Source organism: Podarcis pityusensis (genome assembly GCF_964106645.2).
Source record: "Podarcis pityusensis genome assembly, chromosome: 5".
Classification (NCBI taxonomy): domain Eukaryota; kingdom Metazoa; phylum Chordata; class Lepidosauria; order Squamata; family Lacertidae; genus Podarcis; species Podarcis pityusensis.
Window position 1 is genome coordinate 60,593,561 of NC_138032.1, and position 244,023 is coordinate 60,837,583.

The 244,023-nt window shown below is 42.5% G+C and overlaps 4 protein-coding genes and 1 long non-coding RNA gene across 24 annotated transcripts; 4 read left to right on the plus strand and 1 right to left on the minus strand.

Moving 5' to 3' along the window:
- The first annotated feature begins 3,292 nt into the window (after positions 1-3,292).
- PPP2R2D (protein phosphatase 2 regulatory subunit Bdelta) lies at positions 3,293-34,065 on the plus strand. 2 transcript variants are annotated; one of them, XM_081007205.1, is made up of 11 exons: positions 3,293-3,443; positions 3,651-3,740; positions 19,554-19,637; positions 21,328-21,425; positions 23,420-23,585; positions 26,207-26,319; positions 27,854-28,031; positions 29,164-29,328; positions 30,001-30,170; positions 30,264-30,355; positions 31,775-34,065. In XM_081007205.1, the coding sequence occupies exons 1-11, from the start codon at positions 3,437-3,439 to the stop codon at positions 32,052-32,054; spliced, it is 1,443 nt and encodes a 480-aa protein (XP_080863331.1). In that variant the 5' UTR covers positions 3,293-3,436; the 3' UTR covers positions 32,055-34,065. The 2 variants fall into 2 exon arrangements, with proteins under 2 accessions (XP_080863331.1, XP_080863332.1); XM_081007206.1 differs by lacking the exon at positions 19,554-19,637 and having other exon boundaries at positions 3,295-3,443.
- A 3,062-nt stretch (positions 34,066-37,127) lies between these two features.
- BNIP3 (BCL2 interacting protein 3) lies at positions 37,128-47,485 on the minus strand. Its single transcript, XM_081007229.1, has 6 exons — positions 47,299-47,485; positions 42,946-43,123; positions 41,966-42,050; positions 41,674-41,780; positions 41,425-41,574; positions 37,128-39,741 (listed from the first exon to the last, which is right to left on the minus strand). Exons 1-6 carry the CDS (start codon positions 47,342-47,344, stop codon positions 39,687-39,689), a joined length of 621 nt encoding a protein of 206 aa, XP_080863355.1. The 5' UTR covers positions 47,345-47,485; the 3' UTR covers positions 37,128-39,686.
- Positions 47,486-47,852: 367 nt separating this feature from the next.
- On the plus strand, positions 47,853-52,743 carry LOC308477993. The gene is made up of 2 exons (XR_013986792.1): positions 47,853-47,946; positions 48,357-52,743. It is a non-coding gene; the product is annotated as an uncharacterized lncRNA (long non-coding RNA).
- Positions 52,744-66,904: 14,161 nt separating this feature from the next.
- Positions 66,905-192,797, plus strand: JAKMIP3 (Janus kinase and microtubule interacting protein 3). Of its 18 annotated transcripts, none has more exons than XM_081007143.1 (25): positions 66,905-68,002; positions 110,407-110,698; positions 113,404-113,636; positions 118,504-119,001; positions 143,689-143,904; positions 145,568-145,687; positions 148,113-148,259; positions 148,827-148,958; positions 149,380-149,415; positions 150,126-150,185; positions 151,112-151,240; positions 151,818-151,946; positions 155,139-155,222; positions 156,270-156,332; positions 156,565-156,663; positions 159,439-159,537; positions 159,641-159,700; positions 161,053-161,118; positions 163,004-163,072; positions 163,166-163,243; positions 165,456-165,659; positions 166,197-166,262; positions 168,347-168,419; positions 170,034-171,229; positions 188,824-192,797. In XM_081007143.1, the coding sequence occupies exons 3-23, from the start codon at positions 113,502-113,504 to the stop codon at positions 168,395-168,397; spliced, it is 2,541 nt and encodes an 846-aa protein (XP_080863269.1). In that variant the 5' UTR covers positions 66,905-68,002; positions 110,407-110,698; positions 113,404-113,501; the 3' UTR covers positions 168,398-168,419; positions 170,034-171,229; positions 188,824-192,797. The 18 variants fall into 18 exon arrangements, with proteins under 18 accessions (XP_080863269.1, XP_080863255.1, XP_080863270.1 ...); XM_081007129.1 differs by having other exon boundaries at positions 168,378-168,419; XM_081007144.1 differs by having other exon boundaries at positions 159,641-159,694.
- Positions 192,798-195,817: 3,020 nt separating this feature from the next.
- On the plus strand, positions 195,818-229,589 carry DPYSL4 (dihydropyrimidinase like 4). Of its 2 annotated transcripts, none has more exons than XM_081007197.1 (14): positions 195,818-196,183; positions 203,894-203,982; positions 204,835-205,019; positions 206,265-206,429; positions 208,842-208,903; positions 209,002-209,082; positions 214,029-214,097; positions 215,077-215,197; positions 215,993-216,149; positions 217,684-217,825; positions 219,880-220,050; positions 220,667-220,846; positions 224,531-224,702; positions 227,585-229,589. In XM_081007197.1, the coding sequence occupies exons 1-14, from the start codon at positions 195,833-195,835 to the stop codon at positions 227,674-227,676; spliced, it is 2,037 nt and encodes a 678-aa protein (XP_080863323.1). In that variant the 5' UTR covers positions 195,818-195,832; the 3' UTR covers positions 227,677-229,589. The 2 variants fall into 2 exon arrangements, with proteins under 2 accessions (XP_080863323.1, XP_080863322.1); XM_081007196.1 differs by lacking the exon at positions 195,818-196,183 and adding an exon at positions 199,298-199,659.
- The last annotated feature ends 14,434 nt before the right edge of the window (positions 229,590-244,023 follow it).

Below are 244,023 nucleotides of genomic sequence, written 5' to 3' on the forward strand. Positions count from 1 at the left end.
TATAACAATAACATAAATTATTGGCAAGATGAAGGAATTACCTTGGAATCTATTCACATAAAGACATTTTGAATGTCTTATGCTTGAGTTTCCTTCCTGGATTCAATTCTAGTAGGACTCTTATGCAGACTTGATACAGATTAGTCTGCCACAGTTTTGTATGTTGGATTTATAGCACATCTAGAATCATAGAATTGTAGTTGGAATCTTGAGGGTCATCTATCCCAACCCCCTGCAATGCATTACTTTCCTTGATCAAACCATTAGACTTCTGTTGATGCAGCCTAGAAAAGCATTAGCTATTTTTGCTGCTGCATCACAATGTGGACTCCTGTTAAGCTTGTGGTCTGCTACTAGATCATTTTTACATTACAAGCCAGGTACACCCCATCTTATATTTGTGTAAGATGGGGAGCACATTGGAACAAATAATGCTCAAACCAGCTTCTGAGAGCTTCTGCATCTTTTAAAACACACTAAGTATACCTTACTGTGTCACTGCAAAACTATTATAGGAAGAGCCCTACTGATGATATCTTTCTGCATATAGCTATCTTATCAAAGCACAGCCAGGACAACCCTATGCTGAATTAAATGTATTTCTTTCTATTTTCATGGTTACACATGTGGGTTTCCCCTTTCCTTTTTCAGTTGCTTGCCCATAAGAAAGCTAAATTTTCATGGTAAAAGAGGGGGCGGCGGCTTTGCAACCTGCATAACAGGCCAACTTAAATTTGGCCCCCAACAAGTCAGATTGCATGAATAGAGCAGGACCATGTGTATAACCAACCAAGGAACAACATGTTCTTTCTGAAGGAGTGGGTGAGGATTCAAATATTCACACTGAGGAGAAAAAACAAATGCTTAACTTATATAATATTTAAAGCATTCCCTGCACATCTCAGGTGGCAGATATAACCAGCAACACTTTGCTTGCCCTTTAACCCCTGCCCCAAACCTGAGTTTCTCTCTCATGCTCTCTCACAAACACCTACGCTTTTATGTTTATTTAGCAGTGTAATTCTTAGGCCACTTGGCATTTGAAATATCAAACCGGGCTACAGAGATAGCAGTTTCCGTCTTGCCTCCATTAGGGGCACAACCTTACAGTGGCCACGTGCCAGTGCTGGGCAGGGCCGGGCCAAAGACAAAGTGGGTTGGGCAACCAATATAAATGTTACCTTTGTACAGTAGGCTAGTTTTACATACACTCATATATCGCTCTCTATCCTTCATCCAGGCAAGCAAAGGGCATTAATATCAGGCTTCAAGCACACATTCCAGCCAGGCAGAAACACTCAAGGCAGGTGCAAAACAGGGCAGGTGAGGGGTGCAGCCTAGGGAGAGGTGTGGCTTGACGTACAGCCTAGAGCAGGGGTCAGGAAACTTTTTCAGCAGGGGGCCGGTCCACTGTCCCTCAGACCTTGTGGGGGGCCGGACTATATTTGGGGGAGGCAGGGAAATGAATGAATTCCTATGCCCCACAAATAACCCAGAGATGCATTTTAAACAAAAGGACACATTCTACTCATGTAAAAACACGCTGATTCCTGGACCATCCGTGGGCCGGATTTAGAAGGTGATTGGGCCGGATACGGCCCCTGAGCCTTAGTTTGCCTACCCATGGCCTAGAGAGCCAGAGAAGTCTAGACAGCTGCACTTGGCCACCATTCCTGAGTTTCCACACCCGTGTTCTACTGACGTCAGCAGCATTAGCAACGGTGTATCTTGAGCTTTGGTATAACAAGCACTTGCTACTCAGCTGTCATACTATAAAAGAAATGCAGAGAAGGCTTTGGGTAAATTCGTACCAAGTATTCAGAATACCAATGTGGGAGCAAGCACAGGACGGCCAGGCTTGACATTGTGCTTGTGCATCTCTATTAAAGAATGGAAACAACTTTCCCTCCCCTGGGATGCTACTATCCATCAGCATGGGCAATACTAAGCTAAATGGAGCTGTTTCCTGGAACTTTGGCATCTTGGCAAATGCCACATCGGGTTTCAGGAGCTGCACTGCGTTCTGTTAAGAAAATATGTGTGGGTTATACAAAAGTATTATACAAATATTTTTCTTTGTTATTAAATTATGTAAGACTTGCAGCTGTGCCACAGATTGCAAGGTAAACACAGGCATAGACCATGGTAGGAAAAAAGGTAGCTGAAAAGGAAAAAATTTCATATTAAAATCAGCAGGCGGAAGCAGGGTCAAGCATTTCTGCTTGCAGCTTCTGCAAAGCGCCTCCTGTGAAAATCACTTTGTGAAGAATGGGCAGATGAACAAATGAGAGGAAGTATTATACCCATAGAGAAGACGCAGAACTCACATCTGCACAAGGACCAATCGATCTGAGCCTCTCTGTAATCCCAAATACCTCTAGGCAGGCCCCAGTAAATCACTGGTGAGGAAAATGCATTCTGTACATGCTCTGGAACCCTGTTTCTTGCTTCACAGGCAATAACCATGAATAAGATATTCCGTCCAATTATTTTCCAGATGCAAATGCTAACGTTGCCTCACAATGCGTATCATGTTGAGTTTTAAACCCTGTTGTTTTAAAGGCCTTTATTTCCAAGTAAAGGCAACATGTTTAGCCTAACCTGCCTCCCTTCCTGGATAAGCTCCTAACATAGTTGAGGAAACAGGGTGACCGCACCAAAATCCTCCACGGCCCCTTACTTCCAAGTTTCCCACGAAACAGGACTGAGTTTCAAATGAAATAAAAAGAAGCCTCAGCCTGAAGCACAATTCTGCTGAAGCCGAAAGCTCGCCTCACTATACCTGGTGTGACTGTTCACCTGGCCCTCGTTAAAAGGGTTTAATTGGTATAGTTTGAAGGACTCTTTTAACTGCTGGCGTGTTCATCACCGAAGGGCACGAATCCCTGCTGGATTTTCAACCCCTATTTTTTTTTGGGGGGGGGAGAAGCAGCCCCGTTCTCCCCTTCCCTTTCGAGCAAACCGTCTCCCTCCAACCCTGCGAGAACCTGAAGCCTCCTCCGGCCTGGCGGGAACCGGCCTCCTCCAACCCACGCGAGAGCAGAGAGCCGCTTCCACCACCCGAGGACTCCCCTCTTCCTCCTCCCGCCTAGTCCTGCCTGCCTCTCTCTGCCCACACACACACACCATTCATTCAGGCCCATCCGGCTTCTCCCTCCCTCCCTCCCTCCGCCCGGCGGAGGCTGGCAGGGGGATGACGTCACCGGATCAGGCTGACCGGCAATGGGCGCCATTTTGAAACCCCCAAACCTCCGGCGGCGTCGGCGCTGGCGGTGGCGGCCGCCACAGCAGCAGCAGCAGCGGCAGGGGCAGCGGCGGCAGCAGCTCGGGCACCGGCGTCGCTGGTAGCGGCTCCCTTTCCGGTCGCGGTCGGTTTACGTCTGCCACGCGGGCTTCGCTAGGCCCCGGTCTCCGCCCGCCACACACACGGCGCGACATGGCAGGTGAGGAGAGGGGCGCACCAGAGGCAGCGGCTATGGGGCTGGTTTGGGTGGCCCTGGTTTTGGCGGGCGGAGGCAGGCCTGAGGCCTCGGGGAGCCGGGCTGAGGGAGCTGGAAGGTTTTGGCCTATTTATCTTGGGTTGAGAGAGATACCGAGAGGCGAGGGTCGGGCTTCTCACGGCATTTCTTCCCTTTCCCGTCTCTTCGCAGGGGTGGCCGGCGGCGGCGGAGGCGGCAGCAACGATTTCCAGTGGTGCTTCTCCCAGGTGAAGGGGGCGATTGACGAAGACGTGGCGGAAGGTAAAGGGGGTGGTTGTTGTTGTTTTAATTATTATTTTGGGGAGGGTGGGTTTAGGGGACGGAATGACCCTGGGCTCCTAAGGAAGGGCCTCCGAAAGGCCTCACTTCCTCTCGACCCGGCTTTAAAAACCTCCCGCAATGGGGGTGGGGGGGAGGAATAATGGTAGAGGAGGCTCCTGCTAGTCCCGGAGCTCCCTCCCAAGGTTGCTGCAGGCCCTTCTCCTCTGCAACAACCTTCCCCCCCCCCCCACCCTCCACCCTTCCTGCAGGGTTGATGGGCCTTCACTTGCAAGGCATCCAGCAGGTCCCCAAGCGCAGGATGGGAAGAAGGAAGGGGCTGAGGATGAACCCTGGTTCCCACCGCAAGGGTGCCCCCGCCACCCACCCCGGGCCCTTGTTCGGTCTGGAAGCAGCATTAGTCTTGAGAAAGTGTTACCTTTTGCTCGCCTTTTTGTGGTTCTTCCCTTCTCTCCCCCCCCCCCACCAAACCACCACCATCTTCCTCCCCCTTTTTTTGAATATGTGTAGGGGGGATTGCAGAGTCTGACTAAGCTGCTGCTTGCTCTGCCTCTCCACACTGTACAGAAAACTGCTGTCTTTTTTCCCCTTTTCTTTTTTTAATGTTCCGGGAGAAATGACAGACAGTGGAACAAGAGGAGCGAAAAGAAAAAAAGAGGATTGGGAGTGGGGAGCAGTCTGTCAAGGTTGTCAAGCTACATTCTAGCCATACAAGGAAGGGGAGGAGGCAGCCTTCTCTGAAATTTAGTTTTTAGGAGCAGAAATGTGAAGTCTTCTTTCTGGCAATGCGTAGCTTTAGGAGTACTTTTAAAAATGATACATCAACCAAGGTTAGATTGAACAAGTTTGTAGCCAAAACCAGCCCAGCCTGTAAAAGTGCCTTAAAAGTTCATTCTTAAGTATGTTAATTCCAAAGTAAATCTTACAAAGTTCTGTTTGATTTATTATCTAGTAATTAAAATTGCAGCCTAACTGTTGCTGCTTCATTAAAGTAGCTGGCTGGTACCCATGGTATTCTAGAGTTTTATGAAGAGTCTGCATTGCTTTTTGAAAGTGTACAGGTTGTATTTGTAAACTTATTAAATACACTCTTATTAAAAGTTTGGTTATTTTGGATTTTTTAACACTTATACTACTGTCCTTAAAAGCATTTTAATTTGAGTTTGTGTTGTATTCTTCTTGTAGTTTAAAAATAATTCAAAAGACAAAAGTTGTGGGGTTTCTTTTTACAAGAGTGGAGAGGCCAACTTAGGGTGTGGTTTGGAGGAAGATACTGAAACCTCTGTCATTACTAATACTCAGACTGATAATAGGTGACCCTTTTAACATAATAGAGAATTAAAAATGGTTTGCAGATAAGCGGTTTCCACACTTTCTTGAACCGCTGTTTGTTTTCCTGAAAGTGGCGTGTTTTCCAAGAAGCAATACAGTTTCATTAATGCTTACTTGGGTTCAGTTGCCATTCTTTGTTTTATTAAGATGTTTATGCATAGTCAAGCCTTCTGAATCATCAGTGGGTTTATTGCTGTTTGCTTGTAGCATTATGAATAAGTGTAGTAGAAACAATAAATAATTATTGGTGAGATGTGAAAGAGTTCTGTGCTAGAATGGATAGTAGTAAAATAAATTCCAGTATGTGTACTAAATCTAGTATTGTTTTTCAACCTTGATAGTGATATTTGATAGTCTTCACACAGTTCTGTATCTGGGTGGCAGCCAGCTGCAAAACATTGGTAACAAGATGTCTACATGCTTTCATATTGAGCACAGTTAATATTTATGTAGAGAGTTGCATTTAGAGTTCTATTTATAGTGAAACAATTAGCCACACCCACAGTATGTGTGTCTGTCTCTAGCTACTTTGTGTAAGGGGAAGGGGTTACATGAATAAAATACCTGGTCTTGCACCAGGTGGGAATTTATAGTATTAATTAACGGCACTAAAATTTTCCGTAAATACCTTGATCATATGTTCAGTCTTGCAACTTTCTTGCTCATGGTAATAAATGACTGCAGTGCATATCAGTTTATCCTGTTTTGAAACAGTTGTTGCAGTATACTTATTTTTGTTGTGAGAAAATAAATTTCTAACTACTTGCTAATGAGAATTAGTTTTTATAAGGTTGGCAATTGGTTTTAAAAAGTGGGTAATTTGCCATCTACTGTCCACATTATTTTTTCAGAACAGTCTCAAGGAAGAAAGAATATTGTGCTTATGATCAAAATTACTCTTCCCTGGAGGGCTCCAGAGTCCAGGCCCTCTCAAACTTTATAGACACCCTTCCAGATCATGTGGAAGCCTCATTGTTTCCATAACAGTTTTCAGTATTTCCTACTCCTGGGCATTGTGACCCATCACATGGCTATAAAAGCTAGTGTGGCTTAATTTAGAGAAGAGAAGTTAGAACCACACTGGAGTGCAGAATAGGACAAACTTGCTATTAAATGTGGGTTGTGTGCATGTTATATTAGTATATCGGAATATACTATGCTACATGTACAAGGGCATGTTTTATTTTATGGAATATTTGAAAATATTTGACCATAGCCAGATAACAAATTCACTTAACCAGCATCTCAGCTCTAATTTTTATCCTTGTTTATTTGGACATACTTTCACATCTTGCTTCCATTTTCCTTACCGCTATTTTTGAAACAACTTGTTCAAGAAGCTTTGTAAAAGAAATTACATTTAGGTTGTTGGGCCCCAAAGAAGGGCACTATAATTGATGATAGTATGTTTTTGCTGTTTTGTCAGTAACATTTTATAATCTTTAGAGATAAGGCAATATAGAGAGTTATGCAACTAATCTTAAAAATAACAATTTTCTGCACTGGGCATAAGCAAAACTATCAACAAAAGTATATGCTAAAAAGAAAACTGACATTCAGGCAGCACATTTGAGAACTTAACCAGTTTTTCAGGATTAAAATTAAAATGTCATAGATCAGAGTACTCCAAACACATGCAAGTAGTTGCTTGCATTTCGCAGTATCACAGTTAATAGAATTAAGCCTGATATATTTGTCAGTAACATGTTTTCCTTTCTGTTCTTATACCCTATCCAAAAAAATTTTTTTTACTTAAATACCATGGATTTTAAAGGAACTTGCTTCCAGGTAAGTGTGGATAGGACTGTACCTATAATAGTTTTAGAAAATGAGGCCCGTAATTTTTTATTCATATATTTGTGTAATGCCATCTTAATAGTGATACCCCCATGGTGAAAATTACATTGCCAACTTCCTTCTAGCTTTTGCACTAATCACACAATGTATGGAGGTGTGTATTTTATGTATATGTGTGCAAAATAGGCTTCTAAGTTGTGCAACAATCTTCTCCCTCTGAACAACACATAAATTCATCCTATAAGACCTATATTAATTCAGATTTTAGGAACACATTTTTGCATCAGAACCTAATATATATAGTGTTTTCAGCACTGGCATTCATGTGTACTATACATTCCACCATAACTCCATATAGGTAGGCAATGCTGGGTGAGAAAATTTGACAAGAATGTGTCAACTCCCTGTTCATAACATTTTTATTTTCCTGTCAGTTTCTTGTAGCGTAATGCGAGCCTTGATTTCTCTCCTGACTGTTGACTTTCTGCTACTTGAAGAAATAATACAGAATTCTTTTCTCCAGGCCAAAGTCTTGTCTTTACTCTGTAAAGTACCCATCAAATTGAAGGTACTATATTTTTATAATACAGGCATCCCCCAACTTGTGTGCGATCAACTTCGGGCGTGACCACATATATGCATGGTGCCAACAAATAACTAACTTACCTAAAACGGTGAGAGAGAGCTGGAAAGTCCTTGTGGCTCACAAGGAAACCCTCCCCAGAGCCTGAAGAGGACATCAGTCATCCAAAAGTAAAAAGCAAAACAAAACAAAACAAAACTCTCCAGGGGCTCTGAAATGGTATGCAGGAGCTCTCACTGCTGCCGTGCTACCCCATTCAACAGCTGTTGGGCTGGAAGCTGTATGTACTGCAGTAGGCTCCCCACTTATGCATGTGGGGCCCTGGAACGTAACTCTTCATAAGTGGGGAGTCACCTGTACTGTACTATGGAACTGGGAATTATGGATTATAGTTCCCTGTTGTCTGCACATACTGTTGTAAACACATATTGGACAGTTTTGGACACTTGTACCTGCTTAATTAATCAAGATGTGTAATAGACTGGTGGGTGTGCATCAGCCTCTTTGTTCCTTTCCTTGCACAAGTGAGCAAATAAACTAGGAAATCTGAGATTAACTATCATTTCTGGCTTTGTTTGAACTGACAAAGTGTTGTTAATGGCTCTGAAACAAGCCACAGTATGAAGTTCACAAATCTTAATGACTTATTAAGCTGACATGTGCACTTCCAAACACAGCCATTATATATTGTGTGAAGCTGCCCTTAAGGCAGGGGTCGGAAACCTAAGATTCATGGGCCACTTAACTGGACCATGCACCCCTGCAGGTCAGTCGGCTCCCATGCGCTGTGCTAAACCGGCGCAGAACAGAGCAGGGACCGCCTTCCGTAACACTGGCCGGCTTCCCATTGGCTGCAGGAAGCTCCTGCTGCGCACGCCTCCTCCGCGCTGGAAGGAGCGCCAAAAATAGCGTTTGCGCATGCATACACGCACTCCGGTCCACCGCAGCGTCTGCGTGACCGTGAACCAGCCCAAGCCACAAAAACTTTGCCGACTCCTGCCTTGAGGTTATCAGCTACAAGTTGATAGACCACACCATATCTTGCTATGGCTTAATAATATCCTTTAAACTTGAATTTTAGATAAGCTATAAAGAACTTTATACTTTTATTTTATGATGCTGTTTTTGTGCTGAAACATCACAACTAGTAACGAATCAGTGTTTGGGAGTGTTTAAATGCATTCTTATGAGTTACCGTATTTTTCGCTCTATAAGACGCGCCCGACCATAATACGCACCTAGTTTTTAGAGGAGGAAAACAAAAAAAGCCAGCAAGAGCCACAGACATGCTCGCTTGGCGTGGCTCTTTAAAGATAAAGTGGCTCTTGCTGACTTTTCCAGGAGATGGAAGAAGGGACTGATGGACTGCCCTCTGTCTCTTCTCCCACCTCCCTGAAAAGCCAGAGCAAGCTGTGCAGCTATTGCTGAAGCCAGGAAACCAGCAACCCAGAAGCAGCTCTCGCTCTTGCTGTGCTGGCTTCGGCGATAGCTGTGCAACCTGCATTCGCTCCATAAGACGCACACACATTTCCCCTTACTTTTTAGGAGGAAAAAGGTGCATCTTATGGAGCGAAAAATACGGTATGTGTAGCTTTAAATAAGTGAAAATTTCAAGGCATTTATTGAAATGATCTCACATGCCACTTATTTTGTATTGATCTGGTACAGAAAGATGTGGAGCTATTAGAATAATAATGGGCTCGAAAGTGCTGATTTGAGTATAGCAAGATATTTTGGTAAATGAGGCTGCAATCATATATACACCTTAGAATAGCCCATTGAACTACGGGGCATAGTTCTCCGTAGACATGTTAAGGATTGTATGGTTAAATATCACTTTTGCTTATATTTTAACTAAAAAACATTTTTCCGGGGGGGGGGGGAGTTTGATCAATGTTACTTCCTTATCCCAATATTGTGCATAACAACTTTAAAAATGCTTTTTATCAACCAGAAGCTTTGTATCAACCAGATATGTAAACTGACTTGATCCTCAACATAGTAACTGAGCTTTGCAGAATCTTCCTTTCTTGCCCCATCACTTACCCACTCCCACTCTCCCTACGTACATTGTCAGCACTTTGTACATGCTGCACACCATTAATTTTGCCTTTGCTGTGTTCTTTGACACACAGTATGGTAGGACTGGTGCATTTGGACCTGTCCACTCTTTAAATGTTGCTAATGTAGATGGTAAAGCCCTGTTGTGCTTTCTCCCATCTTGAGGAATAGCACTGTAGCAATTCTATTTATTTATTTTAAAGCATTTCCAAACTGCTCCTTATCTTTAAAATCCCAAAGTGGTGTACACTGTGTACAGTATAAAAGCATTTGTTGAAACAAAACTATAGCCTAAAATCAATAAAATGGTTTAGAAACAGAAAAGTATGTAAAAAGAAATAAAACAGATTCAGGGGATTCAAAAACATAAATATTGTGGCTGTGCATGCAGGCTTCTATACACACTGGTGATGAAAAGTGGATGGAGGGGAGGAGCCATCTGCTGATGCATGTCTGTTCAGCCAGGGGAAACCACTACTTCAGGCAAGCAAGAAATTGAATCCCTAAGCTATATAAGAATGTACCATATCACATAAGATATGCTCCAAGAGGCATAATATTTTGAGAAACGTACTCATTTTAAACCATCTTTCTTATTGGCAGTACTAGATTCTCTGGTTTACATTGGAAGGATGTGACTAATTCCATATAGAAGCAACTTTGATTTTTCAACAAACTCATTTTCAGCTGGGCAGATGTCTTGGCACTCATGCCTGTAATCCTGCACTGCAGAGTTTCTTCCTAACTGCATGGTTCAAAGTGCTTTAAGAGCATTGCTATAAGCAAGTGGTCTAACTTGCTTAAAAAGCAAGCTATTATTTGTTGTCACCATCAGGCCCTCCCTCAAGTCCTCTGGCATATGCAGAGAGGTTGGGGTCTTCCTGTCTGTGCATGGGTGGTGTAATGTAGAGAAAAGAAGATTGAAGGGACTCCTGCTATACCTTACCTTCTGAAAAATTGTACTGCAATTGGAAGACTCAAGGAAATATGTGTACTGCTGGTCATTCTGCTTATTTTCTTTGGCAAAATTGCAGTTCTTATGCCAAACCATCCCATGGCATGATTTTTCAAAACTTGTGCATTTAAAGAGTTGTTTAGGACCAATTAATAAAAATCAAAGTGTTAGAAATAACCTCAAGTTCATCTAGTCCAACTGATCAAAAAAATCCAGTATGTTTTTAACTGGTTACCATTCAGAATTTACATAAAGCTGTGTGACATGAATTGATAGGGATACTTATCAGTAATTTACTGGGGTTCATGTGCTTCCCAGGATCATGCCCTATATGTTAGGTCCACAGTGCCTCCTTTCAAAAGATGATTTTAAAAAATCAGATAATTTATATGTAGTAAGAAAAGCTTCCTAATGATTATCATACTACATTAAGAAAAATAATAATAGTACACTCGGCTTGTACTCATGCCTTCATGTTTCTGTGCAGTAAAAGGCTGACCAAGCCATCAGTTCATTGTATTTTTTTCTGGATAGTTGAAGGCACAGAAACCCTATCTAGTATACCAGTGCACAGCTCCAGGATTATGAGCTTAGTTTGAAGCAAAATCAAATATGAAAGTTCATTTCATGCAGGCAACTTATTCCTACTACCAAACCTCCCTCATGTGTCTAAATACAGGCACAGGGCATTTAAGGTCAAAGCAATGTTGCTGACTGACTTTCTGCTTAGAGACAGAAGAACAGCAGTGCTGATCTGACGGATCCTCACCTTTCTTCTATCGTTGATTTGGCAAGCTATTGATTAATTCCTTCAATGCTGTAATGTGGCCTAGAAACAAAATATAGTACTACCATGCTGTCTTGTCATGACTGATTCTTATAACCTTTTGCTGCCTATTGAGAAGATATATGCCTAATCTTTGAAAATCTTAAAAGTATAAATGATTGTTATACTTCGTCATATTGTTAAAAATGGATTAGACCTGAGTGTTGCAAATATGTAACTGAAGAAACTAAAGGCCTAAATCTAAAAATGTTAGCAAAATCAGTATATTGCTTATAGAATTTAGCCGGTATAGGTATTTTAACTTTCTGAAACATCACAGGCATTCAAACCTACTTAGGCCACCAAGTGAACAGGAAATATGTTGAATAGCTGTTGTATGCTTTGTCACTTGGGAACTACTTTTACCTTAACTGATCTAAATAGCTAGTAAATTCAATGGACTTTAGCTTAGAATTGTCCTCATTTCTGAGAGACAAACAGATGTAACACTTAAACACCCCAATAAGATGTTTGCATTCTAATTTAAGGATTTGGGGCGCTAGCTATTAAACTTTTTGCCAAAGTTGGAATCAGGATGATAGTCTCAAAAAGACTGGTAAGGATCCATATGTAGCAAAAGCATCCTGTAGAAAAAGTGAAAATACAGTGCAAAATTATGAAGTGTATGCAAATAGTTTTTCATGCATTACTTGTGGATAACATTGCTTATACAGTCATCAGTTAATCTTCCGTATTGGGAACATTTCCAGAGCAAAACATGTGCCCCTCCATTGCCTCAGCATTAGTGTTCACCATACCTTGCAGATATTCCATGCTTCCCTTCAAATGTCTTGAAAGCAAATGTGTTAGTATTTACTATTTATTTTAATATAAAGAGGGTTGTTTCTTCATGGGAACACTAATGTGGGAACATTAGAAAAAATAGCATATACAACAGGCTTACAGGCCATGTTTTAATGTCCCATGGGAATTTTAATTTGCAGCAAAACAGGAACTGGCAGAAACAGTGTCCAACCAGTGATCATTAGGGATTTGGGGGATTAGATTGTGGAATTGCCTCCTAGATATTGGTTTGTGGAATTTCAAAGGGTTCAGTGCCAGTTTTGCTAACATCTTAATGAAACTTCTGAGAAAGAACATCAACCTTTTTGGAGTGAGGTGCCATCAGTATGCAGATGACACCCAACTCCTTGCTTTAATTACTAAACATTGAGGTGCTGCTATTTAGGGTTGCCATATTTTGAAGAGCAAAAAAGAGGATGCCATGATGCAATTTGCCTCAGATTTTACCTCTGAAAAAGAGGACATGTCATGGAAAAAGAGGACATAGGGCAACCCTATCTGTTCTAAATATGTGGAAAGATGTAGCCATGTGGAGAAGGGGTAACAGATTGACACTGAATCCAAACAAAAAGGTTTGATACTAGCATCCTGCAAAAAAGGTACATTTTCCTATAATTGATTGGCGTTTCAGTCTTCCTATCAAAACTGGAACCAAGGGTAGGACTGGGTTATCAACATATTGTCCCAAACTGGTCTGAAGTCTATATCATGATGTCAGTTTCATGATTTTTGACCTGGAAATATTTTGTGAGTGTGTGTGTGTGTGTGTGTGTGTGTGTGTAGCTTCATCCTTATTTCAGACATTGTGATATATCGGCATATTGTGATGTTTAGCTGATGATATATCACAACGTTGAAAACCTTGTAATATATTGATTGTATGTTGATCACCCAGCTCTATTCAAGAGTTGTGCTGAACCTTCTCTTTGATGAGCACTTATCTGCAGGACCAAAAATAGTTCTATGCCAGGTCCATCTGTTGTGGAGGTGCCACCTAATTATGACCTTGTGGTAGACTTCTGTTGAAAAATAATTAAAGCAAGTTACACTTTGATGACATAGAGGACATGGTTTGGAATAAGAAGAAAATGGGTAGTCATCATGCACAGATTAACATAAGTTTGTGGAAGCAATTTTCCAAAATAGCTTCTAGACTTAGTCCTGCAACAGAATTCCATGAACTATGGCACCTATGTTTGTAAAATGTATGCTAAATGATACATTTTGTGGTGTTTATAATAGTTAACGTAATGTTGATAATTCAAATAATTGTTAAAATATGTGGAAAAGAATGTCTTCCTGGTTGCATGTTATTGCCCACGACATATATTTGGGACATACAGGGATTTTAGTGTATCCTCCTAATAGTGTTGCCTCCAAAAGCAAAATACAATAGCAAAGGCTTTTTCTAACTCTGGTTTAAAGATATAAGTTAAGCCTTTTCTAGCATAGAAATGCAGTTATGGGAAAACTTCATCTGATGACATTGTCAGACGTCTTATTACTTGTTTGTGGCCCCTGACACATGTTTGTGCCCTCTGTCCTACCCACAAAATAGGGCATACATTTGCATATATGATACAAAACAAATGCAGACCTTTCGTGGGTGGGATCGGAGACCCAATATGCATACAGTGTACTGTGCCTAGACAATCCTGTTGGTACTTCTGAAGGAACATAATCTAGTTCATCAATAAAAATGTGCTTCAAAGGGTTTTCTGAACAAGGCAACTTTTAGTTCCATACATAAGAATGTCAGGTGGCCTGATTAATGTTATGTGTCGTATGACATTATCATGGTAGTATGAAACTGCTCCCAGATAATAGGACAAGATTGCTTACTGAGTTCTTCTGTGTTCTCTTAGAATCTCTGGCAAAATTATAAGTGTGTATTTTGTCTTGGTTGCTGAATTCATGCTGTTGGAAAAGAGGGGATTTTTTTATAGCAGAAAACAATTGCTTCAAGAGGTCCATCTGTGCAGCTTAACCTTTCCATTCAGCTGATAGTAAACCATTTATAGCTATATGCAGGCAAACACAAGGCTTTAAGCATACTGGGTATAAAAATATTTCCCAGATGCTTGAATGAAGCACCACAATAAGAGGTCTTGTCTGATTGTTATAATTCAATGACTGTGTTTTGAGTTTATTTTTTAAATTACAAGATCTGGATTACTTTGTTTTGAAGGGACTTTTTTGTCTTATGCTTAATCTTTAGTTTTTGTTTGTGCATAGATGCTGTTAATGTAGGAGCCTTAATTTGCTATTTGTAGTTGTATGCTAACATAGCTTCCCATATCACTCTAGTTAGAGGCTGTCTAAGAATAGAAGTGATTATAACTTGCTCACAAAAATTCACATATAAAATCTTTCTAAATGGTGCATTTTCATTCAAGCACCTAAGTTTTCCCTGTAGAGGGAAAGCATTTGTTGTCAAAATGCTTAGTGGTTAGAATCTCTTGGGTCATTATTTTCAGTATCTTATGGGAAGGTATAGCAGTTGCGGAAAATTAATGTTTTCTCTAAAATAAGTTGCACATGTCTAGTACCATCTGGAAAAGAAGATTGCAAAATAGTGTATCAGGTCTTGAACCTGAGTTGGTGGATGTGTGGCTAGCTCATGTGTTATGGGCTTGCGCCAAAGCTGAGTAGTTACAGTATTGGTACAACATTCTATATCACTATTGAATTTCCTTTCACCATAGTTCTAGTAGAACTATGCTGGAAGAGCAAGTGGTCTGTTCAATCTAATCTTCTTTGCTTGGTGCTCAGAGCCTTGAGGAACACTAGTTTATTGCACATTCGCCTCATCATTACTGTATTTTTTGCTCTATAAGACGCACCAGACCACAAGACGCACCTAGTTTTTGGAGGAGGAAAACAAGAAAAAAAAAATTCTGAATCCCAGAAGCCAGAACAGCAAGAGGAATCACTGCGCAGCGAAAGCAGCGATCCCTCTTGCTGTTCTGACTTCTGGGATAACTGCGCAGCCTGCATTCGCTCCATAAGAAGCACACACATTTTCCCTTACTTTTTAGGAGGGAAAAAGTGAGTCTTATAGAGCAAAAAATACGGTATATTTTCCCCACTCTCTATGGGTGAGGTTCAACTATTGTTGCACTTTGATGTAGAAGATGTGCATTGGGAATGCTGGGAATTTGCTCCAAGGTGGATCTGGGCTCATTGACAAAGCTTGCCAAATGCCTTCTTAGAATGCAGGTGTTCAAAAACCTCAAAACTGGTTGTCAAATCTTAGCTTGAGAAACCAGCTAGTGGCACTTGAGGCCAAATTGCATTTTTCGCTTCAGCCTGGAATTCTCTGATCTATTGCTCTTAAAAAAAAATCCTGATGAAGAGGCCATTTACAGCATGGATAAGAGACTTAACCCCATGTCTCTTAGTCCCACCCATGTTTTAAGTTTTCCGACCATGTTACTTACAAGAGCAGTTTTGGATCCCTAGCATGAAGGAGAAGAAAGTGAGTGGCAAAGGAAGCACTCTCTTCTCTGTGCCCTTCTCTGATGCAAAATATCCTTTACCAAACTGAAGCTGTGTTTGACTACTTAGTGGTTGCAAATCCTTGTTTCCTAGCCTCTACCAGCACAGGATCTCACAAATGTGGAACTGTCCAGTTATCATACATAGCTACAATGCTGGTTCCCCAGCAATATCTATGCCTGTTTTGGTGGATGGGGGGCAGCAAAGTCATATATTGGCTTGTCCCTTTGGTTTGAGGGACACTTAATGACATACATTAGATTCATGCAAGCCTCCCTGCCCCACAGCATATATATGATAACTACAGTGGTACCTCGCGTTACATACGCTTCAGGTTACAGACTCCACTAACCCAGAAATAGTGCTTCAGGTTAAGAACTTTGCTTCAGGATGAGAACAGAAATTGTGCTGCGGCGGCAGCAGGAGGCCCCATTAGCTAAAGTGGTCTTCAGGTTAAGAACAGTTTCAGGTTAAGTACGGACCTCCGGAACGAATTAAGTACTTAACCCGAGGTACCACTGTAGACAGAAATCTACAGAAGGGGAGATGGTAATTCTGGCTATCGTTAGCAAATTGTTGTTTCTGTGTCTTCTTCTAGTATGCCATTCTTAAGATAACCAACTATTACCTTTGGATCTGCTGGCATATTTTTTACTAGAATTTCTGATAAAATTCTAAAATGTCTGAATCTTCATACGTCCCTAATAAGGTGGAATATACCGTATTTTTCGCACCATAGGACGCAACGGACAATGGGACGCTCTTTGTTTTAGAGGGGGGAGAACAAGAAAAAAAATTCGCCCCCTCTCTGCCCAGCGCCCCTTCAGCAAAGCGGCAGGAGGCGCTGTGCAGAGAGGGGGAGAACTTTCCCCCTCTTGTTTTCCCGCTCTAAAACAAGGTGCCGTTTAAGGTGCGTTCAGGCGGCTACCTTGGAAGCCTGGAGAGCAAGAGGGGTCGGTGTGCACTGACCCCTCTCGCTCTCCAGGCTTCAGGTTCCTTTCAACCTGCTCTTTGGAGCTGGCGAGGGGAAGCCCACCACCAGCCCCAAAGAGCAGGTCAGGGAGCAGCGGAAAGGCGCAGCGGAGAGGCTCCTGCCATAGCCGCGCGTCACCTCTCCAGCCGGGAGAGGGTCGCGGGGCTATGGCTTCTTTAGCCCCGTGCGCGCTATCCCGGCTGGGGAGGTGATGCGCGGCTATAGAGGCTCCTGCCATAGCCGCGCGTCACCTCTCCAGCCGGGAGAGGGTCGCAGGGCTATGGCTTCTTTAGCCCTGCGCGTGCTCTCCCGGCTGGAGAGGTGACGCACGGCTGTAGAGGCTCCTGCCATAGCCGCGCGTCACCTCTCCAGCCGGGAGAGGGTCGCGGGGTGCTTCTTTAGCCCCGTGCGCGCTCTCCCGGCTGGAGAGGTGACGCGCGGCTGTAGAGGCTCCTGCCATAGCCGCGTGTCACCTCTCCAGCCGGGAGAGGGTCGCGGGGTGCTTCTTTAGCCCCGTGCGCGCTCTCCCGGCTGGAGAGGTGACGCGCGGCTGTAGAGGCTCCTGCCATAGCCGCGCGTCACCTCTCCAGCCGGGAGAGGGTCGCGGGGCTATGGCGTCTTCGCTCCATAGGACGCACACACATTTCCCCTTCATTTTTGAAGGGGAAAAAGTGCGTCCTATAGAGCGAAAAATACGGTATTTGTTCCAGGCATTTCACATTTCCATCAACAATCTGTAATTTCTGGGTATATTATTTAATCAGCATATGTTGTTCCCACTTAGGCTGATATTTGTGTTCTAGAGACTCTAAATTGGTTAAGAACTTGCATATTCTACTCCCTTTGTTATCAAACATAATTCATATTTTACACCTTCTTGGGTCACTTAATGAACCACAAATCCATAAAAGTTTTAAGTATATCTCTAGTTTCAGTGTATAGTGTAACAAGGGTAAAGGTGTAGGTACCCCTGACCATTAGGTCCAGTCGCGGACGACTGGGGTTGTGGCGCTCATCTCGCTCTATAGGCCGAGGGAGCTGGCGTTTAACCGCAGACAGCTTCCGGGTCATGTGGCCCCATAACTAGCGATTTCTGAAGTCTGCCTGTGACTAGGAATTCAATTTGAGCTAGCAGACTGAATCACTGCCAAAAAAATGTTATAAAGATTGGTAGCTCTTACTAGAGGTAATGAAGGCATCTTTCTAGAGAACTATGGGTGACGTTATTTTTTAGTATGGAAGTCATTCAAATAATATTCTAATCTAGTTCTCTAGGGTTTTCATTTGCGTAAAAAATCACTTGTGCGGTAGAAGATACAAACCATTTCAGACAGCACAAGCTTATGCTCATTGGCTTACACTTCCTGTTTCCCGTTATTGCATCTAAAATTGTTAATATGGAGCTTTGAATATCCATGCATAACTTTAAAACAAGAAATTATTTCCTCTCCAACACCATCCATTATTACATTTATATGGGCCAGATAAATTATCTCACTAACTGCCCAAAGGTTATGGAAATCTGTTCGCAGGTGGTTCGTTTTATTAATCTAAAATACTAATTTTACCATCCCAGACCTGTTTTTCTCCAAAGCATGTTGCTATGTCTTCAGTAGAGACTGCTTCAGATTGCAGCCTAAGAAACATAAAAGAGTGAGGCCAGGGTCCACAGAGCTACACAACTGTGTAGTACTGTCTCCTCAAGTTGTGAGGTTCAGTTGTGTGAAGCAGCCCAAACACAAGCACATCCTATGCCACATAATTAGTTAATTTTGAAACTGAAGCAGTTCATAGTATCATAGAATTGTAGAGTTGGAAGGGACTGCAAACGTCATCTAGCCAACCCCCTGCAATGCAGGAATCACAGCCAAATAATCCATGACACCCAACTTCTGTTTTAAAACCTCCAATGAAGGAAAGTTCACTTCCTTCCAAGGTAGGTTTTTTTCCACTGTTGAACAGCTCTTACCATCAGAAAGTTCTTCCTAATGTTGAGTACACATCTCACTGATTCAACATAGGTGTGTTTGAGTGTGCATCTGTGTAGCTACTTGGATTCTGGCCTATAGGTTTAGCATGATAGTGTGTACCTTAACTTTAGAAATCACTATTACCCTGCTTATACTGCTCACTAGAGGGAAGAGGAATTAAGTAAACTCTAGGAATACTGACATCAGAGTGTTACCTTGTGGTAAGGGAAATGGGTGTAGGGGCATAGAAAGCACTGCAGACTTCATTCTCATTTTATTGAGATTTGCTCAAGTCTGCCAATATCTTAGTATGTTTCCTTAAGAAAAAGGAATATCTCCATTCTCTCCTCAGCTCTGTTATTGTAGTGTTTCAAATTTATTCACTGAATAATTCAAAATTTAGAATCTTAATGCTAGTAAGTACATCCAGTGTAGCAGTAATCTTTCTCGCACAATAGAATATAATAACCAAGCAGGCTGGGGAACAGATTACGTCTAGTTATTAGATAATGTTCAAGGAGCTCTTTCATCCATTGAAGGGCAAGACTGGATCCAACCCAATATGTTTTATCCCTTCCAAGCTGATAAATTAATGCCATGGTCATAGTGTTTGTAGCTCTCTATAACCTTGAAGGCTTTTTAAAATGGAAAGCCACATTTTCAAATGTTGTTGTGTTAGAGGTATTATTACAATCAATCGTATATACATTTTGTCAAACAAATAAATAAAACACTGAGTGGCTTTCCATGTGTCCTTTAGGTAGAGTTTAGGCTTATGCACCCATGACCTTTAGACAACATTCATTACTAGAATTATTTATTTATTTGCATTTATATACCACTGCTCTGCCAAGGCATCCAAGGCAGTTTACCATTTTAAAATAGTAAAGCAAATAGATTATATCAAATGTACAGTAGTAAAGTCTTCTCGGGCCAACTGGGAGCTGATGGCACAAGCTTCTTGGCCTGGGCTCCCTCGCTTCTCCCTTCCCTCAGGTCACACAGAGCTCCAGGGAGTGTGGGAAAGGAGCTACCCCAACAGTTCTCTCAGACCGTTGATGTTTCTGTCAGGAGCCGATGGTATGTGTGCCCAATTTTATCCTAAATTGTCATTTGTCATATTGTTACAGTAGAGCTAGGTTGCATGCTTTTAAATGCAGGCAGTAGCTGTTGGTGCAGCAGAGCAGGGAGGGGAAATGACATTGTGGAGGCTCAGCGGCCTCTCAGGAACCAGCAGTGGCGCCTGGTGTTCAGAAGACCGGTGACCAACCCTGCCTACACTGCCCCACCAACCACTACTGCATATAGGCGGCCTCCTTTTTGTACTTTGAGCATCCATGACCGGCTAAGCTGCTTGTGAATTTCAAAAGGCATCTTGACATCCATAGCTGGTGCCCATTGTAACTGGTAGGGAGGAAGGCAAACAGGAGATAGCGTCGGAGACAATTACTCCCGGAGCCACAGCCAATGACAAGCAAAACTGACTCCTAGTTTTGTCCACATCCTTCTCCCTGCTGAGTTCTACAGTGGAAGCACAATAAACGACTTGGACGAAGGAATTGAAGGGGTGCTAATCAAATTTGCAGGTGACACCAAACTGGGAGGGGTAGCCAATGCTGCAGAAGACAGAATTGGGATTCTAGACTGTCTTAACAGATTGGAGAACTGGGACCAAACTGACAGAATTAATTTCAATAGGGACAAATGTAAGGTTCTACGTGGAGGCAGGAAGAACCAGCTGCACAAATATAAGATGGGGGACACCTGGCTTGCTGGTAGTATGTGTGAAAAGGATCTGGGGATCTTAGTGGACCACAAGCTTAACATGAGTAAACAGTGTTATGAAGCAGTGAAAAGTGAAAAAAGCTAATGCTATTCTAGGCTGCATCAACAGAAGTATAGTGTCCAGATCAAGGGAAGTCATAGTACTGTTCTGTTCTGTTCTGTGTGCATAGGAGGGTGGTCAAGGTGGAAACAAAGGCTTATGAGGAAAGGTTGAGGGAGCTGGGTATGTTTAGCCTGGAAAAAAAGTGACTGTGAGGAGGTATGATAGCCTTCTTCAAATATCTAAATGGCTGTCACATGGAAGATGGAGCAAGCTTTTTTTTCTGCTCAGAGGGTAGGACCCAAACCATTGGATTCAAGTTACAAGAAAGGAGATTCCAACTAAACATCGGGAAGAACTTTCTGATAGTAAGATCTGTTCGACAGTGGAATGGACTCTCTCAGGAGATTGTGGACTCCCCTTCCTTGGAGGCTTTTCAGCAGAGGCTGGATGACCACCTGTCCTGGATGTTTTACTTGAGATTCCTGCATTGTAGGGGGGTTGGACTAGAGGTCCCTTCCAACCCTACAGTTCTGTGATTCTTTTATTTTAGAGTCATAAGAAGGAGGAACCTGACAGTCAGTGCTACTCCCTGAAATGGTTGTAGGTAAGGCAGGCAGGTGGGGATTGGCTGACAGCAGATTGGATTTGGTGGGGCAATGCTCCATTCACTGAAATGAGCCAGCCTCCCCTGCATCTTGTTATCTTTAACATTTCCACACTCAGTGTTGAGTGCACAAATTTGAGATTGTTCTTCATGATGTTTGGACTACTTAAAAGGTGATGAAAGCTTGTAGAGAGAACCCATCACTTTTAATAGTACAGTTGAAAATCAGCTTGCAAATTCATGTGGACCTGTTGTCCGTTCAATTGTATACCCTGTTCTTAAGGTACTTGGCTCACTTTACACATTATAATACTTTTGTCTCTGTTTTCTGTTTACAGCTGACATTATCTCAACAGTTGAATTTAATTACTCTGGAGATCTTCTTGCAACAGGAGACAAGGGTGGCAGAGTGGTTATATTTCAAAGGGAACCAGAGGTCAGTGCCATTCAAAACAATAAAAAAGTGGTTCTTCTCCCTTGTAGTTTATGTTTAAAGTGAATGGTATCACAACATCACATCATCAGTTTTAATTTATGATCAAGCTATTTTCTTTAAAAATTGATCTTTATACTTCACCTGCCAACTATTTCAAGTACATTGATGTTTTCCCCCAGAATTCATTAAGTCACAGTCATTCTTCAGATTACTCATTTTCAGATGATACTACCTACATTAGTTGTATGTACATTCATAAGTAGGAATAGAATGGCTTGAGGAACATCTGTTCTTTATTGCTTGTTCAACTATTCTGAAAAAGAATGCAATAAGATGACTAAGAAAGGTTAAGCAATACATATATATCCTTAGCCACTGATGAGAAAGATTTTTGGGTTGGCTACTAGTTTTTATTTTACGTGTTTATTACATAGGTATTGTGTCAGTTGAAGGGGAAAGTGTGCACTAAGTCATATCATTGTGTTAAGGAATGCACATTTGTCTTTGGCAATCTTTAGAGAGAGGACTTAACAAAAAAATAGAGAAAACTTGCTGATACTTTTAGGAACTGCAAATAGAAAGGTACTAGAAAAAGCTGTCTGATTTATTCACACCATCTCAGGAACCTGTAAGTCTTCATTCCAACTAGGGCTGCAGTCCACTTTGTGCACTGAGAGGAGTTTAAGGTTTACAAAATAATGAGGTCTTGCAGCACTGCAAGGCAAGAATAGCCTTGCTTTATTTCAGATTTTGTAAAAGGGGAAAAGCCAGTTGCAATACTGCTTACCTTACTACAGATGAGGAAGAAATTCTGATTTAAAACTTTGTGGAAAACACACATGCAAAGCTAATCAAGAAGACCCTCGTTTTCAGAATAGTTAAAAATTAGTAGCTGCAAGAACAAGTGAATTGATTACATACATTTGCTTTTTCAAAGCAACAACAAAGGAATGATACTTTTTTTCTTTTTAAATGGTGCTTCCAGATATGTGTAATGGAGCTAGGTTTCTCTGACTAAAGTTAATTTGTGACATTGCTCCAAGTTTATGAACCGTGAAAAGTCATATACTGACTTAAACCATTGGGCCAGTATTATATTCTCTGATTTGGCAACAGCCAGTGATTTTTTTTGGGGGGGGGGGGGAGTTGAGTTAGAAAAATTTTCCATGCAACTTATGTCCTTTTTACTTGTATTTGGTAAATAAATCTAAAAACTGCCCAGCTTGTCTAATATTTGATTGCTGCTGGCACCCATTCGTTGTTACTTATGAAAAAGATTTTTTTCCATTAAAAAATAAAGTATTGGAAAACTTTATGCCCCATATCACTAGCAACAGCTCTTGAATGTCCCAGGCAGTCGTCTCTCCCAGCCCATATTGTATCTGGGGATTTGCTACATGGATAGCATGTGCTTTATTTCAAAGCTACTTCCCCTTCTTGATCATAAAATGAACACTGCTATTTATTACACTTCTTGAATTAAATGAACAGTGGTATATTCCAACCTGTCATTCAGTAGGTCAGCTCTTCTGAATTTTTTTCTCCTTTATGTAAATAATTCCTTTTGCAACTTGTATGACAGATAAAGTTGTAAAGGTCTACCTTTCAATGGACGTGGCTATGATTCAAGAAAGCTGTTTGCCAACATATAGGCAGGAGCTCTCAAGTTTTTGCTGCAAAACCGTTAGTCAAAGAGGCAGATTGAAAACAGTTTGCTTCTGTGACTGTTATATGTTGCAGCACAAACTTTGGTTCTCTCTTTGTTCACACACATGTGAACACAGCTTCTTTGCACCCTTTCCGTTGCCTCTTTATCATGCAAGAACCTCTTCCTGTTGTACTTTGCAAGTGTGAGGGCAGGTAGACGCTTTAATAAATTCAGTATATTTGTTTATTGAATAACTTCTGATATTGTTGGAATCTTTGTTAATTCTTCTGCTTAGTATGTGCATGCTACAAAAATTACTTTTTCACACATGTGTGTTCCCTTGCAGAACAAAAGCCGTCCTCATTCAAGGGGAGAATATAATGTTTACAGTACCTTTCAGAGTCATGAACCTGAGTTTGACTACTTGAAAAGTCTAGAAATTGAGGAAAAAATTAATAAAATTAGGTGGTTACCACAACAGAATGCTGCTCACTTCTTATTATCTACAAATGGTAAGTTTACACAACACATTTTTCTGCATATGTTCTAGTTGTATCTGATTACTTCTAGATCATTCATGTCTACTTACGTATAGTATCATTTCTAATGTAACTACAGTGGTACCTTGGATCTTGAATTTAATCCATTCTGGGAGTCCATTCGACTCCCAAAACAGCCAATTGGCTCCAAGAGCTTCCTGCACTCACGTTGGACATTCAGCTTCTGAAAAACATTTGCAAACCGGAACACTCACTTCCGGGTTTGTGGCATTCAGGAGCCAATTTGCTGAGGAGCCAAGCCGTTCGACTACAAAGGTACCACTGCATAATTGAATTCCTCATTTGCGACACCAAATAACTGCTTGGTGCTACAAAAGCAAGTCAATAATAATAGTTGTTGCTGTTGTCATAATCAACCCTGCCATCTGGTGTTTCAATTTCTGCAGTCCCAAATCCCCACACTGGCCCATAAGCTAATAGTAAAGTGTAAATTTGCCATGACATTTAAACTGGTGAACCATGGGTTCTCTTGCTTTGTAAACCATAGTTCACTAAGCTAGTTCAGTTGTTCTTTATGAAACCGTTATTGTGCTGTGGACTTCATAACCAATTTTGAACGATACATTGAAAAATCACCCAGGTCTAGACATAAGAGCATTGAGGCTATCAGCATCATGATGTAACCCTCCTTGTAAAGGAAACCAGTACGCTTTCTCACTATCAGTGTTCCCAACTGTTCTTTTCCAGACACTAAAGAGAAATTATTTGTGAAGTGTTTACTTGTCCTGTGTCAGATTTTCACAATTGCCCAAATTATTTTGATATCTTTCTGCAAACCCTTTACATCATAAGATTTCTGATACCTTAAGAGGTATCACTTGCTTGAGTGGGCAAACAAGAATATATCTTTAGATTAAGTGATTTAAGATGCCGAAAACCTTAATATTTAATAATTTAGTAAATGATAAATCCTTGAAGACTCCACTCTGCTTCTTAACTATTATACAAGCTAGTATTAATAATTCATGGCTTAATAATGTACTTCGCTGAACTGATACTTTTCACCCGAAGAGGATAGCATTATAGTGGCAGGGAACCTGCAAGTGTGCTGTGTTTCTGAACATAGTCTGGCCCCCACAGTATTGTTGAGGATCTCTGAATCATGTTTTTCTGTTCAGTTTAAAATATCTCCAGAAACCTATTTGACACAATGGACCAAGAGATTTACAGCCGTTGTGCTAGTTTATTTTATTTTATTTTTGCACTGGTTTTCTTAGGTAAATTAACTGGGGTATTTTTTAAAATACTGTTTTTAGAAAATCCAAACACTACTTTTGTAATAACACGACTACATGTTATAATAAATACCTTGCATAATGAAAATATCTGAAGAAATGTTTTCTTGGTATAAAAGTATCTATTTCTCTTCAAATAATCTACAGCATTTATCAGGCAAATATATCCATTTTATCAGAGTGTACTCTAGGCTGTTCATCATTATGATAGTGCTTTTTATATTTTAAAAAACCTGTTGTGTAAGACTTTCTACTTATAGTTGAAAGAAGTTTCTTAGTTGCTTACTGAAATTGTAAATTCTTCAGTTGTGCAGACTGTTGTGGCAGGCACAGCTGAAACAAATGCTTATTGTTCAGGCTCTTAGAGGCACTCCTGACGTAATTATATAAATGCTAGTGGCCTAATGCATTTGTGTGCTTGGTTATACAGAAACTATGCATAAGTTCTTCATAAAAGTTGCAGCTTTGTAATAGAGAACGGTGACACTTCACATTGTGTGTTGCTAACAAATTGCTATATACAATGGTTGCCTAAATTATATTAATTTTACCACCACTAGAAAAACCAATACAACACAGGGTTGTGTATGTGCCATCATTCTTCAGGAATGCATAAAAAGTGCAGCTTGTGTATCAAATAGAATTCAATTTCATGAGAAATAAAGCCCCACTCTAGCCCGTATGGTTACAAAGATATGCTTTGTAATGTCAGTACTTCTGAAATTTCAGGGAAGGGAAGGGACTGAATAAGAGTGGAAGCAATGCTTTGTAGCTCCTTACTCCTTCACAATATTACCCAAAATAAAATTGATTATGGTCTGGGCTTCAAAACTCACAGTTGTAAGTGCCTCCCAATTCTCTGTAAAGGGCAAGGGTAGGGAGAGTTCAGGTCCCTTTTTCTCAACAATGCCTTAGCAAACACAAGTATCACACTGGAAATGAAACAAGACCTAGCCCTTCCCACAAGCTTTGGAGAAGAGGCTGCTTTCACTGCATCTTCCCTTCTTTAAAACCCTGCTCACAGTGAAATCCAGCCCGCCTGCTCCCCCAAGTCCTCTACATGTGACAGAAACAGTGTACCTGAGTATCTCTGGAATGTGTGTGTGGCACATTATTTCTATACAACCATTGCATAATATGTTCCACTTGCAAAGATTATGCATTTAGAATTGATTTGTCTGGGCAGAGTTCAGTTTATAAACAAACCATTCATTCAGTCTTCTCCACGTCCAAATTCTTAGTCCAGCTTGTATACCATACTGGGTTATTTGTAAAATGACAAAGTAGCTTTCGGTGTTGTTTGATTTCAACCATTTGAATATTTTCTCCTTTTTTCAGATAAAACTATTAAATTATGGAAAATCAGTGAACGAGATAAAAGAGCTGAAGGTTATAACTTGAAAGATGAAGATGGAAGACTTCGGGATCCATTTAGAATCACAGCACTACGGGTATTTTGTTACCTTTATTTAGAATTAACAAAATCTAAGCAATGTTACTAACTGTTGCGTCACAGTTGTATCATGGAAAGTAGAAACTTGATTAGATACTTGATTTTTTTGAAAGCTGTCAGTGTTTGTAAAAAGCAAAAAAGGAGGAAAAGGTTCTGACCTCCCTTTGTCTCCTCAGCCTGGTCCTCGGACCCTTGTCGGCACAAAAGAGTCCACGAGAATATCCCTGCAGAGTTTAATTCTTAAAAGTCGTTGTGCAAAACACGACTACACACCAGCACTAACCAACCAACCAACCCAAACACCAGCCTCAGCAACAAACTAACATTTCTCACTTATATATACAACTTGGTGCAGACCACTGAGTCATGCTGACCCAGCTTTATTCTCATTAAAGAAACAGCGGCCATTTTAGCCGTGACAAAAGCTTCTAAACATCTACTTAGAAAACTATCAGGTTGGGAAAGCGCTATAACTCATTGCACCATTTTCTCTGTATAAAGAGAATCTTAACTATAAAATCTTATCTAAACACATAATTTTGTATGAAAAAGGTTGCAGCTGCAGTCCCTGTCATCTCCAGGTACACCTGGATAAGCTCTGTCTTTAAAGCCACTGCCAGTCAGTACTGTATAGAGAATACTGACCTAGATGTAGCCATAGTCTGACTTGGTAAAATGAAGCGTCCTCTGTTCCTTTAATTCAAGACGTTTAACTCCCTTGAAACGTCTACAGTTAACCTAGTCATTTCAAAGACAATTTTATCTGTGTATTTAATACTGTTCTTTACTGGATGTTCTGGAACATTGTTAAGCTATTTGAAAACAGGAAAAGGTGATTCTACTTATGGTTGCATATCGGTTAAATTTGCACTTTTGGAAACTTGCACAATGTTATACCACTCTTGATTGTTTTTGAACGCTGAAGACAGGCTGCTAGAGAGCCTTTTCAGCTTAATCTTTCACAGGCACAGAACAGTTTGACAGTCGCCATTTAAAATATCAAGCTACTTTTGAAACAGTGATGTACAAATTAGCATGCCAAAAGTTAGAAAGCAAGATGTCAGAGGAATGTAAAAGGACTTGATACACATGTGGTTCTATAGGTCTGAGTCATGCAGTTTTACTTGGCATGCTAGTACGTTTATGCCTTGTGTGTTGACACTTGAATTCTAATTTTTAGAATGGATTTGTGATCCCTGACTAGAGAAGGGTGTTGAGTTGATTGAGATCTGAAATAGTACACCATTAGAAATATCAAAGTCTTCAAAAGTAGGGGATCTATGGCTTGGCTTTTGAAAAACAGGGTCCACAGTACTTAGCTAATTGGGAATCATTAATTTAGGGTATATTCATAAGTAGTTCTGCTTGAGCAAAGGGCTACTTAGTACTATCTTGAATGCAATCCAATGCCAGATCATTCCAGCAACTTTTGTAACGTTAAAGATTTTGTAACTTTAAGATATTGTAGTGATTAGCCCTTTAAATAAATATTTTATGTAGTAGTGAACTTCTCTCCCTTTCTCTATTTTTAGGTGCCAATATTGAAACCCATGGACCTAATGGTAGAAGCAAGTCCCCGAAGGATATTTGCAAATGCACACACATATCACATAAACTCTATTTCAGTAAATAGTGATCATGAAACGTACCTTTCTGCAGATGATCTAAGAATCAACCTGTGGCATTTAGAAATCACAGACAGAAGTTTTAGTATCCTTTTTTATATTAGATACATAGAAATACTTAATGCTTAGTAGCGTCTTACAATAAGTATTACTGGCCTCAATCAGTTGTTCTGAATATGATAAATCATCTGTTTTATTTTGTTTAGTCTTTTAAGACAAGGGTAGGGAATCTCTGGTCCTCCCAGGTGCTGCTGGACTATAGTTGCCATCATCATTAGCCATGCTGGCTGAGGGTAATGGGCACTGAAGTTAAATAAAGTTTGGAGAGCCTATATGTTCTCCACATGTTCTTTAGAATTTCAGGAGTTTTGAGTTTGGAAGAGCGAAAAAATGCAGGGCATGTAAAAATGGTGGACTCTCCTTCCTTAGAAGTATTTAAACAGGTTGGATGGCCATCTGTCATGGATGCTTTAGCTGAGATTCCTGCATTGCAGGGGTTTGGACTAGATGACCCTTGGGACCCTTCCAATTCTATGATTCTATGAAATGTCGGGGAGGGCGAGCATTCTTCGCAGCTGTCTTGTGCTGTCAAAATAATGAGCGGTAACTGTGCCTTGTAACTTCTTTCTGCCTTGAACTCTTATGACTCCCAGTAAACAATTCTTCTCTGGGTTTTGCATTTTTTAAAATAATATTTAACTCTCATATGCTAGAGTTCTGTTTGGCAACTATATTAAAGGGAGCCCAGAGTAGTGATCAACATAGTGTCTGATAAGACCACAGCCAAATGATAGCTTTAAAATGTGCAGTGCATTATTGTGTTTCTATCCCCTCCCAAAGGCCTGGACAAATTAAATTCAGTCTGAACATGGTCGGGGAAGTGGGTGCTTGATTCCCCCCCCCCCTTCCACCTTGAGTCTCAAATATGAGGTGCTGCTAAGAGAAAGCTGTCTCTCATGTTCACATGCCCCGACTGTTGGTGGTGGTACTCTGAGAAGACCCTCTCCCCTCCACCCCTGTTGTAAACTGCAGGTTGTAGAGAATGGTGATGCTTCAATTGTATTTTAGATGATAAACTGAATGCTAGAAATGTCAGTTCCAAATAATATAGAATTTGGGTACAGTTTTTAGATTGTTTATCTCCCTGTATTGCATACTTTGAAAGTTATATTTTGAGGAAAACAAATCTATATGAACCTATACAAACAAACTTTCAGACATTGTAGATATAAAGCCTGCTAACATGGAGGAACTTACAGAGGTGATAACGGCAGCAGAATTCCATCCTCATCATTGTAATGTGTTTGTCTACAGCAGTAGCAAAGGAACTATACGGCTCTGTGATATGCGTTCATCAGCTCTTTGTGATAGACATTCAAAATGTAAGTATTTTCTCAGTTTTCTTTACCACTTTTCAGAAAAAAACAGGTATGTTTTCTGTAAAGGACGCGGGTGGCTCTGTGGTTTAGACCACAGGGCTTGCCAATCAGAAGATCAGCGGTTCGAATCCCTGTGATGGGGTGAGCTCCCATTGTTTGGTCCCACCTCCTGCCAACCTAGCAGTTCGAAAGCACATCAAAGTGCAAGTAGATAAATAGGTACTGCTCCGGCGGGAAGGTAAACGGCATTTCCGTGCGCTGCTCTGGTTCGCCAGAAGCGGCTTAGTCATGCTGGCCACATGACCCAGAAGCTGTCTGCGGACAAACACCAGTTTCTCAGCCTATAGAGCAAGATGAGCACCGCAACCCCAGAGTCGTCCGCGACTGGACCTAACGGTCGGGGTACCTTTACCTATACCTTTATGTTTTCTGTAAACTAATATTCTGTTTATTGGTAGAGAACATCCCAGTGTCTATCTGGGATCTCACCATTCCAATGGGCATAGAGTACATGGTGTCTTGATTTTTTAGGGCACATTTTTAGGGCACATTTCAGCAACTCTTGTGCGGCAGAGGTTGGAAACCACTGATATGGCTAAGCCTTGGTTAACTAAAAATGGTAAAGTATAAACCCTAATAGTAAGCAGCTTTTCTGTCCACTTTCACAACTTTCAGTCTTTGAAGAACCTGAAGATCCCAGCAGCAGATCATTCTTTTCAGAAATAATTTCCTCAATATCGGATGTAAAATTCAGTCATAGCGGTCGATACATGATGACTAGAGACTACCTTTCAGTTAAAGTATGGGATCTCAATATGGAAAACAGGCCTGTAGAGACCTATCAGGTACAGTGTTTGTGTGTTATATTTTATAATAATAAAGATTTCTTCCCAAAATTGAACACGTTCTCATGCTCTTCAACACTTATATATTTTAAGGTTCATGAATATCTGCGAAGCAAACTTTGTTCACTGTATGAGAATGACTGCATCTTTGACAAGTTTGAGTGCTGCTGGAATGGTTCTGATAGGTAAGGCTGACTTGTGTAAGGAGATTCGCTTAAATGCTTGCCTGAACTGAAAATTGGTGGTGGTTTTAATTTAAGCAGAAGGAAAAGTGAGATCTATGATCCACACTGGGGCTGGTGAGCAGGGCGGGTGACAGCCTAAACTTCTACTTTAGCTTCCACAGTAGTTCTCAGTGCATCTATATTAGTTATGTCATTGTGTACTTAATAACTTGCTGTAGGTCATCCTCAAAGTATGTGATGGGTAGCATGATAAAAACAAATGTGCTGCCTTAGGAGGAAATATAAATTCAGTGATGGTACATTTGCTTTGTGTGGAAAAGAGAGGGGGAATTCCTGGGATCAGTCCTCGGTATCTCAGACTTCAAGCATGTGGCCTGGTTGCTGCCAGAAGAAAATTTTGTGTGTGAATTGAATGGTATCATAGAGATGGTTGGCTGCTTGAAATATCCTTTAGTGTGGAAGTGGACAACCTTTGTTCTGTTAAGAAGCACATTCCTTTGGGGATAAACTGATGGGATCCGCATGCCAACTGTGGGCCAAACCCCAAAGTGAGTGGGGCCCTCCTTTTTTCTGTCTTCCCACCCAGTGGGCTGCTATTATAGAGACAGATTGCTCTTGCCAGTGGTCTGAACTGATCATTTGCTGCAAGAATGTGTTGAAATGAGGTGAAGGACCACACAAATTAAACCCCAAGGGCTTTAGGCGGCCCACTGCTCAGTGTGTGGCACGATATAGCATAGATGCCACAACACACAAAGATTCAGCAATGCCTTCCTCCTGGTTAAGTGCATCTCCGCTGGGAAAAACCCCACCCTAATAACGAGAGCTGTTGCCAATCAGTTGGTCTGGATCAGCTGCTGGTAAGAGAGAGCTTATTATTTACATGAAAAACATGATACACATAGGAAAATACTAATAAAATAGGAATGCCTCTCATGCCATTGTAACTATCCATTAAGGTCTGCAGGAGAGGCCCATCTTTTGTGCTTCCACCTCAATCTGAAGTTCAGGGAGCAGGGGCCTTCTCTGCAGCAGCACCTCATCTCTGGAATGACTACCTCTCAGAGGCAGGTCTGGTACTGACATTGGTTCCTTTTCATTGGTTAGAGAAGATGCACCCCTTCCCCCACTCTTAGGAGGAGTGAGAACTGTAAGGAGTCACAGCAGTTTGTTGCCTGCTGATGATCTTACATATTTTAAGGAAATTTAAGGAAATTTTACATGTGTGTGGTTATTTTATTGATGTTTTGTTGTTATCTTTCCTTGAGACCCATTGATGAAGAACAAACTAGTAATAACAAATAAATAAATAGTAAGGAAAAGGTAATTGCAATCCTCCTAAAATTGCAAGTAACTTGACATTACCTATCAGTAGTAAGCGATGAATAAAAAGTTGTTATCTTCTCTTTTCCAATGCAGTGCTATTATGACTGGCTCATACAACAACTTCTTTAGGATGTTTGATCGAAACACACGGCGAGATATTACATTAGAGGCTTCAAGAGAAAGTAGCAAACCTCGTGCTATCTTAAAGCCCCGGAAAGTGTGCACAGGTGGCAAGAGAAAGAAGGATGAAATAAGTGTTGACAGTCTGGACTTCAATAAGAAGATCCTTCATACAGCATGGCACCCTGCAGAGAACATCATTGCTGTAGCTGCCACCAATAACTTGTATATATTCCAGGACAAAATTAATTAAAGACGGCTTATCTGAGGACAAAGTTGTCGTCTTGCATAGTTAAGCTCAGTTGTTTATCTGTCAGAGAGATGGCCTTGTTGTCCTCCCAGTAAAGAACATTGATGCACTTATTTCCCTTTATAGGTAAAGGAGAGAAGCTGGCCTGGACTTGAGTTCATGGTGTATTTCTGCCTTCAGTGAGGGAGAACGTGGAATTGAATTTTTGTAAACGAAAAAAAGCCCACTAGAAGCAGAATTGATGGACAATACTCAATAAAGGCCAATATTCAAAACAAATGTATTTATTTAAGTCTGAGCCTTCCTTTCCAGTTGATAGACCAAAAATCTAACACCCAAGAAACAAATTGTCATAAAAATGTAATTTCTATCTCACGTGCTCTTTATCTGCTGTAATATTTGGGCCTTTCAAAACATATATTTGTGCTTTATGCCTGTAAACATTCTTTCTCTGGCCTTCATCTAAGCTTTAGGTGTTTCTACCTTTGAGCATATAGGTAAGTCTAGAGTTGGGTGTGTAGACAGGTTTTTCATGTATATTTACTCACCAACTGTATCTATAACCACACCTTCCGGTGTAAACCACTTAATAAAAATAACAAACTATAAAAAGTGTTTTTAAATCTGAAAGTATGTATTCAGTCTTTTTTATTGCATGTATTGAGATTGTGCAAAATAACTCTGACGGAAAGATTTGAAAATAGTTTGTCCCAAAAATATTAGGTTGTATCCAATGCTAGTCCTGCTCTGAACAGGCCCATTGAAATTAAGACACGAGACAAACAGGCTCATTAATCTCAATGGCTCTACTCTGAGTAGAACTTAATTGAATACTATCCATTTTTTGACAGTATAAGCAGTTTAAAGCAGTATTTACTGCTTCAAACACTAAACTGAATTTTTTTTCTCCAGTTGTCATCACCTTAGCTTGTATTAGTTTTTTGTGTAAGAAAGGGGGGGGGCATCATAAGGTGCGCAGAAAAGACAAAGTGTAAAGTACTTGTTTAAAGTTATATACAGCCTTAAAGGAGCAAGATGGTCTTTTACATCAAAACCTTCAACAAATCACTGCTCTGGTTTAACAGTAAACATGCCTCAACATTTGAGAAGCATACCTTAATGTGCATTACTACTACTTCTTTTTTTAACCTTTAGTCCTTTTTGTTCCATAGAGTACACTTTTGAAAAATATTACAACTGGGCATAAGCATAGGCATACAAAACTTTCCATTGCAATTCATATGTGTATGTTTTTAAACTTGATTATGCCAAACAAGAGCACAACTTAAACATGTTTTAACTCTTACTCCAGGTCTGTAACACCAGGAGATCAAGCTGTATTGAGGCTGAATACTGATGTGAAAATATATTTGTAGAATACTGAGTTTCCACTAGCAGTAGGGGGCTGCAGAAAAGTTATGGGGTCTCTCTCGCTCCTAGAAGATACGTGATTAACTCCCAGTATTTCACTGTAAGCTTCTGTGGGAGAAAACTTGTACACACAAAAAGAGTGGGCACACTTTTAATAGCATCAAGTATCTTAAATACTAGCGCAAGTACTATCACTTGCTCCAGACTTCCTACTAAATGTGCCTATGAAATCCTCCTTAAAATTCAGGCCCTTTAAGCTTCCAGGGTGAAATACTTGTGTGTGGTTTACACTCGAATTTTAAAGAAATGAAGGTTTAATATGATTGCTAGAGTCCGATATGAATATGCAAGAGCAGCATGTCTCTGTTCCTACCCTATCAATTAACGTCCATAGAGTGCCACTCTTGTTCGCGATACAATAATAAATACTAATTTGGGGTTTCTAAAGATAAAGATTAAAAATCGTATACTGTATATCAGTTGTGACACTATTTGCAAATCTTGAAATGTGGAACGGTTAGGTCATTTAACCATTAGATTGACTTTGTTCCTTAAAATACATGAGGTAAATACAATGGGATTGTACATAATTGTTCAATTATTTTGACCAAAAAGTTTAATAAATTTTAAATGTTTACCTGCACTTGCTCTGTGTACTTTGAAACTTTTTCAATGTACTCTTCCCCCAAAAAATTTCATCTGAATTGTCCAATGTCTTTCAGAATGTTCAATGTTATTTTCACTGTACAAAGTGGCTGCTACATGAGAGTAGCTTACACCCCGAGACAGATGGATGCCAGCCACACTTCTTTGCATAGATGTGACATGTCTACTGCTTTCTATAGCATTCTTTGGGCCCATTTAGGTGTATGCTGGAAGATGCTATGATTCCGTATTTCAGATTTTTAAAAATGTTTTCAATGCTTTTAATGCTAGACTGTTTGCATGTCCTCTTCTTACTCCCCTACTAAATCGTAGCAGTTAGTTGTTTTGCAAAGCTGTTAGTTGAAATAGCTGAGAAACATGAAATGCTTAAAGAAGCTTGCTGTGACTAAGTCAGAGGTCTCTTGGTGTAAGGGATAGCTTTGAATTGTGCATTTAATGTAAATGGGTTGGATTCTAAGTTTTTTCCTCAGTAAATGAAAGGGATTCTTTCATTCACAGAACAGAAACGTGAGAATCCAAGTCGCTGTGTTATCCAGCCTGAGCAAGGTATTTAATACTCAATATTGAACATTTTGCAGTTGGAGTTAGACTCCATTTTCCTGGTTCCAATCATACTATCAGTCTTGCATATATTTGGATTGCTTCGTATTATTAAAATGTGTGCTTATGTTTTTTACAGCACCTTGAAAAGTACTGTTGATTCACAATGAAGATAGTCATGTTCAGCTTTTTCATCTTTTCTGTAACATCCACCCATTTGAATGATAAAGCAGTTGTGATGAAATGTAGGAACATTTAGCTTTCCCAGTAGAATCAACTTAGTAATATTGCATTCAACTTTTTGAATCTTAATTTTTAGGTCTGTGAGAGCTTTAATGCATAGGCAGTGCTGTACTATTTGACTTTGAGTTATGGTATAATTTCAGAGAATATAAATTCAGGCATATTGTGAGGGCTTCCCCTCCTTTTGAAGCATCCGGATAATCACATTCAGATCTTACCATAAATATGCAGATGCTGTCTGGCTGGCTTATGAAGAGTCATTTAGGATGCAGGCAGCTGTGGATCCCAATTTGAACTGGGCCAGGAAGGAGCCTGAACTTTGGGCTCCCAATTTATGACTACAGCTGGCTGCATTCAGGGTGAGAGGCCTGCTGACAGTCTGGCACACATTCCTTTCAAATTGGCTCTGTTTCGGCATCTACCAGTCTGGGTTTTGGAACTGATGATGGGTCACTGGAAAACGGGGGCATTTGTATCCTTACGATGGGCTGCTCAAGGGCCCTGGCTAATACTGTTTTGCAGAAGTGTGCTTGTTCCCTTCCTTGCTTTTGTTTTGATAGGTGCTTGGAGGGTACTGGTGCTCATTTGTGGCCACAGTTTGGTGTTTCTGGGCCAATCACACGGTGTGGCAAGATGCTCATGGAATCCAGTTTGGGCTTGGCGAAAGTGCATGTATGCAGTGGATTGGGTAGGCATGGTATACAATGAAAGTGCATTTTGCCAGCATTGTTCAACCCTCTCATATTTCGGTCATTTACCTGGGTGGAAACTTTTGCAGTTGCTGAAGGTCAGTGTTCAAGCCCATTTGGAATTCCGGGTCCTATAACAGTGGTGACCCAGGGCCTTGATTGTGTGGGCTGAAGCTCCCCCAAGGTGGGTTTGTCAGGATTATGGTGACCCCCAGCTATCTTAATTGGGCATGTCAGAAGATAAAAAGGGAAGCCCAGCAAGCCCTGGTTGCAATCCTGCATGATACTATTCACCAGTATGTTAAGATGGAACTTTGCAGCTGAATGGGCTCACTTCTCCAATATGAGTAACAATAAAAAAAGAAAAATAAACAATATTTTTATTTTATTTTTTTAAAATGTCCAGTAGCACCTTAGAGACCAACTAAGTTTGTTCTGGGTATAAGCTTTTGTGTGCATGCACACTTCTTCAGATACACTGCAACAGACGTCACCAGACCCTTATATATAGTGGGAGGGTGGGGTGGGTTTTTTCTCAGGAGGGTAGCAGGAGATGGGTGATTGACTCAATGGGTATGGTAAATCTGTTGATGACTGTTAACAACTGCAATTAGTCCTACAGGAAAAAGCAAGGGATAGTATGCAGATGATTAGCATATGTAATGAGACAGGAATCCAATATCTCTATTGACCAGGTCTCTCCATAGTTTTCAGTTTAGTGATAAGTTGTAATTCAGCAACTTCCTAAGTGATCTGCAGTGTGCAACGTAATTTGCTGCAGGTGGGAGAAGAGGGACTAAGTAGAGGCTTGTCCTTTTCTGTGGCGGGTACGTGTAGGACTTCTACAGATTAGGGTTTGGCGAGTACCCTTGGTGAAAAGCAATTTGCCTTCTGTGGCCTGTAAACTCAGTATGGTTCCATTTGGGGTGGGTCTGGAAGACTTTTCTTAACACTTATGGGTGGAACTGACAGAAGGGTGGACTTAAAACCCACCCCCTTTCATGCGGCACGGTTGGCCTCGCCTGATCAGTTAGCAGTTTGGTTCCTCCACAGCTAACGCTGCAGAAAATTGGCATAAAATCATGGCCCCATATTTCACCCCAACTTCACACACATCAAACTTCTTTATTCACACAAAAGAATAGGGTTCTTGGTCTCCCTAGACTTCCGACATGTTGACACAAAGATGAATATAATTCAATATCCTGCTTGCTCATTTTTAAATGCTAGAGTTCTGAGAAGTTTTTTCTATATAAAGGCATTTGGTTCCCAAATTCTATTCTACAAAGATTATTCTGCCTTTAGATAGCTATGTTCCGTGCTAGTGACGACGGCACCGAAGTGCCTAACTTCCACAGCAGGGATGGGGAGTTTATCTCTAGGCCACATGCCAATGGTAAGGGATGAAGCCCATGGCAATATTGCACTCTTTCTCTGCTAGCAAGTCTGCCTTTGGATTTTATTTTTGGATTTTATTTTTGAAACGTTTGACAACTGAACATCCTTAGCAGCACCTCTTTCTCATTTCACACATCTTGATTACTGATAACACATAATTCAAAAGCAGTGAAATATTTACTCGCTTTATTGTTTTTGTATAGTAGCAATAAACTTGTAATATACATTCAGTGGAGTATTTCACAGCTTTTCGACTTTGTGAGTTGCCAGAAGATGAAGTTCTAGATGTTCTCCATTCATGTTGTGAAAGCCAAAACAGTACTATTCTAGCACGATAGTTGCACAAACTCCCACTAAATAAATGAGATTCGTATGCAGTACATACACAAAGGCAACAGGCAGCTTCAATCAAGAATCCTTTTTTTTTTTACTGCCTAACTCCTTTTGCTAAATCAAAACAAAGCTACCACTTCATTTTATGTACAATGTCCAGTTTAAAAAGATGGGTTTCTTCTTTAAATGTGCCTTATCTACTCAAATTTGCAAAACAGTAAAGTAATGGTCTTTAATGATTTTATTAAAGCCCAGAAATACACAACATTGTCCCCATACTTTGTATTCATTCCATCCCTGATTTTTTATTTGCAAATTTGGGGGGGGGGGATAAATAATTCAATAATTAAACCATTGCCAGCTGACATTAAGAATATTCCATTCATCCTGATTCAAAGGTATAAATTAATATAAGAAGTCCAAATGGGTAACTGAACAAAATTAATGGATTTACTGTAAGCCATGCGTTCAGACACAGCAAGGAAATTTATGGAGTTCCTAAGGAAGCAGTTCTGCATATTCACTCTAGCAGGAGAGAGCTTCGCATGTCTATATGCTTTTGTATTTGTGTGGCTGCTTTTTCCACTGCTGGGCGTAGGTAAGTCCTTGCAAGCAGAAAAGTTTCCATCAGTTAGAATACCCACCTATTAATAGTAAAATGGCTTAGAGTCATCTTTCCGTATGAAGCAATTTGGTGACTGGCGAAACAAAGGCACACCAGTGGCTCACCACATTCATTTAATCAAGTTATTTTTAGACTACTTACACAAGAGAATGACACCAAACTGGGAGAAGTTGTCAATGCTGCAGAAGACAGAATTGGGATTCAAGATGACCTTAACAGATTGGGCCCAAACAAACAAAATTAATTTCAATAAGGACAAATGTAAGAATCGCCAGCCGCACAAATAGAAGATGGGGAACATCTGGCTTGCCATTGGAGCATGTGAAAAGGATCTAGGGATATTAGTAAACCCTAAGCTTAACAGTGATGCAGCAAGAAATAGGCTAATGCTATTCTAGGCTATATCAATAGAGTATTGGAAAATATACTTGTCTTTGGAAGTGCTTGACTACCAAAATGCCTTGATTGATCGTTGTAAATATTGTAGTACCATACACAAGCATCTATTTAACTCATAAGAAGTTTCTGCAAAAACAACATTCCTTGCTGCTTTTCAGTAAGGCTGTGATGATATTCAAAACTTATTTAACTGGTAAAATCACAAACGAGTGGAGTTTTGTATTTAAAACCATTGTTGAACTTGCAAAGATTCAAGATGGGCAAAAGAAGTGTAAGTTGCAAATGTTTAGCACATGTTCATCCTTGTGTAAAACTTGATTTCAAATGGGCCAATTGCTAAAACCTGCACTGAAGCCTAGTGATAAGCTTGCACTAAGGCACATGTGCCTGTAAAAAGTTCATTAATGGGTAATTCTCAAGAAAATTGTTAAGACCAGATACCTCTGAGTATCAGACATGAGGGAAAACAAGGCTTTGGGCTCAGCGGGTCTGCCATTCTTAAACTGTGACTGGCTAGATAGTTTACCTCAGCAAGGGTAATCACTGGATATACAGTGGTACCTCAGGTTACATACGCTTCAGATTACAGACTCTGCTAACCCAGAAATAGTACCTCGGGTTAAGAACATTGCTTCAGGATGAGAACAGAAATCGTGCTCCGGCAGCGGGAGGCCCCATTAGCTAAAGTGGTGCTTCAGGTTAAGAAGTTTCAGGTTAAGAACGGACCCTTCAGAACAAATTAAGTACGTAACCAGAGGTACCACTGTATAAACTCTGTGTTGCAGGCTTATTTACCTCACTACTTTTACTTCTGTTGCATATACATTTTCCTTTTTAAAACATAATGGAAAGATCCCATACTAAAACACACAAACCTGTATTTAGGATTTAGAGAGGTATCTTAAAGAAAATCACTAAACTGCTTCACAGACTCCAGCCTTTAGAAATGTAAGGCCATAATACTCTTGACCAAATATTCTTGCTATTCAATCAAGTTGTACCAACAACAACCCAAACCAATTTCTTTTTTACAAAAGTGAAACAAGACGAACCGTTTAATCCCTTGCTACATAATTTTCAATATAGACATCTTGTTCACAAACACACAGTTCATTTAAAGACCTTCTGTCAAAAATTTGCTTTGATGACTTGAGCAACAAGAGGTTAGTTTACAAAGGAGTCGTTTGGTGTTGGTTTTCAATCTTTCCCTCTACAATTAGAAAAAGCCCCAAGAGCACACAACATTTAGGGACCAAAACATACATAGCTGTGTCACTTCTGCACGCACAGGAGTTCCTTTTCGTTCACCATTTTGCATGTCTGGATGAATGTAGTCATGGTTTTTGTAGGAGATGAAGATTTGTTCCCATCTTACAACGAACTGCTGCTGTAAGCTGTAGTTGTCAACCGTCTTCCGATATAAATCCTGAGATCAACAAAAAGACAGCCAGTAACTGCTCTGCTTAATTTTGAAAGGGAATCAGATGGTAGTGAACCCCCTTTTCCTCTTACTCACTATGCTATAAAATTAGTGGGAATCTGGTAGGTAAATATACCTGATACCACAAATGATCCAGCTTTCTAAGCAGCTGGTTACCTACACGGAGGAAGAATTAAGCCAGGGGTAGTCAACCTTTTTATAACTACCACCCACTAATGCATCTTTCTTGATGGTAAAATTTTCTTATCGCCCACCAGTGCTCAATGGAAGGAGGATTCCGCTTGTGCCATAGAACCCCCTACCGCCCACCCAGAATCCTGAAACACCCACTAGTGGGCAATAGGGACCAGGCTGACAACCCCTGGGTTAACCGAAGAAAGGAAAGCTTCCCATCCTAACACACCTGGAGGGTTAGAGGGGCCTGCTGAACCCTGTGGGATAAGGGGCTGGAAGCACATTTTCCTCACACACTTCCTGATGGTGGGAGCCTTATCATTTTCTAGGCAGTTTCAAGGAAGCCTCTTGTAAGCTTGGAAAACTTGGCTCCATCTGGGTCACGTCCATGCGAGCAAGTAATAGTTGTGAGCTTACTTGCACGGCTGAAATAGCCTCCATTGGATGTCTGTTTCCAATGGATTAGCATCCAGTGCTGCTGTGCCTACTGTGTATAGCAGATTTCTGCTTATAGAACAGAACTTTCTCCTCTTGTTGGCCTCCCTTCCACCTGGCACCCTCAAAATCTGCCCCAGGGGGGTTGGCGGAGTGCAGGGAGAAAATGGGGAAGTTTTGATGCATGAGTGGAACTCCAGATGCACAGCGCTGGACATCACTCAATACCTTGCACACATCTCTACGCCACTCGCATTAGATGACAAAATGTGAAATACCGAGGCACTGAAAAAACAAACTTGGGGGTGGGGGTAAAATCTGGTCCACTTCAAGGATCAAAGGCAAAGCTACTACAAAGTCAGATTTCGTGTTTTATAGCTGTGATAAAATGTCATGGCTGCCACCAATCTGGGATGAAGGAAATGCCATTCCATTGCTGCCATTCACTCAGCAGCAATTACATTTCTGCACATTCTAATATCTGAAGACTGATCATCACCCTATATCTATATAGCACAGATCTGTCTTCTTTTTGCTGTCATCACTTTAAAAAAAGGAAGAGGTTTTACCCCATTTTGTTTTATAATAGCAGTGTCTACCATAAACCTCAAATATCACCCCAAAGGCTTATTGAATGATTCTCTGAATGCAGATTCTGTCCATGTAACCATATTTGATCGTGATGGGTAAATTACATTTTAATGGAGTTTTCACTGCAAGTTATCTTGTAGATCAGGAATGGGGAGCCTGTCTTCCAGATGCTGGACTTCAAAAGACCCATCCAGCATGGTCAGTGATGGGATTTGTAGTCCAGCAAAATCAGGTTCCCCATCCCTGCCATGGATCAAAACATTTGGAAGTGTGGCAAAGCATAGTGAGCCTAGTTTTTCAACTATAAAGCCATCTCTTTGCCTTAAAAAAAATGAGCACTGTATTTCTGTGTTACTCTCTCTTCGTGTAAATTAGTCAACACATAAGTTGGTTATGTTTCTGGGAGAAGCACACTAGACTTCTGGTCCCCTACAATCCCCACATTTAATTGACTGAAGGACTCCTTACCCTAATCCAATGGCAAGCAGATGGGAAAGCAACAGAGATGGCAGAAAAACCTTCAAAAATTCCGCAGAGAAGATGCCCCCTTTCTTCATCACACTCGTGTTTCTCATGCTGAGGGTAGCAGTGCGCTTGGGGTGTTTAAACAGAAATTCCCTAGTTTGTGACGAGAAAAGAAAGAATCCAATCTGTAAATGTCTGTCACCATATTCTGTACATATCAGCGGGAATCAAGGCAGCTTCTGTCACACTTACTTGGGTGGAATGTTTTCAGGCCTGCTGGACCAGTCCCACATCCAGTCAGAATTTTTCTTCAAAAGCTGTTCAACTTCTTTCCTTCTTTCCTGAAAATCTTCCTCAGACTAAAAGAAGGAGAGATATAATCAATTGGTTTGGATGCTATTTCTAAAGTGGGGCGGGGGGGGGGGAACACCTATTCAACTTCTTTGGTCGTTTCTGCAGGTTCCCCATCCCCGTACCACACCATTCGATGGCTTGGAAAAGGCTCTCGGCCATCTGGCAATCTTCAGAAAAGGCTCAGCTTTACCTGAGAGCTATTCTTTTCTCCGCTGCCACGGCTTTCGACTTCAGAAGCTCTGTGAATGTCCTGAGGCGTCTGGGATCGAGGAGGACTTGGTAAAGAGAAGTTACAGGGCATTAACCCACATAGAACAAGGTTTCTAGATTTCGTTGCTTTCACTGCAGGACCAAGGCAGTTCAGATTCAGATGCCACAACTCCGCCACTAAGCTCACTGGGTGACTTGGAGGCAGCCACCATCTCTCAGCCTAACCAACTTCACAGGGTTGTTGTGAGGACAAAACATGCGGGTGGGTGTGCCTTTGTGAAGAACCATGCCTTCTGAGCTACTTGGAAGATTAAAATGGAGGAAATAAATACTCTCAGGATAAGCACAGAAGAAGAATGCTGAAGTTCTGGGAGTGCATACCCTCCAACATTCCTCATTTCTCACTCCCCGCCAACTGACCCTCCTTGAGCCTCCATTTTGTGCGTCCCCACCCCCGCAAAGCATTTCCTATCAGACAATGGGCAAGTGTCACCATCACTACATCAACAGTACCCAAATCACTTTTTTTTTTTCATTTTAGGGCTAACAAAACACAGGCCACATACATAAATAACCATTTTTGACACCTGGGAATTTCAGTCTGAATTATCCGCAACAGAAAGGACACTGGGGTTTTTAGGAAAGTACTTTTAAACATTTTTTCCCCCCAATTCATTATGGATCATTTTCCAATTGTCTTTTACTCTTATACAAGTCCGTAAATAGAGACATTCTAGGACCAAATCAGAAGCTGGGACAGCTTTCATAATTCCGAGACTATCCCTGGAAAATGGGGACACTTGGAAGGTATGGGAGTGGCCTCAGCTCTTATCCAGAGACCCTGATTGGATCAGGGCCACTTACATCATCTCACAGATCTGCCAGCCTCTTAAGACTACATGCAAATAAATAGGAGAGTGCATCCTTTGAAAAGAGCAAGTGCTCTCTCTTTTGTTGTACCTGTCACAATGGGAGCTCTCTCGTGAGCTGCTTCTTCCAGACTCATGCTGGGCATCTAAAAGGATTTTCTCCATGTCGCCATTGTGAATAGAAATTGAGGCTGGGCCTTGCTCCTGGCTTGTTGGCTGGGCACCGTTACCATTCCCGTTGCTGGAAAAGTGCAGCTCCACCCAGGAACCTGCTCGGCATATGTTCAGAAACAAAACAAAAGCCACACAATTGTATATTAGGAAGCCTTCAAGCAGTTTCGTTTGCTGGCATTCTGTTCCAAGCCTGGCTTAATGGCCTCCTTCTTGCATTCCAGGAAATGAGCAGCGTACTGCCTGTTAATAATAAATCTCTGCTCTAATAGGATCCTGCAATGGTGAAGCCTTTTCAGTCACCACCAGAGCACAGGAGTTAGGTCTTCACCCTATGCTGTCTCAACACCAGCACCACACTTGATGGTCCTTTCATAGATCACCTAGTTCCCACAGCAGAAGACCCTACCTGTGTATGAAATCTGCAAAAAAGCATGTGAAGATTAGGGACGTCAGATGAAGCAGTCAGAAATGGGCTATCAAATACGCTGACCTATCTTGATTTACTTTGTTTACCAGAGGGGTAGAAGAGGACCTCCAAGGGGGGAAATGATCCACCTCAGGCACAAAGTGTGAATAGGATGCTTAGTAGCAGAAAATGCATTCAGTATTCCAAACATGGTAGTGATACTTGGCTTGGAATCTGGATTAACAAACAAACTCTGTTTTTCTTTTTCCTTTTTAAGCATTGCAAGTCCTGGGCTGCTTTATACATTAATGGGTTGTCTTTCCATCAGCCACAGTGCCGGGAAAAGCACAATTTTAATTCAGCTAGATATTGACAGATATAAGGCTCCATGCACACAACATTATATTCTACATTCAATGCACACCAGGATATTGGGGGAGGGGGTTCCCTCTACCTAGCTGGCACACAATATGGACCTATTACATATTTCATGCCCCTGAAAAGCACTTTTCCACAAACTGACCTCATTCCAAAAATAAAAGCTGAATTGATTCTGCATTACCCACCAGAGAGTCCATTTGAAAATGGATGAAGGCAGCTGCCCAAGGACGTTGTGGGCCAGCATATACGAAGACCACAATCGCCACTTCCTTCTTCACCTGAGGCATATGCAGGGCAGAAAAGGCATAGCTAATCTAACCAAGGGGAGGGTTTTCAAGTCTATAGGACGTAACCACACTGAAATATACTCAGAGTCGCAAAGTGATTTCATGCTCTTTATTCAGCTCATAGTGGTGAGGAGGAATGAATAAAAGTCCCCTCAAAGTATCTGCTTTATATACATTATTTACACAATGGGCTGCACATGATTGGCTAATTCCGGAATTCTACTGTAAGCCAATCAGGTTGTGGATTCACTTCTATCTGGAGCATGATTGGGTGGCTCCTGCCAACCAATCATAGTGCTGCATTGTTCTAGGACCACTCAGACTGCTGCATTCTGAATCCTATTGTTCTAGGACCAATCGGACTGCTGCATTTTGGATCCTATTCAACTCAGTACATAACACACACCCACTCTTGTGGAGGGCAGGATGCAGAAACAATCTAGATGGAAAGCAGCCTGTTCAAGACAAGTATTTGTGGTTCTTTATTGAGCAAAACTACTTCTTTGCACCACAAATGAAATACGGGTGTCCATAGCTTAAGAACAGTATGTGAGAAATTGCCACTTTTTCCCTGTGGAAGAAACAGCATCCGAATACTGCATGTCTCCAATCCCTACCATAAATGCTGGTTTTTAAAATTAAATGTGGATATGGGGGCTGAGACTAATTATACAGCATTTTGAATCTTTCCGTTCAGATTCAGTAAGTCTTTTATTATGCAAAATCAAAAGAATCGATTTTAGGTGCAGCATCTTACAAATCAGTTCATTGTCCTTGTCTGTGGCCTGCTTCTGGGGACTAAAATCCCCAGGATGCTTAGTAGCAGGAGAAGGAAGGAAGTAAAAAAAAGGGGAGGGGGGGACCAGCACAAGCAACATGTCAAACAACTGCAGGCATCCCTGTTGCCAGATTGAAGCTATAAATAGCCTACAGATTATATATTATACCACCTACTACATAATATCTCCTGAGCAAACAAGTCCTTCTGGGTCACTTTGAAAAATAAACAGTCCCTGGGAATTGTGAAATACCCTCTTTCAAAACAAAAGTTATAAAAGGCACCAACAGTTTTCAGTCACATGGCATAAACAGACAGCTGCCAGCCTGTGCTTCTGCCTGCTAGGTCTTGAAGCTTTCCCAAGCAACAGAATCCCATTCTGTGAGGGGAGCTGCACCAGTTGAATTTCTGCTGCAGAAAGAGGGGAAGAGAAGCCAGCTAACAGAAGCACAAGGTGGCAGTCAGATTTGATATCGTTGTCATTAATGTATTAATTGCCTTCTACACAACAGCCCCAAGGTGATGTACAATAAAAACAATTTAAAGAAGTTAAACACACACACACACAAACAAACAAACAAACAGTAAACACATTTAAAACAAAACTGACACCATACAAAAGAGAGAAAGCAAAGACTCATTTCTTTAGCTTGGAAAGTGCAGATAGTTGGTGCCTGCCGTGGAGCAACAGGAATGCTATTTCACAGAAGAGGGCAGCCACACTAAAAGTCTCCTATGAGTAACTATGGAGCAGGCTTCTGAAAATCTGGAACTTGCAGGAGAAGTTCTTCCACAGATCGTGGGAAATAAGCTGAAGTAGAGTTTAGAAAAGACTACAAACTACAACTTATTTTCTCCTTGTTTTGTATTTCAGAAAAATACAACTACAACCCAGCAAGAATTCTGCCAGTGTACCCTACACATTCAAACTACCAGGCAAGCAAATAAAATTTAAAAAGAAATCTAAAAGTATGGCTGATGGTGCAATAGGATGTTTCACATACTGTGCAAGTGTTATATTTACAGCTGCTAGTTTGATTTCACTTCCCTTAAGCTTTTTTTTTTTTTTAAAAAAAAAAGAGCATGGGGCATATGCATCAGCTCTGGTCACTACAGTGTAGGTGGGGCAGACCTAAATGAATGTATTAAGATCACAACGGTACAGACTGGAAGATTTTTTGCTTCCTACATAATTATTTTTGCAGCGCTACATCTAGGGAGCTCATATACATTTTGTATAGCACAGTCCACAGCACATTTAACTCCGCATGTTAATTGCACATACATGAAATCACATGCTTCGCAAGAATCAGGTGATGTGTAGCGAAAATCATTTCAGGCTTGGTAGAAAGTTGACTATATAATAATGATAATGATAATAAAAAATTTATTATTTATACCCCACCCATCTGGCTGGGTTTCCCCAGTCACTCTGGGCGGCTTCCAACAAAAGATTAAAATACAATAATTCATCAAATATTAAAAGTTTCCCTAAACAGTGCAACAATAAGAATAATATAAATCAATACCAGCACATCCGCTTTGCAACAGACTTCATATTTAGCAATACACCCTGGTACTGTTATTATTACTTAATGATCCAATTACTGGTACGATCTACATCCCACTGAAGTCAACAGGGAAATTCCCTTTCATGTTACAATCTACCTTCAGGTTTCTCATTGTATGTTGGTAATAAAACCCAGGACTGCAGCTCCTTGAACAAGCACCGTATGTCAATAATTTCCGAAGGCCAATTATTTACAGCCACAAACGTTGCACAAAGTTCTGAGTAAAGGGCCTATGAGTCATGCAGGCAAAGGTGTCATGAGAACGGATGGGAGAGAGCAGGGATGACTCTCGCAACAATAAAAAAAAGTGCCCTGGATCTGCCCGTTCTGTACTTCGAAGGCCTTGAGCTACACAGCCCTGTGTCTGAACAATACTTGCCCTCCTGGTTGGCACTTCAGCTGGCCAGGAGCATTACACGGTCGGTGCGAGGCGAAGGAGGAGCAGCAGCAGCAGCAGCAGCACATTTCCAAATCTTAGAGAGAAGTCAAGTTATCGACAGCCCCACCAAACCGAGAGGGCCTTGGCCAGGAAACGGGGGCAAGCTTTCACCCTGGCATTTCGCCATCCCACCCGTCTGCTTCTCCTACCAGTGCCATTTCCCCACGAATTTCAGAATCGCAACCACCGTTAGGGGGAAGGGGAGAAAAGGAAAACAAAGAAAGAGTGACCTGGAGAAATCTCTGGGGTTCAGAAACCCCAGGCGATCAGGAATGCCCAATATCTCTGCCTCTGATCAGCCAAGAAGAAGAGCCTATCTCCCTGCCTCCCACCCCCAGTAGAGGCCCAATGGTAAAGGGGGACCTTAAGGATCATACTGATTTCATGACAAGAAGGCCGATCCCTTACCCTGCAAGTTCTCCTCTTGCACCCCCAGCCCCTCGCTCGACGACATGGCTCCTGGGAAAGAAGCGCGTCTATTTTGGAGTCTCTCTCTCGGCTGCTCTCTTCCCGCTGACGCCGCTGACAGTAGCAGCTGCTGCCTGTTTCGGGAGCCTGCCGCGCACGCCCAGCTGATCGACCCCAGGGAGAGATCCCGTCTGTTATTGTTATTGTTGCTGCTGCAGGTTCGAGGGAAGGTGACGTCGAGGGAGAACGAGCGGCCCGGATTGGCTGGCAGGCCAGATCTTCGCCACGCCTCCTCCTCCTCCTCCTCCTCCTCCGGCTGGCGATGTTTGCAGTCAGCTGGCTGCAAAAAGCGAGCAGGGGAAGAAGCGCAAAGAGAGCAAGCGGGGAATCGGGAGGTATGTAAATAGCAACCCTTGCAGTGATCGCAGTATTTTGCGAGGTTCCCCAGCAAGGCGGCTCAGCTGTTCACCCCACCCCCCCAACAGGCCTGCTATGCTCGCGCAATGGAATTATTATTATTATTATTATTATTATTATTATTATTATCCGGAGCACTTTAACGCAGGATTTAAACCCACGAAGAGACCCTGCCCACCGGACCATCAACTGCATTGCACGCTCCGGATTGGCTGCAGTGGGTGGCAGAAGGTAACCGATCCCGTATTGGTCGCTGAGCGTGGCTGGGCTTCTCTCTGATTGGGCGAGGAGCGGGGTGGGGTGGGGACCTCCAGGAGGATCCCGTCGCCACGCAGCCTCCTAGTTAATCTTTAGATGAACGATTGTGACCTCCTGTTGCAGCATCGTCTCGTGCAGCCCTTAAACTCGTGCGCTTGCTAGGCAACTTGTTGACCTGTCCAGCTTGGTCGTCTGGGAACATTAACCCCTTGCTACCTGCAAAGGCTCTTTCGCTTCCTGCGCAGTTATCTATCACTTTCCTGGTGCACAAAAAAATGTGCTGTTAAGCTTTCACAAGCAAATGTCTCCTGAAAGCTCCTTTACCCCACTAGCCAATTTGATAATCTCCCTATTGCCTAAACTATGCCACTTCTGTTTCCTAGGCCCAGGGTGGCTGTGTAGAGCAATAAAACTCCACAGTCTATTCTGAAATCTGCAAAGAACCTAGGAAGCTGTCTCATACCTTGTCAGAGCATAAATCCATCCAGTGCAGTATTATACACTTCTCTCCAGAGTTTGAGACTGGGGACATTAGGGATTGAATCTGGACTTTTGCACATAAGTGAGATGTTCTACCACAGAGCTTGGGCCCTTCCCCAGAGGTCAGTCAGCATATCAGTTGATACATAGCACATAGTGGCATTCCACCCACCTCTTGGAAATGCTTCTTCTCTGAAACCTTGTGTTGATTTTGCCTGCTTAAGAAAATGCTTTCTGAGAAATATGCCCAAGAGCCAGAATGTTCCCAAGCATGGCATCTTCAAGGTTACAGCTTCTGCTTCACCGGCCTCTCCCATCTGGGAGCAAGAGCATCGGGGGATGGGTATAGCCATGTGGAAGTTCCACCAGATGGACATAGTGCAGTTTACCATGTTGCAGGAATTTATGTATAGGTTGGGGGGGGGGGTTGCCCCTCCAGATATCATGCACATGCAGCACACTACCAAAATCAGCACAATCTCTTATGTGACTTTTGTGATTTGTCCCCACAAAACACTTCATCACAGTTTCTTTCTTCCTATCTATTCAAAGGGCCTTTGCTGCACAATACCAAATGTAAGAATTCACTGATAAATGTATCTATGTACTGGCTCACTGGGAAAACTTCAGAAATTCATATAGACATGTGAGCTAAGCTACTCAGCAGCCCCTCTGCCTGAGTGATAATTCCTGGCATCCTGATACCTGAGTGCCAGACAGGTAGCCATTCCAGAAATAACAAACCCAGATGAAGACAAAAAGGTGTGATTAACTTGGCTGGGAAACAGGGAAATGTAAATATATCTTTTGTTACGCTTGATGGGTGTTTGATGGACGGCAAGGAGAACCATGGGGCAGGGTCCAGGATGCTCAGATTACTGCCACCAGACCTCCCCTTTCATGATGTAACCATGATGTATTAGTGATGTAGTTTTGGGGGGGATGTAACATGGGGATTAGCAGCTAATAAAAGCTTGGGTGCTCTTTTGTTCGGGGCTTCCATCTTGTTTCACCTTGTGGCAGGTGGAAGTCCTGTCACGATAGTCTTCAATAAAGACCAAGTCTACTCGCTGCTGTTTTGCTCTGGTACTCCTGGCTGGTGTCCTTGTTTTTTTGTCCAAGGGAGCCCTCAGATTTCTCCATTAACAACCATTTCCAAAAATAGGCTGAGCCAGCATGCAGGTATATTTTCACCTCAACACAGATCAGAACATCCATAATTGGGTTCACATAACTCCATACCTCCAAGGTGTCTCTGATGAAAATAGAGACATCCTAAGGAAAAGTGGGACATTCCAAGATAAAATCAGAAACTTCTGTAAATCTGGGGCTGTCCCTGGAAAATAGGGACACTGATGCTTTGCCTCCACCCACTTTGACCTCACCCACCACTGCTGGTATGTGTTTCTCAACCACTTTCTCCTGAAGGAATGCAGTCCCCAACTGCCCAAAAGATTGTCCACCTCTGCTATGAGGTGAGACAGAGAGTCCAAGAACTTTGCGCAGGGATCAATGTGAGCATGGGTTTGTACCCGGCATTTCCACTTCCAGATCCAGGAGTCTGTTGGCTGGACTACTTTGGCACCCACCCGTGTATCTCAACTAGCAGTGTATAACTTGAGAACAAAAAAGACACTGAGATACCGTAACTCAGGTGGTGCCCTGTGGTAAACTCTGCTCTGTTGGTGTAATCCATTCATTTTTATGCTAGTCAGTAGATACTGATAACTTTGCCCCAAAGAGATTCATCTCTGGAAGTTCAGCAGTCTGATCAGGGAGCTCGATATAGAAATCCTGTCAAGCTGTGGTGTTGATGGTTTTCACTTGGTCCTTAGCACAGATGAGTGAGTCATAGACTGTACTCAGTAACCTTGAAGGTTTTCACAATAGGCTTCGCAGCCAACCACAGAAGCAATAGGGAGGCAAGTTGGCCCATCTCTTCAGGAACTGAAAATAACTGGAGAGTAAAATAATCCATGCTTGTTCTGGGGGAAACCTTCATGTGGTGTAATGTTCCTTTGAGTCCAACAGCCATTCTGACGGTTGCTCTGGAATGATTATTATTATTAATTTCATACTGCTTTATATTTTTAAGAGAAAAAAACCTCAGAACAGTTTAAAACATCAAACAAAACAATTCAGAATAAAACATGACTGAAGAAAGTCAAATATAAAGTATACATTCAAAGCAACACAATTAACAGGAAACTAAAATATTATGTTAAAGGTTTCAAAATAATGCATTACAAAGAGGTCAGTTACAGAATGCACATTAACATGGCAAAGTTAACAAAAAGAAATCTTAAAATATTTCAGAATAAAACACTTCTAAAGGAAGTCAAATATAAACTGCACATTTAAACAATATAATTAAAAATAATAAAATAATAAAACTGCATAATTAATAGCCAAGTCAGTGTCAAATGTGGGTAGAACAGCCCTGACGAAACATTCCATGGACCCATCTTATTTTGATGGTTGCAAGTTGTTTTAAATTGTTTCTATTTTTTTAATGCTGTAACCTGCCACTGGATCTTAGGTGAAGTGTGGGTTGTAAATAAATTATAATAGTTATTAATTATATTAATAATAATGCTTAGAACAGGAACGGGTGCCCTGTGGCTCTCCAGATGGTGTTAGACTTCAATTTTGATCACCCCATAAAACAATATATATATTTTAAAATTATTATTTTATTTTTATGAATGTATTTTTAACAGCAGCAACAACAATAGATAACTAGCGTAGCCCATCAACATTTAGAAAGCCCCACAGGCTTCCCATCACTGGCTTTGAATAATCCCTAGTAACCCAAACAACCACAACTGCCTGACTCAGCATAAGGCAAGCTTCCTTTGTTCCTACTTCTTGGGGAAAACAGCATCAGCATGAAATGAAATGCACTTCCCTAATGGGTGGTAATAAAGTGTCTTCTAGGCTGACTCCATTTAGCGTGCCTCATTTGTGTGTGTGCTCTCTGGTTCAGGCTAATGGGGAGCACATGATTTCCCCCAAAGCATCCTGGGAATTGTAGTTCCTACCTCACAGAGCCACAATTCTAAGCACCCTTAATATACCACAGTTCCCAAGATTCTTTGGGAGAAGTTATACATGCTTTGAATATGTGGCGTGGATCTGGGCCTTAGTTTACACGCTGCCCTGGTTCGCCAGAAGCGGCTTAGTCATGCTGGCCACATGACCCAGAAGCTGTACGCCGGCTCCCTCGGCCAATAAAGCGAGATGAGCGCCACAACCCCAGAGTCGTCCGCGACTGGACCTAATGGTCAGGGGTCCCTTTACCTTTACCTTTATCTGCACTTTAAAATCCTTCTAAGGGACCCAGCAAGTAGACCGCTTTCCAGACATACTAATCCTTATATCTGATTATCCACATTTCCCCCATCCAAAGCAGCTGGTCTCAGTGACTGGAAGACTTGGGTATTGCAATACGGCTGTCTGAAAAGGAGAAACTTGCATTCTGGAGAATTTTGTTGATTGCTGTTATGAGTGACTCAACCAACACAGTGAGATAGACACACACACACACAGAGAGAGAGAGAGAGAGAGAGAGAGAGAGAGAGAGATTTGCTTGGATCAATGATCTTGCCTATATCAACACCAAGAAGCAAACTGTAGCCTTGAGATCAATCCCCACAATCTCTGTGATGACCCACGAATCCCAGGCTCCAACAAATGCAAACCGTGTTATCTTCCTTAAATATTGACTGAGACTGTAATAATCTCTGGAAAATAAGCACATTCTAAAAATAGGTGATTGCTAATTTAACAACACTACTTGGTGCATAGGAACCAGAGAAAAGGCTGCTTTTGAGAACTGGGAAGCACATTTAATGATAAAAAGGTGGTTTTTGTGGCTGAAGATAGCTAGTCATTGGAGCTAAATAAACCCAAGATTTTATGGACTCATTATCTACCATAGTTAATGCAATCAAGTAGGAACGGACAGTTATCTGCCTCAACTCTCCTTTCAGTCCTATGAGATCCTTTTGCAAGTGAGACCATCTTGGCTGTGAGTCCTGCAAGACCTGCTCCCTGGCTTGCTAAGCCTTTTTTTCAACCTGGTGGGGAAGAGCAGGACCCTCACTGACTGCAGCTGCAAAAGCTGAGGCTGCAGAACAAACTCTTGGGCTGGGGTATTGTTTGGGGTTTTTTGTTGCTGATATTAATTTTCTTACACCTAGATCTGTTTGCGATTTATGTGGAAATTGTTCAGATATGGTTGTGTACTTGTTGATGGTTGTCGAACCGTAAATAAATGGTTTATGACTACTTTTGTTATGTTTGTAATTATATAAACTCTTTTGTGCTGTAAGGCGCCTTGAGCATGGTTTTAACTATGGAAAGACAGCATACAAGTCAAATGACGATGGTGATGATGCAAAAAAACAAAACAAAACAAAATCACAGGGAAGGCAAAATGAGGGGAACTCTGGAGGGAGGGGGTTTATGGGAGGAAAAGAAATTCTATGCATATGCACACCCAAACTCTATCTGTTTCCAATAGTACTTTGATATTTCCATGCTACTAGGCTTCAACAAACATGATACTGTATTTACGCGAATCTAATGCACCATCGAATCTAATGCACACCTGAGTTTTCAAAACCTTGAAACCAAAGAAGTATTTGCTAGTGAATGTAAATGTGTCATCAAGTCTAATGTGAAACCTACTTTTCGTGACGTAATTTGGCCAAAAATGGTGCACATTACATTCAAGTAAATACGGTAGGTTCTGGGATCCCTTTCTGGAAATGTGAACATGTACTAGCTGCTTATTGTATCAAGTCTTGTCCATGTCAGCCCAGGACTTAATAAACACCCTTCTGAATCTGTGCTCACACATACAAATGCAAAACTGCTCAAGTTGACCCATGTCTGATCATTCATTTTATAGCAGGTTACAGACTGGCATTCTTCCATAATAGCTCTCTGTTGCCCTCTGCCGTCCAGAAACACCACTGGCACCTGGTTGAGAAAATAAGGAAATCACTGTCCATTCTCTGTCTTCCTCCCCTCCTGCTGTGTTTACTATCTAGCTTCAATTCTAGACAACTCGAAAGCTTGCACAATGTGATATTTTGATTGGCCTAGTAAAAGTATTGCCCTACAAAGGATTTTGGAAGTTTCCAATGGGTCAAACCACTACATACTTTACCTTGTTGTGTGAACTCTGAAAGAGTAGCACTGCTGAGCTGGCTTTCCAGAGTCACTTTTCCATGGGAGGTGCAACATTTCTGTGCAACTTTCCAAGGAACAAGATGCTAGTGGTGAGCAGGGTCGGGGCAGGGGGGCGGAATGGGTGGAGCAACACATGTAATTATTTCTGTACAGTGTGCTGGTTGCTATGCACACCCCTACCCACCAGCCAGCGAAGGAAAAAGGCAGGTGAAAACACTCAAGGAGGATGCAAAGCAGGGCTGGTGAGGGGCAAGACTTAGGGAGAGGGGGTGTGGTTAGAGAGAATCGCAGTGACTGGAGAGAGTAGCTTAGAAGGCTGCATCTGGCTTCAAGTCTTCCGAGCAAAGAAACAAGAGGGCATGCTGCCCTTCATCCCATTCGTAATGTGTGGCACAAACATTCTGCACGTGCAGAAGGCTGGATCATGTGATCTTTTCCTTTTGAGGGAATAGGATTGTATGATTCGGCCTTCAGGCATGCAGGTATCGGGCTAGTGTACCTGTGTGACATTGGAAAACCTAATGGGAGCTGGAGGTCCGTCCCCAGTCCCCCATGTTAAGAATACCTTTTACGGAAGATGAACTATGACCAAGGTAAGCATCGTAGCTGGCTCAAAACAAAACATCATCTGGACAGATAGTGTGTTAGGTGCACATATAGGACACGGTCAAATCATTTACCAGAACATCAAACCCTTCTGAGAGCCAGGTATGTTTTGTGGTGGGGGGAGTTCTTATTGTATTTATTTTGACTGAGAAATGATGCCTGGTTTGTTTGTGGATTCCTATTCAGCATTCAACTGTCTGCTGCATAGGGACTGGGTGAGCAAAACAATTAATCAGGGATGACAAACTGGTGTGTTGCTGGTCTCAACACCATACCCTCCAGCACTTCTCTGATGACAATAAGGATGTCCTATTCAATAATAATAATAATAATAATAATAATAATAATAATAATACCCCACCTATCTGACTGAGTTGCCCCACTCTGGGCAGCTTCCGGCATATGTAAAAACATTAAACATTTTTTTAAAACCCTTCCCTATACAGGGCTGCCTTCAGATGTCTTCTAAAGGTTGTACAGTGGTACCTTGGGTTACATACGCTTCAGGTTACATACGCTTCAGGTCACAGACTCCCCTAACCCAGAAATAGTGCTTCAGGTTAAGAACTTTGCTTCCCGATGAGAACCGAAATCGTAATATGGCCGTGCGGCAGCAGCAGGAGGCCCCATTAGCTAAAGTGGTGCTTCAGGTTCAGAACAGTTTCAGGTTAAGAACGGACCTCCGGAATGAATTAGGTACCAGAGGTACCACTGTATAGTTACTTATCTCCTTGGCTCGAGGGTCACATAACTTCATACCCTCCAACATTTCTCCACTGAAAATAGGGATGTTCTAAGGAAAAGTAGGACATACAAGGATCAAATCACAAACTGGGACAGCTTCTGTAAATCTGGGACTGTCCCTGGAAAATAGGGACACTTGGAGGCTTTGCAACACCCATCAGCTGCAACCCAAGTATGGTCAGTGGTCAGGGGATGATGGGAGTTGTAGTCCAACAACATCTGGGCAGCCATGTTTCCCACCCCCACTATATATGAAGAAATTAGATGGATTGGCATATTTGGTATTAGGTTCTAAGGCTATCAGGTGATTCCTGAAGAAAGAATTTTTTTTCTTTATTTTACTGACGTGCCTTAGGAACGTTAAATTTGAAAAAAGCACTGGTTTAAATGTCCAGATAGCATCCATATTGCTCACTGGATTGTACTACTTGGCTTGAAGTGTTCTGTCAAATACATGTCAGAGGCTAATTGGGTTGTGAGCCTTCCTTCCACAGTGGCCTACATCAAAGCTATGCCCTGGATCTGGCAACTGTAGATTGAACAGATATAAATAATGTAAAGGTCTATCGATCTGGGAGCCTGCAAAGTTGCTTCCAAATGCATCTCTATGGGAACCAACTTGGTCTACATTTTCTTCATTCCGCATCCCGTGTGATACTGACCCACCTTTGTACAAGTGCAGAAGTAATAAGAAGAGAAAATCAGCAGCTGAAATCAACACAATGACTTCCTATGGTGTTAAGACAAAAGCAATTACTTAATGGTCATTTTGATTGATCATTGAATGGCCACAGTGCCGGCCCTGCCAGGAGGCACATTGAGCATCATGCCTCAGGCAGCAAATTGGGAGGGGTGACAGAAGTATGTTCACTGCAACTTGCCATTTGAAGCACATGACTTCCTCTAAAGAATCATCAGAACTGTAGCTTCCCCCTCACAGAGCTACAATTCTCATTACCTTTAACAAACTACAGTTCCCAGGATTCCTTAGGGGGTGTCATGTGCACTGTATGCTGGAGGTGCATTAAGCATATGGTGTGGATCTGCCCTACGTAGTAAGAGGAAAAACTCACCAAAGACAAGAAACAAAGAAAGACGGCAAACAAAAAACGTAGGACTCCAGCACATGCCAGCATCTATAAACAAGTGCACAAATTGCAGCTTTGCTTGTAGTCAACCACATTGATTAAGCACTGCTTAGACTTTCAGAAGCTTGGGCCCACGGGAGTATCTTTGTATTGGGCAGCTCAAGGCTTTTGCAGCTGCATACAAATAATCTCTGGATACATCTGATGTCTGTAGGATGTCATTCTTGCTGCTGCTGCTGCTGCTGCTGCTGCGGCTGCTGCTGCTGCTTTCCTCCTCTGTTCCTAACATAAGTCAGCCCTGCCGTTCTTCTCCTCCACTTTGAAGATGCATAAATCACACTGATATAATTAACGGCATCTAAGCCTGTTCTACCTGCAATAGCCACTTTTTCACTTATTAGAAGTCACAGTGTTCTATTGAGCTCCCTACTATCGTTAACTGGCCAGTCTCTTGTGTGTTATGCTGATCAGAGCCACATATTTTACTGCTTAGGCATCATCTGTCCTGTCGTCTGCCTCATTGAGATTTTGAAATTAAAAACAACAAGAAGTCACAGTTCTGCCTCAGTGTAGTCAGATATAATGCTAATGTCACAGAAGCCAGGAAACCTGTGGGGTAGTTTATTAAGATAACCATTCAACTTCCACCCTATTTACTTAGCCAAGCTGACAACAACTTCCTTTCCATTGTTTCGATGGCCCAGATAGTTGTAAACGGGATGTAAATTATCTCCACTGAGACTGGATTCAACCACGATTTATGTTACATTGATTAGTTTGTGTAATGCATATGAAGTGAGGTGCATGACCGCCTTCTCACATGAACCCAGGAACATGGAAGTCGCTTCCATGTGATGCAAAGCAGCCTTATGCTGCTGGATTGTGTGTGTGTGTGTGTGTGTGTACATGTATGTGAATGGAGCAAACGACGTAAGCAGGACGGAGCCAGGGTTTGTGGGTCTTTTCCACCCAGTCGGAGTCCTTTCATTCAATGGGGTGTCAGTTGGGTGGGAACGACCTGCACAAGCCACGTGGTTGTTTCATTCACACACACACACACACACACGTCTCACCAGTGGAAGACCTCATTAAAAGGAAGTGACTCCCACACATAGGCACATAATATTAAACATGAAGCAGAAAAAGAGACAGAGAGGTGGTTTCCCCTCCTCTCTCATAACACAAGAGTGATCCAAGGAAACGGAATGTTGGAAGATTCAGGACAAGCAAAAGAAAAGGTTTCTTCACACCGTACACCACTTGCATGGCTTTAAAAGGTGGTTAGATAAAATTTGTGGCAGAGAAAGCTATCAGTGGCTACTAGCCACAATGCGTCTATGTAAAGGGTAAAGGTAAAAGACCCCTGGATGGTTAAGTTCAGTAAAGGTGACTATGGGGTTGCTGCGCTCATCTCTCTTTCAGGCTGAGGGAGCCGGCGTTTGTCCACAGACAGCTTTCCGGGTCATGTGGCCAGCATGACTAAACTGCTTCTGGCACAATGGGACACAGTGACAGAAACCAGAGCGCACAGAAATGCTGTTTACCTTCCCACTGCAGTGGTGCCTATTTATCTAATTGCACTGGCATGCTTTTGAACTGCTATGTTGACAGGAGCTGGGACAGAGCAACAGGAGCTCTCCCCATCGCAGGGATTCGAACCACCAACCTTGATCAGCAAGCCCATGAGGCTCAGTGGTTTAGACCACAGCGCCACCCACGTCCCATGTGTTTATGTACCAGTTGTTGGGAATCGCAAGCAGGGAGGGTGCTGTTGCACTCATGCCCTGCTTGTGGGCTTCTCATAGGTATTGGTATTGCTACTGTGAGAAGAGGATGCTGAAAGAAAAGGGCATTCTCCAGCAGAGAGAGAGAAGGGGTGTGTGCCCTAATTCATATGACTTTCTCCATGCGGTCAGATGTTGACCAAATGAAAGTTTATGCTAACTGGTCTCAAAATACTCAGATTTAGCGCAGATGCTCAGATTCACCACATGGCTGAAAAATTCACAAAACATACCCTTATTGTTTAAGGCAGCATTTCACTCTGTGGCTCACGCTGTGTAATGCTTCTCTCCTTCTTTTCTTCTAGGCTGCAAGGGATGACGTGTTGTTCCTTGACGTGTTTCTAAAAGTAACCTATTCAAATGCTTCCTGCTTCAATTTTACACTGTTAAAAAATCCCCAAGGCCATTTATAATACACATGCAAATGATAAAACATCGTAAAACAAATATCACCCCCCCACCCAGAAAAAAGATAAAAGAGCAGTAGAAGTATATAAACCAGCAGAACTGCATGAAAAATTCTTAGGAGCACAAAATTTCAGAGAGAGAGAGAGAGAGAAGAAAGTAGTAATAATAACTTTTAAAAAATAGCACCCCCCCCAAAAAAAATCTCCCAATGTTCATGTGGGCAGACTGAGAAGCAGATTTGGGTGACAGCCGGTGTGCCCTCTGCATGGGCTTTAGAAAGATGCCCGCTTCAGACCAATCCCTCATCCTGCTTTCTGACGTGCTTGACACTCATTGGGCACCACAGCTGCCACTCGGGTAGGTCACCGAGATTTGCCCCTTCTTTCCAGCCTATCAGCAGGCAGTTTAGAGGACACTTGTCTTGTACTGGGTGCTGGCAACCCACACTATGCCACTGCTTCTAAGTGTCACACAGGTTAGAGGTTGCACTAAGTTCTACTGGTAATGAGAAACATATCATGATTGAGACTTCCGGGGGCGGCGCGAACGGCAATGGCGGTCCTCTTCCACTAGCGAGGAGGAGGCTCCGCAGAAAGGGGTCGTCCGCTACGGCGAAGCGGAGACCCACGTCGGAAACCCACAGGCAGCAAGAGCCTGTGGTCCTGAGGCTCGGTGGGCGCCAGAAGCGACCCTCTAAGCGGTAAAGGAACCCCGTAAGGGGCTCCGGAACGTGGAGGGGGGTTGCGGCGCTGTGAGCTGTTTCGCAATCTGCGGAGCGAAGCCGCGCTGCTGCTGCCGGTGAGCGCTGATCCCTTTTCCTGCAAATTTTGGATCCGGAAGAAAACAACAACTTATTCGTGAGTAAAGACTGAAATACTTCAAATTTGAGACTAAAAGCTGAAATTAAAAGATTGAACTTGGCTGAAAGCGGAGAGACGTGGAAACAGGAAGTCCGTCTTCCGCTGCCATTGAACTTTAAAAAGCAAAGAGCTGGAGGAGTGGAGGCTTAAAAAGAACTTTCAACCTTATTGATCTGAGCACCCACTGAATCTGTTATATAAAGTAAAGACTTTAAGTTTATGACTTGGAACTACTTATTTGCATTTGACTTATCTTTCTTCTATTGGAATTACAATTGGAATGTGAAACCCAGGGTCCGGAGCTGCCTGAGCTCTTTGAGAGACTGAGCTGTCAGTTTTGCAGATTTGGCTATTGTGTATCAGAACTTGCAACAATCTGAGGGTATTTGGATCTGCTAATTTGAAACATCTTTTGGAGACCAGTAAGCACTGTTTGAAACAAAGTGACTATTAACATCAACTCTGCTAAATATTTGTATTTGAAGGTTCTTCGACATTAAATCAGACTCTAACTATATTAGAATTCTTCCCTAAAGACATCTTAAGCTCCCTCTAGAGGATTGGAGATTTAAAACAGTGACTTTACATTTACTTTCTATTTCCCGGCCGTTTGTTCTCTCTGGGCCTCTCTTTTCCCATGGGAATAACTCAGCGTGACCTTGACTGTTAGATAACGTTGGAATGAGTGGCACAAGAAGAAGAGGAAGAGCTAGACAAACAACTTTGACAACCCTAACCTCAGCCTCGCAGATACGTAGATCATCTGTACCTACTCTGCCTTCAGAAGTAGAAGAAGCCGTTCTGCCACAGGCAAAGGAGGGAGAAATAGAGCAGTTACAATTGGAAGATATGGCCTCAGGATCATCTGCTTCTATTTTAGAGAAAATTTATGAAAAATTGGAAGCTTTGGATAAGAAAGCAGATGAGCAAACAGCTAAGATTGATCAAAATACAGAATGCCTAAATAAATTAACTGGACAAGTTGCACAGAACACACAGGCAATTGGACAGTTGACGGAGGCCACAGCAGAAAATCGGAAATTGGCTGAGGACACTAGACAAAAATTAGAAAACTTAGAACAAGAGGTAAGACCACTCAGCAAACAAGTTGGGGAACATCAGATTTATCTTTCTATGATAGAACTGCGAAATCGTGAGAATAATCTAAGGATTAGGTCGCTACAAGAAGCAGAAGAAGGCAACCTAGCTGAGTTTTTAACTAAAGAATTCTCCAAGTTTTGGAATTTAGAGGAAAAGGACTTTAAAATTGTGTCAGCTTTCAGGCTTGGAAGATTCATAAAAAAGGAGAGGCCCAGAGATTGCCTGATAACATTGAGATCAAAGGAGGAAAGGGACAAGATTTTGGGCCTACACTACGGAAAGTCACTGGACATTCTGGACAGAAGAATTGAAATTTACAAAGATATTCCTAGACAACTGTTGGACCTCAGAGCCGCCTATTCTGAACTTGTTAAATTATTAAGGAGCAACTCAATTGCTTTCAGGTGGGAATTCCCCCAAGGAATATCCTTTACCTTTAGAGGGAAGAAGGTCAAAATTAGAACACCGGAAGAGAGAGACAAATTTCTGTCTACATACGAAGAGGACCTCCAAAAAGGAATTGAACTACCTTCTGGGCCTGGAGTACCGGCAGTACCGGCAGTACCGGCACCTGTGGAACCTGAAGATCCTGTGAATAAGATACCACCCCTAGAAAAATAATCAGATTTATTCAGGATGTCTCTGCAACTTTTGAGCTGGAATATAAATGGCTGTAACATTCCGGAAAAAAGGAAGAAAATATTTCATATATTAAAAAAAGAACAATTGGACATTATTTGCTTACAGGAAACACACGTGACAAGGCTCCACAGAAAAGTGCTAATAAACAAAAGATTGGGCCAGGAATTTATATCTTCGGACAGAGTGAAGAAGAGAGGTGTGGTGATATATGCGAAAGAGAGCCTGTCACCCAAATTCTTATTTAAAGATGAACATGGAAGAATTTTGGCAATTGAGATACAACACCAAGGAGAGAAACTTTTGATATTAGGAATTTACGCACCTAACGAAGGGAAATCGGAATTCTACAAGAAGTTGCATGAGACTATGCTGGATTATCTGGACTATAACAACATCATAATGATGGGAGACATGAATGGGGTCGTATCAACCAACATGGACAAGTCACAAAGTCAAAATGTTACAAAAGACGGCAGACTACCTAAAACTTTTTTTGAAATGACAGACAATATGGATTTGATTGACATCTGGAGGACAAAGAACCCCCTAGGAAGAGAGGGAACATTCTTTTCTGAAGCCCAACTGACCTGGACAAGAATCGACCAAATATGGATATCTAGAGGCCTGGCACCTAAGGCTAGAAAAGTGGAAATCTGCCCAAAGACCTGCTCCGACCATAATGCAGTAAAGATGGACATGACACTATCACCAACCGGCTCTTTTAGATGGAAGATGAATGACAATTTGTTTAGAGATCAGGAAATTACCAAGAAGGCCCAAAAAGTTTTGAAGGACTATTTTGAGATAAATATGAACACCACGGTGGAAAAAAGAATCGTCTGGGAGGCAAGTAAAGCTGTAATGAGGGGATTCTTGATACAACAGAATGCTGTAAAGAAAAGGACACAAAATGAGAAAAAAGACAAGATTCTGGACAAAATAAAAGAATTAGAGAAGAAGCTAAGATTAAACCCGAAGTCACAGCCAACTCTGAGAGAAATTAAACTTTATCAAACACAATATTCCAAATTGATAAACCAGGAAATAGAGTGGAAGGTCAAATTAATGAAACAAAAAACGTTTGAGTCGGCGAACAAATGTGGAAAACTGCTAGCTTGGCAGTTGAAGAGAAGACAAAGATTAAATACGGTTACAAATTTAGAGATTGAAGGAAGAAACATCCAGAATCCTGTGGACATTAGAAAGTGTTTCCAGAGATATTTTAAAAAATTATACACCCAAGGGCCGCAAGACGAGGCTGAGATTAAACAATTTTTGGCAAAAAATGGATTATCAAAACTGTCACAAGAAAATAGGACAATCCTGAACTGTAAAATAACACGACAAGAGATTGAACAAGCCATTCAGAACATGCAATTGGGCAAATCTCCAGGGCCAGATGGTCTGACCTCCAAGTACTATAAGACATTAAAAGATTACTTGATACAACCTTTGATGGAGGTCAGCAATGAAATTATGGAGGGGAAGAGGGCACCGGAGTCGTGGAAGGAAGCGTTTATCACATTAATACCAAAGACGGAAGCTGAAAAGACACAACTTAAGAACTATCGTCCCATCTCTCTCTTAAATGTGGATTACAAAATATTTGCAGACATTTTGGCAAGTAGATTTAAAAAAGTTTTAAATGAGGTAATTCACAAGGACCAGGCAGGCTTTCTCCCAGGCAGACATTTGTTTGCTAACACAAGGAACATTATTGACATTTTGGAACTTTTGCAAACAGATATAAACACAAAAGCAGTTTTAATTTTTATAGACGCGGAGAAGGCCTTTGACAACATCTCCTGGAAATTTATGATGGGAAACCTAAAAGAAATGGGAGTGGGACGGGGTTTTGAGAATGGGATCGAGGCGATATATTCAGAGCAGAAAGCTAAACTGATAGTTAATAATGTGGTTACAGAGGAGTTTAAAATTGAAAAAGGAACACGACAAGGTTGCCCTATCTCCCCTTTGTTATTTATTTCGGTTCTGGAAGTGCTATTGAATATGATTAGAGGGGACCGGTTGGTGGAAGGAATTCAGGTCGGACAGAAACAATACAAACTAAAAGCTTTTGCAGATGACCTGGTTTTGACCCTGCAGGAGCCAGAGTCTAGTACGAAAAGAGTATTACAACTGATTAATGACTTTGGTCGGGTGGCTGGATTCAAATTAAATAAACAGAAAACTAAGGTTTTGGGGAAAAACCTAACAGATACAGAGTCAGAACGGTTTCAGAAAGAGACAGAACTTAATGTGGTTAAAAAAGTAAAATACCTAGGGGTAAACATAACAGCAAAAAATCTAAGTCTATTTAAGGATAACTACGAAAAGTGTTGGGCAGAAATCAAGAGAGACTTAGATAGTTGGACAAAATTGAAACTTTCTTTGTTAGGCCGAATTGCTGCTATCAAGATGAATGTATTGCCAAAGATGTTGTTTTTGTTTCAAACACTTCAGGTTGTGGACAGAACGGAGTGCTTTCAGAAGTGGCAGAGAGATATTTCTAAATTTGTCTGGCAGGGCAAAAAGCCCAGAATTAAGTTTAAGATATTAACCGATACGAAAGAAAGAGGGGGCTTTGCCCTGCCAGATTTAAAGTTGTACTATGAGGCCGCAGCGTTCTGCTGGCTAAAAGACTGGCTACTTCTTGAAGACACTGACGTGTTGGATTTGGAAGGGTTTAACAATACCTTTGGATGGCATGCATACTTATGGTACGACAAGGTTAAAGCAAATAAGGCCTTTAAGAACCATATTGTCAGAAAATCACTGTTTAATGTCTGGACAAAATATAAAGACTTGCTGGAAAATAAAACTCCAAGGTGGCCAAGGCCCGAAAAAGACCCAATATGGAGGCTAAATGGCCAAAATATTGGGAAATACTAGAAAAAGATGGAGACAACTGGAAATTGCAGAGTTTGGAGAAAATGAAGGATAAAGTGCGAGACTGGTTACATTACGCTCAGATTAAAGAAGTTTTTAAAAACGACAAGAAACTAGGGTTCCAGGTGGAGAAATCGAAACTAGAAACAGAACTGTTAGAACCAAAGACTAAGGTACTTTCAAGGATGTATAACTTGCTGTTAAAATGGAATACACAAGATGAAATGGTTAAATCGGCTATGATAAGGTGGGCACAGGACATTGGGTATAATATCATGTTTGAGGACTGGGAAAGGTTGTGGAGTACTGGGTTGAACTTTACTGCATGCAATGCTTTGAAAGAAAATGTAATGAAAATGATATATAGATGGTATATGACCCCAGTCAAACTTGCAAAAATATACCACCTGTCTGACAATAAGTGTTGGAAATGTAAAGAGAGTGAAGGAACATTCTTCCACCTCTGGTGGACCTGCCCTAAAGTGAAGGCGTTCTGGGAAATGATTTATAATGAACTGAAAAAGGTATTTAAGTATACCTTTACAAAGAAACCAGAGGCCTTTCTTTTGGGTATTGTCGGCCAAGGGGTGGTAAAGAAGGACCGGACATTTTTTATGTATGCAACAACAGCAGCAAGGATACTATTTGCAAAGCACTGGAAAGCTCAAGATCTACCCACACTGGAAGAATGGCAGATGCAACTGATAGACTACATGGAACTGGCCGAGATGACCAGCAGAATTCGTGACCTGGGAGAAGAGAAGATGGAGGAGGATTGGAAGAAATTTAAGAATTATTTACAAAAACATTGCAATTTGAGTGAATGCTAAGCAGGATGCTAGATCATAAATAATTGAGCACCACTAACTTAGATGACTTAAGATAATAATTGAGATTGAGAAAATATAACCCTTTTTGAGAATTATAAGATTATAAATATATAGATGGGATACAAGAATGTAAATAAGATAATAAATTGCTGGTAAAAAGTTATAACGATGAAAGTGGGAGCGGGAGATGTGAGGAAGTCCAAAAAAAAATAAAAATGTGAAAGTATGTTAAGATATTTGTTATATTGTTTGTTATATTTATTCTTATTGTAAACCCCAATAAATATTATAAAAAAAAAAAAGAGAAACATATCATGATTTATTCCCCACCTCTGGAAATATGGAAAATAGGAATTAGGTAGTTTTCATATTAGCAAAGTTGGAGATCAACTTTAGGTGGTAGATAGATTTTAAAAATGTCTACCCAGACATGCAATTTTATTATGTTTATTTGCTTTCAAAACTGTTTTTTTAAAAAAAAAGTCTGTTGATTTTATCAGTATTTTCTATGATTAGTTAATATTATTTTATTAAACTTACATTGGGGTTTTTTGTTTTCTTGTTTGTTAAAAAGGAAGCCTAACTAACATATAAATTTCATTAAATATAAATGCAATAGAAGCCAGATTGGGTAGCTTTATATTGCTGCTGTCCCCACACTCTCTTTAGTGATTAAAAAGTACAGTAGACCCCACAGCCTAATTGGCATACATGTCTGATTTGGCCCTTAGGAAGCCTTGCAACATATATATATATAACAATCCTGTATTTTTAATCCCATAAAAGAAATCATCATTGCAAGATAGTGTCATACCAAAGGCCACCCATCTAGCTGAGATTTTGGTATTTTGCAGTTCATACCTACTTCATTAGATTACATTAAATTACATCAACTCTCAAAAAGCACCTCCTCTGTTCTAAACCACATGGATGTAAAATCATTTTGCAGGAGATCTATGGCAAATTGCTAACATTTTTTTTATTTTTTATTTTTGCAGAAGTAGATGCTTCTATTAAGCCTGTGCATCATAAATTAATGGCATTGCATCAAATACCCCATCTCATTGTAAACAGAAAGGGATAGCTACCAACCACCTGTTACCCCATCTGTGGACCTTTAGAGTTTTGCCAGGCAACAGTGAATGAAACAAACACCATCAGAATAAGTGTCCAATGAGGCTTGCACAGCTGTGGTTATATATTAAAGATATTTATCAGATACACAGGGGCATATATGCATCTTTCCTCTTCAGAGCACTTCGAAATCAAACAGTTTGGACAATGCACAAAGGTGCCTTTTGTTAATAGATGCAATGAGCTATAAAACCCCAAACAATTCAGGGAGCAACTATAAATGTCAAAGCCTACTAAAAGTAGAATTACAGAATATTTGAGAACTCTTGTTTAAAGCAGTTAGCTGTGGTACCCCTGTATTTGACAGAAATACCACTGTATTTGTATCATTGTGATATTCCTTAGTAGGTTCAAAAATCCTAAGAATTCTTTCAACATGGCATGTGGCATTTAGGTTTCCTGTTGTATGCTGGCTGGTTAACTTAAGGGGGGACCCCCTAAAACAAAACAGTATGCTCAGTGGCCAAGTGAGGGACAGAAAGGGAGGGAGAAAATAGGGGTGGGGAAGGGAAGGGCAATGGAATGGGGAATCCTTGAAAAGGGCTTGGTTGGAATCTGGAACAAGAGCTCTCCATGATGCAACGCTTTGTTGCAAGTTCCCTTGCTTAGTACTGTATCTGTTTCTTAGTAGGACAGGTCACAGCCCACTGCAGACATTATTTAGCTTTGGGCTGTATTCTTCAACCTTGGTTCCCCAATGTGGGTGGACTACAATTCCAATCATCCACACCAGTCTAGCCAAGGATGATGGGAGTTGTAGTCTACCCACATCTGGAGACTCAAGGATGAAGAACATGGGGTTTGGGGGTGTCTGTGTGCTCTTTTTCCACAGTGAGCTGTGCCCAAAAAGCCTTACAAAAAACCACCTGTCTTATAGATATACAAACCTGCAGTTTACAAAAGGTACCAGAACGTTCAAATAGGCCAAAGTCCAACCATTCAGTGTTGCAAATAAATAATTTAGTCCTAACATGTAAGCACAGACCAAAAGGAAAGTTAACAAACAAGCAGTACATAAATACAACTCAAAGGAGCTGGGACCGTCTCTCTAGCTCTGGGTTTCCTACAAGGGGTTAATGATGAGTTCTGCTATCTGCCATGCCCAGATACTTTAAAGACATTTGCAAAGACCCCAGCGCAATTTTCCCTTCTGCATCCTTTCAGAGCAGAGAAACAAGAATTTCAAAATGAAGATGGGGAGGTGATCGATTAATACCTGGCCCCGGACGGGCCACGTCTGCGGAGGACCCCTGCAGGAGGAACTCGGACCGTCTCTCTGGCTGCTTGCAAATGCCAGAGAGAGGAGCCACGGGGATTTTAAATGTCAGTCTCGGCTGGGTCCTGCTACATCCCTTACTTGGCAGCGGAGAGGAAGGGGAGGTGGAGAGAGAGGCAAGCCTCTGTAACCTTGGCAACGCAGAGAGTGGAAGCAACAATCCCCACCCTGCTTAGGATGCTGGAGAGGAATTTGTTTTCCGCTTTGAGAAAAGCCAGCCGCGAATTAGGTGGCTGCAGCTGAGGGCTGGCCTTGCTGCTGGATCGAGCGCCTTTGCCTTTCCCTTCCTGAATGGGAGGGCCTCCGTTTCTCCAAGTGAGCTCCTCCGATGACGTGCCTGGAGTCGGCTGCTAGCTGCAGTGTCACTGCAATGGCTGAGGGGCGGCTGTTGGATGCTCGCAGTGAGCTCATTTTCCCCAGGAGGAAGGCGAGCATCCAGAGCATCGCCCGGCAACTGCAACCTGCTGGTGAAACCCCTCTCTAGCTCTTTGCCTCAGTTAGGCTGGCCTGAGTCTCCACTTTCAGGGTGTGTACCTGGTGAGCAGCTTTTTTAAAAAACAAGACCTGTATGGTCGATTCCACCCCTCCTCCTCCTCCTCCTTCTCCTCTTCCCTCCCTCCCTCCCTTGCTTTCACCCCCCCCCCCAAAAAAAATAATGCTGGACTAGACTTGACGAATCATGCTTGCATCACATCTGGTTCTAAGCCGTTTGGAGAACAGCATATATAACCTGCAGGGAGAGAACGGACTTTTGGATTGCTTGATTTTTGCAGTTAGAAAATGCTAAACCTCTTGCAAAATGCAAGGTGAATGGCAACCCCTCCCACTCCCCTCCCCGCGCAAAAAAACCCCCCATGCTGCTTTAAACCTGCCTGCTAGGAACAACCTACAGGTTTTAGGCTGAAGTGCACTGCAATACACGGAATGGTGCTTCCTTCAGGTAAAGCAGACCAGCAATGTGCCCATCATGATGGAACTTGCCTGTAAGGTCAGTCTCTCTGCATATTTTTGCCTCTTTCTCCACCCGAATGGTATTGGTGTCTTTGCACACACAGTTATATAACTGTCTGCTTGTGCATTCTGGAATTAATCCATTGCCAGGTTCTCGGGGTTTTTTTTTTGCATGCAATACTATGCTAAGCTATGCCATGATTTGTGTGATGTATCAGATGTCTGCAGCCTGGGTAATAAATATAGGTTGGTGGTGTTATTTCTTTTATGGGGGAAAAATATTTTTAATGGAAAAGAAAAGGCCTTGCCAGATCCACGGCATTATATTCTATTGCATAATGTAGGGAGCTGCACCCATTTTGATTTGGTTACTTCAGATACAAATTCTGAGTAGAGCTGTTAGTTACAAGGTCCCACCTGCACTTTCACATATTGAGCATCAGCATTATTATTTGGGGGGGGGGGTGAGGTGAGGAGAGAGAGTCTAGCAAATTGCACTGAGCTCCTGTGTGCTGTGGACACCTCTTTAATTCTCTTCTATAACAATAGAGCCCTCTGGGGTTTAATCTGCAGTTAAAAGGGAATTTCCCATTTTATCACCCCTGTTTCCCTTGTCGGTGATAAATGTCAGTTTGGCCCATTAAGTGGCTGGACCTTCCAGTTCATAAAAGCTCACAAGCTGCAGTCAGCATACAGCAACGCAGGTGGAGTTTGGAGTACAAAGATAGCAGGTACAAATCTTTTTTTCCCTTTTTTCTTTGGATTGTTACTTTCCCCCCTCTGAGCAATCCTGATAAGATGGGACTTGGTACAATGGGATTCACCTCCATCAATGGTTCCCTTGGGAGAATTGAACAGTTTCTTTCTGCCTTCCATTCTGATTTGCTGCTGTTGGCCTTTACCTTCCTGGAGTACTGTGTTGTCAGCAATGTCATCCTTTGCTTTAAATATAGGTTTGTAGGGAGTTCTCTCTGTGTATGTGAAGGACCGGGGTGGAGGGAGGCAAGGTTTGGAATAGGGAGCTGTCGCTTCAAAGTTTAGTTTCCACTACTTATATGAAATGAACTGTCAGGCATCTCATGAGAAACCAAGGACAACACATATGACAGTAGAAACTGCTCAAGACAAAATGTTAGAAGAGCACTTGAGAAACAGAGCCACTGCAATGTTTAGGGCTACAATCCGATAATAATTTTTAATAACAACCTAGGCTTGCATTTTTTCCAAGCATTTTATCCCTTCTGTGTATCTAATCACCGGTATACATTTCAGTATTTTATTTCAGTAGATTAACTATACTGTATAAGCAACCTCAGAAATATTTGCTACCATCCAGGGGAATTCTCAAGCTCTGTCTTGTTGGGTATACTAATACATAATATTTCAGCATTGGGTGGGGGGCAAATAGATGAGTCTCCAGAATGATCTTTAGATGACACCTGAAAAGACTCAACAGTCTTTTAGCAGTAACAGCATTAATTGAGCACAGCAAACTTCCCATGAGTTCTTAAACCACCCATATTCCAAAAACAGATTGAATTTTATATTGTGGGGTGGAGCCCACCAACTTTTCAATAGCTGATTAGCTTGTTATTTATAATCCACAAGGGTTGTTTTCTCTTGCAAGAAACCTTGCAACATATATGGTCCATTACAATAACAGGATATGTAGATTGGTGAGTGATTAACTGTTGCAGCTTAGATTGTGTTTTAACATAAAAGGACAGGAGCATATTCCAAAAGGAACTGGAGCACAAGACAGACTCCCATTGATTATATAAAATAGCACCATTTACTGAGTCTCAGTTGTCCAGTACCCCAGATTACCCAAATGAACAGTGTGTGCATATCTCAAAGAGGACAACCCTCCCATTTATTTGAATTTCTAAATATCCAAAATATTTTTCTTTTTTTTTCAACTTTCTGAGTACCGGTATGTTTGGTCAACACTCATTAAAAACTCACCAGCACATTAGACATTCTTTGCAAAAAAATAAAATCAAAAGTAAATCACCAATTCTGCCATTCTTACAAAAACCATTGCCAAAAGTTCAGATTCTGCATTTGCATCTATAGCTGAGAGTTAGGTTATCCATATATCTTATGTCTACATATGTATAAGATATATACATAAGATTAGATAAGTAGATAAATAGGTATCACTGCGGTGGGAAGGTAAACAGCATTTCTGTGCACTCTGGCTTCTGTCACAGTGTCCTGTTGCATCAGAAGTGGTTTAGTCATGCTGGCCACATGACCCAGAAAGCTGTCTGTGGACAAACGCTGGCTCCCTCGGCCTGAAGCAAGATGAGCACCGCACCCCATAGTCACCTCTGACTGGACTTAATCATCCATGGGCCCTTTACCTTTTTTTAACGTCTACATCCTTGAGGCTCCTTCTGATATTGCTGACAAAATACACATATTTTGTCAATGTTCATCTTTAAATTGTGAGAAACGACATTTTAAGAAGCTTTGTATACTGATCAGACTTTATGTGACTCATCGCATTGTGTATTTCTGTGTAAATTCCACTTGATGTTCCATATACCTCTTTTGTCTCCTTTGCTTCCTTTTAAATTTCACTAGGACTTGTTTAAGTTGTATTCAATGTTTTTTTTTTTTCAGGAAGAGCTAAATGAATGGTTCCAAATGAAATTTAAGTATCCTATGCATATTTACTAGGGAATAAGCTCCATTGAACTCAGTAGGATTTATGTTTGAGTAAATATGCTTAGGATCAGGCTATTACAGTGAAATTCTTTAGTATTTACTCAGGCCTAAACCACACTGAGTTAAGCTCAGTGGGGCTTACTTCCCAAGTAAGTGTGTGTATGATTACAGTAGAGCTGCCATACATCTGGAATTTCCCAGACATAGCTAGGCTTCGTCTGTCAAAAATGGCATCCGGGTGGAATTTTCAGGAAATGGCTATAATGTCTGGGGAAAACTAGCGTATGACAGCCCATATCACAAGTGTTGTTTTTTGGGGTGATTTCCCTTTTTAAAAAAGTTTAAAACTTCAATTTTCATGTCCAGATTTTCACTTTTTGAAATATGACAACCCTAAATTACAGAATTAGGGGTGTGTGTGTGTGTGTGTTTTCTTGCTGTAATGATGTGATGTGTAGATGAGGCCATACATGCCTTCTTCCTCCCATCTAAGCCTACTTTGGCCAATAACACAGCCAGCTCAAAAAAGCAGGGAACCGTGCTTTCAGGATATCAGCTGAGATGAACGGAAGTGCTCTGGCTAATACTTGGCCATAGCTCAGAGGCAGATTACCTGTTTTGCATAGGAAAGCTCCTAGGTTCCATTACTGGCCTCTTCATGTAGGGCTGGGGATGACCCCCATCTAAAAACTTGGGAAGCCATTGCAAGCCCTGTGGACAATACTGAAGTAGATGGACCATTGTTCTGACTGAAGGAGCTCAATGGTCTGACTTTGTATAAAGCAGCTTCCTAGGTTCCCTGGTGCTTAGCCCATTCTGTTGTAGCACAGGTCTGCTTGATCCAGGCTGAGTTGTGTTGATGGTATACTTGTGATGGCTTGTATACTTGGAAGTCAGACCAATAGATCCAAAAGGAATTATTTCCAATTAGTGGGTTTGGCATTTGGTTAGGTACTAAATCTGAGAGCCTTTGGTGCAGATAGGAAAGCTTAAGATACTAGACTTAATGGGCTTCCAGGCATACCTTCTTTAGATGGGAAGAGCTGTAGCTCAGTGGCAGAGCAATTTGCATGGTGTGCAGAAGGTCCCAGGCTCAATCCCTAGGTTGTGTCTGAAACCCTGGAGAGCTATAGCCAGCCAGTGTAGACAATACTGAACTACATGGACCAGCGGTCTGATTCAATATAAGACAGATTTCCATGTTCCTGTGTGATGTGTATTAGTTTACTGACTTAAAAAATATGCTAAGCCAGATCTGTTACATTTAGGGACCTTTTGCTGATTCTGCCCTGCGTCTTCTGCTCCAAGGTCCTACTCTGATGACACCACTGACTAGTGCTGTTGCAGCTGAGCTAAACTGGAACTATTTGTGCATGGAGCCTGCCCATTCTCCCCAAGAGAAATGTATTTTTCCTCCTCCCTTATTTTCATTTCAGATAGGGCCTGCAGAGCTTTGTTCAGGCTACAGTGGCTTCCAAGGACAAAGAATGCCATCAGAGCAAAGTGGTTCATATGTCTGGGCCATTATGGCAGTCCTCTTCTGTGTAACGCTGCTACAAAAATAAAAGATCAGTATTAGAATCATAGAATCATAGAGTTGGAAGAGACCACAAGGGCCATCGAGTCCAACCCCCTGCCAAGCAGGAAACACCATCAGAGCACTCCTGACATATGGTTGTCAAGCCTCTGCTTAAAGACCTCCAAAGAAGGAGACTCCACCACACTCCTTGGCAGCAAATTCCACTGTCGAACAGCTCTTACTGTCAGGAAGTTCTTCCTAATGTTTAGATGGAATCTTCTTTCTTGTAGTTTGGATCCATTGCTCCGTGTCCGCTTCTCTGGAGCAGCAGAAAACAACCTTTCTCCCTCCTCTATGTGACATCCTTTTATATATTTGAACATGGCTATCATATCACCCCTTAACCTCCTCTTCTCCAGGCTAAACATGCCCAGCTCCCTTAGCCGTTCCTCATAAGGCATCATTTCCAGGCCTTTGACCATTTTGGTTGCCCTCCTCTGGACACGTTCCAGTTTGTCAGTGTCCTTCTTGAACTGTGGTGCCCAGAACTGGACACAGTACTCCAGGTGAGGTCTGACCAGAGCACAATACAGTGGCACTATTACTTCCCTTGATCTAGATGCTATACTCCTATTGATGCAGCCCAGAATTGCATTGGCTTTTTTAGCTGCCGCATCACACTGTTGCCTCATGTCAAGTTTGTGGTCAACCAAGACTCCTAGATCCTTTTCACATGTACTGCTCTCAAGCCAGGTGTCACCTATCTTGTATTTGTGCCTCTCGTTTTTTTTGCCCAAGTGCAATACTTTACATTTCTCCCTGTTAAAATTCATCTTGTTTCTTTTGGCCCAGTTCTCTAATCTGTCAAGGTCGTTTTGAAGTGTGATCCTGTCCTCTGGGGTCTTAGCCACCCCTCCCAGTTTGGTGTCATCTGCAAATTTGATCAGGATGCCCTTGAGTCCATCATCCAAGTCGTTGATAAAGATGTTGAATAAGACCGGGCCCAAGACAGAACCCTGTGGCACCCCACTAGTCACTCTTCTCCAGGATGAAGAGGAACCATTGATGAGCACCCTTTGGGTTCGGTCAGTCAGCCAGTTACAAATCCACTGAGTGGTAGCATAGTCAAGACCGCATTTTACCAGCTTCTTTACAAGAATATCATGGGGCACCTTGTCAAATGTCTTGCTGAAATCAAGGTAGGCTACATACACTGCGTTCCCTTCATCTACCAGGCTTGTAATTCTGTCAAAAAACGAGATCAGGTTAGTCTGACATGACTTATTTTTCAGAAATCCATGCTAACTATTGGTGATCACAGCATTCCTTTCTAGGTGCTCAGACTGTTTGCTTAATGATCTGCTCCAGAATCTTCCCTGGTATTGATGTCAGACTGACTGGGCGGTAATTATTTGGGTCCTCTCTTTTCCCCTTTTTGAAAATAGGGACAACATTTGCCCTCCTCCAGTCTGCCAGGACTTCGCCTGTTCTCCAGGAATTCTCAAAGATGACTGCCAGTGGTTCTGAGATCACATCTGCCAGTTCTTTTAATACTCTTGGGTGCAGTTCATCTGGCCCTGGAGACTTGAATACATCTAGACTAGCCAAGTATTCTTGTACTATCTCCTTAGTTATTCTGGGCTGTGTTTCCTCTGCTGAATCATTTGCTCCAAATTCTTCAGGTCGGGCATTGTTTTCTTTATTGGAGAAGACTGAGGCAAAGAAGGCATTGAGGAGTTCAGCCCTTTCTGTGTCCCCTGTTTGCATTTCACCATCTTCTCCTCTGAGTGACCCCACTGTTTCTTTGTTCTTCCTTTTGCTACGAACATACCCATAAAAGCCTTTTTTGTTGCTTTTAACCTCTCTAGCAAGCCTGAGTTCATTCTGTGCTTTAGCTTTTCTGACTTTGTGTCTATACGTGCTGGCTATTTGTTTGAATTCCTCTTTGGTGATTTCCCCCCTTTCCCATTTTTTGTATACATCCTTTTTTAATCCTAACTCAGTTAAAAGTTCTTTAGATAGCCACCCTGGCTTCTTTAGGCACCTTCCATGTTTCCGTCTCATTGGTATTGCCTGAAGTTGTGCTTTTACTATCTCCCTCTTAACAAACTCCAAGCCATCATGAACTCCCTTTCCTTTTAGTACTACTGTCCATGGGATCTCACCCAGCACTTCCCTAAGTTTTATGAAGTCGGCTTTCTTAAAGTCAAGAAATTGAGTCCTAGTATGCTTGGCTGCTCCTTTCCGCTGTATAGTAAACTTCAGAAGAGCATGATCACTCGCGCCTAATGATCCTTCCACTTCTACCCCACTAACCAGGTCATCCACATTGGTTAGGACCAGATCTAAAATGGCTGTTCCTCTTGTTGCTTCTCCCACTTTCTGGACAATGAAGTTGTCTGCAAGGCCAGTGAGGCTAAATATGGTTATATGGTTATAAATATGGTTATATGCAAAACCCTATATAATTTGGTTCTTGTAAAACCAGACAGTTTACTGCTCTGTTCATTTATTTATTTTTATCACTTATAAAATAGTCTCAACCTTTTCTTTTAAAAAATGAACTCATTAAATAAGCAATTCACTAGCCTACAACTTTTATTAATATGCAAAGTATGTCATGCTTTTTCATTAGCACAGAACTTTATGAGACGCTGAGAGCACATTAAAAGAATCTCATTTCTTGTTTTATTACGATTATCTAGGGTTTATTGAACTTGTAGTTGTAGAGAGTTATAGCCAACAGTGGTGTGCAGCATCACTTTGAAGAACATTTATTTCCCAATATGCATAGGATTGTGTTGCTAGTTGTACATACATCCTATTGAAATTAATGGCCACGTATGTCATAGAAATTTGTCCCTTTGACAATGGCCAATTAACTTCACCCAACCCATGGTCCACACTCGTCCTTTCAGAAGTTGGTTGAAATGGGCAGCACTGAGGTCACAACTGTAGCCTGCTGAAAGTAAGGAAGAGGCAGATCACATTGCCACATTCAAAACTTCCTCAGCACCATTCTGTTTAGCTCTGGGTAAAAGCAACAGCAACAAGCTCAAGGCCTATTGACCGTCTTTCTAATTTGTTAAATGCAGGTTTCAGCTAACTTTGACACAATTTTTCAGATTATTAATTACTGGTTACAGTGGATTGAAATCAACGGGACTGCTTGGGTGGCAAGCCTATTCCCTCTTACCTGGGACTAAGCCCCACTTAATTCAATAGGACCTACTTCTGAATAGTTCCTACAGCCAGTCTTGACTTCACTTGAGTCGCACTGATTTCACTCGGTTCAGCTTATTTAGTCTGGATCCAGCTCAATGCCATAATTAACCAATTTTTGAATTACAAATAAAGCTCTGCTTCTGCAGTGCAGTCTATGAAAATGAAAGTGCAGTTCACCAATTTCTTTTCCGTGGTCTTAGTTCATGTCTACAGAATGCACACTGGTTTGAACCCAGTCTATTGGCTGGGGCTTACACAGCACTACTGCTGATGGATTGCACTCAGTAGACCATAACCCAGTACCGTTTTGCATGTTTAAACTTCATTGATTTCACATAGGGTTTAGGTGGATAGCACTGCACTCCCTGATGCTCTTTTAGTCTTTTGATGTGCATTCAGGATTTCTATGGCTGCCTAATTTAATTCTGAGCATTCCTTAAAAATAATAAAGATATTTTCAAATCCAACCCTCAAATTTCCAAAGACTCCATTTAAATGGAAACATAGTTTGGACCAATTTCTGAACATCTCATCACATTCAAACATCCACGTTTCTTCCACCCTGAAATGCAAAGCACTCTTCAGGGAGAACTAAAAGTGTTGGAAACAACTGAGAAATGGACATAAATCCCAAGTGAGTCCAGCCACTGAGTACTCTGAATGAGTTTTCTCCTGACAAGCTGAGTGCAAATGGCTCCCCCAGGGATCAAATGTAACATTGAGCACGGAGGCCTTTGTTTTTTATCCATTTGCAGCTGCCATCGCGAAATCACCTTACACTGCATGTACACAGCCTCCATGCAACACTGACTCAGAGCACTTCCGCTTTGATTACTGTTTCAATAAGGTTCAGTTCATATATTATCCTGGCACGAGGCTGCCTCCTGGAAACCAAATTGCATAGGCACCCAAGAAGAAATGTTGAGCAGGCTTGGTGAGCTTTCCACAGGTAACTGATTGGCCACTGTAGTAAAGAGGATTCTGGACTAGACAGTCCTCTAGTGTGATCCAGCAGGGCTGTTCTGAAACAGTTGGCATAATGGGGCAGCCCCTTGGATCAGACGTCCTGACATTGTGTCACTGCTGATTACATGGACAGGATGGGGCAGGGAACCAGCAAAGTCAGGGCTGTGTGGACTTACACACCAGTGAAGAAGAAGAAGAAGAAGAAGAAGAAGAAGAAGAAGAAGACCCCACCCATCTGGCTGGGTTGCCCCAGCCACTCTGGGCGGCTTGCAACACACATAAAAACATCATAAAACATCAAACATTAATAATAACCATCTGATCTGATACAAAAAAGTTACAATAACTTTAAAATAGACAACCTATATCAAACAAAGCAACACTGAACAATCCACAAAAATGCAATAGTAAACTAGGGTTGCCATATTTCAAAAAGTTGTTAAGTTGTTGAGCTTTTTGACTTGCCTAAGTTCCAGGACAGGGTGCCACCCCCCGGACGTCACTTCCGCCTTTGAAATCCGGTAATGTCTGGACGTATGTCAGCCCTATAGTAAACAACAAAATTAAACGTCAGCAAATAATAATCAAACAGTCCACACCCATTGTAATGGTTCTAGGGGTTGCTCGTGCGTAAATTGGCGCCCCACCTGGCTGGGTTGCCTGAGTGAACCTTTTCTGTCCGGACAGCCACTCGCCCGTGGCTGTCTCAATCGCTGGCAGAATCCGTCAGTGGGCGTTTCTTGAACTTCTTCCAGCACAAAAGTTCTTTGACGCCTAGTCTCCGCCTAGTCTCCCTGCACGGAAGCCTTCTGCGCAGGGAGGGTGTGGGCAGCGGAGGACCCGTGCTCTCCCCGCTGGTCCCCGGCGAAGAGTCATGGAGCCACCTCGCCGATTCCCCCATCTGCCCCCCTTCTCCACTGGTGCTACGCTGATTTCCTTCCCCAGAAGATGGGCTGCTTCTCTCCCTCCCAGGACGCTCTCCGGAATCCCTCTGGAGCCCTCCCTCTCCCCCTGGCTCCGATGGCAGTTCCCTGACACCCATTAATTACAATAAAGAATTACCAAACTATAATCAGTTAAAAAACCGGCATATTAAACTATAATCAGTAAATATAATGGCAAGTCACAATGCGTAAAATACCACCAAGAATGCAAAGCCATTGTAAAAGGATCAAATTGAGAACCCAGGGCATACAACCATATATATATATCACTGGACTCCTCTTCTTTCTTTTCAGCTGCTTCTGCCCACGCAGCACTGATCTTGCCAACACAGCATCGGGGTGTGGGGCAGTGACACTGCTATTGGGAGTGCAGAGCTGTGGCACCAGCCCCTTCTTCTTATGTACTTATGTCTGTGCAAAGGGCTGCCCAAGTGATTTGTGCTGATAGTAACCATGCCAGGGAAACCATGCCAGTAATGTGTAGTTTCCTGGCATAGTGATTAGAGACCTGAATAAAAATGGTAGCCTTCAGTGTTATATTAAGCTTTTCAGCCACAACTGCACAACCTTATAGAAAGTGGCCCTATGAACTGTGACCCATTTGATTATCTGCACTAGGCAAAGAAAACCCAAAACTTTCAGAGAGCGATTGATTTCTGGTGCACTGTATCTGATACTGCAAACCTTAAGAGTTTCAGCGGCATTATCGTTTCCATTCAGATATTCTGAGAGTGGTGATTCAAACTCCCTGGAGAGTGATCAGTGGAATTCTTAAATCAACACTATTTTGCCAGGGTACCAGTGAATTATACATAGTTCTATAAACCTGTCTCAGGATTCTTGTTTGATATACAGCTGAACCTGCTGTGCGAAAGGGGCTAGGATTAGTCTTTGAAACACCCCATCACCCCATATATGAAGACTTCCAGCAAAGAGCTCCAATTCCCAGAGTGGTTTAAACAACCAATCCCTCTTCCCAGGGAGCTCTGGGAATTGTAGCTCTAAGTCCTGGTACCCTTAACAAACTACAGCTTCCAGAATTCATTGGGGAAAACCATGGCTGTTTGATGTGGCATCCTAGTGCTTTAAATGTATGGTGTGAATGGGGTCATTATTTCTGTCTGGAGGAGCTGTGGCATAACAAAAGCAGGAGAAAAAGAAACCAGAAGATTTGTGGTACAAAACTTTTTTTGATTTCAGCAAAACGTTACAGGACTTGCATTGATTAGAAATGATGCAGTGTGACCACTTCAAAACGTTTGCAGGTGCAATGAACTGCTGAAAGCAAGATTGCATATGACTGCTCCAATAGCTTCATGTGCACAAATAATCATGCATGCTCAATTAAAAAAAAGGATGTCTGGAGGAGCCCAATGGTAATTAACCCACATAAATACAGTTTGTACTGCTTCGTAAATTAAGCTAATTTAGTGAAAGAGTTTTACAAAGGTATCAGCTAGTGAGTCTTTCAGGGTTTTCCCCCGCTGGTCAAGTGAAGAAGGGTTCTTAGGGATGGGGGAAGTATTTTTGACTCGTGGTGCGTCTAAGTGTCTTTCACATACATTGTTATCCATTGTTATACAGTGGTGCCTCGCAAGACGAAATTAATTCGTTCCACGAGTTTTGTCGCCTTGCGGTTTTTTCCGTCTTGCGAAGCACGGTGTCGGGAAAGTTTTGGAAAAGCTTCAAAAATCACCAAAGTCTTTAAAAACCTCAAAAAAGGCTACCACACCGCGTTCTATGAGTTGCTCCTCGAAGTCAAGCCGCAACTGTATTAACGGTGTTAAGAAAAAGGAAACAAACTTGCAAGATGTTTCCGTCTTGCGAAGCAAGCCCATAGGGAAAATCGTCTTGCGAAGCAGCTCAAAAAACGAAAAACCCTTTCGTCTAGCGAGTTTTTCGTCTTGCGAGGCATTCGTCTTGCGGGGCACCACTGTAGTTGTAGCTAGCCGCACTATACCTTAAACCAATGATTTCAAAGTTCCTACCTGCAGGCCCAATTGACGCAGCTGAAAACCACTGAGGCCCAGCACTCACAAAATGGTGGTGGATGGAGATCAAGTTTGACATAATCAGCTGAAAATTACATACATCATTTTCAACTGAAATCTAATCCATCTTTTGAAGTTATTCCATTTTTTGACCGCAGCATTTTCCTCATGGCAAGAAGTTCCACTGCTCAGGTTTCCCTGAGCTAAATAAAGAGGTGTTTTGACAGCCTCCCCATTTTCAGCAGAATTTGCTGATCCAGAAGCTTTAAGTGGAGAAGACTTTTTCTTCTCTAGTCTTCCTTCCTGCTGCCACGTACCCCTCAAAAGCATTTTTAGCCTTCCCCTGTACATTCATTTCCCATTCTCCTTTCACACTCAGTTTGAACCTTATCCATACCCTCACCTCATTTTCCCCTCCTGGTCCTTTTACATTCACTTTCCCCTCCTGTAACACCTTTCTTTTCTTAGCCCCTTCTTTTCTATTCCCACCTTGTTAGTTATAAACATTAACATTTTCTCTCACTTTTTCATCTCCTTCAACACCTCCTCTGGTCCTTTTCCCCCAGTGGAGGAAGACTTCCTCTCCCTTTCCCCTTGAACATCTGTCACCTGGCCACTTTCATTCAGCATGCAAAGAGTTGCTGGTGCTAGCATTGGTCTGACCAAAAGGTTATGGGCATATGCAGGCAGCAGGGCAGACAGGTGAAGAGGCACCACAGCCCACCTGAAAGTGCCCAGGTGAGTCCTGGCCCACTGCTTCAAAAACACTGCCTTACGCCCTTCCTCGTCTCCAGCAGGAGCAACCAACCAATTATATCTAGAAGAACAGGGCTCATCACTTTTTGGATAAGTTTGCTCTCAGGAAACTTTCCACAGGTCCATGGGCTCTTTCAGGCCCTCTTTGTTATAATGACCTTGGATGTTATCAGCTAATTGGAGCCATTCTGCGATAACTTACTGTTCCCAGACATAATCTCATTATTTTTTGGCAATTAACTACACCTGGGGGGGAAAGCTGCCCTATCTCTGGGAATGAATTTCAGTCACGAAATAACTCTTTTTAATCATCTACTAACAGTGGCTTGGGTTTCTACAAGACAGCTGACAATGGATGGCTATGGGGATGTCATGCATAGCAGCATCCATTCTGTGCTCCTAGTGTGGGATGCAAACATGTATGAGGTCCGGACACTGCCTGCATCCTTTATGGGACACCAGGGATGTTTGCTCATATACTACTATATGCTCAAGAACATGTGCTAGGGATGTTTGCTGGGTTTGGGCTCCCTACAAAACACATTTGAAAAGACTGAAACTGCCCTTTGTGCTTTTTTGTGTTCATGATGGCAGACACCACCCACCCACTGAAGTTATAATAAGAGGGAGTTAAAAAGGTAAAGGTAAAGGACCCCTGACAGTTAAGTCCAGTCGCAGATGACCCTGGGGTTGCGGCGCTCATCTCGCTTTACAGGCCGAGGGAGTTGGCGTTTGTCCACAGACAGTTTTTCCAGGTCATGTGGCCAGCATGACTAAGCCTCTTTTGGTGCAATGGAACCAGAGCAGCGCACAGAAACACCCTTTAACTTCCCGCCGGAATGGTACCTATTTATCTACTTGCACTGGTGTGCTTTTGAACTGCTAGGTTTGCAGGAGCTGGGAATGAGCAACGGGAGCTCACCCCATCACGGGGATTCGAACCGCCAACCTTCTGATCAGCAAGCCCAAGAGGCTCAGTGGTTTAGACCACAGCGCCACCCGCGTCCCTCTAAGAGGGGGTTACTGGGAGCTTAAAAGCGTCAGGGCTGTGTTGTACTGAGTGGTGTGGCTTGAGCTAGTGCCGGATTTATGTATAAGCTAAACAAGCTATAGCTTAGGGCCCCACTCTCTTGGGGGCCCCAAAAATTTTAAAGGAAAAAAATCTGGATGTACATTTCCAAAATATAAGATAAAAAACAAATAAAATAAAAACCTACATACAGCAACTGTGTTTTGTGTTGTGTAGGCTCATATATGTTATGTGCACATGGCTTTAGATACCTATTAGGTCCATAAATTACCATATAGCATATATTCAACACAAAAAACAGTGACAATTTGTTGTTGACGAAGGACAGCTGGACATATAGCTTAGGACCTCATCAAACCTAAATCCGGCCCTGGCTTGAGCTCAAGTTTGTTTTTTTCGGGCTGGAATGTATCTTTGAACTCTGATTGTGACTCTTTTGGTTGCCTGGATGGAGGATAGAAAGTGTGTGTGTATGCAGAAAGTACTGTACAAAGATAGCATTTGTATGTCTTGTTGTGCCCACTCTTGTCTCTGACCCTGCGCATCACTGGTATGTGGTCCCTGCAGTCTTGCCCAGGTGGAAATATGGACCTCGGTCGGAAAAAACATTCCCCACTTTACACTTTGGGCATCCCAGGGAATGAGCTGATATTCTCTGGGTAAAGGTATTGTTTGTGCTTGGACAAGCGGTTGGGGACTTGCCATATTCTTGCACAGGTGAGTAGTCTTAATTGCTACTTTTGCAGCCTTAATTGCTACTTTTTATATAAAATATGTCATGTTATTAGCAGCCAAAGTTCTAGGTATGGTGCAGACTAGTGTTTGAAAAAGAAAGAAAGTCACAATGTTTATTGCTGTTATTAGATAGTTATAGAACTGTACCCGAGGGACTCTTTTGCCAAGCACAGTGTTCCTTATCTCAGGTTTTCCTGGTGCAATCTTGTGTGTTGTGCAATTTAAACTCCTGCATGTACAGAGCCGAACAGTTCCCATTCAGCCCATTCTATAAAATATATGCAAAGGCATCCACATTGAAAAGCACAATGCCGCACGCAGGAGCAGGATACTTCCGCATACATGGTTATGTTTCCTAGCAACTGCAGCCATTCAGATGGGGAAGGCTTTAAATATTCAGTGATGTTATTTTTCCTGCCACTGCAAAGGCAAAATGGTCTCTGTTTGTTTTGCAAGCTTTTGTTCCCAGTCTCAGATTTAAAGAAAAGAATGCAATTCTTAAATGGTACAGTGGTGCCTCGCAAGACGAAATTAATTCGTTCCGCGAGTTTTTTCGTCTTGCGGTTTTTTTCGTCTTGCGAAGCACGGTGTCGGAAAAGTTTTGGAAAAGCTTCAAAAATCACCAAAGTCTTCAAAAACCTCAAGAAAGGCTACCACACCGCGTGCTATGAGTTGTTCCTCGAAGTCAAGTCGCAACTGTATTAACGGTTTTAAGAAAAAGGAAACAAACTTGCAAGACGTTTCCGTCTTGCGAAGCAAGCCCATAGGGAAAATCGTCTTGCGAAGCAACTCAAAAAACCAAAAACCCTTTCGTTTTGCGAGTTTTCCGTCTTGCGAGGCATTCGTCTTGCGAGGTACCACTGTACTAGGTGGGGTGGGGAAAGGTGGGAAGAATGAATAAATTGAATATAGCCATGAAATGGATTGAAAACAGAAGTTCCAGTATTGCAGGGCTGCCATATTCTGAAGAGCAAAAACCCCTTCCTTGCCTGCCTGCCTGCTTGCCCCCTCCTTACCTTTGCTGTCTTCTGTTCAGGAGTTGCTGCCCATCCCAGGTCTGGCGACCGCCCAAAATGGCAGGAGGCCTTGCTCGGCTCCATGAAGGCCGCAACCGGCCTGCCAGGAGCAGCGAAGGGCCTAGCGCAGCCCCGGGAAGGCTACCTGATGCAGTGTTTTGTGTTCTGGGGCACAGCGCCTTCTGAGCATGTGCATGCCCCACAAAGAAAAAGAAAATTTCAATACTCAGTCAATCTATGAAAAATGCAAAAAAATCCGCCCGGATGGGTGTGCTGCCCCCCCCCAAAAGAGTTCATGTCCGGGAAATCCCGGACTTTGGCAACCCTACAATTTTGTTATAGAATCATAGAATTGGAGAGTTGGATGGGGTACTGGTGGTCTTCTAGTCCACTTCTGCAATGCAGGAATATGCCCCTATGGGGATCAAGCTGCAACCTAGTTCAGATTGCTGTATCCCAAGAATATATGGAGGCTGAAGAGCAAAAAAGGTTAACCGCAATGATCATGGAGTAATTCCCCTATGAGGAAAGGTTATGATTTCGGGGGCTTTTCGAACTTAGAGAAAATGCAAGTAAGGGAAATCTAATAGATTTGTGTAAAATTAGGCGGGGTGTGAAGAAAGTTGATACGGCAACATTTTTCTCCCTGTCTCATAATTATTTGAACCTAGGGCCATCTAATGAAACTGAATGCTGGAAGATTAAGGGTGGGCAAAAGGAAGCCCTTCTTCACCCTGTGCGTAGCTAAAACTAGGCAGTTTGCTTGGATAGGCCTTTGGTTTGATCCAATAAGGCTCTTTTTAAGTGTTGCTCCTCTTTGAATCTAGTCACAAATATGAGCATAGCTGTCAACTTTTCCCTTTTCTTGCAAGGAATCCTATTCGGAATAAGGGAATTTCCCTTTAAAAGGGGGGGAAAGTTGACAGCTATGAATATGAGGTGTAGCCATCTAAACACTTTTGAAAGCATCTCATGTATGCAGCTATGACAAATGATATTGCTTTAACTATGCATATGTTCTCTTCCAACCGATTCATTCCATGACAGAGTGTTAAGAGTGCTTAAGCCCACTGATTACAGAAAACTTAAAGCTGAAATCATACCCACACTTACTCGAGAGCAAGTGCCACTGAACTCATATAATAAGCATGCATTGGATTGCAATGCACAGCAGTGCTGGATTGTGGCATTAACTGAAAGGTTTAACTGATGAGAGACCATATTGCTGCAGAAATATTGCATATGAGATCATCCCACCCCGAAAATATACACACAAGCTTGTTAGGAGCATATTAAAAGATAAATTAGGGCTGCGTATCAGAATTCAGAGAGAGAGAGAAAGAGAGAGAGATGCCTTGCTCTTTGAAGCTGTGCTACCTAAAATAAGGGAATCCTTTTGCAGTCTAGTGAGCTGAGACAATAGTAACACTTACACTTAGCTTTGTATGCAAACGCTGAAAGTGTTACACATACGTTATCCCCCAAATATACAACAATCCTGTAAGAGAACTGAGTCTTATTTTCCCTTAGCCCCGTTGCAAGCACTTCTAATTAGCAGGATGAAGGATGTTATTAAAAGACAAGAAGGATCAGGGAAGGACCATTGCTCATTTGTAGAGCACATACTTTGCATGAAAGGTCCCAGGTACAGTCTCTGGTGTCTCCAGGTAGGGCTGGAAAATGCTGTTGCCTGAAACCCTGGAGAGATTCCACCAGTAACTGTCCTTGGTACTGAGCTAAATGGACCAATTTGCCTAACTTGGTATAAGAAAGCTTCCTGTGCTCCTCTAAAAACAGTAGTCCTGCCTGTTCAGATAACAGTAATGCATCAGAATAATAATAATAATGATAATAAATTTATTATTTATACCTCACCCATCTGACTGGGTTTCCCCAGCCACTCTGGGTGGCTCCCAACAGAATAGTAGAAACACGCTAAAACATCAATCTTTAAATACTTCCCTAAACAGGGCTGCCTTCAGATGTCTTCTGAAAGTCAGATAGTTGTTTATTTCCTTGACATCTGATGGGAGGGCGTTCCACAGGGCAGGCACTAGTTCTGAGAAGGCCCTCTGCCTGGTTCCCTGTAACCTCACTTCTCACAGTGAGGGAACTGCCAGAAGGCCCTCAGCGCTGGACCTCAGTTCCAGGAAGAATAATGGGTGTAGAGACGCTCTTCAGGTATACTGAAGGAGAAAAGCACACACATTCTCATGCAACCAGAAGCAACAGAAAACTGCATCTGTCCTCCACAACAGGATTGTAGATGGCTGTGCTCCAGCGTCACTGAAGTCTATCATGTTCAGAAGCCTTTGGCTAGTAGCTGTTCTGTTTGTACTGTTCCATATATAGTCAAAGGACTTTCTTCCCTGCCCTGGGCCTGCCTTTCATGCCCTGCAGCATACACCTTTCATCTCTGCTCGTCCTCGCTGACATGGGTCATTGTAAAGACGAACTGCTGATTTTGAGAAATGCTAATGCAGTGGGAGAGACAGGCAGCCTCGGGGAAAGAGGAGATGTGAATAAATCCTTAAATCAGATTGCACATGCAAGAGAGCTGCAGGTGTCTTATTCCCCCTGCCTCTGAGTCTTATTGAAGTTTACATTTGTGGTGGTGTTCCTACCTCAATATTAAAGACATTCAAAATGGCAGTTACCCACAGAGGGATTGCCATGTGTATGTGTTGTACATCAAGAATGGCCAAGAATCTTGTGGCATATTAAGGCAACCACCAATTTAATCATGGCTTCAGCTGTAACAAACCTGCAAGATTTTCAAATGTCGCCAAAATTAGACTTCTACAGAGCCACATTTGACAACTTTTATGCGATCATAAAATGAGGGCTATGGCTTGATTAGCTGATGGTATAACAATGGCTTGCTTTTGTATTAGGAAGGGTCATAGTTCAGTGGTAGAAGACATGTTTTACCTGCAAAAGGTCTCAAGTTCAATTCCTAACATCTCTGGGTAGACCTGGGAATATGCCCTGTCTGAAATTTCAGAGTACCTCCACCCGTCAGTGTAGACAGTACAGTACTGAGCTACATGAAAAAGTCATCTGCCTCAGTATTAGAGCAACTTCCTGTTTGTAGAATTCAAAAAAAAAAAAAAAGAAAGAAAGAAAGAAAAAGGGATGCATCTGAATGTTCAATCAAGAAATAATTAACTTTGGTAGTGTGACGCTGGAATGTAGCATTTTATATGCAGTACTACACAGAATGCAAAAGGGTCACATGAAGAAGATTTTGGATTTGATATCCCGCTTTATCACTACCTGAAGGAGTCTCAAAACGGCTAACATTCTCCTTTCCCTTCCTCCCCCACAACAAACACTCTGTGAGGTGAGTGGGGCTGAGAGACTTCAGAGAAGTGTGACTGGCCCAAGGTCACCCAGCAGCTGCATGTGGAGGAGTGGGGACGCAAACCCGGTTCACCAGATTACGAGTCTACCGCTCTTAACCACTACACCACACTGGTTCCACTTGAGTTTCTCAAGTGAAAGGATGGCATCATAACAGGTGCCATAACAGGACTATAAGCAGTTATGGTTTTGGCCAAGTTCATATATTGCCATAGTAATGTGGGAGCTTCTCCCTGTGGTCTGTACTCATACTACTCCAATTATGTCTGGGTCACTGTTCTTCTGCTGGTGATCAAAGGTAGAGCACTACCACCATGCAAATATATGACAAGGGGTTAAGAAATGGGTTCCCAAATGCATGTTTCGATTAAAAGTTGGTCCTGGATCTGAAAACGTTGAAGATACCTGGTTTAGGTGGAAAGTATCCAATGGGGAAGTGGCAAGGGATGGATGATGTTGTTCATTTCAAGTGTTGTCCTGCTTGGGGACTGTGTGATGTTTGTGTGTTAAAGTGACAAAGGAGCACTTTAAATGTCTGGTGTGGGTGTGACCTCAGTTTCTTTTTTTGGGCCTGATGGGCTTGCTTTTAACACCATTTCTGTTGAATTGTGTTGAAACAGGTTGTGTTTTGGGCTGAATTTTTAGTTACATGTATGTAGTCCAGAGCAAACAAGAAGAGAAACCCTTTGCCTCCTTCCTGAGTTTTCATCCTTGTCAAGAAGTTACATAGTAACTGGAAATAGTTTCAGGGCAGCAAGGATTTGAAGGACATGCTAGACACAAGTCTGCTTTTCCACCTACAGGGGAAAATGTTCCTTCTGTCACTTCTCTTTCCATTTTAATAGTGCTGCAGAGGATGACAGCATCATGCTGCTCTTATCAAAAGTTTCCATCCTTCTGTTCTTTGACTTGCAAAGGGCCATGACCAGTGCTGCCATTTTGCTTGCGCAACAGAGCTTCCACTTGCACAGCAGAGCTTCCTCCTCCTCTCCTTTTCATTGCAGCCCCCTGGGCACCCTTGAAATCTGCTGCAGATGGGAGGACCTTCTGGAGCAGAATTTGAGGAGATGCTGGCAGAGGAGAGGAAGTCCCCTTGTGTGAAAAATTGCCTCCTACTTGATTTCACACTTCTCCAAAATTTGCTGCTCTCTGCTCAAAAACACATCCACATGTGTTAGATAATGTGTGTTTTAAAAATAAATAAAAAAATATCAAGATGAACACTGAGATGAAATGCATATTTAAATTCATATCTTGTGGCAATAAGTGGTAAAATAGCATATCATGATGACTTTTTGTTTTATTTTCTGAGCAGTTTATTTTTATGTACACTGCTTAGAAATGCTAATGATTCAGTGGTATGCAAATGTCTTAAATAAGTAAGAATTTTTGTGCAGAACCCCCCCAATTTCAGATTAATGTGGCAGCAGGACAGAACTGACTTACAAAGGAACAAATGTGAAATAGAGTGATTTGTCCATCCGTAGTTAAAATTAACTCCAGTTTTTGAGTTTCAGACAATGTAAGAACGTAAGCTGTGGTTAAGCTAAAACACAAGTGAAAGCTTCAAAACATCTCCTTGTGACTTCACCATAGGAGGAACAGGGATCATATAAGCCCTGTGGCACCTCATCCTTGCAATGCTAAATGATGATTTAGCATTACATGCAGACCTGATTTTAGGGTGGAATGGACCACCATCTCTCTCTGGTTGATTTTGGCCAGTTAGCAAATTAGCACAGATTCTTTAAATCCCCCCTTCCCCCTGAATTGTCTCTTTGTTTCCTTTATCTCCAAATCCACAGTAGGTTATGCTGATATATTATTCCCTCAATTGGTCTTTATTTTGAGCTGTTTTTACCCGATATTTGCTGAATAAATACCATCTTCCCCAGTTTTCATACAGTAACATAGATGGGGGAAGAGACTAGCAAGGCTGTTTCAGACAGACAGTTTAGCAATGGATAGTGGCAGCAAAGCTTCCCTGTACTGTGCTAATATGTTGGTAAATTCCATCTGAAATAATAAATGCAGACCTCTTTGCTGAGTCATAGACTCTTCAGAGCTGAACGGCTGTAGCTGGAGTTTAGGAAGCCAAGAAATGGTTGTTTTTCTTAAGTAGAAGCAAAGGCGAGGAAGGCACATTCTGAATTTATTGTGATGGATTTTGGATTTGATATCCTGCTTTATCACTACCCGAAGGAGTCTCAAAGTGGCTCACAATCTCCTTTCCCTTCCTCCCCCACAACAAACACTCTGTGAGGTGAGTGAGGCTGAGAGACTTCACAGAAGTGTGACTAACCCAAGTAATCCAGCAGCTGCATGTGGAGGAGCGGAGACACGAACCCGGTTCCCCAGATTACAAGTCCACTGCTCTTAACCTCTACACCACACTGGCTCTGAGTGTTTCCAAAATTAGACTGTCTTTAAAACTGGTGTCATATATTAATCCAGTCTGTCTAATCTCACATTACTGTTGGCACTTGATAGATATACGATATACGATATATACGATATCTATATTGAAATGCATGGTTTTAATTTTAAAGGAAAGCTTTATTTTCCTGGTGTCTTGAACCCTAATATTTCCCGCTTGGAAGAAGGCAGATAATAGCCCTGAAAGAGGAATATTTCAGGTGTTTTGCTGCTACTATGCTTGCAGTGCAGTCCTCTGCATGATTGCTTGAAAGCAAGTCCTACTGTGTTCAATGAAGCTTACTCTCATGTTACTGTGTATAAGATTGCAGCATTACTTAATGTGCACTAAATGCTCTTGTCATCTCAGAATGAACATGTCCATCTCTGGGTGTTTTAGGCTGTAATCCTCACCAAGTTTACCTGAGAGTAATCCCCACTGAATTCAGTAGATTTTACTTCTGAGCAGACATGCATAGGATTACACTGTGAGCCTATACACACTTATCTGGGAGTATTCATTGAGGCTTATTTGTGAATATATATTCATAGAATTCTACCATTGGTGCATTTACCATCCAAATGAATGGCTGTGCTCAGAACTGTTGGAGTGTCTATTAAGAGGAACATCTGCCTACAAAGCAAATGTATAGGATGTGTAATTTAGGAGAGAAGATGCATTGCTAATCTTGTTTAAATAATTCTCCTGAGATGTGGGGCAAGCTCCCAACCCCCAGCCTCCGTTCTAATCCACATGTCAGTTGAGGAGGTGTGGCTAAAGTTAGTTCATATGAGAATTCACAATGATCAAATTTCTCAAGCACTCCTGGGGCAGGACTTTCCTATGGCCACCCCACAGCTGGTTGGCTATTCATTGATTTCAAATATTTCTATACCACCTCCTTTTTATGAATTACAAAGGTGGTATACAAAGAATGAAATGTGTTAATGATGTAGTAAAATCGCAGCCAAAAAGCCAAGGCAGGAATAAAATCAATGGATATAATGAGCTAATATTAGTAATCAGCAAAGTCCTGAGATAATATATTCATTTTTAGCAAGTATCAAAAGAATAACATTGGTATCAGTGCTTTGCAGTGCCCCAATCTTACTATTATTTTATTCACCTTAATGCTGGCCTTCCAAAATAATCCTCCTGCACCCTAGGGCATTCATGGGCTGTCATAGCCAATGCCATCTGTGTACAGGATGCAATGCTTTGCTTTGCCTAGTTCCCCCCCACAACCCCACCAAAAGCTGATATTGCAATACATGACTGCAGTCTTGGACTTGGCTTGCTTGTTCAGTGTGCTTCTTCACGCATCTGCTCCCATTTACTTCCAAGTGTTTGGGGAAAACTAATGAGAGAATCAGTTATTTTCACTCCCTTATTGAACAACTTCTGGTTGTTCACCTTATTAGAAAGATTCATAATCTTGGCTACAAGCAGAGAGATGGAAACAAATTAGATCTCACGCTACAGTCCAAGCAGTTACAGTTGCAAGCTGGTTTTGGTAATAAAGTAACAAGATCAGGGCCGGATTTAGGTTTGATGAGGCCCTAAGCTACTGAATGTAATGGGGCCCTTTATATGTCCAGCTGTCCTTTGTCAACAACAAATTGTCACTGTTTTTTGTGTTGAATACATGCTATATGGTATTTATGAACCTAAAGGTAAAGGGACCTCTGACAGTTAAGTCCAGTCGCGAACGACTCTGGGGTTGTGGCGCTCATCTCGCTTTACTGGCTGAGGGAGCCAGTGTTTGTCCGCAGACAGTTTTTCCAGGTCATGTGGCCAGCATGACTAAGCCGCTTCTGGCGAACCAGAGCAGTGCACAGAAACGCCATTTATCTTTCTGCCAGAGCAGTACCTATTTATCTACTTGCACTTGACATGCTTTCGAACTGCTAGGTGGGCAGGAGCAGGGACCAAGCAATGGGAGCTCACCCAGTCGTGGGGATTCGAACCACCAACCTTCTGATCAGCAAGCCCTAGGCTCAGTGATTTAGACCACAGCGCCACCCATGTCCCTATTTATGAACCTAAAGCCATTTGCACATAACAAATAGGAGCCTACACAACACAAAACACTGTTGCTGTATGTAGGTTTTATTTTATTTCTTTTTTATCTTATATTTTGGAAATGTACATCCAGTTCTTTTTTCCTTTAAAATTTTTTCGGGGCCCCCAAGAGAGTGGGGCCCTAAGCTATAGCTTGCTTAGCTTATACGTAAATCTGGCACTGAACAAGATAAAGGAACTTTTTTGTGATTGGTAGACCTGATCACAACATGAAAATAACTTCTGCAAGAGGATATTTCTCAATTAGATTATGCAGGCAGCTGGATTTTGTCTCTTTAGAGGCGTTTAGACCACAGGGAAACAGAAACAGAAATGGGTTCTGAAGCACTGTAATTTTCTATTTCATAAGAGACTGAATTCTGGGAAGTAATGCATTTTTGTTTCTTTTAATTATTTAGGAACAATTTTGCTACAGTGCACTGGTTGTAGTGGACAAATGCTACAGTGGTGTGCATGTACAGTATATGCCTTTCAGTGCACTGGCTGGGATTAAGTCAGGGCAGGCAAATTAATTGGACAAATTCATGGAGGATAAAGCTATCAACAGCTCAGAGTCATGATGAGTGTGTCACCCACTGTCAGGCAGCATGCTTCTATATATATATATATATATATATATATATATATATATATGATTTTCAGTTATATACATTTCAATAGTTTTACAATCATTTTAACATTTCAAAACTCGACTTCCTCCCTCCTTTTCTGCGGTTCCTTAAATATATTTTTATCTTTTCCTGCATATTCTAAATTAACTTATTCTTTTATTCATCTACTTTAATTATATACTCTACAGGTTATTACAATAATCCTGCCAATGTCCTTATCTGTTTACAATTTGTTGATAAATATTCAATAAACCATTTCCATTCTTTTATAAAAAGTTTGTTATCTTGATTTCATTACGTTTCACCATTTCTGTCCATAAGTTTTTGTATCCATTCTTCTTTCATCAGGACTACTTCTTCTTCCTTTTTTTTTTTTTTGGCAAATAACATTTTTGCTGCTGTAGTCGCATACATGAATAAATTTCTATACTGTTTAGGTTGTTCTACCCCTATAATTCCCAGAAGAAAAGCTTCTTTTTTTAAAAAAAAAAGTTTAAACATCTTTTTCAATACATTATATATCATTTCCCAGTAAGCTTTAACCTTACTGCAAGACCACCACATATGACAGAAACTACCTTCTTTCTCTTTGCATTTCCAACACTTATTTGATTATGATTTATACATTTTCCCCAGTTTACTCGGTGTTAGATACCATCTATATAACATTTTCATATAGTTTTCTCTTAAACCATTGCATGCTGTGAATTTTATATCTGTATTCCACAATAGTTAGGCAGCATGCTTCTGAACACCAGTTGCTGGGGAGCACAAGTAGAGAGAGTGCTCTTGCGCTCATTATCACAGAACTGGAGATTTGGAAAGGATTCCAAGAGTCATCTAGGCCAGGCATAGGCAAACTCGGCCCTCCAGATGTTTTGGGACTACAACTCCCATGATCCCTAGCTAACAGGACCAGTGGTCAGGGATGGTGGAAGTTGTAGTCCCAAAATATCTGGAGGACTGAATTTGCCTATGCCTGATCTAGGCCAACCCCATGCAATACTGGAACCACAGCTAAAGAACCCCTGGCAGATGGCCACCCCACCTCTTCTTGAAAACCTCCAATGAAGGAGAGTCCACCACATTCTGAGGTAGTCCATTCCACAACTGACCAGTTCTTGTGCTCAGAAGGTTATTCCTAATGTTTAGTTGGAATCTCTTTTTTTGTAATTTAAATACATTCATTTGGGTCCTAACCTCTGGATCTCTGTCCCAGCCCTGGACAGGAGGTGTTCTTCCTTTTGTAGAAGTCTAGAGTGGAATCCAAAACAATGCTGAGTGCAGCAAGGATTTCTGGGTCTGCAATAGAATGTTCTTCCGCTCTCCTCCTCCATCTCCCTTAAATCTGTTCTGGGGAAGATTTGGGGAGGGCATGGGATAGGGAGAGGAGAGAAAATTCAGATTGCACAAGTCGAAATACTTGTGCTGGTGGGATGGGTTACTTGAATACTTTCCCTATTCAGGATCCAAGCAGTGTGAAAAACTTAATTGCCCACAAACTGTATTCATGATTGTCCATGCAGGGTCCAGTTCTGTTGCATTCTTAAACAAACTTATCAGGAAACAAGCTTAATTAAAACAGCAAAAGGTCTTGTGGTACCTTTTTTGGCAATTTCTCATACATGGATGCCTGCCTTTATCTCTTAGTATCTTTCCAGTATCGTCATGGAAATGCAGATTGGACAAAGATGACACACACAGGGATATTAATGCAATTATCCCCATTATAAAGCATTTATGTCATTGACCGTGCTATTTTGTACCCTTGCATAATTTTTTTAACATAAATTCTTAAATTGAAGGGATTCTTTGGAGATGGTAACATGTTTTTATTATGGGACATGGTGGTGGGTAATTTGATCTCTGCTACAATGGAGATTCCAGAGGGGTCCTTTCTTAGTAACCTCTATAGTGCTATGAACATTAGGAGCTTGGAGTGAGATAATGAGATAGTTTGGCCTGGGCTGCTATTGACATTGTTGACAGCCATATCTGGTTTTTGTTAGACCTGGAGCATGTTGCTTCCTGATTTCCTAATGCATTACTTCCCACTTAGTTAGGAACCCATGTACAATCAGTCATCTGGCTAATGGATAATAAGAGATAAGATGGAAGCAGTGTTGGTTGTTCGATTAATATTGCAGCACTGATCAGTGAGATCTTGGAACTGCAAAGATCAGGCATTTCTTCTTCCTCGCCTATTCTGTGCTTGTTGAATGCTCGGCTCTTTGATGTGAATTTTGATGCAATTGCTCATGCATTTTTGGTCTCAAGTATAGATAGCCTCGGCAACTTTTGTAAGCAACAAGGAAGGGTTTGTTTACCCTTTGAATGAAGGACAATAAATCAGCAAATTGCAAATTGCTCTGGGATTCGTTTGATCTCAAGTGCATTTTTACAGTTAAATGGATGGCTTGCATGTGCATTCACAGTTGATCCTTTGAATAAGGAACTTAAATAAGTTAAGGCCTCTGGTATAAAGGCACATTGTGTGACCAACACACTCTTTTATATAGTAGAAGAGGGATTTGTAAGCTTTCAGATCTTAAACAGGCAGTGTCCAAATTTTTCATTGTTTTGAACACCATGCTATTGGATTGCTGAATTGTTTTATTGATTGTTTTGTAAACTGCTTGGTGACCTTCTATGGTGTAAAGTACTCTATAAATACTGAAAATAAATAAAATAATATTATTTTTTTTGACAATCATTACTTGCTGTGGTTAGATAGAACCTGTAGATTCATGTACACTTGGTCATAGAGTGTCAGTTGCTGAGGACTCACCAGGAGCCTGCTGCAGCTGGTGTCTTCATACCTTGCTTGTGGGCTTCCTAAAGGCATTCAGTTGGTTACTGTGAGAAGCAGGATGCTTGACTCTTTTGTCCCTTTTCTTATAAATGGGCATTATAACATGTGGCACTTTTTACAGAGAGTTTGTCATACTTGCTTACATTGTAAATAAATAATGCATGGAATTGCCCCGGGGCAACCAGCAAATACTTTGTTGACCAGGGCTAAAATGTATGAGTCATCTAAAATCAGATAAGAGATACAGTGGTACCTCTAGTTATGGACTTAATTCGTTCATGAGGTCCGTTCTTAACCTGAAACTGTTCTTAACTAGAGGTGTGCTTTCGCTAATGGGGCCTCTTGCTGCCGCTGCACCGCTGACACATGATTTCCGTTCTCATCCTGGGGCAAAGTTCTCAACTCAAGGTAACTCTTCCAGGTTAGCGGAGTTTGTAACCTGAAGCATTTGTAACTTGAGGCGTTTGTAACTCAAGGTACCACTGTATTTTGTTTCTTAATATCATGCAATGGCTTTAAAATGATGGACCTTATTTATAACTCTCCATGCTTTTATTCAGCTAGTATTCAAATTACCTTGACAAGGTCATTGGTGACAGTGTAACCAAGCTATATATTTCTGTTCAACAACATGTCACTTATATGCTGTAGACAGAGGAAGTCTTTGTACCAGATGACACAAAGCATTTCTTCTGTTTTCAGATTTCCTACCTACTAACTGATCCTCAGTTTGCTTCAAGCATTTTCTTTTTCTGCTGTCTTTTATTAGCAAGATCACCACTATGAGAGTTGTCATTCTTTTATTAAAAGTACACAGAGCAGAAGAAAATGTAAAAAGTAAAACAAAAAAGCACATTATTATTATTACTAAAATTTATATACGTCCCTATACTTGCAGGGCAAGGGGGGAACCGCTCAGATTCATGCTCTCTAGGCATGGGACAAGTGGGATGAGCCCAGAGACAGCCCTCCTCAGTTCCCCAGCCACATCTGTAGCTGCTGAGTTAGCAAGAATTTAGCTGTCTTGGTTACTGCAACTTTGTTCTCTCCAGTCTCCCATTTTCCCATTCGCTGGAGGCTGGTCCATCAGGGCAAACAGCTGCGCTGCCCCACCAGCCTCAGTTTTAAGTTCTCCAAGCCCACCTGCCTTCTTGTTTACAACCATTCCAGCCATGCTTGTCTGCTTTCTCCTCATTCTAGTTTTGTAGATCTCAGCAGGAAGCAGGAATGGGGGCAAATGTATAATTGGTTGGTTCTGGCTTTACCTATTGTTGGGTCCCCTACCTTTGGCTCTACCACACCGAATGGGCACCAGTCACCATGCTCTCACCTCAGTCCAGAATTCTACTGCCAAAAAAAATTCACCTCCCTCATGGCCCTGATCAAATTACATCTCTCCTTAAATGTCTTTGCTGGCTTCTTGGCTGCACTCAGATCAGCCAGCAAATGCCTTGTTCTTGACTATGAAGTCTAGGAGCTTTCCATCCTTATCTCTCTCCTCTTGTATCCCAAAACATCCCTGCCCATGACCATCACTCCTGCAGCTGCATCACCCTCAGCCATTTGAAGATATCCTGCTCTGGCAAATGACTGCCCTTTTTCTTTCATTGGTGCTCACCTGGAACTGCCTCCTAGCAAATCTGTGTGGATATTCTCTTTCTCCCCTGCCCTTCAAATCCCCAGTCAATAATAATAATAATAATAATTATGGAACATAGCTAAAATAAATGCATGTTTTCCCCTCCTCCATTTCCCTTCCTTTGTTGTCTCTCTTTGTCACATTTTATGCTAAGTCAGCCCTCACCAACAAGATGTTTTGGAATGCGACTCCCAGTCAGGATAGTCATATGAAGCTGGGCATGATTGGAGTTGTAGTCCCAAACATCTAGAAGGTAAAAGGTTAAGATTAAGGACCCCTGGACGGTTAAGTCCAGTTGAAGGCATTGGTTCGACATTCCTGGATCATTGGGGAAATGCCAGCTGCCTATTTTCTTTTCTCTATTGTGAGCTTTCAAAGGCTGTAGGACACTGTTTGGACCAGAATTTGTTTCCCGTTCCCCATTTAGTATTATAAAACCATTCATTTAAGAAAAGATGAAAGTCATTCAAATTATTGAAAGCTTGTCAATGTTGGTTTGGCTAGATGTTGACTTGTTTTTCTTTCTGACACCCAGCTGTATTTTGTTTCTCAACAGAAATTATGGAGTTGGAAAGTTAAGTAGTAATTTAGGCTTATTCTTGAATTGTTTAAAATACATTTATGAACATCATTAATGTCTTAGAATGTCATCTTTGTTTATATTGATTACATTTAATTACTGAGTCATTGATTTCAAATGAAAGGGCTGAATCTTAAGGGTAATTTGATGTATTCCGATAAAAGGGAGGGAGAGCTATGGATATTTTCAGGGGCTGATGGTAAAATGCAGGCTGCCCTAAGGGCCCCATATTGGACAAGTGGTATCATTTCTTTTATCAAGAAACAGGGAGGGGGGATAAGGAATTTTAATTGCTTTGTTTGTTTTCTACTTTGATTGATTTGCTGTGTGAAAGAAGCCTGCTGTTTTATATGTTGTTGGTTTTTTCATTGCTCGAAAAGCAGACTAAGCCATTAGCAGATAATATTTTTAGTGAATGTAGGAGCCACTCCAGATTTTCAGATTTTTTCAGTGGCCTCCAGGTTGGCATGGATTTTGTTATATATTTTCCAGAGGCTCCAACAGGTAGGCACATCTAGTCCAATCCCCTGTAATGCAGTTTATTTGTCCCACCTTTCCTCTCCAATAGGCCCAAGTGCTCATTTGAACCCATGGGCCTTACCCTCTAGAGCAGCCTTTCTTGAATTTGGATCCCCAGATGCTGTCTGACTACAACTCCCATCATCCCTAGCAAACAGGACCAGCACTCAGAGATGATGAGAGTCATCCTTCAACAACATTAGAGGATCAAAGATTGAGGAAGACTGCTCTGGAGCAACAGAAATCAAATCTTGCTCCATCCTCTACATGACAGCCCTTGAAATATCTGAAGGTGGCAATTGATCACCTTTTAATCATCTCTTCTCTAAGGTAAGCATACCTGGTGCCTTCAACCTTTCCTCATAGGACCAAGTCCCCAGTTTTCTTGTCATCTTTGGTGCCCTTCTCTGACTGCATTCCAATTTGTCAACATTTATCTTTAACTGCAGGGTCCAGGACTGGATGCAATGATAATTATGATGGCAATGGACCATTAGTTTAGAGAATGCTCTTCCCAAGGAGGTCTACCTGGCGTCACCCTTGTCAGCATTCTGGCACCAGGGAAGGATGCTTTGGTTTTCACAGTGCAAAGATGTGTTCTACAAGAACATTCTGCATGATGATAGTAACTTAGCATGGTGCCAAGATTGCTCCTATTTCCAACTGTAGATTGTTCTAATTGTCCTTTTTATTAAATCCAATAAGAGAGTTTTAACACAAACAGCTAGGACTCTGTTGCTCTCAAGTCCTGTTTCCAGGCTTTCCGTTGGCATCTGGTTGGCCACAGGAGGCTGGAGTAAGTGGGTCTTTGGCATGATCCAGCAAGGCTTTTCTTATGAGTGAGATAACTATGATGAAAGGCACCATGATTTCTTCGATATGAAGAGAGGCAGAGACAAACAGAAGTGAGAGATGAGGGGGAAGGAAGAATCTGTGGCAATGTGGACTGGAGAGGCTGATTGGCATAGAGAAGCACCATTTGGCAAGTTCTGTGGCTCTATTCCAGGTCATATGGTCATAGGGGATCCTTGCATGTGGTTCTTAGGGTGTTGGTACCTTGGCTGTCCCTGATGCACAGCCATTCATCTGGAGCTCACACCTTTGAAGTGCTTACACTCTACTGTGTGTTGTGCAGTAGCTATGCTTGGCAGCACAGGAGCCCCATAGCCCGCTGTCTTCCACATTAATTCCACAGCTAGCTTTTTAGCTTCAATGGGTTTGCCCTAATGCAAACACACAAACGCACACACATCTACAGAAACAAATGATTCTCATCTAATTTACAAAGCTGTACATATTTCATATTTATTATATGCTTAATGAAAACTGCTGGTGAGCAATGCATTACTGTAAAAATGTACATATATTCGCTAAATGGTTATATTGTTCATTTTCCTGTCTGAAATGACTGAGCCTTGGGCTGAGACTTCTTGTTGTTTTACAAGAAAAGAAACAGCCTAATTAAAGATATCTCACTCAGGAAATTGCATGTTTACAATTTATTTAATAAGGGGGGGAAAGACACTAAAACAATATTGGCCTTTCTGTGTAATTCACGCTACCTACTCTCTCTCTAAATTGCCAGTAGGATTAATAATATGCACTATGTAAATGTGCATAATGTACTGGGCAAACATGGAAAATGTACCATTCCCTGGTAATTATACATTGCTGGAAGGGACAATAATTACCTATCATGAGTGACAAAGTGCTACAACCTAACAAAACTGCAACCTATGCAAATGTGAAACTAAGTGCTAAGTAAGATGAGCCAGAGTATTCCTCTTATTCTTAGATGCTAACCCTTTGTTTTAATAAGTCAAAGAAATACAGAGACCTGGAGTTTTGCACGTTGTTCAGAATACAGGGAAAGGACAGCGCCCCACCTCCCGAATTCTTAGCTACAGAAGAGAACCAATTTGCTTAAATTGTGCATTGTGAATATTTTGATGGGCCCTCCTAACTTTCCCCAAGAATTTGACTACTAGTGTAGCAGCTCTGCATATGCTTCCACACTCGTATGGGACTGTTCAGTCTACTCCTTCATTCACTTCAATAGGGGGATCAAATCCATACATGGAAACTGCGGCATGCCAGAATGGGAAGGCCCTAACAGGGTGCCTCATATGTAAAACATTCCTGGAACATACTAGTGAGCAAAAATGAAATGAATCTCTTCTATTATTATGCATATCCTTTATCTGCCACTACTCAGAGATTTAAAATATCAGTTATAAAACAATCACTTTTTCTTGCAACATTGGAAACCTCTCTGGTGCAAAACCACAAACAACCAAAAAGTAACTAGAAATTTGCAGCTCTTGTATTTCATGGCCCTACATTTTTTTGAAACTGCTCATGTGTTTAATATCTGCCAGCTGAGGGCTGTAGTCCACAAAAGCTTATGTCTGAATACATCTGCCTGTCTTTGAGGTGCTACAAGACTGTCATTGTCTCTGTTAATCATACATGTAAGATGCCATTCCAGTTTTCATCCTTTGGCTATCTTCGGCTTCTATACCCTGTACTTATTCTGCACATGTGTGCGCATGCCAGAAGACCTATTCTGATTGAGCAATGGGGGGGGATCTGTGGCTCTAGAAACAAACTTAGTACACACTTATTGCCTCAGGGTGCCTGTCAACAGGCACTGCTGCTGCTGCTGCTGCTGCTGCAGAGCAACTAAAGTGGGAAGGATAAGTCCCTGGAGACTGGTGCCATCAAAGACCAAGGCAAGCCACAATAAGTGTCCCCTGCCTTGATTTCTGCCCATCAGATACACAGGAACTTGCAAGGCTATAAGTTCTTTTGCTTTGTTTCAATTTATTTTGCATTTAAGTGTTTTGCAGAAGGGTGAGGAATCTATTTGCAGTGTTGGAATTCTGCCTGGGTCAGAGGAATGTGCCACAAGCGTAGGCACCGGCAGATATTCCTGTCGACCTCCCTGCGTCTCCCAACCTCTGCTGATAAGCAGGCGAGGTCCGGCGATTCTTCTCAGATGTATGAGAGGAACACACCGTTCTTCCTCTCTCCCCTTTGGTGTCCCCAGGGAGGGGAAAGAAGCAGACAGAAAACTATTTACATCATTTATTTCTGCCTCTTACATCAGTACAGAGAATCATGTCTGCACTCAACAACAGCAAGAAAGAAACTCCTCCCAAGTACATCCAGTACGGGTCATATGACACACACACACTGAGCTAACATCCGGTGCTCAGTACAGAATGGACTGCCCCTTTGTTCCCATGGCAACAGTCACAAACATCCTGTCTGGCTTTCCAGCCACAAGCAGCTGGCTGAGCTGCTAGAGCCTTTGCTTGCTGCAGCATTGGTGCTTTATGGTAACATACTCCCCCTAAAGTATCAATGTGTGCCGCGAGCAAAGCGTCATCCAGAGAAGAAAACAAACAGTTGTTATATTTATAACATTCCCCTGTTGTTTCAGTTCCACCCTTGGAACTACCCGCCACTGGTTTAACCAATGTACCTCTCTGGTTGTGTGACTTCGCATTATCTCGGTTAACAACTCTCTGTTGTGCCTTTGTCTCTGACTCAGACACAGCTTCAATCTGTCCTTGGTCGTTTACAATAGCAATATATGCAAGGTTAGCAAACTCCTTTGAATACCTCTTGGGTGGTACACCCTTCGTTGCTCTCTCAGACCTACGTAAGAGGTTCTGATCCTCTGTGCTCACTGGTTCAACCTTTGGACTCTGTCGAGAACCAGTAGCAATCAGTGGTTCTTCCTCCTCTTCTGAGGGTCTAGTCATTATGTGAGATTTCCTCTCAATGACTGTGACAACTGAGCTGTCTGAGCTATCGCTGTCATCATCAGTACTACTGAACTCAATAAGATCAAACTCATCATCATCATCATCATCGTTTCCTGTGGGAAATGTCTGTACTACCCGCTCTTGCTTTGGAGCACTCTCTAGGAACTTTGTGAGAATCACCTGACCAGATTCAGACAAAATTACTCTGTAGAGACCTTTTTCATAACCCACAAAAATGCCTCTGGCATTCTTTACTCCACCTGGAGCTTCTGTTCTCACATGAGACCCGAAAACCTTAAAATAGGCAACAGAAGGTTTTCTATTGAACAGCTTCTCAAAAGGAGAACATCCCAACTCTGTTGAGACCTTTCTCAACCACACATGAAGATAGGACGCTAGCGACTCGGCCCAATATTCATGTGGCAAATGTGAACTCAGCAATTGCGCATTCATCCCCTTTTGCAATTCTTTGTTCACTTTTACACAGACCCCCCTGTTCCACGCTTCTTGCGAAACTGCCACTTTGTGGTCTATCCCTTTTCCATCCAGGAACTTCTGAAACTTCTGCAACAGAAAAATTTGCTTCTCATCTGTGAAAAGACAATCAATGTTAGCATCATGCATACTTTTAACCTTGTCACTAAATTCCTGAAACTTTTCTAAAGTTTCTTGCGGTTTCTCCATCATATAAACCCAAGAATAATTAGTGAAACAATCCACACACAAAAGGTAATACTTTGCACCGCCTCTAGATGGTTCTAGAGGACCAATCACATCAGCATACACCCGCTGAAATGCTCTGACGATCTTGTTCGTCACCTTCCTGGTGCTCACACTGGTCTTGGTCACCCCTGCAAGAGAGATTTCGTTAGAAACAACAGAAGAATTACATTTCATGTAATCACTTTGATCAAAAGTCAACAAATACAGTCCATCTTTCTCTTTGGCAGTAAGAAACAGTTCTCCATCTTTGTAGATCTTGCAGCTTTTAGCATCATAGGACAGTTTCAGTCCTTTCTTTGCAATCTGCGACACGCTCAGCAGATTAAATCTCAGTTCTGGAACCAGGTAAACATCATTTATAGTCAAGTTCAGACTCTCAAGATACACAGTCCCAATTCCAGTCGCTTCCAACTCCTGACCGTTGGCCTGTTTCACAGTGAAGCTTTGCTTCCTCAACGTCGAAAACAGTTCTCTGTGCGGGCACATATGAACCGTGGCGCCCGTGTCAATTATGAACGAGTTCCCAACATCTGGCGTGGTTCCTTTCGCCATCATAGCCTTTGCAGGTTTCACCTGGCACTTGGTACGGCTTTTGCCTGACGCCTGAGGCTTCGTAGAGCTGCTCTTTGCTCCTCTTGACTGGCGCGGCTTCTTACAGTTTCGCTGTAGATGCCCAGTCTGTCCACAATTGTAGCATCGGACAGCACTCAATGCTACACCATGCTCTCCAGTAGCATCAGCAGTGGGGGAATTAGAACTCTGTTCTTCCCTCCCCCTGTCTTTTTCTTCCAGTGCAGCAAGTCTGTCGTGTTCATTCAGGACCACAGCACAAACTCTCTCCGCGGTCAGCTGCGCGGCCGGTAGGGAACCAAGCTGACTGGCAACAACCTTGTAGGTGCGGCTAAGGCTGTTTATCATCATGAAGCAAAACACTTCCTCCTGAAGACGGAAATTGCGTTCCACCATCTGTTGACGCAGAAACTTCATTTCTGTCAGGTGCGCTTGAACATCTCCATCAGGCGCGAGTCTCAGATTGGTCAATTTCTCAAAATACAGCAACGCTGAAGAACCAGCATCTCTCTGATGCGTTGTACGCAGCGTGTCCCATACCTCTTTCGCATTTTCTAAATGCTGAACATGCACCAACTGATCATCTGAGACACACAGAATTATAGCAGTCCTGGCCCTTACATTCTGTGACTCCCAACCTCCGGTTGGTGCTGCAGGGATGGGGTTTTCAATTACATCAAAAAGCCTCTGATTCTGCAGCAGGGCCTTCATCTTTACAGACCAAGATGAATAATTGTCATTGGTCAAGGAAGGAGGGCAAGGCAAACCTCCCCCTTTCTTGGCATCCATCTTGAAGCCAAGCCTCTCTCACGCTGTCAAACAAACTGTAAAATCCAACAGTCGTTTTTTCCTTTCTCACGCAGCAAACTGCAAATTGTTTACGCTCTTTGCACCTGGCAGCTAAACTCAGGCTGCTATTGAAAAGTCCCTTCCAAGAGCTCGTAAACCTTATAGCCAAAACACTCTCTGGGTTTGTTTCGCTTTCCCAGGCTCACAGTCCAGCCCCTTTGCCAGTAACTTTCCATCTTTCCGTTACCTAGCAACAATGCATTTCAATAGGACTTCTTATCTACCACGAAAATTTGTGGAATGCAGGCTTCAGCCTTCAAGCTGCAGGCCTCTTCCTCCGGAGCTTTTGTTTTCTTTGAAACGCAGCTCCGTGAACCAGGGAATTAATCTTCCTGCGTTCACACTTTTAGCCCGAAATGCAGCATACCTTGAACTTTGTTGCTCTGGAAAACACTTCTTCTTTCCATCAGCTGTCTGTGGAGCCTCTAGCTTTTTTCAGACGCTTCTCTTCCTCCTTGGAGCAGAGGAGGACAATCCACCAGCCTCTCATGCAGATGTCCGATGAATCGCAACCATCCGAAGGCTGCCACTGTTGGAATTCTGCCTGGGTCAGAGGAATGTGCCACAAGCGTAGGCACCGGCAGATATTCCTGTCGACCTCCCTGCGTCTCCCAACCTCTGCTGATAAGCAGGCGAGGTCCGGCGATTCTTCTCAGATGTATGAGAGGAACACACCGTTCTTCCTCTCTCCCCTTTGGTGTCCCCAGGGAGGGGAAAGAAGCAGACAGAAAACTATTTACATCATTTATTTCTGCCTCTTACATCAGTACAGAGAATCATGTCTGCACTCAACAACAGCAAGAAAGAAACTCCTCCCAAGTACATCCAGTACGGGTCATATGACACACACACACTGAGCTAACATCCGGTGCTCAGTACAGAATGGACTGCCCCTTTGTTCCCATGGCAACAGTCACAAACATCCTGTCTGGCTTTCCAGCCACAAGCAGCTGGCTGAGCTGCTAGAGCCTTTGCTTGCTGCAGCATTGGTGCTGTATGGTAACAAATTCTGCAAATTTGAGTAGATTTTGAAAAAGAACAGCTGGGGATTTATTTATTTTTTTGGTAGAAAATTCAGGTCATTCAGGATCAAGCACGTGTCTTCCCAATCTGTTGTGGGCATGTGCTAATCCCAAAGAATAACTTTGACTAGACTTTCACCAGGACAGATTGATTGTCAATTATGTTATCTTAAGAAAGCCCTAGATAAGGGAGGCAGCACAGTCAGTGAGTTTTTCTGCACTCCCAAAGCAGAATTCCCAATTGTTTTGTTAAGCATTTCTAGCAGCTAGTTAGACCATGATACTTTCGATTCTTGTTTGGTTATTTATTTCAAGTATTTGCAGACCACTTTTCAGAACCCTTTTACACAAAGTTATTGGATGTACAGTACGCATTAAAATAGAAGAAGCACAATATTAATGTATAACTGAAAACCAAGTGCCAAAAATAGAAAATGGATCCCCTCTGGCTGCAGTGTGCGGAGTAGCCATCCATTCATTGTAATGTGGTCATTCATAAATGTTTAGCTATACTAGAGGCAAGATGGATTGATTTGACTATGCATTGGGGAGAGAGACAAATCCTAAAAAAGGACACTATGTCTAGCAACTTGCACTAATAGAAATTCATCAAGACATTCTTCCCTTCAAAGCAGTGATTTATCAGGGGCAGAGAAATTAGGGATAGTAGGTACATGTGTCCTTTCTTTTAGTAAGCATCACAGCCTGTTAAGTTTCACTTGAACTCGGGACATCTAATGGTAGCTCCAGAAATAAAGCAATTGGTATATTTAGTCAAATATATATTCCTGATTTCTTTCTCAAACATATCCCCTGCTTGCTACTCCACATATACCCAGATGGGAAATGCCATTTTAGGAAGCCTGCTATAGTTATCAGATATTAAAGAGTACACAGATTTGCCTTTTGTAAAAATGCTTTTTTTTGGTTATTTTGAAGAAAAGAAAAGGGGGAGGGGCAATCCTTGAAGTAAAATACATGTTAAAGGTAAAGGTACCCCTGCCCGTATGGGCCAGTCTTGCCAGACTCTAGGGTTGTGCACTCATCTCACTCTAGAGGCCGGGGGCCAGCGCTGTCCGCAGACACTTCCGGGTCACGTGGCCAGTGTGACAAGCTGCATCTGGCGAGCCAGCGCAGCACACGGAACGCCGTTTACCTTCCCACTGGTAAGCGGTCCCTATTTATCTACTTGCACCCGAGGGTGCTTTTGAACTGCTAGGTTGGCAGGCGCTGGGACCAAACGACAGGAGCGCACCCCGCCGCGGGGATTCGAACCGCCGACCATGCGATCGGCAAGTCCTAGGCGCTGAGGTTTTACCCACAGCACCACCCGCGTCTCTTAAAATACATGTTAGCTATTAATTAATCTGTTGGTAAAGTCCTTTTTATTGGCTGAGTTGCTATGTTCTCGTGGAATGTGCACAAACATGATATTTTGTAAATTGTAAAAAGCACACACACTTATCTAACTTTTAAGGAGTTGTCTTGTTCACCACTTGATAACTTGCAATATCATGTGATGCCTTTTATACGTGTGAGCAAGCACAGGTTGGTTGTGGTTGTTATGGTAAAGCTACAAACGGAGGCATCTCATTAACTCAGACCTTATACCCAACAATGCTGCTTTCTCCCATTTGTGTTCTGCACAAATCCCCACCAGGTATCAGCTCTGCTGTTTCGGGGGATCTTCTTGATGGTGAAATCCATTAATCAAATGGATATTGATTTTTCACTCAGTTGGAGCCAGATAAATCTAATTTACAATTCAAATGCTGACAGACTTGAAGAGCAATTTTTAAATGGGTAGCATGCAGTGGACTATATTCCCTGCAGTGGACATGACAATATTCCATTCTTGGCAGAATGTCGTTCTGGATGCCTTATGAGAGGAAACGTCATTTTCTTAGAATATTATACAAATTCCTGGCAAAGGAGATCCTAGGTAAAAGACAATTGCGGAGCGAGGAGAGATATTTATTTATTCATCATGCTTGTTTTCCAACTTTTACGAAGCTGACATATGTTGGGTTATGCAATTTTATATAGATGAAGTCAAGGGATGGTGAACTGGCTCAAAGCCATCCAATGAGCTTTTCAGCTGAATGGGAGATTTGCAGCCACTTCTCCCTGGTGTGACTCAAACACTCTGCAAGCAACATCACAATGGCTCTGCACAGCATTCGCAAGCATAGCAGCATGTCTGAAATGGCAATTTGCCCTTATACCATAATGTTCTTTTCTTCCTTCCATGAAAGAAACTCTTCAAGTAGACATAGTTCTATGATCATTTGCTATTGCTCCCCATTAAAAGCTCCTTCAAAATATCCCACTCCTGTAAACTGTCCCTTTCCTGATCCCACTTACTGTTTACAGTCATACAACTTCACCCTTAACTGTCCGCAATGGGTCTCTTAGGGTTGTATTCTGTCCCTAAGCCAAGCTATTCAACCTTTACATGAAGCTGCTGGGAGAGGTAGTTGGGTTTTTTTGCAGTTAGATGCCACCCAATTACCCTGGCACTCACACTGACAGTATTTAGATACCCATTCAAGAGATGGGGGGGGGGTTTGGAAGTTGCTGCAGAATCTTGCCTGATATATTGTGTCCTTGAGTGATTTTTCAGGATTTAGTTGTACTGATATTCTTTTATTGCAACTTGTTGGTACCTGCCCCAAAGTCTTTGAATTAGGGATGGGATATAAATAGTCAAATAAATATTTGAGTGTAGATTTGTGCATCTGGCACTCAGGCCTTTCACTTGAATGTTGATTTCCTTTTCCCGCCTCCTGCATGTAGCCTCTGTACTTTGCTCCAACTTCCATAATTTTTATTTCATTCATGGAAGTTGAGGAATTCCCTTTCTTGATGCAGAACACACACCTAGCCTTGTTTTACAATGCCATCCTATGTGCATGTTTACTCAGAAGTAAGCCTCCTTTGTGTTTGTTTGTTTGTTTGTTTGTTTGTTTGTTTGTTTGATTGATTGATTGAAAACATTTCCACCCTGCTCTTTAGTCAAAAAGGCTTCCAGTGTAGCTTACAAGATGAGCAAAAAGACGCTCCTTGTCTGCAGGCTTATGATCTACAGTAGAAGACACACAGCAGGGAAAATAGGAGGGAAGGGAGAAAGCAAACTCAGGCACCAGATTGTAAAGTTTTAGTTCAGTGGAAACTGAGAACCAAGTAAATATATATAGGATCAACACCTTTAAACGAAGAGCAAATATAATAGCTATGTCTGCCTCCTATTAAGGTTATTCCTCCCCCTTCCTTTTTTCCATTTATTACCTGCAGACAGGATATAACACCTTTGTCATTTGGTGAGGCTATTGCACAAAGTGGGCTTGGGAAATGCCCTGATGGATTTGCAGGAAAGGATTGATCTCCACTTAAAGGCAGGTGGCAAAAAGAGTGAATCTGACTCAAGGCAGTGCTGGGTGATGCATTATTCATGCCGCCATCTTTGACACAATGTGAGAGGCATTATCATATACATAATGTATTTTCCCTATTGCTGAGAAACGTACTGTTTTGTTTGAATGTCCTAAGGGGTAATACTGACGGCTGGCTAGGCTCCCTCCCTTGCATGACTCATTCTTATTTCTGTAAAATGAATTGTAAGTGGAAATTGAGATAGCAGAGAAATGAAATTGGACTACTAATAGTTTGCTTGTGGTGGTCTCTTCATTGTCCAGATCTATGTAGGCTAGGTTTGTCAATGAAAAACTTCTCAAGAGAAGTCTTGCTTTACATTTCTGGAGTTTAGTCATGGCAAGTCTCTGGCATGTGGCATCTGGGAGCAATATTTTTTTATTACTGGCATGTGTCCACCAGTGTCCAGATGGCTTTGATTAATCATCTATGAGCGCAGACATGCACAAACAAACAAACAAACAAACAAACGGCACTTTCATTCTTCATATATAACAAAGCTGAGGCTTGAAGGAGAGAAAACAAAGTTATGCGGGGGGGGGGGGGACAAGAAAACACCAACTCTTTCATAGCTTCCAACAATGCTTTCCCCTGTATGCATAAAACTACATGTCCCCTATCAGAAAGATGCTTGCAGAATACTTTCCCATTTTCCTCCAATTCTTTCTCCATATCTTCTATGGCTGACAATGCTGAATATTCCCATGCCAAAATCTGGAAACATGTTTTGGTGCAGTTTTTCTTGTGTCAACACCCAGAGTTGCGCTTCTTGGAAGAACGACGGGATGTGGATGTAATAAATAAGTAAATAAATATTATATCTCTATCTTGATTCTGAGAACCAGCAGAATGTAGCTTTATGGGTTTACTTCTCATTAACAGAGGGGGTGTTTTATGAAAAAGAAAAATTGTGGAAGCCCAATGCATGCAGTCTTAGATCACTGTTATATTATATTATATTATATTATATTATATTATATTATATTAATTATTATACATCAGCAGGTATTGTACATGGTGACATCCATGTATTCTCTCATTATATTCCATTCCTTTGCAAAAGGCTTAATTAAAGAGTTCCATATTAATCTTTTTGTAGGAGTCCACCCCTCCACCCACTCACCAGCCAGGCATGCTGCTTAGCGAATGATAGGAGAAGCCAATTTCCTTAGTGGAAAATCTCATTATACAGTTAACATGTTTCTCAGCTTCATAATACCCTCTTAACATTGACTTTCTTGTCATTGTAATTGTGTGTGCCGGTATGAACAGGCAGGAAAAGAAATCCATTTTACGTTCGTCTTTATTGAGTACTGTATAACAAATTCACATGTTCTCCAGGCCAGAAGCTTTCAAGCATTAAACAATGGGGGATTATTAGGAATTGAGTTTCCTGCATTCTGTGCTCATCGGGATGCACCTAGAATGCACATCATTGTATATCTTATGGTCAGTTTCTTAACAGAGGTTAAGCCTTCCTGCATAGGTTGAAGATTCGGGGCCTGGCTTTTTGAGGAAAGCATCTGTAATGTTTGTAAGGGATCCATTCATTGGTCCAAGCCAGTGTTTCACAAAGCCATGGTTTAATAGCAGGTCAGTCTATCCCAGGACTTAACACTAGACTGAAAGGACAAGGAGGATTCTAGCAGCACAAACAAGACCCTGCTCATGGTTGTAGAGAAGACAAGAACCTGAACATTAAACTCTACACCTGCAAAGCTTATTTTACATCCATTGTCTTATTCCAAGGAGCCCCACGCCTTCTCATTATAATATCATCCATTCTATTCCAAGTCTAAAATTAATATTCCCATGAACCTGGAAAAGCACATTTCTCATTGTGGTTCTGGGGAGCAACCCAGTTTTTCATACAGAATCATAGACTCATAGAATCTTAAAGTTGGAAGGGACCCGACCCCCTGCAGTGCAGGAATTTCAGCTTGATCATACGTGAGAGATGGCCATCCAACCTCTGCTTAAAAACCTCCCAGGAAGGAGAGCCCACCACCTCTCGTAAGAGTCCATTTCACTGCCGAACAGCTCTTACTGTCAGAAAGTTTTTCCGAATGATATAAGGAGATGTAGCAAACTAAGAAAATGAAATAGGATGTCAATGGAAGATAAGTCAGGAAGTCTGTGTAAGACTAAGGTATGACTTGTATAGATGTAATATGGAAAATGGAAAATGAATAAAGGGAAAAAAGAAAGTTTTTTCTGAATGTTTAGTCAGAATCTCCTTTGTTTTGGTTTAATTGCATCATCTCTATGGAGGAAACAAGATACAGTGGTACCTCGGGTTACCTGTGCTTCAGGTTACAGACTCTGCTAACCCAGAAATAGTACCTCGGGTTAAGAACTTTGCTTCAAGATGAGAACAGAAATGGCGCCGTGGTGGAAGCAGGAGGCCCCATTAGCTAAAGTGGTACCTCAGGTTAAGAACAGTTTCAGGTTAAGAACGGACCTCCGGAACGAATTAAGTTCTTAACCAGAGGTACCATTGTAACAGGAAGCATATGTATAAAAATGTCAGCATGCTTAGCAAGTCAAGGGGCAGCTTGTCCTTTAAATACCACTGAGAGTCATGCTTTCTCTCTAAAGTTTGTCACAGCCTGGTATTTCCCAGTGATGGCCCCTGAATATCAGTTGATGGGCAGCAGATGACCTCATCCTATTCGAATTGTCAAGCACCTGGGATGCATTTTGAGGGCAGACGAGGCTGTCAGCAATTTCTCCAGCCTGAGCGACAGTGTGTGGGTGAAGTGTTGTAACCGTGTGGATTTGGCTACTGAGGAGCTAGTTTTGCATTTCAGGATGTTAGACTGATGCTGCTTTTTAACAAGTAATGCCTGCCTGCTTGCTTGTTTCTGTGCCCCTATCATCCCTGCATTACTTGAGCAGTGGTACATTAAGAGATTGTGACATCATAAATCTCCACTACTTGCCCCTCTTTTTCCTCCACAAAGGAGGGAAGCAAAGGTGCTTGATCAGACTATCTAATCCTGCATCCTGATTCCAAGAATAGCCAGCCAGATGCCTTTGGGAAGCCCTTAAGCAAACATTGTTTAGGAAAAGGGGAATGTTCCAACCAATACCATTTCAAATGTGTGCAAGGAAAGCAGACACCGAGTGCAATTGAGTTATTCTGTGCAAATTTTGTAACATGTGCTTTGTTTTCTTTTGCTTTGCTTTTTCAAGGAAGAACACAGGAGTCTAGAGATTTCAGCTGGGGCATGCAATTAAACAGCACAGAAGGAAGCCGCATCTCTCTGACCTATTAATGGATCATCATGGCTGGATATAATCTGACATTCTGAATGGCCTTTCCCGGCATCCTTTATGTTGCTATGAATTGAAGAGTGTTCCCTCTATTAAACCCCCCCCCCCCCTGAAGTGTAATTAGTGGCCATGAGAAAGGAATCCGGTCACATGCTAGTGTTTTGCTGACAGCTTGTGCAGCAGAGGGATTTTCTTCCCATCAGAAGGCAAGGTAAATAGCAGCTTGCTTAGAAAGAAGCAAGCCTTTCAGTGTGGTCCATGTGGAATTGCAACTCATAAAGTAAAAACTCTATTTTCATTCCTGAAATTCTCATAAACTTGAAGACCACTGGAGGTCATCCCACCATTTTCCAGTTCTTTGTGTCTTTCTTACCGTGCTTCTGCAAGAATGGTCTTGATGAAACTTTATTGGATAAAGCTAGCAATTGCAAACATGAGTGTAATGGATGTTTTGATGTTCCTGAGAAATGAAAATGGCATGATGATTGTCCTTCAAAAAAGTGAAGGAGACATTCACCTTGGCAGAATTCCCTGGGAAGAGGAAATGACTACTAAACCACCCAGGAATTGTAGCTCTGTGAGGAGCATAAAGGTCATTTTAACAACTCACAGCACCCTTAACAAACTACAGTTCCCAGGATTCTTGGGGAGATGTCATGACGGTTTAAAGTGGTATGATACTGCTTTAAATGTATAGTGGAAATGCGTCCTAACAGTCCTTGCTTGTGGAAAAGTATTTTGTCTTAAATACTCATACTCCCTGTCCTGCATATGTATCACAGAGAGAGCCAAACAGATATGCTTAGTTTCACAAATGCTCCTTTGTCTTTGGGTATGCCTGTTATAGTGAAAGTGGCTTATGGGCTGTATCATCAGAGACAGTACTGTAAAGGCACAATTTCGCCTATAAACAACTCAGTTTGAATTGTTATCACAACTGATTAGTATGCACATTTGTTCAATAAATATAGGCTTGATTTGAGTTAGTTATTTTAAACAGCTTTTCCCCACTGGTGAATTAAATACTTTTAATCAATGATTTAAATCAATGGTTTAAATCTAGCCTGTCATAAGCTGATGAGAAATCAATAATGTGCATGTATTTTTGAAAAAAATCACAGCTAATGCACCAACCAATATTGCAGTAATTCACATAACTCGTACGTTATCATATGGCTTGATATGTGATTTGGGAGAATGTGGGTGTGCAGAGAAGCAAGCCTGTATCTCCTACTCTTTAAGACCAGGTGGTCAGATATTTTATGGAGTCACTCCCAGAGGCTTTGAATGGCTGGCCAGTGGTGAGGTGATGAGATGTCATCTTGCTGGGGTGGGAAAGGGGATAATGATTCGGGGTTGTCATGAAGCATTTGCACAGACATTCTGCTGCATCCCCAAACTCATTCCGCAGTTCATTTTTCTATTCATTTTCCATACGAGTTAGTGTTGGACAAGGACCTGGGACAACAGGATTCAAATTCCCACTCAGCCATGAAGCCCAGTGGGTGACCTTGGGCCAGTCACTATCTCTCAGAGTAAATTACCTCACAATCCTGTTGTGAGAATCAAATGGAGAGGCAGATAAGTGTGTTGAGCTCTTTGGAGGGAAGGTTGATGATGACAATATATTTTAAAAGGAATAATAATAATAATATTATAATAATAGTAATAATAATAATAATAATAATAATAATAATAATATAGTAGTAATAATAATAATAATAATAATAATAACAATAATAAAATAACAATAATAATAATAATAATAATAATAATAATAATTAATAATAATTATTATTATTTATACTCCACCCATCTGGCTGGGTTCCCCCAGCCACTCTGGGCGGCTCCCAACAGAATTAATAATAACAAAAAGCGATAAAACATCAAACATTAAAAACTTCCCTAAACAGGGCTGCCTTCAGAAGTCTTCTAAAAGACAGATAGTTGTTTATTTCCTTGACATCTGATGGGAGGGTGTTCTACAGGGTGGGTGCCACTACGGAGAAGGCCCTCTGCCTGGTTCCCTGTAGCTTCACTTCTCGCAATGAGGGAACCGCCAGAAGGCCCTCGGCGCTGGACCTCAGTGTCTGGGCTGAACGATGGGGGTGGAGTTGCTCCTTCAGGTATACTGGGCTTTTAGGGCTTTAATGGTCAGCACCAACACTTTGAATTGTGCTCGGAAATGGGCGGATAAGCTTTCCCACTCCACCAATTAAGAAACATACCAGAATAGGGATGAAGAGGGCAGCTTGCACTTCACCAAATAACTGCAATGGCTCTTTAGAGTATCTCATATGGTACTTCAAAAAGTCTAAAGTATGGTTGGACCTTCTATGTCTATGTTCTATGTGGTGCCACCATGTTTTCTAAAACACACAAAAGCTGAAATTGCTGACTTTTCATTGGCAGCTGAAACTACTCCTCCCAGTATTTGGGGAAGGGGTTGAGGCTTTGAACCAGCATGTATTTTATCACTCACTTGATATGTAAGTGATGCTGTGTTTTTATTGAACTAGTTTTTGAATTTTGTAAGGTTTTATGTGATGTAGCTCTACCCTAGGATGAAATGATGATGAGTGGCTAAGGAAGAATCTGCAAGTTGCTCTAGGACAGCAGTTCTCAACCTGTGGGTCCCCATATGTTGTTGGACTACAACTCCCATCATCCCTGAGGCCTTGCTAGCTAGGGGTGATGGGAGTTGTAGTCCAACAACATCTAGGGACCCACAGGTTGAGAAAGGCTGCTCTAGGAGAAGATGTATTGTTACCAATAAGGAAGTAAATGGAAGATGCACAATTCCTTAAAAGGGGCTTCTTTCTTATGTACTTTGGTCCCTCTCCAGCTGAAACACCTTGTATTTTCCTTAGACTAATGATGGGACTCCCAACTGTTGGTCTTTCTTTTATTTTGCAGATGAATAAGAAAATGTCGTGGAGCAGAATCAAGGAATAGGCGAGAGCAGGAGGTCCTCTCTGCTTGGGATTCTGCCCCTCTTGCCACGCCGTCTCACGATGTCAAAGAAGGGTGCCAGCTTTCGAGCTAAAGGAGAAAGACCGGATGCCTTAGCTGCTTTGCAAGCTGCTAATGAAGAGCTCAGGGCAAAACTAACAGATATTCAAATAGAACTCCAGCAAGAAAAGAGTAAGGTGTGCATCTTTCCCCCCCCCCCACTGCTAATCAAAACAAAAGCCATCCTGTTTCCTAAACACACCCACTTACAATGTGATGGTGAATTAGGAGGCAAAGCCACCCCATAGCTCTTTTCCTGTGCCAGGAAAAAACACACCGCACCATGCAATTTGGTACACTTCATCACAGTACAGATGTGTGTTTTAATAAGTAAATGCACTTCTGAAAGATAGCATGTGTATTAATAGATTAGGTCCTTCTTTGCAATGGAACATAAGCCTTGGATCTGTAAAATGAGGAGTTGATCATGAAAAAAGAAGATGCTGCAAACATTAAACAAGGGTCCTCCTCTTAATATACTCTTGTGGAATGAAGCCTGAAGGTTGTTTTAGATCTTGTCTTCATACGAATGCGGGTTTTGATGCATTATTTAGAGACTTCTCTAATTGGTCCCCTATGAAGGCAAAAGCAGCTGTATTGTCAGCATGTACCATACACTAAGAAGCAAAACTGCCAAGAAGGGGTGGGGGACGATGGCATAAATCCATATGCAGTTCACATTAAACAAGCTGATCCGGCAATTTCTTTTGAGCACAATCTAGCTTTTTAATGCGAAAATTAAATTAATCTTTGGTTACTGTGTGGGTGACAGCTGGAGCCTGCATTGGCTTTAAGAGTAATCTACCAAATCTGAAGACAAATTATATTTTGTCTACACTTTGCTTTGCTTGGAAACAGGGTTGCAGCCAATTAAGTACTACTCAGGGTGAACCTGCTGAATTTTATGTTGACACTACTGGAGAACGGTACTGATGATGAACAGATGTCACAGGCAATGTTACATAAATGGCTCTTAATGTACTTAAATTCAGATACGTTGATTATTTAAATGTTAATAAATTGAATTGCATAAATGTAGGATAGACAGAAATATATGGCTGTGAAGGTTTATGCTTACTAGTAGCTGTAGTAAATATCCCAAGTTATTCTAACGTAATCCAAATAAAACAATATAAAAATAGATAGGTTTGTGCATGGAGTTCTGTTTGTGGAATGGGCCACCCCTGTCCTCTCCTTGTGTACCATCAAATTTTTCTCTGCGCACCCTAAAAATCTTCTCTGAAGGGCCCCTCAATCCTCTGGAGCAGATTTTGATGATGAGGGGGTCTTCATGGGAGAGGCGTGGAGGGGAAAATTGCATGGTGCAACTGGTTGCGCTAGCAGAACAACAGTGTTGAATAAGACTCATAATTTTATATAAGGCAATATAAAAATAAACACTTTTCTATATGGGTCTCCCACTGATATGAATGAACCCAAGCTAGCCATGTTCATTAATTTCAAAGGGTCTACTCAGAGTAGGGCTAATGATGGCTACAACCCTTGGGTTTTTTTAAATTTATGTATTTAATTTTGGCTGGAATAAGTGAGGCCATATTTAGCCATGGCACATTTGCACTAGCACAAATGGATGCCTTCATCTGTGCCCGCTGCAACAAAACATGTTTCTCCTGTATTGGTCTCTACAGCCACAGCAGTCGCTGTGACTCTCCAACAGTTTGACTTCAAGTCCAAAGGGACACTCCTCCATTGTCTCCAGAGACAGATGTATGCCAGCTATTGAGCCAATATTGAGGCAACTGCACTGGCTAACAGGCCTTAAGGACCACATATTTCCACATTATACTATCTAGGCACCCAGGTCATTCATAGAATCATAGATATGTGTGTGTATACTGTACACACACAAACACACATTTCTACTGTTTCTTCTATGTAAGTCCACACCATTTTTAAAAGCCTCATTCCAGGTATGATAGTTATAACCCACAAATGCAAGCCAGTCCAGACTTCAGTATTGATTTTATTTGATGTTACCAATCCATCCCAGGCAACACTGCAAACTAAGCACTGCAAACTAAGCAGTCGGTAATGAAATATAAGCAGTATGCTAATGTTAGACGTGGCCAGCATGTTGCTAATATCAGCTGCAGACAAGCAATTGCAGCCGAGGGTTCTGAATGGATGGCATCTCTTTGTAATTCATTTCTAATTAGGAGATTTAGTGTTACTCCAAAATTCTTGTGTAAATCACACGTCGGAAAACAAGCCCAGAAGTATTGCATTATTGAATCGCTTGTATAGCAGCAGCTTCATTCCTGGGAAGACATCATTAAAAGAAGGCCATTTGTATATTGTTCAAAAGTGTATGTTTGCGTACTGTCCAGGCAGGACATTTTTATTTATTCTTTACTTCCAAAGCTGCTTAATTAACATTTTAAAAACCACTGAGTAAGCACAAAGCTGTTTTAGAATCATAGAGGGAATACCTAGGGTAGTCTGGGCCAACCCTGTGCAATGCAGGAATCTCAAAACACAGTCTCCCATCCAGTTTGAAACCACACCAGACCCTGCTTAGCTTTGCAAAGGGGCTGGAAGATTTTACTGCTGCACCACTACTCTGAAAATGGTTTGGGGATTTTTAAATTTAATTTGGTAGCTAAGAAAATTTGTAACATGTTAGTTTTAAGGGGCTTCCTGATGGGTGTTAGGTAATTTACAGATGGGTGAATCTTGAGAAGCAGTTTGCTGGGGAGGGGGCCAGCTGGAGCCATGGCACTAGCTTCCTAGCAGGTTGGTCCCTGTTGCTTAGCAGAAAGGAGAAGATAAAGGATCAAAGGGGCGGGGAGGTCAATGTGGTGCAAATGTACTAGATTGGCTCTGTGAGTGTGTTTCCACCATGCCAAGCTCCCCGCCATCTTTCCCTCCAAGTGAGCCATCTTCTGGGTAGCTAGTTTAGCTGCTGCACCCCACCCAGCAAGCTGCTGTTGTGTTTCCTGTGGGTAGGTGCTCCTCATACATGCAGCTTTTTTTTGTATCATCCACACAACATCATTGGCATCAAAATGCCAGGCCATACCCCCCTACACACACTTAATCCAGATTTAACAGGGAGGACGGGGGAGTCAGTCAGTAAAAAAACTGCTATCAGTTGTGATACCTGAATGACCCTTTACAATATTAAGACCCCATTTAGTAAAACCCCTTTAGTAACTGGGGGTGCCTCCAGACTCCCCCTATTTTGTGGGAAGGATTTAAGTGCATACTGGAAATTTAGGCTTGTGCAATTAAAGTGGAATAAAACACTTTGTTGCCCTAGTTCAATCAATCCACTCTTTTGTTTAATAAGAAAAAAAACCAATCCCCCCAACCTTTTGAAGTTAGGAAAGTGATAGAGAAACATGCCAAAAAATGTGGGATGAATGAATAATGTGGGATTAATGAATGATTAACAGGAAGACATGTAAGAACCCTGTAAGCAAATCAGGATGAATGCTCAGTGCAACTGGACAGAGTCTAACCACCAAGTAAGTTTTGTGCAACCCAGTTAGGATGAATGCTGAATGAAGGAGCCCTGGAAGTAACTGGAACAATGTCTGTTGGATCAGTTGTGTAATAATAGCAGAGTATCTAAGAGCCAAGTAACATGGCCACTGTTAAGTAATGGGGCACTGAGGTGGAAAATGGGGCGAGCTCATTGACAGTCTTTGCTTTTCAAAACTCTGCTAAACTCACAAGTGTCTTACATTTGCCAGCGGGCGATGCTTTTAGCTGGAATTGTTGCCTTGAAGAACTCAAAAAAAGCATTCAGTGCAAAAGTTAAAAGACCAGTGCAAAACTTGTGCTTACGTGAAACCTGAAATGAGCTGAGTCTCTGACTTTTGCGTTAGAAATTGGCAGGAGGTTGGTTCAGACAGACTCTAGTTGTTTTGCTTTCACTATAAAGGGTAGGTAGGCAGGCAAGAAGATCAGTGAATTATTTTAAAACTTTTGAGAAGGAGAGCTAATCCAGCCATACCAAAACTGCTTTTGTCAGCTAATTTAAATGGGTGTGTGCATTGGTTGGTTTGAATTATTGTCAGGCCTATCTGTATCGACACTCCTGTGTATGCATTAGCACGTTACCAAAAAGTGCAAAAATACAATGCATGCAACCAACTTTTAGACATGGTAATTGTGTATCATCAAGGAGAAGCATGCAGACGGCTGTTGAGAAACTTTGGCGTTGTGAATATTCCTGTCCTTATTAAAGCTTATTAGTGCAATAAAGGGCCCCCTTTAATTCCCCATCGTCCATGCAGTGTTCTCTTCCAACTACTGTTGTCCCACACTGTCTGCTCACTAAATCCAGGGATTCTCTATGCCTTGGAAATCTGAAAAGGAGAGCTACATTAATTGCATATTGGGATATCAAGATTTTTAGAAGGGGGGCAGTAGTTGGAGGTGAATGCCACATGGACGAGAGGAAATTAAAGAAGGCACAAAGAATCCATATTAAGCCAAGGTATGGACGGGCCCTAATTTTAATGTGTAAGTCACTGTAGAAGAGACAGGGAGGTATTTTCCTTCCCTCCCTTTGTCTACATCTTCCCAGTACACCCAGTGTGCCCGGTGTCCGATGGGAAATGAGCCCAGGATTCAGTAGGAGATGGAATTTTTCAGAGGGGCGGAGAAACTTGTAATGGGAGGACTCCATCTTTCCTTATCCACCCCTGACATGCTGCATTGTCAGGACTATGAGCAACTCTAACTTTCGGTGGGATTCTAACATGGGGGACAGGATTAACCCCTCCTTCCCATGCACCATGGTTCTGATCTAGCTTGTGCCCCCCACCCTGCATAGCTGATGTTGCTAATAGGGAGAAAAAACCCCAGACAAACTCACTCATTTAATCTTACATCTCTTTTTAACCCTTAATTTGTGATAAGGAAAAAACACTTTCTGATTTCCCAACAGCTGTCTTAAATATGTCCTCCAACATTTATTGCTAGGTTATAAAATCCATCTTAAACATACCGCGTGATACTTTCTTTTTCTTCTAGGTCAGCAAATTGGAGAGGGAGAAAAATCAGGAAGTGAAGCTGATCAAAGAACACGAACAGCACAAAAACACAGTGACTGTAACAGAGCTCAAGGCTAAACTTCATGAAGAAAAAATGAAGGAGCTCCAAGCTGTTCGCGAGGGACTTTTAAGACAGCATGAAGCTGAGCTTCTTAGAGTCATAAAAATCAAAGATAATGAAATTCAGAGACTTCAGGCCTTACTCAATGTTGTCCGGGATGGGACGCCTGATAAGGTTAAGACGATGCTCTTCTGCGAAGCAAAGGAGGAGGCCAAGAAGGGATTTGAGGGTGAGAAAACCAAAATGCAACAGGAAATTTTGGAGCTTAAGGGGGCTAAAAAGCAAGTGGAAGAAGCTTTATCTGTGGTTGTGCAAGCCGACAAAATCAAAGCAGCAGAGATACGGAGTGTGTATCACCTTCACCAAGAAGAGATTACCAGGATAAAGAGAGAGTGTGAGAGGGAAATTCGCAGATTGGTATGTGCAAATTTCAATCATTCTGGCGGTTTTCAGCAACAAGGGGAAGGGAATGAATGTTCTTTCTGTGTTTTCGCTAATCAACAGTTCAAATTCACTGTGACGAAGCATCCTGCATTGGGGCTACTAATCCATACAGACTTTCTGATCCTTCTGAGGTTTATCCAGCACTAATGAAAATGTCTAGGAGGAGGTTGTCTCTCAAAGATATGCTGTACTGTAAGTTAACAGGGCGCAAGGTTTTGATCCAGGCTGTCTCTTGGTCTCTTGCCATGCCATCTGTTTAAATGATCATTTTAGTTCCACTAGGAATCAACTTCACATCAGTACTAGTTAGTGAGCAGTAGGTTGTTCTTTTTTAAAAAAAGTTTTAAAGCTTGAAAAATAGTTATGTGCTAGAATGCAAATACAGCCTTGTCTTTCTGCTGGTAAAGGGTAAATTAGGAGGAAGGAGATGACGTTTCTTTTCCAGGTCACAACCAACTTTGCAAATTGTTGTGCATCTCTACTTACTTACCTTTTCACAATGCTGTATTGTTACTGAGACATAAAACACTTCTGATGATTGTAGAAGTATAAGGTGATCTAATTGTTACAATCAACCTTTTTCTAGGCAAATTGGTATAGGCAAAACTTCAAATATGACAAAGTGATTACAGCCCAATGCCATGTGTAGGAGGCCAATGATTTAAACCCTTGCTTTACAGTACAATTCTAGGCATGCCTGCTTGGAAGTAACTCACGCTGAATCTAAAGGAACTTAGATAAGTGTGCATAGGATTACAGCCTCTTCAACTTAGACCTCTGAATATACATTTATGCCATTTCAGCAGGGTTTTTTTTGGGTTTTTTTAAACGTATAAAGCAATTCTCTTTAGCCTGGATCTAGTCATGGTTTTTTAGCCTGTTTTCATACGTAAATGTCTCCATCTGGCCTCATCATATACAATTTGAGTTGCACAGTATTTCCCAGACAGAAGTGCTTTCCATGCAGGAAAATACACAACATATAAGTTGGCCCGTACACAGTTTCATTTCCAGGATAACATATTTGTATTATAAATGGCTGTATTTTGCATATAAAGCCACTCAAGAGATGGTTTAAATTCTCTTTGGATAGCTCCGACTTTGCATGATAGCTTTCAATTTTCTATTTCTATTTCAACAGTTGTTTGATTCCCCCCCCCCCCCCAGTTGTTAGGCGGTTACCAGGCATTCAGAGAGCAAGGCCTTTGTGTAGTCTTATGTTTTTGCTGCTCCAGCACCACATCTACATGTTACTATGTGTGAATTTATGTTTAACACTCCCGTGATCACAATGAAAGCTACACTTAATGCTTTCTAACACCATTAGTGGGAGACTAGTTGCAGCAGCTAATTATTCATAGTAAATCAATTCTTGATGTATAACTTCAGCTGATTTATTATGCTCAGGGAGCTTTTTGCTGTTTTCCATGATAAGGATGACAATGACAAATGCACCTTCAGTTTCATATTAAATGATCTGCTTTTTCACAGTGATAGGACCTATTCTGAAATATGCAATATCCAGAATGGATACTTTCTTTTCCAAAGTAAAATGCATAACTTTACTTGTAATAGAATACAAGCTTGATAAGTTAAGTCTAGTCATGTTAAATCCAATGTTGTCCAATTTCTGGGGTTCAGGAACATTGGGATCCTATACCAAAGGGAGAACTGTGACCAGCATCATATCTTTCCTTCATAGCCAAATACGTTGAATGCTCTTTTTCTGTTTGGAGATATCATGCAACTTGTGTGCACACTGCTCATTGAAAGCACATTCAAGCTTAATCTTTCCCTCAAAGAATCCTGGGCACAGTAGTTTGTTAAAGGTTTCAGGGAGTTGTAATTCTGTGAGAAGTAAACTACAGTGCCCATAATTCCTTGAGGGAAATAATGTGCTTTGAATGTACTTTAAAAGTATAACGTGGACCAAGTCTAAGTGGAAATAGCATCTATAGCATTCAAGGATGCAAAGAAACAGCCTAATTGTTCAATACCAAAATATAGTTTTATTTTACTGCAGTGTATAGTTAGTAACATTGTAACAAGGGAGACAGAGTAGTATAATGGTTAAATATACCACAAATACCACGAGAGAGAGAGAGAGAGAGAGAGAGAGAGAGAGATGGATGGAAATTGAATAATACCTTTTGAACTGAATGGAAATATCCACGTGAATGGACGGTCCAATATGTGAGCCGATAGTTCACAGAGCTCAGTCGCAACAACTGTGATTGCTGATGCTCCAACCTACATATTAAGGAATTCAGCAGTTGCTAGAAGACGTGAGTTACTTCTTGATATATTAGACTGATCACAAAAATGGGTGTCTTAGTGAAGTGTCCCAAGATATTTGGGGAGGCACAATTAAATGTTACATGCAAACACATATCAGTGTAGCCTGTCGGTATCTCTGACCTTCACAAACACGTACTTAAATTCAAAACCAGTGTAGAGGGAGAAAGGTGTGATTTGGAGAGGGAGGTAGCAAGTGGGGAAATGATTGTTCCCCAAGCACCAATCCAGGCTCAATCACCTTTTCCCAAAGTAATTTTTCAAGCTTAAATGAACATGGGAAGAGCCTGCTGGATTGTGCCAAAGAGCCATCCAGTCTAGCGCTCTGTTCTCGCAGTGGCCAACCAGATGTCCACAGGAAGCCTGTAAGCAGAACCTGAGTGAAGCAGCCCTCTCCCCACTTGCAATTTCAAGCAACTGGTATTCAGAGTCGTATTGTCTCCAACAGTGGAGGCAGAACATAGCCATCATGGCTGGTAGCCATGGATAGCCTTATCCTCCATGAAAAAGCCATCTGGCAACACTGTTACATGTTTGCATGCAATGTGCATTTTAGCCGTGAAATGGCTCTTTGAGTCTAATTAGAATGGAGCCAAATTAAGATATTGGAGGATTCCTGCAAAACCCCACTAGCCTTTTTCATTTTTACAGTAACTATCTGACTCAAGTGAGCATTTCAGCTCTTGTCATCTGTAGGACTCATGTTTGGGTCTTTTGTAGGGAATAGCAATTGGTGGAACACAAAATTCCGTTTATAGTAAGGGACTCAGTGGCTAACTTCTGCTAAATCAAAATATAGCTTTCCTCTCACATCTTACTGCCTTTCTCTAAATGTGCAGCTTCCCCCAAATAACCATCCCCACCCTTCTCCTCCCAACCTCGTATAGTGTGAATATTTCCAAGCAAAACATAACATAACTTGATTTTGGATGTTTGATGCAACTCCATACTGGCTCATATCTGGATTTCAACCCTAGCACTTTTCTACCAGGCTGTGGGTTTAAATCTTCCTTACCCAGAGAAATGATAAAAACTAAGAGTTCTCATGAGAAAAGCACCACAGCTAATGTTCACCAAGGGAAATATTAACCTATTAGACAGAACAGCTGGTTGTTAATCAAGCAACAAGGTGACATTTTCATGTTAACATCCTAAGCCTTGGATGAGACCCACATTTTGAACATTGCTTTGAACAGTATGTGAGAGTTATAGGAAAGAAAATAATGTTTTGACTGAGAAAAATGTGCTCTAATATATTTTAGCAACATCACAGGTTCAACTCTGCTCAATGATCTCTTTGGTTTGCTGTAGTCATGTGATTATAATGTTTTCTCTTCCTCATGTCAGCCATAGACTACCACAAATTAATAGCAGAGCTCTGCTCAACAGGAGGCAAATTAATCCCCAACAGCAAACACTTTAATGCCAGAGTATTTACTATGCTTCGAGATCATGAAGCCATATGTCTTTACACTTACAATATAACATGCTATTTTGCAGATAGATACAAAATAACAGGAGCCAGAAATCTGTTAGTTTTATTAACTGGGCATGTTTCCCATCAACCACATGATAAGATGCAGGAACTTGATATCAATACTAAGGTGGACTAAGTACTGATTCCAGAAAAAATAGCTGTGTTGATCTGCAGTAGCGGAAACAGCCATGTGATCCATGGTACCTTAATGTCTAACAGATTTGACTGTGGCATGTGGTTACATGGGCAAGAACCTACCGTATTGGCCCAAATATAAGCCACACATTTTTCCAAATTCCTTACGAGGGCTGTCCGGAACACAGGGCAACAGCGCCCGCCCCAACCGCTGCTCCCAAGCCTCCCCTGAACCGCCAAGAAGGGGGCGAGGCTGCTGGCAAAGGGGCATGGCTCCCCCTCCCCAGACAGCAGCCCAGGAGCATGGGGGCAATGGTGCCCATCCCGTCTGTGGCTCCCAAGCCTCCCCCAAGCCGCCAAATTTTAAAGGTGTGACTTATATTTGAGTGTGGGTTATATTCGGGCCAATACAGTACTTCCATTTCATGCAGATGACAAAGGTAATCAATACTTATGAAAATTCATGCCAGAATACATTTGTTTGTCTGCTAATAAGATATCTCACTTAGATCTTGTGTAAAACCCAGCAAAGAAAAGATTGGAAAAACAAAATAGTGAGCATCATTTTTTTTAATTGAAGTTTTCAACAAGCCCCTGTGCTTTATTCCCTTTGTGGAATAAATACTTGTTTAAATTATTGGGAATAATTAGATCAACTTTGTTGCATCACCAGCATCTTACTCTTAAAAGTTGTTATTCACTTTGAAAATGTTAGAAAATATGATTCAACAAGATATTTTCATTTTGGATTTCTAATAATTTATATATTGTATTGTCAAAAAATCATTAGTAGACCCTTCTCCCTTCTGCTGGGTGTAGCAGAACTCAAAACAGCCACATTAAACCCCTACTTTGCATTGAATATGTAACCTTTGATCACACGTATGGTTCTGCAGTTGTCAAATGTGTGCTAATGCATTCATCAGAGCTCTTCAAGCCTTTCTAGTATCTATCCTTTGGAGAAAAGTTGCAAGCATGAATACCACATTTGAGGAGGGGAAACACAGCAAAAGAATTCGTGACTTTGAAGGCTTCTCCTCCCCACTTAATAAGCATACCCTACATTCCCAATCTCTCTGCTTCTCTCTCACACACAGGTGTGGAGCATATCAAAGAGGGGGGAAAGATCCTTCTAAGCCAAGGCCAGCCCAAGACTTATTGCTGCCTGAGGCAAAGGCCAAGATGGTATTCCCCCCTGCCCTATCCCATATATAAAAATCAACCAGACTAAAGGCTTTGGGACATTACTTTCACCTCAAATACGATGCTTTTTAATGATGTCAGCTCACTCTAAGTCAGGAATCATCAAGTGTTTACGTAGAGTGGACGTGTGTGTGTGTGTGTGTGTCTGTGTCTGTGTCTGTGTCTGTCTGAACAAACTCACAAAGTGCCCCACTCTGCTTCCAGCCAAAGGGTTGGAAAGAACAGTTTGCTGTTGGAGGGACTTGGAAGTTTTGTGCCAAATAATCCCAATCTCTGGAGAGGAAACACAGTTGTGATGGGCTTCAGAAGCCCTCCTGAAACAAGCACACAAGTGGGAATGGTACCTGCCTTTCCTTTGGTGCAAGCTTGGATTTGGAAAAGGGAAGCAGGATATCGTCCGCTTCAGAGGTGCAGAGAAAGATCAAGTTCTAATTCAGGCATAGGCAAACTCGGCCCTCCAGATGTTTTGGGACTACAACTCCCATCATCCCTAGCTAACAGGACCAGTGGTCAGGGATGATGGGAATTGTGGTCTCAAAACACCTGGAGGGCCGAGTTTGCCTATGCTTGTTCTAATTCATTACAACAGGAGTGGTGTCATGGTGGCTACAGATGTTGGGTGACTACTAAGAGTTGCCCAAATGTTTGGACTTCTAAAGTTTGAACGTGTAAAGCCTTAAATAATTTTGCTGTGTTTGCTCCCTTGGAGAGTCCCAGTATTCCCAAAGCTTTCCATGGGCACAGATTTGCCGCTGGTGGTATTTTAAGACATGTCATTGTAAGCCTTGGATCCATTGGATACAATGCTCCTTCATGTCCTCAACATGCCTATATACTGTATTGGGCTTTCAATGCATACTAGCCTGGATCTGCCATAGAGGTTTGTGCTCCCATTGCTACCAGTGTTTGGGAAAATAGTTTTGAAAAAACAAGCCAGAAAGCTGGAGGTGTGAAGGTAAACAAACACACAAACACACCCCAGCCAGCTTTTACCCTGGGTTGAGCAAACTGACAAGGTTCCAAATGTCAGGATTTTCAATTCCATTCATGCCTAATTCCTACTTCCTGAAACAATATACAGTGGTACCTCGAGTTACAAATGCCTCAGGTTACAAATGCTTCAGGTTACAAACTCTGTTAACCTGGAAGAGTTACCTCGAGTTGAGAACTTTGCCCCAGGATGAGAACGGAAATTGTGTGCCGACGGCACAGCAGCAGCGGGAGGCCCCATTAGCAAAAGCATGCCTCTAGTTAAGAACAGTTTCAGGTTAAGAACGGACCTCCGGAACGAATTAAGTTCGTAACTAGAGGTACCACGGTACAAACCGAAACACTCACTTTGCTCTGAATTTTGCAGTTCAGTTCTCTTCCCCCAGCCCCCCAACAGCAATGTGTTCAAAAAAGTATATTCTAGGGTGAAGTGTGCATGTAAATGTTCATGTTGGTGAAAGTAACATACAAAAATGCACTGTATTAGGGGGAATTGCTTGCAAAAATGTGTATATTAGGCAAAATTGCATACAAAGACTTGAATATTAAGACAAATTTTCACGAGGACTCCACTCAGTGTTTTGTGCTGCAGTGCTCCTATTCCTCTTGTCAAAAGACAATGGCTAGTTTGGAAAATATACAGTGAAAGAGGTACATATAGTTTTATTTTTGTAAAATTACTTTTGGTTTGTTGTTGTTGTTTTAAAAAGTGACTAAAATGTTTGACAAATGAATAATGAAATAAATGCCCCTAAATAAGATGAAAATAAAATCAAAAGCCACATAGAGAAGAGAACTGAAGTAGATGCATACATTAGTTGATATGATTACATGCATGTTTTATTAAGGAAAAGAGCTATAGCTCAGAGGCTTTGCACATCAAAGGTCTTCGGCTGCATTCACACCCTGTCTGCTAATCCCCACATTATATTTGAGCTTTCACACAACATAAAAGACACTTCTGGAAATATGGTGGAATATAGTGCAATATAGTGCAAGTTCAGCACTCATTGCCGCATTATTTGCAAATAGATGTTTTCTGGAAGCAAATAACACGGAAACATGGGAGCCAACTCCTAGGAGCCGAGCTCCATTTGCCCCCACAATAAAATATTTGAGGAGGTCATGGCCCCAAAAATTGATGGGCATTGCCATTCAAATGGTGTGCACCACATCTTGCGATCGATTCTGCAGGGTGGGACTTACGTGCCTCCCCAGTACTTTATTCAAGCTGGCCCCCCTGCAAGAAAATGAGCACCCAACTTGTGCTACGTTCCACAGTTGTCCCAGAAGTAGAATTTTATGTCATGTGAAAGCTCAAATATAACGTGACAATGAACACTTAGGGAAGTGTCAGGAAAACAGAATGAACTGGAAGTCCCCAGGATTTCCACTTTTAAAAGATCTCACATATAAATCTCTGGAAAATCTGAATCCTCAGAGAACTGCGTCCAATCAGAATAGACTGTCCTAGACTAGGTGAGCCAATGGCCTGCCTTAGCACTATTATGGGCCCTCTAGTTTCCTCTTCTGTATGCCCAAGTTTCCCCTTAATGGCATAATATTGACTGCAGATATCTCCCTGCTCCCTTTGATCTTTAGTTACCTCTTTACTAATAAATGACTGACAACTTATTTACCTGTGCTGGTTGGCCTGTGCAAGGGACATATTTCTTGTGGTACATTCTAATTGCTTCCTTTGACAGCTTGCCTGCAGGGAGATGGGCAAGCTATGGAGCAACCAATGATTGGCATGGATTTTCTCATTTGCAATTAAAACCTCTGTCTGGGAATGGTATGTGGGTTTTTCCCCCTTTCCCCTTTTCTTTTCAGCCCCAGATGCTGCAAGTTAGAAATGTTGCCTTGCCCTTCCACACCTTCTGCTACAGTATTCTATTAAAAACGCTTATGGAAGCTCCCAAGCTTATAAGCAGCTTACGCAGCATTGCAAATGACATGTTGGTGGGTTTTTTCCCATAGAGTCTGAGAAATAACAGCCATGACAACCGGTTTGATACAAATGATATTAGAAATTATTCGGTGTTTTGATTTTTAATAGCAGATGCTGGCGAGGGACGGCTGGGAGGAAGAGAAATCCCCCACTTTCCTGGCTTTCCATAATTGGCAGCAGCGATGCTCGCAAGCTGTTTATTAATTAAAATGCATTATTGGTGGAGACAACCTGCTAAATATAAAGTGGAAACATCCATGCTGTTAAGCAAGCCATTTTCTTAAAGACCATTGGTTGCCTTCCTCATGTATATTCATAGGCTCTGTTTCACAAGTAGGCCTTCTGTTAGAGAAAGTAACTGGGGTGAAATTATCAGGAAGGCGAGACTGTTGAGAGCGTCGCTTCCTACTGTCAGGAAACAAACGCATGAACTAGTCTTTTAGAGATATACACCTGGATACTAACCCAATACTCTCAGTGAGTCAACTCCTTTTTCTGCACTAACCTCTCCTTTGTGTTGATAGTATGGAGCTAAAAAGGCTGTAAATGTGGGTGGGTGAATGAGTGTCTCTATGTCCATGAGTGTGTCTCTTTTTATTAATTTCTCTACTGTTCTCCATATTGCTTAATGTTTCACTCTCTTTAAAATCATGTTATTATTGTTATACTTCAGTGGCTTTAATATATTAAATAGTATTTTCCCTTTTCCTTTTCGTTGTTGTTGCTTCCTTATTGTACAAATTTTTCACAGTTGTTTCTTTTTGAGGACGGAATATATGAGCAAGAGTCAATACTTGATATTATTTGAATTACCCTTTATTCTCTCTCTCTCTCTCTCTCTCTCTGTGTGTGTGTGTAGGTGTGCGGTTTTTCTCTAAATTAAAATGTTGCCTGTTGACAGATCTGTGTTCAGATCAATAGATATTAGCTATGCAGATATTTTTTTTTAAAAAAGAAACCTTTATAAGTATTTCTGTCCTATGGCTTGTTTATACCATCCATGGAGAGATGCATAGTAAGCAGTCCTTTGTTTTATGACAGTCTTTGGTAGACTACAGTACATTTAAAATAGATTATATATTTCTTCATGGTGTTTTTTTTTAATGATGGTGTGAGAAGTGCAGCACACAAATGAATTTTATTGCCTCTGTCAAAGAGGATTTCTTCCCTTCCATTCTTGTGTGCTAGTTCTGGAATGCATGGGTCTAAAGATGTTTGATGTTTTCTCTTGAGGATGTTCAAACAAATCCACTTGTCCTCTGCAAAAAGAAAAAAGGGGGGAAAGGCAGTATAGTCCAGGGGGTTTCTATGATGTATTCAAGGCGCTTAATAATAAAGAAGGCTCTTCTATAGGGAGAAAATATTCCTCAGAACTACTTGGTCTCCAGGTCAACTATAAAGGATGTGAGGCAGCAATGGGAAAAGGATGGTAGAAAACTTTATCCATCTGTGGCAAGATGCAGTGTACTATTAGCTGAAAGGTAACATCACAGTCATGATGTGTTTATTAAATTTTCCAACAGAAACATTTGATACAAGAGTTATCAAACTCTGTTCCAGAAGAGTATGTGTGTTTATTGGAGGTTTATCAGAGGCTTCTCACTAAGATCAGTAGTGTTTTAAGGTTCCTGGATTTATTGGGTAGTCTTTCTGTAAGTATTGTTATACACTCCTCAATTGTGGCGAGAGTTTCTGGAGTAAGTGCTGCTTGGGATCCCCCTCCCCTTAAGTGAAGAGTGCTGGAGATTATGGAATTTTTTGTAACATTTGGTTTACTTGCAACAAAGGCCTGGAGTGCCCTCCTACCCAGCCCTGCCTCCTCAGAGTATTTCTACCCCCTAGCTAGAACAGGTTGTTGAAGAGTGCCTCGTTCTTGCCAAGGTGGAGAATGCCGGATGGCGGCCACTATCTGCACCAGCTGTAGCTTCCAAACTGTCTTCAAGGGGGCAGCCCCTCATGGAGAGCATTGCCATAGCCCAGGTGGAAGGTTGCTAGAGCATGGACAACTGAAACCACGGTAGAGAGCTGAAGGACAGGCCATAACTGGTGAAGTAGCCAAAGCAAGGCATATGCACCTCTAGCTACAGACTCTACTTGTGGTGCCAGTGACAGACTGGAATCTAGAAATATCCCTGGACTATGAACCCTTTTCTTCAGAGGGACTACAACTCCTCCAGGAACATGTGGGGTGAAATATGTTGCCCACCAGTTGCTGATAGAAACCAAGTAGCCACTTGGGTCTTGGTCTATTACAGTGCTGCTTTTGCTGCTGCTTGATAAACAAGTTTATGACCACAAAGGAGTAGTAGGTGTGTTGTCCCAAGACCCAATAAAGGGGTAAAAGAATCCTGAAAACTGCAGGCTGGTCAGTTTGACTTTGATATCAAGGAAGACGGTAGAACAGATTACAAATCCATCAATCCAGAAGCATCTTCTTAACAATACAGTGATTAGTAGAAGCCACCATGACTTTGCCAAGAATTAATGCCAGACTAATCTTATATTTTTTTTTATTACTGGATTGCTAGCTTAGTGCAGGGCTAGCACGCCAACGAGGCAAGATGAGACAGTTGCCTCAGGGTGGCAGGCTCTGGACAGCCAGGGGAGCGGCTGTGCTTTTTGCCTCCTCCTCCTCCTCCTCCTCCACTGTGGCCTTGCCCACCACTCTGCACCCACTGCCAGCCACTACTCTCTGGTCTCATTTTACCCCCCCCCCCAGTGGGCAGGTAGCAGGCATGCAGCAGAGGAGGGGGGTGGGCTGCAGAGGAGGAGGAAGTGGGGCATTTTCTGTTTTGCCTATAGTGACAAACATCCTGGGCTGGCCCTGGATCAGTGCTGTGGACACGATTTATCTTGATTTCAGCAAAGCATTTACCAATGATATTTTTCGTTAGCAAACTGGTTAAATGCAGGCTGGGTGATCATACCGTCAGCTGCTTGGAGGTCTGCACTCAGACTGTGTTCACCTATGGTTCCACTTCAAACTGGAGGGAGGTTTTGAGTAGGGTGCTGCACGGCATTATCTTGGCCCCTGGATTTGTCAACATGTTAATCAATGGCTTAGGTTAGAGATGGGGAGCCTATTTCAACCAGAGGGCCAGATTTCAACTTGGCCACTTACTGGGGTCTGCTTTCCAATGGTGGATGAAGTGGGCAAGGCAAAAGAAGAACAGAACGGAAAAGCCCGCAGGCGTCTATCCACCACCTTTTGTCACAAACACACATGCATCAGATATGCAGCCACACAGCGCTTCCCCTTCTCTCTTTGTCATGCACACCTCACACTCCAGATATGCAGGAACACACACACACAGAGTATTTCCAGCCCTTTCCACTCCAACACTAAGGTGGGTGTGGCATGAAACTGTTAGGATATTTCCGTTCCACCTTAAAAGGGAGCAGGCTTTGTGAGTCAGAGTCTGCGTATTTCCTGTTCACAGGATGTTTATGTTTTCTGTTGCTTTCGTTTTCTCTCTGTGTCGCAGACACTAAAGCAGGCAGTCACGTTTTTCTGTGTTCTGATCAACGCTGAATAAACTTGTAAATAATGCTCTCCTGACTGCAACTTTTGGCTGTGCATTATCTGCTGATAGAGTGTGCATGAGTCTGGAATGTGGCAAGATATTTTCTAGAAACTCATGTTGCTGCGTGCCTACGGGAGGTCGATGGAACGTCCGGCAGACGGCTTGGGGGCCTTGATGGACTTTATCTCCCTGGCAGTATCCCAACAACAGGTTTCGGGCCCAGATTCACAGCACTTACAGGAGAGTAAGACTGCGACAGACTGCTGAAAGGTATGTGGAGGAAAAGCGAAAGTAAGGCTTTTCTGTTTGCCGCGGCAAGGGCCTTTGATGTCCGGCTGGCCTAATTGGTCTGGGAGTCGAGCCAAACAGGCCTCATGATTTATGAGCTGCTAAGATAAGACGTCTCTGAAGTGAATAAGACTCAGGCTTAAATAAAAAGCTGGAATGGAGTTTTTCCAGGCTTCTGAGGCTGCTGAGTGCCCAAAGTTAAATCGGCACAACTATCAGACCTGGGCAAAATGGTGTGAGAGTTTGCTGCGTCAGTTTGGAGTGTGGCATACTGTGTCTGAAGCCCCTCCAGTTCCTCTGACAGATAGATGGAAGGCCGAAAATTCGAAGGCCGTTGACGTAATCGTCTTGTCCGTCTCTCTGGAGGAAATAAAGACGCTTGCTGGCAATCTGACTGCACGTAAGATGTGGCATGCTTTGAAGATAGCCCATTTGCCAGTCATCCCAGCCCAGAGTTTGACTGCATCGGAGGTCCTGGCTGTTTCCCAGAATGCGAGTGAATGCAGGGATGCTGAGGGCACCGGTTGCAAGCTGCAGGGGGAGCTGACTGTCACGTCATCCCAGGCAGCATTCCAGCCTCCAGGGGGAGCCAAGGAGTCGGCAGCTGAGAACTCTGTTTCTCATGGGAGCCAAGGTCATCGCCTTTGCAGAGGCCGGAAGGGCAAAGGTAAACACAGGCAGACGCCTGCAGATGGCCAGAAGCAGAGGGAGGGTGAAGAGCCCACGCCAGAGGAAAGCAAGGCTTTGTTTGCTGGCACAGCTGCACCAAAGGCTAAAGGCAAGTCTGATGGCCAGGAGCAGGGGGGCAAGCTGCAAAAGCCCACGCCAGTGGAAAACAAGGTTTTGTTTGCTGGCACAGCCTCACCAAAGGCTAAAGGCAAGTCTGATGGCCAGGAGCAGGGGGGCAAGCTGCAAAAGCCCACGCCGGTGGAAAACAAGGTTTTGCTTGCTGCAAAGACTGCCCCAAAGGCCAAGGCCAGGTTTGTTGTTGATTCAGGCTGTACCCGCCATGTCTCAAAGGACCGCCACCTATTTATCTCCTTCAAACATCAAGAAGGTGAGATCCACCTGGCTGACGGAAAGACGTTGCGAATCGCAGGAGAAGGGACTGTGAGACTGGCAAGTCTGCACACGACCATCAAAGATGTACTGTATGTTCCAGGCGCTGCAGACAATTTGCTCAGTGTCCCACAGTTGACTGGGCGTGGTTTTGAGATTTCCTTCAAGAGGAGCGTCTGTGTCATCAGAAAAGGCAAAGAGGACATTTTGCATGCAAAGTTTATGGATGGCTTGTTCTGTATAACTTATGATGACAATGGTGCTGTTGTGTCTAATGTTGATTCTTGTTGTGTTGCACAAACTAACAAAGTTCTTCATGCAGGATGCATTCATGATGCACACAGAAGATTTTGTCACATGTCTTGGCAGGCACTGGCCAAGATGCCAGAGATGGTTGAGGGTTTGAACATCAAACCCTGTAAGTTTCACATGAAATGTGTATCTTGTGCAGAGAACAAGGTGAAGGTTGCTCCAAAAGGCAAGGAGTCTAGCAAGCAGGCTTCCAAACCCTACCAGCTAGTGCACGCAGACCTGGTTGGTCCACTTGCGCCCTCTTTGGGTGGAGCAAGGTACTTCATGGTTCTAATTGACTCTTTTTCCAGGTACATTCATGTGTTTATGCTCGAGCAGAAATCGCAAGCGTTTCCTAAGTTCAAGGCATTCTGTGCTTGGTTGGAGAATGTTCACGGTAAACGTATTGGCTGTCTGTTTACTGATCGAGGCGGGGAGTTCACTTCTCAGCAGTTTGAAGCTTTCCTGACTGAGAAGGGAATCCAGCATGACTTGTCAACGCCTAGATCGCCATGGATGAATGGGCTTGCGGAGCGAGCAAATCAAACGTTGCTGCAAGGAATGAAAACATTGTTGCATGATGCCAATCTCCCTGATAAGTATTGGGGGGAGGCTCTGTCGAATTTTGCTTACACTTATAATCACAGATTGTCATCACCTATTGGTTGTACCCCCTATGAGAAGATGTTTGGTAAGAAACCCAACATTAAGCACATGAGAATCTTTGGTTCTGACATGTGGGTACACACCCCACAGAGCAACAAGCTTGGGAAGCGTGGGGCACATGGTTTGTTCATGGGGTACGAAAAAGGTGCATACAGGGTATGGATGACTGACTCTAAATCCATTAAGTTCACAAAGAGTGTTGAGTACAACCCTAAGTGGGGGGAAAATGTGGGAATTTTCCAGAGTTACCCGGAAGAGGATGAAGGTGATGTGAAGAAAGCAGCTAAAGCTGAGGAAGCTGCTGAGGAGGAGGATGATGATGATGATGATGATCAGAGTTCGGATTCCAGTTCAGTGGGCGGCGCTGCTGCTGATGTCGGTGACAGTGATGACACAGCAGACTACAAGAGCGCAAAGGCCTCAGTCAGACCATCTGATGCGTCTGACAATGATCTGGAAGAACCACTGTTCACCATTGGTCACTTTTCTCCTAAGAAAGAGGAGATGAGTCCAGAAGACTTGCGTCTAGTACGCAGATCTGAAAGAGCCACAAAGGGCAGACCTCCGAAGAGATTTGCTGATGAGTTTGCTAAGACGGCAACTGCTGTTCTTAGTAGCTCAGAGAAGGTATGGGAACCTTCAAGCTTCAAAGAGGTTCAGGAGTTAACCTCTAAAGATGCTGAGCCTTGGCTAAATGCCATGAAGGCTGAAGTTGATTCCTTGAATAGGAACCAAACTTGGGAACTGGTACCGGTAGTCCCAGGAATGAGACTGGTTGGCAGCAAATGGGTCTTCAAGGCCAAGACAGACCAGAATGGCAAGGTAGTCAGACACAAAGCCAGATTGGTTGCCAGAGGTTTTTCACAGGTACCAGGACAGGATTACCACGAGACCTACTCACCCACCGTCAAATATGAGAGCATTCGGCTGATGCTCAAGATAGCTGCAGAGGAGAAACTGCATGTTTCCCATCATGACATTAATACAGCTTTTTTGTACGGAGTTTTGGAGGAGGAGCTGTTTATGCTTCCACCTGATGGGATGCAGATACAGAAGGGAATGGTCTGTAAACTGCGGAAATCCTTATATGGTCTCAAGCAGAGTGCCAGGTGTTGGAACACGAAACTCACTGAGACGTTGCTTTCTCTAGGTTTTCACCAGGGCAAAGCTGATCCATGTGTGTTTGTCAAGGAGGAGGGGCAAAACAAACTGTATTGTTTATGTTTTGTTGATGATCTTCTGATGTTTTGGAAGAATCAGGCTTTCTACCAAAGCACCCTAGCTCAGCTGAAGGAGCACTTTGACATGAAGGATCTTGGTAAGGTATCCAACTATCTTTCTCTGCAGGTGGAGAGGGACCAAGCAGGTAATTTTCTGGTACACCAAACACAGAAAATTGCTGATGTATTAACCAGGTTAAATTTGGTTGATGCAAACCCAGCAGACACACCGATGGTGACAGGTTACCAGGTAGATAGTACTGCTGAAGCGTTTTCTGATACAACGCTGTACAGATGCATTCTAGGCAAGTTGAATTTCATTGCTAGATGCTCAAGACCTGACATAGCTGTAAGCTGTAACCTGCTTAGCAGACATGCCAACAATCCTACTGTTCAGGATTGGAAAGCTCTGAAGCGCATAGCCCGCTATTTGAAAGGGACTATGCACTACAGGCTGAGGTTCACCAGTCAGAAGACTGGAGGTCTTGAAATCTTTGAAGATGCAAGTTTTGGAAGTGACACCACGGATGGTACAAGCACTTCTGGAGTATGCTACATGTACAACCACTGCCTGTTTGACTGGTTGTGCAAAAAGCAGACGACAGTGAGCCTAAGTTCCTGTGAAGCAGAACTCAATGCTCTGTCATTTTCACTCATGGATTGTGAATGGTTGATGCAACTGTTTAAGGACATCAGAGTTTCTGTGAAATGTCCTGTACAAGTGTATCAAGACGATAGATCGTGTTTGGCTTTGCTGAACTCAGAGAGTTGCAAGCAAAGAACCAAGTACTTGCAGATTAAGCTACATCGTGCAAGAGAGTGTATTGAGAAAGGACTCATTCAGGTGTCCTACATGCCAGGAAATGAAATTCCTGCTGATCTGTTGTCTAAGGTTGTTAACAGAGAACAACTTAAGGTTTACGTACAAAGGTTGCAATTGGGTTGAACCACAGGTACTACAGGTTACACGAAAAGGGGGAGGATGTTAGGATATTTCCATTCCACCTTAAAAGGGAGCAGGCTTTGTGAGTCAGAGTCTGCGTATTTCCTGTTCACAGGATGTTTATGTTTTCTGTTGCTTTCGTTTTCTCTCTGTGTCGCAGACACTAAAGCAGGCAGTCACGTTTTTCTGTGTTCTGATCAACGCTGAATAAACTTGTAAATAATGCTCTCCTGACTGCAACTTTTGGCTGTGCATTATCTGCTGATAGAGTGTGCATGAGTCTGGAATGTGGCAAGATATTTTCTAGAAACTCATGTCGCTGCGTGCCTACGGGAGGTCGATGGAACGTCCGGCAGACGGCTTGGGGGCCTTGATGGACTTTATCTCCCTGGCAGTATCCCAACAGAAACATCCCGGAGCCTAAAGGCATTCCAATATCACAATCAGTGGCGGAGCAAGCTGAGCAGGGCCAGCTAGGACAGGACATTCCACGGGGCCTCCAAGGAGTCTGCCTGCCTCCTCCCTCCCAGCCACCCTACAGTGAAGGGGAAGGCAGCAGGCGGATGTTTGGGGCAGCGTGGAGCTTGCGGGCACCCAAGCCACCGCGTCACTCCCAGGAGAGACGCGTGGCTCAAGTGTACTGCAGGCCCTGCGGTGAGTGCTGCCCGCCATTTTGTCACACCCCCCCAGTGGTGACACACACTGCAACCCCACTGCACCCCCCTTCCTCAGCCCCTGATCACAATGTTCCAGAATCATGACGGGTAGTAAAAAGCAAAGCCTCCCATCCCAGCATGCTGCCTCCCTACTATGAATCAGGCTCCCCTACTTTTGGGGTGGGCGGGGAAGCAAAGTACATTTTTGCTACAATTTAACTGCAAGTTAAATTTGAGCCCCACTTTCTCTGCACAGTGTTCTGCAACCTGGTGCCATTTATATGTTTTGGACTGCGACTCTCAGTGTTGGCTGGGGCTGATGGGAGTTATACTCCAAAAACATCACCACGTTGAGGAAGGCTGTGCCACACCATTAGTGCTCAACTCTGCCTGTCCCATCGCAACAAAACTCTGCTCCCAGCACACAGCAAGCAAGACAGCACAGGCATCTCATGGCTCCTAGAAAATGAACAGCATTTTTTCTGTATTGGTTAGCCTTGACTACAGAAGCAGCTTTTTTTGCTTGGTCATCCTGAGCAGGGGGGATAATGCACTCAGCTCATCCTGGTTAGTCTTAGGAGAGAGTTTCTCTCTCTCTTGGTCCCCTCTCTTTGGGGGTCTATATATAGATATGGTACATTCATCCCAGCTGTCCCTGCTTATTCAGAGTAGACTTAGTTTTCTCGTGTTTGGTAAATCACCATTCTTGCTTTGCCCCTATTTTGCCTTTTTAAAAGATGCTGTGATGGGACGATGAGCTGCTTGTGTGTAAAATCCTAGTCCCTCAGAGTTTGGTCAAGTTTGCAAACCTCTGTCTGTAACGGAGCCCCTTAAACATGGCTCCGTCAGTCGCTGGCAGATTCCGACAGTGGTTGCTTTCGGAATCGCTTCCAACATAAAAGCTCCTTAACGGAAACACGTCTTCTGGACTCTCTGCGTGACAGTTTCCGGCGAGGAGTGGGTGTCCCTACAGGAGGTCCTGAAACCTCCCCACTGTTTTCGCTGGAAGTGTCTCTGAGCCATCCCTCCAGCTCCCTTTCCCTCAGCTCAGCTCCTCTCCCCCTACTGGTTCCCTCTTCAGCTGCTGAGTCTCTCCCAACCTGTGTGAGCCCTTTCACTTCCCTTCCTTCCGATGGCAGTTCCCTGACATCCACCTCCCCTCCAGGGCCCCCTTCATCCCCTCTCGCCCCCTCCTCTACGGGCGGTGAGGAGGCAAAACCCCGGAATGAACTTCCTTCATCTTCCGATGTCCCGAACACTTCTCTCCACCTGTTGCGGTTCCTGGTCTCGAAGTACTCCTCCTCCTCAGAGTCCATCTCCCCTTCCCCTTCCGATTCCGAGAATCCTTCCAACTCCTCCTCCTCATCGGTGGTCCCAAAGTATTCCCTCCGGAACCTCTCCACAGGCTGAGGTTTCCTTGGGAACCTTTGATGGAACGTTTCTATCAATACCTCGTCATTGATATCTTCTGCCATTACCCAAGTGTTTTCTGACTCCGGTTCTCCTTCCCACGCTACCAAATACTCCACCTGATCCCCCTTCCATCTGGCGTCGAGGATTTCTGCCACATGGCTGCTGCATTCCCTTTCTTCTATGACCGGTCCCCGAGTGGCCATCCCTTCTCGTCCCCCCTCATACGGTGACAGTAACGACCTGTGAAATACTGGGTGCAGTTTCATGTGGTTGGGTAACCGGAGCCTGAAAGCCACTGGGTTGACCTGTTGAATGACCTCAAAGGGACCCAATCTCCTGGGTCTTAATTTCTTACAACCTCCTTTGAACGGCAACCCTTGGGTTGACAGCCACACCCTATCTCCCACCCTTATGGTTTCACCTTCCCTTCGGTTCTTGTCTGCCTGCCTCTTGTATTCTTCCTTCGCCCTTTCTAAGTTGAGTTGGAGCTGACGATGGATTGCTTCCATTTCTTCTACAAAATGCTCGGCTGCCGGGACACCCCATCTCTCCCCTTCTCCCCCTGGGAAAGCCCTGGGATGACACCCATAATTAGCCAAGAAGGGGCTCATCCCTGTGGACACATTCTCGGCATTGTTGTAGGCAAATTCCGCCAGCGCCAACTTTTCTACCCAGTCATTCTCTCTGTCATTGACATAACACCTCAGGTATTGCTGGAGGACCCCGTTTGCTCTTTCCGCCTGCCCGTTGGTTTCAGGGTGCCGGGCAGTCGAAAAGTTGACCTCCACCTGCAGTAAGCTCATGAGCTTCCTCCAGAACCTGGAAGTAAATTGTTTTCCTCGGTCTGAGACCACCCTCAATGGCACCCCGTGCAACCTAAAAATGTGTTCTACAAATAACTTCGCTGTCTCTTCCGCCGTGACTGCATGCGAGCAGGCTACAAAGTGGCACATCTTTGTTAGTAGGTCTACCACCACCATGATGGCTGTTTTCCCCTTGGACTTCGGCAGATCAGTCATAAAATCTATCGACACTGCCTCCCAAGGTCGTTCTGGGGTTGGTAAGGGTTCTAATAGCCCCGCCGGTGCCCGCCTCTCCCCTTTGGCTCGCTGGCATTGCTCACACCCTCTTACATACTCCCGTACATCTTCCCTCACCTTAGGCCACCAAAATTCCCTGGTGACCAACCACATGGTTTTGTGTTGTCCAAAATGCCCCGCCGTGGGGCTGTCGTGCAACTGCTTGAGTACCCTCCCCCTTAAGTCTCCTTCAGGGATATACAGTGCCCCTTTGTAATACAAAGCTCCATTTCTTTCCTCGAAACCCCCTGGTTCCTCTCCCTCACCCCTAAGACCTCTGAGCTTATTCTGGGCGTATTCATCATTCTCTGTTTCCTCTACCAGTTCTCTTTGTCCCACCAATGCCGCCCCACACACCCAGCGGTCCTCTGGAATGACATGTCTCTCTTCTGGTGCTCCCTCCCCCTCCAAATATTCAGGTTTGCGTGAGAGAGCGTCCGCCCTAATGTTCTCTGGGCCTGGCACGTAACAAATCTCAAAGTTAAATTTGGAGAACTCCTGGGCCCATCTCACTTGCCGTTGGTTGAGCACTCGTGCCGTCCTCCAATACTCTAGGTTCTTGTGGTCAGTGCACACTTGCACCTTATGTTGTGCGCCAATTAGCAGGTGCCTCCATCTCCGGAACGCCTCATGAATGGCTAGTAGTTCTCGGTCATACACCGTGTAGTTCCTCTCGGATTTGTTCAGCTTTCGCGAAAAAAAGGCACACGGTCTCCACTCTGACTCCTCCTTCCCTGGCTGCAGAAGCACCGCCCCAATAGCTCTGTCTGATGCGTCAGTTTCCACTCTCATCGGTTTTTGTAAATCCACATGCAGGAGTTGTTGTTCCGAGGCGAAGGCCCTTTTTAGTTCCTCAAATGCTCGCTCCGCCTCCTCAGTCCAAACGAACTTCTTCTTACTGCTGAGACAGTCCGTAATGGGCGCCGTCAGGTGGGCAAAGTTTCGGATGAACTTACGATAGAAGTTCCCAAATCCTAGGAACCTCTGCACATCCTTCCTTGTTTTGGGTGTTTTCCATTCCAGCACCGCCTGGACCTTGCCGGGATCCATGGCCAATCCCTTGTCTGACAGGCGATACCCCAGGAATTCCACCTCCTTGGTATGAAACTGACACTTCTCCAGTTTCACCCACAGCTGGTTGGCTTGCAGCCTGCTCAACACTTCTCTGACGTCTCTCACATGCTGCTCCTCATTCTCAGAATACACCAACACGTCGTCTAAGAAGGCCACACAATTCTTGTAAAGCAAAGGCCCCAGGACGTGGTTCATAAACGATTGAAAGCACGCGGAGCCTCCTTGTAGGCCGAAGGGCATAACTAAATATTCAAATGCCCCCAAAGGGGTGAACATGGTGGTTTTCCATTCATCCCCCTTCCTTATTCGTATCAGGTTGTACGCCCCCCTTAGGTCCAGTTTAGTAAAAATCTTTCCCTTCCTGACCCTTGTCAAAATGTCGTCAATCCTGGGCATAGGGAAAGCCACTGGTTCTGACACTGCATTTAAGGCCCTGAAGTCACACACAAGCCTCGGCTTGTTCGTGTTTTTTTTATCCACAAAAAACACTGGGCTGCCCCCCACCGCCCTGGACTCTCTGATGAACCCTCTCTTCAGGTTCTTGTCAATGAACTCTCTTAGCTCCTGCATCTCTCTGTCTGACATGGCGTACAGCTTGCCTACAGGGAGCTGTGCCCCAGGGAGTAAATTGATTTGACAGTCAAAGGGTCTATGCGGGGGTAGTTGGTCAGCCTCCCTTTCGCTGAAGACGTCGCGGAGATCTGCGTATTGTCGTGGTACCTTCACGTTCTCCGTTACTTCAGTCCCTGCTAGGGTGGCTTGGGTCCCTGCCAAACCCTTTCCCTCTTTGCAGTGTTCTAAGCAATGTGCTGAACCAAAAGAAACCACTCTCTGATGCCAGCCCACCAGCGGATCATGTAACGCTAGCCAGCTCATCCCCAATATAATGGGAGCTCCTCCCAAGGTGGCCACATTAAACGCTATCAGTTCGGTGTGCCTTGCCACCTTCATTATCATTGGGACGGTCTGCAAGCTGACTTCTCCTCCCAACAGCTCCCTGCCATCGATCGTGGTCACCTGCAGGGGGTTGCTTAAAGGGATCGTCTGTATCTGGTGTTCAGCTGCAAACTCTTTGCTCATGAAATTGCAGGAGCTGCCTGAGTCCAACAGCGCCTTTATCTTTAGAGGGTGTCCGTTTGGCAGCTCTAGCGCCACTTCTATCACTAGGGCGGGTTTAGGAGGTTCTGGCGTGGGCACTTTCACTGCTCTTTGGCCTGGCTGCTGTGCCCCGACGGTGGCAGCCAGGCGTTGGCTTTTACTTGCTTCGGTATTTCTTCCTCTCTTCCCTCCACAGCTCCTACCATCCCTTGCCATTCCTTCCTCTGGGGGCAGACTCTGGCAAAGTGACCTGGCTGTTGGCAGAGATAGCATTTCCGGGCGCCTTTTCCCTCCTGCTTTCCCCCCTCACTGGGCTTTGAAACTGCGCGCGCGCGCGCTGTTCCGATTTCCATCGGCTCTGCCGGCGGGAAAGTTGGCTCTGGAATGTCTGGAATGCGGAACTCCTTCCAACGTTCCCCCTTCCCTTCCCGCCTCTCCAATGCTCTCGCCTCCTGGCGCGCTCCTATGGTCAGCGCTGATTTGGTCAGCTGGTCCATAGACTCCGCCCTGGGCGCCCGGGAAAGTTCGTCTTTCACAGCCGAAGAAAGCCCTTCTTCAAAGAGCATTTGAATGGGTTCCGCCGATAGATCCCACCCCAATTTATGGATCAACATGGTGAACTCAGTCCAGTACTCACGGACAGATCGGCTCCCCTGTTTGCAAGCCATTAACTGTCTGCGGACCACTCCCTGTTCAATATCGCTGGAAAACATCAGATCCATGGCGCGAAAGAACTTCATCGTGTCCTTTAGGACGTCACTATTCGCTGCCATCAGGGGTCTAACCCAGTCTCTCGCCCCCTTTTCAAGATGCCCAATCACGAAAGCCACTCGTGATTCCTCGTCAGGGAATTCATCAAACTGCAGATTGAGGGCATATTGCATCTCTGTCCGAAAGCCATGATAGTCTTTGGGCTCCCCCCCAAACTTCTGCACCAATCCTGGTACCTTTCTGACGAGCTGGGTGTCTTTCCCCTTTTTGTCTGCATCCTGAGCCCTCCTCTCCTCAAGCCTCGCCGTCTGCAGCGCTAGCTGGACCTCCAACACCCGGTACCTTTCTTCCAGGCTTGGACCCGCTCCAGCTCCTGCTTCTCCGGTTCCGGCTGGGTTGCTCATGATGCCTTCTCCTGCACAAGCTGCTCACGAAGACTGTCGGAATGCTGTGATGGGACGATGAGCTGCTTGTGTGTAAAATCCTAGTCCCTCAGAGTTTGGTCAAGTTTGCAAACCTCTGTCTGTAACGGAGCCCCTTAAACATGGCTCCGTCAGTCGCTGGCAGATTCCGACAGTGGTTGCTTTCGGAATCGCTTCCAACATAAAAGCTCCTTAACGGAAACACGTCTTCTGGACTCTCTGCGTGACAGTTTCCGGCGAGGAGTGGGTGTCCCTACAGGAGGTCCTGAAACCTCCCCACTGTTTTCGCTGGAAGTGTCTCTGAGCCATCCCTCCAGCTCCCTTTCCCTCAGCTCAGCTCCTCTCCCCCTACTGGTTCCCTCTTCAGCTGCTGAGTCTCTCCCAACCTGTGTGAGCCCTTTCACTTCCCTTCCTTCCGATGGCAGTTCCCTGACAGATACCTTATTTAAATATTGTTCATAGAGTTGTCATTTTTCAGGGTTCAGCTCTAGAACACAAACCTTTGAAAGGGAACTGGGCACATCTCATCTCTGTCTGATGCATGCATGTGTGCATAAATTCATGCGCATCGATATTTCAGACTGCAATCCTATGCACACTTATGTGGAAGTAAACTGCATTGAATACAGTGACACTTAACTCTGGGTAAGCATGTGCATGATTATACTGCATAGTACCACACAGTGCACACAGCCCATTGGTAACATACTGTAGAAAGTGATTAGGCTTTTCCGATGTAATTTAAAGGAAAATGACAAAGCGGCATTTGATCTCAAATCAGCACAAGGCAGGTTATGGCACAGTAAATGAATACAAGTTACAAGAAGCAGCTGAGAGCAGCCTCTAGCAATGTGTTCCCCAGAACTGTTTCCTTCCATGAGCCTACTCCCAGGGTACTTTGGTTCCTACTATAATTACAGAATGCAGCAATCTAGATAAACAAATAATGCTTGAATATTTTTACCACTTGTATCAGTACAATACATTTCAATGAGATTATGTTTGCTATGTCTTTGTATATACTTGGAAATTTGAGGATTTCCCCTCAAATATAATTCGGTTACATTTTTAAAAACTCTCCATGTGGCCATTCTCACTAAGACTTCAAATTTAAATAAGGAAACATCCCCAAACCCAAATACATTGAAATTAACCTATCCCCCCCCAAAAAATTTGACTCTACATTTCTGAGCTGCATGTTCAGCTTTTAAACAAGGTGTTTTCTTGTTGAGATGCCACAGCAATGTAGCTTGCTTCTCCAAAATATTCCCTTTATATATTTAAATTTTTCCATTTCTGCTACCCTTTGGGGAAATATTTAGGTTATTCTGTTTTTCTCTTAATAAAGCTGTTTCAAAACTATTTATATTTATATTATAGTTGGTTTTAATGGGTGTCATTGGGGTTCTGACCTTGCTTTTGAGTAAGCATGCATAGGATTGGCCACCAAGGGATTATCATTTAAATGCTGACATGAACAGCAAAAAATGTCATAACATTTCTGTGGAGTTATGTTATTCATTCCAAACCTAAGTTCAAAAAAGTATTCTGTGTTGTTATTCTTTTGTGATTAAACTCTCAGTGTAACAATCATTGTGGGTCAGGAATGGAGCCTACTTCCTTACTAATCAAATGAGAAACATTTCATGCCTGAACTCCAAAATCCAGGCCCTTGAACTTTAATGTATGCACGAGGCACACTTTCAGTGCTGCACAGTTAATAATAATCCTGAATTCTGAATCTGATTCAAAAGCTACTGAAACTTACTTGTTTGTAGGAAACCTGGTGTGAGGATTTCAGTGTAATGTGTAGACATGAAGAAATAGTCAAACCAGTTCTCTCTCTCTCTCTTTTTGAAATTGTCTTTCTTTCTTTTGCTGAAAGAATTCCAAAGAGGTTTACTATAAGGGATAATAAGTGAGATGATTATTATCTTTGCTGCCAAAATACTCTATTTTTGGGGTGCTCACCCCCTCCCCTTTTCAAAACCAGTGCTTCTTTTCAACGTTAAAGGGCGTGAAATCTGCAGGATTGAATTTTATGCGTTTTTACCTCTGGGTATCATCTAAAATGCTCCGCTAGCGGGGATGCTGCCAGTTACTATGGCAACGCCAGAATTGTACCGTGCATGCCCGTATGTGATTGTATTTTGTTCTCCTTGTAGATGGAGGAGATCAAATTTAAAGACAGAGCAGTCTACGTGCTGGAAAGAGAGTTAGGGGTTCAAGCCGGGCATGCTCAGAGACTTCAGCTCCAAAAGGAGGCTTTAGATGAACAACTTTCCCAGCTCAGAGAGGCTGACCGGCATCTGAGCAGCCCCAAGCGGGAACTTCCTCATGCAAGTGGTGCAGGAGAGACTTCAGATCATTCAGGAAGTCCTGTAAGCACTTTCTAGTGGTTTTGCCTGAAACAAACAAATATGCCAAAATCTTGATGAGTGAGTGCACATTCTGGCAACAAATTCTTTTCCCCTCTGGGGTGGTGGCGAGGAATCTGCAGCCCTCCAGATGTTGTTGGATTCCAACTCCTAGCCGCCCCGGCCAGCATGCCCAATGGTCGGGGATGCTGGGTGCTGTGAGTTCAGCAGCCTCGGGAAGGACACCGGTTCCCCACTCCTGCTCTAGGGAGAGAGAGCCAGCAGGATTTCAAACCTAATTTTGACATGTGACAGCATGGTTTTTTGTTTGTTTTAATTTGCCAGCAGGTTAAAAGAATTAAAACAACAACACACAGCTTACCTTGACATTTTGCCTTAGTTTGACAGCATGAAATGGTTTGTCCGAGACTTACAATGCAAATGCATAACTAAACTGATTAATGGGTGTGTGCTAATTTTGAGGGCTACTTACCAGCATTGTCGCAAACAACCACAAAACTGAATTGACTAGCAGGGGGGAAACAGAAGTAGAGATCATTCTTAGGCTTCATTACTAATATCATTGAGGTTGCTCATCATCACAAAGCTCTTAACTTTAGCCAATGCTCTTTGCTGTTTCTTCCATGCTGTTTGCAGTCTCTTCCATTATATCTAAACCCATTAAATTTTTATGCTGGCTTCTTATGTGACTTTGCCACTTCTCCAGCTTTTGTATTAATTTGCTAATAGCAGAGATTCCCCCCCCCCCGTGACATTTGTTGAACTTCTTTTCATTGTTGATCCTCATCAAGATTTCTTTTGTAGTGCTGCTTAATTTGAAATGTGGATATATATATATATATATATATATATATATATATATATATACATGAGCACAAAATCTTTTCTGTCCTTTGTTCCAAGCCTCTCCTGCACCTGTTGAATGAAGAATCCTAGCACTGTTGAGTGTCATTAAGGCCAAATATAATCATTGGTTTGCTTGAATCAAAGCTCTTAACATACGTGGTTCCAAATGAATCAAAATAGATCAAGAACAAATGAAGAGGAAATGTTAATATAATGAGATAACTATTTCGCTCTTATTTAAAAAAAGCAATGATGCCTACTCTTATATCTGTATTCATTCTCTATTTGGGTTAAACATTTTCACGTGTCAATTGATTTTAAAACACAATCCTCTGATTTTTTAAGTGACCCATTTAGATGCTCAGTTAGATTCACCGCTCCATGGGAAAGGAATTATGCAATGGTAGAATTGCACGTACCTGTTACATTTTATATTTCAGCATCTATATACCTCACATTACCATAAATAAGTTCTAGGCGGCTCAGCTGTTTTAAGGCACTCAATTCAACAGTGGCAAATACAGGAAACATTGCCATAATTCCCAATGTTTTCTTTCACAATTCCCAGTATGACGTGTGTGGCTTGTTATCTACATATGCATCCCTTTTTCTTTTGCGTTTGCTTTCTCTTACATACATCCTTTCTTCGATATCTGTTGGTCTCATCTTTCAGTATTAAGGCATAGGTTACACTATTGAATATATATAATTAGTCAGGAATGGATGGATTCAACAAGGGAAGAAGATGGGGTCTGTAAAGAGCTCTAATATATATATATTTCCTCTATGAACAGTTATTTGCAGTTGTTTTTTGTTTTAGGAACAGCAGTTGGATGAGAGGGACGCCCGGCGCTTCCAACTTAAAATAGCCGAATTAAGTGCAATCATCAGGAAACTGGAAGATCGGAATGCATTACTGTCAGAGGAGCGAAATGAGCTTGTAAGAAATCACTTTTATTTTTCATAAAATAACTTCTGACTGGATTATGTAGGGCAGATCCACTTCATCTATATGCCTCTTGTACTCAGCACTACAAGATCCTGGGTCTGAGTTTGGTTTTTTGGGGGGGGGGCAGAGGGGTGGCACTCTTTTTAATAAAACGAGGCTGGTCAGATTTTATGCTGGATTCAGCCCTGTTCCTACCATCCAACCTCTTTACACCTAGGTCTGTTAAGTTTCTGTTTCACTCAAGAGACTTGACTATTTTTTGTGAGAGCATTGATAGCAAGAGGTTGAAGCAACTTAAGAAGTAGGATATACGTTCAGATATAGAGAATATAATATATGAACATAACTTGGAAAATAAATGTTGATGACTTTATAGTCGTCAATGAGTTCATCAATTTACTCAACTCATTTCAGAAAGCAACCATTCAGTCCCCTTCAGCTATAGAAAGATGCAAGAATCTGACACATATCTTAGCAAAAATTGCCTTTCTCCAAAGAAGATGTTTTTCTAACGTGAAACGTCATAATTGCATGTGGGATTAGGAATTTATCTACAGTATTCCATCAGCTGAAGTTTGAATGAATAAGAAACATTGAGGCTAACCCAAAGAAAGCTCAGAACACTTTTGATAGATGGCTAGGACAAGCCCGTTTTCTAAGGCAGTTTCAAAGTCGCTGAAGGTCCATTGGTAACCTCTCTCTTTTTGCCACAGGAAGGAATTTTCGCTCTTTCTTGAAGTGGCCACAAAGAAGCATTTTTTTCTTTCCTCTTAGTTTCTTTAGCTTTTATAAGCATTTAGAGCACTAACCTTTTCAATAAAAAAAATTAGGCATCAGTCAAAGATAAAGCACTTAGATTACAATGTGTGGAACTTGGGGCCTACCAGACGTTGTCAGGCTTCCAGTTCCCATCATTCCCAGCCAGCACAACCAATGGGCTAGGGTGACGGAAGTTGTAGTCCAACAAGATCTGGAGAGTTCCCCATCCCTGCCATACATTTCGGTGTAATTGGAAGTGAAAAGTGGAACATGGGAAGTTCCCATGCATCAGGTCAGACTGTTTGTCCATCTAGTCCAGGCACCCCTAAACTTGGCCCTCCAGATGTTTTGGGACTACAATTCCCATCATCCCTGACCACTGGTCCTGTTAGCTGGGGGTGATGGGAGTTGTAGTCCCAAAACATCTGGAGGGCTGAGGTTGGGGGATGCATGAATTCTAGTCTATTATTGTCTACTCTTGCTGACAGTGCTTCTTCATGGACTCAGACGAAGACCCATCTTATCACCTGCTCCTTGATCCTTGCCAGTGACTGAATGTGGAATTTTTGAATGCAAAAAGAGTACTCTACCATTGAGCTATGGCCCTCACTTTGCTGTAGGCTCAAGTTCTCAGTATAATTCTGATGAAGTCTGCAGAGTTAAACTTCTGGAATTTCCCCCTCCTGCTTTTAGTTCTTCAGAGTGCTACCCCATCTCTATGCAATCCTATTTAAAGGCTAGTTAATGACATTTACTGTGGCAAACCCTATATTTCACCGAGCTGCTGCAATAAAGCATGATGGCATGTTGGAAAAATCCATATAGATGAAATTTATAGAGGACATTAGAGCAGCAGTTCTGCAATATAATCTGGGGCCGCAACTGGGGCTTGCATATTTGATGAGGCAGTTGTGAGCACTGGAAGCACGGCCACTTGGCTTCTTTTCCATTTCCTTAATAGTATCCCAGGCTCGCAGGCATATAATCTCCATCATATGTTTCATTCATAAAACAATGCAAGCATATCTTCAAATGGGATGGTATTGGTTGCCATTCCACATGGCTTTCCCTTAAGAGAAAAAGCTGAGGACATGTGTCATTCTTTCTGAAAGTATACTGCGAAAGAGTCCTGCTCCCTGCTCTTTAAGCCAGGAGACATAAGAAATATCTATATTATTTTTAAACATATTGGTATTTGTGCAAAACGTCTTTGTTTTAAATTTTGCCAGTGCCCTTTTGGCACTTTGACTTTCCACACAATATTAAACTTTGCTTTCATCAATAGACAGTACCACAAACCATTACCTGAATCTGAGCCAATTCCTTCCATATATGGAATTCTAATAGGATCAAATTGGACTTCTACACCTAAGACTTTTCAGGTTCACATGTGAGGCCACTGCCTAACTGAAGCCAAACAGGTGTGAATGTGGCCGGTGCCTGGATAGATGACCACCTTGGTGCCATGCAAGCTACCTTAGGTTCTATGATAGAAGAAAGTAAATGTAAGAAAACCAATATTTGTTCCAATCTTTCCGATTAGAATTTTTTAATAAGTGGAGCATTCCACCCAATGTGTACCATATTTCTTTTATATTTATACCATCAACATTGTGCATATTTCTGACACCTGTGTAATTTACCCCCCACTTTTCAGCTGAAGCGTCTGAGAGAAGCTGAGAGCCAGTATAAACCACTGCTAGACAAAAATAAACGCCTAAGTAGGAAAAATGAGGATTTGTCTCATGCCTTACGTCGTATGGAAAATAAGCTAAAATTTGTCACACAAGAAAATTTAGAAATGGTGAGATATTTACATCATGTATTCTCCCAGGAATCCCATGTTTTACAGTATTTAATTTTATTATATTAGCATTTTCTTGTACTTATTGTATTCTGTTTTACACATTTCATTGAACCCACCTTGGGATTGCAATATGATGGACAGCTTATAAATGAGGTATATAAAATGAAACAAAATTCACACAACTTCATGCATATATGCAAAATGTCAAAGACTCACATCATTTTGCATATTCACCCACTGTTATATTGAAAAATATAATAAATGCTGGGAAAGGATGTGATTATATCTTTTGACTTTCTCTATAGTTGGATAATTTTATTATGTTTACTGTTTGCAAATTATGTTTTTATTGTGATTTTAAAATGAACATGTTGTGCCATTTTATGTAAACACTCAAACAAATTGTTTTTGATCCAGTGGTATATATTACTATTTAAAAATAGGGTTGTTTTTTTCTTGGAAAACTTGCATTGTGACAGTGTCTTGCATAATGAGGAAGGATTTGATGATGTTTGTTGAAAAGCCACTCTCATCAGTTGCTCGACATTTGTTCTGTTTCTTTAGAGACAAAGGGTGAGAACAATAAGGAGACCAAGCTCTTTAAACGACCTTGATCAGAGTCAAGATGAAAGAGAAGTCGAATTTCTGAGATTGCAAATCATAGAGCAGCAAAATATCATAGATGAACTTTCAAAGGTAAAGGAAGACTTCACTGCAATCCTTCTGTAATTGCCATGTGGCCTGGCACTGCGTGGACCTAGCTTCACTCTCTGGGGACAACCCCTGGGACTTGTGTGGGGAACTGAGAAGTCATCACTTAGAAATATGAAAGGGGTGGGGGTGGCCTCTCAGATGTATCTGGGCAGAGAAAGGCCCAAGGTCACCCAGTGAGTTTCATGGCTGGGTGAGGAATTGAGCCTTGGTCTCCCAGGGGTTGACCCTCTAGTCTAACCAGTACCTCATAATGACTCTTGAATAATAAACATACACGTATTATTATGTAATATATAGAGCTGGTTGCACAAGTTAAAAAAAAAAAAGTATTGTGATATTTTGCTAAAGAAAATGAGACAAGTGTCCTTTCATATAACAAGTTTTCCTAATTCTTTTAAACTAGACACTAGAAACTGCTGGCTATGTGAAGAGCGTAATAGTAAGTAGCATATGGGTTTCATTTTGCTTTTCATGTGTGCTTATGTGAACTCTCCATTGAATTGTACAGTGAGGTTGTTATGTTTAATGGCTTCATACGTTAATATAAAAGATATTCTGGTTAGTGTGTGTGTGTGTGTGTGTGTGTGTGTGTGTGTGTGTACACAGGCGGTGACCATTTCGCACGAGGGTTTTGTTCCTGGCCCCCACGCATATCCACTGGGTGCATATAAGCACACCCCACCCCGTTCTGCCCCATTCCACCTGCCCTTCCCTGCCCTCTTTTCTCCCTGCCCCCATTCCTCCCCCATTCTGGAGATCAAGCATCAATTGGATGCGCCTAAAATGATCACCACTTGAGAATATATATATATATATATATATATATATATATATATTCAGGGACTAGTTTTAGTGCAAGGTTATTTCATCACAGATACCAGCCAAAGAATTTTGTCCTTAGATCAGGTGCTTGAAAGTGAAGCTGTGCTTCTTAAAGTTCGCAAATCATATTTTTATTATTATCACTGTCCTTTGATTTGTATTCTGATTTGCCTCACAGATTACCTGTGCAATTTAAATGCCCTGTTCTATTCCAATTTCACACTTTCCATAAATATAACGGTATAAGAGACTGACAAGTTCTTAGATGAATTGTATTCAATCCCAGTTTGTGGATCTCTAACACATGCATTTTGCTTCTGCTTGCAGGAGCGGGATAAGCTTCTAAGGTATAGGAAACAAAGGAAGAAATTCGCAAAATTTCCCAAGGTAAGAGACTAAGTGGGAAACTATGTATTATTTCAATACATATATAATGATACTTAAAGAGCCTTTATGGAGTAAGCCAACTGTGACCATCGGCTATTATAATCCCTTTTAGCTCACTGCCTATTCAGACCTCTTCTTTTAGCTGATCTGCCTATTGGGCTCCCTTTCTTGTCATCCCTCTGCCTCCTTGCCTCTGCCTTTTTCAAATAGGCTCATTTCCCTCACAGCCACTTACTTTGTCAACAGGACAAAGGACTGACCTGTCCCCTCTCTGCAGTTAGAATGCCCATGGCTGATAGGACATTGCCAGTCCCCCCCCCCCATACAGATCAAAGATGAAGATTATTGCAATGAGTTATGGTGGTGTATTTAATTTATGTAAGGTTTTTACAGCCTTTGTTGATGATCAGGAAATGGAATTAACCATGGGGTTGTATCCAGTGAAATTTTCCTGTTAGTGCAAGGACTTTCAGCTGTACTACAATACTTTCTCTCCCTCTTCTCTTCCTGCTTGTCCCCCCGGGGCCTCCTAAATCTGTTATGGGGGTTTCTCCAACTCTCCAGAGCAGGTGGAGGGGTGTAGGGAGAGGAGAGGAGAGGGAAAGGACTTCCCATCATGCAGGAGGACATCCTTGCGCTAATGAGATGCCTTCATTGGATACAGCCCAAAGATGCTACTTGATGGGTAATAAGTGTTTACTGTGATGCATCATTCTCCTGGAGGAGCTTCTCATAAATTACTATATATCAAGAAAATGAAAAAGAGATGATATTTGCTCATATTATTCAAACAGGAAGTCTTCACGTCAAAATTCATATAGGAAGGAAGTCTAGTTATCTTGTATTGTAAGATCTGCTTGATTTAATATGGAAAGATATGTTTGTATTGTTCAGTGGCCTGCACTTACACATTGTCATTTGGTCAGAAGCCAGTGGTGGAGACATTTTTCGGGTATGATGAAGAAGCTTCCCTTGAGTCTGATGGCTCTTCTATCTCATATCAAACTGACCGAACAGATCAAACACCCTGCACACCGGATGATGACTTGGAAGAGGTAATTGTCACACATTGTCCAGTGGTTTGGGTACTACTACTACTACTAGCTTGTGTCCAACTACATTATACTCAGAGAATAGACCAAGTGATGTTGATGGACCTAAGTTAATCACTAATAATACGTTTCTCAAAACTGTAGCTTATTACTACTAATAGAGGTCCTCTTTAACCTGGGGAAAAATCTGAAACGAGAACATGGAATCTTTTATTCCCTTATATTTGGTGTAAGGGTTGATTTGCATCAGATGTACTGGACGCTAGCTCAAAAATGGTTATGCCATAATCAGTTTGTTAGTCTTTTAAGATGCTACAGGACCATTTCTTATGGTTATGTTTCCTTGGTTTGTTCACATGGATTTGATAGTAGCATAGATATTGCACAAACTCAAATGGTTAAGCCCATAAGAAACGTAGAATAGTTTTGTGTAAATCTTGTCAAAATGTTCTATCCTAGAGGAGAGTTGACTGTCTGTAAAGGCCGTTTATGAATTCCATTGGGTTTTTTTCTCAGGAGAATTATATTCATAGTTCAATCTGGCATTTCCTTTTTTTAAATTATTGTTGTTGCGCTTTAGGGCATGGCCAAAGAAGAAACAGAACTGAGATTCCGGCAGCTGACGATGGAATACCAGGCCTTACAGAGGGCATATGCTCTGCTGCAAGAGCAGGTTGGAGGAACGTTGGATGCAGAACGAGAAGTTAAGGTCTAAATGGCTTATATTACATGAAAATAAAGGCTTGTAACTATATAATATTTCCTGCTAGTCTAACCCTTATAACAGAGGTACTCGATCCTTTCTGGGTGAGAAATAATGGATATCCTATAGTTCAGAGGTGGAGAAATGCATCCCTCCAGACACTTGTTGGACTTGAACTGCCATCAGCCCCACAGGTTTCCCATCCCTGCTTAAGGTTAAGACAATTTATGATCGCTTACCTGAGCAAAGACTCTGAAAAAAGTATAGATGACATGTATATTTTAATGTTTAGGGACGCGGGTGGCGCTGTGGGTAAAACCTCAGTGCCTAGGGCTTGCCGATCGCATGGTCAGCGGTTCGAATCCCCGCGGCAGGGTGAGCTCCCGTCTTTCGGTCCCAGCTCCTGCCCACCTAGCAGTTCGAAAGCACCCTTAAGTGCAAGTAGATAAATAGGGACCGCTTTATAGCGGGAAGGTAAACAGCGTTTCCGTGTGCTGCGCTGGTGCCGGCTCGCCAGAGCAGCTTCGTCACGCTGGCCACGTGACCCGGAAGTGTCTCTGGACAGCGCTGGCCCCCGGCTTCTTAAGTGAGATGGGCGCACAACCCTAGAGTCGGACACGACTGGCCCGTACGGGCAGGGGTACCTTTACCTTTACCTATATGTTAATGTTACCTTATCACTGTGGGGACCACTGCAGAGCAGTTCCTTTCACTCAAGTAATGTCCAAAGTCATATGGGAGGTGTCCATGGTGCTGTTCCTCTCTGCATATCAGCATTTCATCAATTTCTGAAGAATAATAATGATAATTTATGAGAAGGCGATGCCGTTAGGGAAAGGAATTCAGTTGTCAACTCACCCTACAAGACTTCAGACTATTACTGGAACAGCACAGGGAGGGAAATACCCTACAGCAGCAGCCATATCACTAATGTAGCAATGGAAAGGAACCTTAGCTTCATAAAGTATTATTTGTGGTACGTTATTATTATTCACTAGGTATCCATAAACTGTCCAGAACAGGGCAGGGGAACCTGTAGTGGACCCCAACTCCCACGAGTCCCAGTTAGTATAGCCAGTGCTCAGGGATGATGGGAGTTGCAGTCCAACCACCCTGATCTAGAATTACAATCCATCAAGAGCAGCCATGACTATAGTCATGTTCAGATGCTCTTTTTCTGGATTAAATCAACATGTGAGCAGAGAGAGAAGGGATGAATGTGCTTGTGTTGCCCCTATGCATATCTGCGTAGAAATAAGCCCCACTGAATGCAATGATTCACTACTTTCAGTGGGACTTAAATCTTATACAAGTGTTCCTTTTCTGATTTGAGCCTATATGTGAGAAGGGAGAGTAGGGCTGAGTGCAATAGGTCCACCCTCTTGCACCCTCCATGAACAGGATGGTGACAATCTACAGTGTGGACCCTGCTGCAGTTGGGTAGGTTCCCCTCATGATGTAGAACACCAAATGCAGTGGGACTTGCCTAATTCATTGTGCTGTTAAGTTGCATTTCTTTCAATGAGAGTGAGTCCTGATTAACTTGAGATAAATTGGCACCTTAAAAAACTTAAGGCAGACCCTGTTTTCAGGTTTGTGGTCTTAACTAGAATAGTAGGAACATGTGGGAACTACAAGGAAGAAGTACCCATATTAAGGGGGACAACCATCCAAGCTAAAGGTAGAAGCCATATAGTGACAAGGTGAAATGATGTCTGGGTAGAAAGCTGAAGTGCAGAAAGTTGAGAAACAGCTTAAAATGAGTTTCAGTGTGCTCCTCATTTTCATTCTTCCACTTTACCCCACTCCCTTCTTTTAGTTATCAGTGATAAATTATTTTCGGGGAGGTTTTCCTGGGCAGAAAGTTGTTTAATGTGACTCCGATCTGCTGTGAATTCATAATGTGCCTACGAAACCATCTCAAATACTAAACTCAACTTTATGGTCTCTCAAATCAGTCACATTGTCCACTCTTGTGCTGAAGGAATAGATTGCTGAGAAACCACATCTAGCACATTTTTATTTTCATGCTTCTCGTCAGCTTAAAAAAAATGATATATGAAAAAAAACATTGCCGTTGAATGCCATTACTATGGAAATCTGTTAGCAATATCCTTGAATATAAAATGCTCACAAGCCTTTACTAAGATTACGTATTCACAGGTTTACACTTGTAAAAGAGATGCATTTCCTTACAAGTATCTGAATATTTAAATTGTGTTTTGCCTTCTTTGAGCACACCTTGCAAGTAACAATACCTTTTACCACAGATGGGAAACTTGTGATCCTCCAGATGTTGGTAGACTCCAGCTGCTATCATCCCAGACCATTGGCTGACACTGATGGGAGTTGGAGTCCAACAGTACCCGGAAAGTCAAAGGGTTTTGCATCTCTGTCTTATACATATGTCTACAGCAGTATACATTCTCACCTATTACTATATAATTGGGGGGTGGGGCTGCTCCCTCCTACCCTAGCCCAGACTTCTTTTTATTGAGAACCAATTGCATCCCAGGAGGCATAGAACACAACATAGACAGGTGATTGAAATGCACTGTTTGAAAAATCAGCTTGAAAGTTGTAATATGATTTAGTCTGGGGAGAAATTGACCATGGATCATAGAATCATAGAATCATAGAGTTGGAAGAGACCACAAGGGCCATCGAGTCCAACCCCCTGCCAAGCAGGAAACACCATCAGAGCACTCCTGACATATGGTCGTCAGGATATCCAATACTTCATGCTCAACACAAGACCACTTCTTAAATCAGTATCCCCACCTCAAAAGTATGTTTTCATTTAAAGTCCACTGTTGGGCAAGACCTTTAGGACAAACCAAAAAGTTGAAAAAATGTGGCAAGTTTTCCAGTTCACCAGAACTTTTTCAGGCAAGATGGTACACACAGCATGAGATGCTGAGACAAGGGAAATTAGAAAGAAATACACCCCTAAAGTACCCAGATTAGGCTGGCTATTGCAGCCTTGAGGTCAGCTTGTAGACTCAGTTCCAAGATGGAAATTACTGGCTTTCATAATGTGTGAACCAACTACCTGCAAATTGCAGCTCAAATTGTCCGAGTTCATGGATCAGCATTTGGGTGTTATTGTGCAATCCTGGGCTATTCAGATGGGTAGAACTGCATTGTCCTTGATAGCTATCAGAGAAAGTTTGACGTTTCTTCAATCCCATCCTACAGACTCGTGAGCAGCTTCAAGCAGAAATCCACAGATCCCAGGCTCAGATAGATGACCTAGAAAAGGCACTTGCGGAGCAAGGACAGGTAATAAATGCATCGTATCAAATGCATTATAGCAGTCCAGTATTCAGTACATGTTTAGCTATGTGCAAATACATCCACCCTCATGTATTCCTTGGCCTGCAGCCTTCTTCATTCAACGTTTTCCTTTTAAGAGTTTGAGAAAATTGTTCTTGTAATCAGTCCTGACAGATTTTCTCAAGGCCTCCAAGCCACAGTCCAGGCACCTTCTAGGTCCTTTCTTGGGCTGATTTACTGGAATAAGTTTAACTCCAAGATTTACTTCTACAAGTCTGGCTTCGATTGGGTTATATATTTTGAGGGCAGCTCAATATTTAATCTCTTGCACCTAGGTTTGAGGTCCTAATCTACCAGACTCTCCACAATTCTCTGGTTTTGGCAGGTTTATTACTTAACTGTGGTAGTATACATTGCAGGGGCTTTCCCTATCCTTCATTCTGGCTTTTTGGCACTTCTGATCCTCTCCCTATGTGTTGAGCGTATAATTAATCTAACGGAAGGCTCCAAAAACAAGGATGATAAAGCACTCCAGAAATAGTTTGTTTCACTGCTGCACTTCTCAAGAGAGGCAGCCTACGTGCTATTTAAAAAGTGCCTTGACTCAACACAGTCAGGAAGCCAATGTCCTGCTCACAATTCTCTCCTGGGAAATCATATGTCTTCTATTGATTTCTGCCCGTGGCTGTGTTCACATGTAAGCATGTAGACATGAATGTGCTGGCTCCTGGGGAGAGCACTGAAGCCACTTTGCTCCTCTTCAGTCCTTTCAGCTTAGCGCAGCAGCTAAGCCAAGGTTCTCAGCTCCAAGATTTGTTTTTGGCTTCAGTTCCTGGTTAAGGAGGAAAGAATTTAGTCGTGTTAAGATGACATGGTAAACTAAACTTTGGCTCAGTTGCTGCACCATGCTGAGCTAAGAGGCCCAGGGACAAGCAAAGCAGCTGTGAGTTCCTCCTCTCCTATCTTGGTAACCATTGGATGAACCAAGCCAGTGTTAGGAATTGAATATTGCCAGTGTTTTTTCAGTAATATTAATGTGTTTTTTCCCCCAAGGATATGAAGTGGATTGAAGAAAAACAAGCATTATACCGAAGAAATCAAGAACTTGTAGAAAAGGTACATTTTTGGACACTTCTATTCAGAGAATAAAAATCCAATACTTACATGCAAAAGTGTAATCAAAGATTAATAATAAAGAACATTTGCATCATATGTGAACTAAAAGGGAGTTTAATGGACTAGGTGTGTATTAGTTTTCATTAGAACAAGAAAAGATGGTATTTTCTCATGAAGTACGTAATACTTTATGTATGTAATATCATAAAGAGTAATCTCTTTGCTTTTCCAGATAAAACAGATGGAGGTAGAAGAGGCTCGGTTAAAGCATGATGTTCAGGATGCTAAAGATCAAAACGAACTCTTGGAATTTAGGATATTAGAACTGGAAGTGAGTATGGGCCACAGAGCCTTTCCAGTTTGCTTTGTCGTAATGAGAGGTGGGTATGCATAACTGTAAATCGGCAACAAACACCAGTGTAACTACAGTGAGTTCTTTCATGAAGCAAGAGTGACAGATCTGTGCTGCATGTCAGCGGCAATCACACTTTTAACAACTTGGTGGCAAATATTACAGAACATCTGCCTTTGTGCCGAGTCAGATGGCATCGCAGTGTCAGAAGAGCTTTGGAGATAATATACAAGTAACTAATGCATGTCAAGCATCACTTCCATCATGCTCTCCCTTGGTCGGTCCTGCACCACCCTTTGCTACATCTGCAGATGTAATAGTAGTGACTTGCTGAAATGCAGCACCATGAATGATAGTGTGAGTCTGCTCAACATGCAAGCTGAACACCCCCTGGTTGTGACATGATGCTACTGCAGTGATCCTTTTAATCAAAACCCCAGGCTGTGTGCACAATATACATTAATGTGGCATTTCCCACCCACCCCAAATAATTATAGGAACTGCAGTTTTCGAAGAGTGCTGAGAATTGTAGCTTTGTGAAGGGTGAACTACAGTTTCCAGGTTTCTTGTGGTGAAGGCATGTGCTTTAAATGTGTGGTATGCCTGCAGCCAAAGCCGACCATTCTCTAGCTCTACAGCAACATGCTGAAATCTTAGCCTGTTTAATAATGCCTTATGATGTGGAAAAGTACTGTTCAAACCTTCAGAAGTGTGGGTAAAAATAGTGATAGTTCAGTTATAAAGAGCGCATAAGCAGACAAAGGGAAATGGAGGTTAGATGGACAAAGAAACAAAGCCATGTTAACTGTTGGTCCTGGATCATACAGCTTATTATTTATAGTATTTTATAGTCTGGGTTTTGGGGGGATTTTTCTATTTAAAATTGTTTTTATTTGCTAGTTTTTAAATATCATCTGCACTGTATATTGAATTGTTGTACATTGACAACAGCCCTTGACTCTTTGTTGTTTTAGAGTCTGGCTCCTTACTATAATCTACTTTGAGATGTTTTATATATAGGAAGTGATCTGTATGTTTACTAAATAAATTAACCCAACGCAGATGCTTTGTGGACTCCGCACATCAACAGGATGCAATATTCACCTGCATTATCTTAATTAGAAAGTGTAGGAAGATATTAAAAACACCATACTTCTTTTATACTAGGAGAAAAAATATAACATTGAAAAGTTTAAAGGGGTGCTAAATGGTAGAAAAATGCATGTTTTGCATACAAAAGTTCCAAGGTTTAATCATGGGCATTTCCAGTTCAAAAGAGCAAGTAGCAGCTCTTGGAAAATACCTTTGTCTAGGTCCCTTGAGGGGAGATGGAAGGATCTGCCAATTTTGATTCTTTCCATTTCTCATTTTCCCAATCTTAAATTCAGTTTTCCATGTTTTGCAGCCATTTCTGGTTTGTTTTTTAAAAACTTTATGAAAATTCAGCGGCATTTTAGTGAAAATTTCTCTGAATAAAATTTCACCTAATGTATACGTTGTTTTTTTTTTTTTTTTTTTGCTAGCAATTTCCCCTGATATCATTTTTATGCTTACTTTCTCCTTTACCCCCTAGCATATGCATTTTTGTGAACATTTTGTTCCGTTGAATTTTTTCATCGCAAAATTCAGATAGGTGCAACTTTTGAAGGATAGCTGTGTTTTGGTTCACATATTGTTTCAGAAAGTGTGAGTTTGATAGATTTAGCTTTAAATACACAGTGAATCAAATTTCTCTGCCATCCATACTGGAGAGGCACTGCTAGTCAGAGTAGAATACTGGGCTTGACAAACAAATCGTATCATCAGGTATAGTGCCACTTCCAAAGGCCTTGTCTCTCCCTAGCAGCCCAGAATTGAATTTATGTCACATATTTCTCTATTATGCTTCCCATCACCACTGTGCATGCACAGTGTTGAATGACTGGTAAGGAACAGTCCATTTGTTTGTGCACTTCTGACAGAGCAGAGTGACCAAGACACTCCTTAAGCCCATATTAGCTAAGGTGCTTCTCTACATATGTTAGTTGAGGACCAGGCAACTTCCAGAATATTTTTGCAAAATAATGACTGGAGACAAAAAGTCAAGAGTTTTGGGAGTTCCATTAAAATATATATAGAAACTCAAATTTGTGTTTTTTTATTACTGAAAATGCAATGGATGAGATGCTTGGATTTCCCCGTTTGTCATTGCATATTCTCGCTATCCAACTTTTGCTGTATGCCCGAGTTTCAGAAACTCCGAGAAGGAGTTTCTTAGATTAAAGGTTCTGCAATGAGCAATCATTTTTTGCCTGTACCATTTATACACCACATTTGTACTATTACATCACACCATCACACCTCTTAGATCATGGGTAGGCAAACTAACGCTCAGGGGCCTGATCCGGCCCAATTGCCTTCTAAATCTGTCCCGCGGACGGTCCGGGAATCAGCATGAGTCGAATGTGTGCTTTTATTTAAAATGCATCTCTGGGTTATTTGTGCGGCATAGGAATTCATTCATTTTTCTTTCTTTCAAAATATAGTCCAGCCCCCCTACAAGGTCTAAGGGAAAGTGGACCGGCTCTTGCTGAAAAAGTTTGCTGACCCCGCCTTAGATATATCTCAAAGTAGCCAATGCTTCTCCTTCTATACAGATTCCAAATGATTGACAGTCACTCTCTTACATATTTGGCTTAAGTATGGTTTATATTTATGAAAGCTCATTCTTAATTAAGCTGATGAGAAAGCAACACAGTTTTGGTTTGATTACAGGAGCGAGAGAGAAGATCTCCAGCTATCAATTTTCATCACATTCCTTTTACTGAAGGGAAAAGCCCTCTCCAGGTCTACTGTGAGGCAGAAGGAGTAACAGTAAGTCATTCTTGTTTTCTTTTTTCTGTGTTACTGCTTCATCTCAACAAAGCATTGTGCATTTTTCTGATATTCTGTGCCTTGTGTACCTCTCTCTTGTTAGGACATACTAGTAGCAGAGTTGATGAAAAAATTGGACATTTTAGGGGATAACGCCGTAAGTGTATGTTCATTTAATACATTGTGCATGTTCCTACTAGTATGTTTTGTCCTTTTGTCCAGATAGCATTAAATAACCTCAAGCATCTTTTAATTAGCATCCATTTTTTAAAAAATGCTTTTCTTACATTTTGTTTGGGACAAGTCAATACAGGTCAATATTTGCATGCCCTTTGCTATTATATGCCAATAAGGTCCTTTATGTTTTTTCCCCACACCACCTTAATGTTGGCTATTTAATTTTACGCTACTTTTCTTAAAAAAAGCAAAATCAATTCATGAGTGGGCACGCGCTTTCTATTTCCCCCTAACGCTTTCCCGGTCTTTGCTTTTTGCTTCTTTTGACAAGTATTTTAATAATTTTGAGAATTTCACTCTGTCAAACAGAATAGAGCCTAAGGTGAACTAAATTTAAATTTCTTTAAAAAATGGTACAAAATTGTGCTACATAAATTCTTATTTCCTGGTCAAACTCTTTAGCTTACTACTGATCCTGTGCAAGTTACAAGTGAATTCTGCTGGACTGCTTGTTGGTTTATTTGATGATCCGCACAAAGATGGAGCCTGGCTGATTTCATCACTCCCATTGAAATCAGTGGGATTTAAAAGCACTGGCATTTGCATCTTTGTCATTTGCTGTCTATTTCAGGAGTTGCTGGCACCATGGGGAAGGGCCACTCCACCTACAGCAGCATTGCTGCTACTTACTGGGGGCGGGGGCAAGGCAGTGGTAAGCTTGGGGCTGTGTAGGCACACCAGTGCAAATGCTGGACTGGCTCCACTCGCGCAACTGCATGCTGCCAACCCTTCTGCTACTCTGCCCTGCCCTCGTGCCATCCCTGAAAGTGGGAGCAGTGGCACAACACCACCCACTACTGCTGGCTTCTTCTGTACATCATGCTTGTAGATCTGAGTTGCAGTTCTCTTCTGTATACTTACGATTTCTCTAAAGGAGCAGTGTAGAAGACTTTGGCTATGTGTAGAACCTCCCTGTGTGCAAAAAAAAAGTGCTCTTTGGGAAGCAGGTCTAGGTCATGTGAGGCATGGAGCTGCTGTATCTCCATAAGTCTTTTTCCTTTTGCTCCATAATATCTAGGTCAGAGAGTGGGGACCTGTGGCCCTCCAGGTGTTGTGGGACACAATTCCCATCTCATCCCTGATCCTTGTCCTTCCTGGCTGGGGCTGGTAGGAACTGAGTCTGACAACAGGTTCTCCCTAATTGATCTAGGAAAACACAGCGTGCAATGTGATGCCACCATGCCAAGAGCTGCTCTGCTCTCCTGACATAATTTGGCTATGGCAAAAAGATGAAAAGGCCTGTGCTCTGATGACAATTCTGTTTTGTTCTTGCTGCAGAACCTAACGAATGACGAGCAAGTAGTTGTTATACAAGCGCGGACTGTTTTGACACTGGCCGAAAAGGTAATGAACATGGTTCCCCCATCCCATTCTGAGACCTATTCAGTGAGCACTTTCTCTGGTATAGCACAGTCATGATCAGTGGGAGTATAGTGGTAGGGCTGGTATTTTCCGACTCCTCGTCCACCCTGCATTCAAAGCTGTTTCTAAGATGAGGAATGCTTCCATACAGGTTTATTGTGAAATTGGTACTTTTCACACATGCAGGTTTTTTGCAGCACCCACAATGTTATTGGCCTAAAAATGCTAGCTTTGTTCATGCCCCCCCCCCATTTAATTCAGATTTACCCTTTCTGGGGGAAATCAAATAAGTAAAAAAACAAAAACAAACAACAACAGCCCTGGTACCAATGCCCAATATGCAGTATGTCAACAATTCATTTGAAAATTAAGGAAGCACCCCTGGACTACACATTACTTAGTAGATGCTGATTGAAATGGCCCCCATGCATTTCTCTTCCCCATGCCACCACCAGAACATGTAGAATAGTGCATCAGAAGGCAATTTCTTCCCTCAAGGTGAAGCATTTTTATACTAGCACTACAATGTGTAGCACATATATTGGGACACTCTTGTTCTCGAAGAAGAGCTACAGAGAATCATAGACATGTAGAGTTGGAAGGGATCTTGAGGGTCCAACCCCTGGCAATCCAGAAATCTTGCCTACAGCTGTCCCTGGGTGGGCCCAAATTACCAACCTTCTGGTTCACAGTCAGACGCAGATGGTGCTGAGATGATGCCCCTAGGGCGGCCATTGCAATTGGCACCTGCATGATTAAGGCAACAGTAAGCTAAAGAATAAGGGACGCAGGTGGCGCTGTCGGTTAAACCACAGAGCCTAGGGCTTGCTGATCAGAAGGTTGGTGGTTCAAATCCCTGCGACAAGGTGAGCTCCCGTTGCTCGGTCCCTGCTCCTTCCAACCTAGCAATTCAAAAGCACGTCAAAGTGCAAGTAGATAAATAGGTACCGCTCCTGTGGGAAGGTAAACAGCGTTCCCGTGCGCTGCTCTGGTTCGCCAGAAGTGGCTTTGTCATGCTGGCCACATGACCCGGAAGCTGTACGCTGACTCCCTTGGCCAATAAAGCGAGATGAGTGCTGCAACCCCAGAGTCGTCCGAGACTGGACCTAATGGTCAGGGGTCACTTTACCTTTACCTTTTAAGCTAAAGAATACCTTATGAATTGGTTAACGTTGTAAAGGGTCATTTCCATTTGAATGCTATTCCTTAGAAATGTCTATGACAGTTGAATTTATACAAGTGGGACCTGTAACGAACGGGCACAGTGTGGAGTACTCCTGTTCATTGCGCCAGCTTTCAGGGCACTCCACTGCATTCACACACACCCCTCCAATTTCTGTTCCCCTATCTTATACAGATATTCAGCATTCTTTGGCCATGAGCATGCTCAGTTCTTGTGAGTTGATTTCATGTTCTCCAAAGCATGCTGATAGCTCTCTTTTGTCCTTGGTAGCCCCATTTTGACTACATAGCTGTCATAACTCAGCACTTCATTTTGCTGTTCATAATGCCCTATGGGCAGCAGTCTTAAGCACGGTCAAGACAAGGGGTAGGGATCTTTTTTCAGAACAATGGCCACATGCTCACCCTGACAATCTGAGGTTCCACACTTCTGTTCAACAGCAAATGCAATACTCAGAATATCCTCATTGCATTCTTGGTAATCATTACCATACTCAAGGAACTAGTTGATCATTTTGTTGTCTTTTGTTTGTGGTTTATAAGCTAGCAATATACTGGAACATCTTTGTTTTGTGTCTAATTGATCAGTAATATGAGAGCAATAATAAAAGAGAACTTCTGACAACTACTCATTTGTCAAATCTGCATATCTGACTCGGATTTTTTTCTCATCATGTCTATGTAGTGGCTGCAGCAGATAGAAGTAACAGAATCAGCTCTACAGCAGAAGATGATAGATCTAGAAAACGAAAAGGTAATACAAGAACTTATACAAAAAATTAAAAATGAATCCCACATAGCACATAGAAAAATAGCCAGTATAACCGAAATCTCTTTCCATCTTTAGGAACTATTTAGTAAACAAAAAGGATATTTGGATGATGAACTTGATTACAGGAAGCAGTCCTTAGACCAAGCACATAAGGTAAGTTGAATTCTTGGGATATTCAAGCAATCTGAATGAGAGTGACCATTCCATATTCCATCGGCTGATAGAAGCCTTTTAGTTAAAACTGAGTTGAAGAACAGATGTTATAGACTTGGTTTCATGACTTAATGGAGTATTTCATCCAAAATAAGTCCTAGTTACTCTCTGATTGTGCCATGAATCTTCAAAGAAAGATTATGATCGACTTAGTCAGCACTAGGGAATACAGGATACTCCTTTAACAAACTACTCTTTGTTTTAGGAACTGCATTGCTGCTACAATTTCTCTTAAGAAAAATACCGGAGTTTGAACTAAGGCAGTTTGCAAATGCCCTTTCGTGTTAAGAAGAGACAGTGATTCTGAGTACATGGTGAAAGAGATCATGAGAGGTGGTTTGGTACAAAAAGCAGGAAGGGGTTTCCCCCCCTGGCATTAAGACAAAATGAAAGGGAAAGTTTTCCATACTTAATTTCTTCCACTCTGCTTTCAAAGGTACAAAAGCTGGATCAGTAAGAATGTTGGCAACAAGAAGTTTATCGCTGCAAGCCTGAGAAGTGTCCATTGAAAGACATATCTGAGGGACATAACATAGCTGATTAACCCTCTGTGTTCCCTCTTTCTAGCACAGAGACTCAGGTTATCATGCTTCTACATTATTATGCACACATAACAATATATCAGGGATTATGAACTGATGTGTGAAATGAAAGCTCCCTGCAGACTTTGCCTAACACACAGAAGGGATTTCTGCATTATCTTAGACAGGGCAACACCACAGAGCATTCTCTATATTATTGTCGGAGATGTGGCAGAAATATGGAAATCATTTCATATCAAACACATTCCACCCACACCTTTAAAAGTGAGAGGAAGAGGCTTATCCAGAATACTCCGAGGACTTTTATTCCTCACGAATAAAAGGCTCTCCCTGCTATCTATGCGTATTCCAGTGAAACTATCTAGTGGGTGGTGGCTGGTGACAAGCAGTCATGGAGGCATTTGTTGTTTTCTAGGACCTAGTGCTGCTTGTTCAACAATGCATGTCCATTTAAATAAAAATAGAATGATTAGGAGTTTAACTGGAAGTACTCAATTTAGGCAGACATGGCACCACCCAACTACCCACCACTCTTGCACAGCTATATCAGCAGCAAAGTAAGACTTTGATGTGCAAAATGGGTCTCCTTCTTGCACTCAGACACTATGTTCTCTCCAGAGCTCCCCCCCTAATTCCATTGAATTTATTGCTGTTGTTGTCATTTCATTTATGAATCTCCTTTTTCATAATATGTCTCAAGATGATCTGCAATGATAAAATAAAATAAATAATCAGTGGAAGTAGTTTTTAAACAGTACAGAACTGCCCCCCAAAACAGGTTTTAAAACAATAGAAAGTGAACATTTAAGGCAGAGACCTTTTCACCTTGCTGGAAAAGCTTGTTGAAACAAAAATGGCCTATGTTGTTTCCACAAAGCACAAACAGTGCGTGCCTGGGTATGCTGTTCCACAGAACAGGGGCAGCCGCACTGAAAACTCTGCCCCAGGTTTCTGTGGAGTGGACTTCTGATCTCTTTGGAGCCTTGAGAAGAAGCTTTCTGACAAACCACAGTAACCTACTGGGTATAAAGGGGTAAGGGGGTTTCTCAATTAACTTGGACCTGAGCTGCATATGTTTGTGCCTTCCATGTCAGTACCAACACCTTGAACTTGACCTGGTATCAGACTGGCGGCCAGTGCAATTCCTTCAAGCAAGGCGTGATATGCTGGTGGTGGTTTGCCCTCACAAGCAATCTGTCCACCATGTTTTGCACTAGCTATTGAAATCTCCCTCTTCACCACACCTTACACAATGGATATTTCAGACCCACTCTCATTCTAGACTCAGGGTACTTCCAAACGGGGGCTTAATACTGCACAAAGGACTTTCAGTTATTAGAAAAAAAGGGTTTTGGCAGCTGGTTTTCTTTTAAAAAAAACTTAGCAGATTTTCCACAGAAAGGGCAAAACCAGATTAAATTCGTTATGAACAGGTTCTGATATTTGGGTGACGATGATATTGTATGAGGTGAATAAAAACTGGCTTTTGTAACACAATAAGCATCCACAGCAAAGGAATAAAAGGTAAAAAGCCACACAGCAAGCATCGCAAGAGTGTAATGCAAATAACAAGCCTCACAGTGAACAAATCATTTTCCCTTTTCATTTAGCACATTTTAGAATTGGAAGCCATGCTTTACGATGCCCTGCAGCAGGAAGCGGGAGCCAAAATGTCCGAAATCCTCTCAGAAGACGAAAGAGAGAAGCTGAAGAATGCTGTGGAACAATGGAAGCGTCAGGTGATGAGTGAGCTCCGTGAAAGGGATGCCCAGATCCTCCGTGAACGAATGGAGCACATTCAGCATGCGCAACAGGTATGCTTTGGGCAGGAGGAAATGCTCCAATGCTTCTGAATTCCCCTTGCTGGAAACCATAGGAGAGGAGAGTGCCATTGAGCTTGTGTCCAGCTTGCAGGTTTCCCACAGGCATCTGGGTGGCCACAGGTTGCTGGACTAGATGGGCCCATTGGCCAGATCCAACAGGACTTTTCTTATGTTCCTATGTTGAAGAAGCTCCCTCAAGCAGAGGAAAACCTGTGAAAAAGGTGCACTGGCTTTTCATTGCACCCGAGTTTCTTCCGCACTGTTATTCTAAACCATGATACAGCAACAAGTCAGGATCAAGTTACCTGAAAAACTCTCTGCAGCCACAGACCTGTAAGTTCATTCATGTGAACCAAGGCTCTGGAGGTATTGTGAAATTTATCAGAATTTTGTACATATCCAAGGAATCAGAGATGTCTGCATCACAACCCCTAGCTAAGCCCCTTCCCGAAGTGTTTGAAAAGTTGTTCAGGTTAAAATGTTACTCTCCAGAATGGTAGTATTCATGCAGAATTTTACTTTTCACAGAGAATTAAAGAGCTAGAAGAAAGAATTGAAGCTCAAAAAAGACAAATAAAGGAATTAGAAGAAAAGGTATGTATAGTAATGACAACCCTGAAATACGTGAATGATAAGGTGTGCCTATTGCAGTAGGATTTGTATATAACTATTTGCAACAGCCTCATGTAATGCTAGTCATTTTCCAAATGATCTTGTTGGACGGAGGAATTGCCTTGATCATTACCTGCTCAGTCACAAGTGTTATTAAGAACATTCATACGGGGTTGTAGAAAAGCGATAGTTTCTTACTCAATTGGCATTTTGGCTTCTGGAAGTCAAATCATGATTCTTCAAGCATAAATATGTTTCCATATAATATATTTCATTTTAGTTTATGTATGTTACAGCCAGCATGGGGTAGTAGTTATGGTATTGGCCTAGGACTTGGGATTGTTCTTGTTGTTGTTTAGTCATTTAGTCGTGTCCGACTCTTCGTGACCCCATGGTCCAGAGCACTCCAGGCACTCCAGGCCTCCCGCAGTTTGGTCAAACTCATGCTGGTAGCTTCGAGAACACTGTCCCATCATCTCATCCTCTGTCATCCCCTACTCCTTGTGTCCTATGGTTTAAATCCCCACTCAGACATGGAGCTCCCTGGGTGACCTTGGGGCAGTCAATCTCTCTCAGCCTAATCAACCTCTGTTGATTAGGACTGTTGTCAAGCTAAAATGGGGTGGTGCTAGTTGTGGTGGGAAGAACTCTGTATGCCACACTGAGTTCCTTGGAGGAAATGCAGGATATTCATATAATGAAATTCCCAGAATTCCTTTAAATATGTAGGGTGGATGCGGCCTCAGGGAAAGAACAGGTAGGAAGGCAACAGCCTGGAGACAATGGGCTATATCCAATGTAGCACTACGTTGAAGCCATTTAGTGGTATGCTTGTTCCACTGGCAAAGTGTTTGGTGCCAGAGGAACATGGCTGCACAAGAGGACATAAGAGCAGCCCTTACCCATCCCACCTGTCAAATCTGGCCCACAGGGAGTAAAAGAGATAAGGTTCTGGCCTGCCAGGCATTTCCCCTGCTGTGTAGGATTAACAAAAGTTAAAGGAGTTCTGTATTCAACTTGCAGTAGCACCAAGGGACTCACGTTCTGGTCATGATGCAACATTCACGAGTTAGTGAATTTTATTTTGAGAAAAAATAAGAAGCAATGAAAAGGGCAAGGAATATGCACGTGTGAGAATGGGCCCCAGTAAATTCAGTGAAGCTTACTTCTGAACAGACATTTACAGGACTGTATCGTTAAAAATATAACTGTGCTATCCAGATACTAGACTTTCCCTGCTGCTGAAGGGATTAACATCACAGAGCATGAAATTTTAACTTGACATTGAATTGAGGAAGATGGCAGAGGGAAACCCAGCCAGATGGGTGGGGTATAAATAAATTATTATTAGTAGTAGTAGTAGTAGTAGTAATAGTAGTAGTAGTATACTTTGATGAAAAGATGAAATGCAGCCATAAATTTCCCTTTTCACGTTATAGTATCAAACAATCTTTATTATGGTCAGAAACCAGACAACAAAAATAACAATAGTAACATGTATAACTACAATAGCACCAAGGGGCAGAAGCAATACACAAAATCAATAATTTCACATATTACTCATTTACATTAAAAGTTACACACCAGCAGCTAAAGGCAGTAATCCAGAGACATTGCAGTAACAATTATGGGAAATTATGTGGAAGGAGAACTAAAGATTCATTTAACTTGTTTTCCCATCATTTTCTGAACCGCTTGGGTTCCAGTTTCAAGCCTCTTTCTCTCAGCCTTTCCCAACCTGACGCCCTCCAGATGTTTTGGTATCCAATCCCATTAGCCTCAGTCTTTGTGGCCAATGGTCAGGCAGGGATGATCAGAATTGTGGTCAAAAACTTCTGGAAGGCACCAAGTTGAGGATGTCTGTTCTATACTGTTCATGGACATGAAATGTATGGAAATGTTGATCAATTTGGAACTATGCCCTATTGTTGCTTATTTCATCTCTTTTCCACAGACTGTTGTGCTTTACTCTTATCTCGAGTTGTTGCTCATTTCTCACTAGGCTTACTGTAATTTCTTTTTCTTTTTCTCTCTTTCCTTTCCCTTGTTTCCCCCCCTATTTTTAGTTTTTATTTTTGTTTTTATTTTTCTCTTTAGCTTTCATTCTTTGGTCATAGTACGCCCACACAACAGCAAGAGGTAAGTCTCTTGTTTTCCAGTTTTCTCTTTCTCCTCTGCTTCCTGCTACGCTCTGGTTCTGTCGTCTCACAAAGCCAGTGTCAGAGACTGGGCAGAGGAGGAATGGTAGAGACCGCCTCCCTAGCCTGACCCTTCCAGAGAAGAAGAAGGCAGTTCAGAATTACAACAGGGGTTTGAGGGAGATCACAGCTCAGAGGCAGATGAGGGGGAAAGCTGGGAAATAATGGGAGAGGAAGAAGACGCACCAGAGGGGAGACAGCTGACAGACATAATATCTTTAGAAAGCATTCCAGACCCCCCTCTCTCGGAACCCAGTGGGCATTGAAAGTAGGAGAGCAGAAAGCTCAGAGGCAGAAGGCACATTTTCAGGACCCATAGTGATGTTGCATAATAAGAAAGTGGGAGGGGGTGGCGACTCACTCGGAGCAACGCCATTACCCCCAAGTGTCTGCATTTCTAAGCCTCTCTCTTTGTATATTGAATAAACAGCATTGGTAAGAACTTTCCTTGTCTTATCCATTCCTGGCAACCTCCCATGGGGGACTGGATCCTGTGACGCCTGACAGCCAGCTATGTAAAGCTGTATGTGATCTTGTACAGCCTGGACTCACCCAGGTTGGCTTGCCAAAGAATTTGAAAGGCATGGTGATGTTGTGCTTTCTAGATGACCTAGTGGACTTTGCTTTCAGACTAGAAATTCCAGAGCAGAAAAATTGTACTTAAATACTGAATTCAAGACTTGCCTAGAAAAAGTGAAGAAGACGAAATACCTTATCTGCTCAAAGAATGACTGTGTGCTCATTTATGCTGTAGTCCAAGGAACAATTATCTGGGAGCAAGTCCCATTGAACAAAGGGATGGATTCAGCTAAATAATTGTATCGCAATGGGGCTTCCATCCCTCCCTGCCCACCCACCACCATATGTCCATGCACCTCCCCTAAATCAACTCTGGGATATAAGTAGAACCCAAAAATAGTATCTGGGAAAGGAGTGGGGGAATGGTTTCATCAGAAATGCTTACACTGGTGGAAAACTTGTAATAGTGCTGTGCTGAATTCCTCCCATAGCCCTATGAACCTGGGAGTAAGCCCTACTGCACGCCATTAGATTTTCTTCCAAGTATATATGCACAGGATTGTGCCATCAGTGTCTTAAATAACTTTAACAAAAATAGGCATTCATACTCAGAAATCAAATGAGCAGTGCATGTATAATCCAATATGCTCCAGCTTGCTTTTCACTGAGTGCTTTGTTCAAATATTATTTTTTTAAAGCCCAATTCATCAGTGGTTAGCCCACCCCTGTGGTATAGCCTGTGCCCAGTTGGCAGCAGTGGGGCATCAGAGCTGAGCCTGGGGCAGCAGCAGTTGGCTCCTCATCCTGTTCCTATAGGGTCCTCCTCAGCTGTGAAACTGCTGCCTTCTCCCTTCATCTTCCCCATCACTTGGGCACATTGGGTCCCCCCCCCCAGTAAGTTTATCTGAGACAGAGGAAGGTAAACTGAAATGTTACCTAAAGGAGTGGGGTATGTGTTTGAGACACACAGAGGTCTTGTTTTCATACTACCTTTATAATAACTTAGCTTCTATTGTGTATATATTTTTTCTTTCAGCCCAGAGAGAAATCTAGGAAATCTGTCTCATATGGAACAATATAACAATGGTAGCCAGTGCTGGAAAGGAAAGAGACATTGCCCTTTCAAGAAACTAGGCTGTGTACTGTATTCAGACATTAAAGACTGGAGATCTGCTCTTTTTGACCATTTTTATAAAGAACAACTTGTCTGGATTTTATTTTGAAGTGAAGTCTGATCTTCTGATAAGTGTAACTGTATAACTTTTTACAAACTAGTATTAGAATTGTCAAAGAAGAAAGCCAAAAAACAAACAAACCCCCAATTGATGAACAACTACTGGCTTCTCTCTAAGGGAAGCCTTGACTTTGCTGCTCAAAAACAACTTCAGCTTTACATGAAAAGCAGTAAACTCATTCAGATGAAGTGGATATATTTTGGTTCCCTGCTAAGCAGGCAGTAAACTGCTTCTGTAAAGAAGTGAACATGTCCTGTTTTGTACTTCGGTCCTTTGTACTGTTATTCATAGTTGCTTAAATACACGTCTTGAAGGAAGATTCTCAAAGAACTCCAGGCTGGCGAAAATATGAATGGCTGAATGGCTGAATGACAACAAAAACGGTACTGTATTTCAAAGTGTTTTTTAACCAATAGAAATGGGGAACTACATGCAATTGTATTTGGTGGTGATCATTTAAGAAATACATGTTTCATTTTCATTACACATGAAATCATTTATATGAAATTATTCCCAGGCATTAAAATGGGGGGGGAGGGAGATTTGTTCTAAAATTTCATTGAAGTTTGTCTACAGCGCTAGTAGAAAAATAGCACCATGATTAAGGTGTAATGCACTTGAATTCCTGGATGAAATGAAGCCAGCAACATCAGCGTACAGGGAAACTGAAGTGGGATTGAAATAAGAAATTAAAAGTTGCTTGGATCTGTAAGGTCTGTCATGGAAAAATCTCTGAGAAGGTTAACTTACTATCATGAGAAAGCACAAGATCTCTTGGCTTGAATGTTGGTGGAAGTGTCACCTGAGAAGCGAAGAAACCGAAAGGATGCAAAACAATGCACATAAAATTGCCAGGAGAAAAAGCAACCAATACTGGATATACAAAAGGCCGATACAAATATAATCCAAGATGAAGAAAAGAAGAGGAGAGAAGACGACAGAGTCAAAACACCAAATTTCCAGGAAATAAATTTGAAGCTCAAGGAGTTGCCCAAAGGTGAGAAGTTGATATTTTATGTACTCATTCACCACCTTACAAACAAGCATTCTAATGTCCTATTCCTTATGCAAACCAATGTTGATAAATGCTCAGTGGTTATCTAAAACCATAACTATTTGTGTTTGGTTGGTTTATTTCATGTATTAACTGTCTTCCAGTAAATGTGGAGGCTATTTTTTCTCCAGTTGAATTCTGAATCTGTAGGAAATTAGATAGATATATGTAAATATTAAGTCCTAGGCACCGTGGCCCTGCTTGTGTCATTTGCCCATGCTGCCTGCCACCCATGCATCACCAAACTCCACCCCACCCCACCCCAAGGCTATTCTTTGGAGATGTGAAGTCTTGGATTCCAGTCAAAAAAACTGTTTTCAAACAAATGAGATAGCCCAAACTGCAATGAGTCAAAGCGGATTAAGAAGATAGCGCACTTAAGCACAATCTTTCCTAATGATATTGACATAAAGTAACTTCCGCTCATTACTTCCTTTCTTCAGGAAGTAAGCACTGCGGCATTGCAGCCCAAGTCTAGTCATGTTTATTCAGATGAAATCAGTGGGACTTACTCCCACATAAGATTGCATAGGACCACAGCCTAAATGCTGCTTGGCTTGTGTGGCAGATCTCACTAAATTTCCATTGGGCTAAACTAGCTCACAGGCAAATATGTTGGTTTAAGTTGTTCCCACCAAAAATTACAAATCCAGTAGTATTTCTTGAAGTTGCTTGAATGCCAGCAGAGCAGCTGTTTTCTTCACTTAGGAGATGATCCCAAGCATATTTGATTACTGTATAAGAAAGTAATGCCAAAAGCAACAGATTCATTTTAGAGTTACATGTATTTAGAATACACGATGAACTTCATTCTTCTTTTATTTCCCATTCTACAGTCATCCACTTGAGGGAGCTCCAACCAATAATATGTGTTGTGTAGTGTTAAATATCATTATCTCGTATTTAAAGGGTTTGGTAGATACTACACACCAAGTTGCAGCAATATTCCCAGGACTGCATCTGTTCAGGGTTCTAGCCAGTCAGTATTCCCTCCTCCATAACAGTCCTTTTCTATTCCCTTCCCCCATTTCTTTTTATTTTTTATTTGCATTTAATATTATGTAGCTACTGAGCATGCTCAGTCCTTATCGGACTGCACTATTACATGCGATAAGCTATTGGTTATACTTTGGTAGATGAGACACTGGAGTTTAGGTCAAGCACTCATCAAATTTAATTTACAACACAATGCCATACAAATATTAGTCCCACTAAGTTCCATGATACTTCCAAGTAAGTGTGTGCAATATTTCAGCCTCAGTTTAAATAAATGTACATGCTATTCATCTAGAATATAGATACATTTTGACATTTTTTTCCCAAGTTTCATGTTGTAAAATGTGGCAAGGTTTACAGTTTAGTAGACGAAAGCCACTTCTTGAAAGTAAAGATTATCTTTTGTAATATTATATGATTAATAACTGGGGAACCTGAACTATAGAGTATTCTCTGTTGCTTTACCAAACTTAATTCAGCTTGAAATCCCAATGTGAAAAACCTATACAGTGGTACCTCAGGTTAAGTACTTAATTCGTTCTGGAGGTCCGTTCTTAACCTGAAACTGTTCTTAACCTGAAGCACCACTTTAGCTAATGGGGCCTCCTCCTGCTGCTGCGCCACCAGAGCCCGATTTCTGTTCTTATCCTGAAGCAAATTTCTTAACCTGAAGCACTATTTCTGGGTTAGCAGAGTCTGTAACCTGAAGCGTATGTAATCTGAAGCATATGTAACCTGAGGTACCACTGTATTTAAAAGATACATTGACCATCACATGGGCTCTATTTGTTTGTCACAGTAAACCTAGCTAACCATCAGGTGTGAGTGAGGGGGACCTTTGGCCCTTCAGATATTATTGAACTGCAGATATTATTGAACTGCAATTCCCATCATCCATGATTGTATTTGTTGGGGCTGATGGGAATTGTAGTTCAGCAACATCTGGAGATCCAAATGCTCCCCACACCTGGTTTACTGTGAAAATGCCTGTCTGGGCTGCCTTGCTCCTTACTGCTAGTATGTGAACAGAACACAATCCCTGCCTTAGCATTACATCCAAACCAGGGGTTGTGATTTGTTTCATTCTAGGTAAACCGTGATTGTTAAATCAAGAACAAATGCTGACTTAACACCATTGTTCATTTGGAGTGACACAATGCTATCTCATGCTTCATGGTTTGCTTCTTCCCAATACAAGAAGGGAGGAGTTAAGGGGCTGCAATCTCCTCATGTCCAGTAAACGATGGTTTGCGGCTTACTGTGATGTGCAAAGGTGGTCGTTGTGATTAACTGAGCACTTTGAGCTTCTCTTAGCTGTGTTGCTAATTGCTGAGAGGAAAGTGGATATGTTTTCAGACTGAAATGCAAGATATATTCTTGTTGTTGTTTAGTCGTTTAGTCATGCCCGACTCTTCGTGACCCCATGGACCAGAGCACACCAGGCACTCCTGTCTTCCACTGCCTCCCGCAGTTTGGTTAAACTCATGCTGGTAGCTTCGAGAACACTATCCAACCATCTCGTCCTCTGTCGTCCCCTTCTCCTCGTGCCCTCCATCTTTCCCAACATCAGGGTCTTTTCCAGGGAGTCTTCTCTTCTCATGAGGTGGCCAAAGTATTGGAGCCTCAGCTTCACAGTCTCTCTTTCCAGTGAGCACTCAGGACAGATTGTGAAGCTGATATATTCTAACCTTTTTCAAATGACTTCTTCATTTAAAAAATGTGTTTGAAGATTTATGCATAAATGAATATGGCAGTGGAGATTAACCCTGAGCAAACAACAACAACAACAAAAAGCCTGAACGTTTATAAGCAAGGTATGTCTGGTACTTCTGCTTCAGTGTTCCAGCCATTTTACAGAAGCTGAAATGCTTGGAGTTGACACTGCCAGACTGAATTTACAACCTTCTATGAGATTAGACGAAGTTCCTGAGGCAGGAATAATGACATCACGGTTGGCGCTTGAGCCCAATGTAGCTTTTGTAGCACAGTTGGGGAAATGGGTTGGTTATAGTGAAGCTTCAGTTTCTCATTACTTATTCCCACTGGGAAACAATTTGATAAATTTCCCTGCTGGGCTTTACTAAGCATTTTTTTAAAAAATAAAAACAAAAACCTCTGCTTTATTAAAATGGTCAGTTAAGATGTCAATAGCAAGCAGACCTTCATCAGAGGGCACCTCATCCAGTTGTGTTAAGAAAAAATAAATGGCCTTAGGCAGATAAATCTGAAAACCAAATTTTACAGAAAGTTGAAATGTTTCACTCATTATGAAACTGTTACTTAGTATTAAAACTATAACTGTTTCAGAGCCAGTACACATTCCAGATTTTCTCTATATGGAAATAATATTTATATATTTAGAAATTTTTTATACTGCTTAACATTAACAAAAAAAGAAATCCAGGTGTTGTCTGATATACAATAAAACAATGGAATAAAATGGTATAATAGGTAAGCGTGCGTATTAAAATATATCAAAGTTTCTTCACCCCACAATATGCCTGTATGGATTGTATACATGCAGGCACCAGTATCTTGATACAGTGAAAGTCTTAAATGTTGACATTCACATGTGAATGAGGAAAGTCCCAGGCATTTTTAAAATAAAGCTTTAAAACTCACAGATGTGAACGTTGACAATCACTTAAATGAGACAGTTAGCATTCACTGGTATATGTCCAAAAAGTCAAGAAATACCTATGCAACAAACATACTTAAAGGATCATTCAGTGGTTCACAAAATTTGCCTGGGACAAACATGTACCCATATTTTTGGTACTCAGTTGGTTAGAACATCAAGGTTGCAGGTTTGATCCCTGAGTGGGACAGCTGCATATTCCTGCATTGCAGGAGGTTGGACTAGATGATCCTTGTGGTCCCTTCTAACTCTACAGTTCTATGATTCTATGAAATGCATCTCTTTTCAGCAGTGACTATTCCTGAGCTTTTTGAGTCCGTAAAGTTCTTCTGAGACCCCTTTGCTTCTAGTCAGTGGCATCTTCCTAGACTATAAGGGTTAACCACTTTAATTACCATTTTAAAAAGCCCTTACATCTGTTAAGCTTCTTCACAGCTGTTGCGTTTGAGGCAGTGATAGCGTTTATTGGTAAAGAATTGATTGCTCCCATCTGCCAGCGATTCACTGGGAGGGGCCAGCAGACAAGAGGCCATTGTTTTATAGCGGTTGGTCACATTTGTGTTTGTGGGCTGGGAAAGCTTTGGGAAATGTCTTCAGGCAAGAGAGCCTATCATTTCAAGAAGTACCAAAAGACCAGCCTGTGAATGCTACATAAACCTGCCTGGCTCTTGACAAGGTTCATTGATTAGACAAACCCTGCTTTGATGGAAGTTCCGTTTTTCAATCAGAAGCACATGGCAGGGGCTAAGAGAATGATGGAACATGGTTGCTTCTGGGAACAATAAAAGGGAAAAGGGTGCTGATCAGCATTGTAGTGACTCAAGCTTCTCCATGAATAATGTTTTTAATGGGCGATGTGTAATTAAGATCAGGTGGATGTATTTTTCAGATAGGAGCATGTGGCATCCATTCTCTTTCATTTAGAGCCCACATAGTCCTACTGAATTGTTACTCAACTTTACTCTCTTTGGGGAATTAATACTACAAGCAGCGTTTGCATTATTTATCTTATACAGGCTGTTTTAGCACACTAGGTGATTTGTAATTCACATATTCACTATTTATCAGTCAAATAACTTTGTAGTCATTGGGTGGAACCCAGGAAGTGCAGTTACACTAACAGGAGAGCTTTTGATTCAATGGAAGCATCTGCTAACAGGAAAGAAGGGCAGGCAAACTTTGCTTATTAGTTGTGTTGTTCCCCACAGACACCCCAAAAGAAACTGGGGAGTTGAGGGACTCTCCAGTACAGGGTGGAAGGTAACTGAGGTAAGAGGAGTACAGGGTGGAAGGTAACTGGGAAAGAGCAGTCAGCAAAAAACGCCTCTTTCCCCTCTTACATTAGCAGATGCCTCTACAGAGGTACCTCAGGTTAAGTACTTAATTCATTCTGGATGTCCGTTCTTAACCTGAAACTGTTCTTAACCTGAAGCACCACTTTAGCTAATGGGGCCTCATGCTGCCGCTGCACCGCCAGAGCATGATTTCTGTTCTCATCCTGAAGCAAAGTTCTTAACCCAATGTACTATTTCTGGGTTAGCGGAGTCTTTAAACTGGAGTGTATGTAACCTGAAGCGTATGTAACCTGAAGCGTATGTAACCCGAGGTACCACTGTACTGGGTAAACAAATTCTTCCAGGAGTGCAAAAGCACCAACTGGATTCTGTCCATCTTTCATAACAGTGTAAGAATGCACTCCTGTATGAGAAAAGGTTGTTGTCTGTGACAAGATCTACAACAGGAATAAGAATAAACTGCTCTCAATAATATGCATGAAAAAGCAAATCTACTTCAACCCCACCCCACTAAAAATAGGCAGAGAATTAACCGCCTAAAAGCAAACAGTAAAGGTGCCAGGGATGCTTCCCTGAGGAGAGCATTCCACAACTGGGCAGCGAGCCCTGAGAGGACTAGTTATTGGGTCACCATTCTCTGCACCTCTGGAATAAGAGAAGGGCCTTGAACACACTTAGTTCATGAGTGGAGAGGCAATATAACAAAGAAAGCTCGGGAGAAGCCTGAGGTTCAGATTTAATTGGCTGGTAAAACTGTGGATTTCAACATCACACGTTTGCATTTGGGTATTGAAAGTGGCAAATTAGTGAATAGTTACTTCATTCGTCCCAAAGTTTTGCATCAATTCTTGCTGGATAGAAAACTTTCTTTGGAGGGCTCTTGGCAAACACAGCTTTATGAATAATAATTGAGACTATTAATAGCAAATTTCATTATTAAAGAGAGATTACTTATTTCCATCCTGCCAACCTAGCAGTTTGAAAGCATGTCAAAGTGCAAGTAGATAAATAGGTACTGCTCCGGCGGGAAGGTAAACGGCGTTTCCGTGCACTGCTCTGGTTCGCTAGAAGCAGCTTAGTCATGCTGGCCACATGACCTGGAAGCTGTACGCCGGTTCCCTCAGCCAATAAAGCGAGATGAGCGCCGCAACCCCAGAGTCGGTCATGACTGGACCTAACGGTCAGGGGTCTCTTTACCCTTTATCTTTATTTATTTCCAAGAAGCCCTTGTGTGATCTTCATTGGCTCCCTCGCCTTCCATACTCTGCCCCCTCACATTCACAATGCCCGTAGTATCCAAAAGACAAGCTGTGCTCGTCTGCAGCACTAAGCAAGTTGTACAGCAGGGATGGAGAACTAATTCCCTTCAAGATATTATTAGGCTTCAACTCCCGTCGGCTCCAGCCAGCAGAGCCAATGATTAGGATGTTTAGTCCAGCAATATCTGGTGGCCACAGGTTCCCCATCCCTGTTCTATAGGCTAGCATGGCTATTCTTGTGGAATTTGCTGGCTCTAGTGACAAAGATGTATCAAGGTGGACCCACAAGCTTCTCTCCTGATCCTTCAGGGGGAGTGCGACCACATCCAGAACAGGTAATTTACCTATTTCTCAGACATGAGAACGAGCCACCCCAAAAGCCTCTGTCTCCTTGGGATTCAGATGCAGTTTATTGCTCCTCATTCAGTCCACCACTGCATCCCAGCAGTGACCTAAAGCTTTCACAGCCTTCCCTGAAAGTAGAGCTGTGTGTCATCAGCATACTGGTGACACCTTGCTCCAAAGTTCCTAATGACCACTCCCAATGACTTCATAAAGATTTTACATAACACTGGGGAGAAGATAGTGTTGGTAGCAAGGAAAAAATAGGTATAAAAGGATAATTCCCTGGATGACAAGATCCAGGATTAGGGCAAGTTCTCTTTGCTGAGAGAACCCCAGCAAAGTTAAAAAAACAACAACAAAATATGCAGCAAAGTAAAGTGTGTTAGACCTTTAAAACACGTGCCCTTCTGTGCTCCAAAAAGTTCCCCTATTCCCCCAGCATAGGGAAAAGGCCACACATATGGCAAGTTTAAAATAGTTTACTTACAAACTCTTCAAAGGTCAGGTTCATGTGCTTTTCCCCACATCAATCAGAAAAGTTTCACAGGCAGTAAAAATTAGCTTAGTTCCAAAGTAGTTGAAGTTCCTAAATTATTAGTATATGAATTCAAGAGTGGCTTGTTAGAACCATGCAATCTGAGGTTGGAGCAACCAGCTCAGACGTCCTCACACGTTGAACTTCTCAGATAGAAGGGAACAAAGGCAGGACAGCTTTCTCTATGGTTTTAATCCCTTCATGCATTATTTAGATTTAAGCCTGTTCGTGATATGAGGCTAGTTATCCTACAGATATCCCTATGAAATCCCATAGCACAAGCACCTGGAAGCCAAGGAGCACTCACCCAGTGCTACTCTCAGAACATGGCCTTGAAAATATGAACCACCATAATACAGTGCCTGTGATACCCATCCCACTGAATTGCTAGGCTGATTCAGTTCTGAAGCGAGGTTTGAACTCAGACTGAATGTATAACATTGCACTCCGCCTCCTCCCCCCAAGACTTGCTGAGCAATCCTAAGGTACAAGGGCTAATTCCTTTGATGGAGGAACTACTGCTTCCTATATCCTGGTAGCTCACTCCAGCCAGGGCAGAAGGTTCTTGCAGAATGTTTGTATTTATTTTTGGTCTCTGTTTTGTTTCTCCTCCTCCCCTGTTTTCCCTTTGATTGACATCAGTGGCATGGAAAATCACTGTGCTTCAAGGCTGGCATGGCTTTCCATTTTCAAGGGCAAGTTGTTTTTATATCCAAGGCCTCCCACAATCATCCTGAGCACACCCTCCTTTCAAGAGCTGTTGCCAGCAACACATCACCAGTTCCCCTTAAGGCACAAGTGCCACCCTGTCTGGAAACTCCTCTCCACCAATGGAGGAGCACATACTCTGTATCCTTTAGTACTGTAGACTGATTTACCCTACTTTTATTTCCTTTTTATTTTCAGGTTTTGTGTCATTATAAACACAGCCAGGTGAATGCTAGTGTACTTTTGTCCTTTACAAATATAGACCCTGGTAAGGTGGTGGGGTGTGTGTGTGTGTGTGTGTGTGTGTGTGTGTGTGTGTGTTTACAAATAAAAACCCCTGTTCTGCAAATGACAATGGGGATTTGAATCTCTCTACGGCAGAAAATCATTTCAAGAATGTTAACTAGTGGCCTGCAAGTGCAAACATTTTATATACATACAAACTATTTGCATTTAGTTGTTAGACCCATTTTGGGTCAGGCAAGGGGTGGGGAGATGAACGATTACTCAAAATGTTCATTTCCCCTGATAAACATTGAAGTTTAAACATGAAAGAAATATAGAAAGCCATTTAAAATCCAATCAGTTCTGTCTCTTTTGTGTGTGCGTGTTCTAGTCAGGGAGAAATATAATTTGTCAGCAAGCATCTTTAATTCTATTTATTATTAATGAATATTTAATCAGTGTGCATGGCAAATGAGGTTATTTTAAAAAAAACCAGACTAAATTTCCAAGGGGCACATTCGCTGTAAATACATAACTATTTTTTATGGAATCAAAAAATGTTAGAGATTAGTTCTGGTATGCAAACAGTGTGATTTAGGTTTGTTTTTTTAAAACAAAAAATACATATACATATACATAATGTATACATATACATTTGCGAGCCCTGATTATAAACAATGAAGACCAGGCAGTGTGTAAATTGTCCTAGATGAAGTTCAAACAACAGTGTTATTTGATGAGGTGCCCGTCAGAAATTCTCGTCAGACCATCTTAAGTCATAATTGTCTAAATTGTGTTTGCGCTGCTTGTGCATTCAAATCCAGATTATAATGATCTAATCCAATTACTTAGCCACAAACCTCGGAGAATAAGTGATGAAAATGATACCCACATTTTCTGAGGTCATGGTTTGCTCCCTGCGTAGCCATCTGTTTCCTGGGCTATCCCAGTTTCCTTTCTATTTGAATGCTTTGTTTCTTTTATGTCCACGTTGTAGAAATGTGTACATGCAAGGTACAGCTGATATGCGATGGCCAGCAGTGCTCTAAAACTTTGCTTGGCTTAAACGCAGTGTATGATAAAGTAGCTTTTGAACTGCTGCAGGCTGCACTGCTGCAGTGACCTACTTCCCCGATTCATATGTGTGCAATGTTGTGGATAGAACTCTTGATACGTCTGCAGAAGATTTATCTGCTCTGCCAGATCAGTTCACTGGATGGAATTTAACTGGCCACTTATACCTCACCAAAAAGAGAGTGGGGGGAAACCATCACCAAAAAGAACAAGGAAAGACACATGTTGTTTAAAATTTGCATATGCTAAATTACATGTATAGCAGCAAGGCTAGCAATAATGACCCTAGTTGAATAGAAATGCAATATATTTTCCCATAGCGGGGAAAACAGTGGTCCGGTGCTTTTTCAGTGCTGTTGAGATGCTTACTGTTGATGGACACCTTCAACTCCCTTCATAGGGTGCTTCATCTTTAAAAACCAGACTTGGAACAGACAGCCTTTCAAACATAGGATTAGTCTCTGACAGCCCTCCAAAGAGATGTCAGAGTAGGGCATATGGCCATCCTAGGAAGCATTCACAGGGCTGGGAAGTGGAATGGTAGTAATCACTTGCTGTAATTCTAAATTTATACCCTTTTTTTGATAGCCCTCAATACCAGCAGTGGGGAATCTCCATCTAGTGGGTCTCATTTCACCCGGGAGGGATCTTAATTTGGCTTACGAGGTTGGTTTCCCCTAAACAATACCCAACTGCCCCACACTTAACATTCTCCTAGGCCTGCCATACGTCTGGAATTTTCCTGACATGTCCAAGTTTAAAAATGACGCCAGGCGGGATTTTTGCCAAATTGGCAAAATGTCAGGGGGAGACCAGATGTATGACGGGATGGAAAAAGCAGGTGAAAACAGCTCAAAAAGCTTAAAATCTCTATTTTTGGGGTATGTTTCCACCAAAAAGCTCAACAATTTGGGTTTGTTCCTGTGTATCAAAGTCATGGGCTGTGCTGATAAAAGGGGCTGATTGCCCTGAGAAGCAGAGTCCTCTATCTTGTGTCAGCTGTTCAAAAATGAGCCTTAGACAGCATGATAAATTTAGACTATGGTGAATTTATAACTCTGTTTTCTGAATCCACATAAAGGGGGAATTGAAAAAGCTGAACAGTTTTCAGTTGAAAGTTGCTATCAAAGGGTGCTCACAAAGAGAACCGGGTTTCAATCACATTAAATGTATTTATTCACCCAAGAGAAGGAAAGGGATTAGAACAGAAAATCTGAGTTGACATCCTGCCCTTAACTCATGCCACTGGGGTATTCCTCCCCCCACCCCATATTCAAAAGTGTGAATTGTGGGGAGAGTGTCTGTCGACCTGAATTTCCTGCTATAACCTTGAAGTGTGTAGCTTGAATAGCTTGAAGTCAGACCCTTAATTTTCCTACCTGGTATCTATCCACTTCTTCAATTCCATGTTCATCTATGGAACTTTTCCTCTAATAGCTGTTTGTCCTTTCATCTTACAAGCATTTATAGTTAAGAGGATGTGAAAAAGGCTGTGTGGACCACCCGTTCTCTTATCATGCAAACTGACTGCCCTGTGCAGTGATTAGTACTTTGTTATGCATGAAGTCCAGGGGGCAGTCATGTGATAACCACTTCAGTGACTGTTCTGGGATAGGGATCCAATTTGTTTCCAGCAGTATGAGCTGCATTGGTTCATAGCATAAGCTTGTAAAAATGCAGTTATCCTTGGACATGTTTAGACAGACGGATATGGGGAAAGTGCATTAAATATTTCGTGAAGTGCAATGATGGTCTCATATGATTTTCAAAGCCTAAAACAACCCTCTGCACAAAAAAGTAGGTGTTTATGATATATCCTGCATGTGCATCATATATGATATATCTGGCATATACTTTATATCTATTTCATTATCTGGACCAGTTCCAGTCTGTGTTCTGGCCTGCTTTTGGAATAGAATTGGTCAATAAAGCAAGACCCCCAATTTCATAGGGCATTCTACTTGCATTCAAGCAAATCTTCCCCTGGTTGCCTAGTGTAGCATCTTCTGCTATATAGACCTGCCAGTGGTTAGGAATGGTGAATTCAGACTGGAACTGATTAAGGACAATAAGATATTAAATATGTAATTCAGATTTACTCGTGGAATTGATCTTCCAGGAAGTAGATAATTCCATATCCCATTTGGGTCAACATATCCTTCCCAAATACATTCACCGTTAGAATTGCAGGGAAAGAGAGGCAATTACGTTCATAGGCTTAATCAGCAGCCTTATTCACTACTTCCTGACATCAGTGCATCAGCTCTTTTAGGAGCCACACTTTTATAGCTTGTCTGTGTCTGATTTTCTTAAGGCTTAATGATGCTGCAGACCCTCACGTCATTTTGCATCTGAACTTTTACTAGTCTCTTGTTCATTTAGGAATCTCAAAGGAGTTGTATTTCGAAACATACGTTGCCCTTATCTATCTCTGGCTTAATTTCCTGTGCAAGCCCATAAAGATGACAGTGGCAATAGCAAAAAATGTGGTCTGCCCTTTGTCACTCACTTCAGTCATCTCTTTCAAAGAGCACCGCAATTGAATACATGCACATCCTGAAGTGGTGCTGATTGGAAGCTATAATCCACAGCAGCATCTACACTAAGTGAGCTCTCAAACACCCCTGTCCACTTGGATGGGACATCTATTTGACTTCAGATAGCTAAGAGCCCTTATCTGAAGTAAAAATCCCACTGCCCTACAACATCATGGCCTCATAAAAGATAGCAACAACTCCTTATTCAAGAACATCCACTTCACGTTGGTTCTAGTGTTTCCTACTTTGGAAAAGCTGATGTGATAAATCTTAATATCCTCTGCATAGTAAACATTGACTGGCTGAGCTGCTCCAGCACAAGTAGAGAATTCATCAGTATATGTTTTTTTTTATTTGAGAGATGTATGCCCTGCCCTTCTCATGCTTTTGCACTATTTTAAAAACATGGTATTCCCAAAAGGCATGATCATGGTTCAAGGACGCATTCCAGCCATGCAAAAGCACCAGCAGAGGGCATTAGAAAGCTTAGGATGGGGTGTGGTCCAAGGGGGAGTCCTGAGGGGGAGTCCTGAGAGCTGGCAGAGAGGCAGGGAGAGCTCTGTGTGGCTCCCTGATCTGAGTTTCCTTGCTGCTGCTAAAATGGATGCTCCATTCTGGACTCACACCAAGTCCAGGAGCATTGTCTACCCTCCTGTGGGAGCTGATTGGCTGGCCTCCACTTTGGGGTGGAGGACATAGGCTATTATTGAGTATATAATAAACTATTGTGGATCTCTAAGAAACAGTAGCCGATATTGTCATATGCGTGTTCAGCACCTCAATATCTATAAGAAATGGCTACTTTTATCTCATAGGCATTACTTTTGTCAAAATTTGTGGTGCAGTGGGTTTATTATTATTATTATTTAATTTCTATACCACTTAAAATGTTATAAATTTCTCTAAGTGGTGTACTGAAAACTGAAGGAACCACAGACAACTTTATATCTGTCTGTCTATCTATCTATCTATCTATCTATCTATCTATCTATCTATCATCTATCATCTATCTATCATCTATCTACAAAGTGTGCCTTGAGAGATGAAATACTGTGGAAAGTGTCCAGGGCACCTGAAAGGCAGACTCTTGGGACCCTACAACTATTACAGGCATCAACATAATCTGCCCTAGCAACTGGGATAGGGTGCTGACATGCGTGTACTCTCAGAAATAGTGGCCCTCACCCTGTCTGTGACAAAAGAAATGGCCATGGATACAATAGTAGGGATAATAATAATTAATTTATGCCTCACCCCTCTGGCTGGGTTTCCCCGCCCACTCTGGGCGACTCCCAACAGAATATTAAAAACACAATAAAACATCAAACATTAAAAACTTCCCTAAACAGGGTTGCCTTCAGATGTCTTCTAAAGGTCAGATAGTTGTTTATTTCCTTGACATCTGATGGGAGGGCATTCCACAGGAAGGGTGCCATGACTGAGAAGGCCCACCGCCTGGTTCTCTGTAGCTTCACTTCTTGCAGTAAGGGAACTGCCAGAAGACCCTCGGAGGACGACCTCAGTGTCCAGGCTGAGTGATGGGGGTGGAGACACTCCTTCAGGTATACTGGGCCAAGGCCATTTAGGGCTTTAAATGTCAGCACCAACATTTGGTGAGTTGTGCTCGGAAACGTACGGGGAGCCAATGTAGGTCTTTCAGGACCAGTGTTATATGGTTTCGGCGGCCACTCCCAGTCACCAGTCTAGCTGCCGATTCTGGATTAAGGGAGGCATCTATCCTCAACAGGATCACCATTCTGAGGATTAGTCCTGCGCACTCAATCTAGAAATGTGTGGAGCTTCAGTTTGGTGCGGCTGAAATGAAGCAGGATGAGGCTTAAAAGCTGTGTCACTCACACTAGGAGCAGCCTCTGGGGAAAGAGTATTAAGCATTTCCATCCACACGGAAGTTCTGGCAAGGATCTTGAAACTCTGGTAGCATTTGAGTCTTGCAAAAATATCCCCTGCATAGTTTGTGGTCTGTGCCTAGGTCTGCTGCCTTTGCTACTTTTTGTTCATAGCAGATTCCCCTTCTGTCATTGAATGATGGGTTGTCTCTTAGGCGATTTCAAGTCATTTTCGCATCATTTGACAAGCCTGTAATGGTGTCTCCTGTTTTTTTGTCATCTAAATAATAGTTAATGATTATATTAATTCAAGTTAATAATCTTACAATCTCTTCTGAACCAAACACACTTTAAAATAGTGGGTTTTCCCCAGAACTGAGAACTGGTCTCCAGGCATTATGCTCAGCGTTAACCTTTTTGTCTTATACAGATTTGAGGACAGATTATTCCTATACAGTATACTGCTTATTTTGATGTTTCAAATAATAATTCTAATGTAATTTTGATTTCCTTCAGTATTTTTTTCACTCTGTGGGAATTGTAGCACTGTCTCCCACATCTTCCTATAGCTTTCATTTAGAAAAATACAAGGGAGTGTGTGTGTGTGTATTCTGGCAACGAGCTGCTATTTTTGCTCAGTTCCAATGTTTACATAACTAATTGTTTTTTTTATGGGGAAATCCCAATAATGCTTATTGTCTAGGTTTAGAAAAAAAATCCTTACAAAATAAATATGGTGAAGGAGAAATGCATTTCTTCCTATGACTGGAGGGAAATGATTTAAATTAAAAAACTTTTAAAAAGAAAGATTGCACATATATTGTGATGTCCGCTACTTGGGACAATTATTACATTGTAAACTATTACAAATTGTTAATTATTCCACATTTACAGGTAAACTTTATCCTTTTCCTTTGCCCCCTCCAAAACATATTTATAAAAGTAACCCATTTCTGATGCTCATAGTGTCTGTGTTTCCTAGCCATATGGTGGCTTATATGTCTAATGCCCAGTTGAGAATTGACTGCAAGGACAGATGGACCATCTGCTGAGTGTCAAATGGGAAATCGTTTTATCCATTCATGATTATCCTCATACCCTCCTACTAAAGGCGAGATCATGGGACCTGTGATTTTCAGATCAGAGTGATGAGTTTAAACAAACTGTCATCATATCAATCCATCCATCCATCTATCTATGTATCTATCATCTATCTATCTATCATCTATCATCTATCTATCATAGATTGATTGGACTGCTTATTTTAGCATTCATCTTTATAATATTAACTTTCCTGTCAATAATTGCACCAACTCTTTAAAACATTACTTACCAGCTTACATTTTCCATACTCATTTGAGTTTTAACTTCAGTGCTTACTTTAAAAATAAATAAATCAGCTCTTACTTTAAACTTTCCTGCTTGTTTGACTCTGAAAAAAAGTGTTTTTATTTTAAACTAGGGAAGGCTGAGGGCAAAAATGTCGGGTATTTTAAAAGACAATGATGTACAAAAAAATAGTCTCTGCTGATTGATAGAACTAAAGTATTTATGTCCTGATGCAAGCTGAAGCATATATGTGTGAGCCTGGATTTTCCATTCATTTCATGTAAATGAAAGGAGAAGATTATATAGGAACTTCATGTCCTCAGTGATACTCACTGCTTCAAACCAGCATCTCTGAGAACCTTGGAAGTGAGCCCCAATAGCTCAAGCTTGCAACTTGAAATGTGACTTCTATATTATCATCAGTAGTGCTGCCTGGCTGTAGTCAGATGACGAGTTTCTTCCATACTTACAGCCACACTGATTGTCACTGACAGAAGCTTTGACGCAGCCAGAAATCCACATATAGAAGCCTACATGTATAAATTCTGGTTACATCATTTGCCAAGTGATTTCTGCACCTTGTACTGGGTGTTGTAGTTCCTAAGACAAGAAAAGGAATGTGTTCTGTTGTAATCTGTTTCTAAATTATGTGTGCAAGAGAGGGTTGATTCTTTATGCTTTTCCATGTGTTCTGTGCTATTTCCATCAAGGATAGCATGGAAGGAGGCAGTTGGTTCATCATTGTCCCTAGAGAGAAAGAGGAATGTCTGTAGTTGCATGCATTAGGGATCCCCAAGCCAGCTGCAGAATATTCATCAATTTCCCTCTCCGTGGGGTAAGGCAAAAATGGGAGAAATGTCAGGGTATATCACCACTAGTTCAATGGTTTTATATCAGTTTTACTATTCCCCAAGGGATCCTAGTTATTGTAAAATGTTAAGAATCCTGAGGTCTTTTATAGAGCTCTTTTCCAAGGTTCCAAGGCTCCCTGGAACACACTTAAAGGCAGTCAGTGAGATTCATGCACAAAGGTGTAGTGGTCTGGGATCATAGGAGGTCAAAGAACCTATTATTATTTCTGCAGAAGGTTCCCCATCTCTTAGTAGATTTTTAGCTACTTTTTTTAGCTTTTTAGCTACTGAGAAGTCTTCTCACCCTTTGCACTGGTAGGAGACAAGAGATGAGTCAGTGACTGAGGATTGGCTCATAGTATCACTCTGGAAAAGGTGCATAAGAAGACGATTGAGGAGGCATTGTTCTGTATGCTCCAAAGCTAAGCATTTAGGAACACTGAAAACACATGGTGCTTCAGTTTCAAGAGGGTGGTGGACAAGTTCTTCTACATACAATGGACCATCAAAGAAGTCTGATGGACCATTAAATCACTCCAGAAGAAGGTATCGGCGCACTCCAAATTATTAGCCCATGTATGCGCACAGAAAATAGCAGTTTTAGCTGAAAAGCAACCCTTGCAACAATTGATTGTTGCAATGCATCCCTAATTATTATTGTTGTATAATTAGAGGATTATTGTAGAACCTTAGAAGGCAGTGTGTCTGTGAGGAGGCATGGTTGTGAGGTGTGTGTGGCAGAGATGGGGCATGGCTATGACTATCATGAAGGGACCCTGCACTTCTGAATTCACCACTACTCTACTGTTCATGCAGGATGACCTCTGGGTTGATAACTAAACTGAAGGTGGGCAGTGGGCCCATCTGATTTTCTTTTACTGATTTTTTTCTTTTATTTTTCTCATGTTTTTATATGTTTGTTGGGTGCTGATCATAAAAAGTGAGATGAACCCTAAGAACCTCAAGTGGATTTTCCCTTGTGGAACAGAGGTCCCCCATCCCCTCTTTTTCATTGCACTCAACTGTGCTTTTCAAAATCAGCTCCTGATGGTTGGGAACCCTTAGGAACAGAATGGGATGTGGTGGAGGTGTTGCAGCTGGAGGGGGAAATATGTGGAAATTGGGTACCATATGTGCAAACCAAAATGTCTTGGGCTTGCCTAAACACCCCTTTGGTTCCATCCTATGGTTGGTCACTTCTGAACCTAACACTATTTTGATGTTGCCTTACATCTTTCTTTCCCCATTTGATTGAAACATACTGTGGTTTCCTCTCAGATTTATAAATCTTTAGATTGATGGAATCAAAAAAGATTGGCTTCTCAGTTGTGCTGCAGCCTTGTTAATATAAAACTGCATCATTCCCTGCACTCTCCTTGTCCATAAACTCAGCTACATCATAACTTAGATACCTGAGGGGAAGGCTTATGATTTGTGTTTAATCAGGCCATATGGACAATCAGCAATTATGGTTTCTCACATTGCACTAGTACAATGAAGGATAGTGGTTCATCCTTTGACTTGTCCATCCTTAGAACTTCTTTTATGATGTAGTAAAATTAGAGATGTTAGCCAGTGGTTGCATTTCCTCTTTGTTTCCATCCTTTTCTTTGTTAATTTCATAACGAAACATCAGTGTCCACTAAGTCCAACATAGTTCACCAGACACATATTAGGACTGCCAAGCCTCCTCTTTTTTGAGTCCCAAAAGATAGCAAAAAGCAGGCATTTATCAAGCCCTTGATAGGCTTCCATAAATGGCAGACTGACTGTGTCTGGCTTGGTGCGTGACAATTCATGCAGGACGAAATTATACTATGAGCATTTTGTAGTTACTGTCTTCTTCTTTTTCCCTTTTCCTTTCTGGTGTGTGTCTGTGTGTGTGCACTTTCTTTCAGATTCAGACCAGGATGTGATGCTTCAAAACATGGTCCCAAATGAGACTCATCAAATATAGTATGCAAAACCCCCAGAAACACCAATTAAAGATTCCCCCCCTTTTAAAGTAAATTCTGGCCACAAGCTGCCAGTTTTGGTAGCCCCTGAACACTTCCAAAATGTGTGCTACTGTTAACAAATTTAGCTTCAGTTTTTGTTCAAAACAACTGCTCCAGAAATTGACATTTATCCAGTATGTGATCCACTACTGATCTCGGAGACTACACTGAAAATTATTGCATTAATGGGAGAAGAAAAACAGAAGAAACTTTTGGGGGGAAATATATAGCCTATTCAATTGACATATTGGTACCACCATCTGGTCATTAGAAGATACTCTAGATCTTTATGAAAAAAGCAGTGCCCAAACAGGAAATTTTGTTGAAAACAAATATAAAGGAAGTTAGTGTTTTCATACTCATAATACCTTTTTGCTCCTGAACACCACATGATCCTTCTGAAGTTAAGCACCTATGCAGCATGAGCCTAAGCATGTTTCCTCGGAGATGACACTTAAGGCTACAGTCCTCCTAAGCACACCTAGGAGAGTGTGAAGTCCCATTGAGTTAAATACTTCTGCCTAGTGATGTAAGTGCTTAACTTAGTAGTATGTATGCTCTAGTAGGAAGTGCACATAGGCCTGTAGCCTTAACAACCATTTCTTTTCATTGAGTGAGATATTTACTGTATTGGCCCGAATATAAGCCATACCCAAATATAAGCCACATCTTTAAAATTTGGGGAGGGGAGGAGAGAGAAAAAGACAATACCCGAAAATAAGCTGCTCCCTAAAAATTCTGCAGGCACTCACGCCCGTTCCATTTTACCATATGTCTGCTTCAGCAGCAATATCGTAAAAGCCAATTTTTGTAAGTTCACGAATTTAAGCCGCGCTTTAACTTTTCATGGTCAGAATTTGGGGGGAAAGTGAGGCTTATATTCAGGCCAATATGGTAAGCACATGGCTAACTCTCCCATCAAAATACATTGGCATGGGTTATGCCCATGGTTGACTGATGATTTACTCATTTGCTGCTATCCCTGAGCTACACTCAGTTTTTTCTCCATAACAACTAACTACTTTTCTGCTAATTCCAGCAGGGCCCACACTTCTACCTTCAGATAAGGTGCTTAAAAAAATATTATAATGTGGATTTAAACCAATCCATGTGCACTGACTGCTTTGTGCATGCAGTATTCATTCTACTGGATTACAAACATTTGCCCTGATCCAGCTACTCTTGCAACAAGGAAAAGCTTCAAATGCATGCACACAGCTCCATGTGCACATTTGGGTTTTTGTTTTCTTCAAAGGCAAAGGAACTTCATGTGTGTTACCTTAACTGAGTGTTCTCCTTATCTTTAAATGAATGGGAGATCCCTGCTTCTGGGGCATCCCCATATGCATCTTCTTTACCATCTCGGTTAGAGGCAAGAGTGGGCATTGATCAAATCAGATTGAAGTGTGACAGAATGTACAATGCAGGCATCTTTCAAAATGCCTTAAATTAAATGCCTGGCTGTACTTAGGGATTAAGATGCTGCTAGTGGCCTGGATATACAGGATGCACTTGATAAGATTCGAGAATCTAAAGACAAGTGTATTTGGAAACTGGCTGGAATACATTTCTTTTTCAGCCGTGTTTCTGCATTATATGTATATGTTTATATATCCATTTCATGGCCCTAGAATTGCCAATTTCCACTTTCATTCTCTCTTTCTTCTTCATTATGAACACAAGTTTATCTGTACAGGACAGAGAAGCATGTAAATAAGTGATGGTGTATAAATATGCTATTGTTTATATGGAAACAGATATTTTGTACAAACAATGAATGTGATTTAGATTTCTGTTACTCAGATGTATTGCATTGCATACACACACACACACACACACACACACACACACAGAAGAGGTTTTCTTTCACTGACTCTAAACATAATAATTTAGTCTTGATGATGAGTAGCACTTTACTCACATTGCTGATGGTGATAACTTAAAATTCTGGAAAACTCCAGTGTCTGTATGATGGTGCATGCAAATGTTGAGCTGAACTTCCTTAATAAGGGAAGCAAAATGAAGCTCAGACATTGCTTGCCATGCCATTTAGATTGAAATTCTCTACAATTTAACTAGGAATAAGCCCCGCTAAATCTTCAGAACCTACTTTTGAGTAAATATGCATCTTATCAAGCTAGTTACTCCATCCTAAGGCATGCTGTACAAGCAGCAGAGTGCTTCAAATGGGTTATAGTGACATAGCATTAGCTTCCAGAAGCAAGATGCCCATTAAGGATGTCACCATCCCTTCCTTTGAACTTGACTTGTGGCATACATGCCAAAATGATAGTCATCACCACAGTAAGCTGTATAGAACATTAAACTGCACCCCATCCACTTGAGTCGTTCATTGCTAATATTTCTACCCCACATTTCTGAGGCTTTCATCCCACTCAAGACTGCTTATATGAATTAAAATCACAATGAAACATATCAAAGAAATACAACACAAATACGCAAAGAAAGCCATGCTTTTCTGAAACAACAACTGTGCTCAGCACAGACCCTTATCTAAGCCAGTGTAGCAAAAGGCTGCCTGCACAGAAGAATCTTCCCTGATGCTCAGAAAATGTAGCTGCGGCCATAGAAAAGATCCTGTCTCTAGTCTCCATTAGCTATATGTAGGATACAGGAAATGGCCTCTCCACTAAATCTAAGACATCTCAAATACAGGTAAAGCTGAATTCTGCAACCTCTGTAGCCACTTTATTCCTCAGAGAGTGACGCAGGCCTGCGAGTGTATTTTGCTGCACTACGCTGCCACCTCCTTCAGTAATGCTAATCATTGGAGGAACTGAAGGAACAAGCAAGTTTCCCCAAAGAGACTCACACAAGACAATGTCATAGTGCTCATTTGCCTCTTTCAGAATTATTTCCTTGGTCATCTCTGCTGCATGTTTTATCTCCAGTCCTGCAGATCAACATGGAATTTGGGATTAGAGTAAATGGCCAGAATCCAAGTCGCTGAGTAGAGTACGCTGAAAGTACTTCCATAAACTACCTGGTGTATTACACATTTAATTTTCTAACCCCAGCTTCCCATGCTGCTCTGGAAGCTGCTCTTGTGTTCATGTTTTTGTATCTGTCCATAAGGTGGAAGGAGATTCCATGGATTTCGTTGGAACTAACTTCTAAGGAGCTGTACCTAGGATTATGTCTTAAATTCACTGTTCCTTTGGTAATGCACTAACAAGGAATAATATGCTCCATTTCTCCAATGTAATTCTCTAGCATTTATATGGGTCTGCTATGTATATTGTGAGATAAAAGTAGTAAAAACAGATTTGTATATAATTTTGCTAGATTTGTCTCCAATAAGATGGGGTGCCTACCTTGAATTTACAGTTGCCCAATCTAGAGTATTAAGTGTGCTCTTGATGTGCACACTGGTCTCTTGCATGCACAAAAAGATATGCTCCCTTTAAATTTATAGTGAAGCCATCACTTGGGAGGAGCTGTATGCACAGCAAACCTTCTAGAACATATTCTATATGAAGGCAATTTAGGCTGCAATCGTACACACTTACTAGGGAGTAAACACCGTCGAACACACTGCAAAGTACTTCCAAATAAGCATGCGTAGAATTACACTGTTTAATAGGAAGCCAGTTCTAAAGCGTAGAGCTAGTATTTGCCTGTCATGATAGAATAGTATTCTGCACCACTGTCATCATATCTTGTTTTGTGATGTTTCACCAATGCAGAGATTCATCCAACCCATCAGCTGCATGTTTTAAGCACTGCCATTATTTCACATGCCATATACAGCTAATTCTTGGGAAGCTAGCAAAGGAAACCATGGACTCCAGTGAGTGGACAATGCCAATTTTCCTGTTTGAATAGTACATGGCCCTAATGGAAGTTTGCTGACATTCAAGTAAACAGGGAAGGCATCCCATGCACTGAACTTATCTGGAGAGGGAAATATGCCTGTAAGTGCTGTTTGACAGTAAAAGTTCTTGTGCCAAAGGATGCACAAACCCAAGGATGCTCACTCCCCCATCTCACCCCATGTAGTAATAGCTGGGACCATATATGCACCAGCATGCACTTACATTTTTAGTTTAATTACTGATATATGACAATAGCCAATATGGAAAGAAGATATGTGTAACTACATTGAATTGTAACACCAGAGTTCCAAGAAAGCCTTAATAATATAATCATATACCATGTTCACAACTAGTTTGGCATATGACTTGCGCTCATCAGTTAGAGAACATGTATATTCTGGGTAATTGTTTTGCCATCACGTCTAAACTATAATCCATTTGAATTGCTGCTTAATTTGTCAGTGACTGTGTGTTATGTATACCAGACTTATGCCTGTGGTTCAAGCTGTTGAAGGACTGTGGCTGTTATTTGAAAGTATTCAGCTCGCTTAATATCTGTAGTCTTCAGTATATCCCAGAGTGCCTTACACAGCTTGTTAACATAAATACCTGTCATCATGGAGAAAACCAATGCACCTGAAAGTTATTTGTGGTGGACAGGTGCCAAATTAACCTGTATCTTTAATGACACCATTAAACCCTTACAGTGCAGAGTGTGTTTCTGAACAGTAATGGATTTAGTTTAGACTCAGGAAATCGTATTGTGAATATGTACAGTACATCCGCATATTTAGTGTACAGTTTATTTAAGCAGCTGCTGTAAATGTCTGTCAAAACTAAAAGCATATACAATAGTTTTCTTCCATGATAAAATATGCCATGGTTTACTTGTGTTTTCTAATGTAATCTCATAATAATCATATCCTAAATACTTAATGTTTGGTTCTGTGCTAAAGAGATAATTGATGAGCCTAAAATAGGCTTATATGTACAAAGTTTTACACATATTTTTGTATTGTGATTCATATGCTATATATATCAGATACTTTCTATTCATTTGTAAAGTACATAAATTATTGTAAACTTTTAATTAAAAAAGTCTTTTAAACGTATGAATGACTAGACATGGATTTTCTCCATGCAGCACAAAAAGAAAAGTGTTGAAGCCACCATGTAAACAGCAGTAGTTGCTTTTGAACTATACCAATGGAGTAATCTGAGTAACTTTACACATTGATCAGCACGCATCAAAAAACTATGCTCCAGATTGTTGTAGAGAATATTTCCATTTATTTTACCAACAATTACAGCCAACCATAGACAACCCAGCTCCCAACACATCTCTTTAAATGTCTTATGACTTGATTAAATAGCTGTATCCTGCCAAGAAACATTCAATCAATTTCCATATCTTTATCCTATTTTACCACATGCATGCCTAGTGTACAAAAAGGTCTATATAAGTCTATATGCTGAGGAGGTGTGAAGACAACAGCAATGTGCTGACAGTTTGGAAATACCAAGGTTATGTAAGGTAGGTTATGCTGAGAAGAAAGAAGTAATTGACTGGTTTGTGACCTGCAGCCCACTTCCCCCTTTCTAAAGTTTCCTATTATGGTGGCCCATTGGAAGGGAATATAGCACAATTTCTGTAAATGGTGGTTCCGGTTTCCTGCTCATGGAAGTAGCCTCCAAAATCTTCCAAGAGAATTTGGAGAGTGTCACACTGGCCATAGGAGACCACTTTGTGTGAGCATTTGCACATAGCAACTGGATTAATAATTCTGGAACTAGTCCTTACATTAGGTACATTAGATATGTATGTTCATTAGATTTTACAGGTCTTGACTGTAAGAAATGACTTTGTGTTCATGGATAAATAGGGGTCTCTCCTTTCTGCTTGCTTTAAAAACAAGAACTTTGAGCCAAGCTTTCTGCTAGCATTGCAGTGCAATGACCTAATTCTGTTTAGTAACTCATTTCTAGAGCTATAATCCTGTATCAGCTAAAACAACAAGGGAATAAAGTACGTGAAACTGAACAGTCTGTTGCCCAAAGGCTGACATTAGTTGCAAGCAGAAATCGTATACTGGAGTACTGTTATCTCATTCATAATGAAACTGAAAATTTAAATAATCTGTGGAGGAACCTACTTTTTATATGAATTCTGACCTAAATTACCATCAGCAAAATGAAATGATTAGTAAAAAAATAAATAAATCCCACCAGGTGGCACTGAAATTTTTCCACAAATAGTATAATCAAATTGTTTGTCAGACACCACACTGCAGTTGTGATGAAAATGTAACAATATTTATTCTACTTTTTTGCACATATCTGGATCAAAATTAAAGGAATGCAGAAGAGAAAATGCAAGGTATGCCAGTGTATCATGTGCTTCATAATGCATGCATTCCATTCAAATAAGTCTTCAAATTTCATCTACAGAATTGTAGTTGGCAAGGGTTTACAGACTTAAGTGTAAGCACTGGGCTACAAATGTTCTATAGCCCTACATAGAAAAGTGCTTCGCTTTTGTTCAAAACGCCTTTGGCTATCCCTTAATAAACTGTTAATGGAGCAAAAGCAAGCACGTTATCTCTTGTGTCTGTCTCCGTTGGTAAGGGAATAATTGATTCAATAAAGGCTGTCAGTAAACTTCCATTGTGTTTATTCTTCTTCTGGGACCACCTCGACTCATGCATGGTGAGTTGAGCCAACCCCCCGCGAGAGGCAAAGCAGCGTTTAAGTGACAGCGATGGAAATTCTCCTGTAGGTGGGCTCTCGCTGGGATGTCCTCCTAATGAACTCCTTCGGCGCGGCTGCTTCAGCACCACAGAGCGTGGACAGCTCCCAGCCAGCCAGGCTCGTGGCGAAGACCAATGGCGTTACCTGCCTAACGCAGCGCGGAGCTGGCTAGGAGTTTACATCTGACAAGTGAAATCGGATTGAGCCCCTGCGTTGCCGTGACACCCCCATCCCCACACGGCGCTAGTTCCCCAGCCCTCCCCGAGGGCAACACTTCGCTCCACTCTCCAGCAGTCCCAGGCAGGCGGCCTCCCTCCCTAGCAGCCATGGCAGAGCCGAGGGAGCAGCTCCAGCCGCCGGAGAAGAAAGAGGAGGAAGTGCCCGATTATTTCGCGGCCCTCGGCACCTGCAGCCCCAAGCCCCGGCAGAAGTACGGAGGGATGTTTTGCAACGTGGAGGGCGCCTTCGAAAACAAGACGCTGGACTTCGAATCGCTCGGCGGAGGGAGGCGAGGGGGCAGCAACCAGAAGCTCAGTCGAGGGGACCTCAGCCAGCTCTCCAGCGGGTCGGAGGGGCAGAGCGAAGCCAGCAGCGGCAGCCAAAGTACCCCGGTCCTCACACCCGCGGGCCCGCCGTCAGTTGGAGTAGCGGAGGAATTACCCAATGGCTGCCATCAGGTAACCGGGGGAGGAAGGCGCTGGGGACGGTCATTGGAGGAGATGGGGCTAAACTTTTGACGGTGCGGGATAAAGCTGATCCAGCGCTCTGTCTGTCTGTCCCCCCATAGAAATGTTTCAGGGACGTATTTAACGACCTGAGGAAGGTAATGAGCAAATCCGGTGCAGAAAGGCTAGTCCCTTAGCGGAATCAGCCAAACGGCCCGGGAACAGGCAGAAAGCGCCTAGCGTCTGGGTCTCTTCCAGCCAAGTAGGCGGCGCTCGAAGTGACTCGGCTCATGCGCGCAGGTTCAGCTCGTGAGACGAGGACCTGGCAAACCCGTGAGCGGCTCGGCGTCCGCCCTCGATTTCAGAGGCGCGAGAGCTGCTCCGAGCAAGCGACAGAGCCAGCTGCATTTCCTGAACTGGAATGTGGTTTGGAATTCACAGTGGAGCCGCCGCTTCTTAATCGCATCCGAGGTCACGAAACCTGTCACAATCGCCCCCCTCCCGCCCTCCGAAGAGGACTGATCGGGACGCCAGGTGGCGATTGATTTCCCAGTCGGCTGCAGCCCGTTTAGACGGCTGGCTGGCTTTCTCCAGCGTCCTCTTTAAATGTGGCGTGGCAGCCATGTATACCCCACAGGTAGAGCAGGAGCACTGTGTCCTCTGTTATTTTGCAACGCAAATGAGCGTCACCGGGGACCTGGCTTTTGTCTCTTCAGTCTCTTTCCAAGGCAGAGTGTACATCGGAGTCAGCGTGCATGGTCCGTAGAAATCTCCTCTGCTGCTGTGAGATTCAACAGACCCGGTCTTATGTTACAGCCAATAGGAGTCATTTTATTGATTTTAATATGAATAAAAGAATTGGATGGGAAGGCTGAAATGCTTTGCACATTTACTGTAGGGTAGGTCCGGGTTAACTCAAAGGGACTTACTTCTGAGTAGATAGGCATAGGAATTTCAGTGAGGCATACTTTGGGGGAAATTGGCATAAAATAGCAACCCAAAATGCTTTTAATAAAGGTAGGACCGGGTGTTTCTTCCCAGTAGCAGGAGCCATGCGGAGTTTGAGGTTAGGGCTGGAGATTATATTAACCCAGAATGCTAGCCTTGGTGGCTAATGTTCTTATCTCCACTGTGGAGGCAGCAGACTTCTGAATGCTAGTTGCTGGAAGCAGCAGGAGGAGAGAGTGGCTGCAGCACTCAGATCCTGCCTGGGGGCTTGCTATAGACATCTGGTTGGCCACCAGCATGGTGGAATAGATAGGCCATTGGCCTGATCCAGCAGGCTCATTTTACACACACACAACCACACCTCCTACATCTGAGTGGGAATTGCAGCAAGGCAGAATGCCCCTCTTCTCTTCCACTTTAATGCTGATAAATGGTTTTTAATAAACTACTTTCCACGTGGTGCAGTGGAGAGGGAGGGAGGGAGTCTCTTGTGACAATCTCTTTTTCCTGGTAATTTGAGCACAAAGCTTTAAGAACTGAGGTTTCGTTCGCCAGTCTAAATGCTACTTGGCTGCCCTGCAAGTTATTGATTAAGGCTGCAATTCTAAATAGAAATAAAGAATACTTACCTTGGTGTAAGTTCCCTTGAACTCTGCTTCTGAACAGGCATGCATATTTTCTCTTTGTTCTCTGAAATGAGTGACACATTTTACTTATTCCTGCAAAACACTTATACCCCGTTATCTAGCCCAGCAAAACGCCCAATTAAAGTCTTAAAAAGATAGGACACAAAAGGAAAGGGGTGTGTGGAGGGAAGAGGTAAACAAACAAAACTCAGGCAACACATCACATGTTACAACATCAGCCTTGTACACCAGAGCCCTCCAGGATCACATCCAGACTCCACCTAACCTGGAACTTGCGTTTCCATAGGAGTGGCCAGACTGATGCTTTCAGGAAGCCTACAGGCAGAGCACAAAGGCAGGAGCCCGCTCCTTTTGTTTGCCTCCAAGGCCTCCCATTATTCATTATATCCTCGGAATATGGACGACCCATCGCTCGTGACCAGGACCCCTTAGAGCAGAGCTGACATATCCTCTGCATGAATTTATCCCATCCTTAAAAACAAAACCAGCACACTAAGCTACTGGTCACCAATTAAATCGTGCGACAGAGAATTCCTTAGTGAATTACGCGTCGTTTGAAACAGCACCTCGCCAAGTGCATCTGATTCCGCAGAGGATCCCCTTATTATTGGATCCTAGCCAGATCTCTGTCTTCAACACTCGGTGGTGCTTATGAAGGAAAATTCTGACCAGGGCTGAGCTGGTTGCCCCGAGGATCTGATGCTATATTAAAACAGAGGGTCACTTAAACCTGAAATACACTTGGAAAAGTTAAACAAAACGGGGCTTCCTTTTGAATGGACGTGCAGATGACAGCGCTGTAGGGAAGCACCCGCCTGTTTGGGGCTACACAACACTGCTCTGCATAGGAGCCAACTCCCAGGGACTTCGCCCCCCTCCCCATAAAATATTTGAGGGGGCCGGTGATCCCCAAAGTTGATGGGCATTCAAATGGAGTGTATGTGCCGCGTCTTGTGATCGATTATGCGAGAGAGGGCTTACTTGGGTCCCCCCCCCTCAATTTTATTCAAGTTGGCACCCCTGCTGCTCTGCGCGCGTGTGGTCCTAGTCACTCGGAAGCCGGTTCCACCGACATCAAGGATATTGGCTTTCAAGTTAAACTCGGGGTGAGTAAGTCCCAATCCAACGCAAGGTTTGAAATATGGATCTGAAGCGGGGTGGATGGGGGGCAGGTGATCTAACTTCCCGCTCCTAAATCAGCCCCGGGGAGCCGCCTGCGTCTATACCAGCTCCCAGCAGGATGCACAAACACACAAACACACACACACACACACACACACACACACACCCCAAGCACCAAACGGGAAACACAAAAGCCCTCTGGGCTGCGTCTCCAGCCAAGCCGCCCCCCTGCTGACGAGGGCCTGGCTCCTGGAGAGAGAGGGCTCGGCCACGTGGCCTTTGTTGGCCGGCGTGGGGAGGCGCAGGCTTTTGTTGGACAGGGCCGTGGCTGCTGCGGCGGGCCGGGCTCGCAGGAGAGGCCCCGGCGGAGCTGTCTGCCTGCGCGTCTGGGGCCCTGTCTGCCGCTGCCTGGCGCACGGGCGTGGAATGCTAATCAGGCAGCTGCTCACTCGGCAAGGCTGCCGGGCGGCCGGCGCAGGGGGAGCCACCGAGCTGCTCTCGCTCGCTCGCTCTCGCTTGCCCGCCCTCCCTCCCTCCTTGCCAGAACAATCCGCCGGGCGGAGAGGCGCGCACGCACACGCGGCGCCACTCAGCATAGAGCCATCCGCCGGCGCCAGCCGCTGCTCCCTCGGCCGGGCGCCCTCTGGACCCACAAAGGCCCCTCGTCGTCGCTGCTGCCCGTGACCCCTTCCCACCTCCCCGTCCCGCGCTCGGCAAGGCCTGCGGGGGAAGATGTCGTACCAAGGCAAGAAGAACATCCCGCGGATCACGGTGAGCCGCCGGGCCCTGGGCTGGGGATGGCGATGATTCTCGGGTTGGCATTGCTCTACGAGAGTCCGATCTGCGCTTCCCGGGCTTGTGCGGAGCCCCCAGCCCCCACCCTCCGCCTTTCCCGAGGCTTCTGGCGGCGCTGGTGAGGATCCCACCCGGGTGGGCCGCCGAGCTGAAGCCCCTGGGTAGGATTTTCGTAACGGGAAGGCGAGGGGAGGTTTGGGTTGCAACGGGGAGGGAGGGGTAGGTGGAGCTGCGCGGTCCCGGTGGGCTTCAGGGGGAGGGGGCGGGAGGCGCAGGCGAGATCCGATCGAGGGCATTCGGCGTTTGTGCCTCCGCCGGCCATGGCTGGTGGTGACCGTCCGCCTGGGGACTCCTCGAACAACCTCTCCTTGTCCACAGCGCGCTCTTTCTCCCCATGTAACGTTCAGCCTGTAGGCGCGCGCTGCTGCCTTCTTCGCGCTGAAGCGAGCCAATGGGTCCCCCCACCCACCGGCTTTCCAAGGAGAAAAACAAAACAGAGCGCTGTGTTATTCTGGAAATCTCCCAGGGTCATAAAGCGCTGCGAAAGACCTTGAGGAATCCGCACCCCGAATCAACTTATAAGGGAATGCAAAACAACATTCTTCGTGGCGCGCCTTTCTTCTTCTTCGCTAAGTGGCTGGTGTCGCCTTCTTCTGTTGTTTATCCGCTTGCAGCCCACCCCCGCCCTCGATCTGATTGCTCATTCGAGGATTTCTAACTCCCTTTGAGTGGGTGACCTCCTACGACACCATCCTCCATTCGACCCTCTTCAGAATGTTAAAATGTGCATTTCCAGAAGCAGGTGTGCAGCCCAAGCCTCTTTCTCGAGAGGCAGAGGAACCCCATTTGCCTCCCATGGACAAATCTATATCCGTGTTTTCCACCTCAAAGAGAGGGGATTAATATCTTTTTGGCTGAATTTGTTTTTAAGCGCAAAGAGCTTAATTTAGCTTGGTGTCTAGAGTATTTCTCAGTATCAGGCATGTGAAAGGCAATCAATACAGGTTCTTCAGATACAAGTTGAACAGATAAACACTGAAATGTGAGCATTTCCTATAAGGATTTCTTCAGTGACTGTGGGATGTAGTAACTTCTAATACACAATCTGTTCCTGGGAATATAGGTGGGGGGAAAATAGGGGGATGGAAGTCTTCTGACTGAGGGCTGCTATTTAAGACATTTGCCACTGAAAGCTCCCTGTGCAGAGAATTAGTGTCCTCTTTTGTTAAATGTAACCCAACTTGAACCCCAAGGATTTAAACAGTGTTTTATCCTCAGCTGGATGTGCTTCATAATAACAATGCAACAAGCTTCTATTTACCTGTTAAATGCTTTTCAGATACAGTGCACATTCATATTATCTGTAAGCTAAGCTCTGCTGTTTGAAATAAGTCCATGTATCAGACCTATCTTTATGCAAAGGTAGTTATTTCAAATGCCTTCTGGATCTCCATTACATCAACCCATACACACCTGAGACTGCAATCCTATATATATTTCTTTGTCATAAGTCTCACTGAATTTAATGGGATCTACTTCTGAGAAGACATTCAGGGGATTGCACTATAAGAGTAACAATATTTTCCTGTCTCTCTCTCTCTTCTGCTTCCCCACACAGCAAATTGTCAGGCATTTACCACAACTAAAGGTGTTAGGATTGGTTGCATATAGCCCACATCAATGTGAATCTCTGCATATTTCTACTTTTCAAAGGCAATCACAGTTTGTGACTATCTTAACATTAGCATTCTCCAAAACACAAATTATTCTTTTCTTGACCTACTTTTGATCCCTTCCCAGGTTTGATCCACTAAATCATTATTATTATTTTGTCATGCTACCCATTTGCATCCCCTCCTTATCCTGCCCTTTATCAGAGGGGTGTGTGTACATTGCACATATAGACACATGCACTATTAGGGTTACATCTAATACAGCGGATTATGCTTGTGAAATCAACTGTGGAAATTTCTGACCAACTCCCCACTGAAATAAACTGTGGAATAAAGCACACCACATTCATTAGGATCTAAAGAATTGGGAAACTAGTGCTCATGTTCAGGCAGGAGTTCCCAAGGCTGTGTGGCAAGCTGAAATCAAAGAGGATTGAAAAAACAGCTTGTGGAACTGCATGAAGAGTCAAGGGGGAGAGAGCCTGTGAATATTCCGCTGAGCTAGTGCACGTCCCTTGTGTGAACCTAAGTGTCTCCTTGGATCCTGGCCATGATGACTGAGGAAGCTCTGATGCCTGCTTAAGCCCTTTAGGGTTGACTTTTAAAGTAAGCAACGTCAGAACTCATTACCTGCCAAGTAATTCTTGGTTGTGAGCCTCTTGACCTGATGGCCTAGCCTGTGAACTCTCAAATGCATTAGTAGGAGAGGTAGGTGACTCTTTCCCATTCCTTGCATCCTGTCATGTTAGATGGTTTGAAGAGCCTGCTGCATCAGGCCAATGGACTATCTATCTTGGTTTAGACAGGCCTCACAGCTCCCTTCCTTTCTCAGTGTACTCTATTTCTCCCATCAAAATGAGCAGCTGTGATGTCACTTCTGTAGAAGGGGTTTTCTTTCGAGGTGGGCTTTGAGCAGAATGGCTCCCCCAATGCCTGACATGTGAGGGCTCTATTCTTCATTGTTTGGCCGTGAGCGAGCCAGAGTAGGCCAGCCCTTGAAGCAGAGACTGAAAGGAAGCTGTTTGAATAAAGGCTGGCTTACCGCATCTGGCCCGTGCTCTGGTTGTTATGGAGAAGGGCTGCAGCCTAGGAATAGTTACAGCATTGCTCATCCAATACTGTCCCCCCTTCATGGGGAGGAAGAGCTGCAGTGGATCACTGAAGCTGTTCACTGAGGTATCCTGATGAAACAAGCCTCTTATGCTTTCTATACATTATTCACTTTGATTGGTAGCACATGTCTTACCCACATCATCATTATTGACCCTATATTCCTGTATCAAGGTGTAAACACCCAGGAATTGTTGTGAAGGCATCCATTGTTCTGTCTATGACAGGGGTCACCAACCTAAGGCCCATGGGCCGGAAGTGGCCCGCGGAGGTCGTTTGACTGGCCCACGAGCCACCCCCGAACCAAGCTGCTTGTGCACTGCGCTAAACCAGCGCGGCGCAGGGATTCGCTTCTGCTGCACCGGAAATTGCGTCTGTGCATGCGCAGAAAATCGCAGGCAGGCGCATGATCCAGCCCACAGAGGGAACTCCGCAGGACCGATCCAGCCCAGGCAAGAAAAATCTTGCTGACCCCTGGTCTATGAAATGAAACTGGTATGGGCTAACTTGAACTTGGAAGAAGGCCACCTGGGTACTCTAAATCCTATTATAAGAGGTCCTTGAAAGGGTGTTGTAAACCAAAGTAGCCAACTCCTTGATACTTTCCTTGTTAGTACTGTTGCATTTATAAAGGCCTACAGTTAAGGGTATAAGCCCCAGGCTATGTAACAAGGAAGCCAATTCCACATGCCTTCAGAAATTCCTTTTCTTTGTTAAAAATTCTGTTTCAGTTGCAAACCATTACATTTTTGTTGTCGTTAGGATGGGATACTGTCCTTCTCTGTACACTTACTTTCCTTTGCTGTGTGACTTATTCTGCATTTATTCTGATAATGTGTTTCTGACTCCCTAGCATTCTCCAGCAGCTGGCAGATTCCCTGGAATTGCTAACAGAGGTCAACTCAAAACGAGTCACCTTTCAGCAAATTATAGGCCTGATTCCTTGTAATATCCTTGGAGACAGCGCCGAGAGGGGAAATCAACAAAGGCTTTGCACCAGAAACCCATGGCTCCTTGTTTTGAGAGCTGAAAAATGTGGGATTCTAGCCATCTTAATTAAGAGCTGCCTGGCTGGCACTGTGTTTTACAATAACATTTGACAAAAAAATAAGTCAGGCAAGACTGATGAGTGTATTTTCTAAATTCTATAACACATAATTCCTACCAGTTGGTCAGATAGCCCAGAGATGCCAACAATTTTTGCTGCCTTTGTTGTTTGTATTACATTCTTTTGCATTTCTAGACAAAATAACATCAGCTGCTTTGCATGTCTTAGACGAAGTCTGAATCTCAGGTGTGATTTGAGACCAACACTCAGCTTGCACCACATATTTCTCCATAGTCTGCTTCTGAATGTCTACCTAAAGTCACCTTTAATAAAATGTCTGGTTAGCTTGGAAATCATTGTTTGTTTGCTTTTAAATCAGAGTGACCGGCTGCTCATCAAAGGAGGAAAGATTGTCAACGATGATCAGTCATTTTATGCAGATATCTATGTGGAAGATGGCTTGATTAAGTAAGTTGCTGAAAAATATTTTGGAGTACAGTTTTATTTATTACAGATATTTGTGTACAATTTGATCTACTTTCATTGCTCTCCGATACATTAATTACAATATAAGCAAAGCATAGAGGAGACAGAGTATAATTGTTGTTACGCAACTACATGAAAGTAACACATTCAGTACTACGGTACACAGCACCTTTTGCTCACAGGGACCTATGGATCAAGATTATTATTATTATTTATTTATTTTCTATATTGCTCTTCATCTGAGGATCACAGGGAATGCCCTCAAAGAAGTATGATTGGCCTCCATCTGTCTTGGGAGACAATTGAGTAGTGCACCTTTGGGGGTTTAAGTCAGACTGTTGGAAGGTTGCAAAAGAAATATATCTATCGCTTAATCCTAAGGCTGTGCTCAGGTGGCACTTTCCTTTGCTCCCCGTTGAGTGCTAGAGCATTTAACTGTGAATGTAGAAAGCATTTCAGCAAGGAGAGTTTGGTAAAAAAACACATTTCCAGAAGCCGTGTTATGAGCATCAGGAACACAGTGAGTTGATCTAGTTCAGAGGTAGTCAATGTGGTCCCCTCCTGTAATTTTGGACCATAACTCTCTTTATCCTGATCATTGGCCATGTTGGCTGGTGCTGATGGGAGGTGTCGTCCACAGCATCTTCACTACCCCAGATCTCGTTACCAGTACTTGATTGCCATTTAAATCAATGGGATTTAAGTCATAATTTAATTGCTGGGATCTTCATTCAATGAAATTAGTCTGGATCCGACCCAATATGTTGGATATCTGTATGCTGTTGTCTTCCTTGAATGAAACTTGCACGCAATCTCTTTTAATGTCATTTTCAGGCAAATTGGGGAAAACCTGGTTGTTCCTGGAGGTGTGAAAATGGTTGACGCTTACGGCCAGCTAGTTATGCCAGGTGGGATAGATGTCCACACTAGATTGCAGATGCCAGTGTTGGGAATGACCTCTGCTGACGACTTCTATCAAGGAACAAAAGCAGCTCTGGCAGGAGGGACCACCATGATTCGTATGTAATGCCCTTACTGTGGACTGCATTCCTTTTGTTGTTAGAGCAGAAAATCGGTCACTGAAAATAGCTAATTAGAGGTTGCTCACTTGGTGCGGTGGGGCCACAGGACTAGTTTCCCCACAGCCAGTGTGACTGCCTCTTAGCAGGAGGGAGAGGAGCATGGTGGGAGCATCAGATTGGCTCTGACAGTGTGCCTGCACAGCCACAGTGGCCCTGCCACCTTGCTGCTTACCAAGTCCCTTCCAGTAAGTGGCAGTGGCGCCACTCCAAAGAAGCTTGCATTGCAACTCTGTCCAACTCAGCGAGGCACTCTTGCCAGGTACCACTTGGGTCCAAATTTCCTCAGAGTGTAGCTGAGCTGAACACATCCAGGCTGACTTTCAGCAAACAAGAGAAATGCCCTGTGTTTGCCTTGTAACACACTCCTCTTGAGACACTAGTCACGAAACCATATCACTTGTATGTATGTAAGATCACTGCTCATTTGGTCACACGAATTAGCCTTTAATGCATGTCTGGGCTCCCACAATGCATTCTGTACTATAGACTTGCATAAACATATCCCCATGTCATTGTGGTACAACGACAACCCTTTGGGTGTAGCAGAACTTTCATTTTTCACAACATTTTGTGTGTCCTTCCCCTGCCTGGTTATAATCTTAAAAATTAGGTTGTCTGAAATATAATTATAGACACTGCAGATCTTTGGTGCTACCTATTCTGATGTGAGAGCCAGTGTGATGGGTCAGTTAGAATCTGTTAGAGTGTCAGACTAGGACTTGTGAAACCAAAGTCTAGATTCCCACTTATCTATTAAGCTCACCTTGGGCCAGTCATAGTCCCTCAGCCTTATATGAAGATAAAATGAGTTTGGGGAGAACCATGTACTTCACCTTGGAACTCCTTGGAGCAGGCATAGGCAAACTCGGCCCTCCATATGTTTTGGGACTACAACTCCCATCATCCCTGACCACCTGTCCTGTTAGCTAGGGATGGTGGGAGTTGTAGTCCCAAAACATCTGGAGGGCCAAGTTTGCCTATGCCTGCCTTGGAAGAAAGGTGAGATGTAAATGCAAAAAAAACCACCCCAAAATGCTTCTTGAAATAAGAACCTTTCAATAGATATGGTGTAGGAAACCCATTGCCTTCCAGGTGTTGTTGGACTCTAGTTTCCATTATCTCTGGCATCCCATATTAGGCAATTGAACCCTCATCATCCAATGAATGCATTTGTTTCTCCAGTTGACCATGTGTTCCCTGAATCTGGGTCAAACCTTCTGACTGCCTATGACCAGTGGAGGGAGTGTGCTGACAGTAAAGCATGTTGTGATTATTCTCTGCATATTGACATCACACGCTGGCATGAGAGCATCAAAGAAGAGCTGGAGGCTCTCGTCAAAGACAAAGGTAAGTGCAAAGATACGCTTCATAGAAAGTAACAAGTGGATGGAGATTTACGACTGTCATAGCTTCCTAGTTGCAAAAAGACATGAATATTGCAACACTGGAAGGCAAAGATCCCGCCACATATAAACTGCTAGATTATGCAAAAGAGTGTTTTAGCTTGAGAGCAAATGATGTTTAATAGATGAGGGAAGCTTATCCTTTTTGACAAGATGTGTTTATCATTTTATGAACTGCTAGGTTGGCAGAAGCAGGGACCGAGCAATGGGAGCTCACCCCGTCGCGGGGATTCGAACTGCCGACCTTCTGATCGGCAAGTCCTAGGCTCTGTGGTTTAACCCATACACACACATAGGACAATGAAAATTAGTTAACCATCAGTAAAAAAACAAGCTTTCTTTCTTAAGCATGACAATATCCAGTGTTGTGGAGTAACATTCAATAGCATCCCACCTTAATATGATTTGACCCTTAGGTAGACATTGTTAAAACTAGAATCCCCCCCTCCCAATTCCAATAGTTTATTAAGGTGCCAGCTATGACTTGGATGTGGAATACTTGAGAGGGCTTTTGGTATCCCATGCTACTGGGCTGCCCAAGTGGACCAAAACAAAACAAATAAAAACACCCATTCTGGGTGTTGCATTCAGGTTGCTTCTGAGAAGGTCCACCAGGTGAACATCTAGGCAACTACTTGAATACTTCTGTCTTTCCTGCCGCTTTTGAATTACTATTGAATCAAATCTGCATAAAATCATTCCACTGTGGCAATGATAGTGGGAGAAAGAAGGATCCTGCAGGCATCTCACCCCCTTTGGATTCCAACCTTCATCATGGTTTTTCCCCACACAGAGGGCCTTCTGGGAAGCCAGCTGAATCCTTCCAGATTAAATACGCTAGGATAAGGCTATGCTATGGCTCTGATGTGGTTTCCCACTCAGAGAGTCAGAAATTTCACCCAAGAGCTACTTGGTCAGAACCTGCCCAGGCATCCCAGTGGGAAGGTCCACACATTCCTCATTGCAACAGGCTCCTTGTGGTGTGGAAGCCACTTCCATGTGGTGTGGTTCTAAACTGTATGTGAGACTTACTGTATGCATGTGTGTGTGAGAGAGAACTGGGTGACAGTGTGAATGGGGTGACACTTGTGTTTCCCAAGGAATTGGCACTAGACCCATACGACCAGGACCGTCTGCACGGCCACACTATTTCCTGCTATTCAGAATTGTTCTCTAGTATTGCTTTACTATTAGTAAAGAGAACTAACAATTATTCCCATTCACGATTGTGTTGTGCCAGCACAACTGGCCACATGATCCATCACTGGCCACATGGTTGTTTCCATTAGTACGACTATACTCACTATTATTCAGTGTTCACAAAATCATGTGCCACAAGACCCACATAGTCCCACTCATCACACACATGTCCTGCATCATGGGATTGCACCCTGGTGAAGGGGCCGCTTTCTATAGGCCATGCTGCTGAAGGAGTTCACACTGAGTAGCCCCAGAAGAAAGTGGAAGGAAAATACCAAGCATTATCAGGAAGAGATTGGGAAACCTTGCAGGAAAATCATTTCCGGGGACACAGTGCACCATCTTTCAAAAAAACTGATGGTGAAACACAAGAGCCATACCTCAGTGGTAGAATGTATGTTTGCATGAAAAAGGTTGGGTTCACTGCCTGACATTCTCAGGTGAGGTTAGGAGAGACTTCTGCTTGAAACCATGGCAAACCACTGCCGCTCAGTGTAGAGGATACTGATGGTCTCACTCTGTTTAAGGCAGCTTTGTATGTTCCTACAAAACTCAACGTTAAGATTTTAAGTTAACCAATACATGGAATTGGGTTATCCAATCCAATGTCAGATTTCTCATGTTTATTTAAACGTTGCAATAAATTCTAATAATATAATTGGAAACTGTCGGGGATTTTGGTTCAATTCTACAACCCAAGAAGTCATACAGAGAAATTAACATAGCGCAGCTTAATGCATCAACATAGCTTATTGCTCCAGATTGTCTGAAAAAGAATTTGATAGGTTCAGAGCCTTGTGGTATATACCTGAGTGGTATGTATCTGCACACTGTGGTTCCTAACTAATTGCACTTTTGACATTGGAAAGAAAATGCATTAATGACAACTGTTCACTTAGCATAGATGAGTAATTCAGAGTCATATCATTGTATTTGACTTAACTGCTAAGAATGTTAAATCAGACACTTAGGATTCGATAGCATTTTCTTCTGAATAAGCAAGCTCATGGCTCACAGCATAGATTTTATTCAACATTTTTCAATTCAGATTCTAAGCCTTGATTAGTTTTGTATCTAAGCTGGCCACGCTATGCAGCCTGATAAATGATGATCATCTTTCAGTAGCAATCATTAATTCTCTTCTGCTTTCATTAAGGTGTGAACTCCTTTCTTGTTTTCATGGCTTATAAAGACAAACTCCAGTGCACTGATGCTCAGGTAATATACATACAAGATGCAAACTATTGTTCAACTATGCTTTGGTTGAAAAACATAAGCATTATCAGACTCCACCATTTTTCTTTCTTTCCTGGCAGATGTATGAGATATTCAGTATTATTCGAGATCTGGGCGCCATTGCCCAAGTACATGCTGAAAACGGAGACATCATTGATGAGGTAGAGTGTTTATTTATTTCATTTCATTTATGACTCACTGGCCATGAAGCATCCCAAAGCATTTAGCAATTAAAAAATCAGCAGTGAAAAAAATTTCAAATCCAATTCAGTTAGAAGGGTGGTTGGAAAAGAAATGTCTTCAATAGGTGCTGAAAAGACTGTAAAGACAGTGCCTGTCTGATCTGTAATGGGCACAAGTTCCAAGGGGCAGGTGCCACCACACTAAAGGCCCTGTTCCTACATCATGTGGAATGAACTTCCTGATGAGATGGTATCCACAGGAGACCCTCATCTGCAGAGTTCATTGATTGGTTGGGTGTATAAGGAGCGAGATGATCTTTTAGGTATCCTAAAAGGTATCCAATCCATCTGTAATATGTTGAGGATAATGGCCTACAGTACAAGTTTGTACTTTATCAGAACTTGATTCTGGATCAGGCTGTGTGTGTGTGTGTGTGAGAGAGAGAGAGAGAGAGAGAGAGAGAAATGGGACCAACAAAAAGTAGCATATGGCAGTGCATAGGAGCAGCCATATTGATTCAGAACAATGTACCCTCCAATCTTTGGGCACTTTTTCATGGCACTGTGGAAAATGATAGCATCTATATGACAGCTAGGCATTTGATAACATTTGTTTGCCACTAACTACATATTGTCTGCCAAGTTACAATTGTAAAAAAAAAACAAAAAACATACAAAAGTTTAAAACAGCAACAAAAGAGTAATGCAACTTTATTTGCTACAAGTGTTCATACTGCAAAACGATAAAGAGGATGAACCCAACCCTAGCCAACTAAAAGATGAGCACCACAGCAGGCTAGAGTATCCTCATACCATGGGAACATGTGTGTGTTGTCCTTTCCATGTGTTTGCTGTGAGAAACATTGAACATAGTTCACCATGGGAAAGTGGCATATAAGTACATGAAATCTATTAAGGATCTTCCATGGTAAACAGTTTAAAGTAGTTTGTGTGTGGTTGCTGATGCTTGTGTCTCAACCTTGTGTATTTAAATGCCAGGCACCTGAAACTTCAGAGAGAGAGAGAGAGAGGGAGGTGTGTGTGTGTGTGTGTGTGTGTGTGTGTGTGTGTGTCCCACACCTATATATACATACACACATACAGCCAAGGAGGGGTTGGGTTTGTGTATCTTCCTTGTTCTGTTTTACAGAGATCCTTAATATTCACCCCTAGGGCATTCTTAAATTACACTGGGCAACAATTTTTTACTTTTTGAATGTTGTCTAGATTTCTACAACTGATTTAGGGTATTTTTGCACTGCTGAATCAGGAAATGGCATCCGTTTCTCTCCATCAGGTCAGGTTTACTGTAAACTGAATGGTAGGCATTGATAAAGGTAAGTATAGGTAAATTGCATGTTGCTTCACCATTTTTCAAACTTCAGGGCTTGAACTTCCATTTCTTGGAACTCCAGGAATGCTCAGCGGCAGGGAGGTCTCTCTTCAGAGTCCAACAGTAGTCAGCCATCATGACTGCGTCCCAGCGACCCTGATACCTGGTCTCCATCTCTTTCATGTCCTGATGGAATCTCTCCCCCTGCTCTTCACTCATTGAACCCAGGTTCTCAGGAAACCGGTCCATATGTGAAAATAGGTAGTGCATCTTAACGCTCATGTTGCAGCCCAGGTTTCTGAAAGCAGTCAGCATGTTGTTGACAAGTTCTGCGTAGTTTCTGGCCTTATTGTTACCAAGAAAGTTCTTCACTACCAGAACAAATGCCTTCCACGCTTCCAGTTCCACTTCGTTCATTGAGTTTCCAAACTCTGGATCTCTGATGAGCTGACGGATCTGAGGACCATCAGAGATGCCAGCTTTCAACTTCTCCATGGTCAATCCTGGAAAAGCCTGGCACAAGTAAGTGAAGCAGTCACCATTCTTGTCCAGAGCCTTGGTGAACTGCTTGATTAAGCCGAGCTTGATGTGCAGCGGTGGGAAGAGTATTCTGTCTCTGTCCACCAGAGGGTCATTGATGACCTTCCTTTCTTTGCAAGGCACCCATTCCTCCCGCACAGGCCAGTCCTTCTTCGTGTAATGCTGAGCACAGTCCCTACTATCCCACATACACAGAAAACATGGATACTTGGTGAAGCCAGACTGTTGTCCCAAGAAAAAGTTCACCATCTTCAGGTCAACACAAATAAACCACTTATGCTGATCATAACCAATTTTCTCCAGCACATACTTCACCGCTTCATAGTTCTCCTTCAGTGTACTCAAGTGAGCCAGGGGTATAGAGGCAAACTGGTTGCCGTTGTGTAGCAGAACACATTTCAGTGATCGCTTGCTGCTGTCAATGAACAGTCTCCAATCTTTGGGTTCGTACTGTGGCACTCCAAGCTTTAGCAGAAGCTGCGCAATATCTGCACAGTACACCAAGTCCTTCTCTTCCGAGAAAAAACGGAGGTACTCTTGATGCCTGTTGCGGAAGAAGCTGATGCGAGCACTGTCAGAGAGGAGGTTTTTTTCCTTCAATCTGGATGCCAACAGTTCGGCAGAGTCCTTTGACAAGCAGAGGTCACAAACTAGATCATTCAACTCCTTTTGGGAAAATGGATGTGGAGCATCATCTTCAAGAACCACTTCTTCTTCATGTCCTTCAACACTGGAGGCATCTTCGTCACTAATGTCAGGAAGTTCTCCGAAGATAGGCACTGGAATTTCATCACAATGAGCTACAGGACGACGTGCTGATTGAAGATCAGGATACTTGAGGCTGCTCGGGTTCTTTCTGTTGATCCCAGTCACATCAACAGCGCAGAAGTAGCAGTCAGTGACATGGTTTGTCGGCTCCCTCCAAACCATGGGAATTCCAAAGTTCAGACTCCTCTTGCCATTGGTCCACCCACGTAGAGTCTCGGTGCATGCCTTGCACACCATGTGTGGCACCCAAGCTTTATCCTGGTCACCAAGTTTAATACCAAAATAAGCATGGTAAGCAACTTTATGCTTTGGCGCACCAATTTATGGAAGATTTTGAGGTTTTATGGCTTCAAACTGATCCCTTTTCGACATAATCACCCAGAACTATCAGACCTGAATACTTCTTGTCATTAAAATAATCATTTCCAATCAAAACAATTATTCGACATGGCATTTTACCCCCACCAACTTCTTCTAAAATGCTCCACACAAGCGTACATGTGAACAAAAACGTAAAAAAACGACATGTGGCCATAGCTCAAAAACTTGACCTGATTGAGCAAAACCAATGTGATTTTTGGATTCAGCGCATCAGATTCGTCCTAAATCAACTGAAAAAATGCAGACAACAAATTTGTTGTTGACCAGTGTTATCATCAGTTGAAAAGTTGGAAGCCCTTCTGAAGATATTGATCTGCTTGGGATTAGAGAATTTTTGTTCACATCTGACATCATACTTTGATCCAAAGCAGATAGGTATCACCAGAGCGGGTGGTTGTTTTTAGGGTTTTCAACATAGTTATTAAAAAACTATGAAGGGTGACCTTCAAGTGTATTTGCAGGCAAAGAACAAAAGCATGGAAATAAATGTCTCCAGAGCACTTCAAGGACAGAAAACATTTACCTCTGATTGCAAAAGATTAAATGCTCTTGAAATTACCATGTAGCGATTTACTGCCTGTCAGAATATAACTAGTTATTCAGAAGGCTTACTTACCGCTTTGTACAACAATCTTCTGAGAAAGTGATTTGTAATCACTAAAATACCTCAATAACAATAAATTAAATCCAAGTCTAACCTTGACTTGGCCATTGTACTGCAGGCTCTGGTAGCTGCCAGATCGGATTATCACAATGTTCTCTACAAGGAGCAGCTCTAGAAGTTATTTGGAAACTTCAACTGGTCTAAAATGCAGTGGCCAGACTACTGGATAGGGTCCCACTAAGATCAAATATAACACCTATTTTCAAACAGCTGCATTTGTTTGCACGCCCAATTTAAGGTGCTCATGTTAGTCTGAAAAGCCAACTCAGGTCCCAAATACAGTACCTGAAATAGCATCTCCTTTCCTACAGTCCTCCTTGAGTATTAAGGTCAGCAGAGGGGGTCCTCTTAGTTTTTCTGTATAAACAAACTTCATAATACAGCTTTCAGAAAACACTGAAGATGCTTATCTTTACCCTGGCTGTTGATTCCTGAGATGTGTATTTTTTTTCCAGGACCCTATTTTAAATTTTTTTTAAAAAAATTATACATAGCGTAAAAGCTATAGACATATTGCATGGGTTCAACTTGTTTGTTGTACTAGCAGAAGCCAGCATGTGTCTCAATAGCACAACAGGACTTCTCTCCTCTTTCACTGCCACCGTGCATCTCCCAAACCTCCCCAAATCTGGTCAGGAGAACTCCTAGAACAGTACATGGATGGAGGAGCAGGGAGATTATTCCTCCTGGCAATGCTTTTTGGGCTTGGTTGGTCAAATAGAAACATAAATTTGCTTTCCATGAGCCCAAATCCTTGGAGAAATTTTTTTGGACTCCATCAACACACTTCGTTTTGATGTTGTTTTTAATGTGGATCATTCAGATGGAACAAGGATGTTAGAAAGATGGGTACTTATTATACATATTTAATCAGCTAGAATTATGTATCAGAATTCTATTTTTAAAAATTCTTCCTCTTTTGGCATCCTTGATATATTTCACTTGCCTTTTTTAAAGAATGGTTTCAGGAACACCCCCACACCCCCACTGCCACCCTAAGACAGCATAACAGTAGGATCTATGTTTAGACTTGCCTTGTAAACTACCAAACAGAGAGTTGCAGAAGGCAAATGGTTATGCTGCTGAGTTGCACATATAGATGAGGAAGTTAACCGCTCTAATTGTCATGGATAATACATGGTTGTGGTGGTGTTTTTAAAAAGATAGCATTCTAAAGTTTCAAATTAGATTTTTGCACCTTTCATTTATTGCTTCTCCCATATTTCTTCATTTATTTAGGAACAAAAAAGACTTTTGGAGCTGGGGATTACTGGTCCAGAGGGTCACGTTCTCAGTCATCCAGAAGAGGTAATATTAAGTAGGTCCCCACAGAATTACTGTCAACTCTACTCAGTAAAATAAAATTGGGAAATACCATTGAGGGTTAAATTCACACGTGAAATCTCTTTTGCCGAGCCACGTTCAGACTTCACAAAGCCTTCCAAAGTCCCCTTTTGATAAGAGAGGGATGCCCACGCTTAAGCACTGAATGTCACATGCAAGAGCATCATGCACTACAAATTATTGTAGAGCTACACTATTTTTGAATAAAATCCTGTAAGTGTTTTGCTGCAGTGAAATTAGCATCAACATAGATAAGATTAATGAAACTGTATCTTTCAGGGCTGGATTATAGGTTCTGCTCCAGATGTTGTTGGACTACAATTCCTATCAGTCTCAGCTAGCATGATTTAATGGTCTCAGACTTAGTTATAATGAGATGATACCCCACAACATCTGGAGGACACCATGACGACGATCCCGGTGTAGCTTATAGATTTTGACACTTGGTGCTTTTGCAATCTGAAATGAGACTAAAAGGATGGTCCATGTGTCGTTATATAAACAACACCACTTCTGCTGAGTTTTACTGTTCTAGATGGCTTCTAGGTTGCTTGTTAGGCAGTAAACCCCCTTCAACCCACCAGGAGTTGCTTCTGAATAAACATGCATACTCTTTCAGTTATGTATTTATTTACGCATTTATTTGTTTTTAAAACCACATTTGAGTCTCTTCCAGTAATAATTATTGTCTGACTGAATTATTCATATATTTGAAATCAATCAATATCAGAGGAGACATAATGCTAGCTTCCCCACATTTCCCTGTAACTACAGTTTTCCTGTAAGTGCAGTTGTGAGTGGGGTAGACTTATGAAGAACAAGTAGAACAATCCATCATAACAGAATCCTAGCAGCCCTAGCTGTTGTTTAAGCTCTAGGCAAGCTACTTCAGATGAAGCAGACATTGTAAAGTAAGTATCTGACTGTGTTCATGCTTCCAAAGGTTGAAACGGAGGCCGTGTTCCGTGCCATTACAATAGCGAAACAAGCCAATTGCCCCTTGTATGTCACAAAAGTCATGAGCAAGGGGGCTGCAGATGTCATCGCTCAAGCCAAGAGAAAAGGTAAGTCCTGTTTCACGCTTCCATACTGATGAGGACTTCCTGTCAAGTCAGCAGTTTTTGAACAGGGAAATTAAAATGCCCAGACATTTAAAATGATGGTAGATAGCAGACATTTTTCTCCAGGAGATCAAGCAAGGACCGCGAGTGGTGGATTCAGAATATCTCTCAGGCATAAACTTGACATTCTTTCATGTCGTTTGAGCATCCTTGGAGGTGACAAACCTCTGGAAGTGTTGCGGACAACGTCCTGTCCTGCTGTCAGAAAATCTTTGGTTGCATTCAGAAGCCTTAAGGTTAAGAAATGTCATCTTCTGTGAAAGGTCTTTTGCATGGTCTTGTCTTGAAAATCCCTCTTGAGATAGGTTTGTCCCCAATACTCTGTTCTCTTTCACAGTATCTAAACGGTATACCTGACATTCAACCACAGACACTGGAATTTACTAGCACAAGATTTTTAATCAACCTTTTGCCCCTATATTTTCGATTGGGAGCTGTGTGTGTGTGTGTGTGTGTGTGTGTGTGTGTGTGTATGTATATATGCATATCTAAACACCAGTCTCATCTCAAGGGAGTCTCAAGTTAAGACCAGGGAAGCCAAATTTCTAACATTTGAATATATATGCAGATACAGCATGCTTGTTTGTTTCATATACATTTTTCTGCTTCCAAAGGGGTGTGCATATCACACATTTTTGTACCATAGGATGTTCCTGGGTGGGGGAGATGTGGGGCAGCTGCTTTTGATGGCAGCAATGTGCATACTGCAGTGGTGGTGACTGTTGATTGTTTGTTCAGGCACAGTTGTGTATGGAGAGCCAATTACAGCCAGTCTTGCTACAGATGGCTCTCATTATTGGAGCAAGAACTGGGCCAAGGCTGCTGCCTTTGTGACATCTCCTCCCATTAGCCCAGATCCTACAACGCCCGATCATCTCACTTCCCTCTTAGCATGGTAAGTCCTAAGAACAGAATGACCTTTCTCTGGAAACACCAAATAACAGACTGCAGCTCAAATGTGATGGTTAGCATGAGAAGAGCTAGCAGCTGTCCTGGAATAAGCATCCGAAAACCTCCTTATTTGGACCTGGCTTCCCACTATGCCAATATTCCTTTCTCCCTCTGGATTGCAACCATGGTGGAGAATGTCAGAGCTGTGGGCGTCTCTCCTCACCACAGATGCCACTAGCCTCTTGGAAGTTTTTATAGTCTTTATTTACAGTATTTACAATGGGTCATTAGCACATCGTTCATCCATCAGAGTCACTCAGTTCAGATCTCTGCTGAGGCCTGCTTTTGCCCCTCAAACAGCTCATAAAATGGTGAGGTCTCCCACCCCATAGTTCCGCCCTTCTCTTTACCACAGGCCTTCTCTAGGGCAGTCGTAAATTTCCCCCCTGATTCTGAGCCTGAGCTTAACCCCTGCGTTCCCTGTGAACTTTCCGTCTCCCCAGCCCTTTCTGGGCTTATTCCAACCGCCCTCTCCTCATTGCCTCCCTCCCCCTCAGGCACCTCGTCCACATCTTCCGCTCCCAGGTCCCCCTCCCTCTGGGAAACTTGAGACTTCTGGTTCGTCCCTGACAGAGAATGTGTTCCTCTCATTTCCATATCATTTGCAGATGGATTTTTTTTTCTGGAAGCAAATAACCTGGGAATGAGCACTAAACTGGCACAATATCCCACTATGGTTCCAGAAGTGGCTTTTGCATCATATATAACTCAAATATCATGTGGAAATTAACAGTCAGGGGAAAGTTGTGAAAATGGAATAAACTGCAGCCTTTGACTGGGACCTGGAAGACCAGGGTTCGTGGCCCCCAATCACCCATGAAGCTCCCTGGATGACACAGGGCCAGTCACTGCCCTTGAGGCTGCGCTACCTTACAGGGTTGTTGTGAGGATTAAATGGGGAGGGGGAGCCACTTGAGCCCTTTATAAGAAAAGTGGAATATAGATATACTACTCATACTGTTTTTAAAAAGGAGTGTGGCTTTATATGTTTGTTTTCCCCCATACCGTGGCTGCTAGTCCTGCATTCCTGGCAACTTTTTCTACCTTTTGCAACGTGGCTGAGGTTAGGAGTCACTGAATAGATTGGTATCTCCCCTCTTCGCATAGAGGCCAAAACACAGCTTCTCCCCCCCCCCCATTTTTTGTTTAGAATTTAAGTCACTGTGACATTCATCTTGTCACTTTGTACTGTTGAAGTCAGCACAGTAAAAAATATGGCAGAGTCAAGGTTGATTATGAATATAAAGTTGACAGTCTATTTCCTCTACTGCCTCTGTTCGCCTCTATTGTAACCTCTAAGGAATCATTTTGAAAACCCACCAGTTCTTTATAAAGTTTTATTAGCTGTTTGTTTCTTTTCAACTTACAACAAATCAAAATCACCCCAGATTTTCAGACTCGGTAGGAAAATATTGGATAAATTGGCTTATGCAACCATCAAACCATTTCACTCTTTGCTTGCCATTTGTTTTAATTAGTGGGGATCTTCAAGTGGTTGGCAGTGCTCACTGCACCTTCACCACAGCGCAGAAGGCCGTCGGAAAGGATAACTTCACCCTCATTCCAGAAGGAACAAATGGCATTGAAGAACGAATGTCGGTCATTTGGGAAAAGTGTGTGGTGAGTCAGTTCAGCAGAATCCAGTGTGCTCTGAAAAGCAAAGGATGCTGACGTGGCTTGAAAGTGTTAGATATCTCACTGCATTGTATTGGCTAAACCAGCAGTTTGCAGTGTACCTAATTTGCACTACAGAAACACAAACAAAAACCCAGCTGCCCTTCAAAATTCACACTTCTCTGAACTTTGCAATGCAGTTCTTCAGCTGCGTAATGTGTACAAACATGCATACACTAAAGTGTTTATAGAAATGCACATCTTAGTGAAAATAACCAAGAAAATGCACTATATTAGGGAGCATTGCTTTTCAAAAATGCGCACTTTAGGCAAAAATGCATATAAACTGCTTTGAGTGTTTGTTTGTTCTTTACAATCAAGCAATATATAAAAGTTATAAAATGAAATAAATATACAATGAGAAATTCACACTTCAATGCTGATAAATCTTCACGGGGACTTTTACAAACAAACAAACAGATGCAGAATTGTGGAGAACTGAATTTAAGATTGAAAACAATGAGAAACATGAGAGAAACGAAATGGAAAGATTTGCCCATCCCTAAATGAGTAGCCATCACTTTGCTATCATAAGATAAGAATCAGATAATACCGTATTTTTCGCCCTATAGGATGCACTTTTCCCCCTCCAAAAATGAAGGGGAAATGTGTGTGCATCCTATGGGTCGAATGCAGGCTCCTTGGCTTCAGCGATAGCAACACGAAGCCTGCTCTTTGAGGCTGGCGGTGGGGGAAAGCAGCGCTTCCCCCCACCGCCAGCCCCACAAGCTGGGGGGGCAGCGGGAAGGCACGTGATGCCTTAGCGCTGCTCCCCGACCCAGCTTTGAAGCTGGTGGAAAGCAGTGCTTCCCCCCACCGCTAGCCCCACAAGCGGGGGGGGGGCAGCGGGAATGCGCGTGATGCCTAAGCGCTGCTCCCCGACCCGGCTTTGAGGCCCACCGCCAGCCCCCAGCCCCACAAGCTCGGGGGGTAGTGGGAAGGCACGCGACGCCTTAGCGCTGCTTCCCGACCCGGCTTTGAGGCTGGCGGTGGGGGAAAGCAGCGCTTCCCCCCACCGCCAGCCCCACAAGCTGGGTCGAAAAGCCCGCAGGAGCCGCGCAGCCTTTAAAGAGTGCGCCGCTCTTGGGGGCTTTTCCCAAAGGAGGGAGAAGGGACTGACTGGCCGAGTCAGTCCCTTCTCCCTCCTGTGGGCTTTTGCGGGAGGTGGGGGAATTCCGCCACCTCCCGCAAAAGCAGGGAGAAGGTGTTGGAGTAATGCACAGGCTGCGTGCAGCCTGTCCGCTGCTCCCAGAGCTGCGGGGGGGGGGATCATATTTTTTCCCTTGATTCCCCCCCCCCCAAAAAAACCTAGGTGCGCCCTATGGGCCGGTGCGCCCTATAGGGCGAAAAATACGGTATCTATAATTTTAAGTGATATGGACTAGAGGGACCTGTGGCCTTCCAGATATTGTTTGACTACAACATCCCTTCATCCCTGGTCTTCATCCCTGACCATTGACTATGCCAAGTAGGGCTGATGGGAAACAGCTTCTGGAGGTCTGCAGCTTCTCCACCTCTGGGAAAGAGTTCAGTGCTGAGTTTTATGAGCAGTCACCTCCTAATGCCATCAATAGACATGTACCATCCCTACTGTCTATGTCACAGTAAGAATAGCTGTGTTGGATTGAACCACCTTGATCCACCTGGTTTAGCATCCTTTTTCCACCATTGGCCAGTTGGATTTTTCTGGGATGCTTGCAAGCAGGGCATGATAGTAGGCAGCCCTCCTTTTTCACTTGTTCCCAGTATCTTCAGTACTTCAAAGATAAGTAGTTTTTTCCCCTTCTCATACAAGCTGCAGTATGAATTACAAAGGAGCTCAGCAAGGGGGATAGATTTGTGATGAGATGACAGATTAAGGCCAGAGACTTTAATCTGTTTGCCTGAATGTAATACTTGTCAAATGAGCATGCTTTCCACACCCCAGAGGTCTATGGTTTTCAGATCTCTCTTTCTGAAATCCCCCTCTCCCTTCTTTCCCTCTTTCTGCCCATTTGCAGGCAACAGGGAAGATGGACGAAAATGAATTTGTAGCAGTGACCAGTACAAATTCAGCAAAGATTTTCAACTTCTACCCCAGGAAGGGACGGGTTGCTGTGGGTTCTGATGCTGACTTGGTGATTTGGAACCCGAAAGCTACAAAGATCATCTCTGCAAAAACTCACAACTTGGTAAAAGAAGAACTCACTGCTTTTACCTTTCTTCAGCACATTAGAAGTTTCATCATTTATAATGTTGAGCTACTAATTAGCTGTGATAAAATGTAATCCAGCTAAGGTTGCTAGCTTGTTTTCCAGCTTTGCCTTTAACTGTGGTTTGATCTGCATGCATTAGCAGGTGCTCATGTTTATCTCCCAAGTGATGAAAAGTGTCACCTACAAAATGCTGCAGTTCAAACTATTATTAATGCTTGCAAGCAGGTGAGGTAGAGCTTCCCCCCCCCAGTCAGCTGACAACCTTAGATCCATCAAAGATTGAACATTAAATTTCACCAATTTCAGTAGAGTTAGTAATGTGCTATGCAGCCAGATCCTATTTGTGTTTACTTGCATGTAAGTTTCAGTGAGTGCCCTATGTATACCTTGGAAGCTGTGCATGATCATTCAAAGCCACCTGGAGATTATGCACATTGACCAGGCCGTGGGCACCACTTCCCGTTTGTGTGCAGATTTTCAATTGGCATTTATGAACATTCGGCATCCAACCCACCATGGTGACCCTCTGACACTTACCTTTTGATATAATGCATCTTGAAGCTGATCAAGAATCTCTTGTTGGTTTTGCCAGAATGTAGAGTACAACATATTCGAAGGAACAGAATGTCACGGTGTCCCTACGGTGGTGATAAGCCAAGGGAAGGTTGTGCTGGAAGATGGGAACCTCTTTGTCACCCAGGGCGTTGGTCGTTTCATCCCTCGAAAGACATTCCCTGATTTTGTTTACAAAAGGATAAAAGCAAGAAACAGGGTGAGAACATTTCTGTACATGAAACTCCTTCCTTCCCATTGCTGATGAAATGCTTCCTTGTCTCTTGGAGGCAGTTGCAAAAACTGCTGATCACAGGATCTGGAAAGAGCTGTTCAGTATAATCAGATCTACTGTGCAATATTTAAGCAGGTCTTTCTGGAATGTAGCTGTTAGGGCTTGAGAATGAAATCCGGCATATTTAGTAGTGGATTTTGATGTTTTTCATATTGGGTGTTAAGCTTAGATGATGGCTGAAGGTGAAAACTAGGTATGAGAGTTGGATTTCCTAAATGATTCCCTCTCACCTTATTGCTGCTTTCACCCTCATGCTATGACTTGCAGGGCCATAAGTGGATTGCAGCTGTGACCTGGAATCTCATATATAAGAGGGTTTTGAATAGTTAAGACAACTGATAAATCTCAGAGACAGAATTGGCACAGCTAGGCAGACATTTGGCCGGAGGCTGGGCATGTCAAAAAAAGTTCAGTCAGTGTTCAGCCAATGGGTCATAAACTGCCCTAGATATGTACAGACTGATCTAGGATAATCTGCATCCTCAAGTAGGAACTTCATGACAGTCAATGAATCCTCAGTTCCATGAAAAATACCTATACTTAAAAAAAATAAAATGAATCACTATAGAATGATTGTATCTTGTAGCAAGTTTTCAGCCTCTTCCACTTCCTTTCAGGAGTCTAATCCTTCAAAATTCTAAGAATCATTAGCCCTTGAGGTAGCATAGATGAGAACTAGGTAAACCTTGTGGTACCCTCCACAAATGTTTCCTACCTGTTGATCCTCACCAAACTGTGTTCTTGAACACTTCCTCCTCTCCCTTTGCACCCAGCATGGGACAGGAGCCAGGAGTCCTTTCTCCTCTCCTGCCTTCAGACGCTCAGTTGCTTACTTTCTCTTTTGTAGAAACCATAGCTTGTGGTTCAGTTTGGGCCATTTTGTCCTCTAAACCAGTTTTGCAAACTACCTTCAAACTATGGTTTGCAATCCTGGTTGGAAAGGAAAGTGCAAACCATAGTTTGCCCATTTAGACATAATGGCAGGATTCAGTAACTGAAGTGAAACACATCAGTAGATGAGGGAGTTTGCAGGCACAAGGCTCATTCCTGCGGTGACCAATCATGGTTTGTCAAATGGTATTTCTTATGGACAGAGGTGGACAGAACGTACTCCTGCAGAATGGGACTGTGGCCCAGGAATGCCTTTAAGGGCAACCAACCAAGTTGCCTGCTACCACTCTTTGTAGGACTCTTTCACTCTGTCCGTAGCATGAGGGCCATGTGGTCAGGCGTTATATTGAGCATTCAATGTCAGTAGTTGCATTACTACTGAAATTTCAAGCATCATAATAAGCATGAACAAGTGTGGCCTCCAACATAATGTTGCAGGGTATCCTCCCTCCTAAAAAACAGTGCTGTGGTGCAGGATTAGTCTTGGCAACCATTCCCCCCTCAAGCAGAACATTCTGCTCCTCCAGCCTCTGCTCTTTTAATCTATTTTTTTTCCATTTTCACTCTATGAGCTGTGGCTACTGAGCAGGATTAGTTCTCATTGTGCTATTTTGTGGGGGAACTTTGCCCCCCAGGAGAACTTGTTCTGTGGCAAAGCTGGGGTTCCCTGAGCATATTGATACCTCCCTCCTGTTTTTCAATGACCTCATTTTGGCTGCAGCCTCATGGGCACCCAAACCCCTGAATTCACTGTTAGGAGTTGCAGTGTTATGAATGGAGCAGACAGGCCCAGTTTGGATATTGCAACTCTCCCCCCCCCCCCAAAAAAAATCCAATATTGATCAAGACTTCTGCATGGACTACTTGACCCTTGTGGTCCCTTTGAACTCTACAATGCTATGATTCATTTAAACGTTACTTATTGTCAGGGTTGCCACAGTTGACGTTATAGCAAACAGTTGCATGTACATGGCATACAGTAAGGAGATAAATAGGTACCACTCCAGCAGGAAGGTAGATGGCATTTCCGTGCGCTGCTCTGGTTTCGGTGTTCCATTGTGCCAGAAGCGGCTTAGACATGCTGCCACATGATTTAGAAAAACTGTCTGTGGACAAACGCCAGCTCCCTCAGCCTGTAAAGCGAGATGAGCGCCGCAACCCCAGAGTCGTCCGCGACTGGACTTCACCGTCAGGGGTCCTTTACCTTTAAGGAGCATTTGAACACAACTTCTTCTATGTGCAGTGCTGCCTTGGAGAAGACCTTTTGGTGGCCTGCATGAGTGAGTAGCAATGCCCCACCTGGTCCTTAGCTCCCTTTACATGCACAGTTGGGTGCTCACAATCTTCCAGCACACACCTACCTCTGTGTCTGTGGGAAGGTTGCCTGCAAGAGAGCAGGTTGGTTGGTGGTTGGAACCTTCAGTGTATAGAGTGCGCACATGGAAAGAAGTTGCTTCAGGGCCCTGGATGATACCCTTAACCTTCAGTAAATAAATGCTAAGATTTATGCACATTACCTACTTATTTGGTAGGTTGCCTGGAAAGTAGCTACCATTTTTTTTATCCATAGGGAGCTATATATTGAGTCCTAGCTTTACCTGCCTCGTCGACTCTTTTCTTATTTTTTTACACACATTTGGAAGGAGTGAAATGGGGTGGGGGGGAGGAAGAACCACTCATAACTCTGTCAGATTCTAGCCGAAAACACTTACAAGTCCTGTAGGCTACCAATCAAACTGTGTTTGCGTTGTACGCGAAAGATGCAGCGCCCTCTGTCATTTTTAATTATCCCAGGAATGAAGTTCTCAACAAAACATACACTTCCATTTAGGCTGAGCTGGAGGTTTGCAAACTCACCCGTAATTGGGCTCCAAATAGGGCAGTCAGTGATTGCTCGTGATGGTAATTCATTTGGGCAGTTGCCTTTGATACTCAAGGCGCTTATTCCGATTGTCTACATTCCACTCCTTGCCCTCCTGTCTAACAATAACTTCCTGGAAAGCAAGCATTAACACAGAATGGAAGAGCATCAGAGGAGCCCTGCTGGATAATCTAGTCCGGCATCCTGTTGTCCAAGATGCCTGTGGGAAGCCCAAAACTGGGGCACAAGTACAATGACCCCTTCGTAGTTGTTCCCAGCAACTGGCAGCATATTGCCATCATGACTGGTAGCTATGGAGAGCCTCCATGAATGTGTCTAACCTCCTTTTAAAGCGAAGTCCGTGGCCCTTGCCACTTCTTGTGACGAATTTCATAGTTTAACTGTGTATTATCATCAGCAGCACTATAAAATATGTCTGTGTTTGTGTCAGTCTGGGTATATAGCCATCTGAAAAGTGAACAACAGAGCAGAAATACTTGTTCAAAATGCAAAACGCTTCCTCTTTAAAAGGTCTCTTGTGACAGCATTTCTGTGCATATGCCCAAGGCCAAACCATTACTTCTAGGTAACTTCTAGCATGTGTGAATGATACTCCTCAGAGGAAGAGTAGCTCTAGCTAACTTCTTGTAATAATGTTTTGTCTTGCTCCTTTGAGATCTGTCCCATTACAAGGAGAAAAGCGGAGACAGCTGTACTGAGAACACTTGGTCAGGAGAAAATAATAATACTATTAACATTGTTTTAGTGACAACCTTCAAACATTTGGTCATGAATATACCCAAGGAAAACCAGCAAACATTCAGTCAACTGTGATTCTCCCTCTTACTTTTTTATAGCTTGCAGAAATTCATGGTGTTCCTCGTGGGCTTTATGACGGACCAGTTCACGATGTCATAGTAACTGCTAAAGCTGTGGCCCCAACTCCTACCTCAAGAATAGCTACCTGTTCAGGCAAAATACAGGTTCCTCCCATCCGCAACCTACATCAGTCAGGCTTCAGCCTGTCTGGTAAGTTGATTTTTTTTTTTAAGGGGGTGGTACAAAATAAACAGCAAATTCACTTGGATAAAGAGAATGCTGACTTAAAGGGAAGCTCCCATTTTGTTGACACATTAACCAAGGCCCAGATCTGGGTCACAACCTGAAGCCCATTCCAGATTTATAGTACTGGTATCTGTACTAGAATTTAGGGGTTGTGTTTTCTGCTGTTGCTACATGCTAGGCATAAAATAAGATTTGAATTAGTGACTGAACTGATGTGACTGCATCTTAAGCGCTTCATTTGGCATGGCTATGTGGCCTTTTAAGGTGGCTTGTTGCTGTTTTTATTAATCTCACACTTTGGTACCCAAGACTAAAGGCACCTTGCAATGGTGCACAAGCACTTTATCTGCTGCAAGCTAATCTACATTCTCTGTACTGCGTTGATGACCTAGCAGTGCCTTTTGGTGAGCATGCGTCCAGTCACACCAGTGAGTTGCATAGTCAGTCTGTGGCCTAGTACTGTCACTTGGGTATGGACTTGCATCCTGTGGCTCCTTCCAGGTTGTTGGGCCCTAGTACATGACACTCCAGTTTGTGGATCGTTACTCACTTTGCAAAATTCAATTTTTGAAGGCGAGTGCCTTGTTCAACGGGACGCGGGTGGCGCTGTGGGTTAAACCACAGAGCCTAGGACTTGCCGATCAGAAGGTTGGCGGTTCAAATCCCCGCAACGGGGTGAGCTCCCGTTGCTCGGTCCCAGCTCCTGCCAATCTAGCAGTTCGAAAGCACGTCAAAGTGCAAGTAAAGTGGATAAATAGGTACCGCTTCAGCGGGAAGGTAAACGGTGTTTCCATGTGCTGCTCTGGATCGCCAGAAGCGGCTTAGTCCTGCTGGCCACATGACCTGGAAGCTGTACGCCGGCTCCCTTGTCCAATAAAGGAAGATGAGCGCCGCAACCCCAGAGTCGGCCACGACTGGACCTAATGGTCAGGGGTCCCTTTACTTTTACCTTTACCTTGTTCAACAGTTTTCCTTTGCACCTCATTGACTCAGGTGCTGTGCTGCTGCTGCCAAAAATAGCATTCATGGAATGGGAGCTTCATGCCTGCTTGGAGAATGTTTAAGACAGGGGTCGGCAAAGTTTTTGTGGCTTGGGCTGGTTCATGGTCCAGCAGACGCCGCGGTGGGCCGGAGTGTGTGCCCATGCACAAATGCTATTTCCGGAGCAGAGGAGGCATGCGCAGCTTCCCATTGGCTGTAGGAGCTTCCTGCAGCCAATGGGAAGCCGGCCAGCGTCGCTGAAGGTGGTCCCCGCTCTGCTCGGTGCCACTTTAATCCGGAGCATGGGAACCGACTGAGTAGGCAGCGGGGGTCCCTGAATGGGCGGTGGGGGGTCCATGGGCCGGTTAAACGACCCCTGGTTTAAGCCCCCTTTCCAATTGGGCTTGCTTACTAGCTTGCTTACTAGCGCGCAAGGGGTGGTACAAATGGAGCACTGGATGTGCAGTCCGTCGCCATGGTTGTATGACAACCATGAGAGGGTAGGAGAAGTCAGTGCCTCCTCCAGAAGGGCATCACTTAGCACTAAGAGAGGCAGGAAGCAGGGTGGGGCTGCCCATTGCATGTTCCACACTGGGAGATCACCTAGCACTCTTGGGCTTGGGACAAGGAAGGGGTCCATGAATGTACATTTGTGATATGGAAGCAGCTGGATATGTGGGGTGAGGGAAGTTTTTTTTAGCCCAGGCCCACATCCTCTGGGGTCCACACACCAGAGTCAGATGGGGCAGGGCTGGAGGCAGAAGTGGGTGGAGTAATGAATGTAAATTTTAATTTTGTACAATAGCTTAGTTTCTCCACACTTACACATCCCTCTCTCTCCTCCGGGAAAATGAGAGGCATTGTCAGGGATACATTATCAGCAGGCAAAAGTACTCAAGGAGGGAGCAAAGCAGGGTTAGTAGAGAATGTGGTCTGGGGAGATTCCTAAGGGCCAAGTGGGGAGGATGGGGGTTTCATTTGGCTCCTAGACTTGAGGTTCCCTGCCCTCTGGCTTAAGTAGCACTTGTTCACCCTGAAGATTAAAAGCCTGCGGTTTAGACAAAAGAGGACCTTCAGTGGCAACCACTATCACTCCCTAGATTTTAGAAAGTGTCTTACCTTTTAACCTCTGTGTGCTGCTTAGAGCATTTTGGGTGCTTCGTAAGTCATAAACAGTAATAATATATTTCCTTTGATCAATGATGTCATTATTCATTCCAGCATGCTGTAATTATTTTGGATCACATTTTATTTTAACTCAATCCAAGTGTGAAACTCTAGAAGTGTTTAATCTTCTTTTAATCCTAAATGCTTAGCTATTAAGAGCTGTTCGAAAATACCTTTGGACATGGTCCAGACAGTTAAGTACTTTCAGACTTTATTAATTTCAATGGGGGAACTGAAGCGCAAACATAAATCTCATCCGCTGAAATTAACGTGCCTTTAGAAGTGCTTAGCGTCGGCCCCCTTCATTTCCTTATGTTCTTATAAAGGAGCATAAGATTTCCTATCTTTAGGAATTAGCACATTATGGTTCAGTTTTCAAAGGGCATGATTCCAGTGATACATGGCAAAATTCTCCATGCTACTTTTCATGATAAATGATTGTGCAGTAATAAATGTAAAAGAAAATAAAACATAATATAATATATAATATATAATATAATTAATATAATATAATATAATATAATATACTTGATTTGCATGTACACATTCCATTTCCTGTGTCAGCATGAACGAATCTTCATAGAAATACTCTTTTAACAATCGCATGATGCTCATAATAAGGCTGTGTTGTATTAATGAACACATTTCTTGATTTACCTATTTGTAAGCATTCTATTGTGTGCCATTTTTTCTTTTAGGATCTCAAGCCGATGACCATGTTGCAAGACGTACTGCACAGAAAATTATTGCTCCCCCGGGTGGACGCTCCAATATTACATCTCTGTCATAATGATTCAATATTTGATCCCTATGCAGACATAACTGTGATTAGATCTAACTGGGCATGATCAGGCACATTCAGGCTGCAATCCTACACCCATTTACTTGAGTGTAAGCCCCATTGAACTTGATGAGAGTTACTTTGGAGTCGATGTGTGTAGGAGTGCACTGCCAGAAACACTTTTAAGTCCCATTGCTTGAATCATAGCCTATTGAAATCAGTGGCACTTGCCCTCTTTTCCCCCTGTTGGGGCAGATAGTTTGTAGAAGTGCGTTTAACATTCCTTTAAAATTACTGTATCGTTAAAAGACTCTGCCTTGCCTACACTCCCCAAGCACCTCTTGCATTACAAACGGCGATCACTGAATCCGTGATTCTTAAGAAGAACCTTTTTAAAAGTGACCATGTGGATATTTAACACTGCCAAATTAAAGGGCTTGGATGGGACTGCACATCCCAGGAATATGAAAACGATTTGCCTTCTTACTCAGGATAAAATTCCCCACCGTTTCTTCTTTCAGTGGAAAATGAGTGCACCCCTCCCCAGTGTATAGATTTTGTCAACTGTTTTAAATATATCCTCCAATTTTCAGCAAATCTCCAGAGACATGCATGTAAACATGTGACCTTCTAGTGAAGTACTTTTAAATTCTGTTCAGCTGAACTGCTAGTTGTGTGCTAAGTTACAACCAAGGCATACCTGAATACTTTTCAATTTCAATTTTGAGGCTTTCTATCAATAATCTCTGCTCTTTCTACAAAAATAGTTTTTACTGGAAAGGAATCCTTGTGCTATTTTAACACAAGCAGCTTATTCCTATATTTCCTTTCCTTTTTCTTTTATACTGACAACATGGAATACTCCCCTACCTTGCTCCTGTGCAGACATAATGCTGAACTTGGATTTGTTTTGACCAAGCTTAAGTATTAAGCCATAGGTTAAGGACTGGCCACAAACTAGGAAGTGAAAGCAAAATTTGACATGGGTTTTTTAACCACGATTTGAATCAACCACAGTTGTGTGATCATTCCCATGTCAAACAAACCATGGTTGAGAGCATCTTCCCATCATTACAACACCTCTGCTTGCAAGGTTGACAAGCAGGTTTCACTGATATCTCTCTGCACTTCCCCTTAGCTCACTGAGTCATAGGTTCACTGTGGGATCTTAACAAGAATTAAGGCAACAAACCATAGTTAGGTGTTATGTCTACATGGGCCCTTGTGAGCCTCAAACTCACTGCCAACATCTTCCTGACCCATAGGACTCCTTCATCTGGTAAATTGCCATATGGAAACCACTGCTCTAAATTTTATAGCTGCAATTTCACCAGTAACCATAGATTGAGCCACAAATGGCTTATGACTGACATTGATTGAAAATGTCTATAAGATCTCATTGGTAGATCCTTGAACATAATTTTAGGAACCATTGTCACTCAGTATCGTTGTGACAGCATGGATATAAGAAATACAAGTGTGGTCTGATTGTTCATGAAATTAGGTGTCATAGTGTCACTTTAGAACTGGTATAAAACATGCATCTAGACTTTGAAATAATAATAATAATAAGATAGCTGAATTTCTGGAACCTGGACACAATTGTGTAAGTGCCAGTGTGTTCTTAGTCTTTTGTTAGTCTTGGATTTTTTAAAAACAAATTATTTATACAGGTTTTTTTTCCCAAGTACCAAGTGTAGACCTTCTAAACCAGAAAATAGGTGTATCTGGAGGTCAGCAGCACACCGTGAACTTTTTATAAAACTTATAACAGGTTTATTATATTTAAAGCTATGTACAGCGAAAGTGATCTTCTATATTCCATATCATTCCATAAAACTATGCTTGTGACTCGTTTACACAAAACAACTTGTTTTTGTTCAGTTTTGTTATTTACATTCAATAAAGTTTCTTCGAAATCAGCTAAATGATAAGCCAGATGAATGATTCTGACCTCTCTTCTACTTCATATTGATTGGAGTTAAGGTAACCTCTGCATAATTGGTAATGACTCAACGCCCGTTGAAATTAGGGGTGGACCAATTTGATGGGTCCTCGATTACTGGTCTCTTTTATTTATATTTTGTACTGCTTTTGGGTTTTCCTCTGAAATGTTTTAATTTGTGACAATGAGGTAAAGAAAAATCATGTTTCCCCATTACTGTCTTGGCATGATAGAAAGAAGAGTGGTATAGCGTCTGTCCCTGACCGCACAAATCAGCTGTGCAAAAAGGGGGGGAGGGGATGGTTTTCCACAGAAGATTTATCAAGCTATAAAAAGTGTCCTTAGATCAGTTTTTCCTGGAAGCACCAGGAAACACGGGCAAAACTATTCATCCCTTCGGAATGAGAACAACTGTTATCCGCCCCCATTTTGAATTAGCTTCATGATGTCATTACATAGCCAAGTACTTTTGGGGGCAGTGAAACAATACAAAAAATAAATAAATACCACTACTATCAAGTTGACCATATGATTCCTGATTGGCTGGGCTCCTCTTCAAGAAGGAAAAAGCACTTTAAAAATGCACTAAATCAGCTACTGGCCAAGGCTGCAAATAGCAGTGAGCGAGGGAAGTAAGGCGAAAGGGCAGCATTCGTTTCGCAGCAGGAAAAGCACTTGTGAAAAATTGGTGCCATGCTGTGTGTACCAGAAAGGTGTGACATCCAGACTGAGAAAAGGAAACACCATTTTGCCATGTCAGTCATGTGCAGATAGGAATGTATCCTGCAACGGTAGGTGGAGATCTACGTGCAGTTCCTCAGCTCTGTCCATTAGCCAGGATCGCAGACATGTAGCCATTTAAAAAAGACAAAACCTGACAATCAGATGTTCAGGAGGGAAAGCTGGAAGACTTATTTCAGTCTCCCCTGGCATTTCCTATTCTGCCAAATAGCTGATCAGAGAGGTTCCAGATTCATTCTTTTTTCTTTTTTGTAATTTTTTTTATTAATTTTCAATTAAAAACATCCCAATTAATGACAAATTCAATCAAATCACAATACAAACATAAAGCCAAATTACATTCCAAATTAAAATTTCAGGGAAGAACTTCCCATGTTCTGGATGTCTGGAGCAATTATCTCACACATTCTTTTTCCTGCTTTCTTCTCTATTGTTACGCCAGTTTCCAAATTCCGATGTTAACCTCTCAAAATCTTTTCAGTCGCTGGTACAGAACTATCATTTTAAACAAATCCATATGTCCATTCACCTGCCGGAACACAGTTTAATTAAACTGTGAGGTTCTGGATTCATTCGTTTGTTTTTTTAAGGAAAACACACCATTGGTGGCTGGTGCCTATTGGCAAAAAGGCAGGGAAGTCAACAGTAGATGGAGCCAGAACCAGCCAACTATACTTTTGTCCTCATTCTCCTTCCTGCTGAGTTCTGCAAAGGCAACATTCAGATCGAGGAGAAAGCAAACAGTCTGGACCATCCCCCTGGAGTGGTAAGTAAAGAGGAGAGCAGGCCTGGAGAAATCAGTTTTGAGCTGATCCCAGTAGAAATCTCAGGATGATAAAGTACAAAATGGTTCGAATTTATCTAGCGAGTGCCAACTAGCATCGCTTTCCAGTGTGGTGTGGTGCCCATTCAAATCCTGCTGTTAGTGAAAACATTCTAGCTGAAATAGGTCCTTGCTTAATATATATATATATATATGTGCGCAGCTGGAACATTTTGGATAGTAAACAATATTATATGCCCTCACGGTATACCACTAAAAAATAATAGGCATGACTGGGTCCATTAATTTCAATGGATCTACTCCCAAGTATGTGGGATGTGGGTGGCGCTGTGGGTTAAACCACAGAGCCTAGGATTTGCCGATTGGAAGGTCAGCAGTTCAAATCCCCACAACGGGGTGATCTCCTGTTGCTCAGTCCCTGCTCCTGCCAACCTAGCAGTTTGAAAGCACATCAAAGTGCAAATAGATAAATAGGTACCGCTCCGGCAGGAAGGTAAACGACGTTTCCGTGCGCTGCTCTGGTTCGCCAGAAGCAGCTTAGTCATGCTGGCCACATGCTGTACGCCGGCTCCCTCGGCCAGCAAAGTGAGATGAGCACCGCAACCCCAGAGTCGCTCACGACTGGACCTAATGGTCAGGGGTCCCTTTACCTTTACTCCAAGTATAATTTGGTCGGAGACAACTCTTTCTCTTTAAATGGTGTTCTCTCCCTCAGACCTCTGCAATTCCAAGTAAACCCAAATGACGCACAGTGTTCTTTGACATGCTGAGCATGTTTGCTGTTATGCGTTATGTACTAGCATGTCCTGCAATTGGGATTCAAGTGCTGTGCCTAAATGGTCGAAGGCTTTGTGAAAATTAAACGAAGCAGAAGATGTACTCATTCATATGGAAAGCATTTTGAGACCACCAGAACTAAATCTGCAGCAGGATGCTGTGCTAAAATCTCAAGCATGAAATACCAAAAAAGGGACAATCTTAAGTTATTTAACCATTCTGCTTCCAGTGGTGGCATCTCTCCCCTTGATATACCTATCTCATAATATCAGACATTTCAGGTTGTACATTTATAACAAGAGATACGAAGTTCCTCATCAGATGCTTACATGAGCTGGATGCAAACAACTAACTTCCATAAAGTAAGGTAATGGAAGCATCTATAAGGTAATGGAAGCATCTATCACCCCTCATGTATCCCCGTAAGGTAGATTAGGCTGAGAGACAGTGGCTGGCCAAGGTCACCCCACGAGCTTCATAGAAGAGCAGGGATTTGAACCCTGGTCTCCCAAGGTGCTAGTCCAACACACTAACCACTGTACCAAACAGGCACGTCAGTGCTTTTGGGCTGGGAGAAATGCTACTTCTACTCACTATTTCCGATTGCCCTATTTTTGTATTAAATCCAATAACAGTTGAACATTAATTAATTAATTAATTAATAGTGAAAGATAGAGGAGGCATTTCCCCCACATTTGCACTATTTCAGATCATTTGCAACTACAGGAACGCCTTTATTTCTGATCAACTCGCTTTGCAAGCCCCAAGTAAGAATGATGATAAATATTTAAATGGGTGTATATACTAAGTGCATAAGTCAAAGGCACTGACCTATAAGCTTTTTAAAATGGCTGACTCTGACTTTTTCACTTGCATTGATGCATTGCTTATTGACGGAAGCAAAGTAAACCACAAGGTATGTTCTTAATTGCACTGGGTTTTGGGGTTTTTTGCATTTTAGGCTGCAATCCCATATACACTTGCCTGGGAGTTAAGCCTCATTGAGATCAATGGAGCATACTTTTGAGAAGGCATGCATTGGTTTGTGATGTTAATCTTGGAAGTTTCCAAGAACAGGCCTCCAAAGCTTAAGGAAAACATTGTCCTCGTAATATTCCGCATTTTTCATATATGCTGGTGCCTAGTGCTCAAAAGGGAAAAAAGGGGAATGGCTTTTCAATGCTATCTATTGGCAATTATTATAAGCACTTGCATTAGCCATTAAAAAATAAAAATAAAAACATGCATGATTAATTGAAGACACAATTAATTAATTAATTAATTAATTAATTAATTGTCACCGTTGGAAAGTTCAGTCGATTTAATCAAACTGCACATTGCACCCCTACATCCGACGACAAGTCTGAATGCTAGCAAGAGAAGAGTCTGGGCAAAATTAAACTTCTGAGAAACGAGGTCATCGTTGCTGTCTGAGAGAGCAAACAGATAGACTGTCACACCAAGCTAGACTTCCACGTGGGACTCAACACTAAGAGAGAGTGGCAGGTTGTCTTGTCTGAACGTTTCCCCCCCCCCTCCCAAAAAAACACCTCAGCAACTTTAGATAGAAACCTTCACTGGAGGGAATGTAGCTGCCTCTAAAATTAATTTCAGGCTTTACCTGCTGTCCATTTCAGGTGCCTTCAAGTTGCAGATGCCTTTCCCATTTGATACTCTACACCAGGAGTGGGGGAACTTTTCCTGAGCAATGGAATTTCCTCTCACAAACTTTCAGGTCCCACATGCCAGTGGTGAGGGAGGGACGAGGGAGAAAGTAGGGGAAGCAACAAATGGAATTTTTTTACTTTCGCACAGTTTCTGCTCACAGTCACAGGCCTCTCTCTCTATCCTCCAAACAGGGAAGAAGGAAGAAATATCAGAGTTCAAAGTTACATTCCAGGAAGGTAACAACACCAAAGGATGAAGTAGTGTGACTTGGGGAGAGGGGATGTAGCTTTACAAAATGGACATGAGCAGTTAGCATTCTTTATGAATTGTATCTGCTCCTCTAACCAGATCCTCTGATGGACAAGTGGCCTTAGCACTAAGCAAACCTTGACAGCTGCTCAAGGTAGTGTTTGTTTGTTTGTTTGTTGTTGTTGTTTTGTTGAAGCTGTGGATAAAAAGCATTTTCCTTTTCCTTCACTCACTTTTACCTGCCTGCTTTTGCTAATCAGGAAGAATAGGTTCCTCTCTTAGGAGAGCAGCTGACTTCTGCAGAGAAGCCTTGGGCATTATTCTCATCTCAAAGCTGTCTTTGAATATGTGAGGCTGCAATCCTGTACAGTGGTACCTCGGGTTAAGAACTTAATTTGTTCTGGAGGTCCGTTCTTAACCTGAAACTGTTCTTAACCTGAAGCACCACTTTAGCTAATGGGGCCTCCTGCTGCCGCTGTGTGATTTCTGTTCTCATCCTGAAGCAAAGTTCTTAACCCAAGGTACTATTTCTGGGTTAGTGATGTCTGTAACCTGAAGCGTCTGTAACCTGAAGTGTATTTAACCTGAGGTACCACTGTACTCACTTTTCTGGGAGTAGGGATGGGGAGGACATTTGATTAACTTCACATTTTGAAACCGACTTAATTCACACTTCTCAAAATACGCAACCAGAATGCAGTCATCATTCAAAATAGGTGCTTTTCTAAATTTTGCAGGGAAGCTCTCCAGCCAAGTATCATGCATGCATAAAAATATTATGAAAAATTGCTTTACAGAAATTAGCATATTAGGCAAAATGGCATAGAAACCTGTGCAAATTAGGAAAAGTTCACAATCCATGCTAATAAATGCTCATGAGGACTTTTTTTAAAAAAAATGAATTTGCATACCAATGTGGAGATGTGGAGAACTGAATTTAAGACTGGGAAAAGTGAGAAACTCAGAAAAGCCAAATTGACAGATTCACCCAGACAGATTATCTGGGAGTAAGCCCCCTGACTGAACTCAATGAGTGGCATTCAACTAAGTTTTATTCAGAGTAGACCCACTGGAATTAATGACATAAGTGGGACTTATTTCTGAGTTAACACATGTTTGCACCATAAGGTAATCCCATTTTCATTCAGAGGAATAGGGTGGTGTCATGCAAATCAGTCAATGCAGATTGATGCCAGTTAATACATAGTGGGGCATATGGCTGTTTCTTTTGTGTTACCCAACGATACCATGTTTATAAGCTTTCCTACAGGCCTCCTGGTCTAATAATGAAATATTAACAGGAAATCTGTCTCATCATACTGGCCTGTTTGTAAAGGCACTCGCTGCCTCCAGGATAAAAGGCTACCTGCAGTGTGCCTGCATGCAATGGAGGAAAGAAAAGAGCAAATATTGCTTTGCCCCTAATTTGTTTTGACAGATCCCTCCTCCACCCGCTACACACACACACACACACACACACACACACACACACACACACACTTTGCAGGCTCCTGGCAAGATAGATTCTGGATTGTAGATCAAAAGATAAGATGCCTTAAACGGACTCTTCACACTGCGGAAGAATTAATCAGCAGAGATGAAAGTTTTGCCTTCTTGTATTTGCATATTCCCTGTGAACTAAAGCGAGTCACTGTGCTGATTTCTAAGCAGGCCCAGCTTAAGGTATTTTATCACCTTACATCAGCCTTTGTCAACCTGGTGCCCTCCAGTTGTTTGGCTCTTCTGGGGCTGATGGGAGTTGTAGTCCAAAACAGGTGGAGAGCACGAGGTTGGCAAAAGCTGCCCTTCCTACACATGCTGAACAGTATAACGCCGGTGCAGGGAAGTATACGGCCTTGGTCCTGTATACCTGAAGGAGCTTCTCCACCCCCATCATCCAGCCTGGACACTGAGGTCCAGCTCCGAGGGCCTTCTGGCGGTTCCCTCGCTGCGAGAAGTGAGGTTACAGGGAACCAGGCAGAGGGCCTTCTCGGTAGTGGCGCCCGCCCTGTGGAACGCCCTCCCAGGAGATGTCAAGGCAATAAACAACTATTTTACTTTTAAAAGACAACTGATGCTGTATTGTTTTAATATTTGGTTGGAAGCTGCCCAGAGTGGCTGGGGAAATCCAGCCAGATGGGCGAGGTACAAATAAGAATAAGAATAAGAATAAGAATAAGAATAAGAATAAGAATAAGAATAAGAATAAGAATAAGAATAAGAATAAGAATAATGATGCCATCTGCCTTTCTCAAGAGACAATGGAGTGTGCCTCCAGGGGTAAAGTCAAACTGCTGCATTAGCAGCACTGAAGTGACTTCCCCAAGGTGCAAGCCTGGGCAGTGTGCATGGAGGTCCTGGGCTGCCCAGACAACAAGACCCTCCTCTTGGCCTCGCTGATGTGGTCCAAAGGAAAGCAGAGCAATATGTTTGGCACCAGCTTGGCTGCAGGAGTTGCTGAAAGGAGGTGTACAAGGCAAGCCCCACCTGCCCCTCACTTCCCTCTACCTCACATGCAAACGCCGCCATCTTGACCATTGGATCCAATATTGGTCTTCTCTCCTCAATCAGCTGTAGCCTGTCTTGGCATCCAGGGGAAGACCATCACCTGCCCTCACCTGGTTTTGCTGGCCAGGCAAAGCTGTTCCCAGGGTGTGGCTGTTGTCACATGCTGACATCTTCTAGGAGCCCCAGGTGAGAGATGAGGACAGGGTGAGGACCAAAGGTGGACAAGCTACCATAGAAGTATAATGTGTCCCTCATTACAGGTAATACTCCTCTCCTAACACCCCATACACCCCAGGGAAATAAAATAGTTTTCCAGCGTACTGTTTTCTTAGCTTCATGCTTAATCCTTCAGTGCTCTTTCTGACTAGATTAACCAGCTAATCATCAGGGCTTGAGATGCCCCGGATACACTGCTATGCCAAAATGGGTCAGCTAACATCACTGTGATGTCAGATGAGTGACAGGTGGTGGGCCTCTCCCACATGTCAAACTTATTCACAGTCTCGAGGGTGGGGAGAAGGCATGGTAAAGCTTGGTGAGAGAGGCCCTAAAAATATGGAATGGCCTGTGAGTTCTTCTCTAGCTCAGATTCTTCTCCAAGCCAGGGGAAAATTGCTTCTTCCCTCTCTGCTGCTTTCTCTTTTAGTGTCCTACTTAATGTTGCCTACTTACCTCCCTTGCACCATCCCACTGACCTAAAAAAGTATTAAACGTATATAATAGTTAATAATAATAATTTTATTATTTGTACCCTGCCCATCTCACTGGGTTGCCCCAGCCACTCTGGGCAGCTTCCAAGATATATAAAAACATAAAACATTTCACATTAAAAAGTTTCCCTATACAGTGCTGCCTTCACAACTGCTTGAAAAGCCACCAACATTGGCCCAAAATGCCATTGACCAGTGTTGTGTTAGATCTCACCCGTGGGCAATAACATTGGGGAAGCATCGCAGAAAAAAGTATTTGTTCAAGTAAGTAGGTAATAGGTAGACATTTTTATGTCAATTGAGGATTTCATTTCCTGCATCTGGTGAAGTATACTTTAGTCCATGAAAGTTTATGCCATAATAAAATTATTCGTTAAGGCACTCCATGTTTCTTTCTTATTGTTGAAAGGAATTCTTATTTCTTTATTTTTTTAATTCCAGAGACTGAGCGGTTACCCCAGTGTACTCCCTTCTTGGAGATTTTTAAGCAGAGGTTGGATGGCCATCTGTCCTTGGTGCTTTAGTTGAGATTCCTGCATTGCAGGGGGTTGGACTAGATGACCCTTGGAATCCCTTCCAACTCTATATTCTTCCAAAAATAATAACAGTAAGCCGTGAGCCCCAGAAAAGCTACTGCCTTCTCCACTTATCTTACTTGCAGTCTGTGTTCCCCATTAAAACACTAGGTCTCCAAGCATACAGTATATCCCACTGCACTGAAACTCACAGCCCACCTATCTTGTTGAAAACAGTAATGAGAAATGATAGCTTCCCCTGCCTAGAAGCCATGAGGTGGTTATATTTTATGCTTGTCATAAAGGTCAAGTGGAAAGAGCAACGATCCATGAAAATCCCAGCAGAAGAGGACCAAGGAACTGAGAGGGGCCCATCCTTGAATTAACTCCAGAATAATTCCATGAATTGATGGTGTGGTTAGGGGTGGGCGGGGCCTGCACTTTTCTTTCTCTGTTTGTTTCTCCCTCTTTTCGCTAAATTCCTAAACGCCACCCAGAATGAGAGAGTCATACTGCAATCGTATGCATGTACACCTGGAAGCAAGTCCCACTGAACTCAGTGGGGTTTACTTCTGAGTAGACATATACAGGGTTGCACTGTCAAAGTACTGTTTGTTGCACTTGGTTTGATTTTTTAGAAATTCAACTATCTGTCAGGTTATCTGCCAAGACAATTATAGAAATGAGGAACATTTTCTCATTCTAAAAAGCTTATTCAGGGGATAAGAAATCCCAGACTTTTCCCTTAGGGCTACTGCCAGGTGCCCTTTTGATTTACCCCAAGCTCACAGAAAAGGGGTGGGCAGACTTGAAAGAGTGTAGGATCCACTTTGGTTGTAACTAAAACCTTGAGATCTATCTCCCAGAGCTGAGTACAAATCACAGACATTTAGAATTAAAGATTTCCAAGCCTGAGAATTACTTTAGAGCATCAGAACCACAGTCCTTCTGCACAAAAATCTATTGTTGGTTACCCCAGGGTTTCTTCATTTCAGCCATATAATTTTGAGGGAGAGTCTCTTTGTTGCTGCTATTTTTTAGTAATCACTCAAGAGATCTACTGGTAGATCACAATTCACCTTCTTCTCACCTCTTGCTGTTTACTGAACAGTGCCTGCATAGCTGGGGAAACCACTTAATTGTGTTAGAATTCCTGATCTGTGATTGCAGTCATGGGATTTTTGTCTTTCACATGATGTGGTATGTTTTGACTCCACAGAGTGGGAAGTGGCGGAGACAGGATGTTTGTGCTACTGTGTTTCATGATGTGGGACTATTGTCCTTTGTTCTTTTTCTCTTTGCTGTCTGATGCTAGAGAGAGAGGGAGCCATGTTGCAGTGCTCCGTGTGTGTTTATATGTAAATAAAATAGATTAGCCAAAATGCTGAGTTGCTGAGGTCTGTCACACGCATGATGAACAAACTCTGTGAATCCCTAAGTGTGCCGGTGTCAGTTGGCATCGGTTGCTGTGATGTTCAGGCAGAAGAAAGCTTATGAAGCTCCCAAACGATCGACCAAGAGGGAGAGAACATGTCTGTCGGGCATGTGTCTCTGCCAGGGTCCTACTCAAGTGTAGGCTGAACTCCTGACAAATTGACCTCAGAGTGTCATAAAGCAATACAAAGCAAAAACATATATGAAACATTTAGATAACATATTAAAACGTAAAACCTACAGCCTACAGCAAATAGATTCAAAGTCACCAGGGACAGTAACTTTCAGCCATCAAATACGTGTGTAAACAGGGATGTTTGTAAATTCCTCCTGAATGTTAATAATGAGGGGAAAGGTGTGCCTCAGCAGGGAATGTATTTCACAAAGGGAAACTACCACCAAGAAGGCCCTGTCATGGGTTAACACAAAATGGGCAACCCCCAGTGATGGCACCACCAAGGGCTCCTCCACTGCCAATTGATATACCGTATATGCTGCTCTCTGTCTTATAGGCACCATTTTGCATCCTCTTTTCCAGTTTGCACTATTTTGAATTGCTTCATTCATGTACTGTTTTTGGTTCAGCTTAGCATTACATGTGAGTTCAGGCTCATGGTTTATCTCCCACAAACAAAACACAAACTGTAAGCCAGGAGCAAACCTTGGTTTGTGCACATGGTTAATTTGGAATGAAACAGACCACAAGACCAGGTTTGCACTGTGGCTAAGCTCCCAGTGCCATGTCAACATCAGGAGAAGAGCACAGCAGAAGCAGTTTTCTCACTATTTGCCAGCTTGTTTGCCTCTTCGCCATGGTTTGGCTTAGCATATTGTATGCAAAACAGGCCTCTGTATTACACAGAGACACCTAAAGATGGATCTAAGCTTGCTCCACCACCCATCGGCTCAAGAGTGCCAAATTAGTATGGGCAGTCTGAACTGCAAGAGAAAATGCCGTCAGGTTTCATAAAGCTTTCAGAAAAGGAAAGGCTTCATCAACAGACACTGTGATACTCCTAGGAATCACCGTGCGACTGATTCTGAAACGCAAGGTCTTTGTGAGAGAGGTCATTAAATGTCAATTAAAAAACAGAAACACTTCTAGAAGACTTTCCTATATGCATTTACTGTTGGTTTACTTGTTTTAATCTTTGTAAACTATCTGGAAATCATTGACGATTAGAGATATGCTAGAACTTATCTACTGTTGTTGCTGTCTCGCCAATGGTGGTTCATGGTGGGCAGCGGCTGTGGAAGCTCAGGCTCAATGACCCGAGTCTGGACTAAGAGACAGGCAAGATGGTCTCTGGCCTCTTCAGCAGCCTCAGCTTTTGCAGCTGGAATTGTTCAGGGCCCCACCCTCCCAGGCCAGGTGGGAAAAGGCCTGCAAGGCAGGGAGCAGGTCTTCCAAGACTTACAGTCAAGGTGGTCTCTTTTTATTTTGATGCCCCCATATTTTCATCATTTATCTTTCTGGAAGTCCAGTTCTCTACCAAAAGGGGAATTGGCTCTACATAACTGGTGCAGCATTTAGTTTGGACATTTCTTTTTTAAATAAGGGGTCGGGGTGGGGCACTCATCCTAAATGTGGTCTCTAAACACCCTCTAGTGGGGAGAGAGACCAATGTATCCCTTGTGAATGAACCAAACTTTTGCCATTCATTCTGCAGCAACTTGCCCACTATTTGAATTTAAATAGAGTCAGAATACAACACTTTTATTAAAAAGTGGAGATGCCACAGGAATGAACTTGTTATGACTGGCCCAAAGAGCATCCATAGGGAAATGCAAAAGTGCAACTTTCTTATTTACATTGCTCCAATATAATATGAGAACGGGCAAGTGTAGCTTCTTCGTCCCAGCATATGAACTGAAGGCACATGACACCAATACTTTGCTGAAGCTAAGCAGGTCTCGCTCTGGCCAATGCCTGGATGGGAGACCACCTGGTGCTCCATGATGGAAGAAAGGTGGCATATAAATGTAAGGAAATAACCCAACTCATGCAATAATGGTCATCTAAAGAGAGGGACATGCATTGAAGCTGAACGTTGGTAGATTCAGGACAGATTAAAAAGGGCACTTCTTCACCCAGTTAAACTATGGAAAAATTCACTCCCATGAGAGACAGTGATGGCCACCAACCTGGATTACCTTAAATGAGGAAGGGACATATTTGTGGAGGATAAGGCTATCAAAGGCTACTAGCCATAATGCTCTGCCTTCATGGTTGGAAGCAGTTATGCTTCTGAGTACCAGTTGCTGGAAGCCACAGGAGGGGAGAGTGTGCTTGTGCTCAGGTCCTCCTTGCAGGTTTCCCACAGGTATACGGTTGGCCACTGTGAGAACAGGATGCTGGACTAGATGGGCCATTGGCCTGATCCAGCAGGCTTTTCTTATGTTCAAAGAGATAAATTTGTAAAGGTCTTGTGGTGTGGTTCCCCCACCCACCCTAATACTTCAATATACTGTGATGCACCAAGAAGCAATTTGGGAGATCAGTTGGAGTTTGTGTAGAGGGGGGGGGGACTCATTTGTTTACTCCTCTCTAACATATCATATTTCTGCTTGGCCTATAAAGGTAAAAGGTAAAGGACCCCTGGACAGTTAAGTATAGTCAAAAGGCCATTATTGGGTTGTGGCCCTCATCTCGCTTTCAGGCCGAGGGAGCCGACATTTGTCCACAGACAGCTTTCTGGGTCATGTGGCAGCATGACTAAACCACTTCTGACACAACAGGACACTGTGACAGAAGCCAGAGCGCACGGGAATGGCGTTTACCTTCCCACTGCAGCTATACCTATTTATCTACTTGCACTGGTGTGTTTTCGAACTGCTAGGTTGGCAGGAGCTGGGACAGAGCAATGGGAGCTCAGCCTGTCATGCAGATTCGAACCGCTGACCTTCCAATTGGCAAGCCCAAGAGGCTCAGTGGTTTAGACCACAGCACCACCCGCTCCCCATGCTTGGCCTATAACACCATTCGCACACACTTGGTCTTTAACACACCGTGCACACAAAGCAGATGGGCTGTATATCCCTAGACCTGTCACATAATCAATGATGGGCAGATCAGATGTTTGGTGTGGAGAAAAAGCACGGCTCCCTCTCCTCCCCCAAACAGCTGATTGGTGCTATTGTACATTATTTGATGGGTCTACATGCCCTGGCTGTTGGATTGGGTTGATGAATCCTGCTCACAGCATCTGTTCTCATGCATCATTGTCTATCTGGCTAGGAATTTGGTCGCAGAAGTCTGCACCTGTGCACAAGGTACCTCTGGCTGGATCAGAGAAGAAATCTCTATGAATAGCTCATTACTATCTAATGAACAGCTGTGGAAGCTCACAGCAAAACACCGTTCTAGAGGAGAGAAGCTCCATACCATTACTGGTGGGCAATGCAGGCAGAGAACATGTGTTGAATGGAGGTTCAATCCCCAGCGTCTCCAGGAAGGACTGGGAGGGACCTGTCTGAGCTAGATGGTCTTACTCAGGATACAGCAGATTCATGTGTCCTTAGGATCAGAGGCAGAGGAGCATTTTGGTCAGCAGCATGGAGCTGCATGATTTCTGACTTGTCAGGCACACTCAGCATGGGTGAAGGCTACTGATATTGGTCTGACTTGTCCAGTAGGATTACCATTCAGTAGGCATGCATCTGATCCAGATGTCACTCTGCTTCTGCCCTGCAACCTTTGCCAAAAAGGACTCTTCAGTGACCACTTTCTACTTGCCACAACATTGCAGGTTGCTGCTGTGTTGTTGTTGTTTTTAAATCCTATAAATAAATGTTAATGTTCAGTTCTGTTTTTTTTAAAAAACCAAAACACATTTATTACTCCACAAATGCAATGACTTTTCTGCAGATACCTGCCAAAATAAAAACAATCCCACAAACATATTGCTGTAACTGAAACGTCCTCGTAGAACAGACTGTTCCTTTTCATGCAGTAAAACTTACAGAAATGAACGAACCTTGTTTACAAAGATATTTTACAAAGTAAAATTGTACTGTAATAAACCGACAAAATAGTCACTCTTGATCCATCAAGATCCCATTGGCACCTTAGCTTTCTATTGCCAACACAGGTGTTTTGCATTTGTTTTTAAATAGTACTTCTCTGAGGTTTATCCCCATGAATAGTTTGCATGTACAATGACGGCTCCTGCTGATAAACTCGAGAAGCAGCTGACTGTAGCTCAGGTTGTACCAAGTGAGCTCCTAATTCAGAGATCTGCAAGCCCCATCTACTGCGTTCATTAAACACCATATGATATATGGTTCTCTCTCTCTCTCTCTCTCTCTCTCTGTGTGTGTGTGTGTGTATTTTTATATCTTACCATAAGAGTGAAATGTTCAGATGTGAAGGCCAAAATCACATCAAGATAACCTGAATGTGAAGTTGCCAGCTCACCTACAACACTAGAAGCTCTGCTACTATTTTACCTCCCAGGCTTCTCTTGCTAACTCTCCACCGTATTATTATTATTTTTTTAAAAAAACCTGTGGTTGGCTTGCAGCCTTCCACCAAAGAAACTGAGGGCGGCATACATGCAACAGGTCCCATTTTATTCTCACAGAAAGCCTGTGAGGTCAGTTGGGCTGAGACATAGGGACTGGCTGATTAGCCCCACAGCCAAGTTGGCATTGGACCCTACCAGTCAACACTTGGTCCACTGTACCAGAGCAGCCAGTCTGGTGCCTTCAAGATATTGTGGGATTTCATCTCCCATTAGCCAGTCTGGCTGGAACTGATGGGAAGTTGTAATCAAATGACATCTAGATTGTACTATGTGGGCTTTCTTTGCAATAGGCCTTTCCATGTGGTTGACCAAGTGGTATACATTTGACCAAGGTTCTGATTGTGGGCTTCTCACAGGAACCTGGTCACTTTGGGAAGAGGATGCTGGACTAGATGGAACTTCAGCCTGATCCAGCAGGGCTTGTCTCATGTTTTTATTGTATGGCACCATTCCTGCTTCCATCAACAAGAATGCTTCTGTCCAAGTCTTGGTCCCTTTC

What these genes read in the sequence shown, in the direction of transcription:
- BNIP3 (XM_081007229.1), bottom strand. Translation starts at nt 47,344, where the DNA reads ATGTCGTCGAGCGAGGGGCTGGGGGTGCAAGAGGAGAACTTGCAGG. An exon ending in GCAAGAGGAGAACTTGCAGG is followed by an intron (nt 43,124 to 47,298) that starts GTAAGGGATCGG and finishes TATGCCGAGCAG; the next exon opens with GTTCCTGGGTGGAGCTGCAC. An exon ending in CTGCTTGCCATTGGATTAGG is followed by an intron (nt 39,742 to 41,424) that starts GTAAGGAGTCCT and finishes TGTTGATCTCAG; the next exon opens with GATTTATATCGGAAGACGGT.
- DPYSL4 (XM_081007197.1), top strand. Translation starts at nt 195,833, where the DNA reads ATGGCAGAGCCGAGGGAGCAGCTCCAGCCGCCGGAGAAGAAAGAGGAG. An exon ending in ACGGAGACATCATTGATGAG is followed by an intron (nt 209,083 to 214,028) that starts GTAGAGTGTTTA and finishes TCATTTATTTAG; the next exon opens with GAACAAAAAAGACTTTTGGA. An exon ending in CTGCAAAAACTCACAACTTG is followed by an intron (nt 220,051 to 220,666) that starts GTAAAAGAAGAA and finishes TGGTTTTGCCAG; the next exon opens with AATGTAGAGTACAACATATT.
- PPP2R2D (XM_081007205.1), top strand. An exon ending in GTTTCTGTCAGGAGCCGATG is followed by an intron (nt 19,638 to 21,327) that starts GTATGTGTGCCC and finishes TTCTGTTTACAG; the next exon opens with CTGACATTATCTCAACAGTT. An exon ending in AATCACAGACAGAAGTTTTA is followed by an intron (nt 28,032 to 29,163) that starts GTATCCTTTTTT and finishes ACAAACTTTCAG; the next exon opens with ACATTGTAGATATAAAGCCT.
- JAKMIP3 (XM_081007129.1), top strand. Translation starts at nt 113,502, where the DNA reads ATGTCAAAGAAGGGTGCCAGCTTTCGAGCTAAAGGAGAAAGACCGGAT. An exon ending in TTAGGATATTAGAACTGGAA is followed by an intron (nt 156,664 to 159,438) that starts GTGAGTATGGGC and finishes GTTTGATTACAG; the next exon opens with GAGCGAGAGAGAAGATCTCC. An exon ending in TAGGGGATAACGCCGTAAGT is followed by an intron (nt 159,701 to 161,052) that starts GTATGTTCATTT and finishes TTCTTGCTGCAG; the next exon opens with AACCTAACGAATGACGAGCA.